At 49.9% G+C, this 280,626-nt stretch overlaps 7 protein-coding genes and 2 long non-coding RNA genes across 33 annotated transcripts in view; 7 read left to right on the top strand and 2 right to left on the bottom strand.

Annotated features, from left to right (window-relative positions):
• The first annotated feature begins 8,966 nt into the window (after positions 1-8,966).
• LOC142062487 (uncharacterized) lies at positions 8,967-16,761 on the top strand. Its single transcript, XR_012662454.1, has 3 exons — positions 8,967-10,826; positions 14,571-14,715; positions 16,198-16,761. It is a non-coding gene; the product is annotated as an uncharacterized LOC142062487 (long non-coding RNA).
• ELFN1 (extracellular leucine rich repeat and fibronectin type III domain containing 1) lies at positions 16,721-127,993 on the bottom strand. 4 transcript variants are annotated; one of them, XM_075104886.1, is made up of 4 exons: positions 127,788-127,993; positions 104,054-104,166; positions 69,242-69,376; positions 16,721-20,304 (listed from the first exon to the last, which is right to left on the bottom strand). In XM_075104886.1, the coding sequence occupies exon 4, from the start codon at positions 19,860-19,862 to the stop codon at positions 17,472-17,474; it is 2,391 nt and encodes a 796-aa protein (XP_074960987.1). In that variant the 5' UTR covers positions 19,863-20,304; positions 69,242-69,376; positions 104,054-104,166; positions 127,788-127,993; the 3' UTR covers positions 16,721-17,471. The 4 variants fall into 4 exon arrangements, with proteins under 4 accessions (XP_074960987.1, XP_074960989.1, XP_074960988.1 ...); XM_075104888.1 differs by having other exon boundaries at positions 16,721-20,307; XM_075104887.1 differs by lacking the exon at positions 127,788-127,993 and adding an exon at positions 124,329-124,527.
• Positions 127,994-171,192: 43,199 nt separating this feature from the next.
• On the top strand, positions 171,193-174,798 carry PSMG3 (proteasome assembly chaperone 3). Of its 3 annotated transcripts, none has more exons than XM_075104907.1 (3): positions 171,193-171,282; positions 171,976-172,193; positions 174,252-174,798. In XM_075104907.1, the coding sequence occupies exons 2-3, from the start codon at positions 171,978-171,980 to the stop codon at positions 174,402-174,404; spliced, it is 369 nt and encodes a 122-aa protein (XP_074961008.1). In that variant the 5' UTR covers positions 171,193-171,282; positions 171,976-171,977; the 3' UTR covers positions 174,405-174,798. The 3 variants fall into 3 exon arrangements, with proteins under 3 accessions (XP_074961008.1, XP_074961007.1, XP_074961006.1); XM_075104906.1 differs by lacking the exon at positions 171,193-171,282 and adding an exon at positions 171,353-171,438; XM_075104905.1 differs by lacking the exon at positions 171,193-171,282 and adding an exon at positions 171,429-171,514.
• A 1,885-nt stretch (positions 174,799-176,683) lies between these two features.
• TMEM184A (transmembrane protein 184A) lies at positions 176,684-185,760 on the top strand. 4 transcript variants are annotated; one of them, XM_075104898.1, is made up of 10 exons: positions 176,713-176,766; positions 179,784-180,008; positions 180,370-180,564; positions 180,716-180,881; positions 181,823-181,913; positions 182,005-182,080; positions 182,684-182,775; positions 183,175-183,344; positions 183,444-183,641; positions 184,073-185,760. In XM_075104898.1, the coding sequence occupies exons 2-10, from the start codon at positions 179,784-179,786 to the stop codon at positions 184,321-184,323; spliced, it is 1,464 nt and encodes a 487-aa protein (XP_074960999.1). In that variant the 5' UTR covers positions 176,713-176,766; the 3' UTR covers positions 184,324-185,760. The 4 variants fall into 4 exon arrangements, with proteins under 4 accessions (XP_074961000.1, XP_074961001.1, XP_074960999.1 ...); XM_075104897.1 differs by lacking the exon at positions 176,713-176,766 and adding an exon at positions 176,834-178,302; XM_075104899.1 differs by lacking the exon at positions 180,370-180,564 and having other exon boundaries at positions 176,684-176,766.
• Positions 185,761-188,208: 2,448 nt separating this feature from the next.
• Positions 188,209-203,028, bottom strand: MAFK (MAF bZIP transcription factor K). Of its 4 annotated transcripts, XR_012662455.1 has the most exons (5): positions 202,936-203,028; positions 194,834-194,913; positions 192,801-193,662; positions 188,656-188,782; positions 188,209-188,432 (listed from the first exon to the last, which is right to left on the bottom strand). XR_012662455.1 is itself a non-coding variant. In XM_075104901.1 (3 exons), the coding sequence occupies exons 2-3, from the start codon at positions 194,867-194,869 to the stop codon at positions 193,228-193,230; spliced, it is 471 nt and encodes a 156-aa protein (XP_074961002.1). In that variant the 5' UTR covers positions 194,870-194,913; positions 202,936-203,028; the 3' UTR covers positions 188,933-193,227. The 4 variants fall into 4 exon arrangements, 3 of the variants coding, with proteins under 3 accessions (XP_074961002.1, XP_074961004.1, XP_074961005.1); XM_075104901.1 differs by lacking the exons at positions 188,209-188,432; positions 188,656-188,782 and having other exon boundaries at positions 188,933-193,662; XM_075104903.1 differs by lacking the exons at positions 188,209-188,432; positions 188,656-188,782; positions 202,936-203,028 and adding an exon at positions 197,008-197,367 and having other exon boundaries at positions 188,933-193,662.
• Positions 201,254-216,316, top strand: LOC142062488 (lysosomal alpha-glucosidase-like). 6 transcript variants are annotated; one of them, XM_075104896.1, is made up of 20 exons: positions 201,254-201,378; positions 206,756-207,293; positions 207,495-207,640; positions 208,582-208,747; positions 209,263-209,359; positions 210,405-210,524; positions 210,771-210,889; positions 210,958-211,089; positions 211,862-211,972; positions 212,802-212,915; positions 213,091-213,175; positions 213,539-213,656; positions 214,016-214,149; positions 214,278-214,429; positions 214,573-214,721; positions 214,812-214,953; positions 215,153-215,251; positions 215,378-215,542; positions 215,623-215,769; positions 216,010-216,316. In XM_075104896.1, the coding sequence occupies exons 2-20, from the start codon at positions 206,766-206,768 to the stop codon at positions 216,070-216,072; spliced, it is 2,787 nt and encodes a 928-aa protein (XP_074960997.1). In that variant the 5' UTR covers positions 201,254-201,378; positions 206,756-206,765; the 3' UTR covers positions 216,073-216,316. The 6 variants fall into 6 exon arrangements, with proteins under 6 accessions (XP_074960997.1, XP_074960996.1, XP_074960992.1 ...); XM_075104895.1 differs by lacking the exon at positions 201,254-201,378 and adding an exon at positions 203,978-203,997; XM_075104891.1 differs by lacking the exon at positions 201,254-201,378 and adding an exon at positions 204,084-205,422.
• Positions 216,317-217,420: 1,104 nt separating this feature from the next.
• On the top strand, positions 217,421-247,411 carry INTS1 (integrator complex subunit 1). Of its 2 annotated transcripts, none has more exons than XM_075104908.1 (47): positions 217,421-217,541; positions 217,674-217,964; positions 218,887-219,083; positions 219,315-219,452; positions 220,174-220,333; positions 220,696-220,801; positions 221,094-221,280; positions 221,419-221,564; positions 221,864-222,005; positions 222,361-222,537; positions 222,799-222,907; positions 223,518-223,638; positions 224,340-224,417; positions 224,945-225,102; positions 226,318-226,414; positions 226,813-226,904; positions 227,234-227,294; positions 227,679-227,876; positions 228,136-228,265; positions 228,453-228,632; positions 228,727-228,876; positions 229,455-229,634; positions 229,816-229,920; positions 231,002-231,169; positions 231,527-231,638; positions 232,096-232,257; positions 233,442-233,588; positions 233,996-234,094; positions 234,474-234,598; positions 235,277-235,531; positions 236,241-236,400; positions 237,020-237,160; positions 237,569-237,749; positions 237,833-237,956; positions 238,494-238,612; positions 239,683-239,770; positions 240,394-240,620; positions 241,529-241,652; positions 242,130-242,263; positions 242,659-242,851; positions 243,113-243,240; positions 243,737-243,849; positions 244,460-244,573; positions 245,464-245,534; positions 246,073-246,164; positions 246,278-246,387; positions 246,795-247,411. In XM_075104908.1, the coding sequence occupies exons 1-47, from the start codon at positions 217,484-217,486 to the stop codon at positions 246,908-246,910; spliced, it is 6,564 nt and encodes a 2,187-aa protein (XP_074961009.1). In that variant the 5' UTR covers positions 217,421-217,483; the 3' UTR covers positions 246,911-247,411. The 2 variants fall into 2 exon arrangements, with proteins under 2 accessions (XP_074961009.1, XP_074961010.1); XM_075104909.1 differs by having other exon boundaries at positions 232,099-232,257.
• A 425-nt stretch (positions 247,412-247,836) lies between these two features.
• LOC142062494 (uncharacterized) lies at positions 247,837-256,265 on the top strand. Its single transcript, XR_012662456.1, has 5 exons — positions 247,837-248,261; positions 251,806-251,862; positions 253,302-253,355; positions 253,978-254,184; positions 255,583-256,265. It is a non-coding gene; the product is annotated as an uncharacterized LOC142062494 (long non-coding RNA).
• Positions 256,266-256,773: 508 nt separating this feature from the next.
• Positions 256,774-280,626, top strand: part of MICALL2 (MICAL like 2) — a 48,040-nt gene continuing 24,187 nt past the window's right edge. For all 8 annotated transcript variants that reach the window (XM_075104915.1, XM_075104916.1, XM_075104917.1 and 5 more), the window contains exons 1-17: positions 256,774-257,031; positions 263,271-263,319; positions 266,968-267,109; positions 269,593-269,753; positions 270,433-270,554; positions 270,946-271,614; positions 271,805-271,980; positions 272,811-272,886; positions 273,204-273,319; positions 273,835-273,984; positions 276,782-276,837; positions 277,342-277,465; positions 278,065-278,155; positions 278,485-278,558; positions 278,902-279,016; positions 279,983-280,029; positions 280,121-280,626. The exon at positions 280,121-280,626 is cut by the window's right edge. In XM_075104915.1, the coding sequence (XP_074961016.1) occupies positions 256,889-257,031; positions 263,271-263,319; positions 266,968-267,109; positions 269,593-269,753; positions 270,433-270,554; positions 270,946-271,614; positions 271,805-271,980; positions 272,811-272,886; positions 273,204-273,319; positions 273,835-273,984; positions 276,782-276,837; positions 277,342-277,465; positions 278,065-278,155; positions 278,485-278,558; positions 278,902-279,016; positions 279,983-280,029; positions 280,121-280,218 (2,409 nt within the window). In that variant the 5' untranslated portion in view covers positions 256,774-256,888 and the 3' untranslated portion in view covers positions 280,219-280,626. The remainder of the gene's footprint in view (positions 257,032-263,270; positions 263,320-266,967; positions 267,110-269,592; positions 269,754-270,432; positions 270,555-270,945; positions 271,615-271,804; positions 271,981-272,810; positions 272,887-273,203; positions 273,320-273,834; positions 273,985-276,781; positions 276,838-277,341; positions 277,466-278,064; positions 278,156-278,484; positions 278,559-278,901; positions 279,017-279,982; positions 280,030-280,120) is intronic.

Genomic DNA, 280,626 nt, shown 5'->3' on the forward strand with positions numbered 1-280,626 from the left:
AAGTTGTCCTGTAATTGTGTGATGCCTGAGAAGGGACTAGAGAAACCTTTCTGGGATAAGCCGTGAGAAGCTTGGGATTAATAGATGTTAGTTATGGATCATCTCCGTGTAACGCTATAGAGGAGGGAAGGGGAATAGGGGGAGAGCATGAAGCTGCGATGGAGGGGGGTACCTAGGGAGCGAAGGGCAGGAGCAGGGCTGGGGATGGATGGAGAGGAAGAAACAGTGCTGGGTGGAAAGGGAAGCCACAGTTTCTAAACTAAGGGAAGAAAAGCCGATCTTCTCCTGCTGCCCAGTTGACACCGTCTCTGGAGGCTGTGTGGCAGCCTGGGCCTGGGCTCTCCCCACCTCTGGGGCTGAGAAGTTACTGATTTTCCTGCACACCCCTGGCCACAGCAGGGCTCTGGCTGGAGGCCCCCTCCCCTTCCCTGCTGCATGGAGCAAAAGCCGCTGCCTCAAGGCACAGATCACAGGCCTCTCAAGGGTGTGCAGCAGGGTTGGGCAAAGGCTGTTGCCTTGCCCCCTCCCACAAGCCCCCAGGGTTTTTCCCAGCTCCCTAAGGGCAGAGAAATCTTTCCCTCCCCAGAGCTCCTCGCAAAGTGCCTTTTCCCTTCTCCTGCCTCTCCCAGTGCAGGTGGGGGTTCATTGTCAGGGGCAGCCAAGGTGGCCACTGCCTGGGCAGTCCCGGGCTCTGGGTGGGCAGGACAGCTGCAATGGAGGGGCATGAGCGTCCCCAAATACCTCCTCCCACTGCTGCTGGGTTGGGGGCAGAGCTGCGCTGGCTCGTGGGGGCACACAGAGGAATGGGGTATGGAGCGATGGGGCAGGAGCGATCCCACTCCTGGCTCTTGGATTTTCTGCCTGCCCCAGAACAAGCCAGCGAGCCTATCTGCACTGCGGGCTCTGTAAAATAGGACTATCACTTCCCAGGCATGGCCTCCCAACGCTGGCCAGCAGTGAAGGTTATTTGACCCCAAATGCAGCCCCACGGTGAGCCCAGGCGGGCAGCAGCATCCCACCAGGGCTCATGGTCGGTGGGGGTCAGACAGCATCCCACAGCTGCAGCCTTGCTCTTGCTGTCAGTTCTCCATCGCTCCCCTCCACTCACTCCCACATGCCGAAAAACACGGAGCAGCACCCACCCTTTTCATTTCCCGACCCCAGCAGCGGGCTGAGAGACAGCTGAGCATGGTGTGAGTCGGGCTGACGGGTGGATGTGTCAAAATAAGCCTCGGGGGAGAGAGACAAAGCCTTCCTAGGACATCACCAAGGTAATGCTGGGCCCTGGCAGCCAATGCTGCTCGGTGTGGGAGATGATGCAGCCAGGGCAGGTTTGGTTCTGTTATAGCTTTAAGCTGTTCAAAGACATTGAGAAAACAATGACAGTGTCAGATGCCAGGTGACCGTAGCTAACGACGGCACGTTCCTGATGAGGCAAGCGTAGTGTCTGGGGAGGACAGGACAGGCTCTCCGCGCTGGTGTAAATCACATTCGCACTGCCTGCTGTGACAGCGGATCTGTATTTAATAGCAGCAATGCTAAAAGTTGCATGGTATTTAAAAGCTACAAAATGCACCCACTCTGATCAGGGGACGGCTATTAAATAAATAAATAAATAAATAAAAATTCAGCAAAGCTTTTTCACGAAGTCTTTTTTAAATATTAAAACCCCATCCTTCCCAACAGGAAAGCTTTTTTCAGGCTAAGAGGAGCAACTGAACAGCATCTGATGATATCGCATTGACACAAGTGTCTAGAAAAATAGGGTAGGAATGTATGATCTGTTCTGAAAAAGGAACCCTAGCTAATAGGAAATATGCTGATGGTACTTTTAATTTCATGACTCAGGTTTGCTGCAGAATTGATGGGAATTTGTGTTGGAGCTTGGTTACATTAAAACAGTTCTCTGCTGATTGAGGTTTTTCCATTTCTTGTTTCTCTTTAGGGAGATTATTATTGTAAAACTTTTTGGTACTCCAGGGGCTCGTAGATATTATTTGAAAGGACAGGAGAGCGGTCCGGCATCCAAAGGAAATAGGAGATTTTTGCTTCAGAAATGTTATACATAGAAATCACTGGCCAAAGCCTTCACTAAGGGACTGTTGCAGACCCTGGGCAGCCATCCCAGCAGCTCCTCCTGCTCCTTCCACCCACAGTGGCTGGGTCTCCAGCCTTCCTTGTGTGTGTGTTTTCCCTCAAAGCAAATACAAGGGACAAAACAGAGGGAAAATACATGTTAAAGAAAATGCTGCCGTGTAAATTAGGGAGCAAAAGGCAGCTCCTTGATGCTGGAGGGCTCGGGAGCAGCCCATGTCTTTGGTCTCCACCCAAACCACCACTGAAGCACATTCCTTCAGATTATGTCAGTCCTCTCTCCTGCTTCCCCAACATGGGATCAAGCATCTGCTGACCCCTTCGTCTTCCCTGTGGTGTTTCCTGGCCTGGGCTCCAGTGCTGATGAGTTTATTAGTGTTGCTAATTTTACCTGATGCTGCTTCCTTCTCTTCATGACAGGTTGTGTTTTTTTGAACTCTCCAGCTGACTGATCGAGCTCCCTTTAATATTCCCTGTTTTACTTTGAATTCTCTTTGTTGGCTGTTTCTTGTTGTGTTTTCGGTTGTTTTTCTTTAATCCTCCCACTGCCTCTTTTTCCTCTCTGGTCCCTCTGATGCCTCTTCAACCTGGAACAAAGCCAGAGACCATCAGGAGGTCATTGAAACACAGACGGTTGTTGGATTTAAATAAGGACTAGATAATTTTATGACCATTAACAAGACTCGCTGCTATGCAAGCTAAAATAATAAGGGCAATCATATCTCATGGTTCAGGGAGCAAGCTGATTGCCTGTAGGGACTGAGAAGGTAATTCTGCATCCCTGACTCCCCCCAAAATGATCCTGTTGTCAAGATGCCCCAGACAGGCCGAATGGCAGGAGGATGCACATGCAGGCGGACGTGTGAGGCACAGGGCTTGGCTAGAGGGCGAGACCAGTTCCCTTATCACCTCTATTATCACACTCCTGTTATCTGGTGATCGGAAACTTCTGGTATCAACGTGATGGAAAGTGTTTTCCAGGCAGGTGAAAAGCTCTGAATTTTGGCAGATGAACCTTTCCTCTCTCCATGAGCATCTACTGGGTAATGTTTGTGCCGTATGATTGCAGGCACTTCACTTTGCTGGTGATGGCGGCTGGTTCATTTACCAGGCTGTCCCCACAACCACTACCAAGAAGCGGTCTCCCTAAATAGAAATTAAGAGCATGAACCTCACTTAGGTCCTTCGGTTTGGAGGTGCCTCCCACTCCCCATTGACTGTAGAGTACATGAGGGAGACCAGCCTCATACCTAAGGGGGTGACAGCAAGTCCCTCTTTCACCCCTTCTCCCTGCTGCGGCTGTCCTGGCTCCTCCACGTGCACATGTCTTTCTGCAGCTTGCTTTGGGAGTCACGCTCCAGTCCTTGGGGATGTACGTGCTCAGCTCTTGCTCTGATCATGCTGTTACGAGGCAGAGCCACCCTTGAGCAGCATGCTCTGAAGTGACAGCTCCTCTCGCTGTGAGTCCTGGGAGCTGAGACAAGGAGGAGTGAAAAAAGCCCCCCAGATAGCACCAGTCTCTTGGGTGGATCCATCTGGCCGATGATGGATGTCTTCGGGTACGTCTGTCGGTAATGCTAGCCCTTCATTTCAACACTGGAGTCTCCTGCCCAGTGCACCAGTATCCTGGACACTGAGCTTCATGTGGGCAGAGCATCACCTGTGTGCTTCCAGCCAGGTCGTGGGATTCCTCGCCCCATACAGAGACAGCACGAGCCTACCATGGCATGCTGCCGTTCCTGACCTGCCAGCCCCGAGGCGAGGATTATAGCTCTGAAAAATGACACGGTAACTTTGCTAACTCATTAGGAAACACCAAGTGCAGAATAGATCCTAGGCATGCTAATAACTGATTTTAAGGGATCGCTGCAGTGGTAAACCATAATTAACAGTCTATAGCAGCGCTTTTTATTTAATTACGCGCAGGCAGATCTGGGAGGCATGGGAAGGTTGATGGGCAAGCCGGGAGCCACCAGCACTGACTGCCCAGCCCTGATGGGTGACCTGGAGGGAGGTTTGGGCAGTGGCACTCACTGTGAGGTGAGTTGGTTTGGTTGGCATCTCCTAGCGTATGCTGGCCATGGTCATGAGCTATAGGGGCTGCATCCTGTACCTCTGAGCCCCCCAGCATGGGTATGGAGCAGTGGTTTGCAGATGCCTCTGCAGAGCTTTGTCATGGGTCTTCCCTGATGGTTCTGGTTCTGCAAAGAGAGTTGTCAGCTTTTGGGAGGTCACTGCTCTTCACTGGCAAGGAGAGGATCGCAGTTTCTGTGGGAGGGTGGGACATGCAGCCCCCATCTGCAGGACCTGTCTCCTCCTGTGTACTGCCAGTTCAGCTAACCGCCCCTTTGCACCCCACACGGATATTTTTATTACAGTGAAAGTGCTCAGTGCCCACCTGCGTAGGATGCTCAGCCCCAGTCCCACTGGCAGATAGGGTGATCTTACAGGTTGCCCTGAAACCCCAACCCCAAGCTCATTCCTGCCCTGTACAGAGACCCCGCAATGCCTGCAACACCATCCAGCCTTGCTACACCTCCTCTTCCTCACTTCTCTCCTTAGGAGGAGGAGGAAGGTGGCTCATGGGCCTGAAGCAGAGGTGCTCCCCAGGTGAGGAAGGCACCTGGCCCCCCAGAAAGCCTCAGCTTTCCCACATGCACCCTTTTTCCATCGCTGCTCTTTCCTGGCTTCATGGTTAATTCTGGCCTTGCACAGTCCCCAGGTCCTATAACCGGTGTTAAATGTAATGAATGATCTTGTCCTCCTTGTTTGTCTCCTCTTTAGTGTAACACTGTAATTAGCTTAATTACCAACAGATTCTTTTTTTTTTTTGTAACTTAAAATGGAAATTAAATTTTGCACCAGGTTTTACAGGCTGTTAACGGGAATCGAATAATCAAGCCTGACTCCAAGTCCTTGAAAATGAGTATTAAAAAAGGTCTGAATTTGCATATTCATGTTTTTAATAGGGTTCAGAAGGTATATTTGCAACTGATGAAAAGGATTAATTAAGCCTAATTTGCATAGGAAGAACAGTTTAACCCCTTGCATCCTAGCAAGTCAGAGGCTGACAGTTTGCATACCATGGCTTGCTACTGGCGAGGCACATGGGCAATGCAGCACCTGGCTGAGAGCAGCGCCCTGCAGAGCATCTTCCTTCCACTCGAGGAGGACAGGATCTGGGGGAATCTGGGATCCTGGCATCACCCCGGTGCAGTTGGTCCGCCTATGCCTACAGCCACCTCCTGGGTTTGGCTTCTGTCCCTCTACCATGGTGTTTTGTGACCTGGGTCTCCCACAGCAATGCCACCACATCAGGCCTTGAGCAAAGTGTGCTGCTCCGCCCAGCATGAGCTGGGCTATGCAGCTCTAACACAGTTTTAAGAGATAATTTTGGTAAAGCCAGCTCTGTTCCCTGAGCTGTTCACAGCAGGTCTGCCTGTGCCTGGGACAGGGTGGGAGGACCCACAGCTGGTAGGGAGACCAAAACCTTCGTCTCCTGAGCTCATCTACAATTTCTTTTTTTCTTGATGAGGCTGGTGCTAATCAGGGATTAAAGGCTCTATGGGAATGTCAGACCAGGGTGAGACTTGTGTCCCATCTTGCTCCCAGCCATCAGTCCGAGGCATGGCTCAGAGGGTGACAGCACCCCGCAAGCCTGAGACCTGTGCAACTTCAGGGGAAGGGATGCAGAACTGCCTGCAGCCTAAATCCCAGCAGGCACCCCCAGCACAGAGAGCTCCGCAGGGTCTTGAACAGCTCAGTCCAGTTGTGATCTAAGAATCTCCCTGAATCAATCATACCCCGGCCTGGAAAGCAGAGCGGGAACGTGACGCTTCCCAGGGCCCTACAAAGCTGAGAACAGAGCACAGCTTTGAGTCAGCGCCTGAATGTTGCTAAAAAGTGGGAAAAAATAAATAAATCAGGCATTCATTTTGCTTCAGCAGGTGGTGTGCTGCGTTCCTCTTGTAATGCTTTGGTGGCGTGTGTTGCTAATTATTTTTCGGTTGGAATTTGCTGTGCACAGCGCACGGGGTTCATTAGACAGAGATAGCTTTGAAGTGGCGTTCGGAATTAATGCTGGCATATGTAAATGTTTCTTGTGCCATGGAAAGCTGGCTATAAATGATGCATGAGGTCCAGCAAGAGAGATGCTAGCTTTGTTTATACACACCCATTGGGCTTCGTTATGCCAAAAACAGGCAGAGGAAAATCGGCGGTGTCTTGCACAGTCCATATATCCGCTACCCGGCTGTACGTGAGCATTTAGCAGAAGTTAGCGTGGCATGCTTAGCATGCTGCATCCCAAATTTCCTCCAGTCAGAAACTCATCTTAGGCTGCTTCTGTCTCTGCGCTCAGCATCTTCCCCAGGTCCCCCAGATGATGAGAAGGATGCATCCTGCACTATAAATTGAGGTCCTGACCTATACGCCTCACTCAGGCAAGAACTGCCTCGGGGAGAGGCACTTAGTGGTTACACTGGTTTAAAGAGTCCCTCCTTGCCTCCTCCTGCTCTCACCCGACTCATCCTCCCAGCACAGGGTCCATAGGGCCATGCTAGCAGCAGCGACAGCAAACATTTCATTTAAGAAGAAAACCTGAAGAAAGAAAGAAAACACAAAGCCCACAAGCACGGCTGAGGGAGCAGGAGGCAGTGCCTGGGGTGAAAAGCCAGGGGAATGTGAGATCCCTCAACCCCTGTCTCCACCAAAGGCTTTTGGTGATGGTGCTGCTGCTGCTGGACACATCCCAGAAAAGCTGAGTTCAGCCCTGGGCTCTGGTCTGCTCTAGGGGGGCTGTATTTTAGCCCAGCAAATGCTTTCGGAGATGAATTTTGTGCATCTCTTCTAGAAAGCAGCAAGAACCCTCTTGGATCACCCAACAGTGAGGTAGGGGAATAGCTCCCCAGCATCTTCTAGGAGCTCTTCTCTGCTGCTGGGGTTGGGCATGTCATGTGTGAACTGTTGCTCTCTCCTGGCTGCTGCCCCGGTAGCCCATGGGCGAGCTGGAGACCTTGCATGGTCTGGGGTTGGCTGGTGGGACCCAACTGTGTAGCCTCATGGCGATAACCCTCCAGCATGGGGCTGGGACACTTGGAACAGGGTCTCTTGGAGACCCCATGCCCTGGAAAAGTGGGGTCTGGTGTGTCCACTGCACCCAAAATAGGGGACTGCTATGGGGGGCAGCTGAGCATCCCTGCAGTTCCCTGGCTGAAGTGATGAGGCCAGTGTTTTAGTGCTTATCTAAGCTGATAACGCCAAAAACCATCATGAAGTGGGTGGCATAGGAGAAATAGTGGCAGGTGGGGGTATGTCCAGAGAATGCACTGACAGCCACTTTGCAAAGCACCATAACCCCATGATGGTTGGTTCGGATTAGGTGTAAATGAACTTTGCATTGGTTCCCACCAGCAGCAGCACAAAAAAAAGGCGTTTTCAGCCCCAGAGCTGTGAGATGGGCAGCACTGGCAGGGTGAGGCTGATTCAGGCAGCAGGCACCAGCCACAGTGGCTGCTGGCTTTGAGTGAGTGACCCTGCACCTGGGGCACGATGCGAAGCCTCTGGCAGTACCCAGCATTCGATGGGTTCATTGCTCACCCATGTTGGGGCTGAACGTGTGTCAGGCTGAATGGCTCCATCCTAATGAGAGTTTCTTCCTCCTGGCTGTTTCCCTTTGCACCTGACTGGGAGCAGCCCCCAGACCCTCAGCCACCCCCAGACCCCCCGGGAGTGTGTGTGGGGCATCTGCTCGGGTGCTCATCCACTCCTCTGCTGCTGCTGCCAAGAAAACAGGCTGGAAATCACCCAGGTGCAACTGTGTCATGTTTTCTCTGCAGTGTTTATGAAATCGCTTGCTCATCAAACACAAAAGGAACTGTTTACTTTTTAAATAAAACAAATATAAAATACCTCCATCTTTATTGCCATTCAAAAGGCTGCTTGTTCCCTCCAGCCTCCAAGCTGGGCAAGGCTGCGCAGTCGGGGTCTCTGAGCCCCAGTCACCCACCCCATCTGCCCACGGACAAATGCCCACACTCCGGCCCTGTGGACACCCCATCCACTGGCTCAGGGGCAGTTCCCGAGCAGGACACACCAAGGTTTGGGACTGTTGGACACCTGAACCCACCCATGGCACACTCCCCAGCCACACAAGCTCCCTGTCACAGGTTCAGTCTGGACAAGCTCGAGTTGAGTAAGGAAGGAGCCGAGCAAGAAGCTGTAACCGAGTGCTGAGATGTTGTTCTATTTTCCTACTTCCAACTGTTTCTTTACCAGCATGTTGGAGAGCAGCGATCTCTTCCTCATGCCTTACTGAGAAGCTCAGCTGTGAAATAACTAAATGAACCATCCCTTTTTATTAGCCTTTGGACTTAGCAGAGGAGCAATCAGTTAATGGCTGACCAGTTTTTGAAGATGCTGAGCACATTACAAGTGCTCAGTATTATTATTTTCCCTGCAATGTTTTATTTTTCCCTCTGAATATTCAGTTTAAATAACCCTTCCAATTACATTATCTGGTTTCATGCATTCTGCTCAGATTAAATGTGGTACCACTTACAATTCACTCACCTCTGTGATTTCCAGGTCTCTCTAAGCCTCATCCTAACCTTTGCCTCTCAATCCTGGGCTGAAATGGCCTTCATTCTGGTTCCAGCATCTGCCCCAGCTCTGCAACAGTTCCCCACAGGCACTTTGACCTCTGGCTTCTTGCTCTTGCATATTTATTTTTTCTTTCTTAGTAGGGGAGCATCTTTCAACCTTTCCCTTTCCTTCCAGCTAAATTAGCTCCCTGGATAAGCTGTCTCCTCCCACTTGCTGGCATCCTCCTGTGATGCCTTGTACTGTTTTTGTTCCTTCTTTGGGAAAGGGCAAAAGATCAGCTATCCCTAGGAGGTCTTTGTACCCTGGTGCCACCTGAACTACCTTGTCTCACCTGGAAATCTCCAGCTACGTACATCTATGGCTTTGCAGAGGAGGATGGGACTGACTTGGACATCACACCTGGTGGGTGAATCTACTCCTTCTCCTGATAGCTCCAGAGTGATCGGTGACTGAGTCCTTCACAGCCATGGATGGTCTCTTCTGGGTGTGCTGTTCTCGAAAGCCAGCGTGGGGCAGGGACTTCTCAGTCTCCTCAGCCAGAGGAGCCTCCTGACCGTATCAGAAAGGGATTGACTGGTGGTGAGGGGCAGCTCCCAGCTCTGCTCCAACACCTCCATCTCTGCTTCCCCACTCTCCTGACAGCTGTGCAGGGGCCCGTCTGGTCTCCAGGACAGAACTGCAAGATGTGTGGGAGATCAAAAACCAGCCCACATCTCACAGCTCACCCTCCTTCCCAGCCGTGAGCTCTGACATGGAAATAGGTTTGGGGTGGCTGTGCCATGCTCCTGCTCTCACCGGCCTCTGCTGCCAGTCTCCTGGCATGTGTCTTACCCCAAGCCCTGGTGTCTGCATTTGACGGTCTTTTAGAAGCCGTGATCACCCTGCAAGGCTGGAGGAGGCTGTGGAGCAGCTATGGGGATTGTCAGCTGTCAGCGCTTGAAGGATTTTTCATGCATAGGGCTGCCACGCTTCTGCCCGGGATTTCCCAGACAGAGATGTACGTGTGTGAACTCTGGAGTGGGTGTTAGTGTTGTTACAGCCAGAATGATCTAAGGATATAATTGAGGTAAGGTTTGTATGGAGAGGTGATACCTCCTATTGCAACACCTGAGATGGCTGGGGTAAAAAAAGAAAAAAACAAAATGAGCTTTTGTGCACGCAAGCTCTTCGTCAGCCTGAACTGAGCTGAACACATCAGGGATGTTTCAGATGAACAGTGGCAGACGGTTCATGCCCGTATACTCACGGCTGCTTGGCCAGGGGGTCGCTGGCTCTGCCAGCCCCTTGGAGCAATTCCCAAGAACTGCTCTCCTCCTGCTCCTCAAATCTCACAGCAATACAACTCCCGGGTGGGGCAGGAGGGCATGTTTGAGAGACCCAGGCTTTAAGTCCCAACTGCAGGGAATGGGAATCTTTGTGTCTTGGCTACAAGTGTGGTGGAATGAGATTAATTAATTTAGCTGCACTGCATGAAGAGTGCCAGTGTTTACTCACGAGACCACAGATGAGATTTCGCAGTACCCAGAGAGGCCTCCTGCCGCTCGGATGGGCTGGGTAGCTCTTGATTGCAGGGCACGAGATGCCCAAGGAGAGCTCTACTGTGTATAAGTGATGCTGAGAGAGAGAAGAAAAACAAGACTTAAGATGCCCCAAGCAGAGACAAGCCGCAGGCACCACACCCAGACTTTAAGGCATCCCATCACACCCCTGCAGATCAGGGCAAGCGGGCCAGGGGCTCGCACAAAGACAGAGGAGGCTGTCAAGGCTGGACACCGCAGTGGGATGAGCCAGACCGGAGGGCTGGGGAGTGGCAAGGAAGGCGAATGGGATGGGAGGAAAGCATGGATGTTGTATGCGGGGCTGATTGCTTCCTTTCACAGCTGGAAACACTAAAGAATGTGATAGACCCAAAAGAGACCCCAGGAGATGAGCAAGACAACACAGGGGACAGCACTTGCGTAGCTTAATGGAGAAGATGGACCAGGAGAGAAGAGCTCATTAGAAAAGGGCATTGCACGGTGAAGAGAGGAGAGGATATAAACCATGAGAAAGCTGATAAAAGACAGAAATTGAAATCTTCTAGTCCCAAAGAAAGGATGGAGTACATTAATGAGCTCTTTAATGGCGAGGTAAGTAAAGGTGAGCAGCAAATGGCTATTTCCAGACAGCTGAGCTGAGTGTGAAAAACAGATGGTAGGATGTGAGAAGCGATCAGCACGTCGAGGAACAACAGTGCACCCTGTGTCATTAACGTTCCCATTGAATTATTGAAAAGGCACACACATGCAAACACAAAGACTTGGCAGACTCTTTTGGTTACTCTGCAGGATCAAAAGAAAGCAGCAAAACTAGAGTAAAAACTAGCATCCTGCTGGGCTCCTCCTGATGTGAAAATCCATATCGCTGATACTTCTGTGTCTTCTCTTCCCTTGCACAGAGGAAATTTACTCCGTAGAAGTGGCTTCACTCTGAATCAGATGGTTTCCCTTCATTAAGTACTGGGCGGGGAGGGGGTGGAGAGTGGGAATGAGCGAAACTCTCAAGGTGGCATTTGGATAAACTCTACCACCCTTCTGGTGGTGCTGGTGAACTGCCTGAGAGGGGTAAACCAGAGGATGTGGCATAAAGGAGATGTGAAAAAGTGGAGCATAAGTAAATTCAAGGGAAGCCAAAGTCACTACTACAAGCCGAGGTGTAGCTTTTGGGTTGGCTTCTTGGCTGCTCCAGCACCACTGACCATGCCCACCAGCAGCTTTGCTGCTTTCAGCACCTCAGGGCATCACCTGTCAGCAGTGGTTTGGAGAGGAAGGAAAGGCAATGTGCTGTACTTCTCGCTATAAAGAACAATTTAATCTCCAGACACCTATTCAGGAAAATGAACTTATGGTCCCATGATGGAAAGCCTGTGGTGAGTAAACGGAGTGGGAGGAGCTGGAGGAGAGGTCTATGCCTCGCACTGCTCCATGGAGCTGGGCAGTGTTGCAGCCACGCTGCTACAGGACAAGACCCATTCCCAGCCCCTGCGCATTTGAGGCAGGATCGAGGCTTTTCCCAAAGAACCCCTTTGTCCCCTGATGCCCATCCCCTCGCCTCTTCTCTGTCCCCATCTTGTGTCCATGTGCACCACGTGCTCACAGCTCCAAGCCTTGCGGTGACGGCATTGTCCCCACAGGGTGCTGTGGAGGACAGGGACGTGGTGTGCACCAAGGAGGAGCTAAAGCCAAGGTGAGCCAGTCCCAAAACGGGCAGGGAGGGTGCTGCTGCCCCCGGCGGCATGTTGTCAATCCTTCCCCTGATGAGCACTCACAGATGCAAATAAATTCTGACTTGGGCTCACAAACTCCTGCTCTGCTGGCTGTGCTAAAAATAGCCCAATGCAGTGTGTCCTGGCGTCAATCACCCTCATCGATCCGTGGCTTTTGGGTCCGGTCCAGCAGCACCGCAGCACACCCCTCCACAACCTGTACTCTCCCCTGGACCCCTCCTTGCCCAAAGGTTTCACTGTGTGATCGGGCCACCTCCACCGCACTATCCCCACCCTTGCTAGCCCCGTCTCCTGCAAACAAGGTGATTTATTGCTCCGGCGTGTGACAGGCAGCCAGCCTGCAGCAAGCGCGTGACCAGGGGGTTTATGCTGCAGCTCCTGATTTCTGCAGAGCCACGTCCACCACGGTGACGAGTTCGGGGGTCTTTAACAACAGAGCTCTTGGTTCGCCAAGACCCAGCCCCAATTCAGGGAAGGACTGATCTAGAAGTGGGGCAGAGGGGAGCATTTGGAGGGGTGTTAGCTGGGGCCTCTGGGAGTGAGGGAGCATGCAGGTGCAGGAGCTGGCTGGTCTGATGGAGCTTGTGCCCAGGGCCCTGCTCTTCCACCGGCTCTCTGGTGGCCCTGGGCATCACCCAGGTGTGGATGCATGGGCTGGCCCATAAGCCTCAATGGGGCTGGAGGAGAAATGGCTCCAGTGGCCAGCCCTGGGAAAGATCCCACTGCCCAGCAAGCACCACAGGTCACTGGCTTGATTTGAACAGACCCAGCCCCGTCTAGCTGTTGTCATGGTCTGGGTGGTGACTGGGGAGCACCTCCCTCCCTTAGGGCCCCCATGCATCCTCACAGATTCCCTCCCGTGCAATTTGCACCCACGGTCATGGCAGATCCAGCTGAAGTTCCCAGGAGGCGCAAATGCTGGACTGGGGGCAGGCATGACACCTCCAACACGCATCAGCTGTGAAGAAGGAGGCAGCCACCATCTCCAGGGCTGCTACGTCCCCTCTCAGGTGCTGTGCTGCCTCAGAGAGGAATCTGGCCAGGCAGCACCTGCCACCACTGCCACCCTTTGTCACCCCATGTGTCCATCTGTGGACGTTGCCCTTCCCATGGGCCACATTTTGAAACACACAGACACCAGGGCAGGTGGCTGCCCTCAGGAATGCGGATCTTAAATGGCACATGTCTGTATAGAAAGAGGTTTCTGTCCTAATTTAAAAGCTTTCAAAAATATTCAGGGTCTAGATGTCACACAGGCTTTGCAACATGTGACAGGGTCCTTCGCTGACTCTTGGCCGGAGCAAGGATTGAGCTGTCGGTAACATGGGCTCTGATTTATGCCCCAACAAGAAGGTGTTGCTGAGACGCTGGGGGAAGAAGCAGCAATGGTTCCCTCTGCTCCTTTTCTCTGTTTCATTGTTGCAGGGAAACAACTGCTCTCTCTTAAAAAAAAAATAATCTCACAGCAGCTTTCCTTGATGCCTTCACTGCCCTTTCTGGGGGCTGCCGCCTGTCCTGTGCTGTGCACAGCTGCCCCCACCACTTCCCCTGCCTCTGCATCGCACACCTCCCCCTGCTTTTCATCCCTCTCCCTCCCTTTCTTTTCCCTTCCTTTTGTTCACGCTCTCCAGTGGCAGAGCCCAGCCTGCTGCAAGAGGGGGATACAGGAACCTCTGGGTCCTCAGCGCTGGCGGTGGCTGTGCTGCTCCCAGTTCACTGGTCCCCATTGTCCCTTGAGGTGGGGCAAAACAAAGGAGAAGCCTTTCCCCGGCCTCTCCTCCTCTTCACAGGGACATGTCTTTCCCATGCCCCCTCCTTTCTGCTTGGTGGGGAGCCTTCTTGCTTTGGATGGGTTTGGGGCAACAGGAACAGTCTGGTTGGACAAGGTAGCATTTCCTCTGTGCAGAAGCAGCTTGAGAGCTTTGGTGGTTGAACAGGAGACAAAATAAAGAAGAAAAGCACTCAACAGGTTGCAGGTGGTGAAATTCTCTCTCTGCCCTTGATGGGAGCTGTAAATCAGCTGCCTTGGGGGGATGAAGGATGCCATGGACAGAGCACACCAGGGCCTGTGCAGAGGCACCCCAGGAGGTCCATGCATGGGGCAGTGGCTTTGTGGACAGTGGGACTTCTTCCCTTTTCTTGCCTGGCTTTTTTTCGCAGCTCATCTTGTGGCAACTCATGCCAAGGGATGTGGACCACGGCTGCCAGGATTTCACCCTGTCTTGGAGGAATGGCAAGGAGGCCGAAGGGTGCTTAGCAGCATGGCCATTGGCATCATCACCTACAGAGCCATCTGGAGCTCTCTGAGACCCACAGTGAGGCCCCACTGACTCTGGGGGTACGGGGTGCTGCATGTGCAGGTACCTCCCTTGGAGGTACCTTGGAGATGGAGGGACCTAGATCTTTTCCGACCCTCCTTTTCTCCAACTGCAGAGAGTTTGCATCTGGGAAGTGTTTAATTTAGAAAGGCCAGCACTGCTGTATCACATTTCCTATGTCGGTCTCTGTTGGTTTATGACCAGTGAAATCCTGGTGTGAAAACAGAATCAAGCTTTGATTTCATCTGCCCCTGCTGTTTTATGCCACTAACAACTTTGTATTTCTATAGCAGCTTTTATTCTAGGAGCTAAACGGGCTTCACAGACAGGCAATTAATTAATTGAGCCTCCTCACCAGCCTACACCCTCAACACCACAAGGAAGCATTTCGCAGAGGAGGAAAGAGGAAGAGAGGAGCAAAATGACTCGCCCCAGGTAAAGAGATGAACTTGCTACTGACGTGCTGCTGCCTCCACAGCGAGGCATTATGCTCTGCTGGTTGTGCCATTGCTCCCGGCTGCTGTGGAGGTGGTCATGATGTCATTTCCAAACTGGAGCAGGAACTGGCCTCAGTGTGGGGAGTGACTGAGGAAGGGCTTTTGGTACCCATCGGTGACTGCCATCGCTGGAGCATCTGAGCTCAAATTAACTCATGAACTCATCGGTCACCATCCCAGCCTCTTGCTGAGGAATCCCCTGAGACCATGAAACAGTGCCAGGAGGCCCCACTAGCATTTCCCCTGTCTGTCCTTACTGACCAACTCCTGGTTCTCCAGGAGGCACTCAGGGTTTGCAAGGGAAGTTGGTTTCAGCTGAAGAGTTTGCTTTGGTCCAAGTGCTACAGCTGAGATTTGGGGAGGGATGTACCATGATGTCACGAAACAACCTCAGCTCCCCTTCCCAGGTCCTGGTCACTGACCTGTGAGCAAAATGCAGCCCTGGGAAGCTGCATGCTGCGGGCAGGTTCTGGAGCACCTGGAGGAGGTGGAGGAATGTGCCTTTGCTCATGCAGAGTGAATATGTTCCTGGAGAAACTGCCTACCTTTTATTAGCAAACCCTGCTAATGGTTTGTTGTCTACACAAATAACCATGGGGAATGAACTCGTGCACTTCCCAGCCTGCTCCATGTCTTCCTGGCTCAGCTCCTTTCTGAACAAACATAACCTTTTGCAAGAATACCTGTCAAAATGGCTTTGAAATATTGAAATAACAGGATGAGATATGGTTTGCTCCTGGGCCCTAGTGCTCATCCGTCAGGACTCAAGGTGTCCATCCAAGGAGACTTATGAGCAGGATGCAAGGGAAAAACTCTGGCAAGCAGCAAGGCCCCAAAGGGCTGCATTTGGGGGTCTTATTGCCTTGGTGTGCTGGCTTGCTGGGCTCCCACACACTCACCGGGGGAGCAGAGAAGCTCCCTGATCCTTATGTGGCCCCCCACTTCTTGTCAGTCATGGGGTGAGACATGGGGGCTTACAACTCAGCTGGAGCTCATGGGGGCAAAATTCTGTCCTTCAGCCACCAGCATAGCCTGGGATTGCCTGGGATTGCCTCAGCGCCTCACTCCTGGTCCTCACCCTGTGAGTAGGGCATCATCTGTGGGTATTTTAGAGATGGGGCAAAAAGCTGTTGAGTCTTGGACAAGCATTGGAGAGCAGTGGTTGAAGGGCATGTGACTGCTTGGGTGGACACAAGACATGAACACAGGGCCAGTCCCTTCCCTTTCAGTCTCGGAGTCCCAAGGGCTGTTCAGGGGGTCCATCTCCAAAGCCATTCATGTCAAATGGGAGTCAAACTGGCCTGTGGGCAGTGCTGTGGCTGTGGGCAGGAGGTGCTGCACTCCCTACCTGAGGCTGTGGCTGTGTTGGGGTATTCCACGGTATGGGCAAGCTGTAAATGCCTAGTGTCTTCTCCCTCAGCAAAAATCAACCTTCAGTGACGCCCTTGTCTGGAGAGCGGCAAGAGGCTTTCTGCTGTACCTCATCACTGGCTGCCCATCTTGAAAGGTAAGGGGATAACCCACCCACAGCAGATGGCCCCAAGGGCCACCGCTCTCCAGATATGTCTGTTTAGGGGGAGACACCAGTACCATTTCATCTGCGGGAGAAGTCCCATTGCATGGTGACACCTGCTCAACCAAGAGCCCTTCACTTCTCATCCCCTTCCCTGTTCCTGGTGGTGATGATCTCCCACCTGGAATAAGGTGAGGGATTCTGCTTTTCTGGGTACATGCCTTTTTTCTCAAGGTACTTGGAACTGATGAGAACTTGGGCACAGACAGTTGTTGGGACAAATCAAAACCAAACACTTGGAAACCCAAGCACTCCCCCCCCCTTCCAAAAAATATCCTGTCAACCAGCCAACCACCAACCAACCAATAAAAAAGTCCTTCAAACCAAACTCCATCTCTTTCTCTAAAATCCATGATTAAAACCTGGTACAAACAGGTGAATATAGATATATATATATATATTTTAGTAGATGTAGTATTTGTTTTTTTTTTTTCTCCTCTCTCTTTCTCATTATACAGCAAACATTGCAAATATAGAAATTTTCTCTGTACAATTAACGACTTCGGTTTACAATGCAATGTGTGGTAAAATCTCTCAGTGAGTGAAAATGTGAACGGGCCTTCAACCGGGTAAAAGTCTAAACTGGAAGACTCCGTTTGCAAAAACAGCCCAAAGGATGGATCTCCTTCTGGTCTCTTTTTGGTTTGTGTTGCTGTTTTTGTTGCTGTTGATTTTGGAAGGGAAGGAAGGAAGAACACAAACTGTTCACAAAGAATCCACAAAATCACGGAATAGGGACTCATGCAATGCAATATTGGGAAATGCCAGACCTCAGCTCTCTGCCCACTCTTTCACTTTCTTTTTATATTCAATTTTTTTCTTTTTTCTTATATTTTTTTAAAAAATCAAAATGAAACAAAAATTTTTTTTTTCACTCCACGGTTTGTTTTGTAAAGTTTGTGTTCAAATTTGGTGCATGTCTCACCAATGTGAGGACATTTTAATATCTCGCTTTATATATTATATAGAATATTTATAGATTTTTCATAATTTGTTCTCTGTTTTATTTTTATTGATTCTTTTTTAATTTTATTTTGTTTCAAAGACAGTCTGAATAAAAATAGCTGCTGCAGATTTCTTTTGGTCCAGTTAGTGTGTTAAGTCACGAGTTGTGTGAGGACTCAGGACTTTTGCTGGGCAGAGACGCCCTTCCAGTAGTCTAAGATGTCGTGAAGATCCTCGTCTTTGGCAAACTGGACCTTTTTGCGTAGGGCATGGCCGGCTGCCATATACTCCTCCTCGTCTTTATGCCGCTTGCGGTTGAGTTTGAAACGCTCCCAGATGCTGTGCGACGGTTTGCAGGTGTACTCTGGGCTGGAGGTGTAGCTCAGGTTGTGATATTGAGGTGAGAGCTGGGAATAGGCCAGGTCTCTGGGGCGAGGACGGGTCAGAGGCTCCAAGATGGAGGGCTTTCGCCCCGCCATGCTGTCATGCTGTTCCCCTTGATGCGAGCCAGGGTACGAGTGCCGATGTTCACTGTACTGACGGATCTTCTCTGCCTCTGCCCGCAGGATGGCCGCGGCCGGTGTCACAGTGAGGATGGTGTCGGTGGTGGGGGATGTCTTCTCGATGTATTTGGCTTCTGATTTGTGGCCCGATCCCTCGGAGCGGTAGGACCTGGGGCTCCTTATGGAGCCACTGGAAGAGGTGCTGGAGCGTTTGGGGGCTGCCTCCATGCTGTGGTGTCGCTGGAGAGGGTGGTTGTAGCTTTCCTTGTAGACAGGGGAGAGAAATCCATGCTTGCTGGGGATCTGCTCTGATAAAAGCACCAGCTGAGGTTCCACTGTGGAGACTGCCCCCGATTTCACCCCTTGGAAGGAGGTGGACTCAGATTTCAAGGCATCGATGCAATTGTTGATGATCTGGTTCACCTTGTCCACCTCCTTGGCAATGGTGGAGATCTCAGCCACAGAGCTCTGGGTGTCCGGCGGCAAGGACAGCTCACAGTCTCGCCTCTCAGGCTGCTCGCCTGTCCTCACCTCCATGTAGTTGCCCTTGGTGGCCTTGGGGGTCTCGCTGCTGTCAATCAGCTTGTACTGTTCAACCTCACCAGCAGAAGGCAGGTAGGGGATGCGGGTCACCGTCTCTCCGCCCAGCATCTGTCCCTGGGACAGCTGAGTGATGCTGGTGGTGTCCATTTCTGGCCCATATTTCAGCTCAATGATGGTCTTCTTCATGCTGCCAGCAGCCTTTTTGTGCTTCTCCTCCTGCTGGCGCCTCTTCCGGAGACAGTAATACACAACGCCCAGGACAATCACCATGCCAAAGAGACAGCCCAGGATTGTCATGATGTAATGAGTGGCAGTGGAAGGGGTGGGCACCGGCTCCTTGCGGTTGGGTCTGGTAGGTGTGATGGTGACGCAGGTGTGGTTGTACTTCGAGTATTGATGGACGGAGACTACGCAGTAGGTGTAATCTCTTTGTGCTACTAGGTTGCTCACGGTGATGTTCTCCTCCTTCTTCCTGAGCTTGGTGATCATGGAGGAGAAGCCGTTTTCAAACTGGGAGAGGATGTACATCTTGCTGAAGGGGTAGGGGATCTGCACGGTGAGGACAGCTGAGTTGTGGTTCAGGTGTTTCACCTGGATGTTGGGACGCACCTCTGTTTCGCTGATGGGTGTGAAGAGGGAGAACTGCGGGGTTGTGCCGTCGCCGGAGGAGCACTCCTCCTCGGAGCAGGGGCTTTCAGAAGGCGCCGTGGTCACCTGGTACCTGGGAGGGATAAAACGAGGGATCACAGTGTAGGAGCCACCAGTGCAAAGGGAAGAGAGCATGCTCAGAGCATTGCGGTAGCCAGTCCGGCCTTGGCCTAACAAGTAGTAGCCCATGTAGTCGGGTGGGGAGTCGCACTGCATCCGGTCATACGTGCGTGTCATGTTGGTGAAAGCCTCCAGCCATTGCAGGAAGCCAAGGAGCTCACAGGAGCAGTAGAAGGGGTTACTGTAGAGTTCACAGACAGAGAGCTTGTTTAGGCCCCGAAAAGTGTTGCTGTCGAGTCTCTGGATCCTGTTCATAGACAGGTCAATGTTCACTATGTTGGGGCACTCCCAGAAGGCATTGGGGGTGACAGACTCAATGAGGTTGGCCTGGAGATAGAGGTACTCCAGCTTCCCCAGGCCTCGGAGGATGCCCTCGGTGAGGTTCCTCAGTCGGTTGTAACCCAGCTGCAGCACCTGGAGGTTGAACTGTCCTGAAAAGGCACCATCCTCGATGTAGGAGATCTCGTTCTTCGTCAAGTTGAGGTATGTCAGGTTGCCGAAGCGGCTGAGCGAGGCATATTGCACGCTCTTGATCTTGTTGTCATTCAGCCGCAAGTCCACAATGGTGCTGTTGATTTGCTGGGGGATGGACTCGTAGGGAGGCTGGTTTTGGCTGCAGATGGCCAACCAGACGAAGCCCTTGTCCCCCTCGATGAGCCAGCAGTCTGCCCGCACCCCGCCGGTGTGCAGGAGAGAGACAGCGGCCACGCACATGCAGAGGGCTGACGTCGCGGCCCACCGGCGACCTGCCATCTGGAAGGGAGGTGCGGAGAAGGGGTTCCTGGTCTGCCAGAAGCGGGGAGCGGGATGGGGCCCTGGAAGATGTGGGCTAGTGCTTCTTCGGCAGCTTTGCTCGCCTCTCCCTTCTGCTCATGGCTTGGAGACGGGGGGGAAGCGTCTATGGAGAAAGTGGACCTTGGTGCCCACAGTACTCAGCAGCCACCAGCCAGAGGCTACTACCAAGGCCTGGGTGGCTGAGGCTGGTCCCACATCACCAGGTCTCTGGTATCTCGGGGAGGGAGTCATGAAGTTAGGTGCCCATGCGGAGGAGTCCCTCTGGCTTAGAGCCAAGCCTTTCTCTCACTTTTTATGGTACGTCTCCTCATTTTTTTTTTTGCTGCCCATCATGACATTGGTCCACATTTCCATGTGTCTCCATGGGTCTGGCTGTCCCCGCTTGGTCCCCTCAGCTCACCTGCTCAAAACAAAACACAAGCACAAACTAAATACCAAGGAAAGACAGTTAGCCTTTGGAGGTGTTGGAAATGTATCCAACTACCGTCTTAATGTTAGGCAATTGCCTTCTGACTCTGGCTACCACCTTTCAAGGAGCCTTTGGTTTATTTGGGTGCTGCTGCCAGTGGCATTTGGCAGCATGAGGGAAGGTGGTCACTGACCATGGAGGTCACCCTCCTTTGAGTGTGATGTCCAACACCACATTATAGGCAGGGGAGCGACCAACACACATCCAGGGCACCATTTGTCTAACCTACTTAGGTGTCTACCTTAGGAGGAGAGGAGTGATGCCCCAGAAGTGTCTGTTCCTCTCCACTGAGAGCAGATGAAGTCTAGACAACTCACTCTGATGTAGATTTGATGCTGCAGCGTTTTGCTGAGGGGAATCCTAACTGTCTCGCATGCTGATGTGCGCAGCAGCGGTGCCCACAGAGGGGGATGCTGATTGAGGACACCGTATCTCTCTGACTGCATTGCTGCGTAGCACCTAGGATAAGGCCCAGCATCAAGCACCTGTCCTGTTTCTGGGAACCTGAGCAGTAGTTTCAGGGCACACTGACCACGGAGCACACTAGCATGATTGTCCACCATCCAATGTCTTTGTCTGTCATTGAGGCTTGCTGCCTCTCTCCAAGACCTCTCCCTCCCTCCTGGGTGAAATGATGCAGAGGTGGGGAGGACCCACCACCATTCAGTGGCATAACAAGAGTATTTACAGGAGATGGGACAAGACCTTGCCTCCTCAGCCAGAAACTGTCTGAAGACCAGGAAGAGTCTTCACTAGACACAAATCAGTGGAGAAAGAAACCTATGCGGCTGCCAGCTGCCTAACTCCCCACAGAGAAATTTTCATTCCTGGCTCACATTTTCCATTATTTTTTCCTGCATTTTTGACTAAACATAAATATCCACAGCCTGCATTTCTACTTCCTTTTGTAATTTCTTAGGAAAACAGGAAGGCATTTCTTAGGCAACAGGAAACAGAGGGAACTGCATGAGCATCAGCATCTCCTGGATCATGCTTTTCCACAAGATGTTGAAAATATCATCTGTGGATGTCTCTACTGCCAAACAACTCTCTGGCTGGTAGGACAGATGCAGTGGTGTTGTGGTAGAGATGGATTTGTCCACAAATGGGAAGAAAACATCATCGTCTATCTAGAAAAATCCTTCTAGTGACTTTCATCGGGAATGGGAGCTCTGGTTGTCTCCCTTGTCGCAGGGCAGACTGTAGGAGGCAGGGAAGACACAGCAGCACTCCTTGAAAACACAGCTGGTAGGAACTGGAGGTTTCTTGGCCATCCATGAAAGAAGCAGGGGCACATCTTACATCTAAATTATCTTTCATTGGATCTGCCAAATAATATAAATCCAGAAACTGGTTTCCAAACCATTTCCCAGTGCCCAGAGAGTGAAGGGGCTGTGCTGGGTGCTGAATGCCTGAAAACCATGAGGCTGATTGTCAAGGGCTGTTTAGAGGCAGATGTCATACCCTTTGCCTCTGTCATGTCTTTATCCTGAAGAAACCAGGTTCTTTTCCACCCATGATACCAGGCAATGAGGCAGGCCATGTTTCACTGCAGAGATCCCTGTTAACCATTCACAGTTTATACCTTGGTAAACAGGCCAGTAATAATAAGCAGTAAAACAGTTTATTTGTTCTTTCTGTATTGTGAACAATGAGTCTATTCCCTGGTGGCACTGTTGGGTTTCTATTACATGAATAACAAGATCTGCTCGTGAGTCAGCTCTCTGCACATGAGACTCTCTGGCCACCTTGTCCTCCAGCAGAAGCCCCACCAGCTGATAGGGGAGGTGAGGTTGTAGGGGCAACCAACAGCCAGACACCCAGTGCCCCCACTGAGGGCAGGGTGTGCGGTACACCCTTCTTGCGCACTGTACTGTCTGTGGAGGGTGTGCAGGCATGTGTGGGTGGGAAGTACTGGCCCTAAGATGATGCTTCTGTGGGGCCCTACTGGGTTCTTGCAGGTCCCTCTGCCTCCCCAGTGCCTACTGCTGTCCTATCTCAGCTACATTTGGCAGAAAGCTCAACAACACCAGGTTTTCAAAAGTTTACCAGAAATGGCAGTCTGAGTGGAGAAGATGTTGGGGGCAAGGCAGATCAGTCTCGGGTCTCCTCCTTCCTGCGGTTAGAAACCTGGACTTTAGCATGATTTTACATTGTTATTCCAGCTGAAGCCCTTATATCACCGCAGTGATGCTGATACTGCGGGTAACCCCATTTTGGTCAATAGTATCTGCCATGCTGGCAGGAGCACATTTTCAAGGATGTGCTGTCCCTTCCCTGGGATGCTTTGCCAGGATCTGGCAGCCCATTTTGGCATAGTTGAGTCCTTGGAGCCAGCGAGGAAGGGAAGAGGGACTGTGATCCTGGGGGCACTGCAGGTAAGTGCCCCTCCCTTACCATCCCCAGCTGATGGGGAGGCATGGGCTGCAGTGCCAGGCTGAGAGCCGTCTGCTGCTACATCCCTCCCGGCACTGGGCAACTCAATTAACCTCTCTGCACTCCAGTCTCTGCTCTGGTACCGTGAGATAATGATAACACTTCACGGGCTGTGCGAGACTGAAGAAAAGTGCCCCGAGCTCCTCTTGTTGGGATGAAAATCCCAGCAGCTGTGTTGTGCTGCAGGTAGACAATTTTGCTCCCTCTGGTTGCAAGCGGGGCTCCACATGTGCCCACTGTCCTCTGCCGAGGGGACCAGCCTGGTCTCCAGCTCCTCACCTTGCCTCCCAGTGGGGGTGCACGTTGTCCATGACGGTGTAGAAGAAGGGCAGCATTGGGTAGTCCTGACCTGCAGAGCCATCAGTAATGGGTTGCCCTAGTTATCCCACCGGGATGGCATGGAGGGTGCTTTCCTTGCCTGCTGCCCCACAGTGCTTGCCCTTGGTATGAGCATCTCCCTGCTTTCCTCTGTGGGCTTGTGCATTATAGGGACCTCCTGCAGGCAGGGGAAGCCCTGCTGAACTGAGACAGCACGGGCAGCAGGGAGTGATGCCTCCTGGCATATTCTCTTTAGCAAGCACTTATGCTGACTCCTGTAACTCTCATTTTGACCCAACCATCCTCTCTGGGCCAGCTTCTCTTTGGGGTTGCCCTGCAGAGCCAAACCAGCTTTTTTCTTTCAGGGTGAGGTTTCTTGTCACTCCTCCCTAGGGAGGATGTGGGCTACAGCCTGTGTCAGAGGGCATTAGCCAGTGGAGCAGGACCATCCTGTTAGCAAAAAGCAGAGACAGACTCTCTATGGACCTTGCCAGGCTGATCCCCTGTAGCTTTCTCATCACCTATGTGCCTCCCTCATCTAATTGGAGGTGTCGGGGGTGAAGAAGACCAATGGTAAATTACTCAAACACTTTCAGTAAGGATCCTGCTGTGTGTTTTCTCTTCTTTACTGTACATTGCCTATCAGACGAGTCCTTCCCAACAACAGAAAGGAGAAAAGGCATTTTATCAGCAGCCTGAGTTTAATTTCAGCTCATTAAAGCAAGCAATTTGCTGGTTTATTTGCTTTGCAAAGTGTGAATAAAATGACAGCATTAAGGAGATGTAAGAGAGGAAAGAGGGGCTAATCTCCCTTTTTATTAGACTGCCAGGACATGACTGGGGAATGGAGAAGTGGGTCTTGTTGCTTTGCATGGAAAGGATAATTGTTCATCTTGTTGGCTTCTGAAAGCCTCCTTCCCAGCATCACGCCGACGCGGGTGCGTGTGGGTGTGCGCCTGCGTGTGTGCGCTGCGACATCAGCCAAGCACCAAGCATCCTGCAAGGCAGGACGGGAGCAAGGGCACTCGCGGTGGTTCCCAAATCACCTCCCTGTAACAGCAGATAACAGACAACTGGGAGGTTTCTCCTTCCTTCCTTTTCTACCTCTTACCTCCCTTCTAATCTTCCTTGTCTGTTCATTTCTGCTTCTGAAATCCTGGGCTTGATTCTTGCAGGCTGGAAGTAGAGCAGCCTGTTGGCGAAGGAGCCTTTGCTGTCCCTGACCTCCTGCAGCTGGGACATGGCTCACGAGAGCTGGGAAGAGACACCCTGCCTCTTCCCCACAGACTGAATAAAAATCAGTAAGAAAAACTAGTGTTTTAACACTTCTGCCTGACTGATTTTTATTTGCCCAGCTGTCCTGGTTTTATGTCTCCTGGTAACCCAATTGTACACCACTTTTCCCAGTCCTCTGATCCTCCATAGAGCTGCCTGGGAAAACCTGGGAACAAACCACCTACAACTCTAATGTGTAAAACAACGAGGAAGGTGGAGATTTGGGGTTCTCCTGCACTGATTAAGAAGCAAAAGAGAGGAAAGAGGATGGTGTAGAAAATCAATAGCAATGATTTAAAATTATGAATTTAATCTCAATCAGAGATATCTTGAACTGTGGCACCATGCTGGCGATGACTAAAGGCCACATCTATGAGGAGGCCGTGGTACCCACCCAGTACCTTGCAGTAAATATAATTCCAGCACAGAATGCACAGCAGACACTGCTGTATTTCCCTTTCCTTCTGCTTCCACAAGGCAGCATGGTTTGACCAGCTGAGAAGATGTCAGGCTTGTGTGGTTTAGAGGCCAGCAAAGGGGCAATGACAACCCCCTCACTCCTTGCTGCTCCTACGTGTTGCCTCTTATCTCCAGTATCCCTGCTGGAACTCGAACCCGTGCTTTGCCCTACTAATCCTCAGCCCTGACCTGCGATGTCCTTCCCTCTTACCTGTCCCTGCTTCTCCAGCCCTGGTCCCCATCAGCAGCCCAGCAGCACAGGGGGACTGCTATGATTTTGTGATGTTCACGAGGCTGCAGCCTGCACTGGGTGAGCAGCAGCAACCGCGTCCTGGATGAAAACCCACAGCAAGGGAGGTGGAAAGGAAAACGCAAAGCTGGGACTCCAAAACCCAGTGCAGGCTGGCTGGTAAGTTTTTGCTTATATCTCCCAACTAACAGCATCTCAGTATATTAGAACAGAGCAGTAGCTGCAAGAAAGCAAACAAAGCAGCCGGGGGGGCTGGGTAGATAGAGGGAGAGCGAGCTGGCCAGCACATATAATAATATGCTGTCCAGGAACTCAATTCCTAACTTTGTTATTCTACTGAATTACTTATTTCAAACTGTGGATTAGATTGACTGAGTGAAGGCAAGGAGCCAGATTAACATGCACGTGCATGTGTGTGCGCGTGTTTATACACGCACAGACATAACAGTGCTCCTTTCCTCGGCATTTCTGCGTCTCTGTAACTTCATTCTCCTGAGCTGCTCCATCTCCAGCTGGCTGTGTTTCAGCTTCTCTTAGACTCTCTTTCACAGCCATTTGGGCCACTTTATCAATAAATGAAGGAGCCCCACTACAAAGAGTGCCATATCAAAACAGGAGTGACACATTACAAATTATAAATGTTTAGTTACCCAAAGAGGTTGGGAGGGAAAATTCAACTAACAGGCACCAAATTTTAAAATGAACCTCGGCTCTTCGTTATGAGTAAAATAATCCAAGGAGGCAGCTCCAAGATGGCAGAGAAAACATATATTAGTGATGAAGTTCCCCCTAAATAGCTTGGTGTCCATCCTGTATATGTCAGGTGGGGAAAGGAGGCTTCCAGGCAGGTTTTTCTGCTCATTCATATTCCTGGTGTTTGCTACATGCCTCCTGCCAGGTGATGTTGGTCAGAATCACAACCACACTGAATAATAAAGATGCCCAGGCCTGTAAAATTCAAGTTCATTTTATATTCAGAGGTCCTTGTACTAATATTGCCTCCACACACAGGGTTTAGGCAGCATTTTGTGCATCCCAACCTTATTCCCAAATGCCTCACAGTGTTAGATAATAGAGTTCTCTAGTCAGTTCAACTCTCTCTCCTCCTATTATTTATTATTTAAGAGAAATAGGCAAGGGAGAAGAGATATATTTTCCACTGAGGCTTGAAGAGAGATGAAGAAGGAATGAGGCAAAGGGGGGCTGAGAGAAGTGGCCAGCATCACATATACAGGATAGCTTTTTCTGAGACCTTGGGAGGTCACAGAGTAGATGACAAATTGCCAGGTAGGAGGGATGGGGAAGAGATCACTTTTCTGGGGTAGGCTGGGAGAAACAAACAGAAATTACACTTGGTCTCTCTACACAGGGGCATTATTGTTACTGGTGTTTTGACTCTCATGGGCTCTACATGATGCTAGGGCCAATGTTCCTCTCCTTGGGTTGTTCCTCTCAAGGAGAATACAAGTCAATAGAGATCAAGACCCTGACAGCTCTTTAGTGTCCACAGTCTCTGGCTGCTGGATCATTTTGCAGTCACTTTGCAGGAGGCATGGGACACTTTCTGCAGACCAGTGGCCAAATGAATGTAAATCTGAGGAGCCTGAAATGCATCTGGCTGTCAAAGCCCTGAAGACACTAATGACTCTGATCAGCCTCACCTGGGGCCTCGACCCACACCCTCTGCCCACAGGCTCAGGAGCTCCATATAAGCTCAGCCATGGGTTTCTAGTCTCTTCCTGAGGTCTGCTGTTGGTGTGACTGTCTCAAATCCTGCTTGGGGTCCTACCTCCAGGATAGACCTCAGGCCTGTGGCGGTAGATGGTTTATGTCCTGAGTGGATCCCTCAGACATGCACTGTAACTTGTGTCTGGTGGTGGCCCTGTCTCCTTTTGCTCCTGACTGGACTCCTTGAATGGACTCGGTATAGTTCTTCTCTTGCCTTGCCTGGGACTGTCAATGGCTCCTGTTGCCAGCACCTTGCCTGTTGTGTTCATGTGCTGGAAGACACCACCGTGGGTGGGGAGGGAACCCCCTGTGCTGGGGTCACCCCTGGCTCCTGCCTTGCCTTCCCTTTAAACAGTTAGCCCTTGCTGCTCCCTAACATGGATTTCCATAGGAGACAGCTTACTCTGCAGCTGATTGCACAGAAAATCTCCACTAAAAATGTTTTCTGGTGTAAAACATGCTTTCTGCAAAATTAAACCTTTGGCTGAAAAGCTATGATCTTTCTTGGAAGTTGAGATTCAGGCCAATTTAGCTGTAAACTTGTGGGTGCTGTAGTGTCAGATGGGAGCCCTAGTTCAAAGCCATCGTGCCTCCACTAGCCAGTGGTGGCAATGGTGTGCAAGCAGGTGTGTTTGCACACATATTTTTAGGAACCTTTTTGTTCTATGGTAAAATAGGGTCTGGGTTAAAATGACAATATTTTCAAGACACATTAGCTCTTGGGATTTCAGGAAATACAGATATTCTGCTTTTTGCTCAGCTGCAGTCTGAAGTCATTTACATCCATCTCATGCTGCTTAGCTTCCAGGGTCTATTGAGATGACAACCCTATTGCACACTGCTGTGGGCCACTGAGCAAAATTCTCTGCTGAGTTTAAGTAAATGCATAAATGATCTTCCTGGTGAACAACCTCTTAAGCCCAGCTGGGTTACCTGTGCATTAAACCAGCCCTCTGAAATATCAGCATGGGCAGATATGAAATGTCAGCTCCAGCCCACGACAGTGCAGTTGAGCACTCAAAGAGCCAAGGAGTGCAATTAGAGGGGCAGAGTTAGAGGAGGGTGAAGAGCAAAAAGATTTTAGGGGATATAGAGAACTAAGAGCTCTGATCAGGTACAACAGTAGTAATAAAAAAGTCTGTTTCCATAGGAGAAAGGCTTTCCAGTGTTTATGTGATGAGGTTTTTCCTTAGAAATAATCAGCCTGAATCACAGCTCCATTATGGGATAGTTATGCTGATGTTAGGCTGGGAGTAAGCAGAGGTCTGGTGTGGAAGCAGGACTCCTGGTTTCCCCCAACCTGGTAAATAGCGTTGAAGATCAAAGCTGTTTTTCCAGCACTGATACAATGGAGAGAGCCAGCCCTGTGCTGGGAAGCGAAACCGCTGGTGTTCCTCAGCACTGACAATCCAAACTGTGCCTTGTCTCTGCTGCATTGTCATCCTTGCTCAGATCTTTGCTGCTATTTGGAAAAGGGTTTTACTGCTTTCATTTTAATTTATTTTTGCGGCAAGCCTGCATAACCCTTTGCATCCCAGACAGGAAAATCCACTTTTATACAGGATGAAATCTGGTGGTGGATCCATGAAATGGTTAGCTTTGTTAGAAATTACCTTCAGAGATGCAAGTGTTTTGCTCTGATATTTTAATGATCATTTTCAAGAGGACTCTTCCCTCTCTGTCTCACTCTTCCCCTGTGAAGGGGTCTCAACCCAGAAAGTGTTGGTCTCTGGCCAGTGCCTACCTCAGTCACAGTTTCTAGGTGTACTGCTGAGTGTTGGCAGATAGATAAGAAAATACATGGCATATGCAGGACTTCATGGTAATGGTCTGCTGTGAGCTCCGGGTAGGCAAAAAGGAATTCACCTTTTCATCAGCAAGGGTCCTGCACACAGGAGTTGCTCTGGCTGTGCTGTAGGCAAACACCTCTGCTAACCTCTCACTGACTTGTTCGCCGTTGATGTTGGTCCTGCTTCTCTGGTTGGAGCAGGCTTCCAGATGTTTATTCCAACCTAAATTGTTTTGTGATTTTAATAACCTAGCTCTTGTCCTCTGGAGCCTAGGAGCCCAGCTTAAGGCTGAACCCTCTGGCTGCCCACATTTTGAAGGGGGTTTCTACCCAGCTATAGCAATATCTGTCAAGCCCTAGTGCCCTACAGGCCTAATTTTAGCTCAGTGCTGCAGGCTGGCTTCCTGTCATGGGGCAGGAGAAGGTTAATGATCATCTGGGCAGCTCTCCAAAACCAATCTAATGTTTATTCAGGATAACAGCATTGCAGAGGAAACCAAGCATGACCACCTTCCACACACAGCTTACCCAGCATGGCCCTGCTCCTGCACACAGCTCTGTTGGAGGAGCTCAGGTTTGTCAGCTCTTGGATGAGGAAACCTCCTCTTCCCTCGGTCAAGACAGGTCCTCTGCAACATTTCCAACCCTGCCTATGTCCTGACCTCTTAACACAAACAGATGCTTCTAGAGAAGAACACTTTAACAGCCTGTGGGTCTGTTGTTTCAGCAGTGGAAACATGCACTCACCCTTCCTGCTAAAATTTTATAGGACACTCCTCATCGGTCAAATATCCATGCTACAAGCACCTTGGTTTGTTGGCCCCCATGAAGTGATGGTGTTCAGCCCCACTGCACCTTCCAGGTCCCTGCAGTGCTAGGAGAAGCTGGAGCTGAGAGATATGGGACAGTGGTCCCTGCCTGGTGGGGTGGCTTGGTGGGCCTGGATGTTGCAGGTCTGTGCTCCAGCTGGATCTGGGATGGGGGTGAGAGGATGAAGGATTGGTGCAGATTAGCACATGGGGTTGTGAAGGGATTGCAACAAAGCATGTACTGTACCCTTGGGCGGAGCCTGTAAGATGGTTGTGGGTACTTATTCACCTCAGCTGCTCTAACAGCTTAACTTCAGCTATGAACTTTTCTTCCCTCAGCCTTTTCCTCCCACCAGCACAGCCCCTGCAGTTATTCTGCCATGCCTTTGACACAACAGGGATGGACATGCAATGGACTCATCCCAAGCATACCCTGCACCTGTAGGGAGGTGAGTACACTGCTCGCTTTGGGCTCCCCTTGGGTCCCTCAGGGCTCCATGAAGGGTTCGGTTATGAGCCATAAAGCCTGAAGGCCTAGGACATGTTGTGCTGAGGGAATGACTCTCCTCCAGCAATAAGCACTCACAGACATACATGGCCAGCAGAAGAGCTCTTCCCGCTTCCCTCTGGGTGTGGAAAAAATTCTACACATAGCAAAAAGTGTTTTATGAGGGAGCCTTAGGCTCCTGGTGCTGGTTTCGCCATTGACTGTCCCAAAATAGCTGGTGCATGCTGTTTCCCAGGCATTCTGAGAGACATTGTGAGACCATCTGTTTAGTAGGGTCTTTGGGGGTGTGCTTCCTCCTACCCAAAATGGTTGGGGAGATGCCTGCCCGTATTCTTGTGGAGCTTATATTAATGTCTCCTTTGATTGTGTTCACAGCATGGTTAATATGGCCTCTAGATTCCTGAGCAGGTGTCTTTATCATGTTAAATCTAAACAGAACAAAGGAATGGCTTTACTGTGGGCTTGGCTGGTTAACCTCTGTGCCAGTGATTCTCTCAAGGCCAGCTGATTTCCCACTGAAGCATGCCTGTGCACTTGTGGGAATAAGCAAAGCCCATCTCATGCTCAGCCACAGGTGTGGCATTCTTTCATCTCCTCTATGGTGCCAGCAAGGCTAAAACCCAAACAAATGGCCTTCTACCCAGAAACATGTGGGTGGAACCAGAGAAGCTTGGAAAAAGGGGTCATCTACATGCCGGGCTCCATCAAAGGGAAACTTTTTCTGACACACGGTTAATGCTGGGGCCAAAGCAGCAGTAGGAGCTACTGGTATGATTGCATGGGCTTGTGGCACACAAAGGCCCTTCGTGAACATCATATCTGCTCCTCGGCAGGGTCCATGGCTGCCCTTCGGGCTGCTGTATTTCCCTACTCATCCAGAGACCTCCAAAAGATGTGGAGAGTGGAAAGACTTTGAAGTCCAAGAAAACAGAATTGGGGAGCTATGCCAGGATTTTGATTGCCTGTCCCTTTCATAAACATTTCATGTGGAGGTTACCAAAGTTGAAAAAGTAAGTGAACCCAGAACACACACCCTCTCTGGAGGAATGGAGTTTATTGTTAATAATCTACTGCTAAAAGGGTAACATCTGTTTTGGACAAACTGTAATGAGATTTAAACCCCAGGTGGAGGGAGGACTTCACAGTAATAAATGACTTTCTGTATGTCTAAATAGTTTTAATTTTTTTTCTGGCAGAAATAGCTGCTTTTCACCTCAGGCTTCTTTTTGCCAGCTCTTTTTGTTTAATGATTGCTATTAATTTCCAGGGTGGCAGATGGATTCTAGCCTGGTGTAGTCTGAAATGAGGAAAAACAGCCCATGAAGGTGTGAGCTTGCTGTGAATGTGTGCACAGGTGTTGTGGTTTAACCTCAGTCAGCCACCAAGCATCACACAGCTGCTTGCTCACCCTTCTGCCCCTGTTGGATGGAGGAGAGAATCAGAAGGGCAAAAGTAAAAAAATCTCATGGGTTGAGATAATAACAGTTTAATGATTGAAATGAAATAATAATAAATTGTAAAGAAAACAAAAAGAGCAACAAAACCCAGGGAAAAACGAGTGATGCAACTGCTCACCACCTGCTGACTGATGCCCAGCCTGACCCTGAGCAGTGATTGCTGCCACCGGCCGACTTCCCTCAGTTTATATACCGAGCATAATGTCATATGGTAGGGAATAGCCCTTTGTCCAGTTTGGGTCAGCTGTTCTGGCTACGCTCCCTCCCAACTTCTTGTGCACCTCCTTCCTTGGCAGAGCATGGGAAGCTGAAAAGTCCATGACTTAGTTGTTCCTAAGCAGTGCTTATACTAAAACATCAGTGTGTTATCACATTATTCTCATGCTAAATCAAAAACACAGCACTGTACCAGCTACTAGGAGGAAAAGTAACTCTCTCCCAGCTGAAATCTCACAGGACAGCAGGTCACACATGTGCTGGTGGGATGCTATGTGTGGGCGTTTGCTTTCTAGGGGAACTATGCTTTTTGATAGCTGCTCCCCACCCCTGGGATGTTTAAGCATTATTCCTTTCGATAGGAATGAGAATTAACTTTCCTGGTCATTGCTAGTAGCTCTGCCTGTTTAGACCTTGATTCAGCAAAGCTGCTGATTTCCGCAAGGCTTTGGGAGGAATTCAAACCAGCACTTAAGTGCTTTGCTAAATCCAAGCTGAAGTGAGCTGGAGAGCGGCATGAGTCCCCTGATGATGGGAAGGAGCTCCCTGCCCTCTCCAGGCAATGCCTGTGGCTGGGTGCTGCCAGGGGATGGGGATTCCTTCTTGGGCATGAAACACAGGTATTTTTCAGTGCTTTTCCTGTGGTGTTGTGCGTGTTTGGTTGGTTTTTTTCTTTTATAGTGTGGGATGCTCTGAGCAGGTGATCTTTCTCTGTCCTCTGACTGTGGAAACAAGTAGCAGCTGCTGAACTTAGAAGTCCCTACCACAAGCTCCTAGTGCCCAAAGGGGAACTTTATTTGTCCTCATTGCCACCACCTCCTTCTCAAGGAGAAGCCCGCTGAAGAGCTAATCCCAATTAGTGCTACAGGGTGCTGGGGTGCCCTCCTTTCTCTTTCCCCTGCTGTGGAGCATTTCTGGACACTGCTCAGGATGCAGGTGTAGAGGATACATGCATGGCCAGGTGAGAAGCTGGGTCTGGGAAATAAGGCTAACGGAGCATGACATGGCAGCACCCTGTGGCCAGGCAGCTGCCCCAAGACAAGAGCGTGGGGGAGGGCGGGGGAAGGAGGGAGGGCTTTTTTTGCCTAGGACTGGGTGAGCCCCAGGGATAGAGGGAAGGGGGTAGAGATAGAAAGTGCAGCATCTCAGGTGATGCAGATAATCTCCTTTAATCTCCTGCTCAAAATAACCCAAAGTCAAGTAAAGGAGGGATTATATGGCCTAAGCTACTGTTATTGCCAGGGTGTAACAGACTCAGGTTGCATCTGAAGGGCTGCTGAGAAGGAAGAGGAGCTGCAGCAAATATTGGCCTGCTGGAAATGCCTTCCCAGTGAGGGTGGCTGGGTGGGCTGAGGACCTTCCTGGGGTAGCCAAAGGAGATCAGGGTGCTGCTGAGTGGGCAGCTGCTGGCAGACTCAGGGAGCCTGCACAGGGACTTGGTCCCAGGGGAGAGACTCTCTTAGGTGCCCACTCGTCACTTTGGCATTACTGATGTGTTTATTCTTAGTGCAAGATCCAAAATGCTTTATAGCCATTGATTATCCTAATGGGGAAGCAGTGACTATCAAAGCCATTTTACAGATCAGAAAGTGAGCTGCTGAGGAGGTAAATGACACACCAAGTGCTGGGACAGGGCTAGAGTGAGGTGGTCAGTCCCTGCCCACCCAGCTCCCTCCAATTTTAATATGCTTTTTCTTACATTCTCTCAGATGCATGTTCATGGCAGCCATAGGGCACTGGTAGGCTGAAGGCTTCTCCTACCCTTTGCCAAAAAGCCATACCAAGGCTCAGCTCCTGCGCTGCTGCCAGAGAAAACTGAATTGCAAAGCCCTATTCATCAGCTCCTGGCGATGCCTACAAGATAGCAGCAGAGAAATGGTGTGAAGTGGGATTGCAACAGGGAGGGAGCAGAGCATGTTCATTTTAATGAGTTTGTCCCTGCCTAAAGGAGAGAGAAAGCGAAGGCCAACCCTGTTTAATAAACTCTAGCATGCGGATTTAATCAGATGGATCATTGTTCCCCTGCACAGGGATGAATATATTAAAAAAATGATTCAAACTTTTCCCCTTTGTTTTTCATTTGTATTATGTGCTATGGTGTGATAAAACATCCTGGGGCCAACTTGCAAGGCAATAAAAGAGACGGTGGAGGAGGGAGGAAGGCACTGATCCGTGTGAGTGAGCCCAAGCACTGTGGGGAGGGAGGCTGCCGCCGGGCAGGGCTCAGAGTGAGAGGCTGCAGCATCCTCAGCCCCACAGCAAAACACCTGGGAAGGTGTGGTTATGGGGTTTGACCTGCTGTCAGTATCTTTTCAGGCCTCCAGCCCCAAGCCTAGACAGTGACGTAAGGTTGTGATCTGAGATGCCTAATAGGAGTTTAAGTCCAGTGTAACAGTAAAAGCTGTCCAGGGTCAAGCTTGAGACCTCCATCTCACTACAGAAATGTCTCTGCACAAGTATATCCCCATAGAATCATAGAATCGTTAAGGTTGGAAAAGATCCTTAAGATCGAGTCCAACTGCTAACCTATCACTTCCAAGTCCACCACTGAACCATATCCTCAAGCACCACATCTACCCTTCTTTTAAATACCTCCAGGGATGGAGACTCCACCACCTCCCTGGGCAGCCTGTTCCAGTGCCTGACAACCCTTTTGGTGAAGAAGTTTTTCCTAATATCCAACCTAATCTTCCCCTGGTGCAGCTTGAGGCTATTTCCTCTTGTCCTATCGCTTGTTACTAGGGAGAAGAGACCAACCCCCACCTCACCACAACCTCCTTTCGGGTAGTTGCAGAGAGCGATAAGGTCTCCCCTCAGCCTCCTCTTCTCCAGGCTAAACACTGCCAGCTCCCTCAGCTGTTCCTCATCAGATGACTTCTCCAGACCCTTCCCCACCTTTGTTGGTGCTCCTGCCCTGGGAGGGAAAGAGGGATTCACCCAGTCCCCCACTTTCAGCAGGGGCACCAGCTAGGGTGATGTGGTCGTGGTGGTTTGGGTTGAAGTGGCACTTGCCTTGAAGGGAATGGTGCAGCAGGACAAGGTTTCTTCTTGATTCTCCCTTCCTCCTTAGTTACTTCATCACTGCCTGTCTGTTGCACCATGCCCCAGGCAGCTACGAGTGGAGTTCTGGGTGCTGCTTATTAATTTAGAGAAACTAAATGTTTCTGGTCACAAAGCAGCAAACTGTTGCGTGCACAGCAGCAAGGCGAGGGGTCAGCAGTCTGCCTCTGCTTGCTGGCTAAATGCCACATCACTGTGCCTCCGCCTGTCCCTGGGGATGGTGGGCATTGCAATGAAGCACAGGAACACCTCAAGCCAGCACAACAAAGAGCAAAATGGGTGTGCGGGCAGCATAGGTAGGACTGTATTGGTGTGCATGGCTCTGAGCTTGCAAGTCGTTTGGTACATGGGTGTGAATAAAGCCAGCTTAGGCAAAATAAGTCTCTTGTACTAAATCCTGGACAGACCACCCGGAGCTGTGGTCAAGGACAGACCTTAGGGGCCTCCAAGGTGTCTCCATGGAATTTGCCTCCTTTACCCTCCCTGAGCTCACTGTCCTTGGCACAGACTTAATCTCTAGCCCTTGCTTTGCTCACTCTTTTCTGGCCCGTCAGGCTGTGTGCCACTCTGAGACATGAGGAATCAGCTGTCCAAAGCTGGGACAGGGCACCTGGCTGGATTTTAATCACTCCTTAGTATTAAAGCCAGAGCTGTCCAGCTGCATTGGTGTATGGTGAGACAGCATCCTGGCAGGTTACAGCCGGACACTTGGCTAAAGGCAGCTCAGAGGCACTTTTGGCAGGGGGCTGCAGGTTCCCCTACCACGCAGCAAGGCTGTGCCTCACAGGTTTGCAGCCTGGCCCTAGGACAGAGGCTGGGTTTGTGGTGAGAACCCAGGAATTGTGCTTGGCTTGGTCCCCACCTTTCTTTGGGACAGATCACCTTCACCAACAACTGCGGGGTGATGGTCATGTTTGCAGGAGGGAGAAATGGTACGTCCTTCCTTTGAAAAGATTGGTTTACATTTTGTCATTGACCTGTTCACTGAAAAGTCACGTATGGCCACTTGGTGTTAAATATCACAAACTTTGGTTTCTAACACACTCCCATGCTACTGCTTCATTACTTTACCCATTACTGTTCATAAACACTAATAAATAACCCTATTTTCATTCCTACCATTGTTTAAGTGGTCATTAATTGTGGTTTATATGCTGTCTTTGTGTATTTGTGTACGATAGCTTCTTCATGATTCCTTGATTAACTGTGATTGATTGTGTATTTTCAAATCAATTAAAAGTTTCAACACTAAAAGGTAGAGTCTTTAGCAGTAATGCTCCGAGACATTGCTATTTATAATGGAGCTATTATAGTGCTAGGAACCATTAGCATGGCATGCTGTGATCTTTATTTTCCAGAGCTATGCAAATACATACGTACCTGTGAGTGTGCATGTTTCTGTTTCTCTTTTGTGTAAGTTATATGGCTGGAAGAGGTGGATGGTATGGAAAAGAGAGTCAGCTTCTTGCACGGTTGCTGCACAGGCTGGCTTTTGTGGAGAGCCAGGTATCACCCACTCCTTTCCTTAAAATGCTAATGCAAGGGCTGAGTCCCAGGACCCCATAATTTCTTTGTCAGCATCATACCACTGTGCATTAGTTTTCTGTTTGTAAAGAGGAGCTGGCTGCTGAAATGGGCCGCAAAGAGGGACGTGTGTCTTTCTGCATTGCTGTTTTAGCGGATGTGTCTGTGTCTTGGTGGGGTGAAGGTAGGGGATAGGTGGGGGGATAGAGGTGACTGAAAGCATGTGTTTGTGGTGGTGCTGAGATAGGATGGAGGAGGAGGAGGGACAGCCGCCACCTGGGCACCAGTGCATGTGCTGGAGCACAAATATCTCTGCCCTGTAACATCATGCCTGTATTATATCAGTCCTCAGCTCCTCATATTGCTGTTGTGCAGGGAAAATGTCTGTGTCCAGCACCAGAGCAGGAGGACATGAGGTAATACTGCTCTCTTCATGCTCCCTACCTTCCCCCATAAAGCTGAATCTAGCATGTCTATGCCTCTGTGCACACCAGAGCATCTCTGCCCATGCAGCTTCTCCAGGCCAATGCAGCGAATTATGGGTGAGGAAACCACGTAAGAAATTTTGTGCAGGTGCTCTGAGGGGGAGCAAAATCCCCAAGGAGCCAGTGGGAAATGGGGCTCTTGTAACTGAGCCCCTACTTGTTTCCCCATCCTCCTGGGTGTCTGCCTGCTGCCACGAGCAGGGCCCTCCCAGCCATCTGCCAGCTCGGGCAGAGGATTCCTGTGCGCTAATCTGCTCAGAGACATTTGTCACCTACCACTTGCCCAGCTGCATGCTGTGAAAAATGCCTCAGTGCCCCCAGTACAGCTGCTGGGAGCACCCGTTAGGGGAAATCACTAGTCTTGTTAAATGATGGGGGGACCGTTTTGTGTAAGCCCTGGAATGGGATCACTCTGTCGTATTAACTTACCCGCTTGCATTGATGTTAATGAAATAAAGAAATATGATGGTTCCAGACTTTTAAACTTCTTATAGCTTGATTTGCATAATGGCCACCACTACTCTGAACAGGAACTGATCTGTCGAAAAATATTGTTCCAGTTCTCTATCATTCAGCCCAATGGAAGGCGCAGATTGGCCCACAGGGGCTGTTTTTTGCTGATGGAGTGGAGTTTGCCTAGTGCCGAACATAAAAAGCTAAAATTAGGACGCAATCCAATATTGTAAAAAAGAAATTGGTTAAAAGTTATAGATCAATAACTGTTAACGTGACTCTATTTTTCAGACAGATCATGTTTACTGCTGCTGGTGATGTGGAGGCAGGCTCCTTCCTGCCAGCTGAAGCAACTCCGTGGTTCCCCCTCAGAGGAGCCTGAGGCTGCCAGTCGAGGCTCAGATGTCCTGAACAACCCTTTGAGCTCACTATGCTTCATGGAGTTTCTTGTGGAACTTTGTCCCCCTCTCCCCTGGACTATGAAAGGTTGGGCATGGTCCACCCAGCACCCGCAGCTGAGTGTCAGTCCCATCTCTGCCTTCCTGCAGAACCCTCAGCATTAGGCTGTGAGCCTGGAGTGATACAGTGCTCTGGGAGCATTCCTGTGAGATAGATCATGTTGCCCTCCTCAGTGGCCCAGATCTCCACTCCTCAATGCCCTAGAGCAACCCTTCTTGATGCCCTAGATTGTTACTCCTTGGTTACCTAGACCACTGCTCTTCTATGCCTTCGATCTCTGCCCCTTCATTACCTACATCTTTGTTCCTTGATAATCCACAACCCTTCTCCTCCATGTCCTACATCTCTGTTTCTCCACATCCTGGCTCTCTGCTCCTTGATTTCCTCCATCTCTGCTCCTCTATGCCCTAGATCTCTGCTCTTTGATGCCCTAGATTTCTGCGCATCAGTGCCCTAGATCTCTGCCTGCTGCAGAGACTGTGCCTCTCCCAGCAGACAACTCCTGCAGTGCTTCCAGCTCTTCGAGAGCAACTGGATGCTTTCACCCCTGTGGGAGCAGGGCCTTCATCTTGGTGTGCATCTGTCCCATCTGTAAAGTGAGGTAAGCATCCCTCCCCTCCACCGTGTGTATTTAAACCATGTTGCCCACGGGGCAGGGACTGTGTCTTTCATTCAGTGTGTGTTTAGGGTGTGCAGACCCAAATACTCTGCTACAGGGGTGGGAATGGGGGAGTGTGCAGGAGCGGGGAGGCAGCTGAGCACCACAAGCCAGCGTGATGATGGCCTTTCTGCCCCGAGTGACCTTGGGCTTGCCTCTGACGGCTCATTACAGCCTGCCTTTGATCACTTGCCTCTCTGTACTTGGAAATGGTGGAGAGCTTTCCTGACCGATATAATCAAAAAAAGGACATTTTTATTTCCAAAATATACAATGTAATTAGAACCGTGAAGGGAGTGAGCAGCCAGTCCATAAAAGCACCTGCTCTGCAACAGTTTCTGTCCTGACCCTGTGGGAACTGGTTCCTGGTTTTCAGTGGGAACAGGGAGGTTTCCCAAATATTGGAAACACCCCTCAGGTCCTAGCCGAAAAGGGGTTCTTCCACTGCATGAGGAGGGTTTGGTGTGGAGACGCCCTTACCTGCAGTCAAACATGCTTTGCTGAATTGGGACCCATTGTAAGCATGGACTGAGTAGCTGCAACTAGCAACACAGAGACCTTCATTTAAACCATCATGTAAATGCACCTTCTGATTGAATGGTCGAATATCCCACTGTCACGCACAGTCTTGCTAACACCCTTGCTGAACTGGGATGATTTCCAGCTTTCCAGGGCCCTCTCCCTACAGGCAGCTAGGCAGGTCCATCCCATGGCATGGGAGGAGCGTGTCTGCATCCAGCTGCCGGCTGTGGGCCAGGGCTACCTAACAAACCAAGGTCCAGTCATTCCCATCTCTGCAGCTGCCCCATGAAACAGCTGACATCTTAAAAATTGATGGGGGTTCATTTCCTGCCTCTGTGCACTTGAAGAACCAGCTCTGACATTACCAGCAATGTCCACATTAATTACTGTCATAACCCAAGTACCTTTGCGTGCACTCCCTTGCCTGGTGAGTCTGTCCCTGCAGTGACCTGCATTTCTCTCCCCTTGAGATCTTTCCCATGGCTGGGATTTCCAGTGCTGCTGCCTGCAGGAGAATACAGCTGATGCTGTAGGATAGCCCCAGGGGAGGGACAGGTGATAGCAGATAGGTCTGCTGACAGGTCAGCTCCAGCCCAGGCTCAGAGGCTTACCTGGAGCATGGAGGTTTCCCTCCCCTCCTTCTCCCCTTGTCTCATTGAGCATTGTCATCAATCCTGCGCCATCTCTGGGGCTGTGGCTTTTCCACATTGCATAAATGATTTAAATGGTCATTGGGAGCAAGAGACTGACTCCATGGCTGGGTGGTGGAAGTGCTTCCCCTGGGACTCTCTAGAGTCCTCGTGTTGACTCCCTTTAGGTCTGAGCCCTGGGGACCAGCCTTCAGCTTTCCACTGGTGAGTCCTTCTGAATAGAAACCTCCAATTTCTAAGGAAAAAAATCAAGTCATGGAAGAATGCCCAGCTCACTCTAACCATAGCTCCTGGGGGTGGGGACCGGCCATTTTGGTCTACTTTTCAGTGCCCTGTGGACTGAAGAAAATTACAAATCTCATCTTTTTTGCATGAAATCCTGATGATCCAGTGTTAAACACGGGCATGCCTTAGACCATGAAAGGACATGTGTGAAAGACATAAAAGACTAGAAGTTATGGGGCAATGGGAGCCAGCAACTTAAAAGATCATTGATAAAGCCTCTTCAGCATGGACTGACTAGCATCCAACCCAAGTATCACACAGCCTAGTCAAAAGCCTGACCAAAAGCGTACTTCGAATACACGAACACATCAAAATCAGGACCTGGAGGAACAACAAAATGCAACTTTCATTCAGGATACTTCATTCCTGCCTTTTGTTATTCACCTCAAAACCCCATGGGAACGACCAAGCCTACAAACAATCAGCAGCAGTTCCCTAGAAAAAGGCCTATGGCTTACAGTGGGTCATGAGCTGAACATGAGGTATTAGTGTCACATCAAGAGGCAGACAGTGCCCTGGGATATATGAGCTGCAGCATGGCCTACAAGATTCACAAAATGATCTTACTTGTCCGTTCAGGGCTGGTAAGGTCTCTGCTAGACTAGGTTCTGGTATTGGCAGCTCATATCAAAAAGGATGTGGTGCTGCTGCAGGCAGTGCAGAGGAAACAGAATGATCAGAGGTCTACAAGACATGACCTACAAAGAAAGATTGAAAGAACTGGGTTATTTAGCCTAAAAGAGATGATGGAAGAAGAGATGTGATAACAGTCTTCAAGTGCTTAAAAGGATGCTGCCAAGGGGAAGAGAATAATCTGTTCTTTATGTCCATGGTGGACTGGACAAGAAATAATCAGCTTAAATTACAGCAAGAGAAATCAGGTTAGACATCAGGACAAAAACGGCTCGTGGAGCATGGCAGCGGGTTACCTGGGAGGTGGAGGGGCTCTGTCACTACAAATGCACAAACGCTGCTTGGACACAGGTTGGCAAGCATCTCTCAGCTTTCCATGGGGAGAGGGGGTGTGCTGGGGCAGGACTGCACCCTCTCCATGTCCCTGTGGTGCCTTCAACATGAGGTATGGTGCTCCCAGATTGTCCAAAGCAAGATTGTCCTGCAGCAATCGCTCCAGCTGGCTGGACAAATCCCAGACACTCCTGCTTTGAGAACTTTCAAGACAGCAAAATTTGATTTTATGGCAGATTGGTGGCACAGGTCAACATTTTGGGTGATTTTTCTTGCAGTAAAGAAAGATTTCAAAATGGATTCTCCCCCTGCCCACTGCCATCTCTTTCAGCTGCCGTAATGTGACACAAAGTGGAGCATCCCAGCCACGTCACACGGGCAAGCTGAAATGACACCATCAAACGAATCCTGCTTGGTAATGTCCTTGCTGAAAACATCAATGAAATCAATCTCTCCCCTCCAAACAATTAGATGGAGTTGAATCACCAGTTTCTGAGTGAAGAGACTTGCCTTGAGACGTTTTTCAACCAGCTCAGAGGACTGTTGCTACCAAAGAGGGAAAAAGAAAACAAAAAAAGGGCGCCTTCCAACCCAGGTGTGCCACGCTAGGCAGCAGCCAGTGTGCCAGCGGCTAGTATGGGGGATCCACCAAGGTGTCCAAGAGCAGCCCAATCCACTTACCCTCGGCAGCACCTCTGCCGCACCGCTGAGCATGCACCTTTGGGCTGAAGATTAAGAGATTCTGTGTTCTCGGGAAAAATTATTACTACGCCTGGATTCCAAGAGCAATCCTTTATTGTAAAACCTGCCTCCTAATTCATTTTATATTTACTCATAAAATCTTGGCCAGGGTTTCTGAGAGTTGCGGTCTTTCGGAAAGGCCAAATTTTAAATGGAGCTGACTCAGCAGAAGCTAGCTTGATTGAAGCTGTGCCTATTTGAGTTTATACTACTCCTGGGCAGGGTTGAAAACAAAGAAGCAGAAACTGGACTCTCCCTCAGCTTTGTTTGCTTCACAGATTCTTGGCTATGTGCAGCAAACCAGGGCTGGGGCTGGTGAAGTGGAAGAGAGCAGAAGGGAGCCAGCAGACTCCCTGCTGTGTATCCCATATTTTGTTGACATAAAGTTTAATACAGCCAGGATGAGAATCAAAAAAAAGAAGAAAAAGGAAGAAATAGTGAAAAAAAAATATTAAAACCCTGTAAGCAATTAATTTTCAGCCTCACTGCCCAGCATCAGTCTCAAGGAGGGGAGTGGGGATGCAACTAATACTTAGCTTATTAAAATATCACTCTGGTTCTCCCCCCAGGATTCTCTTGGACAGGCAAGCCCTGCCCAGGGGAAGATGGTCCCAGCTCCCTCCCACAACACAGCAGGGGCATGCTGGGACTTGGACTAATTTTAAGATAGCCTGTGGTGCCAAGCCTGCTTCTGCTTTTCTTTTCCCATGTTGTGATCGTCTTAGTTGTGCCTCTGGTGCAGCCTGGCTTCTGGGCACAACGGCAGCATATGTTGCTTGTTCATGTTCACGGGGCAGTGCTGTCCCAAGCAGCTCTTGCTTGGGAGATGAGTGTCTCCTCCACACCACTACAGCCTGGCCTTCATCCTCAGGCTCTTCTCACCAAAGACCTGGAGCTGGAAGGAGAAGATGGGTCACAGAGGATGGCCAAGCTGCCATGCCAATGTGGCACTGGGAATTGCAGTAGGTTCCTGTCCTTATGCGGACAAAGATTCCTTTACTTCAAGGAAAATTTCTTAGGCTCAAGGGAAAAATAGAAGAGTGCTGAAAGTCAACCACCTTCTCATACCTTGGAGAGTCTCTGCTTCTGATGTCCTTGCTGTTATGAGGTATTTGAGCGACAGCCAGGCTATGAGATATGGCCAAGGCTTTTTGAACTGACAGCTCATTCCGTGTAAAAGCAAAGCCCAAAAGACAATCCAGAGCTGTTTAGCAAGAGCAGACTAATAGCTAAGTACACAGTGAAAAACCTAATGAGAACACCAGTATCTCCTAACTCCAGCTTTGTTCAGAAAGCCAAGAATACAGATTTGAGTCAGTTTGTGTCCAATGGCCATAATGAACATGCCAGTGGAGATGCCCAGAAGGAATAATACCATAAATTGGCAAGGTGGCAGCTGCATGCGTCAGCTCAGACAGGAGCTGGTCATCCATAATCCACCAGTATCAAAGACCTTCAGCTCCAATGTTATTTCCACCTTAAAGTATGGGTGGAAACACTTGGAATTTGCCAGCAGCCCCAACAGAGGTGTCACTGCTGCCAAAAGCCAATGCTGGACAGTGATCCAGGGGTATGAAATGCAATTAATTAATTATAGCAAATGCTGAGAATCATCATTTGAATCATGGTGATTCAAAGCTCCTCAACCCCCAAGTCCTCTGGAGAAGGCGGTGAGCATGTGCCTGGGACCTGCATCAGTAATGATGATCAATGACCCATTGAAGTTGGGCAGCCCCAAGCCTGCACTTCGGGCACCCTACACGTGGGCTGGAGGTAGGGAGCAGCTTGCACTGGGCAGCTATTTGGTGCCAGCTCTAGCACAAAGCCAAAGCATGGTTGGCTTTGTGCTGCAGGGACAACACACAGGACCCTGCTGTCTTCTACGCCATACATGGGGTTTGGCTCCCACCTGCCAGCATGAGTGTAAATCCACAAGGCAACCTGCCAGCTCCTGTCCTTCCCTTGGGAGCTGGGGAGGAGGGTGGGAAATGTGCTGCAAGTCCCCAGTAACTCATGCCCACCCCGCCTGCTTGCAAGAGCACCCCATCAGCTGCGTCTGTCATTGCCAAAGGGAGTTTGCTGCCGTCGCGCCAATCCCCACGAGAGATAGTGCGGCGTTATCTTTGCCCTGCCGCTCATGCTGCTGCTGCTGTATTTACCAGAGAGCGATTTGTGTGGGGAGATAACTTTCCTCCAGGGTCACATCCTGCCTTCCTCTGCACAAAGTGATGGGACTCCCAGCTGTCATGGGGCTCTGATATCCTTCCCAGGGAGGAAGCACGGGGCGCAGGGGTGGTTTGCTCGCCCTGGGATGGCCCACGATGCGGTGGCTGCAGGGAGAGGAGCAGTGAGTCCCCAGCGAGGACCACCTTCTTTTTTTCCCCTTTGCCGGGGAAACAGAGTGATTTGAACCCTGTGGGCCTCTGAGTGCTGTGCAGTGTTATTCATGTAGCAGCTAATGGAGCTCACTCAATCCATAAAGATTTTAAGTCAGGGGTTTGATGTTAATTATGGACCAAAACATTTAATAGCCCGTTACACTTCCATGAGGCTTTTTTTTAATTAAAAAATGATATATTGCACAAAAGAGGAAAAAACGGAGAGGAATAATTGAAGATTGTTTTATTCCAGAACAACCCGAGGCAGGGAAGGCAGCAAGGAGCCGGCATGTCGGTGAACGTGATGGCAACGCCATGAGCCGGGAGCTGGCGGTGCGGGAAGCCAGGGAGGGTGCAGCCTCATCCCGCTGGGAGAAGGTGCCCAGAAAGGGGGAAACAGCCTGGCCAGGGGCAGGTAGGGGGACATGCAGGTCAGGCTTTTGGCCACCACATTGGTTCACCCTGACCTGTTGAATCATTTGCTTGTGCTGCAGGAGACTTTGTTCAAATCCCTCTTTCTAAATCTCTATCAGCTGTCTCTCAGGAAAAACAGCTAAACCCCCAGGGTGGAAATTAGTCTGGAATAGGTCAGGGATGAAGAAAATCTGACATGTCTTGCTCTGACACTACTCTGTTTTTCATTCAATATTTAAAGACACGTTTGAGCAGGGGCTGGCCCTGAGACGCATTCAAATAGTCTGTGCAAAATGAAAGGTCTTCAGCAGAGCAAACCGACACTTCCCCTGCCTTGGGCAGTGCCTGTCAGCTGGTGGCCCGCAGGGCAGGGAGGCAGCAAGAGAGAGCCCCAGAGGGAGCAGCTCCAGGTGGGAGGTTGTTACTTAGCTAACTCAAGACAGGAGGAAGGGAAGTGGGATGGAAATGTGGTCCAGGGCTGCCCAGAAAAAGTTAGGGTGACTGCTTCAAATTGGAAGTAACAGGAGTATGACCCCCAAGTCCCTGGCCATGGACAGACTTGTCCAAGTCCTCCTGTGTCTCCAGCTATGCGCCTTGCTGTTGTTCACTTCCCCCAACTCTACAATGGGAATAATATTATTCCCTCCTCACAGGGTTTTGAGATGCTCAGTTACTATGGTGATGGGGCCATAAAAGTACCAAAGATAGCAAGAACAATAATAATATCAGACATGGTGGGAGCCAAATAATTGCATTTAGGGCACGCACACGACACAGAAGGGAGAGCCACCCCCATACACCATAGCGCTCAATCCCTGAAGACAAAACTTGTGTTATACCAATGGGCTTGCAGCCTACTTAAAGGGCTAATTTCCAATTCCTGCAACATCCACCCAAATGTGAGGAGTGACTGCTAATGGCCATAGCTCCAGGACTGGTCCTACCTCTCACCAACACCAGCCAGGAAAAGGGGAAGCAGCAGGACCGAAGGCCCCTCACCAATGCAGAAATCAAATGTTGCTCGCACCAGTGCTGTAACACAAAGTCCCCGCAGATGTTTGGACACTGCATTGTTTGACCAGCTGAGCATTTTGCCGCCCAGAACGGTGAGCGTGCCCAGGACAATGCCACTGATGGCTTGCTCCTTTGTCTCTGCCAAGCATAGCACTTGCCTCATTTTTTTTTTTTAATTTATGGGTTTTTAATTGAAAAAATGTATAACATCTGTGGCTGCTTAATAACACCTGTGCGCAACAAGGCTGCTTTTCAGCAGCGATTGTCATAGTGTTCTCATCTGGACAATGCTGAGCTGGTGCTACGTGGCCTCCTCTGAACTGCTCAGGCAAGAATGATCCTTGAAGGCCTTGTAATTAACAGGCGATGCAAAAGAAGATGCTGTGAAAAAAATATGAGACATCCCTTCTAAAAAAGGGAAAGCTTGGAGATGATCAGGTGATGAGTTTGTGATGCCTTTTCTGAAGGACATGGGCTGGCACTCATGTAGAGAGCTGTGCTGCCAACACAACTCTGGTGTAATGGTCGAGGGAGGTGCAGTCAGGATTTGGCCTTTCCATCAGCATTGCGGGCAGTGTTTACACCCCAGTCCTTGCCAGGCACCCACCCCGTGGCTGTCCCCAGCTCCTGCCCAGGAGCTGCCTGCTCCCTGCTGAGGGGCATGGGCAAGGATCATTCCCTCCACCACACCAGCCCTTCACAGCAGCATGTGCCACCAGCAGTGACTTACTACTCTGATATCTGCCGAGCCCAAGAAGGCTGTCACCAACATGAGTAGAAACTGCCCTTCTGCTATTTACATAGCTGCAGGGACCCGCCATGTGTGTCCGTGCTCTAACAAACATTCACAGATTTGCAGCATCCCAGATGTGGGCTGGGAGATGTCACCACCCATGCTGCTGCATGAAGCATGGGGAGCTGCTGCAGTGCTGGCATTGCAAGCCTGCCAGCTGTGGACCTCACCACAACAATGTAGAAGGCAGCAGACACCCCTGAATGGCCGAAAGACGAGAAGCCTTCTTCATCGCAAGGTCTGGAGCCCCAGCACCCTCCCACCCCCAGGCAGTTTTTACCCTGAGTAAGAGGATCCTTAAGCCCATTCCTGGTGTTGCTACCCAAACCCTCATGGTTTTGACAGGCTTGAGCACTGAGGCAGCTCCTACTGAAAGCTGCTTCCTTGCAGCATCTCTTGGGGCTTGCTGCACAGGTGCTGGCTTCTTCCAGGAGGAAGATGTCAGGCAGAGGAGCCAGGAGACCTGCATGGATGACCAAAGAGCTTCTAGAGAAACTCAAATGGAAGAAGGAGGTTCACAGTATGTGGAAAAAGGGACTGGCCACTTGGGAGGAATATAGGAATGTTGTCAGGGTACGCAGAGATGCGACGAGGAAGGCCAAGGCCCACTTGGAATTAAATCTGGCAAGGGACGCCAAAGATAACAAGAAGGGCTTCTTTAAATACATCAGCAGTAAAAGGAAGACTGGGGATACAGTGGGCCCACAGCTGAACAAGGAAGGGGCCCTGGTAGCGCAGGATGCAGAGAAGGCAGAGTTACTGAATGCCTTCTTTACCTCAGCCTTTACTGCTAAGGCTGGCCCTCAGGCATCCCAGCCCCCAGGAGAGAGAGAGGACAAATCAGGAGAAAAGACTTACCATTGGTTGAGAAAGACTGGGTCGGAGATCACCCATGCAATCTGGATCCTTGCAAATCCATGGGCCCCAATGGGATGCACCCGCGAGTGCTGAGGGAGCTGGCGGATGTTCTTGCTGAGCCACTCTCCATCATCTTTGAAAGGTCGTGGAGGACAGGAGAGGTGCCCGAGGACTGGAGGACAGCAAATGTCACTCCAATCTTCAAAAAGGGCAAGAAGGAGGACCTGGGGAACTATAGGCCAGTCAGCCTCACTTCCATCCCCGGAAAGGTGATGAGGCAGTTCATCCTGGAGGTCATCTCCAGGCATGTAGAGGACAAGAAGATTATCAGAAGTAGTCAACATGGATTCACCAAGGGGAGATCATGCTTGAGCAACCTGATAGCCTTCTATGATGGCGTGACTGGCTGGGTCGACGAAGGGAGATCAGTGGATATTGTCTATCTCAACCTCAGTAAGGCAATCGACACTGTCTCCCTTCGCCTCCTCATAGGCAAGCTAAGGAAGTGTGGGTTGGATGAGTGGACTGAGAACTGGCTCAACAACAGAACTCAGAGTGTCGTGATCAATGGAGCAGAGTCTGGCTGGAGGCCTGTCACTAGTGGTGTTCCCCAGGGGTCTGTGCTGGGGTCAGTCCTGTTCAACATATTCATCAATGACCTGGATGATGGGATAGAGTGTAACCTCAGCAAGTTTGCTGGTGATACCAAGCTGGGAGGAGCGGCTGATACACCAGAAGGCTGTGCTGCCATGCAGCGAGACCTGGACAGGCTGGAGAGCTGGGCCCAGGGGAACCTGATGAAATCCAACAAGAGTTAAGTGCAAGGTCCTGCCCCTGGGGTGGAACAACCCCATGCACCAGTACATATTGGGGGCTGACCTGCTGGAAAGCAGCTCTGTTGAGAAGTACCTGGGAGTGCTGGGGGACAACAAGCTGACTCTGAGCCAAAAACGTGCCCTCGTGGCCAAGAAGGCCAACAGTATCCTGGGCTTCATTAAAAGGAGTGTGGCCAGCAGATGGAGGGAGGTTATCCTCCCCCTCTACTCTTCCCTAGTGAGGCCACATCTGGAGTACTGCGTCCAGTTTTGGGCCCCCCAGTTTAAGAAGGACGTGGAACTCCTTGAGCAAATCCAGCACAGAGCTACCAAGATGATCAGGGGACTGGAGCATCTCCCTTATGAGGAAAGGCTGAGAGACCTGGGTTTGTTCAGCCTGGAGAAGAGAAGACTGAGAGGGGATTTCATCAATACCTGTAAATATCTAAAGAGAGGATGTCAGGATGATAGGACTGGGCTCTTTTCATTAGTGCCCAATGACAGGACAAAAGGCAATAAGCGCAAGTTGGAACATAGGAAGTTCCACCTCAGTATGAGAAAAAAAACCTCCTTCCCTGTGCGGGTGCCAGAGCAGGGGCACAGGCTGCCCAGGGAGGCTGTGGAGTCCCTTCTCTGGAGACATTCACACCCTGCCTGGACGCGGTCCTGTACCCCCTGCTCTGGGTGTGCCTGCTCAAGCAGGGAGGTTGGACAAGATGATCTCCAGAGGTCCCTTCCAACCCCCACCATTATGTGATTCTGTGATAAGCAGTTTGGCTGTTCAGAAAGCACAAGGCAGCCTGAGAGGCTTACAGGTGCCTCTTACATTTATACATGCTCACAACAAAGCTGCTGGAAGCATGAGTGAGTGAGGAGCAGGGGGGAACTGCCCTGGCTGTGCCCAGGCTGAGGTTTCTTACTTGCAAGAGCCTCCCTGCACAAAGCTCTTGGTTATATCCACTCCTCACAGCTCTGGGAAACCCAGGCTGCCCTGAAATCCCTCTTCCCACTGTGACTTGGTAACTAAATAATTAATTTATCCCATTCTCCACTAGGCTCAGTAGAGGAAACAGGGCTGCTGGTGCTGCAGACAACCAGCCCTCCACTCCTCGGGTTTTACCAGGGCCAGTGGGTAGAGAGCAAGGGCCAGTGCAGCAGTTTGGCCAGGGAAAAAAGGAGCAGCAGCGCAAACATTTCCATGCCCAGCCCTGTGCTGCTGCAGCTCTGTAAAGCCCCTGTGTAACATGGGGTATTTGCGCAGATCCTCCCCTTGCACATCCCTGGTGCAGCCCCTGCTGCTCTCCCCTTCGGCCCAGCATGCTTCAACGTCATATCCTCTCCCTTGCTTACGCATTCAGGCTATGAATTCCCCTCATCTCTCAGAGTACATTAAAAAAATCAATGTAATGACACAGAAAACATTAATTAAGATTTTTTAAAAATGTATTTGAGAGGGATTGATCTGGAGGAGGGCTGCAGCTAGCCACCAAATGACCGAAAACCAAGTCAGTGGGGCTGAGGCCATGGGCATATGTGGCAGGTTCAAACAGCAAAGCATCCTTGCCAGACACCCTGGCTTGACCATTTTAGTCTCTGGTTTCTTTTATTGGCTTTTCCAGCCCATGGTGTAACTCAGAGGAGTGAACGAATCTAATGTGTTTGTAGATATATCTAGGTGCCCCTGGTCATGACAGCTAAATCTTAAAGGTTTCAGCGTGATCAAGCAGGGAGTCACGGTGGCCACATCAGCAGGATGGGTGGTACAGACCCTTCTCGGGTGGTACAGACCCTTCTCAGGTGGTACTGTAAGACACAGGAACATCTAAACCTGGTAATTAGCTCACTGCAAAGTCACGCTCGTCTCCATCTTCTTCCCCAGTCTTAGACCCCGAATGAGCTCTTCAGGTATCTCCATAATGGATTGAAAAAAATTGTGGTCTGACAGCAGAAGTGTGGCTGGGAGCATCTTGCCCAGGTGTGTGAGGAACACAGACAGCAGGACCCTGGGTGGGTGGGATGAATTGGGCACACCAGGGACATTACCCCTGCAGGCACTGAGATGTTGGCCATGACCTGATATGGCTGGTAAGAGGACATGAGACAGCAAGAAGCAAATTGCTTGTCTCAGCCTGGTAACCCCAAGGCCATGGCTAATCCTCCTTGGGGTGCTGGCAAAACCTCATTCCTGTGGTGGGAGAGAGTGGGACTTGCATGGAGGACACTTCCATGCAGATGCTCCTTCGGTTGGTGTTGAAGCCCTCCAGGGACCGGGCTCCCACACACCCTTTACATCCTGCACCGGCTCTCAGCCAACCTTGCTCTTAGGAAGCTTTTCCTGAGCGTCTAACCCAAGGCCTCTTGGCTGCAATTTAAGCCTATTACAGCTTGTCCAACCCTCGACCAATTGATCACAGTCATTTTTATAACTGTCTTTTCCACACTGGATGAATGTCACACATTCCCCCCTCCTTCAGCCCATCTTTCTAGGGCATGTTTTCCAAACTCTTTGAACTCCTTCAATTTGTCTGAATCTCTCTCAAAGTTGTGATGCCCAAACCTGGAGATATATGTCTCCAGCCTCACTAGCACTAAATAGAGCCAAATAAATTACTTCGCTGTCTTCCATTGAAACCACTAATACATCTCTGGGCAAGATGTGCCTTTTCTTTCTCTTCCTAAAGCATCAGCTTATTGTCTGCTGCTCAGTTTGAGGGCTACTCCACTGCTTGAGCCTCAGCCACGCTCCTGCTAGCTTACCAGTTCTTCCCCATCTTATATCTGTGATTTTGATATCGCCTTCCTAAGTGAAGCACTTTGCACTTGACTTTATTGAATTTCAGTGTATCGATTTCAGTCCATTTCTCCAATTTATCAAGATCATTTTGCTCTGAGGAATCTTGCAGCAGCTTGTCTTGTAACCACTCTGTTGACAAAAGGTCTTTAGTCCTCAGGGCTATCACGCCAGGACTTTGCATTAGTCCTTAAAATAGTTGGAAAGAACCACATGGGAGGCATTGGGACAGCTGAGGATGAAGGTGTCAGGCTGGCTCAGACAGAAACAACCCCATGCCCATGCAAGGTGCAGAAGCAATAGGAAGAGATGGGATGAGCATGATGGAAACGCTAACGGGCCCCCAAGGGTGAGAGTGGAGCTGCCTGCCGTGAAATGCTGGGACCCTGCTGCAGCCCTGCAGACAGCCCTGGAGCTGGGAGGATGGAGGGGAGATGAGCACTGGGAATTAATGCTCCCTGTTTCTTTCCGGGTCAGCATGTGATGAGCTGCCCTTTGCCCCCCTGGGGACTCATGAGCAGACCAGAAGAGGAGAAGCCCTGCAGTACCGGGCATTAACAGCACTACTTGGGGGCAGCAAAACCTGGACTAAGATGGAGACAGGAGTCCACCCTGGTGTGCACAAACCAGGTCAGAGGTTTTTATTGTTATTATTATTGCTGCCCAGAGGTTGGAGTGCTCCACTGTTTAAGGCAGAGAAAAAGGCTTGGGAAGCTGCTGCTTGTCCAAGGGTGGAGGGAGCAGCTCCTAATCCTTCTGCTTAGGCACACTGAAGAAGCACAAGACTTTGGGAGAGCATTACAGACCTACAATAGCACCCACCTTCCCACCCCACTTTCCTTCCTCTGCTTCTCCCGTCAACTTGCCAACAGAACCTTCCCCTGCCTCCTCCTCCTGCCCCGTAGGGTGGGCTGAGGTTTGGACAACAATTACCCAGGTACTGGGAGAAATTTCCTAGAAAACTTTGCAAAAAAGCACCTCCTGCAGAGCTGCCTCCTGGTAAGTCCCTGTTCTTCTGCAGGGGGCAGGTGAAACGGCTGAGCTTCAGCTGCAGGCACAGCGGGAGGGCTGCGGAAAGCGTGGAAGAGAGATGCAAACAAACCTGGGGAGGGGGCAAAGCAGAGGCGTAATGGAGGGGCCAGAACAGCTTGGAAGACAGCAGTGAAAATTATTTCCTTGTGAAAAGACTGGCAAGCCTCAGCTGGAGAAGGGTCAGCAAGGGAGAGATGGGAGGGCTCCTCCGGTTGTGGAGAACATGGGAAGGAAAGTGGTGAAGCCCCTGGAGTTCACCCTAGCCCTTGACATGGTAATGATGCAGACACAGACATGTCATAAGCCCTGCTCTGCACACACTTTAAAATCTAAGTAGCTTATGAATAAGTAATAATCCCTTATTCCCAGTACCATAATCTATATTTAATTAAGAAAATAACTAAATGGTGGGAGTAAAAGGGGCTGTATGTGGAAATGGAGACAGAAGCACTGTTAGATAAGCTGCAGTAAGAGGGGAACAAATGCCAGCCTCAGCATGGCAGAGGCAACAGAGCCACGGCCTCCAGCTTGGCTGTCAACTCAAGGCAACCTGGCCTGCAGAAGACTTGTCTACAGCAAAGTCTGCCACAAGCAGCTTCTTGGGTCAACAGGTGAGCTGAAGGTTGGCCAACAGGGACTGAGTCATTCACATGCAAGTGTGAATGTTCCCTCCTGTTCAGTCCTGGTGGTGATGCTGGACTGTGCATGGAAGGCAATGCACCAATGTGCCAAAGCAGCTCATGCCCTTTATGGGAGCATTCAACAGCACCCAAAGCATCACCTTCAATGCTGCTACAAGCAGCTGTTTGGTGCCCACATCTTATGATGTTTCTGCGCTAAAGCATCCTTAGTCAGGATGCTCCAAATGTCTTGCATTGGCAAAAGAAAGCAATCTCTGCTAGCTGACTAGCAGTCAGGGCTGGCATGCCAGAGTAATCCACGCTGTTAGACTGGAAGGGGACATGCCAGGCCAACCCTGGGCCAATGCCCAAAGCATGTAGAGATGTTCATATTATGTCTGGAAGAGCTTGTCATCCCAGGCCAGAACCTACACCAGTGCTCTGCTGATCCCTTAATGCACACCTGGGACCACTGTCCTCACTGTCACCTCAGCACCCATGCGCATTAGCTACTTTTCAGACGTCTTTGCCAACTTGGAGCCAGTGCCAGGCCAAAGACTGGCATTTGGCTTTTTTCCTGGTCTCCATGCTGAGAGCACTACGGATGGTGCCGATGTCAACTCTGATCAACCTCCACTTCGGACAAGAGAGAAAAAGACAGACAGCAGTGTGGCTGTAGATACTCCAAGTACTCTGCACCTGTGTCCAGAGCCCTTCCAACACCACTGAAAGCACCTCCCAGCTACAGCCCCAGACCATACCCATCTGGCATCTTCCACTGCTTCCCCAAAGCATCGCTGCAGCCTTGCTCTGTTGAATATATTTTGCTTTATCATCTCACTTGTGGGGTCGGCAGGTGACAGATCCCCCTCTGCTTCCTTGGATGGTCAATAATGGAACTGAGAGCATGTTTTAAAGGCTTGGTTACAGAAAACAAAAATTCTCAGTCTACATACTACACATTATAAATAGACCGTCTGGTTTTTAAATTGAAAAAAACAATAATCACTGCTAAGAGCCCACTGAACAAAAGCAGCCTTATTACCACTGGGACAGATTCTTTTTTACCAAAAGAACACAAATATTTTTCAAGCTGCTCTCGAGCTCCTGAAGTTGCTAATGTCCTGCTGCTTCCCCTTATCTCTGTCCTGGGGAGCTGCGGGTGGCACAGAGCCACAGCAGGGGTGGTGAGAGTCGTGTGGGCAGTGCAAGGCGGGGTCAATCCCTTCAGCTGCAGGCAAGAGAGAGGGAGGCACTTTGGGGGAGGCTCAGCTAAGCCAGGCTGCAGAGAGAGAGGGAGAGAGATGCCTTGGTTTTTAGTTGCACTCTTTTTGCCTAACTGCTGTTCTACAGCAGGGTGACAGGAGGTCTGGAGAAACCAGTGGCTTAGTCTGGGCGGAGCTGGGGAGTGGGGATAGGACAGGCTGTGTTGCAAGGGGCACAGCCATTCAGGTAAGCTTGTCTTTCAATTGCTATTAAGCAAAGGAGAAAAGCACAACTTCCAGAGGGGACCTGGTATGCACAGAACCTGTGAGCACATAGTGGGCACCTGCCACTGGGAAGGTACTGTGCTGAAAGGTATGGTCCACAGCAGGTTGGTAAGCAGGCGTCTGAGCCGCAGGGACTTCTTGGAGTTGGTTTATCAAGAGGGACAGCTGAGATAACCCTACATCACCATCCCATCAGTGCTGTCACGCTGCCAATAGCAAGGTCCAGAGATAAGCAATGAATCTGCTGAGGGGCCTGGAAGTAGAGGAATGGGGTCCTCAAAACTGTCTGCCCTCCACTCCTTGACCAGAACAAGTGCTGGAGCAGGGAGATGGGTCTGCAGAAATTGCCATGAGGAGCAGAGTGCATCTCAGTGGGATGGAGAGCATCACCACCAGGCATCAGGGCTAGGAGAGAGCACAGCAGCTAAGCACGGGAGTGGGATAACCATCACTCCTGCAGGGTGCTGCCCCTGAGGCAGGTTGCACTTAGGGTGGTGGGCTGAGATTTATGCCCTGCAGAAACATCATCCTGGGCACCACAAGATGTCCAAGGGCTGTCCACAGGGTGCAGAGCAGGCTGTGTTCTCATAGAGCACAGATATAGGAAATGAAAATGAAAGCAGTCCCATGCTGAGGTCCTGATATCTTTCTTTCCTCTCTTCCCAAGCCATAGTACGGTGAGATCACCAGAAGCCAAGTGCTGCTAAATCTAATCTGCCACGTACTTTGGGAACAGCATGGCACTGCAGAAGTCAGCAACATGCTGTGACGGTGGCCGCTGACCCAGAGCCAGGCGCATGGCTTGAGCAGGTGGGAGACTGGAGACGGTGGAGCTAATGCTATTTCATCTGGGTTTCAGTCCCTGAGTCAGAGGGCTGGACAGCATTAGCCATTACTAATCTGGAGCCAGCATCTGAATGACTGCAGAAGAAACTCACACTCACTGGATCCCTGACCGGGCACTGTTTCAGCCACGGCTGCCAGCAGGCTTATGCAGTTGGCCTGTCCTGTATTATGATCAGAAAAAGTGACATGGGTCTGACAGCATCCCACAGTCCTGGCCACACCATCAGTTACCCCACGCACAGAGCTGGAGTGGGCATACCCTTGGAGATGGAGCTCAGAGGTCTTCTCTCTGCTGGAGTCTGAGTGTGGCCTCTGGAGAGGAAGCATGGACTTGTAAGGTTGACCTACCAAGCGATGCTGACTGCTCCATGTTGGAAGTTGTCTTTCTGAGTGCAGCATGCAGGTTCAAATGTTACAGGGAGATAAGAAAGGTGCAGCCTTGGAGGTGGAGGAGAAATGAAAGAAACAAACCCAATTTAATAATGAATATATTATGTAGACATGTCATGCCTCTTGCCTGCTGCATGGATTAATATCCATAAATCAAAGAGGATGGGACTGTTTTGAATGCTGGAGATGGAGGCTGGTCCTCAGAAAATTGCTAAGGGGGCACTAATGAGGAGAGACATCTGGGAACAGCTCCAGGTGCATTGGCTTCATGGACGGGAAATTCTGCAGAACCTTTGTCATTTAAAATTTATTCCTGTGCTGTGGACACATGTGGTCCGTGAGGACAAAAGTGTGGGGAACATGGGTCCCCATGTGCACACATTGGTCACGCTCAGGAAGAGGGTGGCCAGTCCCTTAGTTCTCTGCTCCACGAAGCAGCTCCTCACCTTCCTTTCTCTAGGCCTGGGTTTGCACACCAAGAGAGCTGACCTCATCTTTTGACTTTTCTCAGCAAGAAGGTCCACACTGACTAAGTGACAGGACAGTCTCAGCCTGCGAAATTCAGGAGCCAAGGCTAAGGCAGGACATGCTATTACATCTGTCCTGCCTCTGCCGGGCATGCAGCCACCAGAGACAGGAGTCAGAGACTGGGGCAGCACCTCTTCCTGCTGATTAAATAAACATCAGATCAGCCAGAGATAAGGACAGCCCCTTGGTACTAGAAGGAACCCTCCAAATGTGAAAGAAGGAACTCTGACATTACGTGGAAGGGACTGAGGACACAGGGGCTCAAGTATGGATTGTCTCTCTACAACATTTCTGGAGCCCACCCCAAGGGTGGCTGGTGGGTATCTGGCCAGATGGACATTGAAGTCAGCAGAGATGGCACAGTGTGGCCTTTCACATCCTCAGGAGGGCTCTGTGCAGGAGGCTGCTTTCACATCCCTGGGGGCTGCTGTCAGGCAGGCAGTGGGGTCACTTCTGCTGTCGGTATTTTTTGCTAAGGAGAGGGCATTGAGTGCCAGGATTTCATTAATCACATTTCATGTGCATTTTAAAATCCCTTGAAATCTTCACTTTTTAAGAATATCACCCTTGCCTTCTCCTCTCCCACCTACCCCACAATCTGGCATTGGTGGCCTCTTGTGCCTGCTCTCCCTCTGCCCTTCCTGGGACCATCTCCTTCCACCTGCACTGACCCACTTTAGCCACCAGATTTACAGCCAAGTGGCTCACCCAGGGAAAGACGCTGGATTCACAGATTAAATTTGCAGAGCCAGGGAGCCAGCGGGGACAAGCGAGCAGAAACTCCTGGAGAGAAACAACCACACCTGCGCACACAGGGAGAGGTGAGAAACCTGCCAGGGAGATGACTGGGAGAAAAGGATGCTAAGAAAGCATATGTTCACAGTATGAATGGATTAGAGGGGGAAAGGGAAAAGAAAGCAAGTGAGGAAGGCAGCGAGGGAGGGAACAGCATGGCAGAGAGGGGCAGAGGGTGGCAGGAGGGAAGTCCACCAGCTAGCCAAGGAGACAAAACCCACCATGGCATGGCTACTATTTTTTCAGGTTGCACTGCAAGGAAAATATATGATCTGGGAGAAAGCTTGGTCCTCACAGGGGGCAAATCTGCTACCTGGAGGGTGACAAGGTATGTGGGTAGGGCACGACAGGGAGCAGGGAAGTTGCTGGCTTGGAGGAGGGAAGGGGGAGGCTTGGAGGATATCAAGGTCTGCAGGGACTAAGCTGTGCAGAGGGAGAGGAGGGATGAGGAGACAGAGCTTTTGGAGACGCCTCAGTATTTCAGGGCTTATTTGAAGTGAACAGCCAGTCCTTCGAGGTTCACATCTCATCTGAAGGAGCAGCCCCAGTTCCTGACAGCGGAGCAGAAGTAGCTGCCATCCCAGGGTCCCCACAGAGGGATGGAAACCCCAAGAACAAGATCCAGAGGGTTGCTACAAGCAAACCCATGTGGTGACGTGAGCAAGCTGTGCCGGGGCTGAGCTCACAGACAGACAGGCTTAGCCCTCGGAGAGCGGGGAATTGCTGTCTGTCTGTGTCTCTCTCTGTTTTCCCTGATTTTATTGTGTTTTGTTTAATTGAATCACACACACACATGCACACAAAGCCCCAACTCGTGGTGTAATGTCTGTAAGGAAACGAGCAGCAAATTAACATTCCAGGAGGAGCGATGCCGAGCAAACACATGATGCTCGGCATGAGCCGCAAGCAGGAGGAAGGGAAGCAGCAGGAGGAAAGGGGAAAAGAGAAGAAACCTGCAGAGAGGGAAGAGGGAGCTGCAAGAAGGTTTGTCATGGGGAAACAGAGCGCCAAATAAGCAGAACAAGTGAAGAAGGAAAACCTGAAAGGAGAAGAGAGGGGGCAGCACAGATGATGCTTGTGTTACCTATAAGGTTGCTGTGTCCAAGCTCCCCCCAGTCCCTATGCAGAGAAGTTCAGAGCATGGGAAGAGAAAGTTCTCACAGCTCAGGGCTGGGCTGGGCTGGGCTGGAGGGACAAGGCTCAAAGTCTCAGGGGTCCTTTACTGCTCCAGAGCCCTCCTTCCCAGTTATGAATAAAACATCCCTCTGGACACAGTACCATGATCTAACCTACCTGACCTGCTCAGCCTCTTTTGGTATGGCAAACATACCCCTCTCTCAGCCCTTGGCTCAGCTAGGACTCCCTCACCCCTTCCTCTCATGGTGTCTGGTGTATCTGTAACTCCACACAAGATGCTTGTCCTCAGGATAATATCGGATACTGAGGAATGACGGACACATGGGGTAACACCATGATGTTCTGGGGGATGAGCTCTGGCACTCCCCAGGCTCCACATACCCAAGGAGCAGCACCCCAATGGCACCATCCAAACCCTGGATGACCGGTGCAGCCCTCAGTCCAGCCAGAGCCGGTGGACCAGCAGTCTCCTTCACTGTGACCACAGTGCAGAGGGCAGGAACACCAGAGGGGAAGGAACATCTCCAAGACAAAGGGTTGACTGTGCAGAAAGGCAGGTCTCTGGCCTCTCCTCACCTCCCAGCTCAACCCGGCTTGCGAGGTGCTGGGAGGTAGCACAACGCTGATCAGCCACTCCACGAGATGAGATGCTCTTAAGCACTGGAGAAGTGCAAGGTTAAAGGACGTAAGCATCCTGCCCAGGCTTGCTGTGACAGGCCTTACATGTGTTCAGTCACATCCAGCTATGAACCCACTCTGGAAACCAAGACATTTATTCAAAGGAGCAGCAGCATTGCACACACATCTGCCTGTGTGAAGGAGAACTTCAAAAGGGCTGACAGTCACAGAGCCCAGCAGTAACCTTTGGCTAATTAGCTGTCTTGATTTCCTTGCAGTTTATTTTTACACTTCTTGGGCTCTGAAATGCATTTACTGTAATGTCAGAAAGGTCGTGGTAAATATAAAGCTTCCGAGCAATAACTATATCCACCCCACTGGGCTTTTGGGACTGACAGCTACAGCTTGGCTCGGAACAGGCAGCCTGACAATGCTTTGCTGGGGTTTTTGTCTTGCACAGGACTTATTGAGACTGTGCTGGTAGCAATGATAAAGGCTCCTGGGGTAAAGCAGATATCTGCATGGAGCACCATGAGCACAGAGCAGAGGGTACGTGTAAAAGTGCTTTCCTGGGGTTAAGTCATAGATAAGCAGGAAAGATGGACAGACAAGGAAGCCTGCAGGATGCAAAGCCATGAGCCAGCTCAGGAAGGTGAGGTGAGGTCAGGGAAGGTAGGTGCCTAGAAAGGTGGGAGCGATGATGAACCTGCAGAGGAGCAGGTGGGACCCCATTCTAAGCATTAATGAAATTAACAGCTGGAGCTGCTGTCCAGAGAGCCTTCCTGCTCCCCCGGCAAAGAAGAAAGGTGCAGGAAAAGTGGGAAAGTTGAGGCTGTCAAATCTCAAGAAGGATTTGAACGCCCCAAGCCCCCTTGGGATGGAAAGTGACTGTGGCTCTCAAAGTGGGTTACTCTGCTCCCCACCCTGCCTATGCTTGAAATCGGCCTGTGCTTCATGCATCACTGCACAGTGCCACAGTCTCCCTGTGACCCTTGTTGGAGGGTGGGGACTGTCACCAACTGGGACCTGATCTCCCAGGGCTTTCTTAGCAAAGCCCACCCCTCAGCTGCCAGAGGAGCTCACAGCCCCAGCTGACACCCCCTTCATCCCAAGAGCTTCCTGCACTCCACAGACCGGAGCAGGTTCGCATGTCAGTGCTGACAACTTCCATTTGGCCAAGGTGTTGGGGTTAAGCTGAGGGTGACCACAGCTTGAGCTACTCCTGCTTCGCTCCACAGGGGCATGCAGCCCGCCCTGCTGGCAGCTTGCAGAGCATCTGCCTCCCAATGCTTCCTCTGGGCTCCAGACCCGGAGCTGGGCAGAGGCGTGAGACCAGGCTGAGCCGCATCATCAGGAAACGCAAAGGGTAAGAAAACAGCTTCATTATCTCTGCGCTGCAATCTCCAGCACAAACCACTCCGAGTGTGGCTCCCCCTGGACTGTGCACAGAGATCGGAAGGAAAGCAGAAAAGAGACAGTTGCATTAATGATCAGAAATGAAGCAACACTCCTCTGCCCCTGGATCAGTGCTACACTGGCGAGGAGACCTCTGAGTACCTGCAGATGGGTGACAGGCACCCAGCACTTCAAACAGCCTTCCCTCCTTGGCTGCTGCTCTGCCTGCCTGGCTGGGCGTCAGTCTTCAGGAGTGTCCTGGGTGCCAGTCGGAGAACTCAGTGCCAATTAAAATCCAGGCTGTTGTTTCCTTTGAACTGCAGAGAAACAAAGCCCATGAATTCAACCTTTGCCTTTTTTTTTCCCCCAGATGATGTCAGGAGTTAAAAGACAGAAGAGCGCTGAGTGCAATTGCTGTCGAAAGCTGCTGGCTATTTCAGCGTGCTGCTTGAATTCCACCAGTGGAGGCTGTGCTGGAGTCAGTAGCCCAGCTGCTTAGCTCCAGATCTTTAATTTTAAGGGTCAAATCATTATGAACTTGCTCAGGGAAGTTAATAGAAAGTTTACCTTTGCCTCAGCTACATAAAACCAACAAGAAATTCCCAACTGCGTATAGTGATACACTGTTCATCTCCCGTCCCAAGCATCCCTTCCTATGAGTCCAATGCATATTTTCATTTTTAAACCCACTCTTACAATTAATAATTATGCTTCCTGATCAGAACCAAAATGTTTCAGATGACTGCCAATAAGACAAAGGGCTTGATTTAGGGGCTGGCATTAGCCAGCACTCAAATCTGGGTCTCCCCACTTCTGCTGAGGTTCAGGTATTTCAGCTCTCTGCTGTGATGATGCACCTGCATCCTTGCAGCACAAGGTGCAGCACAGCTCTGTTCAGCCCCTTGGCGTGCAGCCGGTTGGGCCCTGACTGCACCAGCAAATCTCTTTGGCTAGCACCCAAGCACCTTAAAAGCCCTTTGCAGCTCCCTGTACCAACAACTTGCACCTGGGTTGCTTTAAAGGATGAATACCATGGGCAGAGTTTCAAAGCATCTTACTGACCATAAGGCTTGTGAGCAGAGCAAGGCACTTTGGTACCTATAGTCTTAAACCCATACAGAGAGATGACGGTGAGCAATAAGCAGAGAAGGTTCAGCAACAGGGAAGGAGTTATTACATTGCTCCAAGCTGGCAAGGAGGGACCTGCAGCCCTGAGCCCTCACCCCTATCAGTCCTTTTACTGCCCATCAACATATACTTTGGACAGAAGTGGGGGCCGCCTGTGTAATCTGAGCCCTCTGGCATGGCCAAAGCCATGGCAAGATGCAGGGATCCTTTAAAGGAGTTGCTACCATTCAGGAAGGGAAGGTCCTGAGCTCATAGGTCATGCGTACATACATACGTACACATTATTTATACCCTCCAGATGACAGCTGCTGGCTGTATCTACAGTCCCTCTCCACTGACACCTCTTTCTGAATCATGGCTGCGTAAAGCTCCTTGACACACCTGGAGGATGAGAGACGTGGTAAAATCCCAACCATGAGTATCGCAACAAAGGTACAGTCATTATCAAAGTGCAGATAAATAACAGCTTCCTCACAATTTCAGAGGTGGGGGGTGAGCTAGGGCTGTCTAAGCACCCTCCTGGAGCTTTCGTCTCAGAGGGGTGGCAGTAGTGCAGGGTCTAGACCCAGGGACACAGTGTGTCTGCGCTCATGGCTCCAGGGCCAGTCCCAGATGCTCCACTGGGGTGCGCAGAGGGTGTCTGTCCATGCTGCTGGCAGAGGAGCTGGGGAGCTCAGAGAGCAGCTGGTGGGTGGACTTGAGTGGGATTCCTCCTGTATGGAGAGCTCTGACAGTCCTCCACACATGCCTGGCTGCATAAGTCACTTTTCATTTGGCTGACACTCAGGAGAAAGTCTCATGTGAGACTTTTAGAGAATGCGGTATGCAAATGGTGGGAGATTGCACCACATATCCTCGTGAATGGACTGTGGCGAGCCTGAGCCCCTGACACTATGCAGCGCAAAATGAAGAGGGGTGCCTGGGACAGTACCAGCAACCCATCCTGCCACTGCATCTCCCCTCTCCTGATGATTTTCTTCCTCTCATTACCACCTTCCTTATTTTCCTCAGGACTTTAGCCTGCTCTGAATCTTCCACTGTGTCAGCTGCCTGAGATGTGGGAAGGATACAGGACCATCCTGATGGATGCAACAGCCAACAGCAGGTATCCTCCACTGCAACGGGTGTTCACATTTACAGCCACTATTTCAACCAGCCCTTGAGGTTGGACAGGAGCTTTTCCAGGAGTATGATGCCCGAGCCCAGCTCTGGGGTAGCTGAAGCCCCAAGGAATCAGTGCCTATGTACAACCCTACGCAGCACCACCAGGGTCTGAGGCCTGGGGACCAGCAGGGGGTAAAGACTGCCCCATCCTACCCTATCTCTGGGAATAGGGACAAGAAGCAAGACATGGGAACAGTTCATTACTTTCATAGGGGTTTGCTGGCAGGGAAATCTGCTCCTTCCAGCTCCAGTCACTCCAGTGACTCCCCCCACCATGTATTACATTTTATTCTATAAGTGCAAATAAATTTCCATTGAGGGTAGGGACACTGAAACACAGAGAAAGAGGAGAATATTATCTTATCTTTCTTTAATCCCCACCATCCCAAAGGATCCTGGTGCCGTTTGCTTTACTTTCTATATGTACACACAGTTAATTAGCATTACCACAGAACTGCAGGTATTCTCAGACTTAGTAGAGGGAATATCTTGTAATAGGAGGGTAAGCAAATTGTTTCTGCTGTTTCTATTACAGCCAACTTTGATTATCCAGGGTAATGGGATAACAGGGACAAAGCAAAAACATGGATAACATGAAACCTATGCAAATTAAGCTAGGAAAAAGTGATGCTGAGAGTAATGGAGGAGAGAAAGGTCAGCAATACTGATTAAGGACCACAGAGATCTCTGTGCTAGCACTGCCCTAAGCTCATAAATCCATACACAATGGTAACTGGGCACAGAGTTATGCAGGAAATCTATAGGGTCTGTCACTATGCAGGGGAAGCAGAGACATCCCCTGCATAGGAAAGCCAAGCTGCAGCAGAGGGAGGCAAATTGCATTAAAGCCGAGCATTTCAAAGCCTCCAAGTAAGGGTTTTGTCATTAAAATGAATAAGATTTGGGCACTCAACCCACCTCCTCCCTACATGGGCAGGAAGAAGCCCAATTTAAAGGTCAGCATCTTAATGGTTTTCGCTGGGTATATACCAGGATAACTCCTCTCCAAACAGAAACCCAGCACCTGCTCAGTGAGAGCCACAGACACTGTTTGAAGGAGCATGACGAGCATCCATAGCTGACAAGGTATAGGTATACAGATAGGTATAGCTTCTCCATTAAAACAGGAGGGGAGAGGCTAAGAGGAGAGAAGAGCTGACTCCAACTGCATCTTCTTGCAATGTGGCCCAAGTTGAGGAAAGGAAATAGCACTTGAGTTGCTCTGTAGTCTCCCATCTCAGCAAAGACCGAATTCACTCTGCTCTGCCAAAGGGGATTTTCAAATCCTCGGCACCAATATCGTGGAGGCAGCTCTGAAAAATTTCTGGTGGTGGGTGGATAAAAAGGGCACCAGTGGAGATGAGACAGAAAGAAGAGAGGGAGGAATCTTAGAGGAAGACGAACCTTCTTAATAGGTTTTATTGATTTAACCCAAAGAGAGAACAGTAGGGGAAAATTTATGCCATTTAAATGCAAACCAGCAATAAAAATAATCATTAGAGTCATAATCTCAATCTGTTAGCATTTTACGTAGAAATGAGCTTAATGGAAGATATTTTCCATGTAAACTATTTGCATTTACTTAGTACAAATGAGCCTCTTAAATATAATTCAATCATTATCACGGACTTTTTTAACGGGGTTGTTTTCAGCCCTCAGTTCTCTAAAGTGCCTGATGATTTCACAGCCCCTGCTGAGCCTGACTTGAAGAAGCTGCTGACCCACCCCAGCTGTGAGCCAGTGTCCATATCTCTGTGGATATTCCTGTTTCCATACTGGAAACACATGTGGATTTTGATGGCACTTAGAAACCATCACTCTTCACCCAAACAGTGCTGAGATTTTGTGACTGGCCAAGGAGGCTGCATGGCTCAGTCATATCTTGGGACCTTTGATTGAGCAAAAGTGACTTCAGAGCATGTTCCCAGGTTCTCATCTTCCAGAAGATGTGAGAACAACCTGACAATCTTTCTTAGCTTTTCCTCTTGTAAAAGAGGAGGAAGATGTGGGGGTTTCCCTTTGCGGAGGAGCTGCAGGGCTGGCCATGAGGATTCTGAGCCCGCAGCCTGGGTGGGATACCCTTCCCTGGCGCAGGAGGGGAAATCGGATGCGTCCGCCTGCATCTCAGAAGAGGCTTTTCTGGCCAGTGCCTTGTCCCCAAGATCAGCCTCTACGGGGACATGGTGCTGCCCACGTGCAGGTGCTCAGGGGAGGTCACCGGCCCTGTGACTCCCACGCCACACGCATCTCAGCTGCAAAGAAAGAAATAAATACCCTCTTCTGCCTGGGGACACCTTTTAAGCTTCTTGCTAGATTTTCATAAACTAGTCCAGAGTCTCAACTGGGCCAGGCATGATCTCATTTAGCATCCCATCCACAGGGCTCTGCTATACCAAGGCTGCTATTTCATGCCACGTGCTAGTAGGGTCTGGAGTTGCTCTGATTCATGGCGCCAGGGGGGCTCCCACAGCCCTGCAGCAGCCCTTACCCTGCCCTAAAGTGGAAAACAGCCCACGGAGGTGGCCACCTGGACCGACATCCCCAGTGCTGGGAAGGTCACAAGCCCCTTGCAGACCCGTGGCTTGGCAGAAAGTGCCAGAGCAGTGGCTCTCCAGGATCCAGGCTGCTGCCAGGGTTCTATGCCAGGGGCTGCATCGGCAGCCGCCACCGCAGCTTCTCGAGCGGGTCTGGCCCTACGTCCGCAGCCTGGGGAGCCAATCCAGGCCCCGATGTCCTTCTCATCGCCAGCTCTCCAAGCACACACCGGATCTCACGCTGCGCGGGTAATTCAGGCTCGCAAGGGGGTTATTAAAATCCATTCAAAGCTAATGTCAGCCATTTCAGTGTTAATGTCAGTGACTGAGAGGCACAGCAGGAGCCGGGGCAGAAGGACTTTGATTTCCCCACTTTAATTTCCAGGCAAGGTGGACTTGGTGAGCAGCAGTGGGAGACAGGGAGTGGCAGCGGGTGGGAGCGTGTGGTGCTGCATCTCGTGCCACAGACAGGTGGGATTCACAGTTTAATCCCACCAGCCAAACATTTCACTCCAGTTTTTACTTGACAGCATCTATCCCTTGCTGGCTGTTTCAGAGGCACGTTAGCTGCCAGGATCCCAGCAGGTGAGTCTGCCTCAGCACTCAGCTCCAGCACGGCAGCTGGAAAGGGGCTGACAGTGCTGCTCTGCACTGGTCTCCATTGGGTCTGGCAGGTGAGATCAGGCATCAGGTGCATTTAGAGTTTCAAATCTCTTCCCCCAGGTTCAGCCGTGGGTCTGTGCTGAACTCACAGCCCCTCAAACCTGCTGTGGGCAAAAGCAGGGCTGGAATTTGCTCATATCAATCAGGTGAGTCCAGACCAGCCCCTGGATTTTGAAAAAAGCTGGGTAATTTCAGGATGTGGTTACCATCATGCAGGCTAAGATAAGAGTAATCAGAGCTTCGGCCATAAGCCGATTCCTTGCAAGTCTCAGGAAGGAATTAGCCCCGTCTCCTCCGCCCTGTGCCACCCGGCAGCATTTGCACACATGAGCGTGCGCCTGGCGAGAGACTGAGCCATGGGAACACACATGTCCCAACACTTGCCAGAGACAGGGTGCCAAGGACCCTGTGCAGGCAGTGCAGAAGTCCCATAAGTAGAAGAAGGGGACAGGAAGCAGCAAAAATCTGCTCTGACCACAGTCCGCAGGGCAGATATTGCCCTACCTCCCTGCACAGGCGCAGCAATGCTGGCACCCAAAGGTGCCATGCCACTCTTCCTCCACCCCTGGGAGGTCCCTGCCCTGTTTTCTCCCCCAGTTTCAGCATCTGCAGTGGGAATTCCTCCACATTTGCTGAGAAATCCATTGCAGTCTCTTAATGGCTCATCCTGGCTGGAAGCTTTTCCTCGTATGTAAATACTATGTGCATAACAGTGACCTCATTTCATACTCTGGAAGTGCATCAGATGCAGCTAAACATACTGAAGCTGGCTTAAATGATCTGAATTTAACATTTGGTTATGTAGTCTGAAGAATTCATTGAGTTTTTAGGTTAGAAGGCACTGTAACTGTAGTCTGAACTCCTGGATAGTAAATTTTATCCAGGGATTTAAAGCAAGTCTGACCATTAAGCTCCATCCTTCTGACAGACAAAAATTAGCCTGGTTCATAAGCAAGAGGAGCGGCTGCTGGAGGCAGACTGATCACAAGTCACCCAAATACCAAAGACCAAAATGTTGACCAGCTTCTCTGAAGGGCAGCAGGTCCTGGCTGATGATTCTGCCACAAACCAGGTTATTTTGCTTTAGTGTGTCTGATTTGTGAAGTGAAGGTAACGAACTGTTCTGAGGTCAAAGGTAGTATTCAAAAGCAATAGTGGCACCACTGTTTTCACCTAGAAAAGTGCTGTTATTCGAAAGTCAACAGTATTAGAGAAAAGCAAAACTCTAGTGGTTGCCAGTGGTCAGCCAGATGGGGCAGTGAGGTAGTTTAGGACGACAGGACTGATAAGGAGATGTGTGGCACCAGCAGCCCCAAGTCCCATCCCATGTCCCTGCCCTCCTGCTCCAGTGCTGGGGTGGCTGGGGAGAGGGGCCAGGGAGGTGGGAAGGAGCCACGTATCCCTGTGGCCAGCATCTCACGCCACGTGGCAGGTTACCAAGCAGCTGAGACTGGGCAACGATTTCTTTTGCCAGTTTTCTAATTTATCTAATGAGCAAGAAGATAAATCAAGCTGACAGTCACCCAGGTGGTCGTGAGCCTCGGCTCCTCACAGTCCCCTTGTTCTTCCAGCCCATTTTATAACAGGGTTATAACCCGAGGACACAGCAATAACTCCTGCTATAATCTTTTCTTTACTAACGTCACTTAGCAGATGGAGTCATTTAGAGGTGCTCATGTTTAAATGAGTGGCTTGCCCTGAAAGGGACAGAGCTGGGGCTGTTGGCAAGGTTTTCGGGATTGTTAGCCTAGAAAATGCTTAGCAGGGGAAGCAGTTGGCAGGCAGATTTCACGGACATGGCGCCGTTGTCTTCTGCCAGCTAAATTACAAGGCTGAAATCCTGGAGCTGGATGGGGCCAAACTGTTCACAACAAACAATTTAATTGATGAATGAAGTGAATTGCCCAGGAGATGATTTTTAGTCATCTGCTCGTTGCATGAAGCCTCTTGGAGAAGGGTCCGCGCAGTTGGGTGTCGCCGGCTACCCACCCACATCAGGGACAGGCTGGCCGGGGCTCCCTACCATGTGGGCCTTCACCAGAGTCACCTGGGCACCTGCTCCCCGAACGAGCAATCCAGTGCTGCGAGCACGGCTACCTCCAGGCTTAGCAATCCAAAGATGTTATACTTCCCTACAAATGTGACTGCTCTTAAGCCTTCATCGCTAGACCAGTGATGGGACCATGCAGAAGATCTCAGCCATTGGCTGTTTGAAAGGGAGCCTACATAATGTGAAAAATGGCACCAAACTGAACAGCAACACCTACTTTCCAGCTTCTGCAAGAAATTCAGTGGCAATCTCAGAAGACTCTCCTCTCTCGCTCCCTGACCCCCTGCACAATGCTGCACAGGCTACCTTCATAAACTCCTTTCATTTGGTCTAATAAAGTAAATTAGCTCTCCAGCTCTTCCAAGGAGAATAGCCATGAAAATGTACATTGAGATGAATGCCTGCAACTCCTGCTTGTGAAAAGGCTTCTGAGAAATTAATAAAAGGGACAATAATTACCAAAGAACGGGGAAATATTGTTCATGCTGGCTGGGCAGCATTTGACCCATCCCTTGCAGAGGTTGGGGAGAAGAAGGAGGAAGGAGGAAGGAGGCAGGGAGCTGAGGAAATAATGGCAATCATTGCTCTGCGGGAGGCAATATCTCACAGTGTCCACGGAGACCAAGCCCAAATTATTCAGCCTAATAGTTCTCAAAACAAACTCTTATTCTGCTCCTTTGTGGCAGGCACGAAGCTTTCTCTGCAAGTCCCATTTTATATCTTTGATAACTCAGTGCTGGATGGTATAACACTCAATTGTGAAAACCCTGCAGGAGCCTTTGATGCAAGCATCTTTGAGATGCAGGGCTTATCAGCTCAAATAACACAACTGTCTTTTATCCTTTGTGTCCCAAGCCTGCTGTTTTGGCACTTATACTTGTAATTCATTGCCTGGCTCTAGGTCTGGATCCATCAGGACAGGCAACGCTGTCTATCTGTCTGCATTGCTGAGATATTTGTGTCTGCCCGGAGGTACCTGAGCACCTAGGCTCTGCTTATCTTCAATGATGCTTAGGTTCCTATTTGGTTAAAAGTCACTTTGGAGAGGGGGTCTTAAGAGCTATAGACTTGTAGGTGCTTACAAAATTACTACCCCCAGGCCAGGCTGTCCATCTTTCCCTCCGTCCTGTCAGGGACTATATCCTCTTAGTCCCATCTGGCCTTCAGAGATGCCCATGTACCTGCAGCATTGCCGCTCCTCCCTTCCAGACCAGGTCCAGCCCACAGACCTGCATGCCTTTCACCAGCACTACATTTTCTTCAAAAAAGGACAAATGAGGTGGAAGAAGAAAAGGTGAAAACATGATAATAGCTGTGGGAAAAGGCCGCTGCTTTAGACTTGACAATGCTGGAAATGGAGGCTTGGAGAAAAGTTTTTCTCTGAAAATTATTCTTTTCAATCTCAACTGCACACTGAAGAGAAGTTTAAGAACACTTTTTAACACCTTTTGTACTCAAATTCCAAATTCACCTGTCTACCCATGCAATAACAGAAATAATCTTTTTTTATCCAGCCACACATTTCGCTATAGAAATTTGTTTCCATTAAACTATTCCCTTTTGTCCTCTTAAAAAGCATATTTTAAATAATAACAGTGTAAAAAAAAATTATACACTACCCAAAAAACTCAACCCTGTCGACTGTGCACTTTTACACAAAAGTTATCTCTTTCTTTCAATGGATTGATGAAAACCCTTTTCATAATGTCAAGGTGTAGATGAGAAAGAGGAAGAAAATTTCTGAGTGCCCAGCACAGCTAGTCATTTCAACAGGAAACACATGGCAAACTCTGGTCTTAGAAAACTAAATTACAGCACCAACATGAACCTGATGTTCTCCTTCTGCTTTGTAAAACATAATTTTGTAGAAGTTGGGATGGAGGCACATATTGCACTTTTCATCTGGGGGAAAAAAAAGTACATTTTTTCCATATTCCTTAAATCTTAACAGGAGAATGTGACTTCAATCTTAAAAAACAAGAATTATAGCTATGATAACTTTCACTGCTACCACACTTTGCAGAGTGCAGGAGTCGCAGCTCAGCCGTTCAGGGTTTCCCCCGGAAGGCCCATGCTTAGCCAGCACTCAGGGAAGAGGCCCGCCAGAGATCACCCCAGGGACAACAATGTGAGAAACATAACCCTAGATCGTTGTCCCTGTCTGCACCAGCATCTTCTGTCTTGGAAATGAATACTGCGAGGCTCCCCTTTGTGCTCCACACCTGGGGAGGATTTCCAGGTACTTGAACCCTCTCCTGAGAGACTTGCTCCATCCACGCGACCCCCGTTTGCTCTCTCGCATGGCCAGCTGTCTCACAGCAGCTACTTCTCTATTCTGGAGATGCAACTGAAAAGGTCACCCCTTACCTTTGCACCTGTGTGGTGCTGCTGGTCCTTGCTACAGTCATGAACGTCTCCTAGTTGTTGTTGGCAGAGGCTGGGAGGCACACCGGACACAGCATTCAGGATCCCGCAGGATGGTCACCAAGCCCAGTATTTGAACTGCAAGAAAGCAAAGGAAAACATAAGAGGGAGTTTCATCAGGGGGTGTAAAAGATTGATTAACGGCTTGATTAACATGAAGCCATCCCAGGGACAGCACAGCTACTCCAGTCATGGATCAGACACAGAGATGCAGGGACCAGATGTGAATGGGAAGAGGACCAAGGGGAGGTCCAAATGAGATCAGCTGCTCAACATAGTAACTAAAAGGGAAAAGAAATCCACCCACCAGCAGAGGAGGGACTGTAAGAAATTCTGGAAGGGGAGCTGGGACTGAAGTAAGAAGAATGGGACAAATGCCAGATGGGGACTGAACGAGATGCAGGGAAGATGGATAGCTCTGGGCATGCACAGGGCAGATGGTAAGAGACAGACATCAATGCAGAGCTCCTGGAGGAGTGAGGAGCCACTATCACCACCAGCACCAGCCACCCAGCATAGACAGATTTTAATAAGCTTAATAATCATCCTTACACCTGGGCATCAGCCTCATGAATGCGTTTTTAAATCTTAAGTGTGATTTTATTGTCCTCATTAGTCACTTTGAACCCCCTCTCTGTTTTTCTTTTCGTTTTGGATGCCTGACTGGCCAGGGCTCCCTGTGCTTACCACTGCTGTCAAGGTCCTGCTCACCCGTGATGTGAGACAACCAGTATAGCAAGAAGTGACACTGATCGTAACAGTACTCATCTTTGTGATATTTAATGTCTTGTTTTATCGTCAACATAATAACAATAATAGCAATATTAGTGACAACCATTTTATTATTCCTCTTGTTAGTAATATTCAGACACGACCTAAGAGGTATTTCAGAAAAACAACACAAATCCAGTGCAAGATCCAGGAGAACAGGGCAGTTAATTAAACGTCAGAGTGATGGACAGAGCTGGGACAAGCCTGGAACAATATCAGAGGGCTGGACAACTTCTGACAAGAGCAGGGAAATGGATGGGTCTGCGACATGTCCCAGGCCTCTCCTCCGGTGAAGGCAGAACTCTCCTACCTACACGCATCTTTAAACACAATATTGCTCCCTGCTCTGTTGCTGTTTCATTGACTTATGCAGGTGAGGAAATTTTCTGGAGAAAGCTGCCTTCCAACCCATGTCACCAATTGCAGTCTGATCTGGTGACATTTTATTACCTCCAAATGGTGCAAAGAAAATAGAGCCCTATTGAAAATGACAGCGTCTTAAACATGTTTTTTAACCAGCGTATGTGTGAACTCACAGCAGGTAGGATTTTTTTTTGCAGAAGATTTCTTCTCCTTTTTTCCAAATTAGACATTCACAAGAGAAGCAGGCGGAGGACAGTGAACGGGGAGAGAGAATGGCAGCCGGAGGGCATTGCAAAACTCCAAGAATAAGTATTACAGAACAAAAGCAAGTATGTGACAGATACTGGGCAATCTGTAAGTCATCAGGAGAGTGGAGAGCATAATAGACTAATCAATCAGGTAGACAAGGGTGAGAAGTGTCACAGGGAGGCAGTAGGTACTTGGAGGTCAGTTATGGAATATAATCTCTAAGTAGCGCAAGAACAATGACAGGTATTTGAATGCAGGTAGGCGAACGTTGGATTGGTGATTTCCAGGAGAGTGAATGTCAGATGAGAATATTATGGGGGTGAGGAAAAATCACCTGGTGTTTTAGAGACGGGCACATATTCTGTAAAGTGAAAGGCTGAACTGGTGAAACTTTAAAGTGTAGCTCCATTTTAGAAAAAGCTGTTGAAAGACAGATGGTGGCGCTCCCTGTTGCTTGTTCCTCTGGGTTTCCAGACAAAGTTTGTCAGGTCAGAAGCAAAAAAAGTGATGCTTTTCTGAAGCATAAGTCCTGAAAATACCACCTGGGATCTGAAAGCCAAGCCAGATCCCTTCTAGCCTGTGCTCTCTCATCAGTGATCCTGGCATAAGTAATCTCTACTCTAGTTGGCTAAGATGCATGGAAGTTGCACACTGCCATATATGAGAAGATAGGGATTCTGCAGGTGAATTTAATTATTTCTTCTACAGATAAAGTGGGAGTTGATAAAGCACAACTCACTCTCCATTAGCTATCTGGGCTGCACAGCGACAACAAGAATTCAGGCAACATCATTTACTTCTCTTGCTAAGGTAAGCTGGTAAAGTATCATTACACCCAAGGAAAAGTTGACTTAATTTGAAGTCATTTCTACCAACACTTTTCTGACCTTAACTACGTACTACAAAGGCGTCACACAGTACTTCTAACAACAGCTAGACTGAGGCAATTAGAGCTGAATGAACAATTCGTAATGAATAATCTGTTCAGCAAACTTCACCTCATTTTATGCTCACAAAACGTTCACACGCAGATTGCAAAGTTCTCACATTTCATTGTTAATGGAAATAACTTGCCATTTTTTCCCCCTGAGTGAATAGCACCATAACAGTTCATTGAAAACAATCTATATTGAAAATGTAGGCTGTGCTGATGGGTTATGCTGGCCACGTGGTGCTGTTTCAGTGCCCCCATTGGGTAAGGGACCAGAGCAGCTCCAAGACTTGCAAATCCCGACTGCTGCCTCTCTCGTTTGAAACTCCCTTTTGCCAAACCTGTCAGCATTAGAGCATGTTCGCTGGACCAAATATCAGCCATGGATATGGGTAACATGGGAACAGAGCCAGCTGTGGTCCCTCTACAGCTGATGGAGAGGGCCAGGTATCTGCAGAGGCCACCAGAGTGGTGGACAACGAGGGCACAATGGAGAGCCTGACTGCCTTAAACTGCATGCTTAACTCTCCATGCCCTACACTGGCCAGGGCAGGGACAGATCCTGCAGAGAGAGGGGCACCAGTTGGCAGCCCAAGAGGCGGCACACTGCTCACGTGAGGCTGCGGGCAGCAGGCGACCCGCCTCGCTGCTAATGAAGCCGAGAACAATGCGTGCTCTAACGGGCTGAGACACGCAGGGAGATAAGAGAGCATGGGGCAATAAATCAGGCTTTCAAAGCAGAGCATATTAGGAGATCAATGGGACAGATATTAGACCAAAGGAGCAAGCACCAGAGAGACAGGAGCAATTCTGTTCCTCCTCCTTCCCCCCACTGTTGCTAAGGAATTTTTTTTTCCATTTAATAACATCCTCATTGTTTTTAAATGAGCAGCAAAGACAGTGGGTTCCATGTGGCATTAGCAATGTGTTTGTGAAAGGGAAAGCAACTGGCTTCTAGCAGGATTTGATAAAAGCCTCTCCAAGCTCCGAGTGATTTACAGCTCGGGAAAACAAACACGGACTGATACAAATGCAGAGAGAGGCAAAGACAGCACCAACATCCAGGTACACTCAATTACCAATTCATCAGCCCAAGTGAACTTGAAGGGCTTTTCAAACTCTACACGGCTCTAAATTAAAGGAAATCTCTAGATGGATAGCATTCTGCAATAGGGGGAGAATAAGACTAATTTGTTGATCTTCAGCTCAGGAGCCCTTGCCTTTCACGGGCGAAGGGCCATGGGAGAGGGGGGCAGGTGGCAGCTCCCGCTCCCCACGAGACTGGGCAAAGGACCAAACATTGATGCCTTTCATGTGCTGCTGCAAAGCTGCTGGCATACACCTCTCTCTCCCTCTCTCCTCACCATGCCATGCCCCAGTCCCCAAATGGCCTATTTTTCCTGTCTCTACTAGAAACTCTGCTCTCACCAGCCCTGGAGGTATTTATGGCAAAGCTGTGAAAATAACCAATTTTTTGGATCATTGACTAAACTAAAAAAAAAAGAGGGAAAAAATCACTGCACAGTGACCCTAAATTGGAATTGCCCAGGCTCTCCACGGCAAAATATATATAGGAAAAAAATATATATCTATGGTCAACCAATTGTTTAATTCAATCTGAAACTAACTCATGGGGAATGTCATTTTTCCCTCCATCCCCTGCCTAGAAACCTATTTTTTCACAAGAAGAGATGATTTACAGCTTCCCAACTCCATGCTCCAGCAGCACTGACACCGACATGGTGTTTGGTATCTTCCCCTATTTCATAAAGTTCCTCAGTGGTGAGGGACAGGGCCCTTCAGTGCTATTGTGATAAAAACTCAGAGGCAGCTGGGGGTAGAGACAGCATCGCAGGAACAGAGGGAGTCCAGCTGCCGAGATACTGCAGGGAACTCTTTGTTAATTGTTCATGCAGAAACTGTTTTCATTTCTGTGTCTAATTGATATCTTGGGGAAACGGCATCTTAGCAAAAGCCAGCGTATCTTCCCCAGACTCTGCCTGTGCGTGCTCAGGCGAGGTGCCCCATGCTGCCTGCACTGATGGAGCGACTTGCTGCCCCCAAAGCAGCGGTATTGTCCCTGTCCCCCCACCCCACATCCTCATCCTGTGGTTCCAGAGAGCTTAACCAGCGCAAGAGCCCTGGGGCAGCTGGAAGGGTGGCTGTTGAGCTCAGCTGCCTCCCAAACCGTTGGCAGAGAGAGGACTTTGGAGAGTTTTGCACCGAGAGACACCCATTCATCAGCAAGCTGTGAGCTGTGTCAGCCTCCAGTCTCCACTCGGGGGTAGGGACTGCCCGCATCCCTGTGGGAGCTGCCAGCACCATCCCTCCTCCTGCCAGAGGATATCAACCCTCCTCCCTTCTCTTTCCTTAGGCCTCCTCCAAAGACAGCAGCCATTGCTCACACACGCAGCTCAAAGGCTGGCTCTGAACTATTTAAGAGCACAGCAGGTATTTTAATTATTCACGTCAAGTGCGCCTTGCTTGCTAACGACTCTCTGAAGCTGTCATAGCCAGCACGGGGTGGAGAAGAGCCCTGCCAGGCAGCTTCCCATGGTCTGGCCTCGGGGCAAAGCTTGGGTCTGCAAAACAGCAATGATCAGGTGTTGTCACCACAGGCAGAGGTAGCATGGGGACACTTGGGTGAGGAGTACCTAGGCAGATCTGCCTGGTCCCATGCATGCTTGCTTGCCCACCCAACCCATCATCCGACCACCTGCCCAGCCTGCCCCACAGTCACTGTTACAGCACCTCGTATCATGCTGCAGGCCCAGAGCATCTGCTGAACGTTTTGCTATTGCTGCGAGCTGCTGTGCCCCATGCCGATAGATTAGCTCTCGTAATAGTCTAAGGGTGCTAGAGTTACCAAGATACAAGGAAATAGAGGGGTACTTATACAGCACAGCTGGGCGGCTTCAGACGAAGACAATAGCAGGGATGGCATGCTTCCTCACTGCCTTGAGCTGCTCCCAGGGTTATATGCAAAGACCTGCTTTGGAATTCAAGCCCTTGCCACCCTGCAGCAATATCTCTACTTGCTTCTTCCTTCCCAGTACCATCAAAAATATTTATTGCAATTTGCTCTTCCGACCCATATACCTCCCTAGGTCCTGGCACTGGGGGCTCGAGGCAGAACAAGCTCATCTTTCACAAGGGGAAATGAGTGCTGAAAGGAGGACGGTGTCCCACCAACATGGCTGGGAGAAAGACAGCTCCTGTTAAAGTAAGCCAGGCTTGTGCCAGGCTCACAGAGGCTGTTCTCAGCTCTGGAGCACAAGTGTGGGGCAGAGGCGGGCATCCCACCTGCAGAAGGATCAGGGCTGTGGGTTCTTTCATTCTGGTCCAAATGAGTCTCAATTAAATGAGCTTTCTTTTCTGGACCTCAGGATTTCCATCTGAGTGTGTTCCTTTCCCTTGGAGGTTGCTCTTGGTTATTTCTCTTATTTCTGATAATTAAGTGGCTCTTCTTCCCTGCCTTTGCTCACCATTGCCTCAGTGTAAATTTCCAAGGATTTCCAAGAATATTCAGGATCTGTTTTCCCCCACTTCTATGCGAGCAAGAGACTCATCATGGGTAACCCTGAACTTCAGGGCTCTTCTCTAGCAGTAACACCCCATGGACAAAGCCTGCGAGCAGAGAGAGCCCCACAAAAGCACATCCCCTGGTCATAGAGCTGTGGTCTTCAAGCCTCCTGGACCACCAGAGCCAGCCCCTCTCTTTTTAACCTACATGTTTTTTAATGCTAATTTCCACCACATGCCCAATTTGAAGCTTTAATAATGAACAACTGCTTTCTTCCTTTCCTTCTGATTTCATATTCATGAGTCAGGGTTTCCTGGCACTAAACGTAAATGCTAAACGGAAATCGCTGCACAGTGACATGTCTGTGTAGCTTCACTGTCCATTTATTTGCCTTTTCAAAGAGCTGCTGTGTTAAGCAAACATCTCTGCCTGGATCCTATCTGGAGGAGTTTGTCTGGTACGGCATGGTGCCCGCTACGGTGGGGGAAGCGACTCTGTGCAATGGTGTCTCATAGCTCTGTTTTTGCTTCAGGGTATTTCTTGTACAATAGTTTGAGCTCGGTGAATACCTCAACCTTTTCTTGCATATTTGCTTGAATCTTGGCAGGCTGCATTCAGAGCAGACACAGGACTGAAGCAGGGAACTCCCAGAGAGAAACACATCCATCGCTTCGGCTTGGACTCTACTGAGGGCTCCCACAGGCAGCAGTGGGCAGATGTCTTGGCAGGGGAGGCAAAGAGACACCTGTAACATCACTGGGCAAATTATTTTTTCTGGCAACTAGAAAATTCACATACACTCACAAAAAAAGCATTTCGGGATTCATCCAAACTTACTATCCTCTTCCAGAAAAGAGGGACAAATGAAATCTTGAAAAGGGAATGTTTTCTGTTAACGATAATGGTCAAAATGTTTCAGTATTTTCCTTGAAGACTACGCTTCTGTGCTGAATTTAATTTTTAAAAAAGACAAGGGCCAAAAAAAATCTAAAAGCAAAAATCAAAGTATTTAAATCTTCATGTATTTCAACGTGAATCGAGATGTTCTCTGCAGAGCCACCAAAGATGAGTAGTCTCTCCTCCTTCTAACTGGCCTGGGACAGAAGCTTTAGACACACAAACTGGGACCCTGAAGTCCCCGCTCCAACAGTCTGCCCTGCCCATGGTGCAACACATCTGCCCACCTCTAATGATGAACCATGTTGTCCCTTTGGAGACATCATTGCCCTCACCTATCCACTCTACAAGCAAACAGGAACAGATATCACCACCCTGAGAGCAAGGAAAACCAGCTGGAGCTGGGGTTGGGCTGTGCTTGCCTCTGCTCACTGGCTGTTCTCTTTGTAGAAATACCAGCTGAAGGTGGCTTTGCTCTAAGACATGGGCTGGAAAGGGGAGCAGCTGATGTTCAAGTGCCCAGGGCAGCTCTGCTGGTTTTACTCCTGCAACGGCCATCTCCATGGGGCAAAGTGGGCAGCAAGGAATGCCAACAGTGGACATGGTGACTCTTTGCTTGTCCAATGTGAGAGGCTTTATTTCCTCTCAGCTGCCTCCTTAGCAGCCTCCTTCTCCAGGGCTCCATGGATTCACTGCAACTCCTTATGGTCTTATCACTCTATTGCCTTCTCCCTTTCCTTCTGTAGTCATCCATTGCCATTCCCTGTCTGCATTTCCCCAAATGCTTTAACAAATGAGGAAGGCAAGAGTGAGAATGAGAGATTAATTTCAGACCATGAGAAATGAACTAACAGATGTGAGCGTTTGTAACCGACTGGCTGAAGAGTTGTGCTCCTGCTCATGGAGGACATGCTGTGTGACATGCATTCAACCAAAGTAACCAATGGGGAATATATTTTGAATATTATCTACATGGAACAGACTCCTTGTGAGGAAATTATGCAGCCATATTTAATGGTGGTAATGATTCAGCAAGTAATAGAAAGAAATATTCCTTTAACCATCATCAACTTCTCACTGATAACTCCCAGATGGGACTGAGGGTAAAAACCCTTTCATTAAAAAGCTATTCAGTTATGGTAAAGCTGCCATATGTGCCTCACTGAGACAGAAGAACTCTGATTGTCAAAAGTGACTTCAGCTTGAAAGCTGCAGGGAAATCAGAAAGCTACTTCACATTTGAACAGGGGTTTTGAAATCTGTCTTTAGGGACCTGAAAGCATAGCTAGATCTCACACAGCTGAAGGTGTCTTACAGCTGGATGTCTAGGTTAAGGTAATTGTCTAGACTTCTTTTATCATCAGTGAACAGAGAGATGTGTACCAACCCCCAGAGAGTGATTCATTCTTCCCATCTTAGACATCTATTTTTGGATGGGATGAATTACATTCTGGAGGTGTTGAACTTTCTCCACCGACTATGGAGGAATCTAGATGATGAACTTAGACTAGATGCTTAACCTTTATATTGCTGAAATAGTCAGTGCTTGACTGGTGAAAGCAACCCGAGTTGTGACAACACAGTGTCATAGCAATGGTAGGTTTGGAGCACTTGGCCAACACCTACAGTGAACAGACACAAGAGAAGCAGTGCTCTCCACAGGCGGGAGATGGATGAGGACAAACCCGCTCTCCTCATCATAGACACACATTGTGGCAATCTCAATATTTAACTGAGACCTGAGGACATTGCCTGATCATGTCATCTAATTCATTTATGCCACACAAAAAGTACAGATTACATGCAATTCCGTCCAAAGTGTGGCCTGAAAATTATAATTTTGCAGTCCTGGGAGGAAAGCAGGGACTGGTCTCTCAGCTGAGTGTAGCCTTTCAAAAAGATCAAGCCTTTTCCTGATCTCGGGCTTTCCTGAGATTAGCAATCCTAAGCATCCAAAAATCAACCATTTAGTCCTGAAAAACCAGCTCTGTTCTTGTACCCACCTTCTCAGTTCTGAGCAGCCATGCCTTGCAATTTTAAGAGTTTGCTTAAAACTTCGAGAGCTGTTTTGTATACAAAAGGCTCCATGTCTCAGTTTTGCCGTAGTCTGGAGTCAATGCTAAAGGTCCACACTGAAAATCTAATCCCACTGTCTTCTAGGGGGCTTCTTCCAGAAGCCAATGGGATTATTATTGCCATGACTTCACTGGGGGCCACTTTCAGTCCTCTCAGAAAAGCAAGATCTATACACCTCTCAGAGCCATTATGCCCCAACCTCTCCAGCTTCCACTCCCGCAATACAACACAGGCCAGGTTATCTGCGCAAAGCCCAGGACCAGAGATCCAGGAATGCTACAGGGAAACCAGACGTTGCAACTTCCATGCATAGGTTTCTAAAGGAAATGTTTGCAGCCAGTTCTGAGTGGGGCAGCTAAGTTATGAAAAGCATGTCAGGACCCTTCTCCAAAGCCAAGAAACACGCAGGAAGAGTGGGAATAAAATTAATAAGACAAAGACGGAGTTTTTTTAACTACCCAGAGTTGTGAGCTTTAATTCACCAGAAGAAAGATTTGTGCTCTTTCCCGAAGCATGCTACTGCCAGAAGCACAATGCAGCTGACGACAAAAAGCCAATGGCTGGAAGCCAAGGGGTTCCTTGGGGGCCAGGAAAATGCCTTGGAGACTTCAGTTCTCTATACCAATTGGCTTATGCCTGTCAGAAAAAAACAGTACATCTATCTGCCTATCTAGGCACATACACAGCACACACGCTTTTTGGAGCCTAGTGGTACAAATTAGACTCCTGTGAACTGAACAGATTTACTTAATGGAATGACAGTCCAGCAGGATGGATACAGCACTAATGGCTTGGTTTCTCCTTTTCTGCCTGCTTCAGCCATTGAGTGACCTGGGACAAGTTTCTACAGCTGTGCCTCAATTTTCCGGTATTTAAAAACAGGCTAACATGACTGTGAAGTGTTGGACATCTCCTAAGGGAAGACACCACATGAGAGATTTTTTTCTATTTTAAATCCTGAAAAGTGCTAGCCAAATGCTAGTTCTTAAATAGAACTGGTGAATATATAAGGAAAATTGATTTCTGCAGAAGACTACATGATTTAACTGAAAAGTCAATATCATCTTCCATACTAGCGTTTAAATATTTGATCAAAAATATTCAGGTAACGGTATATTTTTGGTTCAGATTGTTCACTGGCAAGCAGGGAAAACACAGCATTAGACTCAGTATGAAATACTATGTTGACAGAGAACACAAATGTCAGTATGACCATCGTAGAAAAGATATTTTAGAATATGTAAAGTTAAATGACTCAGGATTACTCATGATGATATCTTACAAGAAGCAGCGAAAGCTCTTATTTCAGGAAAATTCTTGGAATTGCTAACAATGTAAAGAAAATATAGTTATAAAAAAAAACTGTCTCACTTGATAAAGAAATACAAAGACTTCAGGCTCCAAAGATGAACACTGTAAATCAAAAGCAAGACAGAATACTAAAATGTCTAACAGAAATCTCAATACATCATCAAGGGAAAAGGCAAAATCACAAATAAAAATGGCCAAAAGAGACTTCCATGAAAGGGGCAGTAAGATAAAAGAGTTTGGGTTGCCTTCTTACAAGGGAGTTTATATATATGTACAAAAATATGGAAATTTTTCAGAACAAATGCAAAATTATTTTAATAAGAAGATGTAGCTCAGTTGGGGGAAAGACAAAAAACCAAAAAGCCCAACACTACAGTATCATACCAATGGTCAAAGGGCTAAAACCCACTTAATTCCTGGCAAAGGCTGTGACCAGCTCGCTCAACAGTCAGGCAGTCCTGGTGAGATGTTAGGTCACTTTCCCATCAGAAAGCTGCATTTCAGCAAAACTGAAATTTTTCCCGACATGAATTAGTTCTGGTAACGTCACATTTTAAGAGAATTAGAAATGTTTTGATAAATCAAACATTTCATTTCAAGACTTCAGGAGAATTTTTCATTTCTATTCTATGACATAATAAAATCTTCAAACATTTGTATCTAAATGACATTAAAATTAACCTGAAAAATGTTTTAATATTAACTTCATATTCTATTCAGAATGCAAGCAAATGTCAAAATCTTACTATTTCCTGCAAGATACAAATTCTTCTAGCATGACATTGCTAAATTTTCAGGCTTTCCAGGTATCTATTCCAGAATTTTTATCAAAACATAAGGAAAAGGCAGACTCTTGAAAGCCATGAGGTACGTTATTGTTATTCTAACGTGAAACAAAGGGAAATCAGTAAGAAAACCTGTCTTCAGCCCACAGAGTTAGAGCAAAATATGAGCATCAGGACTGTAGCCTGTTAAACACCCTCGGTGCAAAGTGAACTGCATTTACCCAACCCAAGTGACGAAACAGGAATTTAAAAACTACTTTTGAGCACAGAAAAAGCATCTGACTGTGTAGAGTGGCCATTCCTTGTGAACCTTCCCTTTTTTGTCTCAGTTTGGTTTATATTTAGAAATGCTATAAATATCTACTATTTAATCAAATGAAATAATGTTTTGATAGATGATTCACTCATTTAATCTCCCCCAAAAAAAGGCTGCAGATAAGACTGTCTGTTTCTACTGCATCTGTGCATCTGGAAAAAAAAATAATTTCAATGGAAATGTTGCAAAAACCAACCCTTTCTACCCAGATGCTATATTTCCATACTTCAGATGCCATCCTGCCTGCAACCATTTCTTTAGATTTACATTAATTTACTAGTGCGGGACAGATACCAGACTACAAAGTAAGTATTCAAAAGAGTAACAATTGCTTTTGATGGTGACTTTGGAAGCTCAAAACAAAAGCTGTAATCTCTTGTCCATATACAAAAATAAGCATTATGGGATGGGTTTAAATACACCTAGAAGTTTCATCCCATAAGGTGCTTTTATATAAGTTTCAGAATGAAATGGTGACCTAGAACAAAGTATGCAGGTTCCAACTAGGCAGAAAATGCAACATTTGTATGAACTCATTTCTTCCTGATTTCTGTTCATTCTGTGGGTCACTTCTGCAACTACCAAAGATCTCTTTGGCACTTATTGAAAAGTACAACCATAACTTTACAGGCTTTTTCTGATAATAAAACCTACTGACTCAAGTACAGTTCTTCACAACTTTGTTTTTAGAGCAAACCAGTATTAAGTTTCAAGTGAAAGTAGTGGACAGAAGAACAACAGATATCTGGGATGGAAGTTAGAAATAATTTGTGTTGAATCCAAGCTGGAGACTCTTGCAACCTCTGTAGGCCTTTTCATGAACAAGTTTAAGGAATCAACCATCAGGAAAAATGTGTAGTGTAAGATAACACCATAAAATAACACCTTATTCTGTGCTGACCTGCACCAAATTGAGTTAATTGTACTGATACAAAGCTTGTACAAAGCATAGAGCAAGGGGAAGTTAACCCTTTTGGTCTCAAGGAATGAAAAAAAGATGCAACATCATACAATTTTCCACAATTATGATCATCCTGTTTTCTCCTGAAGTACTTGATTATTAGGAAAACAGCCTAGAAGATTAAACAAAGTACTTAGGAATTGTATTGTAATAACGATTACATGGTGTAGTCAGGGAGTAGGATTTTACCTATGATCTACTGATCTGAAAAGCTTCTAACTCTGCAGAAATTTGATGGTAAATTTATGGTCTTCTGGAGCATAGTGGCAGGCAGGGGGCAAAAGAGAAAAATATTTGTCACTGGGTTTAGCATGACTGTTTTACAGCATTGAGTTCTAACTGCTGTCAAGGCTTTTATAGACTTCACTTTAAGGAACAGATAATAAAAGACAAAAATCAGAAAAACAATTAAAATGAGTTACAGCGAGAGGGTCCTTTTTGCCTATACCCCTTAGCATGCAACTATGCAACAACAAAATTATATTGTACTAAAACAGATGAACAGGAGAATTCTGCTGTCATCAGACAAAAACTATAGGCACAATCCTTGCAAGGTCTGAATTAAAAAATAAGCCAAGATAAATCAATTTTATCAAAAGATAAAAGCAATTGCTTTTCAAATGGACAGGCAAAAATGGATTGATATAACATGATCAAGTAGCAATTGCATGTAATTTGATGGCAAGTCTGTATAAAACTTAATATAGTGTCTATTGTGCCTTTTCCAGATTATAGTGTTGATGTTACTGGCTCATGAGTAGTGCTGGAGAAACTGCAGTGGGGAAAGGAGCTTCCAACATGTAATTTGGTTTTGTCCTAAAATACAGACATATTGTCAGGAAATAGTAACTGTTACCAAAAATACTGCTGGAATGAAACATACTGTGTTCTTTCCATGGGAAATAATCTTAGGAGAAGAAACCAAATAGCCGATGCTAAAACACAAAGTCCCTGTAAGAAGAACATGCCCCGATTCAGCAAAACAGGTAAATACATGCTTCGTTATTGGATGCATGGTACTCTGCTAAGTTGGGTGGTAGTAGGCATCCTTCACCTTCCCATAGTAGTTTGGAAGCTATGGCACCAAGTATGGGGAAAACAGAGACCTGAGAACATAATTCATTAAAACAAGCTGAAGAGCTATAAAACTGCGGTGCCCTTCTGCACAACACACAGCAAGAGAGGAATACAGGAAGAGATCATTTAAGGTGAGACTGAAGAGACTTGTAGTCTCCTAGTTTGCAGAGTTGCTGACCCATGAGATGCTTTGGGTCTTTGCCTTGTCCTGGTACCTGCAGAGGGGGCCTGTCCCTCTCTGGTCCCTCCTAGGCATGGAAAACCAAGTGTAGGGTCAGAATTTAAGGAATCAATTCCACTCCAACCCATGACCATGTGTAGCCTCGGCAGAGCTTGAAGGTCCCAAGCTTTGTGTTGTTCAGTTCTAAACTTCCACCAGTGGCTTCCATGAGAAGATCATGGATGGAGGCAGGTGCGCAGCAACTCTCTCATGCCTCAAGGCAGCAGTTTGTGACCCTTCCTCACACAAAAGGAGAACAGATCCCACTGTGAGTCTTAGGTCCAAGGACAGGTCGTTAAATATTTACTTAGGATCTGGATTTTCATTTTTGGCTGTTTGATCTTTTCTTTTTTTTCCTCTTTACTCATTCTTGAGTATTTAGTCCCATCCCACAGCTCCTGAGTAGATGTGTTAAAAGTAAAATAACAACTAGGGGTGGGATTTTCCAAAGCACTCAGCATTGCCTGACTCTGTTCTCTTTGAAGTCAGCAGGAGTTTTATTACCAATTTCAATGGGAGCAGTTAAGCCAATGCTACACATTGTGAACGTGCATATTCATGAAGCAAGCGGCATTTGTTAATGGTACATGGATTCAAAGGGCTGATAAGATTTAGTGAAAAAGCTACTTGGAAGGAAAAAAAAAAAAAAAGTAGTTCCATGAACACCAGAACTATGAAATCCAGCTTTCCTTGAGCTTGATTGACTTGGGCGCCTGAGAAGGTGCACGTGCTGATTGAAGTTCTTCCTGTGGGTGGGGTGCTGAGATGTGTGCTCTCTCCCAAATGGATTCGCCAGCATCAAATAAAGGCTCAGCGTAACGTGGCAGCTTTTTCCTCAGTAGAAGTAGGGCATCTCTCTTCTACCTCTGCCTGTCTGCTCAAACCTTGAGGGAACTTGCTATTTTTGAGACTGCTACCCTCTACCAAATTTGGCTGGAGCTAGATAATGCACTTAGAAGTTGCTAGACATATACACACAGGTATGCACATGCTCCATGTGAGCATGAACTCCACATTTTCACAGAAAGTCATGTTAAGGCCTCTCAGAATCAAGTCTTGAGGAAGTGAAAAAGATGGATTCAGAGCAGCTGATGTGCAAATAGCCTCAGAAGGATGAACCACAACCCTCTGAGAATCTCAGTTATGGAAAAGGTGCTAAGAGAAGGACAATCCTTGAGGAAAGAAGATGAAGACAAGAATATGGTCCTTGAGAGGATTTAGGAAAATGGCTGCTGAGATAAAAGTACATTCCAGGTAAGAAACTGCCATATATAAAGGTGGCAAATTTGCTCAAAGTACTGAAAATGTCTAAAAACCCACAGCATTTTAAAGGATGCAGAGTTTCTGAGGAATGGAGGCACTGCACTTCTGGAAAGCCAAGACGTTTGAAAGCATCTTTGGCTGCACAAAGAAAATGAAGGGAAGTGGCAACAGTGACTGGTCCCTTTGGCATCTGGGCTAAAGCAGCCCAAGAGGGAGACAGAGAGAGTTGGATACAGTCCCCAAACCCCTTTCATATGGGAATCCAGACTCCCAGGAACAAAGCCCAACAATGGACCTTCCCTGCCAAGAGCAGCCCACTGCCAGCCCAGGTGCTCACATGCACCGTCACTGCCTTTGGCAGCAGGGATGTCCAGAGAAGAGGATCAATTCTCTTCCCACCCCACAATTTCCACACCGCTGACAACTCAGAAAACAATTCAAGAGAGAATTCAAAGGATCTGTTGAAATTTCAACGAGGAAATCTCAGTGAGTGAGCATATGTAAATAGAAAGAATGAGTAGCACATAATTACATCAAATTGTTACTTAGCAAGGGAAGTAAATAACCCAAAATATGCAGAGCAAAAAATGGCAATGAATTAGAACTAATTACTTAAGGCTAATTAAAATAAGAATGGCTTGAATTGAAATATGTTAATAGCATTGAACCTGCCACCTACAAGGGAATTTAAATAAAAATGATAATGTCACTTCAACCTTCACCTGATGGGGGTGGGAAGTTGGAATTCGGAGCTTATGCCTGGTTTGGGGGTATTGACTGCAGCAATGCATTATTTATGATTACTCTTGGAATGGGCTGGAATTTTCTGCTGGGTGCAGGTCTTCTGGTCACGGGAAGAAAGAGGTTTTCTTGGATGAAGGATGTGGAGAAAATAGTGTGAGGGACAAAACCTAAATCTCTTGAAGAAAAATAGATCCTGAGGTACCTCTTCATGCTGGGAAGTGCTACGGCTGAAGAGAGTAAAAGAGAGAGGCAGAAAGATAATGAGATCACAAAGAAGGAAAGAGAAAGAGGGAATAAGTCTGAGGGAGTAAGCAGGAATGAAATAGATAGGGAGAGCCTAAAGCCATGACAAATCATCACTGGCTTCAATTATATGAGCCTGCTGGGCTATGAAACCTGCCAAAGGTCATTGGATTCCTGTCTTCGCAATTAAAAAACACGCAGCTTTGCTGGTTCCACCCCATGGCCCAGCTGTCTGGTGCAAGTGTCTGGGGACCAGCCACACCACTCATGGCTGTAGGTACCTGCACCGACAGCAGGGCACTAACAAGCTAGTCCAGAGAGCGTGGACAGCCCCATTCAGGAGATGAACGTGTCTGAGCCATGCACCAACTCCTAGCATTTAGGAGCACAGCAAAATGCTCCTGCGCCAGCAACTTGTGCCCTGCCAGAGGGCAGAGGGGAAACTTCAAGCAGCAGGAAAGCCTGGTTCAGCATCTTCTTGCTGTACTGCAGCCATGCCACAGGGCCCAGCTTGTACTTCACCACCGCCCTGTGTAGGCTTACACCCCAACCCATACTCAGCTGGAATCACTGATCGCCGTACACTTGGATCCATGCTGGGCATGGACTCACCCCCCGTTCAGTGGCAGCATCTGCATGTGGGCAAGTCCTGACCCCCCTCCTGTCACAAGCAGTGAGTGCCCTGGCCATGCACCACACTGGGGCTTACCTCGCAGCGCTGAGCTGGGTGTGAAGCTCTCCAAGCTCCTCCGGGAGCTGAGCTGTTAGTTGTGTTTACCGCCTCACTCTTCCCTGTTCCCCTGGTTCACATTGGAGGTGAAAACCTCTTATCCCTCTCCCTCCCTGGGATTCACAAGAAAACCTTGAGCTCCGCCCCAGCATGCTGCGTGGACAGGGGCTGAACGGTGTGACACAAGGGAACGATGCAGACTCTCCATTTTCATGCCAACTCCCAGGCTAGATTTTGGGCCAACTGAAGGGAAAGCTGGTGCCAGGCTTGCTGCCAGCTGATGAATCTAAGTGGATTAATCTTGGAGCTGTGCATCTGAGAAAGCACTTAAGTCCAAGCATGGTTGGGTTCTCCCCAGCGCGTATGGGATGCTGTGAAACATCAGCAGAGGTGCTGTAGTTACAGAGGCCCTGCCCTGTCGGTACAGCCTTCCCAGCACGGACCAGCTGCTGAGACTGGACTGCAAAACCCACTCAACAGCATCCAGAGTATGGACTGACTCCCCAAGTCCTACATGTGCAATGGTAACAAGCTTTGGATCAGTTGCATCAACTACAGGCTGTGATCTACCGATGACCGTCTCCTCGGTGCTCAGTTTATACTGAATGCCAGCCAGAACAGATGATGATGGGACATATCCTTAGGAAACATCACTGCACTGAGTACCAGGGATCTGCTTTGAGCATGCCGGTGGGGTAGATCTATACCAGCGTGTCTGTAACGTGATTTCTATTTCTCTAGCCTCCTGCAGAGAAAAAAATCATCTCCTAGAAAAACAGAGTTCAGTCTCACCACTCCTCCTGTGCATGGAGGAGCTGTGGCAGACCAGGAACAGGTCCCCGTGAGCCCGCTGCCAAGGTCCTGACATTGCTGTCGCTGCCCTGCCTGACCCTCTGCCTTCAGGAAGGGAAGCCCTGGCACAGGCGAGGATGCTGCCTCAGCAGACACAAGCAGTCGGCTGAGAGACATTTCCTCTTTGTTTCTCTGCTCGGTGTAATGAATCCTGCCTCCCACTCAGATCTTCTAAGTAAGAGGAGTTACTGTGAGTAATCCCCACTTCGGCGTCTTCTGCTGTAATCGCAGAGAAATCACATTAGCTTTTTTTTCTAGGACAAGGAGAAATTCATCAAATTGTAATCCAGGGAGAACACACACAAGAGAGAGAAAGCCAACAACAACACACACGTACCCTGCAAAAATCCCAACGTTGACATTTACATTTCAAACACTTATAACAGCTAAACAAATAACAGTAATTATACTATTTGCATACTTTGTTAAATAATTGTTTGTTAGGTAAAGGGAGCGTCTGTGTGTGTGCAAGGAGCGGATGCTCGAAGCCTGGGGATGCAGAACAGCTGCTTCTTCCTTTCCCAGGTGCCCTGTTTGCTTTGCAAAATGGCAACAGGCAACAAGTGACCCAAAGCACTGGCCAGGGGGTTGGGTGTGCTGATATATGGGACACGGAGGTATGGGGGAGGAGGCCTTTGGCTCTGGACAATGAAGATCATGAGATGTAATCACGCTGCCCAGCAGCTGCATCACCTCCCTGAGCACACGAGCATGCTCCAGACATGATCACCAATCCTTGCCAAGGTGAAGCCTCCCATGCTCTGAGCACAAATTTAGGACTGCGGAAACAGGTCTTCCCCAAGAAGGAGAGCTGCAGAAGAAAGCAGGGGAAGGCAGAAAAGCTGGACGGAGCCTTTTGGCAGCCCTCTGAGGGAAGGTCCCCCCTTTGCAGCACCACACGCTGAACACCCCTCTGACGACAACACCTGACTCAGAGCCCACAAACCATCTCATGGTTGCCATTTCCCTTTGCTCCTGCAAAAGCATCTCAGCTTTTATCCCTTCCTGCTCAGCTCCTCAGGCAGACGGCTAATTGAAGGGTTTTTCTTTCATTTCTAGTACAGAAAGCCCAGCAAATGCCTTTTAATCTACCTAGCTTTCCCTGTGATTGGCTCTGTCTACCCTTTCGCCACTCCTATCCCATTTGTTTTTTTTAAGTGGGCTTGAATGATGCGAACTGGTGGCGAGAGGAGAAGCCTTCTGCCTCTCCTCACATGGTTGGAAAAGGTGGAGCGGAGCCAGAGCCACTGCATCTTTTCACACCTGGCTGGAACCAGGTCAGGCAGCTAATGCATTTCGCGGGCTCAGCGGCTACTTGTTGGAGACACATGAACGCTGCTCGGCTCTTCGAGCGCTGGAGGCTGGGAAAAGAAATTCCAGCAAGAGACATATGTGTCGGAAGGCAGAGAGGGATGCGGTGCCAGGAAAACGAAAAGCAGTGCGTGCATGGAGAACTCTGCTCCGTGCAACAGAAAGAGATGCAGATTTAATAAAGGCTCGATGACTTTGAAACTGTCCCTCATAGCCTCAATTAAGACAGGAGATTTCATTAACCGTGAGAGCGAGTGCTAGTGCCCTGCCGATGGGCAAAATTCCAGCTCCGGAGGTTAAAACTGCCCATGTGTGTCCATTAGCCTGGGAGCAAAACAGCGCTAACTCCACATCCCTCACCCAGTTTGTTTCCCCAAGCAACAGCAGGAAAGTCACAGTCCCAAGGAGGAACCCAGACATTCGCTGGCTGTGATCTGTGCAGCTCACATTTTTAAATCTTGTAAATCTAAGGGCATCCCATGGGGTTGGGGAAGAAAAATGCTCCAAAATAACCGTTCTCCCCTCAGAACACTTTCACTGGAAACGTTTATATTTACCCTTCAGCCAAAACTTTTTCCTGATTTTTTTTTCTTTAGGTTGAAAGAACATATTCCAGTTCAACTCTAGTTCTTTCAAGTGGAAACTAGAAATATTCAGTTTTCTTTAATGACTCCTTTCTCTTTTCTCTCCCACTACCCTGCTTTTTACTTAGAGTTAAAAAAAAAAAGGGAAATGAGGGAAAGAAAACTAACAAAATCAGAGAGAACTTTTTTCCATTAGTTTCAAATAACTTGAAATAACTTTTTTTCTTTTTCTTTTTTTTTAAAAAAAGTTTTGTGAATTATTTTGAAGGATGCAAAAGCTTTATGCAATCCTTTTATGTAGGTCAAAAAACCTTTTCCCAGGATTAAAAAAAAAAACCAAACCCAAACAAAAACCCTTAATGTGTGTGAAACAATGTGGACCAGCTCTAAATATAAGCTACTGCAGTGATGAAAGCTTTGCCCCAACTGACTGCGCATTGGTGTCACCTTCCCTCTCATCGAGTGCCCTACGTTCCTCTCCTGCCTTTCCTGCAGCCACAGCGTGCACAAGGCACACTGTGTGTGCTACACAACCACGGCTGTGCAATGATTTACACAACAATTTACACTCAATTTGCACAAGTGCAAATGCCTTCCGTCCACGAATACATCCTCCACCATGCAATCTTGGTGCCCTGCATCTCCTAACGAAGGCAGAACTCTGGGGCTAGGTGAGCAAGCTCAGTGTCCTACCCACATGCTGATACATCACCCCCGGCTTGCAGAAAAGAAGGATCCTTTGTGCTAGACACGGGTGCAATTTATGCAGTCAAATGAGAGACACTCATTAAAATAAGTAATGAGCAATTAAGGCAAATTTTTTTTAAGCTTTTTGATTAGGTAGACTTGCTGGGGAATGCTGCACTTGGCATGAGATAACATCCCTGTGACGGGCGGGAGGAGACGGGCTGCCGGGCAGAGGGAGTCAGAGCTAAGAGCTCCTCAGGATGGCTGAGCACTTTGCTGGCCGAAGGGGAGCAGGATGCAGCCAGGGTTTGGCAGCATGGCCGTGTCTGTGCCCGCACATTGCCTCGAGTCAGAGCTCTGGGATAACGTCATCCTGGTTTGTTGCAGCAAGGGAGCCCGAGCTGACAAAAACACATGTAGCAGCTCTGGGAGCTGAGAGGGGATGCGCCCACGGGTCACCGCAGCAGCTCTGATGCTGGAGAGAGCGGTGTCAGCCTCCAGCAGGGCTAAATGGGTTGAACCCTAGGCTCGGCTCCAGCACCATCTCCTCAAGGGAGATTTGATGATGTGAGCAGGGTCAAGGCAAGAGTCAGAGCTGTCCCTGCAGTGCACAGCATAGTGGGAGAAGCTGGCACATGTCAGCCAGGGCAGAGCTGGGAGCCTTGGAAGGTAAGCTCAGTTTAGGACAAAAAGGCAAAAAATCAGAGAGAAAAGCAGCATGATTCCTGCTTCCTTTTAAATAAATAAATAAGTTCATGGAAATAGACAAATTTTGTTTCAAAAGGTATTTAACACTTCATTTGGCTTCATTCCTTTTGAATACTTCTTATAAAACACAAAGGCTTTAAACAAAAGGTCATTAAGAGATAAAGAATTGAAGCCCTTCTTGCTAGAATGAAGAGAGAAGGCGTCTTGACATTTTTAACAGGGGATGTTTTCTTTTCCTTTTTCCAAAATGAAAATTAATCAACATTGATTTGATTTCACACACAAAAGCCCATTTCATGGAAGTGGCATTTGCTGACAGAGAGCTGTTTCGACAAGAAAATTTCAACCAGAGGAGCACACAATATGCTGCACACCATTAGGGTACATGAGCTGCAAGGACACCGGTCTCCCAGGTTTCATAATAAATCTCATCCTTTTTCTGGGTCAAGAAACTCATAGCTGTCTGGAGGTTATGCTAACACGCCAGGGTTTGGGGACTGATGTCAAGATCTGAGGAATTCCTGTTGCCTGGAATAGAAACAATGAAATTGTTCCAAGGCACCATTTATTCCCAGGTGCCTGCGAGCTGTCATTTCTGGGGAAGATGAACAATTTGGGAAGATCTAATATCTTCAGAAATAATTCAGGAAGACAGAATTCATTCAGCTCCCCAGGTGAATAATGAATGGGACTCTTGTGAATCAGAGGAGGACAGAGGGGATCTGACCACCAGTTCTCCCCAAATCAGGTGAGCTTGTGCAACCATGCAAGGGGCAAAGATGAAGATTTTGAGCAGCTGTGCCTGAAGGCTACGCGTGGTCCATAGGGGCTGGGTGGGAGCAGCGAGGAACAAGGGATGCGGTCGCCATGGGGCCGGCAGGTGCAGGCCAACAGCCGGATGCTGGTCTGCCAGTGCAGGTAAGGACCAACCTGGTCCCCTTGCCCTAAGCCTTGTGCTACTCTAGCACCCCAGTACCCCCAATAAATACCTATTTTATCTCGCCTCTTTTCACCTGTCAGTCAATTCTAGTCTAAGGACTAGACTAATACAGACTGCTCTAGCTGGACACAAATGGGGGATGCTGCGAACACAAGGTGCAAAGTATGGCCCCTTAGGTATTTGTCAAATAGCCTTGGGTCATCCTGAATGTGCCATGGCATTTACCTGTGATGAAGGGTCAGAGGTCAGGGATGGGAAGGGACACAGACAGCATGGAAAGAAGCTACCTGCCTCCTGATATGACACAATGCCACATTAAGCCCTGGTACCAGAACTGGTCCTGCCTCCCTGCATGACCGCCCTGGCTCTGTGCACCATCCTGTGCTGACTTGCATTCACTTCCCTGTGTAGCCTGCTCTAAAGTGCCTTGGTCCCTGACTGTGTCAGGGAGCAGAGAAAATGGCAAGGGAAAAGCAAACAAAGTGAGTGGAAAAAGCGTAACAAAAACAGCGGAAAAGTCTTCCCACACCACTCTCTGCTTCCAACTAAATGAGGCTAATTAACTAATTGCCTAAATTATTAGGGCTATTTTTACCCTTGTATGAAGGCTTGCCATTATTGCCAATTTCTCAAGACTCAGCAATGAACTTTCAACTTAGAAACTTAATGAAGCAAAGCCCCTGGAGTGGGGAGCCAGAGGGCAGAGCAGCTGCTGGGCCAGGACAGGGGTGGGGGCTCAGGCGGGTACTGTTACTGTGGGGAAGGAGCACCTGCAGCAAAACAACCCCTGCTGGGTGATGCTGTTTAATGGAGTTCAATGATATTTGCTGAAATCTCACCTGCACCCAGATCTGGCACCCAGTAAAGGACTTGTTCTATAACTAAGCATCCCTTCTGCTCCACTGGTTTATCTTCACAGCCAAGATGATAGAAGCTGATTTGAAGGAAGGCTTTCACAACCAGGTGAGAGAAGGTGACTGGTGGCTAAGGGTGGGTCAACATGCCTGTCCCGGCAGTGACTGCAGCTCCCATAAGCAGACCCAGAGTAACCTTGGACAACCAGGCAGGAAGCAAGGATAGTGCACAGCTCAGTATCAGCAGCAAAACCTGCTTGAAAATGGCTTTTTGGCCACCAGGGATGTGCTAACAAGCTACTATCAACCCATCCAGGGGCAAGCTGGTAAAGGTGGGGATGTGGCTGCAAGTGGGGACTTCGGTGTCTGCATCTGAAGGAGGATGGAGCTTGCTGGAGATGGCTTTAACAGCTGGTTTGGGACCTAGATGGGATTTTAATCTACAGAGCTTGCTGGCATCTACAACACCGCTATAGAGTTATCACACCCCAGTGCTGCCAGCTCCAGTCTCTTGAACCAGCTATTAGCAAAGAAACACCTTCCTGGGCAGGCTGGGCTCTGCTCCTCTCGGGGAAGCCGCGGGGCTCTGCAAATGCATGCACCAGGCACAGAGCTGCACTGTCTGCCCCTGCTCCAGAAAACAATTGCTTTTCAAGCCTGGTTTCCCCACTGTCGCCTTGGGGAACAAGTTCAATCCTGCATGTGCTGCTTCCAGAACTAATTGGGGTTTGCTGTGCTAGTGACGCCTGGTGTCTCCACGCTTACAAAATGGGCTGCAGCCAACCAACCAGAACGTGTGTGTCCCTCTCCTAGCAGGGAGTTTAAAAACAGTGTCATCTCTGATAGGGTGGCTACCAGGACTCTCTGGATGTATTTGTTGAGATGCACCCGTTGCTCTTTCTCTGAGGACAGCGGACACCATAGACCAGTCACCATAGCTTTGCACATCAGCCCCCAAAATCCCTGGAACGAGATATTGTGTCTGCAAGCAGGGAAGTGATGTTACATGGCCTAAACACACAAAGTCACCCCTCTATCACACGCACACAAATATCTCCTTCACAAATTATTCAGACCACCCTCCACAACAGGAAAGCGCCAGTCCATCTGCTGTAACCCCGACAGACCACACATACCGTCGCAGACACGCAGCCTCTGTTCAGGCAGGAACCCAAGGTGGCAGGAGCTCCCTCCTCCTGCTCTGAGAAAATACCATTTCTTGGGTTTTGAGGGATTTTCTCCCAAAAGAAAACTAGATGTTTTCTCCTCTTCAGTTAAATGCCAACATCTTAGCTCCCTGGCAGAAATTTCAGTTAACTCCATTAAAAGCCCCCAGCCATTCCTGCTGAAGAGCTAGGCCCCTCAGGAAAAAGGAGATTGATAGACCTCCTCGTAATAAACCTTACTTATCAGCTGTAATGAGGTGACATTTCAAGCCTGGCTCCTTTCTCAGCACACAAGTACAGGGGGGTTTAGGGTGGCAAGTCTCTTCCAGGCATATCATCGAGGAGAAAGGCAGGCGAAAGTCCCCTGTGCTTTGCATGAAGGAGCAAGCTTGCTTCTGAGTTATCTCCAAGATCATCTGCAACATTAGACCAGCCATGGCTTAGTGTGGCTGAGTCCTGGAGACCTCCAAGGATGGAGATCTCATGACCTCTCTGACCACCTGTTCTGGTGCTGCACCACACACTCAGTGCACATCTCTTCCCGAATATCGTGAACCTGAACCTCCCAAGTTGCTCTCATGCCCGTTGGACCCCATTAGGCTGCGTGCTGCTACAGAAAAGAGTTTGGCTTTATCACCTCTGTGCGCTCTGTCCAAGCAGCTGTAGTTATTTGATGCTGCCCTTCAAACCCCGATTCTGCTGGCCATCAGGACGCAGAGTGTTTGGGTGCCCTGAAACATTGGTCTGACGCTGCTGGTGAAGGGACTATTGGCAGCATGTTAAACTATAAAGTAAGCCACGGACTTCCTTGGGCCAGTTTCTGCCCAAGCACTTGTCCCTCCTACAGGGTTCCTTGACCATTCACACCTGTTCTGATGTGGATCAGTATGATGATGAAGGCGGACCAGATGGCAACCACTGCTGTACTCAACAATGCATGAAGGACACCTCACAACTCAGCTAGCAAGACAATCTTTTGATATCTTTCCTTTATGTCTGCAGACTGTTTCCTCACGCTCTGGCCATCTCATTTCCTGAAGACCCTATCTCATGTGGACCTAACCAGCTTTTGCTGTTGAAAAACAACATTTTGTTGAGGTTTACGTAGTCCAGAGTGAAATCTCTGGTAGATCAAGCTCTTTCCCCTTAGAAAAGACTAATAATTTCTACTATTTTGCCAGTGGAGCACAGGAAACCATTGTCCCAAAGCTTTGTAAATGTAAAATGGAGTTTATGATCCCTGGGGCTATTTGGCAAGAAACTTCACCACTTTTCAAGGGCCTTCCTCTGTGTGTGGAATGGAAAGAGTAATGCTGCCCTGTAGGTCCCTATTTGCAATGTACTTAGAAATTCTTTAATACCTGGCACTAGACATGCTGTATTATCTCCTACCTCATCTCCTGTGTCTAAAGCTGGCGGCCTGGCAAGGGGAATTATTCCAGATTTGTGCTGTCCAGAAAAAAGCCTGGCAGGAAGATTTGCAAGTCACGTCTCCCTGCTCAGCACCATCTCCTGCCCTATTGCTCAGTAACCCGCTAGAGATGACCTAACTTGTGCTCTCCGCCCTGGGATTAGCCGGCAGTCCCAAACCAGGTAACTGGCAGTCAGTAACTTGCTGCCTGCTCTTCTGGGACCAGCTCTGAGGGCTGCCTACTGCCTATCGCCATCAAGCCCAATGTTCCCCCCAAGACACCACCACCTCAGCCACAACTGCAGAGAAATCACATGACATGTTCAACTTTACCCATTCCACCCACACCTGGGGACCAGCAGGGAGACTGAGTGACACGGGCAGGGCCCAAGGGAGGCCAGTCCTTCTGCAGTATTTGCAATACAGAAGAACATCCTGATTTCTTTATCCTTTCTATCCCCAAGCCCATATTGCAGTGGAGATGGAGAGGACTTTCGGACACTGGTATTTCCTTACTGCCCTACAGCAGGTCCCACTGGAGGTGTTGGGACAAAGGGAGGAAAAGCCTAATTCAATTTACCAAGCGCCTCTTCCAAGCACAGTTGCAACTCAGATTCAATTTCCCAGTGTTGCCTTCTGCATATTTATCCACTAACAGATTTGCATAGATTTAAATACAATACAAAGCTGCAGACACCATCAAAAGAGGCTAGAGAGGAAAGGGCAGGAGAAGCTTGTCCTTCTTCTTTATGCTTATGGAAGACACCACTCTGAGAGCTTGGAGAAGGAGCATTGCCAGGCAGGAGCTGTGTCAGCCTGAAAAAGCACTGCTTGGAGGGACAGACAGGAGGCATGGGAGGCTTCAGCAATCAGGTCCAAGCATCCGAGATGCTCAGAGCAGGTATGCTGGGGTAGAACATTTAGTAACCTCAACCCATGCCAGCACCGCCTGAGAGAGAGGATGTCAACTTACTACACGGCATCTCTCCAGAGAGAGGAAAAAATCCCTTAGATAATACAAAGGTATCATGGGAACACCCCGCTGGTGAAAGAGGGCATTCCCCAGGAGGTCTCTGCACAGATGCAGGTATGTAACACAACCCTTTAAACACACGCTCAACAAAGAGAAGCACCGTGTTAGATGATTAAATCCCCCAGGTACCTGCGGGAAGTGGGGAATATATCCTGCTCATCAGAGCTGTGAAACACATTCACCTGTTGCAGGAATTAATCCTTTTTTTACTAACAGAGAGTGGCAGAGCTGCGCACACGGAAATCCTGTCTGAAATGAATCCCTGATAAAGAGGAAGCCAAATTAAAAGGTAAGTTTTACTGCCTGCCAAGGCTTTAGGTTTTTAAAGGGTCTGTTGTAGATCTGCTGTAGTAGCACGCTATTATGGGTGAGGATATCAAACTGCTATGCACAGCAAGAAAAAGCATGGAAGTTTTGAGATGGGAAAGAAATGCATGGAAAATGGAGGCAGAAGAGGGCAAGAGAGGGAGAGAGGAGAAGCAGTGATGTGCAGAGGGAGGGAAGCTGATAAATTATGGAGGAGACACTGGAAGGGGGTGAAGAAGAGAGCAATGAGCAGTAGGGTAGGGAGAAAAGAGAAAGATAAAAAGAGAAGGAGAAAGGGAAAGAAGATATAAATGAGGGCAAAGACCAACCCATCATTTCACAATTCCACCCCAGTGGAGAGGAAAATTGATGTCTAGAGCTTTTTTATGGCCAACCTCCTGGGCATGGGACAAAAGACAAGTTATTACCCAACCCCAGGTCAGGTCTGCAGCCTGCCAACTGCTTAGGCACATTCAGAAAGCCCATGAGAGCCATAAATCAAGGGGGCCAAAGAGATCACAGAGAAGCCGGGACCAGGCAAAGAGCAGCGGTGAGCTCAGAAAATGCAATATAATCACAGGAGAGGAGTGAGCCCGGGAGCGACACAGGCTGACAAGGAGCGCCCAGCCCAAAAGGACTTCGCTCATCTCTCCTTCATGCCATTCCTATGGACAGCGCTCCCCCAGAGATGCAATTCCCCTGCATTTCCTCCTGATTTCTCTTCCTATTGATTTTCAGGCTCTGAATACCATTTATTTTTGCTTGCTTGATTCATTCATTCATTGAATAAAGGCATCATCACTATTATTATTATCATCCCCGTCATCGGGCTCCTCATCACACATTATATTATTTGCATTGCAGAGCTGGAAGATTTCAGGTTGAGGCAGGAAATTTGTGCGAGTTGTTATTACTGCAATCAGATGAAGTGAGAATTGGATAGGCAAAGGCTGCCAGGGCGCAGCTCTCCCAGCAGGACACAGAGGCTCTACCCAATCAGGGGAAGCTGCCGTTTTATTGTGCAGTCCCACCAGCAATTTTGGACTTGCCTTTGGTGTCCCATCTCTCCCTCCCATCCCACCACCCAGCTCCACTGGCTGCCAGCAGAGAATGGGGAAATGCATTGGTACAGGAGGGCGAGGAATCAGAAAAGACTTGGCGAGATTGCACATTTTCTGCCTTGCTGATGGTATTTATTAGACAACAGAAAATAGCTATTTTACCATCTGCCTTGTAAAAAAAAAAATCCTCATTAAATTAATGGAATGTGCAGCTGCCGAACAGAGTGTTCCTCTCCCTGCCGCCTCCTGAGCAGCCCTGCTCCAGTGCTTGCTAGAGCGGGGAACTGGGCTGCCAAAAGTAGCTGAGGCTAACTCAGGCTCATGTGGTGGGAGAGGGCAGACAGATGGACAGACAGCCTCCTGCTCCTTCCAGGCCCAGGGCTCTTGCCAGGGGAGGAATGGGCGCCCCATTGCTGCACACGGGGTGCACAGGCTGCCTTTCTCACTATGTTATGGAGCAGTGGGCTCGTCCCCTTCCCACAGGCAACCCTGAAATGTCTCAGCTTGTGAAAGAAACTGGACAAGTCTGCTCAGCAGGCTGCAAACGGCTCCCTTTGCCTAAGCAGAACATGATCCAGACTTCAGGTTGAGATCAGAGTTGCCCGTCACCCTATATTGAGCATGGTAGGATTTGGGGCAAGTAAAGTCCTAATTTCCATGCCTCCACCACCTCAATCAGCACAAGCCAGTCAATCCATCCCTATCACCCACCTTTACATACAAAGCAAGTTTGATCTGAGTTGGCACTTGACCTGTGGAGGTGTTCAGCTGAGATCGCAAAGCCAAGAAAGCCTTAAGAGTGGCTGACTGCATAGGCCAAAGAGCTCCTATACATAAGCCTTCATTTTGGCTGAGAACAGACCGAAAATCATGAACCACATCCTTTCTCAACCCCAGTAAGACAAGAGCACCATACACCAAAGGTCCTGGGTTATTTTAGTGATGTTAATGGCACTAGGAGAACAGCAACCAGTTTAATGCCAGTTTAATTCACTTCTACCTGGCACTGAACAGCACTGAAGAGTTTTAAGTGAACCCTTTTTTCTGATATCTGGTGGAGCACAGGGAGTGTATGATGGAGGAGCAATGTCAAAAATGTCAAAAATCCCATGTTACATGCGGCTTTGAGGAGCAGGTCCACCAGTTTGGATTGCCAAGGGCTCCTGGAGGTACCAGAAGCTACAGCACACTGCCTTAGCTAATACTCCCTTTGCCTCACCACGTCAACACGAGCAACACCTGAATAGCGATGTCTAGGACTGCTTTGGATCCAGCAGTTCTTCTGAGGAAACAAAGCCCTGTGTTAGATGTCGCAGCACTGACAATGTTTCAGCATTGCTACAGTATAATCCACACTTAATCCTCACTTGCATTTTCTGCTGCTAACCCCTCTGCTAACGCCAGGTAGTTCTCAGTGCTTGTGCTGCTCCTCTGAAGGTTCAATCCCTCCCTCATTGTCCTCTCCTCATCCTTCTAGGAGGCTTTTCTATATAGATTTTTCACCTAGATGAGTTTTTACATGTCTTGTACATGCCTGCTCCAGGCCAAGAGAAGGTCACGTTAGGAAAAAATACAGCAAGCACATCACAGTGCTGTGTTTGCATGGCTTTGCAGATGTGTAGGGATGTGGATGTAATTTAGAAAGGAGGGACTTTGTGCCTGTACGTCTCCTGGTGCTTGCACAGACAAGGAACTACATCACTTCAAGACACCCAGGACACATTTTCACAGCTGTCTGGAACAGCGAGAGGTAAAGCACAGCTCCCATATTTCAGGTAACTCATTCATTCTGGAAGGATTTGTGAAGCCACAGGTTGATGCAGCACCCACAATTCTCTCAGACACCTCCAACGCTCAGGTCCTTGTGCCCAAGGGCGCTCCCACCTCATGAGCCAGAAATGCTGGTGCCTAAGCTTTCTTCTGCTTATTAACATTTTTATATATCACCTCTTGCTCAAGGTCTCAGCTGCAGACACGACAGCCCTTCCGCAGGCCCTGCACATGCAGACATGGACCTGTGGCCACCTCCAGTCATCCGTGGAGGAAAATGAGAAGAGACGGTAAGTGAAGGACCTAATCCTCTGGTCTGCCCTGGGGCTCATGCACAGATGAGGAGCCATTGCTTTTTAATACCATGGGTCTCATCGCAGCATCATTTCCTATCACTCCATTCCCTGCTTCTCCCGTGCCTATGGGAGCACTCAGTTCACACTAACAAATCTGAGCATCCCCAGATGATTAAAGGAAGCGCTGCCTTTTAAATCGCTCTGATTGGGGTTGATGGCTGTGTGGAGTTGGACACTTGGCTCTAATGATGTGTGAAAAATCTCCCTGCCGTGACCAGTCGCTCCCAGCTGTGGAAAATAAGGAGAAAGGCAGCACGGGAGAAAAAAAAAAAAACACCCATAAACAAAAAGCCCAAAAAACACCCCACCCAAACAACCCAAAAACCACCACCTCCTCCAGTGGGAGTCCCAGATCAGACAGAAGTTTGTCACGCACAGTCCCTCCGGGCTCCCCTCGCTGCCTGCGTGTGGCTGGGAGAGGCAGTCCTGCTTTGCAATACTAATGGGGATGAGCATGTATGTGGCACCCGGTGTCTTTCTGCTCCATGGTGCCACATAAAAGAAAGGGGGCGCGCTCTGCCACAGGTCAGCGTGGACAGTGCAGCATCAAAGCATTCAAGCTGCATTGGAAGCTCGCTCCCGGATGGGCCACTCCTGCAGGTTTCATGGTAGGCTCCATCCCAGCTCTGGCCAGTCCCACCAATACTCCCATACTGGGGTGGGGGGGCTATTATTTGAGACCAGGATGTTGCAGGTGCATGCAAGCTGCCATGGCACAGCCGTGCTGCTGGAACATTGCTCAAGGCCATGGCTCCTCTCAACAAGACCCCACAGTGAGCTGGAGGGGGGATCCAGCCCCATAGGAAGCAGGGCACTGCCAGCACCCCCAGCCTGGAGATGCAGCACAGCAGCTTCACTGCAAGTCCCATGGGCATGGGAAGAAGGATCTGAGCAAGCAAACTACGCTGTCCTCAATGCACAGGGACTGCAGGCTGGCTGACACCTCTTCAGGTTAGTCTCCATCGCTGCTGCTGATGCAGGACCAGCTGTCAGCCCCCTCTGCACAAAAGAGAAGTAAACCCAGCCAGTACATTCGCTGCCTTCTTTCTCCACCACTTTCCCCCATTGTTAACTTCCTAATGACACCCAGAGTCAAAGCAAATCTCAGTGTGCACAGTCCGATCCTTCCCCCTCCTGACAAGTTTGCTTTTTAGAGGCTCTCCTCACTGAGATTTGCCTTTCTGCAGCCAAGGGGAATGGCCGGGTGGGCTCCAAAATGAAGGATACATTTCCTCACACTTGGATGGGGCTAAATAGAGGCACGGGGGGAGGCCGTGTGTCGGCCGGAGGTGTCCTGCAGCGAGTGACCCTCAATGTGACATTGATGGCTCTTAATTCTTAAGCCTGCTTTGGAAGGATTTCAGCAGATCCTATTTAATCACCGCAGCCTCTTCATCTCCCCAGTCTCAGCTCCTGGCAATGCTACGCATTCTCCTCCACCAGCTCTCTCCAAGAACTAGCCACTCTCCTCCTCTTCCTCCACAGGTCTCCAGTGGGGGAAACACCACTGTGGCCTTTGCCTGCCGCACGGTGCAGGGCTGCTGAAGCCATAGCTGCCCTCGGCTTGTTTACTGATGCACAGCTCAAATAGCATTTGCTTAATTTCCCCCTCTCCGTAGGAGGACTCCATGTCTCCCTACCGACAGGCACAGCTTCCTGCGTGTGCACTACCAACCCCCCACAACTGGGCTGTGCCGTGCATAGCATTAAATATTTAAGCACTTGTCAAAATGTTGTAACTATTTTTTTGTCTTGTTCCATTAGCTCTGTTTCCAAAGGCCACCACTGGAACTACTGAACATTTATTTCTATTGAATCCAGCTTAGAAGTTATGATCTGAGAAACCAGGAGACAGGACAGTATGTTCTGCGGTGCCTGCTTTTCCCCACCACTGCTCAGCTGAGACACATCGGCCTTTGAAATATAATTTTTATTCCTACCTTAGGAAAACTAAAATAAAGAGATTGATTCTTCCACCTGCTTGATTTGCTTCTCATGGCTAAATAAGGTACATAAATACCAGTCAGATGGCTTCCCCATGTAAATTTGGGGGCTGTCGGTTTAAACGCCTTGTGCAGTTTGGGCTACCAGCCGTGTGAGCTGGATTTCCTCCCCAAGTGAAAAACAAAGTGGTGTTGTTACATGATTTTTCCTGTTGCTAGAGAGGTACGCGCATGAACCTTCCTCCCTTGCTGTCTGTGCATGAACTATGAATATTAGACAAAAAACACTAAAGAAAGCCAAAGAAGACAGCAGTGTGGCCTGGGGGCAGAGCATGGTGCGGGGCGGGGCTGCAGGGGACTATGGCTTCCAGCTTTACTTTAGGTTCACTTTATCACTGGGAAGTGCAGAGCCAGAGGGAGCTGCATGGGGCGGGGGACACCTGCAGCCCCCAGGGACATGGGGAGATGCCCAACGCATAAGCCCTTGGCCATGGGATCCCACACCAGGGACACTACAGGGCTCAGCTCCTCCCAGGCAAACCCCAAGTGTGCAGAGGGAGCTGGGTTGCTGCAGGCCAAGGGATGGGACAGCTGGTGGCAGCCCCAGAGTCCCCACCCTTCCCTCCTCTGGGGGAAAAAAAAGGGAAATCTAAAGTATTCTTAAAGGCTTCCCTGCATTTTAATTTCTCTGTATTTAAAGACATGTGAGAGCCCAAGAGTTCCAGCCCTGCTGCCTGTGTCTGGATGCTTCACAAAGTTGTAATCCCCGCTAGTGACATCACAGGCCGTTGCCATGGCGATGCCAGAAACTCAGCGCTGTGACTTCACCATGGCAGGGATGGGCAGCAAGGGAGGCAGTGCTTCCCAACCACCAGTGTCTCGGGTAATTAGCAAACTGGCATGGAAAATGAGATTGAAACACAGGATAGGAACATAAAACCATTTTCTAAGTATGATCTATTGGGAAGTATTCCCTCATTGGAAAGTGCCTCCTTAATGGATCCTGTGCTCTTAAGTAAACCGCGAAAGGCAGAGAATAAAACAGAAATTATAGTGATTTGTTTTATTGGGCATTTCATCGAGTAATTAAGAGGATAATTAGAAGGAGGAACATTAAAAGGCGTTATGCTCAAGCCCTCATCTTGCTCTGGAGGAGCAAGCTATTGAATATGCAGCATTCCCCGATGAGTCCACGTGCTGACACAGGGTTCCCCAGGGCAAGGGAGACACGCACGGATGTGCCGCAGCAGGAGGGGTCACATATAGGATGGGAGGGGGTGAAAAAGTAACTCCACGATGGCCCTGGTGGGATGTCAGAGCTCTCCCAAGAAACACGGGGTGGGAATGGCAGGTTTCAGGGAGCACACCCCACCTCTGCAGCATCTCTTGGCATGTGGTGTCAGGCTTTGACCCTTGAGCATGGTGCGTTTCAGTGCAGGGGAGTCTAAAGGGGAAAACATAAACTAGCCCTGGCTGCAGAGGAACTCTGGGGAGAGCTTGCCATGGTGAAATATGCTGATGAAGCACCATGGCCAAGGCAGAAGTAGCAGAAAGCTGGAAAACCAGCTGAAAGCTCAGCACAAGTTACCCTGCACCTGGAAAGCAGCTTTTTTACCCACCCCCCTTCTAATGCATATCCCCCATTTTGCTTCCTCATCTTTTTCTTTGGGAAGTATGTATAAAAGTACCTGTATAATTAACCCAGATCCAGACAGGACCCAACACCACTCCAAGAGCCCTCAGCAGTCGCAACTCAGTCTAAACTGCTTCTCTAAGATACCCAGCCATTTCCACAGACAAGGAAGCTTGGTGCTGGCCAACGCATCCATTAAACAAAGACCTACTCAAACAATGAAACCTGCAAGTGCTTCCCAATCCCCAGCACATCTTGCTCCACCCCATTTACCCACCAGCATGGCCACGCCCCAACAGAGATATCAGGACACCAGGTCCCACCACAGGCTTCCTCTGCAGCCCACATTACACTCTGGGCATCCCAATATTCACACATAGCCATCTCCTAAGAGGCCCTGGGTGAAAGCCCGCCCCAGTGAGAGCAATCTGTCCACTGCAAGTCCCAGATGGTTGCTGCAGGGAGCAAACACAAGCTCAATGATGGGGAAATGCAAACTGGAGCGATGAACACCATGAAAAGAAAGGGCTTTACTGAAAGCAGCAAGTCCTGTTGGACATGCATTTATAAACATTGCCTCAAACTTCAGGAGACAAAACAAGCAATCAACCACCCAGATAAAAGAGAAACTCCAACCAGCAACATGGCAGTGCTGACCAGTTCATAGGTCCTTGTGTGCTCCAGGACCATGTCTTTAGGAAAGCACAACATCACCTTACATGCAGGAGAAGACCGGCTTTTTTTTAAACTGGCATCTGTGGCTGGAAACCCCATTTTTGTTCCCTAGGGAGCTGGATGTGATGGCTATAATCCAGTTGCTATGCTGGGCCAGTGTTTTGGGGACAGTGCCTTGTTAGAGTTGAGCCCAGTGTGTCAGACAGCTTTCAGAAAATCCACATTCAGCCTTCTCTTTCCCTGTCCTGGGAACCACTGCTCCCCTCCATCCTTCTGTGCTCATGAGGAGCAATCCCCATCCTCTTCAAAGCAAAGTAAAACTGGCTTTTGGCTTGTTGCTGGCCCTTACAGGCATGAAAGCAGCTTGTTGGGAGTCTTGAGTGCTCAGCACAACCCTAAAACAAGGCTCCCGTTTGAAGTGCATGGATTGAGGTTGGATTAAGAAAGCCCTGAAGGAGTGTCTAGCTCTGCTCCTATGCCAAAAAGGCTGCTCAGCAGCAGCAGTAAATATGGCTCCATCCTGCTCAGCCCTTCATGCTATCTCTAAGAAGCCGCTGACACCAGGGAAGTGCTGATTTCATATGCAATGTTCAGCTTGACCTGGGGAGGGGGTAATTGCAGAGCACGTGCTCTGTTTTCCAATGCCACTGCAAGGAGAGCAGAGCTGCCTCACTCCTGGCTGCAGGAGCACCCAGTGCTGCTCTAACCCTGTTATCATTGAGAGGAGTTGGACAATACCCTTCCACAGGGGCTGATTAAGACCACCAGCAAATGCAGCACAAAACGCCACAGTTAACCACCTCTGCCCATTCAGGCAGAGCGGGTAGAGCCTGCAGTGCAGGTCCCAGGCAGATGACTGATCTGTGGCTTGAGACAAGTTTAGAGAATTACTTCTGAAGTTTCCCTCTTGCAAACACCTTATTACCCCCCTCTAATCAATGCAACAAGCAGGTTTAGTGCAACGCAAATGGGGAACAGAGGACAAAACCATAAACTAGCCCATACCTGAAGGTGCATCCTTCCTTTCTCACCAAGCAGCTGGGAGGACGTTGCTGTCTCTCGGTAATTTTCCAACATCCTGTGTTGCAGGTAGATTTATGCACTGATCATAGCGGGAGCTGTTAATAAAAAAGTGCAAAGAAAACAGATTTTACTGTGAAGTGTAGGGCTGCTTTTCTTCCAGATTTGCATTATCATGACTTTCTCTTTTTTTTTTATCTTTTTTTTTTTCCTCTCTCTAAGATTGACCATGGTTGGAGTTTAAAGCTTTAAAAATAAATCGCAGATCTTCTTTCATTTACTATGCATGAGAGAGTCAGAATCATTACATGGCTTAAATGGATATTTTGAGAGGGACCCCGGACTGAGTAGTTCCCACTTTAACGGGGAGCCAGAGGGATGAAGCTAATTTGCAAATAATGTTACATGCTGGTTTTACTTAAACTCGAGGGAAAAGGCTGCAGTGGCTACTTGTCATTCTTCATGAGAAACTGAACAAAATGGAAATTGAGTTCTCTAGTTAAAAAAAACATATATATCTGTATTTAAAAAAATCTTCAGCAGACCAATTTCTCCCACACCAGGGGAACGTCCCAAGACTGCAACAAAGCCTTGCCTCAGCACGTACCACTACCACTGCCTGGGCACTGGAGACCAACAGACCAGCTGTCCTTTTCTCAAGAGCAGATTTTTAACTCAGAGCTGCGAGAATTTCTCCAGCTTGACTTCAGCCACTTCTTCCTTACGCAGTTCGAAAGACAACTTTCCCCTTTAGCATCGCCAATGCCTTCCCCCGGGAGGGGGGAGCTCTGATATCCGCAGCGCTGCATTTTCACAGCAAACTGCCTATCAATGATTTTGTGGCTAATAATATATACAGTGAGAATCAGAGGAGCTAATATAATGCAATTTTCCATGTTTACTGCATTATTACATTGGTTGAATCTGCTGATTAGTTCCTATTTTTCTTAACACCTCTTCCTGAGCATCCCTTTTTTTTGCCCTGCTTATCTGCATACAGAGTCATTTATCCCTACGGCTGGTGTTACAGCAAGCAGGGCCAAAGCTATCATTTCTCCTCCCTTTCAAATTTAATCTTGCAGACCTCAATCTTTGTGATACCGCTATTACTTTGCCCATATCTGATCTAACGGGAACCAGCCATTATTTTTGCCTTAAAAAAAAAGAAAAATGGAAAAAACTAATCCGAGCAAAAGATAATGATGGCTGTGGCACTAACGATCCTTGGCATATCTCCTTGCAATGAATCCAGTGCTAAAACAGAGACCGTTTGTTTCCCTTCTCTCTACATAACTACAAGACTGACCCCTCATGCACAGGCAGCTCCCCAACAATAAACAACATTGCCCAGTCTCCCAGGGGATTCATCTCACTGCCAACTATCTCTGCAACCCTTCTTATTGTCTTAACTTATTTACCCAAATAGTGGAAAAACAACTCAAGTGGAGCCGGACACACTCCAACAACATGACTGCAACTGGTTTATTCAGTTTTGTTCCCCTACAAGCTAGGAAAGTCTCTTCCCCCAATGATTATTAATTGAAAAGGGAAGGGGGGGAAGTTTCCTATGATATGAACACCACCAGAAAGTATTCTTCATTACTGTTCCTTGAAGATCATGGCAAGACATTTTGCCCCCCAGCTTACTTAATGCTTCCCGCCTCCCAGCTCTGAGCAGACTATTGCTGGTCAGGAGACCATCTGCTGAAGCATCAAGCCAAGCTGTTCTGCATGCGCCAACCCCATCAGCCAGCAGGGATTTACTTGGGAGAGGCAGAGAAAGGCTTTGAGGAATCCCTCTCCTCCCTTCTCCTGCACCCAGCACAGCCGGAGGTTTTGTAAGCAGCAAATGTGCCCACTCACCCTCCTCACTGCATGTCCATGATTTGCACCATTGCTCTGTGGTTTCTGTCTACGCCACGCTCTTCACCTCTGCCTGCAGCACAGAGACCTTCACATGCCCTCCCCTTCCCCCTAGGAATATTATAAATAAAATCATAGGGCCACGTTTGGCTCTTGGTCTCGGTGAGGCATGCAGGGACTTGGAGTTGCTTCAAAGGCACTCAGCACTGGCAGGCACAGGATCCAGCCTGTCCCCTGCACCAGGATTTACGCAAGTGAGAGTTGTGGAAATCAAACTGAGTCCTTCCCCACATCCTTTGCCAAACAGGCCTGATTTGGGGAAACCCTTGCTCACGTCAACATGGAGCTCCCAGCTGCCCAAGTTGTAGAACTGGTCTAGATACAAGACAGCATGTATTATATGTATTATTAATGAAAGATTAAATTTAATAAAGAGCATTATTAATTTTAAAGCTACTAATAATCATCAGGTATCCCTCACTTCATGCTGCAAGCCTGAAAGCTATAATGAAAGAGCAAATTGCAGCTCAGAACATCTTTAACGGAGGCTGCTGTGATCCAGAGCCCAGCTTTGCAGCTCAGGGCCATGGGTGTTTTCTGAAACCAGTAAGGAACCTCAAAGATCTTCTAATGTGAACAACCATAAAAAGCCAGGAATGGCAGAAAAGTTACTCTGTTTGGAAACAAGGGCTCACATCAACCTCCCAGGTCTGCAACACCAAGTTGTCTTCTTGTGTCCTAGTCTGCACCCATATTACCACCCTGAGAGCCCAGGTTCACGCAGTGGCCTGTGTCACAGCAGTCATTAGATGGAGACAACCCACTTTAGCTCTAAGGGAAAGTCTGCATTTCCAGAAGTGTTCCTTGTCCTCTTCCTCCCTGGGAAAATGCAGCTCTTTACGGTCTCACAGGAGCATAAGCCAAACAAAAGTCACAACACACCCTTCACAAATAAGTCCTCATGGGACAGGGCTGTCCCTGTGACCAGAAAACACTCATCTCACCTCCCAAAAGCGGCATCTGCTCCCATCGGAGGTGCTCCATCAGCACAGGGGGAGACCAGGAGCAGGGCCATTTCTACCCTGAATCCTCGAGCATTTCAGCAGGACAAGCAGAGCGGGGAGCCACCAACCACAGCAGAAATTCAGGGTGTCAGAAGGGTGTGTGTGCAAGTGCAAAGCATCCTTTGCATGCCAGCAGTAACATTTTCCTGCTGCCTCTGGCACATTGGCATTGATGGTGAATCGTATCTCCTTTGTATTTCACTTGGAGCAAGAGGGAGAAAGAGGTGTTTTACAGAGGAGAGTCACAAAGATCCCCTTCTTGGAAACAGGCTATTTTTGGTACTATAATCCCTTTCCTGTGGAAAAAAGAGGGAGGCCCAAGAGATTGAGGGAGCTGCTGAAACCCAGAGATGATTCCAGCAGCAGAGCCTGGAGCATAATTCAGATATCTGGGACCAAGACCCATGTTTAAAGACTGTACCAGACTCAGGACTAAGATCTGTGCTTCAGCACACATCTACCCACCCTCCTGCCCACCAGTACCACTGTGAGCCATGGAAGTATGAGATGCTGCAGAGCAAGAAGGTGGCAAGGAGCACTTTGTTTACTTACCCAGATCTTTCCTAAGCATGCAAAGACCTGGCTCCTCATCCGAGTGCTAATTCTCACCCTTTTTCAGCCTAGTTTTTTGCAGCTTTCCTACAAATCCAGAATACATTTGAGTGATCAGCACAATGTTTAGCAAGAAAATCGTATGCTACATTTCCGCTTGGCATGATTTTGAAATGGTTAAGCTGTTAAGCCCTGAAAGGGAAGTTTTAAGAATACAGTGGAAAAAAAAGAAGCCAAAAACAAAAATAAACCAACAGTGGCAAAATTAGAGCATGACATAAAGAAACCATTTGGATAGATCCCTTTTTCCAGCTGCTGCTTTCCAACATCAGGATCTCTGCAGTTGTGTAGCGCTTGGACTTTCATTACGACAGCAGGGGAAAAAAAAAAAAAAAATCAAAAGTCAACACTAGCACACAAGAGAGGGAGAAAGGCTCCCTAAGCTAGGACCAAACATCTTACAATCTCCTGTAAACCACAGCCATATTGCCCCTGAGGCCCCCTTTGCACATCTCACTCTCTCCCGGCAAGAGGGGAGGGAGTTGTTTTTGGGGTAGGAAGGCGTTGCTTAACACACTTGCAAGCACCTGTCTAAGGACTGGAAAAGGTCCAGTGTGGGGAGGGGTCATGGCAGGTACCCTAGAAATGCTTGTGTATCCACATTTTCCAAAGAAAAGCAAATCCTGCCCTGGCCCCTAGCTCGCCTTCATGCAACACAACCCCAGCAATGGTTCCTCTAAGGATAGTCAGGTTCTGCCTAGGGCGGTCAGGAGGACAAAGAAGACTCCCCACCTTCACCCCAACCAACTTGCTTTGCACAATGCACAGCTGTGCAGCCCTACATCCTCTGTGTCACTCAGAGATCCTCCTGAATTCTGCATTGCTTTGCTGCTGTGCAAACTGACTTGGTGACTTAGTTATGCAGCCAGTTACTGTGCTGAAGGACACAGCTCCAATCATAACCATTTTACGCTGCTTTTTATCATAGAATGCAGTGCAATGCTGGATCAAAAGACCTCCTAGAATGCATACATGTGACAATATCCCACTACAGCTGTGACACAAAGCATTAAGGTAATGACAGTGCCAATAGCATTCATACCTGCTACTTTTAGGTCCACCCAACCCAGCACAGCCAAGACAGACAAGGGCTCTTTCCCTCCCACTCCAGCCTCCCCTGGGTTGCTGTGAAGCATTTGCTATTCAGAGTTCTTGGAAGAGAGCTCTCTACTGGGAGGGTTTGGATCACAGACATCAGGTTAGGTCACGTACAAAGGTAATAGTGACTTCGCTCCCCAGCATATTCACATCTGTGCACATCTCTGCAGAGGTCAAGCCTGCTCCTGATATGGGCATCTCCTGTCCAGTTCTGTACACTGACCCAGCTTCAGCTGGGGATGATAAAGATGATGAATAAACAGCCAGAGACAGCCTTTTCCTCCATCTCCTAAAGCTTCTCCAGCCTCAGTCCTCCCTACCTTTCTGAAATGCCAGAGGATTTTGTGTTGAGTCCACGTAGTCACAGGATAAAACCCATGACCTGTACCCCCAAATACTTCTGCTCCCCCAGGGACCTAGGGACCCAAGCAGCCAACCCATCATTTACATCCATCCTGGGAGGTGTTTTAAGACTTGCCTAGACAAGGTCAACACCAGCCTGATGATACACCACTGGCAAAAGTCCTGCTTCAAAAAAATGGACTGCAGACTCCCAGAGGTCCCTTGTGCCAGAATTTGAGTCCCATCTTGTGATGTCCCCTCCTGGATTCACCGTCCTCCACAATCCTGAAATTGCAATTCCTCTGAAAAGCTCTCTGTCACTACGAGCAGAGAATCCCATATCTGAAGAATTGGCAAAACTCTAGGATTTAATTTTTATTGCAAAACCAAAGCCCTCTCTGCACACAGCCCTTCCCTGTACCTGAAGGAGGCCTACAAAGAAAGCTAGAGAGAGACTTTTTACAAGGGCATGCAGTGAAAGGACATAGGGTAATGGCTTTAAACTGAAAAAAGAGATTTAGATTAGATGCAAAAAAGAAATTCTTCACTCTGAGGGTGATGAGGCACTGGAACAGGTTGCTCAGAGAAGTTGTGGATGCCCCATCCCTGGAAGAGCTCAAGGCCAGGTTGGATGGGGCTTTGAGCAACCTGGTCTGGTAGAAGGTGCCCCGCCCATGGCAGGGGTGTGAGAACTAGATGACCTTTAAGGTCCCTTCCAACCCAAACCATTCTGTGACTCCTTAATGACAAATAGCATCTCTGTAGCTGTCAACTGCTCCTGAACCACAGTGCAGTTATGAACAGGTCACAAGACAGGGTAGAGCACACGGTGACCTGCAGAGGACTTGGGCTGAGAAAAGAGCACAATAAAGAATTACTTTATTTCAAGTCAAGGCACAGCATTTCCACTGATAACATTCTCACAAGGGGGAAGGGATGGGGGTTTATTTACTCTGCACTGGTGTTTTTATTGCACAGTGCTGCCTCAAGGAGCTCTTGCTCCTCATCGCTCTAGGAGGGTGTTCAGCCATCCCCAGCCTCCTCCGAGGAGCCAGGCTGGCAGGACATAGCCTGGCGGCCTCATCCCAGGGCACTATTTCTACTTCAGGGAGGGGGAATAATTCCTCTGGAGGAGGTGGGTAACAGCATGGTCCTGCTTGTGGTCAGGGATGCACCCAACCTCCACCAACGACTACTGCGTGTGGGCTCCAAGTTCCCTTTTGCTATTTCAACTTTCCTCCATCTCATTTCCAAGTGAGCTAGTGGGATTCACAGAGGCTGGAGCTGAATCTTTAGATGTCATACATCTCACAGACTAATACCTAAACAAGCACATGCCACCTTCTTCCCTCATGCAAAGTGCCATGATGTTATGAAGCGTTGAGGCTCTTTAAAGAAATTACTCTGCAAGTGTCCCTACTGCAGCACAGTAAAACAAATGAACAGAGGGTGAAAATAAATCAGTATATCTCTGGAGGAGGTCTCCTGCCCATGGGCACTTCAGGGAGAGCATAGGTATCTCTCCACAGTGGCAGCCTGGTGACTCTCAGTGCAATAGATGATTTCATGACAAAAGATGCTGAGAAGGTGCCGGAGGAAGAAGGGAAACTGTTTTTCCTTTCCTTTTGATATACACATGCTTCTGCTGGCACTGGCTTCGGGACATGTATTTCTCTATGCTCAGTGACTGCTGAGCATGATAATATAGAAGCGCAGACCCAGGCATTTGCTGTCCGTGGGCTCCACTGTAGATCAGCAGCACAATGAGGAAAAGGCTTATTTGCATTGCCGTCATTCGGTATTTGCAGCAGTATGCCAAGAGCACAGAACGGCCACAGTAAAAAGTATCTGATCTAACCTTCACACCACACACCTTCCTGAAGACATTACCCACCACAGACCTGGCATCAAATCCTCCCTACCAGCCCTCCAAGCCGTCCCATGATGGAAAGGCAATCGAAAGCACCTCTCAACTGCCCAGAGCATGTAGCCAGGGCAAGGTCACAGCACCCAGCACTGTCCCCAAGGTAGGAACAGATCCTGTGACATCACTTGAGCCACTATAACCCACATCAGCCCTTTGGCTCCTCTCAAACACATCAAGTGTTCTGCCCTCAGCTATGGAGCTGGGAAACACCAGGAGAGCCTGGAAGACAAGCAGTTATCACACATTCATCACCAGGAGTGAGAGCACACAACTCAACACGAGTGTCCTCCATTGGCTTCAAGGGCACCAACACATTGAAATTACCAGCTGATTCATGGCACTCATTTGTACTTTCATCACAACCATGGCCAGGAGCTCTGCGAAGGCTTTCCTAGCAAACCCAGGAGCTCTTCTAGGACTGGCAGCATTGGTTTTCATCCATGTAGTGCTTTGTAGCTACTTCTGGAGCAGAGCATGGGAGAGCGATGGAGAGATTTTAGCTATTAATGAATTAGAAGAGTGGTTTACATATTTTAACAGGAAGATAGAGGAGATTTTGCTCAGAATAAGGGCTTTTTTCCCTTCAGTTTTTCCTAAATTGCTTTCCTAATCATTAGTACTTCTTGCCACAATGAACAACCGGGCAATTCCATCATATTACCTTCGACATACCATGGCAGGCAGCTAATGTTATCAGTCATAAATCACATTCCTTTCAATCTCCATTACATAGGAAGAGTAAATTTATTATGATGCATGTGTCATTACACACCAATGCCTTTCCATTATCATATAACTGGATACCCCCAAGGTTCATAATTTGCAGTATAATAGTAATTTTTAAAGAACCATTGATAATCAATAGCACTCAGCATCCCTGTCAGGATCATTTGCAAAACAAATAACAACACTGATCTCAAACAACTTTACAGGAGGGATATTTAATCCCCATGAACTGCATTATACAATGGATAAGCGAGGAATCCTAGACTATGTATCATGTATTTTCCTTGGATTAAATATCACTTCGATCAATGTTGCTACCAGCTGTACAATGCTGCCTGTGTTTTCACTAAGTAATGCTGAAGTATTGCCTTACAAATAGACATTAGCTATGTGCCAGGCACCAAAACCACATGGCAACTCCATGGGGTGTGGGGGGGGGCAGGCAAGGAATAGGGCAGAGCGGTGAGTTAGCTGATGTGATGCTGCATAAGGAGCACACAGCAGCAGGCAAAGTTGGGAGCACAGAGGGCTGCTGGGGACTCCCCAGACAGGGCACTGCTGGGTTGAGGGGTTGTAGCAGACGTTTGCCACGGCCATGACAACTGCCCACAGTCAAGTGAGCACAGGCAGTGCTCAGCCCCATGCTTGCGGGGCCCAGGCCCTGGAGGGCTGACTCCAGCAGAGATAATGCTCCCTGCTGGAGTGGCTTTGCTCTGCAGAGCTCACCGAGGCACAGACCTGCCCTCATTACCAGAACAACCAGCACAGCCTCCACGCCAAAATCAAATCACCAGCAGAAGAAGGTGCTGTTTTCAGTCCCTTGTCAATACAGAGTTTGGGTTTAACCAAGTTACTACCTATAACTCTACAAAAGTGCTAGGTAGCATTATTTAATAAGAGGTTCAGCAGTCTGCCTCATTAGCTAATGGGCAGACCTTAAGGACAACAAACAGAGGCTCGATTTACTTATTGCTTTTCCTTTTCCTTCAGCATGTACTGCCAGAGGCTGTAAGTGGGAAGGTAACTTTGTCCTGACCGCCCCTGCCCTGGCTGCAGTCAGTCTGTCTCAGGTCCGTCTGCAGCCTGTGTTACCCTAGCATCCCAGGTTGTGACAATATTTAATGGAGCTTTTACATATAAAAATCAAGGCAGAAGCAGCTGACCCAGCAGGACCCCATGCAGCCAGTGCACGGAGAGACACTCGTAGCAGCAGCGCTGACCCATCCCCACGTGTACGTGGCCATGCCACAGCCCTTGAGCCAGCCCAGCTGGCACCCAGCTCTGGGCTCCCTAACGAACTTCTCCGAAGTCAGATCAGAGAAGTCAAGACAGCCACCTCTGTGCTTCAGCAACCTCGCTATCAGGGAGCCCGAGTTACCTGTTGCATGGCCGAGAGCCAGCCAGCACATGCATCTTTCCTTATAGATGGTTTTCCCAGGCATGAAATCCACATTTAAATTTTCTACACAGGTTTCTGCTTCTTTGGAGCTCTCCAGCAGAGCCGTATCTCAGTACTTGCAGCTGGAGACACCTTTAGCAAAATCGTCATCTCCTACTGATGTGGAAAAATTCATGCATTTCTCTCCCCATGTAAGCATGGGTCTGGCATTCACAGCACTTCCCAGCGATAAGCCCCAAATTGCTCATCGCTAGAAAACCCACACTTTGGTAAGGACAGAGTCAGGATTTTAAAAAAACCTACCACACCCTTGGACCCTAACTAAACACTTTAGCTGCTGGAGATTACAGCATCATATTTAGTGATATCAGAGAGCATTTTCCACAGAAGAAACATGTGCTTCAGCCTGGCTACAAGAAGCCAAGAAAGTTATTCTGGGAAGAAGAAGAAACCCACAGAATTTTGCATGTTTTGGTTCATTTTTAGAGATAAATGTGTTTTAGGAATGGGGTTAACTAGAGTGTCCTGGCAGCCCTTCCTGCTCAGCAGCACCTCGACTGGGCTGCACACTCCTGCGAGATCCTGGGCTGCCCCAAGGAAAATGCCATTATAGAAAATACGGCTATTTTTAAAGGTAAAAGGACAAATTCTCCTCCCAGTTACACCACTGACCTCGTGACTCTCCACAAGGTTGAGCAGGCACAGCTCTGATTTGGGGCTATTTTGAGCATCCTCTGGAGTCACCAGGCACCCAGCAGGCAGAAAGCAGAGGAGCAGGATGAGGCCCTTGCCTCCAGACCCAATCTGTTAATACACCCATAATTTTCACTGACTACAGGGTAAAATCAATCCCATTTAAGTAAAACACTCTACCCAAAACCAGCCAGCCAGCCCAGAGCTGGAGAGGGCACAGCTGCTTGCCCCCATATAAGCATGGCCCTGAGTGGGGCTGACATCCCACTGCTATCCCTGCTCACTCGCCCCCACCACTTAAGCATTACACATGCGCACAGAGTACAAGCTCATTCAGGGCTCTTCCACAGATGAGATGCTTAAATGGTTTATACATTACTATCTCTTTTAACTTAAATACGATGGAATTGCTATAAACTGACTTGGGCTGACTTGATCTCCCCACTGCTTTTTCTTTTTTTATAATCTTCCACCCGAGTTTCATCAGGCTGTCATCCAGCATGATCTTAGACCTTCAGGAGCAAAATCCTTGCTGGTAAATGGATGGAGACCTCTAAGAAAGCTCAGATGCTGCACAGTGATGAGGAAGCACCTTTTGCTCTCTCTTGAGCGAGCATCTGGGCTATGGCGCAGCTGAAGAGATGTCACGTATCAAAAGGGATGCAAAGCCTGGACTTTCCGATCTGTATTTGCCCAGCTGGGATGAGCGCCGCTTGCTTTGGCACCTGACCCAACCTGTTTGCATCACCCTTTTCGGGAGCTGCTGCTCTCACCCACAAGGCAGCAGATGCATTTTAGTTACTGGTGACACCAGTAAAAGCAAGACCCATGGCAATCTCAGGAAGACAAGACAAAACCAACACTTAATTCTCTGCTGACGTACTCAGACACAACCCAAAACCTTAAAGAGCACCAGGCAGGGAGGAATTTCCCAGCTCGCATGGTCCAGTGGAGACCCTAACACAACACTTGGGCTTTCATCCCACTGCCATGCCCAGCTGCGAGTGTCCCAGGAGGCTGCACACATGCGCTGGCTTCATTAGCAAACGCAATGGAAAAATAATGATCAAAGCAAGCAGCAATTCTACCCAAGTTCACCCCCATGTTCTCACCCTGGAGGCCAGGGGACCCAAAGCTGCTGCCCTTGGTGCAAGGGGAAAGAGGACACATCCGTGGGCAGGGAGGGAAGATGTCTCCTTGGACTGCGAAATCCTAAAGATGGAAAACGCTTACAGCTGTGTACGCATCCATATGCATAAGAGAACAGGCCCTGATCCAGCACATGCTTACGTCAATCTGCCTTCACCAAGATTTAGGAGAACATTTAAAATTAAGCAAAAATTTCCTTGCGCTGCAAAGCTAAGGACAAAGAAAGGAAATAAGACTCATGGTTAGAGCAGAAGCAGGTGTCAAAGGACTTAGTCCCAGCACAGGCTCCAGCACCAAGGCCTCGGGTAACCCTGGGCATGTCACTTCACCTCCAGGTTTACCCGCAGCTGTCAGCTCTCCAGGCATGATTCCCTTTACCACTATAATGGGCTCTCAGGTGACCACAGAAAATCTGATGAACTTTGAAGGCTATTTCCCATGTGGTCCCCATGGCCAGCTCTTGACATGCTGTTTGCAGAAGAGCAGATCATCTATAACTCAGCACCTCCAAGGAACCCCACAAGCCCTTGCTCCAAGGAGCTTCTTATAGTCTAAGACACAGAAAAAAGGATTTAAATATCAGGATTTGCAACAATACTTCAGATTTTGCTGGCTGAATATAAAGACAACAGCATTTCAAAATAAATGGGGGGAAAAGCAAGATCAATAAGTAAAACACTTATTTCCCAACCCAGCCTAATTAAAATGAAAAGCATATTACTCCATTCACCATCACAAGTGCCAGTGCAAAAAAATGGGGGCAGTGTCTTAAGGGCTATACAACACGATACTGCTTTATGGCTGGTTTTTTAGTAAGATAGGGACTGGAAAGGAGGGGAAAAAAGGATATCAGAACAGGAACTAGTAATCCTTCATTAAGAGAGAGGGGGAAAGTCATGCAGGAAGTTTAGGGCTTTTTCTTGTAGCCAATACGCTATTTAGAGAACCTACAACTGATTTCACAAGTGGAGAGGATTTTAATACAGAAGAGGACATTTCTGCAAAACCATTAGTCAAGCTCAAGATTAGCAAACTGACCCACGCAGTAAACAACGTGACATACTTTGATGGGATGCAGGTGTTCACTTTGTGAGCATCTCTTGGGGATCTTTTAGAATTGCATCCCACAGCTTTATTTCTCCTTCTCTCTTTAAAAGATGAAGCAGTTACACAAACTCCACAGCCTGATTTCTGCTCCTTTGTGAATTGGGACAGCTGTTGAGACATGTTGATTTATTGAAGTTTTCCTTTTACTCCTCTGTAGTAGATGTTCTCCAGAAGCAGTTGCATTATTCTTGTGCCCGCACAGTTCCCTAGACAAGGTAAATAGGAGCCAGGCTGAGTGAGCAACACAGGATGGGCTCAGCTGAGTGTCCATCCCCACCCAGCCCGTTTGTACCTCACAGTTTCAGTCCTACCTGCCTGCACAGCAGAGCCAGGCAGACGCACAGCTCAGTCCCATGCCCACCTGTGTCCTGCTCTGCAGCACAGTTTGCAAAGAGCCTTTTCCTAGCACGGAGCAGGTCCCTGCAGCCTCCAGGGACAGAGGCTCAAACCCAGACAGCATAAAGTTCAATGGTGCCATAAAACACAAGGGTGGGTTTGAACTCCTAGATTTTAAACAGAAAGACACTTCCAGCAGCTCTCCATCCCCTTGGGCCACACACCAGACCTTGCAATTCACTGCTCAGTGCCACCTTTCCATGAGAAGGTGGCTGGAAGTGACATTACTGCAGTGCCTCCCTCCATCCTCGGGAGTTAATCGGCTCAGTGACACTAGCGGTCACATCCCTCATCCTGCCAGCCCTGATGGGTGCCCTGTCCATCACCCTCACTACATCTGCCTGCAGTGTTTGTACCTGCTGCGCTGAGTGGGGGCAAAACCAGCACAAGGGTTGCAGGCTTCGTTTCCAAGCCACATCCTGGAACAGGAGTAAAGCAGTAGGTATTTTTATACCCCAAATCATAAGTTCAATACTATTTTTTTTTAATCATTGCCTTTTTTGCATTGCCTTAACAATTTTATTCTTTTTGTGGTAAGTTCTCAGAAGGGTGGGTGGGAAATGCCCCTTCAGTGCTGCTACACGCACACCCCTGCTTTTACTCAAGCAGGTCCAGGCAAAAACTTCCCAAAGTAATGAAAAGAAACTACTCCAACTCCTCAACTGTCACAGGCTTTTTTCTTGTGATCAGACTAACCAAATGCCTAGCCTGGAGAGAGAAGAGTTAATTAATAATGTCACAAGATGAGCACTTGGGCTGTGCAATTACTACCTCCTGCTAGAATACCTTGGTGAACCAGCAGCATTAACAGGACCAGCACTGAACTGAAGTTGAGACATCTATCCTTTGACAATGCTCTATTGCAACAACTTTATTTTGATGATACTGGATGATTAATGCTTACAGCCGCTGTCATTTCCTTTGATAGATTTTGGGACTGTGGAGTGACATTTGTTCACCACACTGCTCTTGAAAAGCTGCACTCATTGTAGCGTAGAGGAGAGAGATGCTTCGTGCATCCAGCCGTCGGCAACCAGACTCTCTGCAAGCTGCAGGTGGCCAGGACAGTTACTTTGAGGAATATGAGGTTGCTTGCAGAAAGCCTTGCCTGGTAAAGGCGAGAGGAAGATGTGTTAAGCAGACAGTGTTGTAAGAAATGGCAAGAGTTTGTCTTATCCAGTGGAAAGAGAAGAGACTGTCGGTTACAAACATCACAGCCAAGAGCTGTAGCAGACTGTGCTGTTTCGCCACAAACATGTTGGAAGATCAGATCCCAAGCTGAGACTCTCCAGGGCTGAGTTGCAGCCATACCGAGCTCTCACAGCTGCTCTTGAAGCCAAAAAGCATCCAAAATTAGATCAATCAGTAAAACAAGACATAGACAAATGTCTTAACCATAGCATTAACAGAAAAAAAAACCCACACCCCAAATTTGGCACCTTAGTCTTTAACCTCTGTGACCCCAAGCTCCCCTCCACCTGTAACATGAGCACAAGAATCACCTACCTCACCCAGCTGTTGCAAGGTTTTCCTAATCAATCAGCTCATTAATTCATGCAAAGCATTAGATAGACAGCAGATGGATGGCTTTACACAATAGTTTTTTCTACAGTGAAATATTTCTACTTAATTCTCTGCCGGCAGCTGCCTACCCGCTCCCATCTCACCGGCACAGAGTGGTCCAGGCTCACACAGGGACACCCACGAGGTCTGAGGCAGTGGGGTCTCCTCCAACAGTACCCAGGGCCGTGCGGGATTCCCTGGCTGGAGACATCCCTTTCACAAGGTTTCTTACAGGTTTGATTTTCATCTTATCATATTTAAAAGCTATCTCAGGAGCATAATGATTTTAAATTCACTCGCTGCCACAGTCAATCAACGGAGCAGTGGCGGCTGCTAGTGCCTCACTAGCAGGCACTGATGAATGGGGCTTTTGAGGCTGCATCGCTTGCCTCCAAGCAAGAGGAGAGCGTGGGCAACGGGTGGGGAAGAGAAGCAAAGCCAGAAACAAGAATTAAAAGGAAAAAACAGGGCAGGGGTAGGAAAGCCCAACCTGCTCACTGCAAACTCGAGACAAGTGTTCAGCTGCTCCTGGGAGGCACAGCTTGGAGGAAGCAGTCTTGGCTCACATTAGACTCCCTGATCTGTTATTTATCATATCTTAAATAAACCAGCTAATACATTTATTACAAATAAGTGTTAACACAAACTTGTCTTGTGCAGAAGACCAGACCCCTGGCCACCAGCCTCTGCCCTGCACATGTGCCCCGACCCAGCTTTCCCTTCCAGGAGGGGATGAAGGGCAAACACCCGAGAACGGATCTCAAAAGCATGTCTTCCCTCAGGACAAAGTGAGAAAGGGCACAGCGTTGAAGGCATTATCCCCCAACTCATCCTGTGCAGCAGCAGGCAGACACGAGCCCCGCTGGATGGCACACAGCAGCGCCCTGTGCCTCCCCATGCTTGAGTAGCTTTGGGTGCCAGCAGCTGAGAGAAGCAGCCCTGTGTGCTCACATCCATCCCAGAGACCACAGAGGAGCGGCAGCACCCGTCCCTGCAACTACCACGAGTTTCCAGGTAGGAAAAAAGCAATTAAGTGCATGCACAAGTCTCCCTGCCTGGGGGAGCCCAAAGGGCCTAATCCTGCTCCAGCATGCTACCAATCGCCACGCTGTACTGAGAGAGGATGCTGCTCGGCGTCTGAAAGGAGCCACTTCACATCTGGGCTCTTTTTCTCCCTTTTCCTCCAGTTACAGGGTCAGATCAATGCTGTGCAGCCTGTGAGCATAAAAATATTCATAATGTGCAAAATTGGTATTACCAAAGAAGCTGCAGTTCATGGTATGAGTGTCACAGCTAGGTGTTACAAGTCCCACAAAGCTGAAAGGAGACAGGTCAAAAAATGAAACAGACCACACCAACAAAATAAAAAAAGAGGCAGTAAAAGTAAATTAATGACATTGCTCCAATTTGAGCAAACACTAATTAAGAATGTGTAATTGAATTAATGCATTATTTAGAAACCCCAGCAAATCCTGAGTGGAGATATAAATACATTATAGGGTTCCTTCGACATCGCATATATCTCACTCCTCACTACCCGCAATTTATTTTAATGCCACCAGAATCTCCAGATTTATTTATACCCTCATCACTTACCACTGTTTTGCATTTATCCTGTATATCTATATCCTCTCTCTTCAATTCCACACACCCAAGTGCTCCATATGGGGCAGCAATGACCATTCGATAAGTCAAAGCTGTGTAAGACATTAGCTCAGCTTCTCAGCTACTTCCCCTCCTTATGCCCAGTAGCCACAAGTCTAGGTCTAATTTGTTTAGAGCCCTGAAAAACATCAAATGCCTTGTTAAAAGACAAATCCATCTTCTAGAAATACATTTTTTTCTACAGCCTGAAGTGTCGGTTTATTCCCTGTTACACTGGGAAAGGCTCTGCACAAGCAGGATCTAAGCCTGGCCCAGAATAGGTTGAGAAACTGATATAATCACACCCTGGAAATTTCAGGAAAAGAGGGGGGATAAAGTCAGTCCCCAATGGTTTCACAGCAGGTATTTGTACCTGCCAAAGGTCCCAAGATACTGCATTTTCAGCTGGGACAGTTTACTAGTGCTTTGGGTATTTAGCAAGAGGCTTTACACACATTATTTTTCCCTCCTCCCGAGCTGTTCGTGGCGAGGCTTACAGTTCTTACTACACCTGCGTTTCTGGCAAGAGATACAAATATGCCAAAAGGAATGAAAGAAATCCAGTGAAATTGCTTAAGACCACTGAAGACACTTGTAAGGAAAACAGCATGAGAAAATAACATGGGCAAATCCAAGTTCACACACACATATTTAGCTCTAGGAAAGGGAAAAAAGAAGCAGCGCTAAAGTGTCTTGTACTTAGGTATGAGCGTATACCGTAGCAAAATATGCATGCTGTTTATAAAACATATTGGAAGACTTTTCCCTAAGAGATGCCATATGAAGTATAAAATTTTATTATCTCTGCCTGTCCATTTTACAAAGATATACACAAACAAGTTGCCAAATCTGCCTGCAGTTTAACTCCATTAAATCCAATGAATGAGTTTGGCCCACAAAAAACTCTGCACTCACTGTAATAAAGCTAAAAGCTGATAGTAGCTGATACAGTAAAACACATACATTTCCATACACTTATTCCTGCGGATTTAAAAACACAAGTGAGCTACAGAGATCGCCCTTATCCAGCTCCTAAAGAAATCCTGAAATGGGGGAGAAAAAACCAAACCTTGGAGTTTTCCCCTCTGGTTACCTTAAGCTCAAAAAGGGGGGGGGGGGGGGGGCCACGGGGAAGACAGTGGGGCTGTGTTCATTTGGCTTTTCCCACCAAAAGCCCTGAACGCTTACGACGTGCGTGTTTGAGCAAAACACCTTGCCGACAGTTTGGTCCCGAAATTGGGCAGGACCCCGGCCAGCAGGAACAGGGGTCACAGATCTGGACCCCATCCTGGGACACCTGCTTCTCCCCCACTGGTCCCCAGAGGGGAGAACGTGCTCCAGCTCCCGGGGCAGGGATGCGGGGTGCTCTGCTCCCTACGGTAGCTGGCCATGATTTCATTTGCAGAGGACTTTCCTAATGATCAGTGGTTCTCCAGCCACTGGGTTGTCTTGAATTATACCTTGAACCACGGGGGACCATGCCAGGTGGTACAGAGGCTGGACCCAGATGACAGATTGTAAGCCTCCCTTGATTGATAGGGGTTTTTTTGTTTGTTTGTTGAGGTTTTTTTAAGTACATGCAGTTTTCTTTTAGGCTGCTGTCACAACCACACCAACTCCCATCTCCACCTCCCCAGCCACCTCCTGTGTCCCTCCAGCTCCCTTACACAGGCTGACATGCACCATGCACCCTGCACCCTCAGTGCCAGTCTCTCCTGCCCCACATCCTCATGGTGCACAGACACTCCAGGTCCCCCTCACCTGGAGCTAACTCTCACAGCTCCTCTCTTAGATACTTATTATTGTTTGCTTCTGTTACAGGGATGTCTCAGGGACCCAAATGACCCTTGTGCTAGGGGCTATACACATATTCACCACTCCAGCAGCCAAACTACACCTCACATATCATTTCATGCTCTTTCTCTGCAGCAAGCCCTTGCCACTCTGGCTGCCACCACTCTCCTGGGGGTGTGGCAGACATGGGACCAAGGCTCATGGTCTCCACTCCAGCCACTTCACCCCAACATCTCCACCCTTACCTCTTTCACAGCTCTGCCTCCCTCCTCACCTGCAGCGTGGGGCTGCACACAGCTCCGTAGCTACCCCCCACTGAGACCCACGCAGGCCCCTCCCCACCAGCTTCCTCTGGGCCCAATTTGCTGCTGACCACCACACCCAGACACTCGGCCCCGGTGCTGTCGTGCCGTCGGGCTCACTCAGACTCTCCCCCAGCCGTTGGTTCATAACACCAAAAAAATCCAGCAACCATCCCAGGTCACACCAAACACTACTCAAGGCTGCGCTCCCAGCTCATACCCCCCTCCAATCCCTGCAGCATCTTCCCCCCTCTGCCACTCTTCACCTCAAAACCTTACTGAGGGCTCCACCAGCTGCCTCCCCATCACAGACAGCTCAGAAAGGCACAGCCTACCTGCACCAAGCCCCACATCCTCACCTCCTGATGCTCCTCGCTGCCCTGCAGCAGCTCCTTCTTAAGTCCTTCTGCTCCACCAGGCTTCCCAGTGCCCTTTGCTCAGAAACTATGTAATCCCAGGCTTTTGCTACACCTGGGGTTAACACCAATTCACAGCCAAGCACTAGCAGCTGGGATGCTTCAGGCACTGCTGTGGCTATCCTTGGCCTGAAATCACAGCCCTGGAGCAGCCGGCAAAGATACTCCACCCAGACCAGCGTGGCTGGGGGATACTCCTGGCCGCTGCTTTCTGTGTGCCTCCGGGACATGGGGCAGCACTGATGTAACTCCCTTGCTCGTCCCCAGCACATGCGGGGAAAATCAGCATTAGAAAAAATTGCCCAAGGATGGGGTTGAGACTTTACACGCAGATGGGAGAGCACTGGGCTCTCCAGGCACAGACTGTGTGTCCTACCCCTGTCACAGCTCCTCTAACCTCAGTGCTACATCCAGAACTCAACTCTGAAACCTCTGAAGCACCGGCCACGTCCTTCTGTTTGCATGTGTTGTGCAATCCTATATTTAGCATATGATGAGAGAACTGAAATAAATAATCCATAGCTTATAATAATAAACCTTGCACCTTGAACAAGCCAAAAGCCTGACCTTTCGTAGTTAAGCCGTCCTGGTGAGAGGTTGGATCTTGTGTTTTCTGATCATCAAACAGGAAAGCATTAGCCAGACAGGGAGAACAAGCTCTTATCTAGACCTGATTTCTCTCCCCTCCAGGGGATCCTGTAGGATATTTCAGTTCTCACTTGCTCGCTGTATGACTCTTCCCTCCCCCAGTTGCTTGAAATCAGCCAAATTCACAATCTAATCTGGCCGGAAGTCAAAGGGGAGAAAAATCAAGTCCGAATGCAGTGACTACTCTGAATGGGGAATTGAAGCCAATCAGAAAGGCATTATTGATCCCTGCTTGGAGCACCTCGGTCAGGGAGGGGAAAGCGACGGGCAGCCGCAGAGCTGCCCACCGCAGCCAGCCGGGGCTGCCCTGCCAGGCCTGCAGCTTTCCCAGTGCTTGCCCGGGCTGGGAGCCGGCGCATCCAGCACAAGTTCCCTGCCTGTGAGTGTAGTCACAGAGAACACACACCACCCCTGTGCCGGCATTGGCGAGCACCCACGGCAGGCACTAGCCCACAGCATGCACTGGCCCACATGTGTGCAAGAGCATGACCCGTGTGCTACCTACCGCGGTGCGCTTGTGTGCAAGCACTTCCAGCGTGCATTGCCTTGGAGCGGACCCATCTGCGAGAGCAAGGCTGCTACATCAAACGGTGTGCGTGTGCGTGCGTGTGTGTGCAGCGAGGGCTACGTGTGCTTAGGCAGCGTTAGTGGGGGGCAGCTCTGCGCGAGAGCCTAAGCGCAGGCTGCAGGGCAGGGAAGGGGGTGTGCGTGTGTATGGATGTGGGTACCTCTCCCCGCCAGCCGCCCGCCTGCGTGACCCGCAAGCGCAATCCCTGCAGCAGGCAGGGGAAGGCAGCCGGGTGGCTCACCCCGGGCAGCAGGGCAGGTGCGGCGGAGGACGGGGAGCAGGCGGACAGGGTTGGGCTCAGCTCGGGGCATCCCTGGGTGAGATCCCGATGCTTTAGCCCGCGTTAGCGTTGGCTACAGGCTCCTCTGTCTTATGTAACCACAGCAGGGACGTAGCAGCGAAGGGGGGACCGAGATCGGGGGGAGAGGAGCTCCCCACTGCAACCTCTCCCAAGGCAAAGGGGGCCGGAGCAAAAACGGAATGCCCCCGGGGGGGATTAAATCCATACGCCAGGCCGGATAGTTGCATCGCCACCGGCTGGGCTGGGCCCGGTGCGGGGCTTCCCCGTGCGGGGCTGGTCCAGCCGCCGGTGCCGGTCCCCGGGGAGGAGCTGCCGCCCCGCTCCTGCAGCGCCGAGCACAGCCCCACCGGGCCGAGCCGGCTTCCTCCCTGCCCGGAGAGGGCTGCCCCGGGGAAGGGGCTCAGCCCGGTGCCCCGGAGCCCCCGCGGAGCCAGCGGGACGCGGGGCGACAGTACCCGGGGATGGGGGTCCTGGGAAGTTTGGGGAATCCCACGTTTTGCAAGGAGGCAGGAGGGAAACATCCCCCCTAAAAAAAAAGAACCCCAACCCACGCGGGGTCCCGGTGGCTCCTGTCCCCCCGCCTCGGGCTGTGCCCCCAACCTGCCAGCCCGGGCACCGCGGGGCCGTGCGGCCAGCGGCACCCCTTACCTGCCGGCGTCACGTCTGCTGCTGCCTGCCCTGCTCCGGCTCTTCCTCCTCTCCTCTTTCCACCTCCTCTCTCCCTCTCCCTGCTGCTCGGGGCTCTTTATGGAGATTCATTCATTCATGCCTTCCCATCGGTCCCTCAGCATTTCCCTGCCTCCCGGAGGCAGAGCGTGTGACGCCTCGCCCCTTTCCAGCCACTTTCTGCTGTCACAGAGCGGCGCTGCCCCAGCCCGGAGGGGCGGCCGGCCTGGGACACGCGTGGGCAGCGACGGACCGTGGGAGCGTCCCCCAGCGTGGGGGTGGGCGGGGGCTGGGAACGGCACCGACGCGCCCTGGGGAAAGGCGGGGGGTGGGGGTGTTAAGGTGGCCTCCGGCGCCCGTCACCGGGGCGTCGGGTCGCCCCCAGGGCTGTCCGTACTGCTCCCCGCCCTCCCCATCCCACACCACACCGCTGCCCATCGCCCCTCGCCCCAAGCCGGCCCCTCCCCGGCCGCCACCGAGCAGCGGCTGCCGCGGAGAGGGCACGGGTGAGCCCTCACCCCCCGGCTACCCCCAGGTAACCCTCGCCTCCTCCCCCCGCTCAGTCCGTCCTTCCTGCCCCCCTCCCGCTGCCCCCGCACCCGCGGCAGGACCGCGGCCCGCTCCGCGGAGCTCTGCCCGATCCACGCGGGTTCACAAAAGCGCTGACTCAAGCCCAGAGAGGAGCGGCTGAGCCCGGCGTGGGGAGCCAGGGCTCCTCGGCTAGCCAGCCTGCTCCCCCCAGGCCCGTGCCCCCCGCCCCGGGGCAGGACGCCCCCATCCCGGGGGCTGCTCCCTCTTCCAGGTCACCGAGCGAAGTTCATCCCTTCCCCAGCTTTCCCCAGAACGGGGGTCCCTCCCGCTGCACTTCGGGGGGGCTGAGGACACGCTCCCGGCCCCCCACCCCAGACAGCACCCCGCTGCCTGCACACCCCGCCGAGCTGGGGCAAACCGGGGGGTCTGGGGGTTGTAAGCCCTGCGAGGTGCCGGGCAGCACGGCGGGAGGTGCTCACGGGGGGGTTATTTCAGGTGCTAAACTTGAGGAGGGTTGCCGCCTCTCCGCACAGACGCGGGGTTATCCTTTTCAGCCAGGCAGGGCGGAAAAATCCGCTTTTCCCGTTAAAGACACCGTGGGAAATTTGAAGAGCACCGTCTGGGTTTGGGCACTGCCGGAGCCTTCAGGGCGACTAACCGTTAATTTGGGGTGAAACCCCTTAAAAATGCTCCCCGAAGGGCCCCGCCCGCTCCCCGCTGAGCCGCGCCGTTTCCACAGGCGGTGCCACCCCCTTTGCAACGTTGCCATCCATGTCGATTAACGATCGCTTTATTCACCGCTGCAAACTTCTAAATATTTAATACAGTGCAAAACCGGCACCGAAACGCACGGAGCTGACGGAGCGAGGCGAGCTCCCGCCGGGGGAAGGCGGGAGCGGGTGCCTGGGCTGAGCCCGGCGGCCCCGCTGCCTCTGCCCCCGGGGGGAGCCTGTTGATCTCGGTCGTCCCGTGTCCCCACCCCGCCTTCCACTCCCTCCGCTGGGCTTTCCCGGGGCTGCAAATCACAGCCTGGACGTGGGCAGCATCGCGGTTCCCGCGGGCTGCCCGGCCCGGGGAAGGCAGGGATGTGCGGGGATGCGGAAGTTTATGGCCGGGAAGAGCTGAAGGAGGAGAGGAGGGTGCGGGGGACAAACAAACCCGGGGACACGGGGACACAGCCCGACAGGCCGGCATATCCCCAGCACCGGGACGCTGCTACCGGCCGGGTCCCGCCGCGCACGGGTGGAGCAGCCCCGCTCCACATCGAGCGGGACGCGGGCTGGGGACCGCCGGAGGTTTGGGCTGTTTGGAGGGGGGCTGCCCGGGGGAGGGGGGGCTGCCCCCCACCGCCCTGGCATCCCCGGGCACAAGGGCATCTCCTCAGCCGCGATGTCCGGCGGGAGCCGGGCGGGGGGGGGGACCTTGCACGGCCCCCCCCTCTCCAGGAAAGGAGGAGCGCGCCCCAGCCCCGCGCCGGGGAGCGGACGGGACACCCCTCCTCACGTCGTCCCGGGGTCCCCCAGCCCCGTCCGGGCTTCATTAAAATACAATCAAGAAAATTCTTTGGCAGCTCCGGACGCGGTTTAACACCGGCTCCGCCGACTGGCGAGTGCTCCGGTCCTCCGGGATCAGCCTGAATTTGGGAACTGAGACGGAACTTCACAGCAACCTCTGTCATTATAATTAAAACCGCAACACACCCACCGGGCAGGAACACGCTCCCGCCCGTCCCCCGCTACCTTTATTTAAAAAAAAAAAAAAAAAAAGGGAAAGCGGCTCAAACTCTCAGACAGGCACCCGCCGCCCCCTCCCCGGGCCGCCAGCGCCACGGCAGCCGTCCGGCCGTCCGGCCGGCCCGCAGCACCGGGCGAGGATGCGGGGCCGGCGCCGTCCCGGGGACCGATCCCCGGCTGGATGCGGTGTGTCCCCCCCCTCTGGAGCACGGACACCCCCACAACCCGCCCCCCAGCCACCGCCGCCCTCCTCCACTAATTTTCTTTAATTAAAGCTCTACGTGCGGCACGGTTGGCGAGGACAGGAATAGCCGCTGAAGGAGCTCATTGGGGAGGCAGGTCCAGACTACCGGCGTGGGAATACAGAAGGGATTGGGGGAGCGGGCGGGGGCAGGGGGAGCAGAGCCAGGGAGCGGCTCTGACACAGCCCCCACCCCAAGGCTCGGAGCCGCCGGGGTTATTTGGGGTGGTGGGTGAGAGTCCCCCCCCCCCGAACACTCCGTGCGGTGGGGTGGGGATGTCCCTCCCCTGCCCCCGGGGGGGACACTGCTGCCGCCGGCACCGGCTCTTTCCCCGGAGCACAGGGGCTCCCCGCTGGCAACACTCGCAGGGCGGCACGTTGGGTCTCCCCCAGGGCTGCTTCGGCTCGGGCGCACCCCGCAGGAGGTGGGGAGACCCCGAAATGGGGAACCCCCATGGGGGGAACACGGGCCGGGCGGCCGGCGGGGCTCCCTCGGCTCCACAGCCCCAACCCGGCCGGGGGGAGCCGCTCAGGGCCCGACCCCTCCTCGCACGTGGAGGAAGAGGGGAGCAGGGGAGGCTCCAGCAGGGCGTGGGGACCCCCCGCCCTCGGAGGGGAGGCCGCTCCCCCCCGCCGCCTGCCCGCGGTCGTGTGCCCGTGCACCCCTCTCCTCCCCACCCACGCCGAAGTCCCAACCTGGGTTGCAGCCGCGAAAAGTTTGGCGACACGGAGCGGCCACCGGGGGCTGCGCGGGGCTCGCCGGCCACCGGGGGCTCCCCGGGCAGCGCCGGGCGCCGCCGCGGGGGATCACAGCGGGCAGGGGCCGCGGGGCCGGGGCGAGCTGGCACCGGGCGCGGGGGCGGTGCGGGGCAGGGCGGGGGGCTCAGCCGGGGGCCGGGGCCGGGGGGACTGCGGCGGGGGCCGCGGCGGACCTACCTGCTTCGGCGGCGGCTCCCGGCGCTCGGCGGCGCGCCCAGCCCCGAGGCGCGGTGATGGGCGGCGGGCGCACCCGCGGCTGCGGCTCCCCGCGCCCCTCCAGGCGGGCGGGCCGGGGACAGGAGGCGGGCAGGGAAACGCAGCTGGAGCCGAGCAAATCCCAGCGCTGGAGCTGGCCTCCGAGAAGAGAAGGGCTGCAGCTCCTCACTGCGTCAGGCGGAGAGCCCTGCCCGTGCAGGCGGCGCCGGGCAGCGCTGCCAGGCCCGGGGGGCTCCCATCGGCGCGGCGCGGCTCGGATCGGATGGGCTCGGCTCGGCTCGGCTCTGCTGGGCAGGGATGGGCTCGGCTCGGCTCGGCTCGGCTCGGCTGGGCTAGGATGGGCTCGGCTGGGCTGGGATGGGCTCGGCTCGGCGGTGCGGAGCGGTGCGGAGCGGATCGGGCGGAGGTGTGCGGCTCGGCTCGGCTTGGCTCAGCACGGCCCGGTTTGGTCGAGCTTGGCACGCCTGGGCTCGGTGTGACCCGGCTGGGTCCGGCCGCGCTGTCACGGCGCGGAGCGATAAGCGGCTTGGCCGGGAGAGCCGGGCTGGCACCCGGGGAGCGGGGGGGGGGGGCGCGTGTGTGTGTGTGACACCGCGTGTGTGACACTGTGCATGTGAGACACTGCATGTGTGACACTTGCATGTGTGTGACACTGTTGTGTGTCACTGTGCATGTAGATACTCTGTGTGTGACTGTGAAAGCGTGCGTGACACTGTGACGCCGTGTTGGCGGCACTTTGCGTGTGTGACACCTTGTGAAAGCGGGGCGGTGAGGGTGTCGGGGTTTGTGAAGGTGTGAGTGTGCATGTCGGGTGTGTCTGCCTGTGTGTGTGTGTGACATTGTGCTGCTGTGTATGTGGTGACACCTGGCGGGGTGCAGGGATGACTGTATTGGGGGGGTGGGTGTATGTTGGGGGGGATCTGTGTGAGTGTGTGTGTGTGTGTGACAGGCCTGGAGGGTGATGCAGGAGCCTGGGTGTGTCTGTATTTATGCACGCTTGTCTGTGAACCCCAATCTTTTGGTGCCCCCATGTGTGCATGACAGTTCCCCTCACACCAAACCTGAACCTCCACGGGTCAAACTGGGCCCAGCTGGGAAGTGCCATGTGATGCTGTGAGCACAGGGACTGGGGTGAGCCAGCCAGGAGAGCCAGGACAGTGTTGGGGCTGGGTCAGGACCCCCACCTGCAGCCCACTGGGGTCCCCAACCCCTGTGCTCAGCCCTTCCCAGGCATCCTGCCCCAGACCACTCCTCACCTGACCCAGAGACTGCCATCCTGTCTCCACAGGGTTGGGGGGTGGGGGTTATGCTGTTTTAGCAACAGAACACACAACTTCAGGGTGATTAAAGTGTGGCTGGCACTGAGCTGGCCCTTGGAATGAAAGCTCTCTTCTCTCTCCCCACGCATTGTCATTTGAGGTAAGGACTGGCCAGTGTGTTTCTTGTGATGGCCCAAGGTGTCCCAAGCCATCTCCAAAACCATCTCCAAGCCTGCGAGTACCTTCTGCAGCCCCGCAAGGAGGTGGCAGGGGAGACAGAGAAAGGGGTGCAGGAGAGAAATTTCACTCCTTTCAGTTTAATAGCAACAACAACACCAACACCACTGCAGCCAAAAAACCTGAAGCGTGGAGTAATAGAGTTGGGAGACAGCCTGGGAACAGGCAAGCCATGGCCCCTCTCCAAACGGCAGCTGGCAACGCACAGTGTTCGGCTGCAGGCCGGGAACACAGGCCTGGGAAAGCGCCCATGGAAATGTAGGAGACAATCCTGCATGATGGAGAGGATGGGGTAGGGAGAAGGGCTCCAGTGTCCTATGCTCTGCAGCCCTGGCCTGGCCCCTGACCTGCTGCGGAGGCTGTAGGGCTTGGTCTCTGTGTGATCAGGTTGCTCTGGTGTTCTTGCATTCCTCTTCCTCTTCCCCTTTTCCTTCCCCCCCCCCCCCACCTGGGCTCAGGCCCTTGAAGCATGGGAGATCCCTCCCACCCCGGAGCATGGGTATCCCATTTCTCCCCTGTCCCATGTCCCATGGGATGCCCTGAAGTCAAGGAGTTCCTGTTGAAATTGCTTTGGATTAATAAATGTGGACAGTGACATGAAATAGGCAGGGGGCCACCATGAGGTGGCCACTCTGGGCTCAGTGTCTTCCTGGGGAGGCTGGAGATAAGAGGTTCCATCCCTCCTCTGCCTTTGCTGGAGAAGGCTCTCGAGCCCAGGGCTTGTATCAGCGAGTTGTCATGTCTCCCTGAGCAGGGAAAGGGCGCTGCCAGGTCCCTCCCAGTGCCAGGAGCAGGGTGTTCCGGGCTACAGGGCACAGTCCCTTCCTAAATGCCACCCAGCCCATGGGGCAACCAGAAACTCTGCAGATTCATGCCAGCCCTGGAGCTGGATCTGGCCCCTGGCAGCTGAAAGAAGAAGACTTGCCTGGAGGGGACAGGGATGCCACGGGCGCTGTGCTCCACTGCAGGTCTTCACCCATGGAGATCAGCAGGAACGAGAGGGAAGGTTTGGAAAAGACTCTTTGCAAATTTGCTGCCCATTGGCACGCAGCGTCCAACTCCCCAGGGCTGCTTTGAGACACGCAGCCCTCCCAAACCTCAAGCCTCGCCCTCAGATCAAGGCCAAGCTCTAAAGCAGCATCATTCCTACCAGCTGCCAGGCCAATGCTGGCTGGGGGGTGGGGTGTGGAAAGACTTGGTGCAATCAAACAACTTTGCAAACCAAGATAAATTAATAAAAGAAGTAAGTACTTCTGAGCACACTGTTCCAGTTAGTCTGGGAGGAAGTGACGCCAGCCCAGCCTCTGGCCCTATATTTAGTAAAAATCTAAACCAGATATTGATAATATTATTAAAGACAGGAAGGAGTAAAAGAAGATGTAGCCTTGCTGGGATGACTGATCTATTTATGTGAGATGGCTGGAGGAGTGCTGTGAGAAAGGTGTCTCGGGTCAGGAGAGCCCCCGCGGGCCCTTCCCCTCGACCAGCAGAAGACGTCGTCTGACACAGCAGGTTCGAGCAGTCCTAACCCAGTTTATCAAGCGATATGGGAGGGAGAGGTGGTTAATAAAACATTGGCTGCTTTTCCCAGCAATGTAGAGGTTGTATGGGAATGAGAGCTCTTCTGCTGCCTTTTGTAGCATCACCTGGAAGGGAAATGCTGGCCAAGGGGCAGAACGCTGGCCGGGCAGCACTCTGTCTGTCCGTGCAGAACAGGGAGGTATTAAGTCAGATAAGGACATCAATGGCTCTGAAGCACGGTGTGACCTTGGGTGAGCAATATCCCACCTGGCCTCATTCAGGGCAGGACCCAAGCTGTCCCCCATGCAGTGCCCACAGCAGCAGGGCTTGACTCTGGATTCTGTTTGTGTTGCAGTGATGGCAACAGCCCAGTGTCCTCCAAGAGAGGAAAGCAATCCCAAAAATAGGGGAGTCTGGAGGGAAAGGTGGCAATGTGACAGCCTTGTGGCTGCCTCTGCAGGGGCTGGGGGAGAGTCAGACATCTCCACCCTACCTTCATGGGACCCAATGTGGGGTGACGGATGGAGGTCTGGGGTCCTTTGCTCAGTCAGCTACACCATTCCTCTCTTCCCAAAAGCAATGGCTTTAAGTGTCTTAAAAACAACGTGCACCTGAACCCCCCCAGTGAGACCCATAACAGCAATGACCCACTGTGCACAGAGGGCGAAAGTCCAACCAGCTTTGCTCCATCCAGGGCTCCCACAAGGGCTCTGCCTGCAGCTCCCCACTCCTGCTACGGATATGTGCAAAGCATGCCATGATAGGGAGCTCCCAGCAGTAAAAAGGGAGAATGATCCTTGCGGGAAAGGCATGATCTCCCCCCTTCACATTCCTACAAGCCCAGCTTGGAGGGTGAGCAGACGTGTCCCACCACCGAGTCACCGTCCAGCAATACGAGAGGATGCTGCTCCAGCGCAGCTGTGGGTAACTCACCATCCAAGGGATAATTTTTTTGCAGCCTGAGATGCTTCTTAGCTGTTGTTGTCAAATCCTATTTAAAAATCATCAGACTAATTAGAAAACAAAAAATGACATTTTACGGGCTGTTAGTGCTGTAAGTGGACTAAGGCCTTATGGTATTTAAAGAATGCTTGGAAAACAACTGTGGTATTTACATCTGGGAAAGAGTTACCGGGCTCAGGCAGAAGCTGCATTTCAGAACATTTTTGTTTAAGATACTCAGCCTTGGTGATGACAAATATTACTGCACATCATTACCCAAATTTTTCAGGGTGGTAATACCTCATCCATTGCAAATCATACCTGCTATAGACTTGGCAGCTTGGATGAGTTTTTATAGCTTCACATTTGTTCCGATTTTCTGTTTCATTTTTGTCTTTGAAACTCTGAAGAAGTCAGAGTTTGTGTCAGGGAAAGGTATCAGCAGTGGGGACGGGGGACTTCTGCCAGCCCATGGCCCAGGTGCAGAGTGGTTGTGCACCACAAATTGCTCTGCTTAGGGCCTCCTACCTGGAGCTGGTGGATACATTCTGGACTGGTTTGGTCTCTAGATCTACCTTTACTTGCTGGGCCTGGCGGCTATGGTGATGTCCATGAGGATGGTGGAGTCGTCATGCAGACACTCAAAGCAGAGACACTTCCCTACACCCCATGCTGCTTGCATTGACCACCAAAGTTTGAAAATGGGCTTGATTTGGTCCTACTCCTCCTCGCTGATGCTGACTGCTACCTCCCTACCATGCCTGCATCCTTGTGGAGCATAAGGGACGCTACAGCTATGTCTTTGGATCAGTCATCACCTTGTCAGTGCAGCAAAGGTTGGGTGTCCTTCACAAAGGTCCCAGGGGACCCATCCCACTGTTGATGGTTTCTTTTTCCCCCCCTGTATACCCTGACATGCTATTGTAGTGCAGATTACATACCACCTTCCACATGAGGACCTCCAAGTGAGTAAACAGAATGAATAATTCACAAAGAGTGATTTCTTTCAAGATCCATGTCCTTTTTTTTCCCTTCTCATACACACATTATCCATGAAGAGGATGCGAAATTCTCCAGTGCACTTGTTCAGTGTAATTCACAAGTCTCTTGGGTGAATAACTCTTGGCTTGTGGGTGCTTTCAAACTGGGGAGTGTGTGAACAAATCTTCAAATTGCAATTTTGGTCATGGCCCAACAAAATGAACATTTCAAACCATGTGTCCCATGGCAAGGCCCAAAATCTCCCCTGCTTATTTACTCACCTCCAAACATCAGTGGATGGAGAGAAAAGACTCCTTACACTGCACAGACCAAAGTACAGACATTATGAATCCCGTTTTCACAAGTGGCCACTAATCTGGGGGCCTCACTTAAGATATTAAAGGCACACCGCTGGTACCCAAGGTTTAGTCTCCTTTGGGGTGGTGATAGAGGTAAGTCACCTCCAGAGGTGGGTCTGAAGGTCTTCACAGCAAAACCTTTCCTTTGTGGCTGTGCCTTCAATTCTCCTACACTCCTGGTGCCCATCTAAGGACATCTCCAGTGACCCTTTGTTCGAGGAGTCTCACCTTGTCACGCGTGAAGGACCTCACCTGTCCCTCAAAAGGCAGAACTGGTTCAAGGCTTGTCAGTGGCAGTGGCCAAACCAAGCGTGCTATTCCAGGGCTGTCACTGAGATGAAGCTACTCAGCTTTGCCAGAGCCATCCCTGAAGCTGATCCCCAGCAAGAAAGGTTGACAGGGAGCACACGCCTGCCTTGGAGACATGTAGATGCAGCATGACTTTCTTTTTATTTACAGAGCATCAGATTGCACATTCCCTAAGAGCTCTGATTCATCCCTCCCAAACCCTAGAACAAATACTCCAGAATCAGTCTACAGCATGGGGACAGGCTTTGTTCAGTGCTTTGAAAGAGATCAGGTAAAGTCATTACCCTCACTTTGCATAGCAAAAATGATATGCATAAAGCTGCATAGAACAACCCTGCAAAGCTCAAAGGAAACAAATGGGCGACTTGCACCATGAATTTCAATGGGACTTTGTGCCGCCAGGATAATAGCCAGCAAGACAGTGAAATATTGCATAGAGAGACACTGGGCAGTAAAAACAAGTTTGACTTGCTAATGTGGTGGAATATCCTGCAATATTGCATGGGGGAGATTGCAGAGCAATTGTGGGGGGGATATGGAGCAGCCTGAGACATAACAGAATGCACTCGGGCACAGGACAGGAATAATTTGGGATGGTGGCTGGGGGAGGGGGTGTCTTTTAAACACAGGGAATTACCCTGCGGCTTCTCACTGGAGTTGCACCCCCTTTGGCTTGAAAAGCTATTTATCCTGCTTGTCTTGGAGGCAGCACCTCGTTTACAGGGAGGTCTCCAGCCAATTTTTCACATGGGTTAGCTACAGCCTTTGGAGCACCCAACCTGCTGGAGGCCAGCAGAGGCTGTGCGCTGGAGATCTGTAACCAAGCTTCTTATTATTATTCCCAGCAGCTGCCTTCATACTGATCCCTGGTTGCCGAACACAGCCCAACTCAGGTTCTCACTGTGGTGTGGATCCAAGCAGGACAGACGAGGGAGAGTTTTCAGGAGAAGGTGCTGGACCCAGGAAACCCCTGGCCAGGGCTGCACCACCCACAGCAGTGTCCCAGCTCCACGGGGACAGTGTCCCAAAGTGTCTCTGCCTCCTGCAAGATCTCTGCTCCCCCCACCAGCCTCGGCAGGATGTCCCGCAGGCCGTGGGCTCAGCAAAGGTTCTAAATATTGACCAAGGAAAATCATCCTCCCATTTGACACCCAGAGAAAAGGAGGCTTCTACATAGCTGGGTAACTCACCTGAGGCTGGAGTGGAGTGAATCAGCATCCTTTAAATTAAAGAGCTTTAAACAGCATCTTCTCCCCAAACTGCCACTATATCCATTTCAACAGTTACAGCAAACACTTTGCAAGTAGACCCAGAGGAAGAGGAAGGAGAAAGCCAAGATACAGAGGATGGGCGATGCTCCAACGCGGTGGGGAGAGGGCCTGGGGATGCCTGTTCTCACCAGGAGCAGCTGTTCTGTTATTGAAGCAAAGGCGTTAAAGCAAGCGATTCCCTAAGGCACCCTAAACTTTTATAGATTGCTGATGGTGAAAGCAGTAAATGAAAGGACACCTTTGAGTGAGCACTCATGTATTAAACAGTCTCGGAAGCTGTCCGCTTGCAAAATAGCGTCTTTCAAGGCCATGTAACTCCACAGTGGATACAACAGATGAGGGGTGCTAAATCCAGACAGGGAAACCTCACCAGGACCTTCCAGCAGCGTTTTCAAGATGTCCACAACAAGGGGAAATGGCAGTGCAATAGGCTGACTGCCACCATGGAGGCTGGCTACTGATTCCTGTGTGTGGCCATCTGGTTATTTAAGGGTCAATTGTGTCTTGGGCCAAAAGGAGATGGGGAGAAAGGAGAGAACAGCTGAGATGTGTAGGTGAAGCTACAAGACAGGATCGGTTAGGTCACAGCTGTGGCCACTTAAACTCCTTGGCTCTGAAAAGCAGAAGAAAACTAAGATGGGTGAAATCACTGGATAAACTGCAAATTCAGGTGGGAATCCCACTATCCAGTACACCAAATCTCAGATTAATGGCACCATCTCAGCTTCCTCTCTTATTTTAAGGATGACCAGGGATCCAGGAGAACACGTGTGTATTCAGGAAGAGATTTGGAAGTGGGTTCAGAATGAGTCACGCGGTGCATCTCCTTTTCTGGGATCTTGGGAGTGAAGACTTCTGAGTCCTTCACCATCTTTATCTGATTCCAGGCAGGCTGAGCACAGTCTTGAAATAAAAGTGTGGGGAACAACTCTCCTCCATCCACACCAACCTGCAGCACCAGGACTCCGAAGGCAGCGCTGGGGTAATTTCCTTTTTATTGACACAATGTTCAAAATAGCACAGTACCCGGGGCCGCTGACTCAGAGGTACCCAGGTAAAGAAGGAGCCACCGGGGAGGCTGCAACGCTGTGAGCAGATCCCACAACGAGACCTGGCTGTGCAGTGACTACAGCCATCCAAAATAGCATTTGTCTCCACTGAGGCTCACAAGCCCCTTGGGAAGGGAAGGACCTGCTATTCAGCGATGCCGTGAGATCCGGAGGGAATATTTTGCTCAGAGAATGGGAGTTTGCAGAATTTCTGTAGCTACCCCTCCCAGTCTCAATTTACCTCACTGAATTAAAAGCAGTGTGGGCTGGAAACAATGTTAAAAGGAAAAAGGAGACAGAAAAATCACGCTGAGTGTATTGTTCTGTATAAATAAGACATAGGCGTGTTGCAGAAGGTAGCTAAACCCATCCCACAAATGGTCTTCTCCTGCCAGGAAGATGTGACAAAAATAATTACTTGGGCTATACATAATTACTGTGCTGCTTTGAGCAGCCGCCTGCCCTTGGCACAGTCGAGGGAGCCTTCGCCTCATATTGGTTAATAACATTAACCATTAGCCCTTTAATGCCCTGACCTGCTAAACAGGCTGGGATGCAGTGAGTGATGTAGCCATGCACCCGCCTCCGTGTCTGCCCACCCCAAGGGGGGAGCACCATGCACCTGTAGCAGGAGAAATGCTCCCAGTTGCCATCCCCAGTTGCACCAGTGCCTGGAGTGATGCAATCCTGCAAGGTCTCTACTCAGGAGATGTGGGTTGCCACTGGCAGGGCCAGGTTGGACCCACAGATGCAAGTGGTGGTTTGTGGTCCTCAGGGGAGGTAGGACCAATGCTAGAAAATACAGAATAGGTTTGATGATGAAAAAAGAAAGGGGAGAGGTAATGAAATCACTTTTTCTCTCTCCCAGGTGGAGAAAGCTCCAAATTCCTCCAGTTTTGGTCCAGCTGCCAGAAAGGGACGGTTCCATGGGTCGCTCGGGGAAAACTCAGTGGGATAAATTAAATGTTCTTCATTTAATTCTCTCAAAGGAGGAAATAAGAGTTTTACAACCAGCTGTCAAATGCTCTGCATCTAAAATATCAACAAAGTATGACATACACAAGATGGAAAAAGCCTCTGAGGTTTCCTTTTATTGACTGGGAAGTCTCTGTTTCTTATCTTATTACCTTTCAAGCTAAAACGATATGAGCTGAACAATCAGGAAATTGAATAGCATCATTGGCAAAGACCATCCCTTCCCCAAAAAGCTGACAGTGATGAATACCTGAGAAGACCCATCGCTTCAACATGGTGGGATCTAACAAAACAGAACGTTTGGTTTCATCCCATACAACCCATTCAGCTGGAGGTGATGGAGACCCAAACATCCTGGCCCTCCTATAGGTTTATCTGGTAATAAACATGACCCTAACATTTGGGTCACGTGGAGTCGGGTCACAGATTGATAATCGCATACTTGAAGATCACAGGGTATGAAAATTATTGCTGTGCCAGCTGGAATAAATTATGCAAAGCAATGCGTTATCTGGAAGCCTGCAACGCGCACGCGCACGCACACACACATACACTTTGGTGATCTATCGCTCTCCATGCAGATGTTCTGCTGCAAAGACATTTTAATTAATACATTGAAAATGCGTTTCCTGCCTTGTCTGAGCTGGAGATGAGCAGGGAAATGACACCAAGTGGGGGAAAAGCCCCCACTGCAAAAGAAATTATGAAGGAAAATGCAGGAAAATGCAAGGAAAACCAGTCAGAACTAAGCGGTGTCTGAACTGGGGCCCAGTTGTGCATTGAGCTGGTGTTGGTGGGACAGTGAGTGGTGAGGATTGAAGATACGCTCCTGAAGGCACTACGGGGCTGTAGCTGTAGCACAGCTCCCCAAGGAGGATGTCCTGAGGACATCCTGGCACCCACTCTCCATCTCTGGCATCCCCACTGCCTCCATGGGCAGTGCCAGGGAGGATCCAGGTTAGGGCTCAGTGAGTCACCATTCAAAGCAGAAACCAAACCTAATGCATGAAATCCTGGCTCTTCCAGAAGGGCCATCAAAGTGAAAAAGCCTAGTCGAGACACCATCCACACCAGCAACATCTGGATATAAAAGCCTCCTTTCCAGCCAAGAGAAATAATTTGAGAAAGCAATTTCCACCCCTCAATGCAAACTGAAAGTGTGGGACATTTGCCTTAATTAGGAAAAGGATTTTTGCCTTTCATGCTTTCCTCCTTTTCTATCTTATTTTTACTGACTCTCCTGCCTCACCCATGAGACCCTCCCATACAGACCAGCCAAGGAGTGTAGTGGCAGTAATAAATAAAAATGGGCAATGATTACCCAGCTACCCTCAGCGCCTGCCCCAAGAGGTGCAGCCCTGAGCTCCCATGAGCTATCCAACCCCTGTGCCGCTGCAGGCGTTAGAGGTGGCCTCATCCATTCCACTGCAAAAAGGAGGCTTAAATCACCCCACCAGAAGGTGGTTGAAGAGACCCACAAAAGGTTTGGAAAGGAGATGCAGAGGCAGGTCAGCAAGGCATAGACCAAATAGCAGTGCTAATTCAAGTTTGCATCTGATGGCTTGGGATAAGATCCCATGGGGAAGGGAGGGCAGAGGGAGGTGGGGAGTCGAGGCAGGGAGAAGGATGAGCCAGAAAAAAGCCAGCCTCCCCAGAGGTGGCACATTCATGGGGACACCACTTGGCAAGCATGTCCTGCCCAGCTCACAGCTGATTTGGCCACGGTGGGATTGTTGCAACCATCTGATGTGTCCTTGTAAAGTGACGCTTGGACACAGCCCAGGATTAATCCTGGGTGGGAGAGTGGGAACCCAGAGCTGTTCTCCTCTGGGGAGGGGGACAAAGACACCTCGTGCCAGGAGCTGAGCAGGGTCCAATGAAAGGAGATAGGTCACAGCCCAGGGTCTGTCCTCACCAAGGGGACACATAGGCAGGTCGGTGTGTGGGATGCAGCCCACCTGGGCACCTCTGTCACACTCCATCGGGACTCACGGAGAGCGATAACCAAAATCCCTGGCTGAATCTAATCAGCACGGAGGGCTCCAGCCTCAAGCAGGGAGAAACCCAGATATATTCCCTGGAGAAAAAGAGATGTGAAATTAGCCTTTCCAGGCTAGGGAGCGCTTTTAAATTACAGCAGAAGTGTCTGAGAGATAGCTCTGCTCTCCACAGGAGCTTCTTCCCATCCTTGGGATTTAAGCCTGTTAATAGTAGAGTATGATGACATTATCCATTTGTATTGCACTTTTTATCACAAATGGTTCCCAAAGTGATTTGCTATCGTGTCCTCTGAAAGCCACTGAAATACAGGCCCTGTTGGGAAGCAGCAGCAGAGCAGGCACCACCCCACTTATGGGCCAAGGAAAGGGGGAATTTGGACCAAGAAACCATGTCCTTGGTTCCTCAGAACCTTGCAAACCAGCAAGGATGTGGAATTTATGGTCCTACCCAAAAGACCTGTGTACAAGAAAGTCCACTTTGTCTATCGAGCTTGGTGGGATGACAAATTCTGACCTTCCCCAGGTTTGGACCAGAGGATCCTGTGAAAAGCAGCCTCTCCAGCCTTAAGCCTGACCCATCCCTTGCTGCTCCACACCAGACCCACGTTCCCATCAGAGAACACAGCCTGTGCTCACCCCAGCTGCTGGGCCTGAGCCGCGATCTCTGGTTCTCATGCAAGAACACATGGATACGCATTTCTCCAGCCCTCCTTGTGGAAAGATGCTCACACAGCAAAACCTGGGTTTATTTCTGTAACCTCTGCTCAAAAAACTGCCTGACCCACCAATATTACAGCATGGACACTGGAAAGGTGGTGTTACAGGGAAGAGGAGATGAAAGGTAGAGGGGCAGGGGAGCAGGAGGAGGGGAGGAGTGAGACTAGGAGAGGAAAAGCAAAGGAAAGGTTTACCCTCAGTGAGCAACAGCCAGGAAGGGTGGGAGAGGGAGAGACTCATTGCTGCCACACGGTCCCTGTGACATATATCCCCAAAGGATGCATGCAATGTCTCTCCCAGAGGATCTCTCTCCCTGCAAAAGCTGCAGATGAGATCCCAGCAGCTGATAGCAGTGGCAGCAGGAAAAAAATGAAGTGAAATCCCTTTGCCAGGTGGGGAAATGCCTGCATTTCTCACCTTCACATTGATTCCAAGATGCTCAAGTTTTGGCATCTGTTCTCCAGCTTCCAGCCCAGAAAAAGGAGGATCAATGGGGATACAGATCTGCGAGAGAAAGCAGAAGCTCGCTACTGTGTTTAGAGACAAAATTGAGCAGCTTTCTCCTAAAGCAACTAACAGAGGAGCCCCAAACAGTGCAGCCTCCAGGCCAAAACCCTAATAACTCACCCCACCCGGGTCTGGAGACCCCAGCTGTGCAGAATTAACCTGGGCTGCCATGACCTCCCCCCTGGCCCTTGCATGGGGATACCGGAGCCTTCAGGCAGCTGCCCGTGCTGCCGCTGCCGCCAGCCAGCTCTGCTCAAGGTCTGGCAGTCCTCCAGCGCCATGCCACTGTTCCCCGCGTGCCTGTGAGGGCAGACAGCGCCTGCCACCGCACATTTGTCACAGCACGAGGAACAACAAAAGATGGTGCCAGGAGTCCCTGTGCATGCACAGGGACGCCACGGCCAGTGGTGCAGGCAGACCTTCCCTGGAGCACTGCCGCGTCTTCTCTCGGGCTGAAGCCTGGGGCTGTGGGTGAGGGCAGCGGTACGTACAGCTCTGTGCCTGCTAGGACTAGCAAAGGCAGGAGCAGCTTCTGCCTGAACCACCTGGACATCCCGGTTGAAGGATTGCAGTGCAGTCTCCTGCGAGCATCACCTGGCAATGCACATAATTAGGGCAAGTATTTGTGTGTGTTTACCTTTGATACACGAAGATGGACAGATACTTCACAGAACCATTTTCTTCCCTAAAAGCCAAGCGCAGATGCTGTGCCCAATTCTCCTTCCTACAGCCATTTTTTAATCAGACGTACTGGGCACAGGCACACAGACCTCAAGAAGCATTGTGGAGAGGAGAGAGCCTGCAGCTCCGTGCTGGGAATATCAGTGGAGACACAAAGCGATTTCACTCGCAGCTACATCATTGCCTGATTGACACCCTGTAATAAAGAGATTCGCCACATAATTACTGTGCATTTGGGATGCAGCACCAGTATTTTTTTAACCCAGTGACAGCTTTAAACAGTAGTTAAAGTATATGTTTATATTAATGTCATTAGTTATTTTAATGTATTTTACAGAAAAGGCTTTTCCTTGAAATGGCAATACAGTAAACAAGAGCTCAGGTGTCTTCCAGAGACACCCCTACCACTACTTCCAGATGAACTGTTGAAGAAATGGGAGGGGAAGGATCTGAGCTGAGATTAAACAAGCAGCAGCTTGACTTGGTGATAACACAGGGTGCAGGATCAGGCACTGCTGTTGGGAGCTTCTCACCTCTTGCTGCTACAGGGGAAATGCAGCAGCCTGAAAAAAAATCTCTTCCACACTTAGTGTCCTGCTGTGGCAGCAAGGACTTGCCACATTTTCACTCGTGACATGCTGTTGGTGGCTGAGACCCGACCTCTGTTAGTACACCTACAGCTGGGTACAGCCAGGATGGGAGCACAAGTGTCATCATATTCAGATACCTATCCCAGCCTTGACACGAAAGATGTTAAACTAGGCTTATAACAAATGAGAGAAGGAGCTTGGCATTTACCGGTAGGGAGAAACAATAATAAATGATGTTTTTTATGAAGAAATATTACCTAGAAAGTTTATTCCTATTCCAAGGGCCTCCAACAGCCAGCAATGTAATAAAGAGGGAAAAAAAGATGGGAAGGGGAAAATTAGAATAATGAAGATGATCAAATAAAAACACGCACACATATATGCCTTAAGTCAATAACACCTAGACATTGCGGTTGGGTTTGTGCTTTTCAGCAATGAAAGAAAGGCCACATTTCATAAACTGATACAAATTATCCTGGAATCAAAATGAAAATGGGTACAAAAGAGGTGGTGAAATATTATCAGCCAGAAATGGGAACACGGTTCCTTCCATCACTGTCACCAAGAAGCTGTGGCTCCAGTGGATGTGCAGAGCTCAGCCCCAGGACCTGCTGCCCCACAACAAGGGTTTGGGCTGGACCAGGAGCCCAGGGAGATGCTGTGGTCTCCCCTCCAGCCTCCACATGTCTCCAAATCCGCACAGGTACCACCTGTGGCTGGCCACAGCTGCATGGGGCAGAGGCAGGCTGCCCTCTGCTCCCACCAGGCATGGGGGAAAATCCCTGTCCTTCACAATGATGCATTTTAAAGTCTCATTTGGGATTTGGGGGAAATCCAGCTACCAGCTTTCACAAGGTTCCTGGGCCCTGCTCCTCAACTTCCCACCGTCACCAGCAAGCCTTTGTAAATCAGAAACACCATTTCTTTTCTTCCAGAAGCATGATCCTGCCTAAGAGCTCCTCCTCCCACAGATACACGCAGCACAGATGCAGCCGGAGCCATCAGAGGTGCTTTGTACCAGCTCTGTTATTTCCAGAGGGCAATGACAAAGAACCAGATCAGTATAAGGCCCTTCAAGGTAACACCATCACACCCATGCTGGACTTCCCTAACAGAGTACTGACAGAGCATTTCTCTGAGTATTTCCAGCAACCAACCACTGCCTCATTACACCACAGAATCACAGAATCACAGAATGGCGGGGGTTGGAAGGGCCCTCTGGAGATCATCCTGTCCAACCCCCTGCTGGAGCAGGCACACCCAGAGCGGGGGGCACAGGACCGCGTCCAGGCGGGGTGTGAATGTCTCCAGGGAAGGGACTCCACAGCCTCTCTGGGCAGCCTGTGCCCCTGCTCTGGCACCCGCACAGGGAAGGGGTTTTTTCTCATGTTTAAGTGTAACTGTCTGTTTTCCAACTTGTGCCCATTGCCCCTTGGCCTGTCGTCATTGGGCACCACTGAGAAGAGTCCAGTCCCATCATCCTGACACCCTCCCTTTAGGTATTTATAGGTATTGATGAAATCCCCCCGCAGCCTTCTCTTCTCCAGGCTGAACAAACCCAGGTCTCTCAGCCTTTCCTCATAAGGGAGATGCTCCAGCCCCCTGATCATCTTCATATCTCTCAGCTGGGCTTGCTCAAGGAGTTCCCTGTCCTTCCACGCTCTTGGACACACGAATGTGGTAGCTTCAGCCCTCTGTGCGAGCCTGGTAGAGCTCCTGGTGGTTCCCCTACATGCCATCATGATAACACACCACCTGGGAATGCTCCTGTCTCCTACTTCAACTTCTTGCTGTGACACTGTGTGATGGACGTGACAGACCCATCCCAGGGCTGGGTTGCATCTCTGCAGTGGTAGTCACCCATCACTAACTAGGTCACTCAGGCATTTTTCCTGAGCTGCTGCTCAGTTCCCAGCTGGTAGCAGAACTTCTCATCATCTGCTCTTATGTGTGCAGCCTTGCACTGCTGGCACTCTTAATCACTTCTATTCATGTTGAGATCACCCAGGTCTTCTGGCATGACATTATGAGCCTCTGTATTGAGGATCCTTCCCAGCACTGCATCTCCAGAGCATTTGATTAGCATAAGACTAATTTTTATACCAAGGTCATTAATTAAAACATCATATGATGAAAACATTGTCATCTCTGAAACCTGTCCTTGAGAAACTTGGTGAACTGTCAGCCCTTTGCTCCATGCTTCCCTGCTCCACATTACCCCACCTTTCATCCCACTAATTCCCACCTCCACTTGTTTAATTAACAGGACATGAGATAGGCAAGGCAGCCAGGCTGTGAAACTGCCTGGGAAGTAAATTTTGGCATAATAATGGAAAAAGAAGACATGGCTTAGGGAAGAGGCTGGTCTGCATACACACATCTTGCAAAGGTGACCGAACTCTGAAGCGTGCATCTCAGCAGCCTTGTCTACATGGGGAGGAGGGGACCACACAGCTGCTCTCAGGGACAGACAGAAGCTGCCTGTGGTCACAGCAATGGCCTGACGCAGCGTGACTCTCCATTCCCGCTTCCTGTTGGTCACTGTCTTCTCAGGAGCTGGAAGTAGTGTTTGGATTGAAAGGTCTGGATCGGAATTCGCTTAGGAAACAATTTCAAACCCTCCTCTTTGCAGATACTCTTCCATGATGACGCCTGCACTCCACAGCAGGACCCACAGCCCACTCCTGGGGCAACACAAACCTTTCCCAGATGATTTTCCCATGGTAAAGAGCAGCATCCCACAGGGCCATCACTATTAGCACTCACTGGGTGTTGATCACCAAAGTTAATAACTGTGAGTGTAATGAAAAAGGAGGCCTGCAGAGAGGATACTGAAGTGTAAGGGACAAGAAAGAGAAGGTCCCCAATGGACGGAGGAAGCCACGGTATCCATAAGGAGCTGTTCTGGAGCTCAGCTAATGGGAAGGGCAGCACACGTGTCCTCGTGGCCCAAAGTCTCCTTAACTCTTCCCTCCGGCTGAGTGGCAGGCAAGAAGTAACCTCAGTGATTGCATTTTTTTATATGACCCCATCTAAAACTTTCGGCATCAGATAAACAACTCCCAAGGGTCAATTAACATGTCTTGAGATGATTAGAGTCTGACACTGATGAAACCCAGCAGTAATTAGCAAATTAAAAAAAAAAATCCTTTTGATTAGTACTCAGCATAATTCCCTCCAATTATTCAAAGTTCATGACTACAGGGGGTGGAATATCTCCAGGAATATTTATTTATATCCCTATTTTTTTCCAATCAACTTTGTGAATCTAGTTAATCATCAGCACTTGAACTTGTTAACTTGGAGAGTTTCAGAGCTGTCACTCTGTCTGATTGCTGGAGACAGCCTGAGGAAGAGTTTGGGGAGCACAGAGAATCCAAATACCTGTCTCAGGCAAAGAAAAAGCAACAAAAAAACAAGAAAGAAAAAGAAAATCCCAACTCACTGCAGCAACAGAGAAAATAAAAATACAATGTTTTCCCTCTCTTTGTTTAGAGTCACAGCTTGGTGCTGGCATGTTTTGCATCAGCCTGTCAGACCGTGCTTTGCAAAGGCAGGCAATACACCTCCTTCTGCACATGGACAAAATCCTCTCCGAAGAGATGCTCGTGCCTGCAAAGCCCAAATATCTAGGCAGGAGCAGCTCAGGCAGCCAAGCTTCCCCTAAAAATATGCTCTATGGTAATGCAGGCAAAGAATGGCCTTAGGCTATTAAGCTCTCTGGCTGCAGGTGCAGTAAATCATTCCCCCAGCCAGCGCCCTCCCCCCATCTTGTTGTGGCTGGGGCAGGGCTGACCTGCCCACCACCCATGGGAAGCAAGGGCAAGCCACAAAAAAAGCCAGAGTTGCTCTGGAAGTCATCGTTGCCTGCAGGGAAGCTTTGCTAAAGCATTTCATGCCTGTCTTAAGATGGTACGAGAACAGTTTTCTTGCCCTAAATCCTCCCACGTCCTTTCTAGCAGGAGGGAAAGGACTGGGGACCATGAAGCCTTTCCTTCCTTATCCCTCCTCAAAGCTGCCCCAGCACCCAGCATTTGTGGCTGCCTGAACATGGAGGCAGGGTGGGGACCAGCATCCCTTCAGGGGAGGGTGGATGTGTGACCCCATCCCACGGCCCCATCTGCCCCAGAACTAATGCTGTCTCCTTGCTCTCACAGATGCTTCCAGACCTACGGAGAGGCAGATGAATGGGGAGCCACAGATGCCACTGTCTCAAAGAACTGAGGTGGCCAGAGCACTGCAGAGCTTTATCAGGAAAACCCTGCAATAGAGTGAGTGCAAACCTTTGCAGAGAGGACAGGCATGCCCTCATCTCCTGACACAGGATCTCAGCAACCCCATCTCCGCTGGGCCTTGCCTCCTACAAGCCACGTTGCTTGGGCAGAGACACTGTACATGCTGGTGACATGCAGGGACTGCTGTTGCTGACCTACATGGGCAAACGCTGGGGGCATGGAGTCGTGACCTCCTGGAGAGTGGGCTTGTCAGGCTCTGAGCTGCAACTTCTCCATTCTCTGCTTCATTAAAACCTTCTTCCCTGCCTGAGCAAGCCCTGAGGGATGGAGAAGACTAGTCCCAGATAGGAAGACATACGCTTAAACCTTCCAAAGCCATTTTTCATTGGACTTTTCTATATTCATCACTGCAGACTAACAGAGATTTTCTCTCTAGCTTAGATTGTTTTTTTTAATTTAATCCTATCCAGCGAGAGCCCTCTAGGGAGCTCCTAACCCTGCTTTAATAACATGCTCATTAGCAAGGTTATTCAGGGAGTGGTTTCTAGTTGACACTCCAGCATCTTTCCAATTAATGTTGCTTTAAAACAAGCAAACCTTAAAAAAGAGAGAATATCAAACAGCTCGGAGTCAGCACTGTGGGAAGCCAGCAATTTCCCCTGGATTTTCATCTCCCTTCTCTCCAAAATCGGGTTCTTAGTTTCTCAGCCATTTGCTGAGAGAGGACTGAATTAAAAGACTACAAGTCCCTGCCATCCCGGCAGCTCAGGGACCTCACACCAGCAGCCAGCACACCAAGAGGGACACAAAGGGGGAGTTTCTTGAGCTGGATTAGGTCCTGCATGATGCACGCTCCGAGTCACGCATGTGCAAAGTTGTATCAATGTACACAGGCTCTCCCATGGGCCAAGGGATGGCAGTGACAGTCCTTGTCACCTCTGCAACTAGAAATCCCTGTTAGCTCAATACATTGCAGCACAGGAGGTCTTTCCCTTGCTCCCTCACTTGAGTGTAGGAGCATCTGTGCATGTCAGCGTGGGCTGCTGCAGCAGCCAGCAGGACCCTGGGCTTAGAGATGGTGCGAGCAAAGGGTTGTTGCCACAGTTGCTGGAGTAGGAACACAAAATTCTTCCAATATCTCTCCAGGTGACCTGTCTTACCTATATATTTGCAGACTGACTTTTTCCTTTGGCTTAGTTATTCCATAATGGGATGGTCCAAGGACTGAAGTAGCTCAGAACTGAGCTCTGAGCTCACCTCCATCCAGTGACTTCACATGTGGTATTTGCCAGGCACGTGCCTCCATTTCCCTCCCATGAAGGAGACTCGGGACACACATCCCACAGCCAGGTGCTGAGGTCTTTTGGTGACCAAGAAGGTGGAGAACCTTGCACAGCAGCTGCTGCAGAAGGTGAAGCATCGCAACACCAGGACACAAGTTACTGAAAATGGTTTCAAAACATGCTCAGTTTGCCCACAATAAGCGGGAATGAAGCCCTTCCTTTGCTGCCTACCACTTCCCCCACTGCAGTAACAGGACCTATTAATTTCATTTTAGATGTAGAAAATTGAAATCTGGGTTGGAAGCGGGGAAGGCAGAGGCACACATCGTACACAGCCAACTGCAAAGAAATACCACCCTTGGCAAGTCAGCAGCTGCAAAGGGAGCATGACAGGGACAAATCCTGCCCCGTCAGAGGGCCAGCACCGCTCCACCGAGCAAATAGAGTTGCAACTGCTTGCAACCCAGCTGAGCTTGGCCCTGGAGGGCTGAGAGCAAGTGCTGCTTGGGCCAGGAATGAAATCAAAGCGGTAAAACGGCAAGGGAAGAGATAAGAGGGTTAAGAGCCTGCGAATTCCTAGAGCTGGTAACAATACCAAGAAGAGATTTGCGCAGGACTTCCCTCTGTGTTGTCCTCAAGTCATTCCCCACGATTTGGACTGAAATAAGTGGATAATTGTGTTGCCTACCACAGCTTGCCGAGCACATGTCTCTGCCTGTGATACAGGGAATAATGTCGGCGTTACCCGGTTGTGTGAACAGCTAAACTCTGAGTAAGTCTGCTGGCATCCTCCACTCTCTATTATCACAAGTCCCCCTTAGGCTCTTCTCTTTGCCTTCCCCAGGCTTATGCAGAATTTTGGCTCTTCCTTTGTTAATTAAATGACAACCGTCTGCAGCCAGAGCTTGAATTACACCTGCCTAAAGCGATCGACAGTGATTGGAATTGTCGTATCATTTTGATTGCAAAGATTCCCACGGACGTCAAAACAAGCAGGGAGTACAGGCATATGCTGAGCTCTATTACCAGGGCTGTGAGACGGCTTCCCTTCTGCCAACACGCACCCAAGGCCTATCCCGAGCTCTTCTTTCCAAAAGCTTAAGATCAAGGCTGAGCAGAATGATTTATTATTTTTTTCCCCTTGGGCTGTGGCTCCTCGCAATGGTTTGCAGCGGGAGCAAAAGATGCTGACGCTGGCCGGAGCTGTTTGTGGGACCCGAGGTAGTGCTAGAGATGAGGCAAAGCCCACGTGCATCTGGCTCTGCTGTTTCAGGATTATTTCTTTACATCAGGCTTGCAGCAGCTGGTGTTTCCCCAGCTTGTTTTATGGCTGTGGTGGAAGAAGAAAAGCCAATGAAAGGGATATAACTGAAATATGGCAAATTAGAAGCAGGCACATAAAGATGAAAGAGTACAGATCAGCAAGGCTATATGGAAGCTCTCCCCAGCAAGCATCGTGCCAGGATTTCCCCAGGGATTGTCCACTCTTCTCCACACTGCACTGCGGTGCTAATGCTGGTCCTCCTCTGCAGTTGCTCTCCACTCCCCCATAAAGCCCTGATCATACACACCCCAAATGGGATGTCCAAGACTTCCCAGTGTGTTGCGAAAAGTCTGACCCCGTTTGGTACACACAGAGCTCGTGGGAGGCTGTGGTGGCCCACCTACATCAGGAGTGCTGGGAGAGGACCTGCAAGCAGCTTGGGGAGAGGGGGGTCAGGCATTGGCTGAACCCCTGATCCCCTACTTCCATCAGCTCTTCTGTCAAACTGGGCACAATGTTTTCAGTAAATATCAAACCATCCAGTAAATGGACAATCCAAGAAGCAAAATCATTGGCGAAACCAGGCTGAATTTGGGAAAATTGCAATGAAAATCCCTGGGGGAATGAGGCAGAGGGAAGATGTTGCCCTTTTGCAAATGAAACTTTCCACTGTGGTTTCAAAGGGCAGGTTTTTTAAGACCAGATCTCCCTTTAAAAGTGAAGCAGAGAGGAGGCAGGAAAAGTTTTTGACAGGTTGAATAACGAAAAGCAAAACGTTTCAATTCAGGTCCAGTGAGACAGCTGTGGTCCCCAGCTGAAAGACAAGGGGAGAGAGGGGGGGACCTGAACCACATTCTTCCCCCCTGATTTATTGGATCAGATACCAGCCAAAAGCCCTCGACTCGCCACCTCTGCTCTCCACCCCAGGACCACGTCAGGGACACTGATGGGACACTGTTAGGGAAATGCCTCCCTCCTGCTCAATCCTGCTACAGTGTCATCACTCGGTAATTGCGGTGCCCCTTTCTGTTGCTACAGAAACAGCCATGATGTCATCCCCGCAGATGAGGAGGTAGTGAAGGAGCTCCCGGGAAGGGCAGAGAGGTCACCACAGGATCACGTCCTCTCTGTGCTGAACCCCAGGCACCCTGTTCTCGGGCACGTGGAGGAGGGCTGGGGAAGTCAAGAGCTGCAGGAGGAGAGGTGAACAGCTTTGTGTCCTCAGGAAGCATGTTTTAAGCTTTCTATACTGAAAAGTCACATTTTTGCAGGTCTGGAAGAGATTCTTCGATGTATTTGTTTGGCGCAATAATGACATCCAGTGGCTGGTTAGCTTAGTCCTCAAGGGAATCATGCATGAGCATCCCCTGTCCTGTCCCTGCTCAAGGGAGTTAAAGTGGGACAGGCTGGAGCAGACAGACTTGTTTGCAGGTCACTCCAGGCTTCTGTTGCACCTAGAAGGAACAACACTAGGATGAGCCCTACGGCTCCTCCAGCAGCTAGAGAACCTGCTCCTGGGACATGCTCCTGCTGAATTCTCCCCGGCAAGCCCCAAGCCTGCTTCTTTTGAAGTTAAAAATCTCTTGATTTCAGAGAGGGAGTGGAATGAGAGCCAAGGCCTCTGCTTCTTCTGGCTGTCCTGGGCATACCCCAGGCTTGCTGGAGGAGCACATATAGTGAACACCAGCCTACAAAAGAGTCAGGCAGTGTGTGCACTATATGCTGACACTGTTTGTGGCATTGAGTGACAAGAGCTGAGGTCAGGCCAAGCTCTTTCTGTGTCCAGGGAAACTAGGGAACCCCGAAACACTGTGACACCATGACAGGGTACCTGGGGCACAGGACAACAACAGAGGCCAACTTGGTGGGGTGTTGCTGTGTCCATGCCATGGGTGACACTGACCGCTGTGCCCCACGGATTTCTCAGCAACTGCCCTGAAAGGGGTCCCCAGGCACATACATCACGGGGATGGGGACAATGCCTGGGGAACATTTCAACTCCAGCAGCTTCAGCGTAGGAGAAGCACCTTGTCTGCATGTTGGACAGGGGCACGTCTCCTTGGCATCAGGGGGATGGTCTGGAATCAGTTTCTTCTCCCAGCCATGCTGCCCCTCCATCAGTCCTAGCCATGCTGCCCTCTGCATTTGAGAAGCAGTGGCTGGAGATCCCCTTGGCAGCCCTCCTCCTGCAAGGTCAGGCTCCCAAACAGGCACAAAGCCAACCCAAAAAAACACCAAGCAGCATCCCAGGGCCTTTTGCAAGAAACAGGGAGTTCTTGTCCCTTTTGCCCAAACCAGGGGCTGCAATAACGCCTTTTGGGGATCAGAGGCGCAGCATATCAGCAGGATTTGCATGGGATGAAACAAGACTCAGTGTCTGGGGCTCAGCCACCACAGAGGCTATCACATGCCCTGATGACAGAAAAGGCAGGAGAATGATTTATTTGAAGGCAGAGCCCAGCTGTTGGGTCTTTAAAAGTCTCTGAAGGCATTCCTTTCAGAAAGCTAGGTTGGCAAAGCCTGTCAGGCGTGGTTTCTCTGCTTGCCCCTGCCCATGATTACTAGGTCAGGTAGAGGTTTCACTCTGGAGCTGATGGCTTTACATGCATGGATGTCCCTGGTTCCCCTCAAGGCTCCAGCAGCAAACGCAGCTCAGCTCACGTGCGCCTGCCCAGACCCTGAGCAAGTCACTGAGACATGAAGAATACAGTTATGCAAGTGGAGCAGTGAGCACTAGTGCCTCTCCACCGGCAGCTCGCAAGATGGGCTGGGCTGGCAGAGGGGCTGGCAGAGACTGGACTGCCAGCACTGCCGGCTGAGGCTGAGCATCCCATGGGGGCTGCACTCACCACAAGGGCTCCAGCGCCCTGCATCGCTGCCAGAGTGGACTGGACAACTGGGATTGATGTGGGTGCAGGCCATGGCCATGGCACAGTCACAGGAGCCTCTCACCCCTTGGCAGCAGCCATGAAGCTTTCCCTCGCATGTGCTGTGATAAGAGTGTGAGGTTTGCCCATGTCTGCTTCTCATCTGCTTCTCATCTCAGCTGTAACTGCATCTCAGGTAGAGCCACTTTTGCCCTGAATTAGCAGATGAAGCCATTCATCTCAAAGGAGCCTGGGAGAATGCTAAAGTCGATTAAGCCAGGGGTACTAATTGCAGAGGGTCAACAGGCATCTCTCACTGCCCTGGAAGATGTGCAGAGACCCACAAACAGTCACGGACCCAGAAGATTAGTTGATTTAAGGAATCAGCTCTTTAAAAAGCCACTTTAACAGTAAGGTCACCACCTTATTGCATGATCTGTACTCTCTACATTAGCTTACGTTTCCCTAGCACTGATGACACTGGTTTCTATCACAGTCTACAAGCATCTTCATTTCAGTGAGCCTGTTGCTGCGATGGCCTTGCTCACACTCCTCACTCCTTGGAGAGGATTGCTGCAGGAGCCCTGTATCCAGGCACAACTGTGGGGAGAAGGTGCCTCCTGCCACTGCTGTTAGCAGGGCAAGTTCATGGTTTAACAGTTGCACAGGCCTCAAAATTGCCTCTCTCGAGCTCACAGGGGAAAGGGACTCTGTCAATGTGGTGCTTCTCTGCTGGGTGTTTCACCCAGGTGATTAATGAATAGGCTTCTTGTTCTTTTCTGCTCTTAAAATCAATAGCAAGTGCTCGGAGTCACACCTGCATGGGAGATGCACTGTAGAGCCTGATGTGTGTCTCTTCTGCTGTTTCTGATGGGCCACCAGTGTTTCAGCAATGCCAGGAGAAGTCCTGAGGCTTGCCCCTTGAAGTGCCATGCACCAGTGTGACAAGGAAACCTCTGCTGAAGCAAGGGAGAGATCAAACACAGCTGGTCCAGGCATTCCATTGGCCAACGTGTCAACTGGATGGGACGCCTTCATCTTTGCAGAGCCTTGCCCAGACACAGCCTGGGTCCAGGAGCCTGGTGGTCTTGGTCAGCTCTTGGCCAGCTGCTGGTGCACGGAGAGCAGGAGGCAATCCAGGACCAGTGCTGCCGCAGAGGTTTCTCCAGCGAGGAGCAGAAGAAAGATTATTGTACAAGTGCTGGAAAAACTCCTCAAATGTTTGGTAGGGATTTTTTCTAGGGGAAACATGAGGGAGAGACAGCCTTCATGAGCATGCAGCACGGTGCGAGAGCAGGGAGGCAGGACACAGGTCCAACCTCAGCAGTTAGCGGATGCATGGCCACAGGCAATTGTGCCAGCTGGTTTGGAATCTCATTCCATACAGATGCGCTCTTCCCTGCCTTCAGTTCGTTGCTGTTGCCCATTTCTGGTCCGTGGAGAAGGGAAGGAAGGGGAAAGAAAGGGAAAGGAGGGGGGGGAAAGGGAAAAAAGAAAAAAAAAGGAAAGAAAAAGGAAAGGGAAAAAGGGAAGAAAAAAGAGAAAAGCTATTGCAGACCCAAAGGATCCTTCCAGCACAACATTTAATAGGCTTTCTCCTGTTTTATTAGCACTAGACAATCAAACCGTTCAGCACAAGGTTATTTCCCTCTAGGATAGGGCAGTGACTTGGCGAATGCTTAAGGAGATCTAACAGACATGTTATTGTATTCCTGAAGGCTGAGGGATCACCAACAACCCATGCTGGTCTCTAATTGCCTCTGTGCTGCTGGGCACACTGGGTTTGGAACAAGACAAACTGGAGGTCTTTGCTGAGGGAAGTCACCCCAAGCCCTGCCTTTGCCCCAGGAAGGAAGGGACCCCATTCCCTGGCCAGCCTCCAGTATTTGGCATTCCTCTCCCAGCTCACCTGCACAGACACACAGCTCTGCTGGGCTTCCTAATGCGTTATTGCCAGCTGCTATTGAACAGCTGCCACTTTGCCCCCCTGAGAGGTCTCTTTCGTAATGCCAGCCTCAAATCCTCCATCACTTCGCAAAGTGCTGCAGGAACAAATACAAATTGTACCAACAGCATCCACCGATTACCCACAGAAATCCCTCCTGCCCACCAGCAGAGCACACTGAGTGCTGTGCACCGAGTGATCTGCTGCCCACTTCCACTGCGGGTCCCAAACCCCAGCCAGCCTTACTGCTAAAAAATCGGTTTTCGTTATGTAAATTGATTTTTTTCTCTTCCAGCTCATGCCCACAAGGTACAGTTTTGTCAGTCTCTAATTAAGGAAAAAAATTTCTTTCCTTCCTTTAGGCAGTGCTCCTTACAGCCTTACTTCTTAGCCTGAATCTCCCCTAGTTTCCTCCACAGATTTAATTTCCTTAATCTTTTGTCCTGTAACTCCTCACTGCAATGTCCCACTTTGGTGCCATGCCCCAAGCTGGACGGGATTCCCCTGTGATCTCCCCTCTGCTGTACAACACAAAACAGCTCCTGGTTCTTACATGCAGAACCTCCAAGTGGCACATCACCTGCCACAAGACCTTTTCTCACTCTTTCTTTTTCTCTCACTCTTTCTCTTTTTTCCTTCCTTCCTTCCTTCCTTCCTTCCTTCCTTCCTTCCTTCCTTCCTTCCTTCCTTCCTTCCTTCCTTCCTTCCTTCCTTCCTTCCTTCCTTCCTTCCTTCCTTCCTCCCTTCCTTCCTTCCTTCCTTCCTTCCTTCCTTCCTTCCTTTTCCTCTTTTTGCTCTCTTCTCTCCTCTTCTTTCTTCATTTTTTTGATCTTTATTTCTCTTTCTTCTTCTCTTTCTTCCTCTCTCATACCCCATTCCTTTGCTCTGATTTCAACCTATAGTCATCATTTCTGTCCTATTGTCTTATTGCCCCCTCATTACTATATGTCAGTTTAGGCCTCTAATTTACCCGGATCAAGTTATATTATTGAGAATAAAAATGCCCATGTAGTTAAAGCTCTGAGTCTGAAAGATATGGGTTTAACTCTCAGCCCTGCCACATTCTGTTCGTACAGTAAGGTGCTTAGATATGACAGCAGTGAGTCCCATAGAAAATGCCTCCTAGGCTTATTTATAGAGGATGGTACAGTGCACTTGAACATCTAGTTCCTACAGGTGCAGAGATGCTCAATCCCACATTTTCCCAGTCCATGCAGCTCTTCTGGGGAGTTTAGAAACCTCAATACCTCCCCAGCCTGGCATTGCTACGTTGCTAGCATAAATCCTAGCTCCCCTGTGCTGCAGCAAGCCTTTTAGAGTGCTTTTAAATGACATTACCTTTTCCTTGTATATTTTTGATCCAAAGCACAGGAGAAAGCTAACAGAGGGAAATCAGCATTTTAACTTGGTGATGTGGCAGTTCATAAGCAAGCCAGCTTATACGTGGGTTTGGATGATAACGAAATTGGCTAGTGGGAAGAATATTTACAGGAGTCTTTTCCCAGCTTTGGAATTAGAGAAAATAATCCTACTAAATTAAACAAAAGTGATAATAATATAAGAGAGTGCTTCTTAAACATAACAGCTTCCTTCCTTGCCAGCAACATAGAACTCAATGTTTTCAACACATGTATAATGCATTTTTAATGTAAACAGCAGGAGGCATAATTCCAGCATAGGATGTGAAATAGAAAGAGAAATTGTTCAGGAAGGGAGCTGGGGAAATTGCTAACACTGCACACAGAATGAAACTTTCTCTAAATCCCAAGCTCTGTCTGCAGGGCATTACAGCATCAATACCATTATCGCCGCACACCATGGACAGCTTATTGCTATTAATTATGTTAGCAAAATAAAGGATCCTTTCTGGCCAGACTGGATGGACAATGTTAAGCCATGCTGGAAAAGCTGGATAAACCTCATTAAGGAGAATTTGGCACGGGGAGAGATAAGACTGCACGCTCACCAAGTTCAGGATACTTCGAAGGGAAAAATGGCTTGTGATAATGGATTTCTCAGGAGTCAAAACATGACTGGGCACCTTACTCATCCTGCAGCCAACTGCTCACAGAGGAGGGGAGATCCTCGTGGGAATGGGCCCTCCACTCGCCTTGCCACCTTCTCAGCCAAATGCTGTAATGGTGCTGCATCGTAACTGTAATATTGGGGTCGCAAGCCTCTGCCCCTTTGTTTCAGGGCTCCTTGGTTAAAGAGCATGTGGTGAAAGGGTTGTCACCCCAGGCACGCGCACAATGGGATGGCAGATCCCGAGGGAGCTGCTGTTTCCAATGGTTCTGTGTCTGTATGGATGACTGGGCTGCACATTCTCCTGACTCCTGCTCCATCTTGTGTTTGCACTGAAGACATGGGTGAGGGATGAAGGAGTAGGTTTATTATGCATGCAGACAAAAGGGATCGCGCAGGGATGGCAAGGACACTTTGGGGACAAGGCTAGAGTTCAAAATTATTTAGACAATTCAGATGAAATGGCCCCTAATACTGAGGTGAAACACAAGCTGGGACAACAGCAAGGCACTGCACTTCAGCAGGAGGCACAGACTGCTCACATCCAGGGTGGGAATGAATGGAGGCATGGCCTTTCTCCCAGAAAGGAGCTGGGATGACAGACATAGGGCAAGGGTCTGTTATGAGAAGGCACAGAGCCCTGCAGCTCCGTACCATAAGAGGAACAGTCCCTCTCCTAACATAGCCTAAGAAGCAGGAGAGGAGGGATGTTAGTCTCATCTCTCCCCCAGCTTAACTTCTAAGTCCTTAAGGCCTTTAAAAGATAACCTTCAGGGGGGAGGGAACGGTCCGTTCTCTGTAGCTGCAGCTGACAAGACAAGATGTCATGGGTTTGAACTGCAGTAAGAGCAAATCAGGTTAGACACGGAGAACTGCTAACAGGGCCTCTGGAGCAGATAACCTTGGGATGCTGGGGAGTCTTTATACTGAGGGACTTAATAGCATGAGACCTGCAAACTTTTCTCTCCTCTTAGTGTACAGGTCTTTTCTCCCTTCTGTGGTGTCTAAAACGCCATCTGTGTGGCAAGAGGAATTTGGGAATTTTACTCATCCTCAAGGAGAGGAGCTGGTCTGGGTTCCCTCGAAGCACTTCCTTAGCACAGGGGAGGCAAGGCCAGCTCATGGTCCTATGTACTAATACCGCTCTGAGTATTGGGAAAAGAGAAGCGATGCTATTTTTGAGGGCAATATTGAATGGAAATAGACATGGCAAGGTGCCAGCTTCAAAATATAACTGTTTCCAATAGAGCTGGGCAAGGCATTCAAAGAGTCTTTTGAAAAAACCATTAAGGCACCATGAAAACAAGGAGCTTTTCAGGATGACACATATGTGCCTCCTTCCGCTTATTCATTGAAACAGAAAAATCAGGCGCGTTTTCTCCTCATTTTATTTCATTCATATTCAGCCCCTCCAGGAGAAAAAAAAAAAATTTAAATCATTGAAGTTTCTGTTGCGGGGAAGAAGGCAGCACCATTTCAAGTTTTAACAGATCTATTTATCAGGCTTAAATCCACTGCACACTGCCTCCAGTCGAGCTCTTGGCTCCGCTGCACTGCTGCTGACATGGAAGGGTCTTAGCAGGCAAGCAAAGAGCTCACCAGTCTGCAATCCTCATCCGGCGCTCAAAGCTTCAATATGCAGCAGCCTTTCCAGGCTGAAAAGCCCAGGGTTTTGCCTTTCCACCAATAGGTCGTTGAACACCTCTGGGTCTTCATAATAGCAGTGTCTGCTTCATCATTTCAATTTCTGCATGAGTCACAGTTCTCCTCATGTACTACTTTTCCTTTCCCGCTCTGCCTCAGTGATAAGATTTCAGTGTCCCAGAGCAGAGATTTGAGAAACCTCAGGCAATGGATTCATGTCCGGAAAAAAATGAATCTTATCTATGACAAAAAGGAAAAGGAAGGGGAGGGGAGTGGGTTTGTAGTAAAATTGTTAAGAGACAAAATCGGTGCCTCCTTAGGAAGTCCCTGGGATGTAAAGTACCAATTAACGTGCACATGATGTGAAATATGAATAGGCCAGAGTTTTGACTCATCCCCCAATACAAACCAAGTGAAGAGCTTGAGTCGGCAATGCAAGTAGCAATCTGAAAAGGGAAAAAGAAAGCTTTTCATTTCAATCTGGATGTGCCTCCAGCCACAGCAGAGGGACAGAGGAAGAAGTACAAGTTATGAAATGCCAAGACGTGTAGACGTAAGCTTAAGGGTGCCTGCCGTCTGCCTTGGAAACATCCCAGATGAAAGCCCCAGGCCAACACAATTCTTTCTCAGTCATGAATCCAATTAACCATTGCAAACTTATGCACATGAGCAAGGTCCTCAGGCTGGAAAGGAACAATACACACTTCAGCTGTGGATCCCCAAGCACTGGGTCATGCTAATCAACCAACCCACTCAGTGCCTCTGAGAGCGATGTATTTTTAAAAGACTGTTTTAGGAGACAGGACAAGGACCAAATTGTTGAGAAAGCCACCAGAACTGATCATGTGATTAAAGAAGATGCTTGCTTTACATGTTTGTAAGCGAGCTGAAAGCTGGGGAGATTAGGCCTTCCTCTAGGAAAGGTCCTCAGGACCTACTCTTGGCTGTGCCCTCAAAATTTCCCAGGCAAGACAGCATCAGTGCCCAATACTGCCTGGCTGATTGATGCTCTGGACCAAGCAGGGTTGTTGCTCAGGCGCTGAGGACAAACCAAAGCCATTTTTGGTGCATTCTCTATTTACAGCTGCAGCACAATCAAATCCATCAAAAAGGAAGAGGAGTTCAGTTGTCACTGTCACATCCCAGAGGAAGGCTGGGCTGACTTAAGTAGAAGACGTACAGGAGTATTGATTATTGCCGAGTACAAATTCCTTCCCTCTCTCAACTATGTGGTATACTATTAGTTTATTTGCCCCCTCCAGGTTATTCTTAATTTCAAAACAACGTGATTATTGTTGTTCCACATGTACAATACAAATTGACAATATAATATAGCTTGTATTTCTGCAGTCCCCACCGGCCTCCGATGAGTTACTAATTCAGCCATCTGATTTCCTCTTTTTTTTTCCTTTTTGTTTGTGGATTCCATGCTTTCTGAAAATGTATTATTTGTTTATGTTCAAACCAAATCCACCTCACAGCCATAGCCTGTCTGAAAGATTTTTCTTGCCCTTCAACTCCACCACAGAGGAGGCCAGATCTGTTCCAAAGATCTCCTCTGTAATAGCAGCCGTCAGTCATTTACCTCATTCCCAGGGAAACTTGTGCCTGAGGTGTGTGGTGAGGGCAGGTTCCCGGGAGCCAACCCCTCTCTGTATGCTGGGACAACTATTTTGGAGGGGACAGCAGAGCCTGTGAACCCCCTACCTCAGTTTACACACAAAATGCATAGGGTGGCACTAAGCAAGGAACAGATGTAGAAGCTAAGGTCTTCCAGGATAAATAAAGTGTTAGATCCTCACTGAACGCATCTGTCTACAGAACTGTTTCTTCAGGTGGGAATTCATAACCTCTGCCTCTGGAAATAAAGCCATTTGAGTACCTTGCTATAAACTTATGAGCCTAAAGACGGTCTTCTGCAGCTGAAAATGGAGATCTCAATGTCCAGCAGCTCAGTCAGCACAACCAGAAAGATCCAACTTTCTGCACAAGCATCATCACTCTCCTGTCCTTGCAGTGCAATCTAGGAGCCCAACTTCTCACACCTGCAGTTTCTTGCAAGGAACTGGCAAAATGCACTGACTGCATTGAATAAGGCTAGGAACTCAGAGGTCCCATGATCTCACCAGAAGATATTAAAATTCTCCATCTTCCTCTTGCCTGATGAAGGAGGGATGAACTGTGCTTGGGCCAGTTAGAAATTAAACTATTTCAAGTGTATAACATCTATTGCTCTCCTTGGGGATGACTCAGGATGTGAGCTACACGTTTCTGGTGGAATGGTACTGGAGGGGACAGCAGGGCCAGCACTTCAGCATTGTATTTATGGGTATCATCAGAAAAGCTTTATTGGATACATATTTTGCATCTTTCTCTCTGGAGGATCCAGCTGACTTTCACAATATTTTTGTTCTTTTGCTTTCAGTAACCGATTTTATACATGTAGCTATAGATTAAAAAAAAAAAATATATATATATATGTATGTTATACACAGGCAATTTTGGTAAGAATTCCTCTAAGTAGGGAGAAACAGTAGGTGCTTCCCACTTGACATAGGGAGGAAACATGGAACTCCAACTTTGAGTGCAAGGCCAAAGGGGCTGGAGTGGATCTGACCCTTCTGTTACTGTGTCATGCTTCTCTCCGCTAAAGGAGAACTGCAGAGTGCTTGCCTTGCACAAAGGCTACCTGCCAAAGCTGCTTTTTCTTCTGGCTCCCCACCAAGAAGTGACGCTTTCTCCATTTAAACCGCCTGTCAAGGGCACCCAAGTGCCCTCCCTGAGGGCTAATTGTGAGAAGTGCCAGGTTCCCTGAAGGCTAAATGCCAAGATGTACTCCTCCCACTAGTGATCCCTGCCAAGAAGCCCTGTGTTGCGTTTCAGAGGGCGTGAAGTCTTCAGCACGTGGTCCCAAAGGCCTGCCTGAGCCCAGACTCCCCCAGGAACAGTGCTCACACGGTGGCATGGCCGAAACATGGGACCACTGCATAGCTAAACAAGAAACCCATCTGCATTCAGATGTACAACACAGTGATTCAGTACCAGCCCTGGTTTAGCACCTTGATTTTGGCCTCTGTACTAGATACCCTCATCAGAGTGCGTTCTCCTTTCTCCAAAGGGTGAGAGGCCTTAGAATTTCCTCCCAAACAGGGAAAAAGAAAGCAATATTTTGAAAGTTTTCACAAAAACATCATATCCCATGGGTAGTCTGGGTCAATCAAATGTTTTCTTTTGCTCTCTTTTCCCATGTAAGATAAAATGCTGATGAAAAATTGACATGAAGTGAAATGACTGTAACTTCGTTTGAAAAATCATCAAAGCGGAACACTGTAACCTAAAAGTTGCTTTTGAAAAGGAAGCGATCAAAACAATATGGCCTGATGTGTCAAGATAACATTTCCAACAAAAATTGCTTTGACAACATTTTTCTCAAAAGCTCTTCATTGCACCATTCCCAAAAGGACCTTCCTGGTGATAGCATGAAGAGATCATCCAGGAATTTCCTCCTCTTATTCTTCCTTCTGAGGCTCTGGCAATGTGCATTGGCCTCTCCTTCTCTCTTCCTTTTTGTACAAAAGACTTTTAGTCTTTTGTACAAAAGTGTTGTTATTGTTGGCCATGGGGAGCGTGCGTGTGAAGATACACAACATTATAGACCCTTGCAGACTTCACAGCTGTATGATGTTTGCCTGCAATAACAGGGGATTGGCCTGAACTGATACAGATGTCCCCAAGACAGCAGTGATTTATCAGAAGCTCAGGCACATGAAGGAAAGTGAGCCTGACATGAAGGTTGCGCTACACATTTTGTCCCGTTCGTATACCTAAGTCCAATGTGCATCTGTAAGCTGATGCACATGTATAGAGCAGATATTTAGGTAGGATGGTGTGTGCTTATGCACTCGTCAGCATAGGACTGAGATGTCCAGCATGTAGTAGAAATATATATAGGAAATGATAGCTGGAGCACAACTGTGTGATCCCTCAGCTCAGGATAGTACATGCTGAACTCGGTCCACACAAGTAGGATGGTACAGACCTGAACAGAACATAATGAATGCCCTTCTTCATCATGCAGGTGTCACTTCTCCTGACTCAGATTCAATTACACTCATGGAGCTGATTGCACATTTCAGCCTACTCTTGCATATCAAGAGCATATTCAATGTTCCAGGGACTCGATGAAACAAAGTGTCAGCACGTGGTCTTCCTTACAGCCCCTGGGTCTTGTTCATCCCTGGTGGAGCTACCTAAAGAATGGGTTTGGTCTATTTTGTTGGATGCAGGGATATCTGTGGAATAGTATGTTCAATCCTTTATGTCAGGCCATCTATCTCTTCTCAGCAAAATGCATCTGTGATTACTTCTCCACTTCCTCTTCTTTTAAAATACAGAATTATACAGTAAGCCTCAAAGAGAAGGAGGGGGGAATGAAAATGTTTAATTTAAAAGTTTATCTAGTCAAAGTAAAGTTACGGAAAGCACTAAGTATCTCAGGTGCTGGTTAACCTATAAATGAAAGGTAACGAAGACAGGGAAGAGGAATATTAAATTAAGTGAATTCTTAGGGGAATCATATCTTGGCTCATACAAGTCTGAACTGCTGCAGGAGAGGAATGGGAAGTCTGGGCTGGGGGAGAGGGAACAATCAGTGTCCTTCCATGGAAAACAAGGTAAAACTTCAGTGGAGCTCGGGTAGGATGGAAAATAGCCCCACTTACAAAACAGTCTAGGTCAGATTCATTCCACACAACAGTGATGGGGTTTGCTCTCAAAAACAAATAGCAAAGCAAGTCTCATGCTCACATACAGCTTAACCACACATGCCGCTGACATACAGCCTTGTAAGGGCAGTACCCTTTGCATAAGACTCCTGCCTTATCATAAAGAAGAGGCTGCAGATTCAGGAAAGTGCCCAGAGAGATGGAGTTGCACACTGCTCCTTCTCCTCCAGACAGGGATCCTGTCTCTTGCAAACATACACAGGCTTTGTGCAGATACAGACCCCTTGATAATTTATGGCAGGCTGCCTTGACATGGTCCCTGGGTGCTTTCCTTTTACCCACACAGGCATGTGAGACCCAGGGCCGGTGCAAGAAACATCTAACCCTGCAGCAGGTCACTCAGCAGGTGGCAAAGATGGGTACTGACACATTTTTCTTAGTCCTGTTCTCTTCAGCTACTCTGTGGGAGCTGGTGCTGCAGGACCCATGTTGCAGTGTTGTGTAGATAAGTAGAAACTCCTCTAAAAAGCTCTGACTTCACTGCCAAGTCCACAGCAAATAAACTTCTGCAAAGAATGCCAAGTTGTAATGCGGGTCCCAGCCGGTTTTGGGAACATTGTTCTGTTGGAAACCATATTTCACAGTATGTAACTGTGACAGGGTTTTCTGAAGAAGGCCAAGCATGTGGGAACATTTCTCACTCCCTGGAAGTTAATGGTTGTTCCTCAGCACAGATTTACAATTTAATTGAAAAACTGAGAGCAAGAGAAGAAATTCTGATTAACGCTGCTCTTAATCATCAAAGCTTTCACTGAGCACCACCTGGTTCTGCCAGCCCAACCCATAACATGTATTAGAGGACTGACAGCAGAAACATTCAGAGAGGAGAATAAAACAAAAATGAGGCAAATGCTGGTCTTGCTTGCTCAGGAGTAACTCCAAGACATTTCTGTGGCTGCAGAAGCTCAGCTTGGCCTGGTGCCTTCTCCATACTGAACATTTTTCCTGCCTTCTGATCCTTAGGACCTTTCCCCAACAAGCACCCCTCTAGGCTCCTATTTGTAATGTGTGCATGATATATCAGGAAATATCTCTAAAAAGAGACATCAGTCTACGGCATGGAATCCTCTCTGGGACATTATCTGCTGTGCTGCAGGCTGTGAAGGGGAGATCTGTTACCATTCAAGAGCTGCCCCATTGAAAAACTGCTGAAGCAAATAGCAAAAATTCTCTGAGTCAACCCTGAACCAAGGTCCCAGCCGATATCAGGGAGCCCTATTCTGTTAGAAGAGCCTCTTTTCAGATAAGACTTTCATCCAAGGTTATCGGAACACTTGCAATCAAGTGGCATTTTGTGCTAACATTAATCCTGGTGTCCTGGCCATGTTCCAGTTCGAGTAACAACGTTCTGCCAACCTAAATTCCTCCAAAGGTTTCAGCAGGATGAAATTTTCTTCTTCCTTTTTGCCTTCCGTTTCTAGGTAGTTAATTCTGGACAGTGCAAAGGACTGACCGTGTTCCACCTCAGCGCTGGCTGCATTTCACTGATGGAGAAAGTGGACCTTGAAGTGAGCAGGACCAAAATGCTGCGTGAAAACACATTATTAATAATAAATGGCTTTTAAAACACATTTGAACTTTTCTTTTAAATTCTGGCATCAATTTAAAGTGTAGAGCTGGAATATCACTGAGATCCCTGAGAAGATCGTTGGCAATCCCAGCTATCAGAAGAGAGAAGTGCATTTTAAGTTGTAATCAATACTTATGACACAAATGGAAGGGAGATGTTATATAAGATTTTTTTTCCACTGGAGAGAGCCCTGTCAGCCAGTTACTGCAGTGGGGAAAGGAAGCCATCCAGACGGACTCTCCGTCACACTAATGAAGCTGTCTCATAACTGTAACAGAGACCTCATGTATCTGCTGTGACACTTAGCAAATCCAGGCATGAATAAATAACCAAAGTCCAATTGAATTAACCTCCAACTGATCAGCACTACTAAACAGATTATCCTAAACTCTGAACAAGATTAGAAGGACTGGCACAGGCCAGAATCATGTGGCAAGAGTGTTAATTCAGTTTAACAAGTTTAAACCTAATCCCTCAGTGTTCTCTGATCTCAGGGTTTCAGGGCAAACTGGTTCCAAAATGCTCTTGGAAGAGATAGGAAAGGAGGCTCACATGAAGTTAAGAGCAAAATGATGAGCTCAGCCTAGAGTCGCCTAGAGAAATAGAAGAAGAATTGCAAGTGCAGAGCAGAGAAAGGCTTAAGCAGAGTATTTCTTACAGACAGAAGAGAGTAGGAAAATGACATTGATTTCCTTATGGAATATTCCAACCTCATTTCCAGGATGAAACTCAAAAAGATGATAGCACATCTGCTTTTCTTGTCTATCATGTTTCTTGTACAGAAACAGGAGATAAGCACCTGCAAAACAAGGGACAATACTTTATTTTAATGCCATTTTCCTTAGTATATAATGGTATTTTTCTCCTAAGAGTACATTTTTACTGTCCATCAAATGCACAATTCAATTATCACAAACTTCAGTTCATTACTTAGAATGGCACTAACAAACAATTTCAATACTTACTTCTTTTTATGTTGATTCATAAAATTCTTCATGTGGTCAGTTAAAATTAACTTTAAAATTCAGATTTAACAGACTTAACATTTTGCAGGTTTCTGAAATGTCAAATCTGCTTCCAAGAGAAAATATTTATTCTATTACTCTCTAGAGACAGGAGCAGATGCAGTAAACTCTACAAGCTTTCTGAAATGGAGATAACTAGGATTTGAAGCACTTCTAAATACCAATTTTTGCAGCATATGCACATGCCTCACAAAATCTTTCAAATCACAATATTCCTCATAAATGTATTTCCAACCTTCTGCCATAGAGAAGTCCTTCAATATGGCTTCCAGTTTCCTAAAATCTCACGCTTTTTCAGAGACAGCAAGTGAATCAGGTTGGTGGAGGTAGATGAGGACTGAGATCTGTGAGCCTCTACAGCCCACTGAGGGGTATCTGCCTACACTCTTTTGCCTTGTCATGGCATGTCTTTATGCAAGTTTGACTTTGATTCTTTATTGTGAGCTACAGCATAACTAATGTTTTATGTGCTAAGCTTCAGCAACAGAAAAGATTTTAATTTTAACTAGATGGCAAAAAAATTTAATGTACTGTGAAAGAGGAAGCATCCAGACACCAGGCACTTCCACCATCTCCATCTTCAACTTCCATAAAGAACTTGAAAATCAGATGGGGCCAATCTTCACCTAATATTCAAGTGTAGTTCATAATACCCAGAAACTATGTTGTTATTGTTTCACTGGTAAGGCACAGGGCTGCCCACCTTGTTAGGATATGCCTCAATGTTTCCACATATTTAAGTTTGGCAAAACGAATAACTCCTGTAATTCTGAAGCTTTTGTTACACAACCCTCGAAATTGAGTCATGACCTGTCTAGCGTGTACTTTGCTGTTATTATGCAGTATATAAATGAAAAGTAAATATTTATTCTCATTTTCCACTGTGTGCCCTAACTGATATCTCCCAAAGTTAACAGCAGCATTATGAACTGCAAATGATGATACATTGTCAAAGTTGCAACCATTTGGTTATATGCCTCTTACATTTTCAAATATTCCCAATGCAATTTCATAACTGTCTTGAACATAATGAGACAATGGATTTTTCCTCTTTCAACTGTGTAATAATGAACAACTATTAGAAACACTTTATTATTTCCAGAGTTTGAGGGATCAGTGGCCACAGAGAAAATATGCCCTTTTCAACCAAGTTTTTAATTGTTTTCTCACTTGAAAGAGAAGCTAATTTATTACTGGCATTGCACAAGGCATTTGTCTCATCAAGATATATCATTTTAACTATGGGTGAATTCTAGACAACAACACTATTTAATTTGCTGTCACAATTAAGTGATTAATACAGCTGACTATACTATTAGTATCTTAGTAATACTCTGACATTCTCTTGTTGCTTCTGCAAGACCATGTTGTTATTTTCTGGCTTTCGCACTTCTTGGGAACAGAGTGGTATGAGTTTTGTTCTTAGAAGCTATGCTACAATTATTTTTATGATGCACTCCATTTGCATGCTGTCTTTCATCTGACAGACCACCACGAGCAGCTGAAAAATTCCTGCATAAACTATTGTGAGTTTTATGGCAATTATTGCTGTCTTTACTGATCCATGGAAATAATTTCTTCAGCCATCAAAGCAGTGCAAAGCTTCTGCTGTTCACAGGGTGGATCTGTTGATGGATGATACCATCCACAGGCGCTGTCATGGTCATAATCTATGTAGGGCTGTTATTTGACAAATGAAAATTACGTAAACAGTACTCAAACTCAATCTTGCCTCATGATGACTCTGTCTGCTCCATACCCCCTGGCTGCAGTGTCCAGTACAGCCAGCTGTTATCTCATGACAAATAATGGGGATAAAATTATCATTAGACAGCACCAGGTTGACTGCATGATGTAATCCTCACTGCTTTAGGTAGCTGGAGTTCTTTTATCTCTATTAGGTAGTCTGGAGCTAGTCTGGAGATGTATTTCACACATTTCCAGCATGTCATTTTCCTTTCAGTGGTTGTTGAAATACTTTTGGGATATTTTTTGCAAAGAAATGTAGGATCTGCTGGTTTTAATGGTACTGTATATAAGAAAACTACTCCTGTTTGAGAGCAAGCACCCAAGAAAGCATTTTCAGCAATGTCCTTCTGTAGGTGTGACTTGCCTCACTTTTGCCAGGCTCTGCAATATCAGCATCAGCCCCCCTTCTGAAACTCTCCCCAGCACCATGGAAGCTCCTTTCTCATCCCGACCCCATGGATCTGAGGTCCTCCTTCTCCAGCCTGCACAGCAGCTCAGAAAACACAAATGACACAGCATAACAAAGTCCTACAAGGACTGGAGCACTCCTCTATTTATAGGCCACTAAATATGACTAAAAAAAAATTTCCAGAGAGCTCCAGTCAAATTGCTACCTAGATGTTTCCAGGCCCAGCCAGTGTGTGCTGGCTTACTGCCATGTTTTTAAATCCTACCCTGCACATCGAGCTTTCACAGGAAAATATGCTAGTGCTCATATGTGGGCAGTTACTATTTACACAAACATTAATGAACATTCCCATATTGTTTCCTTACTAAGCTGCAAATGCAAGAAAGCAAAATGATAGCATGACCTGACAGTCTCAGGCATGCAGACATACAGCATTTCCATTTCAGATGTGCAGCTGAGTGCAGCTCCCGCAGAAAGGGAGCAATTTGATTTTGAGCTTTATGTTTATTTTTTCTTAAAAAAAGAGACTGTGTTTTTTCCAGATGAATTCTACACTGGAAAAAAAAGGTTTAATCAACAACTAAATATCTTAGAGTGGTTCTGCAATGCATGATTGATTGGCTTAGCCTTCCTCTTACTCATGCAATGAATGAAGTAAGATATGTCCCATACAATAAGAGTTGTGTGGACAACTTAAGGACAAAGCAAACCTCTTAAACTTGTCTCTCAGAATAAGAAATGATACTACTCGTTATCCTAGGGAGCACAGTAAAGGAACCAATGCACAGAAGAGCTAGAATCCCTTCACCTTCCTTCAAAATATGAGCACGTAAAATAAGAGCCTCAGAGCTTTAGCTCTGAGAATGCTCTTCAGCTATCACCTAATCCTGGACACATCTGAAGCCTTCAGCTGCTCACACTTTAACATCAGGCTTCCCTGCAAACCTGATGTCCCATTTCTGTCCACGTGCAGAAGCAGCTGGGTTTTGGTCATCTTTGGCAGGCCCATAACTATGTCAGGCTCAGATCTAGAAACCAGGAGATAAAACAGCCAACTTCAGCCACAGCAGGCTTAGCTTCTGACTGTGGACAGACACATTCAAAGCTGTGTTTCTACTTTGCACCAAGCGGTGACACAGCCTCTTTCCACTGACTGCAGAGAGCCAGCCAGGGAGACCAGACTTCTGGGGCTAAAGCTAGACTTTGAGAACAGCTCCGGATGTGCTCCTCTACCCTCTTCCCCAAGGGCCTCATTTCAGTAGTATTTTCTGAACACTGCCTCTGCCAGACTCTATTTAAATGCAGTGAGAACCACTTGAAAGCACCAGGAGGTGGATTTCTGCCATCCCTCCTACCCCTGTGACACAAGGGCCCCATGGAGAGAGTGCTTACACAACCCCACACCACCCACATCCCCCTCGACCTTGCTGTGACAGTAATAAGGGGAAGAGAAGCACTCTGATATTGTCTGGCCAGAGGAATGTACTTAAAGGCAGCTCTGCTTCACATACCTGATTTATAACAAGGGGCAGAATAATTCCCAAGCAGCTCCCGCATCAGGGAGCAAACTAATTCCTTTCCTCTCTCCCTGGCTGTGCAGCCCAGAGCCCAGCTGCACCTGAGGTTCCAGCTCACAGTCTATATTCTGCATCATAAAAGATACAAGAGAGAAAACCGAACTAGAGAAATAATACCCTGTAAACTAATAAACCAACCCAGCACTTTGATAGCTAGGCATTCCCAAGAGCAGGGTTTATTAATGGATGTCCTGAAACACTGTGTGTCTAGTTTTTGAGAGAAGTAGGAAACATTTTTGATACTCTGTGGATCTTATACATTTGCTCTATAAAATCTGCTCAGATAAACGCAAAGATTATTATAAAAAGCAGCCTCCTCCCAGTCTACACACACAGAGGCACTTAAGCAATTTAGAAAGAAGAGTAGTAAGAAACTGCTCAAATAAATAATAATAAAGGTATAAAGCTGCAATACTATGGGTAATTTTTCTTACTAAAGTATGGGGCTGCACAGTCATTGATTTTCTTTGGTAATTGAGATAGAGATATTCACAACTTATGTTTCTTCAGCAGCAAGTGCATGGGAGTGGAAGAAGGGATCCTGAAAACCTGCAGAATCTCCAGCCGAGGATTTGATGGCTCTGAACTGCTGTCTGTCTCGATTCTTTAGTTCCCTCAGACCATAAAATGGGGTATATTAATAATCTCTTATGTCGAAAGAGAGTTTATGAAGCTAAATGTAATAATGCTTGCAATGCGATTAGTGATCTTTGGAGGAAAACTGTTATAGATAACAGGAGTGTAAATACGGATGCACGTCCTTCTCAGCCAGAAAATACTGGGAAGCAGGTGGCAGGCAGACAGACCCATCGGGAAAGGTCCCGTTATCTGCCACAGTGTGTATTCTCAAATCTCCATCCCCTACCTTATTTAAAACGGACAATAGGAGCCTTCTCCTTAGTTCATTTTTTTTTCATGTGTTTACTTTCAGTGATGAAGATTCAGTGCTCAGTTACCTCCTGCCATCCGCTTCTCGAGTTTGCTATATCCTAGCTCAGCTCCATGCCAAAATGAGATATCCAATTGACTGAAACTGTTCAAGATAACTCTTTCATCCCAAACTAATGAAAAACAGTGAAGTACGATGTTTCTATGTAAATCTGAACTAGAGTGGGCTCCCTTTGCCCCCTGTCATGTGAAAAATAAAGTGGAGGCTGGGAAGGATGGCAGGAAGAATCGGTCCTTTGTGTTTCCTGAAGTAAAATTATTCTCCAGAGAAGGCAGAGCAGGAATAAACTCCTTTATGAGTCAGGAGACTTTACTGACAAGAGCTGCTATTATCTCCGTCAAACAGGCAAAGCCTCGAGTGATTGTGGTAAGCAAGAAAAAGGAATGTTGGTTTTTCGCAGTGCTGGAAAACAGACTATTTGCCAGATTGCAAGGAGTGCCGAAAAGGCATCAAGCTTCGCCGTTTGAATTAACTACAAGAATAACCTGCTAAATTAAAAGCTTTTCCATGGACCTCTGCTGCTCTCTAACGGTGCCTTAAAGGATATTCAGCATGAAGTTTACATGCTCTTACTATAACTGTTGTCAAGTTTTGTTAAAACTTTTAATGCTAAACAAAAGAAAATTGTGAGGTCCTTAAGAGATGTTACCCGAACAGATAACCCACAACTCAGGCAGCTATTGTGGCAGCCACAGCTGGGACATTTTGTGTGTGGTGGGAATGACGGTAAAGGAGAGCTACCACGCAGAAACGAAGGTTTGGAGCATCTTTTAGATGCAGCAATTGCAGAAGTCTGGAAAGGTGCAAACCTCTATGAAATCCCAATTTTCAGAGCTTTATATAAATTGGTATACAAAATCATTATTCATGAGCACTAGTATTTAAAAAAAAAATTAGCACTGTACGCAATTAAGAGAAACTAATGTTTGCACATATTGCTCATGGGGGATAAACATTTATTTTTGCACTCTTCACACAGATGTCTTTATCTCCCGTCACAGCACCATCAGGCAGCTGCCATTGTTCCCTCAAGCCCCATGCTTTGCTCATGAAGGAGCTGGGCCACATATGGAAGAGTATTTCAGCGATGAATACGCCACCACTCGTCTCATTGGCAGCGAGGTGCAAAGCTGGGTGGCCTGCTGTGATGGAGAGGGCAGGGCTGAGTGCAATGGCCCAAAACCAGCCTTATTTTGGTGGCAAAGCACACTTAGGGTCTTAAAGTGTGGCCTAACAACACCCAGTGGGTGGGACCAGTCACATCCCACATGGAAATGGGTGGAAAAAGAAAAAAAAGATCAAAATTAGCAGCCTCCCTACAGCCCCCCACATTCACTGTGTCCCCTCAGGGGCCTGAAAAGGGGCACACGCCACCCTCTCATGGCTATGCGTGGGGTTCCCGCCGTGTGACATCCCACACACACACACAACCACGATGACAGAAAGGCTGTGGATGTTGTCTACCTGGACTTTAGTAAAACTTTTGACACTGTCTCCCACAGCATCCTCCTAGAGAAGCTGGTGGCTCATAGCTTAGATGGGGGTATTCTTTGCTGAGTAAAAAACTGGCTGGATGGCTGAGCCCAGAGAGTTGTGGTGAACGGAGATAAATCCAGCTAGTGGCTGGCCACAAGCGGGGTCCCTGAGGGCTCAGTGTTGGGGCCAGTCTTGTTTAATATGTTTATCAATGATCTGGAGGAGGGGACTGAGTGCGGCCTCAGTAGGTTTGCAGATGACACCAAATTGGGCAGGAGTGTTGACCTGCCCAAGGGTAGGAAGGCTCTGCAGAGGGATCCGGACAGGCTGGATCGATGGGCTGAGGTCAATTGTATGAGGTTTAACAAGGCCAAGTGCTGGGTCCTGCACTCGTGTCACAACAACCCCATGCAACGCTACAGGCTTGGGGAAGAGCAACTGGAAAGCTGCCCAGCGGAGAAGGACCTGGGGGTGCTGGTCAGCACATGGCTGAGCATGAGCCAGCAGAGCGTGCCCAGGTGGCCAAGGAGGCCAACAGCATCCTGGCTTGTGTCAGCAATAGTGTGGCCAGCAGGAGCAGGGCAGGGATCGTGCCCCTGTGCTCCGCACTGGTGAGGCCACACCTCAAATACTGTGTTCAGCTTTGGGCCCCTCAGGACAAGGAGGCCATTGAGGTGCTGGAGCGTGTCCAGGGAAGGGCAACGGAGCTGGGGAAGGGTCTGGAGAGCAGGTCTGATGAGGAGCGGCTGAGGGAGCTGTGGGTGCTTAGCCTGGAGGAGGCTGAGGGGAGACCTTATCGCCCCCTACAACTACCTGAAAGGAGGTTGTGGTAAGGTGGGGGTTGGTCTCTTCTCCCTAGTAACCAGTGATAGGATGAGAGGAAATGGCCTCAAGCTGCCTCAGGGGAGGTTAGATTGGATATTAGGGAAAATGTCTTCACTGGAAGAGTGGTCAGGCATTGGAGCAGGCTGCCCAGGGAAGTGGGGGAGTCACTATTCCTGGAGGTGTTCAAAAAACGTGTAGATGTGGCACTTCAGGGCACGGTTTAGGAGGCCTGGGGGTGCTGGGTTGACAGTTGGACTTGATGATCCTAGAGGTCTTTTCCAACCTTAATGATTCTGTGATTCTAGCGTAAAACGGTCAGAAACCGGCCGAGGAGGGCGGGCCAGGGGAAGGACCCCAGCCCCGGGCCCGGCGAGGGCCGATGTCCCTGAGAAGAACGCAGGGGGGCTGAGATGGCGCCTCACCGGGCGCGGGTAATGGCGGCGCGGCGCAGCGGGGAGGGGGGAGCCGCAGCCGTCGTGCGCCATCTCCCCGCGCCGCCGCCCGGCGCAGGGAGGGGAAAGGCGCCGCTTCCGCCGTGGCGGGGCGGGCCTGGGCGGAGAGCGGCAGCGCGGCGGGGCCCGGCGCGGGTAGGGGCGGCGGCGGCGGCCTCTCCTCGGCCCCGGCCCGGCCGGAGGGGGCGGCGGCCGCCGCCTCCCTCAAGAGGCGCCGAGGCCTGCGGGGTCCGGGGTGGAAAGCGGGGTTCGGGAGTCGCCCCCTCGGTGCCAGAGGCCGGGAGGCTGGGAGGGAGGGCGCAGCACGGCGGCTCGGGGGCGGCCTGCTCCATAGGCGCGATCACTGTTAAACGGTGATCAGTACAAAACCCTATAAATGGCTCGTCTGGCCATTTTATGGCCAAAATTCGGGCCAAACTGGCCCGGTCATTGGTGCGGGGGGAGTGCAGGCCGTTGCCTCGGGGCAGTTAAATTCCCCCTCCCAGTCAGGGGTGTGGGATGTTTGACTTGTTCCTGCAGAGACACACACCTCCAGATGCTTTAGTGCTCTGAAATCAACTTAACGTGGATATTTCAAATGAAGGGATGGATTCAGGCTTTTTGTAGCCCACAGTCCCTGTTTTTAATCTAATGTTATTTTATTGTTATGGTTGTTTTATTGTTCTTCTGCAGCGATGGAAGCGAGTCCCATCGTCATGTCCAAGCAGAGAGAGGAGGTGGTACACGGGGTCCCGACGGAGGTGGTGTGCACAGCGTTCTCCAACTCCATCCTTGTGGTGGTCACACAGTATGGCAAGATGGGGACAATCATCTACGTGGACCCCAACACAGTCAGTGACAACGTGGGCAGGCCCACACTCACCACAAAAGTGCTACTGGGCAAGGACGAGGTGAGAGCAGATACACAGTGCACAGGCAGCAAGGATTAAGGGGAAACGTAGTAGGTGGGGCTGTATAAGTTGCCAGGGAGTTGATGAATCACAGCGTTAAGCAGTGTTTGCACAGTGGTAAGATTAATTTTAAAATCTCTTCTGAGGGAAGAGGGGTTGATCAGAAAAGTATGTGCAGTCATCTGCTCTGTGACATAAAAGTTTAACTAAACGTGAGTGGTTTGGGGGTATGTTATTTTGTGTCCTACAGGGTACGGATTGCTTCGGCATGTTTATGGAAGGTTTGATAAAGGTCCTGTTGATTCAAGGGTTGCAAGATCAAACGTGTAGCTTTTGATAACTTTTTTCGGGTTTCTGTTCAGTGAGTTTGTTTTCCTTTCAGGTCCCTTTTCTCACCTCCTTCCCCCAATCTGTGCCAGCCCCATAATGGACTTTAGTTGCTCTTTCCCAAGTGTGCCTGCCAGCACCTACCATTGATAAAGTTTAATTTGTTTTCCTTCAACAAAATGAGTTTTTATCGACCATTTCACAAAGCTGGAGAGAAAGCGGAAGAAAGTGTATTTTACAAAGTGTCAACTAGTCAAGCATTAAAACAAAGTTACAAAGCTACAAGATTATGAGGCTTTCCATCAGGGCTGGAGCTATCAAATATTATTTGCTAACCTTAACTAGAAAAACTCTAGCAACACAAGTTCCTGATTCTGTCCACGGCTTCCCCTTATGGAGTTCTCGTTCTACAGCAATAGCCTTCCTTCTCTGGATGGGAGATGCTTTGCTTTCTCTGGTGTGATGTCTGCTAATTCTGACCACCTCCACCCCCACACTGGTTTTGTGTTTTATTTGGAAATGGGAAGTGCTTTTGTTTACTTTGTTACATGGTGCTTTTAAATTGTTTTACCAACTTAATCAATCGTAACTTTAAGAAAAGGCTTTCACTAGTTTGCTGCCTTCCCGCTTGTCACCGTTAACATCCCTGCTTGGGATGGTGCATGCTTCCAAACCATACTGGTAGCTAAAATCAAGCTACTCATAATTCTGATAAATACATAAACGTGGGTGTAAATAAAACCTAAACAAGCTGAATGGTTCAAAGCTGCAGCAAGGGGAGGTTAAGACTGGACATTAGGAAGCACTTCTTTACCAAGAGGGTGGTCAAACACTGGAACAGGCTTCCTAGAGAGGTAGTCGATGCCCCAAGGCTGTCAGTGTTTAAAAGGCATTTGGACAATGCCCTTAATAACATACTTCAACTTGGTCAGCCCTGAATTCGTCGGGCAGTTGGACTAGATGGTTGTTGTAGGTCCCTTCCAACCGAAGTTCTAGTCTATTCTTGTTAAAGAAACCTCATTAAGAAGATTATACCTTTTTTCTTCTATCCTTCAGTCTCACTACTTATTTCTGGCTTTCATTATTCTACTAAAAACAACATGTCTTTTACACATGGTGTGCAAAAACTGTGTATATAGCACCATTTTGGGGTGTCTAGGAATTGCAAAAATAACAGTTTTTTTCCAGAGCTTGGCAGCAGAACATACCCTTTTCAGCAACAAGTTTTTAAAAGAAAATTGTAGTTGGAGACCTCTTCAGAAATCTGTTTATGGTAGAAATAGAGGCATTTTGATCCATGGCATTTCATATAATTTGATATTTGGTGACGTAGTTTGGGTGGGAGCATTAGCAGAAGGAAAGATTCTCCATACCAACTTTCCAAGTTTTCCAGACCGGGTCAAAACTCTACTCAAGTGCAGCTCCAGTTCAGTTCTTTCAGGGTGGTTTGGGTGGCTGTCACACACGGGTCCAAACTCTTCCCTTTTAAGCTGTTTGAGAAAGTGCTTTCTCAAGTTCCCTGTACCGTGGCTTGGCTTTGCTGACCAGCCAAACTGTGTGTCTGTTCCCAGTCATGTTGGAACTGCTCAGCAAACTGCACGCTCAGTCTGAGTCCAGTATTGACAGGTTCTTGACGTGTTCCATGTCATTGCGGGACTCCTCCTCTCCTAACTCATGTGGGAGGGCTCTCCCAGCTGTCAGAGTGTACATCTGTATACCTTTGCTTTTCAGCCCCTCATCCATGTTTGTGCCAAAAACCTGGTGGCATTCGTGTCTCGGGAAGCTGGGAACAAACCTGTTCTTCTCGCCATGGCTTTAAAGGACAAGACCATGGAAGGAATACAAGCTCTACGGGAAGTGATCCGAAGTTGCCAAGTGTGGTGAAGTTGTGCCATCTGGATTCAAGGAAATGATCTTGAGTCCATGACTCATCACCACTTATTTAAGAGGACAAGAAATGAAAATGATGGAATGTCTTTGTGCTGGTTTTGGACATACTGAGGAATTTCATGAATTTCTCTCTACCGTGTAGAACATTTGTGGATTTTGTTACTGTGACAGGTTTGCAGTCCATATAGTCAGTGATGAGACAAGAATTGTCTCAATGCACAAGAGAAGTATTATTTTTATCACGTTGGGTAGGATGTGTATTTGGGAAAAGGCACGGCTCTGCATTTGTGTCCTGAGGAGCGATAGGTGCCAAGCTCTGGAGCTACGCTGTACCGCAAAGGGGGAACACCCAGTGTAGAGTGAATAAAAGAAACATTGACAAATCTAATTTTACCTGTTTTCTTTTTTGCTCTGTGAAAATCACTTCAATTGAAATACAAGCCTCAGTAACAAATCAACAGCAATTGCATAATAGGAAATATTTTCTTGCATGCTTTTAAGGAAATGAGTCCTGTATGACTGCTTTTGTCCTTCTGTCAGTCCCTTTCCTGATGTAGTCTGAATCCATTTTCCACTTTCACTCTGATTTTAGAGAGAGGCAGATAATTAGGCTCTGCAAGTTTCATGAAAGCTGACGTCAGGGTGGAAGACAGGAGCACAAATTACTGGTGAGAAAAAGACAAAATAACAGCTGCTTACGGTTTACATGGTACCAGCACATCAGAGAGGCAGCACATACGTAGCTTGGACAACCTGCAAGCAGCGGTCCCTCTCCTAAAGCAGCTGTTGTAGGAGACATGGGGACAGAAGGGTTTTGGGGGGGGGTTACTCAGGGCTGTTTCTTCTGACTCTATTGAAGAAAAAGTGTTGGGTGAAGTTATATGAGTTGATTCAATGCTCAATGGCCAAACTTTTGCCATTCGTTTGGGAAGCACGTTTATTTTTACCTCTTCATGTAACAACACCAAGTAGTCAATTTTTAAGTGAGCTGTTACACTTGTCACTTATGAACTTGGCTGAGCAGAGGCCAGGTCTTGGATTCCGCGCAGGGAAGACTTCTGCTGTGTAAAGACCTGCTGGTATCAGCAGTATCAGCACAGATCCTGTGCCTGCCCCATGTCGATCCCGTTGCTGGGTCATTTCTGTTGCTAAAAAAAAAAATCCCCTAAAAGTAGAAAAGCAGAAAATACATTTCGAAAGGACACTTTTCTCTGAAGTAAGGGTTATTTACAGTATTTAAAGCATTATGAGAAATGAAACTTTTTTTTTTAAAGTACATCCAAACACTACAGGCTTGCAGCTGCCCTTGACAAGAAATTTCATCTAAAAATAATTTTCCGAACTGTGCTTCCAAGAATCAAAGATTTGCATCTGTCAGAACTCCAAATTTTCCCTCTTTTACACTTTTTTTTTTTTCATGTCTAGGAGGGCTGAGAGAGACATGTGGAATTTGTTAGTGTCAACCCGGGTTTGCTAGTAGTGATTCTTTTCCAACACAAAATTCAATGTATTTCCCAAATCTTGGTGCTCTTATGGTGTCCGTAGCTCCAGCAACTTGTGGAAGCTATACATTAATTACCAAATTGAATGTAGATCACATCTTCCACCATGGTGATAAGGTGGCACACCACCACTATGCCCTGAAGACCTGAGTGTTACTACCTAAACGCCAACCATGGGTTAACCACCTTAATTTCCTGGCTCTGTGTGCCACCAGGTCGGCACAGCATGGTGGGTAAAGAAGTAATGTGGAGATCTCACCCACTTAATGCTCGGAGCCAGGACAGACTTATCTTGCTGTCTTTCCACAGGCAATAAATTAGACCACGAGCAATTGGTCCTTCGACTTTGCTCCGCAGTAAACTAGGGGGAAGGCCTGCCCCAAAAAACATTCACGAGTCTGCCGGTACCACCAGCTGCTTGCCTTCTAGCCATCGCTGTCCTTCAGGTAAGGATTACTTCCCAATTGCAAGATAACCTGCCTTTGCCACCCAGGCAGAGCTCTCCCCCACAGCCACAGGACGTGTGCCAGGCTGGGGGCAGTTGTGTCGGGCTGCACCATGGCTTTCCATCTGTGTTTGCTTTCTGGGCGTGGGTGCTGAGCACGGCAGACTGGAAGGGTAAGTTTGGTAGCTTTTCCACAGGAGGCAAAGCCGGCTCTGCTGCTCCAGCTCCCGCAGGGGCCGGGGTGCAGCGGGGGTGAGCGAGGCACTGGCAGGGCCCGCTGCCAGTGGGCGGGCAGGGCTGGGAGGGTGCCCGGAGGAGGAGTCTCCCGCAGGTGCAGGTGGAGGAGGGCGCAGGGGATGCGGAGGCAGGTGCATGGCAGCCAGACCCGCTCCCGGAGGAGCCCCGCAGGGTGAGTGAGGCCCCGGAGGGGTGCGCAGCAACGGGGGGCACCTCCCCACAGAGCAGAGGGTGCCCCAGCCATCGGTTCTGAGCATCCGTGGGAGGGCAGAGCCTGCTGCAAGAGCCCTGGGCGTGCGGCACCCGGTCCTCCGGACAGGCTTTAAGGAGGATTCAATACTGCCCTGCCTTCATTTATAGCTACGTGCTACAGGTCCTTCCTCCTGGGTGGTGAGGGGTGGTATGGAGAGGCTGGTCAGGTAAATAACCCTCATGCCCTGGCTTTATATGAAAACAATCAGGAGGAAAGGCATGTCTTCTGTGCCGGTGGGACTGATCACCCTGGGACGGGGGTCAAGGATCTCTCCCCCCTTACTGGAGTGCACAGCCAGCACCACACTGGTGCTGAGGGGACAGAGGCAGTGGTGGGGGGTTGCAGGGGCTCACCTTACCTTTCTGATTGCCCCAGCACTATGGGGGCTGCTGCTGAGGTAGGGGTTTGTCCCCAGTGCTTCAGGACACTGGGAGGGATGTGGGCTGGGAGTGCAGGCGCTGGCAGCCTGCGGATGGAGGGAAATCCATGGCAAAGTGAAAAGCCCCGTTTGCAGGGGGCCTGCCTGAACACGGGTTTCGCTGCTTGGTTTACCTTCTGCTCTGTTCTCACTTAGCATCTCTAATATCCCAGGGAGTGAGCATAACAGGTAGACACTGCATGGCAGGTACCTGCAAGGTGTCTGAAAACAGCCAGACTGGATGTGGCACTGGCACAGCCCCAATAAGGAGCGGAGTTTTGCAGCTAGTATTATTCTGTGTCTCCTCACTGCCTTTGTTTTGGAAGCAAATGGGCCTCTAACTGCATTGAATTGCCCGGCTACCTTCCACAGCCAGGATCTAATTACCTGTGGAGCTGGGAGCCCTGTCTCCATGTGGCACCAAGGCTTTTGTTTTTCATTACTTGCTCCACCATGTTCAGAGTGTGACAATGTAGGGGAGCCTGCCAGGACCGGCTGCTGGTGCCACTGTGCTCGTACTGCAATGGCTGGGAAAGCTAATAGGAGGTGGGATGTCGTGGGCAAAGCACCAGTGGCACAGCGCTGGGTCAAAGACAAAATGAATGGGTCTGATGATGAGCACAGCTGACTCCTGTGTCCTGGGAAGTGAGCTGGATCACGTCTTTCCCTATCGTGGTCCTCTGGCAGAGGGAAAACGTGGCCAAATCTGGCTCTACAGCCCCAACCTGTGGCAGGGCAGCCCCCTGAAAGAGTGAGGAGCTGTGGGGAATGGGGCACAGCTGGGCTTTCGCCTCCCTCCCCGTGCCATGAGCTACCTCTGGCCTCCTGTTAATGTTTACAAGGTAGGTCCGGCGTCGTCTGTCCAAAGACTAGATCCCTCCCTGGCTCTCCCTGGGATTGTGCTTCCTGCTGGCCGGGGCAGGGCCACAGGATAGTCGCAGGGAGGAAAAACCTGGCTCCCTGCTGCCTCCACAACACTATCGGCCCCAGTCTCCCTCCAGCTATCTCCGACTCCGCTTCCCCGCTCGCGGGTGCAGGTACGCCGGGGTGAGCTCCTGGGACCTCGCCAGCATGCCACTGCCCCAGGCATCTCCGCTTACAGGCGGCTCCTGCCAGGCAGAGTGGGGGGGAAGGTATTTTTAGGTCTGTTGATCTGACACCAGCTGTGTTTCCTCTCCTGTGAGGTTGGGGCTTGGGGAGGGGGCAGGAGAAGAAGCTGCTGGGTAAGCTCCTGCTTCGGGTTCTATGTTTAATTGGACCGAGGTCATTCCCTACCACTCTTATCGGTGGCAGATATTTTCTTGCCTCTCACCAGTTCATGCTTACCATTTTACCCCTAGGTGATAGTTACCCAGCAGCTGAAATCTTTGTTTATTAACAATGCACTGAGAAGCATCTATATTGTTAGAGCTCTGCTCGCAGGTTGTTGGGTTGTTTTTTTTTTTAAAACTGCTATTGTTATACTTGGGGAAAAAGCAGCTTTCCATAGATTAGCAGAAAGAGAGGCCAAACATGGCAGTTTATGCATCTGTTGGCCTTGAGATATGAAGCTGCCCTATAAATAAGAGCATATTATTAGGTTGGTCCTTGCTGTCTGGAGCAACAGGGTACACAGATGCCTGTACACCCTGGCCACCCTCTGTGCTGGGAACACCCAGTGCCTTGGGGTGACCAGCTTCGAGGAGGACAGACCTCTCGGGGAGATGCCAGAGTGCTTCAGCATCCCCAAAGGGCAGCAACTCTGCCTGCTCTGCCTGCAGCATGGCAGGCTTGCTCCCTTGTGCTTAATTCAGGTGCAGGAGGGACCACTGGCTGCCCTTCAGTTCTCAGGATTGGCATTGCCACCACATCAAGACCCCCATAATCCCAAAATGGCTGAGGCTGGCAAACGCCCTGGGTGATGCCAGGCCTCTGGTTTTTTGGGCAGCCCTGCAGTTTGCCCCCAGCAGGCCACACACAAGGAAAGGAGCCAAATTTTGCAGGGGAGACCACAGGGATCCCAGTGTTTTCTGAGCTCCCAAGGAGGACATCAGTGTCCTGATGACTGGTTGGTAAGAGGCTCATTATTGTCATGGGTGAGGGATGAGTTTAACCTGTAAGTCTCTGCTTCCTGATGGAAAAGGGTCCTGAGCTACAAGTGTGAACTCACAGGGGCACAAACACAGGCAGGTCTTTCCCTTTTAAGTGGGATAGTGACCCCCAAGAAAACCAGATGTAGCAAGGCTGGGAAGGAGAAGCATGTGTTTTGAGGGACACAGGGACTGCATACACCTCGGAGAAAAGAGGGTCTGCTCTTGGAGGACACGTGCATTTTCCTGCTGGGAGAAGCAGGGCCAACCATGGTGAATAGGCTGGTTTGGGGGAGGACCACCCTGGAAAAAGCCTGTGGAGGAGATAAACCTCACAGGAGGTTTGTCCACATTGTGTGGGCTGGGAAGTCTGCTGTGACCTTCCCCTTCACCAGCTTACCTCAGCCCTGCCTTCCTGCACTGCTCCCCTTGCCTTTCCCTCCCTGCAGATGAGTAATGCCACGCGTGCCTTGCCCTCTCCCGTGGTGCCCAGTGCCCCGGGGCCCAGGACAGCGGCCAGGCTGGCCTCGGCTCCCCCATCCTCAGCCCTCGTCCCGCTCACAGCTGCCCACAACGACTCTGAGGATGGCCAGCAGCTTTTCCTGACCACAACAGCGGCACAGGTCATCTCTGGCATCTTCGTGTGGTTGGCACTCATCATCACCTTCCACCAGGTACAGGCTGGAGTGGAGATGGGGCTCAGCACTGGGATTGCCACAAGGGCAAAACTATTGATTGTCCCCAAGTTCACTGCAAATCACTTAGCTCCGGATAAATATTTCCTCCTGGTGCTGCCTGGAGGGGATATCTCCGCTGTCGGGAGCCCAGTGCTGGCAGCTTGGGAGGGTGGACTTTGCCCATGTGCTCACCAGGTGGCTGCCAGAGCCAGGAGAGGCTGCAGGGCATCAGCACTGCCTGGAGGCAACATCCAGCGGGGTTTCTCATCTGGCACCCCAGGGTCTCTGTCTTTGGGGCATGCACCACTCGCTGCCTTGAAATGTACTGCCAGTGGGCATGTTTTTGGATGCTGCACAGATCCGTGCTGCTGAAGGCAGTCCTGGGGCAAGCTGGTGCCTCCGAGTGCTGGGACGGGGCTGCACATGGTCTGGCATGGAGGAGAGCACGCTCCTCGCACAGCACCAGGGAAGGGACCTGATATCTACGTGTTTTTGTGGAAGTCATTGCCCTGGGGACTGGGACAGAGCCTGTCTCACATGTCTGTTCGCTACGGTGGGTCTGTGGTAGAAAGCCAGTGGTGCTCTCATCCCCAGGAGGAGGGTCAGCATGGCAAGAGCCTCCTGCAGCCCCCTGGGCTGGGAGCACCTCTGGTTCCCCTCCTGAGCAATGGTAGCCACAGCTCTGTATGCTGGGCACTTTGCAGATCTACACACACCTGAGGAATTACACCATCCCCAAGGAGCAGCGCTACATCATCCGCATCCTCTTCATTGTGCCCATCTATGCCTTCGACTCCTGGCTCAGCCTCCTCCTCCTTGGTAGCCACCAGTACTACGTCTACTTCGATTCGGTGCGCGACTGCTATGAAGGTGAGCGCAGCCTCTCCTCTGCAGGGAGGCTGATGGCAAAGCAGGGTTGTCATCTTGCTGACCTGTGTCTCTGGAGTGTCCTGGATTGCACAAAGCAGCAAATCTCCATCTCTTTCACTTCCCACTCTCCCTTCCTCTGTGCAGAGGTTTTCCCCATCCTTCTCCATTGGCAGCAGGGAGGGGATGCCCCGTGGGTAGACATGAGCTGGTGCCTTTCTGCTGTGTGCCTGCGGGCTCAGAGGGACCCCAGCATCATGCGCCTGGGGCAAGAGGTTTTCTAGCTGTCTTTGGGGTAGAAATGCAGCTTCTCTAAAGCAGAAGGTAGGTGTACCTAAGAAACTGGGGGGTTGGGACGTTTTGAGGTACAGGGGAAGCTCGTCAGGGTTGAGGTTGCTCTTCCACCTTGTTGCTCTCCCCCTGGGGAACAGAGGAGTGTGGGCATGTACATTACTTCAGCTTTGGAGTATATGAAAAACAAGTGATGGGGATGTTCAAGAAAACTGTTGAGGACCTGCTCCTTGCTGGCCTCCAGCTGCTGTGCTGCCCCTTAGCAATTTTGAGATCCTTCCACGCAGATGGTTTCTGGCCATTGCACTCCTGCCTGGCTTTGTCTGGGTGCGCATGGAGGCTGGCTCCACAAGCACTGCTGGGACATCCGATTGCTGCCACATGCACGCAGGGTCTGTGTGTGCACGGAGGAGCTGCTGCATTTGCAGTGAACCCTGTGCACATGGTGCAGTGCATCTGACTCCACTTGGAAGTCAGATGGATTTGACCTGCTCTTCGTCTTGCTGGGCTCCCACCTACCAGTGTCCCAAATTCTGTTGCTGTTCTGGGGTGGATGAGAAGACACCTGAGCAGGAAGGGATGTGAAATATAACAACACCCCTCTCCTGGATCTCCATCAGCCCTGTTGATTGTGTCTGCCCTTGCCTTGCCAGCCTTTGTGATTTACAGCTTCCTGAGCCTGTGCTTCGAGTACCTTGGAGGGGAGAGCACTATCATGACAGAGATCCGAGGGAAGCCCATTGCGTAAGTCCCAGTGTCCCATGAAGTCCTTGGCCCTCCACCTGCTTTCCCCATCCAGCAGCCCCAAGAGTATCTCTTTGGCTTCTGCTTCCAGGTCCAGCTGCTTTTATGGGACCTGCTGCCTTCAGGGTATGTCCTACTCCATCGGGTTCCTGCGCTTCTGCAAGCAGGTGGGTACCCGACAGGGCGTATTGGCTCTGCTCCATTCAGATGAGAGCTCTCCGGGTGGCAGGTCCCTTCCCCACTGCCCTGCTGAGAGGGCTCTGCTTTGCTGCTCTCCCAAGATGCTCTTTGTGGATTTTTTTTTCCTCCGAGGGAGGCAGCTTACCCAGCTCACCAGCACCTGGCCAGCAGCAGGGTGCCCTGCTCACTGTCCTTGCCTCTGACTCACTGCTGAGTCAGGGTCTCCTCCCACTGCAGAGATGAAACTGCCATCTCTGTCCAGTCCCAGGTTAGCCTGGATGGCTGTCTAATTCTCCAGGGCTGCACTGTGAGCTGAATCCTGGCACACATCTGTCCCCAAGCCACCCCAGTCTTTCAGGAGCTGCCTTTTTGGAGCCATTCTCCCGTCTGCAGACCTTGAGCTGGTCCATATTTCACCCCACAGCATTGGTCACTCCTGTGATGGAGAACTGCTCCCTTCTCTCTGTGTCTGCCCTGGGAGCAGAGGGGTTAGCTCACGTGGAGGGGCTGGGGGTGACAGGAGCTGCAGGGAGGGCGGTGGGACAGACGTCCCTGCTGCCTGGGGTGCACCGTATCTCTCCCCTGTGCAGGCCACACTGCAGTTCTGCATCGTGAAACCCCTCATGGCGATCGTCACCATCATCCTGCAGGCTTTTGGGAAGTACCACGACGGGGACTTCAAGTGAGGATGCTGGGTTGGGCTGGGTCGGGTGAAGGGGACAGGACAGGTCCCTGCTGCATCAAAAGGGACAGGGAGTCCTGCCAGCCCTCCCGGGGGAGCTGCTCCATGGGTAGTGAGAGCACAGGGAGCCCAAAGCACTGGGGAATGGAGACTCACTGCCCCAAATAAGGGACAAAACTCCTGTGAGCCATAATGAAAGAGGTCTCACCAACAGAGGAAAAGCTGAGAGTGGCTCCCTGCTCCCCCCTTTCTCCCTGCCACTCCTTCCCCTCCTGGGCTGTTCTTTCCCCTGTGGTAAGCCATGCACTTCTCCCCCTCCATTTCTTCCTTTCTTGCCTTCGGTTGCACTCGCTTCACGTCCTGCAGCCCAGGGCAGCATCTCTCTCTCTCCCGCCATAGCGTCCAAAGTGGCTATCTCTACATCACCATCATCTACAACTTCTCCGTCAGCCTTGCACTTTACGCCCTCTTCCTCTTTTACTTTGCCACCATGGACCTGCTGCGCCCATTTGAGCCGGTTCTCAAGTTCATCACCATCAAGGCAGTCATCTTCCTCTCCTTCTGGCAAGGTGGGTCCCACTGCAGATGCCCAGTGCTTCTCCTCCTGTAGCCCTACTTGACCCAGGGATGCAGGACCAGAGCTGATCCCTTTCCCTTCCCCTGCACAGGAACACTGCTTGCAATCCTGGAGAAATGTGGGGTGATCCCTGAAGTTCAGATCATCGATGGGAAGGAGGTGGGAGCCGGGACGGTGGCTGCTGGCTACCAGAACTTCATCATCTGCATTGAGATGCTCTTTGCTTCCATTGCCCTGCGCTATGCGTTCACCTGCCAGGTGTACAGAGAAAAGAAAGAAAACTCGACAGGTAACTCTTCCTCTCTTCATCCTTCCTTCACTGGTGAATAAGGAAAGAGGAGACTCCCCCTTATAGCATTACCGAGGGGATGCTAAAAGCCACCAGAGGAGTTTTTCTGTGCTCCATGAGTTCCTTCTCCCTCTTCTCTTATGATACACACAAGCCACAGCGAGTGGATAGGAAAAGAGACCTTGGCATAAATGGGCAGAACTGGGGGATTACGGTATTATGGCACATGCTGCTGGAAAGGTTCCATCCTCTTTGAATCATGGAGCTGGGTTGCCTTTCTTCCTCTTGGCACTTGCCACCACAAGCTGACGGGGGCCCCAATGAGGCCTTGATTTTGGATTTCTAGCGAAAAGTGTCACTCCAGTCTTGGAGCACTTGGGCACATTGACTGTCTGATATCCCATCACCCTCCCACTCTCCCTGTTTTTCAGCAAACCTTGCCCCAATGCAGAGCATCTCGAGTGGGCTGAAGGAGACCATAAGCCCCCAGGACATCGTGCAGGATGCGATCCACAACTTCTCTCCTGCATACCAGCAGTACACCCAGCAGTCGATGCAGGAGGCAGAGTGCAAAGCGCCAGGGGAGAACGGGCACATGGCCTCCAAGGTGGAGGGACTGAGTGGCAGAAAGAGCAAAAACATTGAGAAGAGAGTGCTGATCCTGTCAGATGAGGAGCTGTAGGAGACATCAGAGGGGACAGTGACACTGGAGAGGTTTAAACCCATGCAAATGGGAGCTGTCTCGAGGCTGTGACAACCTGGTCTAATTGGAGTACCAAGAAGCCAGGAACTCTACCCAAAAAGCCAGTCTCTCGAAGGGAAGATGCAATAACCCAGGGAATGGTTAAATCAAATAGTGCCAGGTTCTGCTGTCCCATCTCCACTGGTGTCAGGGACTGGGCTGACTTTGCTCCTGTGACTAAGCAGCCCTGCGCTGCTGTCTGGACTTTGTTGCCCCACTGCTGGTGCCTCCATGCCAGCCTGTGCTTGTGCCCATGCTGGGGGATGCCAGGAAGGGAGTGGAGCCAGGTAGCAGGACGGACCAGCTGCCCTCACCCTCCTCTTACCTCCATGTAGCGCTGAGGCCTGAGAGAAGTGCTTTTCTCAGCACAGTTCTGCTCTAGTTTCTCCCAATTTGAGTAAAAAATGGTCTCGAAGGGCCCTGTGGAGAAAACCAGCCCAGGAAGGTGACTTCACTTCACCTCAAAACCCGGTAACGGTTGAAAGACATCATTCCTTATTTTTATATCCTCTCCCCTCTCCTCCCAGAAAAGCCTACAGAGTTGTACAGAAGACCTTTACTAGGGAGGAAGAGTAAGTCATCCTCTTCTCCCTCCAGATGGGGATGCAGCTGTCTGAGTAACTCCCCTGGGAGCGGCAGTGAGGTCCCACTCGGGGCTAACACACAGGTCTCGCAGCTGCATTTCTGAGAGCTGCTGGTGCCAGAAGCACTTGTTTATGTCTAAACTCACTTATCTCTGAACAGATCATAAGTTAAAAGGGATTCCAGCTTCCTTATCAGAGCCTTTAATAGGGAACCAGACTGTGACTGGTGGTGGTAGGAATGCACTTATTGGGAACTGTCTGTTCCTCCTAACCCTTCGCTATTTACCATCCCTAGGCTTTGCCTGACCTGTGGGAAGGCAGGCGGGAGCTGAGCCTGGCCGGGTGACAGTGGTGGGGATGGAGAGGTGCAGGGGACTGCCACCTCTCAGGGTGGGACCACTGGCAGGGGAAGATACCGCATGGAGGGATTTTCCCCATATCAGTGATGGAAAGTGCACGTCCTCCTGTTAAAATTCCTCTGGTGTTTCCCCCCCTCCCCCCAATTTTTAGTCCAATTTCTATTCTCCTGTTAATCCGATGCTCCCTGGGAACTTACTTAGGCGCTGTCTGGGCTGTTTTTTGGGGGTGGCATCTGGGTAGTGACAAGACAAGGGCAAGTCTACAGCTTCAGATTTGTAGTCATGTGGCAAACCCCAAAATGGGTAGGGCTTAGAGCCGTTTTACACACAACTCCTAGTGGGTTTTCCCCCACCCCCACCCTTAAGCTGCAAAATGTAAATCACAACATGAAATTATTTATGAATTTTTTTCTAATAAACAGCAATTTCTACTACGGAGTGAGCGTTTTCACTTAGCTCAGCAAGCAAAGCTCACAATCTGCCTGTTCCTGCTCTAATGCTGATGCTCTTAAGCTCAACGTCCTCCCTGCCTCTCGATGCTAGCCCAGCAGAAATACCTGCACACGCAGCATCCTGCACATTTTGGCATTCCCATGGGATTTGTGCTCATCTTTTTCACTCCACAAAGAGTGTATTTGTCCCCCACTTCCTCTCCTTGCACTGCACCTTTTCCAACCCTCACCTAAGCTATAGATGCAGCAGTTCAGAGCTGCTGGATCCGCTTCAGCCAAGTTAAGCCCACACTCCAACAGCAACCAGACAACCTCTATTATTATTGGAGAGCTCTTATCCTGCTGGAAGCCTGGACTCCACATGAGCTGCCTATAGCTAAGCCAGTTTTGCAAGTCCCCCTGCTCTGAAGCACATACCTGTTCAGCCAGCAAGACCACTGCCACTTTTCCTACAACGATGTCCATAACAACAGCCATACGCTCTGTGCATCCAGGCATCTACCCAGGGTCCTGTGCATTCGGGGAGCAGGGCCATCCTGCCCGCAAAGTACAGCCCTGATGCTCAGGGATGAGGCTGCTTGGCTTCATAACACAGCCATCACCAAAGCAGGAGCATCTCTCAGCTGAACATCTTGGTCTCCTCCACCCCTCTGGGAGAGGGCTGGCCACAGCTGCAGAAACAGAGGCTGCCCTTACTCCCAGGGTGAGGACAGACTGCAAAGGTGATGATGGCACATCTGTCGGCACGCTCGCGGCCGCTGAGATAAAGACGCGCACAAGAACACAGCAAGAAACATAGTTGTACTTCATTGCACAAATGATCAACTCCGGTGCATAATGGGCTGCATTCATTGCTCTTGCCAGCAGGTGCAAGTCCCACTGCAGACAACAACATTTGCCTATTTATGTCAAGCCCTGATTACTGTATTATATGTAAAACAGGTCTTTCTTGCAAGCAAAACAAGGCGGGGGGGGGGGGGGGGGGGGCGGAATCAGCTGTGACTCATCTAAGTCAGCAGCATGATACCAGCCTGAAGGAGCCGTGCTGGGCTGGACACCAGCTGGCTGCTGCGCCGTGCAACAGCAGGCAACGCTCCCCTCTCCAGCAGGCACAAGCTTGGCCTCCTGGTCATCCTTTTTCTTGGAAAGGGAGGAGAGGCAAGAGCTCACAGCTCAGGCTGGGTGCCGTCATGGCCCTCAAACCGTTATGCTGTCAAAACGCATCCATGGGGAACAGAAATACCAATGGTGGTGTAGGCTGAACGTGTTCCCCAGCAGACACAGTCCTGTGCTCCTCTGCTAACATGTCTCCTCCACTTCTTCAACAAGGACGCGAGGAAAGCTGGCAGCGAGCACACGGGTGACCTACACAGGAGCCCGGCTGTGCCTGGAGCCACGCCAGCAGGCAGCTTGGGAGGAACAGGCTTTTCTCGCTGCCAGCTGCAGGCTCCGGTGGTCGGCAGATATTTTTTCCAGTTGTCGCTTGTCCTCGGGCTTTCCCCAAGGACAAGGCTGGGCTGCGGCTATCGGTTCTCTCGGTGCTTTCTGGGCTTGGGACAGGCAGGTTTACAACCTGCTGTGTTGGGGATGCATCCTCGCAGGACACACCCTGCCATCACACCCGCGAGAGCCGAGGCTGGCCACGACGGGAAGGTGGCCGCGGGCACCACGGCAGCCAGTGCTCTCGCACACAGCTGTTTGCTTCGCAGTGCCCAGTCAGAGGCAGAGAGACTTCTTTTTTTGGGCGCTAGCACCTACCAGCACGTCCCTAAGCCCAGCTGCTCACAGGCAGCAGACTGCCAGGCATGCATTGGAAAGTAGGATTCGTGCTTTTGCAGCTGTGGTCAGAGAGACTCTTCTCCCCCCAGCTCTAGGAACCTTCACCATGCTTAGTAGAGAAGGCGAGTTTCCTTTCACTTCTGAACCTCCCCTGGTCCATTCCTGATGCTCCTCCATCCCTCCAACAGCGATAACTGGCCCAACTCCTCTCCTCTTCGTCACCGGCTCCTTGCTCCAGTCTCTCCAGGCAGCTGAAGCAGCTGATGATGACTTTCTTGCCCAGCACAGTGACTGGAATTGCCCCACAGGCTTCACGCACATCCCTGCTCAGCCAAGCCCGCTTGGCCCCACCTCTGGCACCTAATGACCATCCATTACCTGCTGACACACAAAGCCTTTTCAGCCCTGCTTCTCCACTTTGCCCTACCTCTAATTCCAACTTTGGCCAATGCACCTGTCTGCCTCTAACCTATTGCCTCAACCCAGCAGAGGCCAAACCTTTTCCTCCTTCGGCTGTCCCCTAAAGAAAATCGACCCCTTGGAACAGGATATTAAAGCTAACATGGCCCCTAGGAGCTCACTGGCACAAGGCACCACCTCTTTAAAGCCCAAACAGGGAAAAGCAGAAAGATGAAATACTGATATTAGGGGTTCATGAAGTTTATTCACAAGCAGTCGCACAGGGAAGCGGTGAAGGGACATTTCACAACCCAAAGGAGGGGAGGGGAGCATCTCTCTCCAGCACCGTGACCTGTCTTGCAGCACAGGGCCTCCAAGCCAGGAGTAGCCTTGCAGAGCCGGCCCTCAGCATCACGCAGGCAGGTGCCTGCTGAGCTATCGGCCTCCGCTTGTGCTACCGTAAATACCCGCACAGCCTGGGTTAGAAGAGATAAACTTGGTCTGAGCATGGGATCTACCAGACAAGCAGCTTAGACAGGAGCTATCCCTTGAGCGCATTCCAGATACACCAAGGAAGCACCACAGCAAGGCTGGGAGATGGGCGAGCCGGCTACGCCAGGCTGGGTCAGATGCTTGTAAAAGCCTGAGCAGCTGCTACGCTCGCCTTAGCCCAGCCCGCCTCCTTAAAACATCGCTCACCAGTAGCGCCGCAGCCGACAGTCAGCCGTATGCTGCACCAGGGATGGGCAGGCAAAAAAACCCGAGGAAAACACTCTGCTGAAGATCAATTCAAGCTCCAAAACGCTGACCATAGACCAGGGCAAGTCTGAAACCAGAAAATGCTTTATTGGAAAGGTACAAAAAAAACCAGTCACTGCAGCTAAATTTACAGCAATAAATTACGTTGTGGCTGTCAAGAGAAAGTAATGGACACATACACAGGGCTATTCGCCTTACAAACAGGAATCCACATTGCTTGGTATATCAATAATTTATTTTATAATAAAAAAGCAGCACAAAAATAAATATTGAAATGAAATTACTGAGTAACCACAGAGGATAGAATGAGCTGGTGATAAAAAACAACTTAAAACAGAAGACTTCTATCATTAAAAAAATGAAAGCAAGTATCCACCATCTACGGAAACACCCCAGCAGACTGAAATACAGACGAAGGAAAACAAATCCACATTACAAAAGTTCTTAGTTTTTGTTTTGTTTCTTTTTTTTTTTTTAAATAAAAACAATCATGACAATGAAGTTTAAATGATTTGAGAGAGAAAAAAATGCCACCTCCTCCGCCTCCCCGGGTCTGAGCCATCCAGAGGCCTGACTGCCCCGCACTCCCCTGGCATCGCGCCTGGCCCTGCCACAGCTCGCCTCCACACCGGCTCACCCGCCAGCACCTCGTCGCCCCCGAGCTGCGGTGTCACCCAGGTCTCTAAGCTTGCACTTTGCGGTCTCCTCCGGCAGACGGTAGAGTTGGGCAAGAGCAGAGACGCCGAGTTGCTTCAAAGGGATCTGGAGCTGCCCTGGAGGGAAAGGTTCCCCACTCCCAGTAGAGAGCACAGCAAACACGTCTACTAGAACTGAGATGTCCCTCCCGGTCCCTGCCCAACGCTTCTGTCTTCTCCAGCCCATGGTTCCCACGTCACACTGCGCATGGGGAGCAACCAAAGAAAGGCCAGGCCCAGGGGAGAGGATCCCAGCACTCAAACCCAGAGCCCCCACTCCTCAGTGGGGCGGGGGAGTACAAATTAAGAGGGGCAGAGAAGGGAGCCCCGGCATCCAAACTACTGCAGCAAAGAGACAAGCGAGAGGTATGGCTGTGGGGGAGCGCTGCTGGAGCTGCCTGGGCGACTCCGCAGGCAGCCAGCTCCCCACGCAGCGCTCGCCCTGGGTGTCAGGCTTGCAAGTGCAGGACGGAGAGAAAAACAAAACAAAACACAACAACAGAAACAAACCAAACCCCAGAGGAATGCAATGCGACAACCCCAAGCTGGAGGGCCCTCCAGGGTGGAGGAGCCAGGTCTCCAACGCAGTCAACAGCTTTCGGGTCATTCCTCCCTCCACGTTACCTTGCAATTCTGATCCCTCTGTGGAAGTTTAGCCAGGACATTTCATTCCCCTCCAGGTCACCACCCAGGGAGCCCTGGACTGGCAATTTCTTTTAATAAAGATTTACAGTATCAAACTTGGAAAAAAAATTTTTTTTTTTTTTTACGAAAAATCTGTACGATAAAATGTATATAATTATATATTTATATATATATTTCTCTCTCTTTAAATATTTCCACGTGGTCCTTATGGATATCCAATATGGATTACCTACCATGGCTATGGTATCAACAGCTTTAACAACACCCAGGCCTCTTGTTCTTTATCGAGTGACCAGAGATTTAAGTGCCTACCAGCACTAAACTAGCAATCACTTGGACAAGCCTTTGGCACCCTTCCAAGAACTGGAAAAAAAGGAATACTTGGCCACAAGGGAAGTGCCACGTAAAGATATGTTTCTCAACTCATTCCAACGGCAAGAAGACCCCACGGAACAAAGTTCGATCTCCTTCCCCCTTGGTGTGACCGGTCTGATTTCCCCGGCGCGGGGGTCAAGGGCAGCCAGAGGGTGTTCCTATCTAGCCAAGCATGTTATGGAGCTCTGGAGCTGTTTTAAAGACTGGAAGCATTTGGGCATTTTCAAGTCAACTGGCCTTTTTCATTAAAGTTTGCATTTAAAGCCCCAACAGTGCCAGGAGTCTCCATTTTGCCTGTTTTTGGAGGCACCTGTAAGGTCTGGGAAAGTTTCCAATGTCTGTGAGCTGGAGAACATGAGAGGACCAGGAAATGACAGTAACATCTTTCTCTTCCTCAGCTTCTGCTGTGGGAGTCAATAACTGGTACTGATACACAGGACATCGATCTGCCTGTTTGGAGATAGGGAGGGAGTGGAGGAGAAATGAGGTAACGCTAAGTGTCATCCAAACTCTACATGTTGGAAAAATCACTTGAAGGAAACTCCCTGCTCCCCTCCATAACACGTGGATCTGGCAGGGGTAACGAGCCTTCAGGAAGCGTTTCACTTACACCCTTTCTGGCTCAGTAAGGTCACGGATGTTGATGTTGAGGACTGAACGAGAACCAAGTCTGAGGTTTCTCTCTTCATTAACCTATTTCACAAAGGACCCTCCTGGGAAATCCAGAGACTCCAATGACAAGGTGAAAAAAAAGAAAAAGCAAGCTAACAACTTCTTCCAAAGACAAGTAGGGCTTCACTAAATTTCTACAAACTTACTGCCATTCAAGGCAAGACAAAGCCTCATACAACAAATTATACTGGGTGTCAGATGCCAGTTCACTGTCCCCTTTGCAACAACGGTGGCACTTGATTATTCTCTTTCAGTCCAAAACACTCGTGAATTCTCCGTGATCTTTGTTTTCTGTTCTGGAGCGCAAATCCTCTAAGCTCTTCTCCTCATCTTAAACTTCAGCCATCTCATTCCGCTCTCACCTGCATGACAACAGGCATCGTCCATTCCACAAGTCTCTGACCTGCCCCGCAAAACTCACAGTCCCTTTTCTTTCCTACTTCAAAAAGAAAAAAAAACAACAACAAAACACACGAACACCAACATAGCTATTTTTTTTTTTTTTACAGTGACCTGGAAACATTCATCTTTTCAGTGCTGCTGTGCAACAGCAGAATCTCTCCTTTTGGCCTCCCACCTCCTGCCCACTGCCAAGCCAGAAATCGCTCTTCCAAACCATTGCTCAGAGCCATACAAACGACTTCTCAATCCCAATTCTTCTGTCCCCTACACACACACCACCCCCGATTTTCCATCCTGCCCTCCGTGCGCCTCTCGGGATAATTCACCCATTCCCAAGAGAAAGCAACAAGTTTCAGGGTCACATTCACACAGGTTGTCTGAACACCGTGGGTTGTACACCGTACTCTTTGGATCCCAACTTCAGCGCCTGACATGCCACGGAGAGGAAAAGACTCCTCCAGCTCCCACCCAACCTCCCATAGCCCTTCTCTGGTCGTCAAAGACTGGTGAGCCCAGCTCTCCAGCTGGGATGTTCATTGCTAACCTACCAATGCGTTTGTCAAAGAGGAGGCTCTATAACTTCTCTCCTCCCGTCTGAACACTACTGCCCTCTCATTACACTTCAGTGCTTTAAAAACATCTTTCTGAAATATTCTGCACAAACCCCTTCTCATAGTGCTGATCCCAGCAGAACCGTCCCACCTTCTTGCAGCCAGTTCTGCCTCCACCCGATAATACTTGCAGCATTTTTCCTCCTCATCTCCCCTTCTCCTCCCCATCACACAGCTCTTCACAGCATTTACTGTGCCTCCTTCCCTTCAGCTTCAGGGAATCCAGAAAAAAAAAAAAAAAACAACCAACAAACCCAAAAAACAAAAAAGGCCGCTACTTCGAGATTGCGGATCAGTTGGAAGAAATAAACTGCATAAATATACCCAATTCACAGGCACACCTTAGGGAAGGAGCTATCAGGAAACCTGGGCTTGGAATACAGAAGGCTGCAATGTAGTTTTTATAGGCCACACAGGTAATGGGGCATATTAAAATATGTAAAATATATATTTTTCCATATTTTAACAGCATGGATTGAAAACAAAAGGTTATTCCTAATGGGTGTGGTCAGACCCAAGCATTAGTCTCCATCGTCCTCCCGCTCCCATCCACTCTTAGCAGGATGAAATCTAATCCAAAAGACTATATCCCTGCCCTCGTAATATCAGACGGAAGCGGGGAAGGTAGGGGAGACCCTTCTTACTGGGAGTAGGATGCCACTAAAGGAAACTCTTTTTCCCATACATTCATCTCACATGATGATTTCTACGGTCCATCTGTTTCCTGGCTCTTGGGCATCATTCACGAAGACTCCGGAGGCTCCTCAGGTATCTTCTCCCAGCTGGAAAGCTGCCCACAGCTGAGAGGGGTTTGGGGAGGCAAGGGGAAGGAGGAAGCAGATCTTGCAATTTGTACTGCATACAGAGCTCAAATCCTGGACACGAGAGGTTGATGGAGCCACCGAGTCCAGACAGAAGCAGCCAGTTAAGTTCCCTTTCTATGTTTGGGGTGGGTTTTTCCTTTTCTTTTTTTTTTTTTCCTCTATTTTTTGCACTTTTGGAAGAGAATTGATAAAATGCCAATTCTTGACACGACCAAGGACTCCAGAACAATGCGTAAGAGCCTTTTCCCCTCCCCTCTGAAAGGCTGCTAGTTCCCCCCACCGAGGGCACTAGGAGGCTGCTGAAAACGGCACAGAACTGGATGAGATTTCGGCTGATTTCACAATGGTGATGACACTGGTGGTGGCAACTTTGGTCGGGGTAATAGGCCCTCGCGCCACAGTACGAGCAAAGGTCTGGAGTGCTTCGTACTTGGAGCGCAAGGCGTCCAGCTCTAGCTTCATGCTGCTGTTTTCTCTGGCCAGCTTCTCCACCTCTTGCTGCAGCTCAACCCGCTGCCTCTCTAGCTCCTCTTTCTGAGTCACGCGCTTGATGCGGCAGCTGGCAGCGTAGCCCCGGTTCTTCAGCGTGCGCCTCCGCTGCTTCAGACGGATGACCTCCTCTTTGGTGAGACCCCTCAGGTGCTGATTCAGCTCCCGTACGGACATTGACACGAGTTCATCATCACTCAGCACAGGGGCATTCTCTCCTGACTCCTCCTTTACCTGCAAATATCAACAGCACAGGGGTAGCAACAACCCTAATGCGAACAGCTGTTCTGAACAGCAAAAAGAGACAGGCCAACCCTCAGCAACATGTCACCCCTACCTGGAAAACACCCCAGAAGCACTGTAAAGAGCACATGCTCCACTAAAACATCTAGATAAAACTTGGCAGAGATCTGCGCACTGCTGTTGTCTGGGTTTGGGGAACCCTCTTAGGCCAGGGAAAGTCGCAAGCCTTACATACCCAGTATGAACTGAACAGGGAGATTTTCAAGGAGATAAATGTAAAGCAGACTGAAACCCTTTGTGCTCCTTTGTCAGGACTCAGAATTCATACTGAATGCTAAAGATGGCACCTTCTCTCAGCATTATGCTGGGCCACCAGTGCAGCATCTCAAAAGCAGAATAGCCACTTGTACGCAGGGTTTAATTCAGCATTTTGTGGCTTTTCGTGAACAAAACCAGCCCTGCTCAGCTTCAAAGACCACAGCCTGATTTGGTTTTCCTGGTGCACAGGCCGGACTCTGAAGTTACAGCAAGGCGTCTTGTGCCTTTTTTTCAAGCGGGTTTGCTGCCACAGTTATTTTTAGAATCATAGAATCATTTAGGTTGGAAAAGAGCTTTAAGATCATTGAGCCCATAACCTTCAAGACCTCGTCCTTTCGCCTCTTCAGAGACTGCAGGATATCTGGAACAAAATGCTAAGACACTGGAAAGAAACTGCGACAACACATGCACAACCCATGCGCAGGCCACCACCAAGCTGGTATGTCCATGGCATTTACTCTCTCACAGATCTGGGAGACACCTGCTGAACACATCCCTTCCCCAGCACCTCCCAGTCCTGAGAGTAGAAGTACTTCATTGACAGGCCTGGGAGCACTGGTTTCAGGATGCTGCCAATACCTACTATAGTCAAAAGTCTCTTGGATAGCACCTGGGATATTCTAGCCTCATGCCATCCCAGAGGCTTTAGACTTCTTTCTTGGTATCACCAGTATTCTTCTACCCTAACCTTTCCTGTAGATTGTGGGAAATTGTATTGGCACCCATTTGTAAGAGTCTCTCAGAATGAAAAAGAGCAGTCATGTACGATCAACGTCGCATGGAGCATGGTTCTGCAACAGCCTCCCCTGCCTCCCAGCATCACCCAGTCAGCCTTCTTCCCTACCTTTAATGCCTTGTTCGGTTTGGGATTAGTCGTCATAACCTGAGCACAGTCTTCCGGACAAAACTGCTCAGAAATTGCAACTGGAAAAACAAAACAAGATTTTCAGGTTACAGTAATCTCAGCGATGAAGGTAGGAAGAAGATACCCCCAACACGCAGTCCAAATCCACAACTCAACCACCATTAAAATAACCACACAGTTGTTTAAAACACTGGGATGGATTCAGAGTGCAGTTTACCCCATTCAGATACAAGAAATAAATTTGTGTTGGTAAGTGCATTGCTTTTTAACACTGAAGACCACATATTTTGCTGTTAACTATGCCCAGATTAAGCAATGAAGACACGGCAGGGAGGGGGGAAAGGATACCAGCTCCCCCCCCCCCGTAAACAGGTTACGCTACCCACCATGCACCGCCTTGCAATATGCCGCCCCTTCTCAAGGGGAGCGTGGAGCGTGGCCTCCCAGGGCCAGTGACTCGCTCACCTCCCTCCAGAGGAATCCCAGACGCCCAGAATGGCCTATTAGGGACTGAATTAAGAGTTACCTCCGCTCATAAAAGGCACTGAAAAGCCACAAGACAACAACTCCCTTCGTTCTTATTTTGATTATTATTAACCCAGCTCGAAATTGAATCAGCAACCCAGAAAGAAGCTCCCTGGTCTGTAATCTGCTTTCAGTGCCATCCCCACCCAAAGGAGACACTACCAGAAAACCCAAACAACAGAAACAAAAGCCCCCCGATAACAAAGCAAGGCAGGAGTTCGCCTCTCTCAAAGCACCAAGAGTGTTGCTTCCCAATCCTCTCGGCCTCAGGCTGTGAGAGCTGACCTGCCTGATATTTCTAGTGACATGGAAGCACGTCCACCGACAGAGAGACCATCCCCTGCTGAGCTGCTGCCCTTCACTCTCACCTTAGCCAGCGACTACACCCCTTCGATCAGCGCCTTGCAGAAAACCCACCTGCCCGCACCTCCATCCAAAACCTTCACCCCGCAGTGACGGCAGCACGGCGGTCTGTCAGGTACCTACCGCGAGAGAGGGGACCGCAGCCGTGCCACCATCACAGCCTCTGCCTATCGCTCCCCCCGTGGGGAGGGTGCAAGGTGCCGGTGCCCCCCGGCGCGCGGCTTCGAGGGTTGCACACCCAGCAGCACCGCAGAGCGCGCAGCCTGTCTGGCGGGAGTCCTCTCTCTGTCTCTTCCCCCCCTCACCAGCCCAGCCCAAACCCTCCCCATTTCCACGTCTGCATCGTGTCACACATCCTAATCATTCATGAAAAATCTAGCCAAAGCATCCCAAGCATGATTCCCTTCTGATAGTTGCCATGGTGACCTTGGGAAAGTAGCCAACCCGGAGACAGTCGCCATGGAAACAGAGAAGCCCAAAAGCAATAATGACTTCAGGTCATGTCTGTGCAAAGACATCACGAGGTCGTCGGAGAGTAAACAAACTCATTCATATCTGCAAACAGGGGGTGGCGGGATCCGGGGGGCGCAAAGGTGGGGTGCGGGGACCTGCGGAGCAGGGTGGGTGAAGGTGCTGGCTCAGCCCGCTCTGCTGTCACTTGAATTTTATCACTTGAGACACCTCATCGTCACATGTCTTACGTAAAAATCAAGATGAAGAGTGGGATGGGGGGGGAAATAGTCCCCTAAGTGCAAAGCTGCAAGATACTATCCTAGATATTAAGGAGCATATTTAGACACCTCCTCTATTTTTAAGCCTGAGACAGCACAGCTCTCCATGTCTGGAGGAGGGACAAGGACAGCCGCACAGCGCACAAGCCAAGATGCTCTGTGATGAATGGACCACTTACAGCAACTGGTGTGCGCTGCGTTTTCTAGAGCATCATCGAGCCTTTCCCTTCTCTCCTCCGGCACGAAACCCCACCCCAGGCACACCTCTGGCAGCCCCTGCCTCACCGAGGCCTCTGGAGCGGGCTGGACACAGGGCAGGGGAGCAAGTCCCAGTCCCCAGCAGCTGCCTCCAAAGGACGAGGACGCACCCAACCTCTGACTGCTGCCACGCTGCGTGTTTTGCACGAGGGCTGACTGCAGGCAGGCGGGCAGGCAGGATCTCCTGTGAGCACAGGCGCCTCTTCAGACCCCAGCACTGCCCAATCGCCGCCCATCACTTCCCCTCCACGCTGGGCGTTCGCCGCCCACCCCTACCTCCAGGCCAGAGGCGCAGACGTAGGCGCTAGCACGGAGGAGGAAGGAAAAAGCTCCTCGTCTTGGCCAAACGGTCCCGGCAAGTTCAGGAGAGCAGAGGCGCTGCCAGTGCGTAAAGGAAACGGCCGGCAGCCCCCTCCCTGCAGACGCCGCGGGCCGCGCAGGCAGTTGGTGCCATAGTTATGCAGTGAGTCACCAGCTGTTTACAGAGTTTGAGAGCTCACATTCCCACAGCATCAGAAACTCTTCCTTCCCTCGGCATCCCCCCTCCCTCGCCGCCCCCATCCCTACAAGGAAAGGGGCATGCTGCCGTCCCTCTGGCGGCACTCCGTGCTGCTAAAACCGGAAAAGGAAAGTCAGAAAGGAGGGGGAGGCCGATGACAGACCCGTCACACCCACCGATTACACAAAAACCCTTTTGATCCTCACCCAGTGCGTCTTCAAAGCACTTTCTACGCCAGCCGATGGAAAAACTGAACAGGGCCGCTTGGCTGCACGGAGATGGAAAGAAATGTAAAATATCATGGAAAACAAGAGCCGAGGGGCGAGGTTGCCTCCGGTGGGGGTCAGCGTGCAGGCTCACCTGCCACCCCGAGCAATGCTACAGCTCCAGGTGACAAAACCCCTTCTGGTCACCTGTTGCTCCGTGTCACCAAAGCAACATCTCCTTACCCTGCACATTCCTTAGTGGACGGCACAGATGCCTTCACACTCAGCCTTCACGCTCAGTATGAGGTTTTGTGCTGCACACCTCTCTCCCCCTGCACACCAGAGCACCCCGGATGGGCCAGTATGCCTCCAAGATGGGCTGGGATCCATCCTATTGCACCAGGAGTGATGCGCCAAAGCCGCTGCTGGCAGAGAGATGAGCAAGGAGGTTCAGGGCACCGTCAGGAATCACGACGCCAGGCCCTCTTCAAACAAGGGCAGGAGATGGGGGTCTGCCCCCACCCTAAGGGCAGGATTTGGTAGCGCAAGCAGAAGCACCAAAACAAGCTCAGCTCTCGCACTCAGACACGAGTGCCAGTGCGAGTCTTATCTCTGCGCTAGGTGAGCCCACAGGTGTGGTGCGGGCTCTGCTCAAAACCGATACAACAGTCTCAACCGTCACCAACAGCCCTCCAGGGCCTTGTGCTCTGTCTCTATCTCCCTACCTACAAAATCCTTCCCATCAGGACTATTTGGGACTATTCAGCTACCAACAACAAGCAACTGAAACCAGCACAGCGTCTCCCGCATTTAGGGGGCAAAACCCTGTGACAAAAATCGTAAACCATCCTGCAAACATGTCATATCCAGCAGCGTTCCCTAAACAGGCTGCACAGGGGTCTTCTGGGACCCTGCCTGCAATTTGATTACTAGAACCCTTTTAGTCTTTACCCTACTCCTGCCCTTCTTTTCTTAATTGCATTTGCTGCATCACTTCTAAAATTAGGAGCTCAGCTTTTTGGAACAAGGACTGCATTACATCTCTATTCTGTAAGCAGTACGACACACTTTGAATGCTACATAAATAAAGCAGCGAGTAGTAATACACCAACTGTAAGGGGCAAAGGCTTTTCCAGTGCAGTTCCACACTGGTATCTAAAGCAAGCATTTTGACTGTGCATTACATAAAGAGCCCTTGTAATCCTGCAATAAAGTTACCCATTGACAGCCTTGCCAACGCCCTCTCCCTCTCTCAGACGACTCCTAAGCCTCTTGCAGCATCATCCCAAACACCTGGAGGTCTCAGGCTGACACCCCAAGCCCAATGACCTTAGCTTGGACTGTTCCTTTGATCTGAAAGGGGAAGACGGCAGAAAGCCTGACTTGGGCAGAGGTAGGACAGAGCTTTCCACACAAGGCTTGCAATTAAGAAAGAAAACATGCCAGAATGAAATTTTAGACTTTCCACGCTACAGGGCTTTCACAGCGCATTACGCATTAAGGAATTACTATAAAGTCACTGCCGACACCCGACAACTGGCGATGAACTCAAATTTTAAAACTCTTTTTACACTGAAAGACAAACCCCAGCCAGAACATGAGTGCCTGGCAGACAGCCCTGCTGGTGTTTAGCTTCCATCCTCAGACACATACAGCAAACTGAAAACATGCAACCCTCACCTTCAGCCAGGCCAGCAATGACTTCCAGAGGGCAGAAAAACAGCATAAGGTTCAAGCAGCAATGGGGATCTCTGTCATCGCATCTCAATTCAGCACCGACAGTTATGCGGGGAATACTCTACTCATTCCCAACACAGCGATTTAATTCCCAGGCAACCGTTTTAGTCAAGTTACCCAAATTTCTCATTTATCCACAAGCTATTCCCAGCTCCACAGCTCTAGCCAAACAGATGCGCCTACCAAGGATAACATGAGAGCTGACAGGTGAGGGGAACTACAGATGCTTAAATCTTCGTCGCCGTGCCTCTGCCGCTCCAAGGCATGAGACGGATTCCCAGCACTTTGCAGCATGGTAGGCAGAGCACCATCCCTCTCCCCATCATTCAAAAAGCCATTCTCCTGCTCTGACAATCTTCACACATCCTGTAAGGCAGACTGACGCTTGTCACTCATTTGTAATGACAGCGGGGTGGGACGGGCTGATGGTGTGAATCAGAGAGTAGAAGCATATGTGAGGCAATATATTTGACATGAAGAGAGAGAAGACACAAGGAGGGGGTGAGTCACTGTTTACTGTTCTAGAGGAGCTCCACGCAGCCCTCGCCCAGCTGGCCAGCTTTCCATTTCCCTTATGGATCGGAACCAGCATCCAGAAGCAAAGAGGAGATTCAGGAACCTTCAGAGTGCATTTGAGAGCTGCCAGGACACGGCTCTCTGAGGCGCTCTCTGGGGAAGCCTGGACACAGATCAGACAGTCTTCAGTGGTTTGGTAAACAACCTAGTCAGATGCTGCAGATAGCCTGTGGTTAGGAGCAGAGGATACAGAGTACCAGGAGGGTACACTTGTGTGTCACCTCAGAAAATTCACGGAGGAGGTGGCTGAAGGGGAAAGGTATGCAGCAGACAGCCCCGGTCCTGACGAGCATATAGCATGTTTCCATCGCATGCTTATAAAACGCGGTGACGGAGCTACAGCAGAATTGCGCCTCAGCATCACTAGCCCAGAGATGCATCTCCCCCAGACAGCTGAGTTGAGCCATGGAGCAACAAATAACTTGCTTGTACGCAAAGATGGATCCCGGGTCAGAGCTGGGATTCCTAACTTGACTGCTCCTGACCCCACGTGCCAGCCACCGAGTCAGACATCTTCACCGACGGCTAATAATGGAGCAAAATGGCATCACTATTCAGGGTCCTGCAATATCATGAAATAGTGGGATTTGCTATACAACCCATCCCTCCGCTCGGGAGCTTAGCGGCAGGGTAATCGCTCTCATTACTGCCTTTTCTCCCTCAGTTCTTGTGTGATGGCCGCAGAGCGCTGCATCGCTTTGTGCTTTTTTTGTGCTTGGAAAACTCTGCCTGAGTTTGAAGATAGCCTGAAACAATAGCTCAGGCAGAAGTGGAAAGTGCTTGTTCATCTCTACAGAGTGCTGAGCCTGAAACTTCCTGATAATTGAAAGTGCTAGTGCCGCTCAAGTATTCCACAGCTGGGTGTTTACAAAAATGCTCAGTGAGCGAGCTTATTCCACAAACCCCAACTGCCACAGGGGCCAGCGCTCCCAGCTGTCCTTTCTTTGCTTCCCAAACATATCACACAGCTAGAGACTTTCAGTACCAAGTTCTGCAACGCATTCCATGCCATTAATCATCTTCCAATGATGATGGAAATAAGAGTGTTATCAAGCTGATCTGTATTTTTCCCTTTCAGGAGGCACACAGCGGTACTGAACTCCTTGCTGCAACAGATTGCCAAGACAAGCGACGGCGCAGAAATGAGATAAAACATGACAAAGCACACTGTCCTTGACAGGCAAGCAAAAAAAAAAGTTTTTAAAAAAAAAAAAGCTAAGAAATCTCTGCCTCTGGTTCAGAAACACTTGCAAAGCAGGGTACAAGCCTGGCATAACATCTAACACGGCTTAGGTACAAAGCCCTGACAAGCTCAGAGCCCGCAGAAGCGGGCAGGGTGTCCTGACAGTGAGAGTCACCGCACGCCCCAATCTTGCGGCAATCGCCCCGTTGCTGCCGGACCGTGCCATCCGGCCCCTCCGCCGGGTACAAGCAGAGTTAACTCGGGTGCCGCGCAGCCCTGCGTGCTGCCATTGGGCAACCGCAGCGTCCATCACCTCTAGGAAGTGACTGCACGAGGAAGGCTTCTCCGAGGAAGGCTTCCCCGCAGGCAGCACCTCGTACACGCGGAAGGAGAGGGGGCAAAGCGGAGGAACGCGCGCCTGTTTCACCAGTGAGAAAAATCACAAGGTAAATTCATTTGCTGCTAGAACCCTGACAGCACCACGGCGCAACGTGCCGGGCTAGGGTGCAGGGCCGCGCTTCTCGACGGACAGGGCTTATAAAGACCGAAAGTGCAAGAAAAAGGCGTGCAGCTTTCTGGGGAAAACGCTTTCCTCTTACCAGCTCCCCCCGCCTCTGCAGTCTCGGCTCAGCTCTAGGACCACGCTGGCAAAGGAGGGGGCGGCCAGGTGAAAGCGAAAACGGAGGCCTCTCCCTTTTCTGTAACAACTTTGCCCAAAGGGGGCTCGTTCCTAATTTGAGACCTCGTGGCCTGCTTTCGGCAGAATCTGTAAAATAAATCCTCCACGGAGCAGCCCGCGAGGGAGGGGAGCGGGCTCTCAGCCTGAGGAAGAGGAGGAAGGAGGCCTTTCTCAGACAGATCCTGACACACCGTGAGAGTTCAGAGATCTCAGTTCCCCTCGCTCACAGCCTGGATGTTTCCCCAAGCTCATGCCGCCGCCTTCACGGGGAGCCCGTTAGAGGTTCCCCCCACCCACCCCACTTCTGACTAAACCCCCAAACCACCCCGCGCCCACCAGACAGTCACACGACAGTGCCCGCTCCCGGAACGTCACCATCCCCCGTCCTCCCGCTGGCGTGTCCCGGGGTGACCGCAGAGCACCCTTGTTTTCAGAGCTTCCCCCTCGCACACGCACCCCTCCCCACGGGCTCCGGGACCAGTACACCACATGCCTCTCTTTCCCCCCCCCCACCCCAACCCAAAAAGAAGCCGTGACCGGGAGAGATAAGCCCTCCCCGAGCAGCCCCGGCCCCCCGGCGGCTGCTCCCACCCGATAAGGCGGGGCGGGAGCGACTCTCCGGGGCCGCCGCACGCCGCCGCCACGCCGCCCGGCACCGGCTGCGCCCCGGCTCCCTCCGTACTACAAAAGCGGCTATTTTTAGACGGCGGAGCGCGCGGCGTCACAACAGGTTTCCTCGCATGTATTTTAAGAACCATTCAAAGACAGAGGCAGGCTGTACGCTCGTCCTCGGGAGGGGGGGGAAATAAAAATAATAACAAGGGAGCGGAAAGCATCGTCCGGGCGCGATCGCGCCGTCCCCTCCCGAGGGGTCCCGGCGTCCCCCGGGGCGTCGCCGGCCCCGTCCCGCGGGCGGTTGAGCGGCGCCGGGCGTGAGAAGGCGGGGAAGGGGGTGACCGCTGGTCCCCGGGGCCCGCCGAGCCCCCGCCCCGGCTCCCCGGGCCGAGAGGCCGCCGGGCAGGGCGGGCAGCGCTCCCCCCGGTGTGTGCCCCCCCACCGCCGCCCCGCCGGGGCCCACGTGCGCGCCCGCCCGGCCCGGTGCGAGGGGCGGCGGCACCACGTGCCCGGCGCGGTGGTGACTCAGCACTTTTACCTCAGCCGCCCCGCCCGACCGGACCGGGCCGGACCGGACCCACCCGCGATAACCCCCCCCTCACCTCCCTCCCCCTCCCCGATCGGCGGCAGCGATCGGCCGCCCCCCATACCCCCACCGCTCCGACCCCCCCCCCCCGCCCCCCCGCGCCGCGCCCCGGCGGCTCCTCACCTGCGTGCCGGCGGGAGCGCGCGCGCGCGCGCCCGGGGCGGGGGCGGCGGCGGGGGGCGGCGGCGGGGGGCAGCGGGGGCGGCGGCGGCGGCGGGGGCGCTGCGCGGCTCCCTCCCTCCCTGCCAGCGAGTCCCGCGGACAACAACAAGCGCGGGGCGGCCCCCTCCCCCCCGCCGCGCCGCCGACCAACCAGCGCCCCCGCCGCTTCCGGCATGGCGCGTCACGCCGCGCGTCACCCCTCCCGGCCACGCCCCGACGGCGACGCGTCACCCCTCCTCGGCCACGCCCGCGCGGTTCATTCATGGGGAAGGGCGCGGAGAGGGGGGCGGGGCGTCGTCGCTGCCGGCACGTAGCTGCCCCCCCCGCTCCCCGGCCTGTGCAGCGCCGAGCACCGCGACCCCGACCCCCTCCCCTTGGCCGGGCTCCGTGCGGGGCCTTCGCCGAAACCTCCCGCAGGCCCCGAATCGCCCTGATGGCGGGGGTCGCGGCGTGCCCGTGGGGCCTTGCACCCCCACAGGTGGGTGGGTTCGCAGCGGGCCGGGGCGGGCGGCGGCGGGGGATCGCGTCCGGGACACCGCGAGGCCCCCCGGGGTGATCGGAGGCGGTTTTGGTCCCCGGGCTCCATGAGGGGGCCACTGGCTGGGCTTGCCCTCCTCCACCGGGTACCACACCAAGGCTTCGCCCTGGCACTGCAGGGTCACGGAGTCCCCCGAGCGCTGCAACAGGGCCAAATCCCACTCCGGGGCCAGATCCTGCGCCCAGTCCTTGCTCTTTGCTTGTGCAACCACGAGAGCTGCTAGCACAACACTCTGACCCCAATGGCGTGAGCAGCATTGCGTACCCCAGGAACATCCACTAACGATGAAAGCGCATCCAAAAAATGTAGTAACACAGGTGGCTGACCAAACCCAACTGCCTCCATCAAAACTGGGCTCCCTTTGATTTTTTTGTGTCCATAACTATATTAGAAAGTCTATGTCGGCCCATGCAATTTGTCCTTTCCAGCCTCGGGGCCAAACGTCCTCACTGGAGCGGACCTAAGGGCACCAGTTGACACTTTGAGTAAGATCCCGTCTTTCACTGCTCCCTTTGCACAACAGGAGCTGCAAAACATGGGGAGCCCCACATCTGGCACAGCCCTACGGGTCTGTGCAGCTAGAGCGAGCCCTGGCTGAAGCGGGGTTTGGGCAGATGCACCACCCCACTGTTAAGAAACCCATATTTTTAATTGGGACTGAGCTAATGAGGCTGTTTAAAGCTCCTGGATGACGGCAGAAAGCTGGCGCCCGGTGTGAGTGCAACAGTGTTAGCCTTCACCTCTCCCAGATTTGCAGGCTCTGGCTGAAAACCTGCCCCGGGCGCTGGGAAGGGTTGAGCTCAGGGCTGGAGGGTGGATTTCACCCATCCCTGTGGTCCCCACTGATGCTTGTGAGGTTTGTCTCCAGATATTCTTTACATCTATGGGAGGTTCTGATGGCTCATGGAACCAAGAGAAGCAAGGAGAGGGGTGCTGGTGGTGGGACCCTAGGGGCCACTGATGTCCCCAGCATGGCCACCTGCCTCGCTGCCTTCTGCAGGTACTAATAACCAGCTGTCCTGCATCATCCAAGGCTTCTCCCTGAGACATCCATGAGATGGTAGTCCCCAAGGGCAGGAGGGATGGGTGGCTGCGTCCTGGGTGGGGGGGTCTCACTGTCAGTTGTGACAGCCCCACGTGCGGGGCTCACCGTAATTGAGGTATTTATCCTTCTCTTTGCAACAATGTGGGTTTGATGGATCACATACGGCAAACGGGGTTCCTGTTGCCTGAAATTCTGTTTCTGGGTGAATCGTCCTGTTCACAGCAGCTCTTATTTTTTGTTTTCATTCCCTGGGGAAAGCAACTCTGCTCCAAAGGTCTGTTGTCCTTTGCTGCTGACCTTTAGACTGCAGTGGCCTTCGACAGTAAACAACAAGCAGCTCTCCGGTCCCCCAAGAGTGGGAAAACCTGGGCAGGGAGTGTGCAATTATATACACTCGTTAACCAGATGAACAGGAGTACATAGGAGAAAGAACCTCTGGTGACAGCCTGGGTGGAAAAAGGGCTTTGCTTTGGGAAGTGTGGGGCTCTGTGGGTTTAGCCCACCTGCCGTGTGCTCAAAACATGCCCAGCATCACTACCTGAAGCCATGGTGCAGGATTCAACACAGGCACCTCTTTCACATTGCTTTGGGTTAAGTACTCTCACCCTAAAAGTTGGGTAGAGGCATTAACGCGCTGAGTTTTGAGACCCTGCGTGTACCCAGACTGGGGAAAATCTAAAAAAATCGCTATTTAAAAAATCGCTATCTATCTCCCATATTCTCCACCTCGGGGCTTTTGAACAGCACTGAGTGTAGTTACATATATTAAAAAAATCAAAAATACAAAGCACGCAGACCAGAGCAGCGAGCGTCTGAGAAGTCGCCGGAGAGGCGTGTGTGGAGGCGCTGCTACTAGAGAGTCGCGGTAGGAACTGCGCGTCTTGTAGGGTTTTTACGGTGGAGCAGGCAGAGCTGCAGCGGCTGGGAGCGCTGCCTGCCCGCTGCCCGCTGCCCGCAGCCACAATGTCAAGAGGAGACACGAGTGTGTAAGGGCCTGGCACGGCCGGAGCGGGGCGCAGGGAGGCCGGGCAGGGGGGTCCCGGGGTGCGGTGCCTCCCCGTGCCGGGCTGGGGAACCCCCACCCCACCAGTGCCACCGCTGCAGGGTGACATCGCATGGCATGAGCATGGGAGCATGGGCTGGGGGCATGCCGGGGTGGGTCTCCGAGGTTCGCACACCGAGCGCGACAGTGCTCAGCGGCTGCGGAGGGTGGGTGCTGCCGCCCCCCAAATGCCACCCACGCGTGGGGAGGTGCCCCGTGATTGCATAAAGCTGAGGCACTGCGTGGGGAAGGCGCTGCCACTCAGGAGTGGCTTCGAAGCCAGGCCCTGGCAGGTTGTTGAGCCATTTTGGTGCCGGAGCTGGGGGGAGCGCTGCCAGGGAATAAAATCTGCTTCTGGGGGAGAGCCGTTGTGCTGAGGTTTTGCAGATTACAGGGCGGAGGTAAGCAGGGTCTCAGTGCCTGTGGCGTGGGCAGGAGGTGGCAGGAGTAAAGTTGTGTCTCTTGTTTAAGGTGCTGAGATTGTTCCCTGCACTCAGCAGGAGCATGGGGGTCTCCTTCGCTTACAGTCCAGGAGATGTTTGCATGGGAGGTTGTTAAAACCAGATTTTATCATTGGGAAGCAAAGACTGGGGGCATATTCCCTGCCATCCCTCCCTGGGACTAAAACCTCTGACTCAGGGCTTTGGGCGCTAGCAGAGGATGCTCAGGAACAGAGCAGGGGTAGAGGATGCTCTGCACCTTGGAGCCACAGTTCCCAGCACCACGACTCTGCTCTGATGGGCAGAGTGAGCTCGGTTTTGTTTGCAGCTTCCAGAAACGCTGCAACCCATAAATTCACACCTGGGAAAAACTCCTTGAGGGGCCGCTCTGCCACCCCCTGAGAGCAGGCAGGGTTCAGGTGGATGGTGCTTTGTCCCTTGGGGCTGCTGGAGGGTCATGTGGCAGCGTCTCTTCACACTCCAGCAGGCTCAGGACCACCTGACCCTGGGTGACCCAAAGCCATCCTTTGCCGAGTTTGCTGAGCACATATTAGCTGAGGGCACAGACATCATGGTGCAAGGTGCCGAGGCAGGCAGAGGCACGCAGGATCTGCCTGAACCGCGGGCGTCGGGAGCAGGGATGCTGTCCTCGAGGCTCGGGCAAGCTCTCCCACTCTGACTCCTTCACACCTGCCTCCATCTCCCCCTCGCTCCAGCACCAGGACGATGAAGTCGTACCAGAAGCTGACGACGGCGATGCCGCAGCCAGTGGCATGCCGGGTGGAGGAGGAAGGGGCTGGCCCGATGCCCACTGGCCGCGGGAAGCTGGCCCCGTCATGGGTGGGCAGCGGGCTGCTGGTGGCTGCCATGCTGCTGAGCACCATCACTGTCTGGGTGCTTCGGCAAGTATCAGGGGGATGGCCTGGGCCCGCACTGCCCGCCAAATGTCTCCTGGTACCTGAAAACCACCGCTTTGACTGCTACCCGGAGCGGCGCGTGGTGGTGACCCAGGAGCTCTGTGAAAGCCGGGGATGTTGCTTCATCGAGAGCACCCCACCAGTGGGGGGCAAGCGGGGGATGCCCTGGTGCTTCTACCCCCCCGACTTCCCCAGCTACACCCTGGAGAGCCTCAACCAGACGGCGCTAGGCATGGTGGGGCTGCTGATGCGGAGGGAGAAGGCCTATTACCCCCGGGACATCGAGATGCTGAGGCTGGATGTGGAGTTTGAGACAGACACGCGGCTGCACATCAAGGTGAGTTCCCCTCTGGCTGCCCTCCAGTGCTCATGTTTGCACCTCCTGCACCCTCCATCCTATAGGTGACTGTCCCCTGCGCAGACTGAGTCTGGAAGCGACCCTGCTCCAGGCATGGCTGTATGTGGCCTCAATGAGCATCTCCAACCTTTCACCCTCTTCCTTTACTGGTCTTTAAAGCGTATTTTCTCCCCTTGGCAGATAACAGATGCGGCCAACCCACGGTATGAGGTTCCTCTCGAGATTCCCCGGGCGATGAAGAGAGCGGAAAACCCCATCTACAGCCTGGACTTCTCCTGGGACCCCTTTGGTGTGCTGCTGCGGCGCAGGGCAACAGGGACGGTGCTGTAAGAACCCACCTCCTCTGCATCCTGCAGCGGGTGGGGGAAAGCTCATCCCACCCTAGGCAGGCTCCAGCACACTTCCCGGAGGCTTTTCCTTAGTTAAAACGACACTGTGAGATCTCCAGCCAATAACTACTCTTCATCTTCATCCTTCTAGCAGTGCTAACATGGCTTCCCGGCCCCACGGGCTGGCCACATGCCTGCTGTGGCCGTGGCAGGGCTGGGTGGGATCAGCACCTCTCCAAAAACCTCCCAGTGCCCTAATTCCTCACCAGGTCCCACAGCAGCCAAATATTGTGCAGGTCCCCAGAACGTCACCGTTAAGGGACCTGGTAGTTTGGGGAAACGGCCACCAAAGTGTTGTGGCTTTGCCAGTTTCACCCTGCTTTTGGGTTTCCCTGGCTGTCTAAGCTATAGGGACACCCACAGCTCCAGGCTTTTTGTGGAAAAGGACTGCAGGTAGCTTTGCTGCCTTGCTCTCAGTCACCTCCATGGCTTTGCCTTCACTAAGCTGTTGATGAGCACCAACATCTGGTCAATGTATAAGATCCCATCCTTTCTTCCTCCTTCCTGTTTGCTGGTGCCTGTGGTCCATACTTTATTTGGGAGCTGCTTATCAGTGACAACAGGCTGACAAACTCCACCACTGCGTCGCCTTGGTGGTTAATAATAACCTGCGTGGAACCTTCTGGTGTCAAAGGCAGGCTGCGCCATGCTGGGGCAGGCTGGTTCAGGCTCTCGGGCTCTGCCTCGTGTCCAGCTGGACCTGAATTTGTCTCTTGGGCCAAGGTGTTGGGGCTGGATGCAGGGTGGGACATACGCTGCCACGCTGGCCCTTGGAATGCTTCAAGAGGGAAGGGGTCAATTGTTGGTGGGCAAATGAATCCAGGTGGATCCCAGCATCCCCTCTTGACTCTCTCTCTCCCTTGGTGTCACCCCGGCAGGCTCAACACCACCGTGGCCCCTTTGATCTTCGCTGACCAGTTTCTCCAGATAGCGACGTCACTCCCATCCAGGTTCCTCTACGGGCTAGGGGAGCACAGTGGCACCTTCCTGCACAGCCTGGACTGGAGCACCCTCACGCTGTGGGCACGCGACGTGTCTCCCATGGTACCATCTCCCCTCTCCCTGTGGGGGTGCAGGGGGCAAGGATGGGGGGACCGCTCTCCAGTGCATTGGACAAGCCCTGGGAAAACATGGCAGGGAGGTGGGCAGCAGCACTGGGAGAGGCAGGGGGTGGTTGAGGCCAATGGGCAGATACGTGCTGGGGAGGACTTCAGAGCAATTGCAAAAGAGTCTTGGCATTCTGAGGGCCCCGGGTGTTTTCCGCTCCACCCTGCCGCTCATGCAACAGGTTGTGGGGAGGCAGGAGGTTTCCCCCTCACCCAGCCCAGCTCAATAGCAGCTCCCGAGCTGTGAGGAAGAAGCAGCCTCCCATGGCGTTCAGCGCCAGCTCTGAAACCATCCTCATCCCTCTTCTCATCCTCTGCAGGTGATGACAGATGCCTGGTTAGGAGGTGGCAGCACATGCAACTCGGGGCCATTTATTTGCCCCCTGTGGCACGTGCGGGGCTCTCCTGCTTTGCCCAGGAGCTGCTCTCTCACCCAGCACCTCCTCTTTGCAGGAATCATTCAACCTCTATGGCGCTCACCCCTTCTACCTGCTGATGGAGGAGGGTGGAGATGCTCATGGGGTTTTCCTCCTCAACAGCAACGCAATGGGTAGGTGTCCCAGGGCACCCTGGCTGTCTTGTCCCTGCAGCATGACCCGGCAGGTGGGGACAGATGGGAGCTGCCAGAGCAGCCAGTTTGGGAACTTGGGGCGAGAGGAAGACGTAAACGGGAAAGATGTGGTTTGATGGCTCTGTTATTGAGCGTAGCCATCTGTTTCCTGGCTACGGCAAGGCTCTTTAGCAACTGCCGAGCAGTTTAACCACATGCCCAGCTGCCAAGTTGCTGTCAGAAAAGCAAGTCCCTCGTGTGTGGGTCCATGCCCATTCCTGCTCCACCCGAAACGGCCTTGCCCCCAGGCCTGGCAGCGTGGGGCGGCTGGGGCGCAGACAGGGATGCCGTCTGTTGCCTACGCTCTTCCCAGCTGTGCTCCACCAGCTGCGGCCGTGGGATCCGCCCGTGTGTGCCAGCTGATAACACAGCAGCTCCCGCGGGCTCCTGCCATGTCGTCGATGGCACGGGCGACCACCCGTCCCTCCCAGCAGCCACCGTTTGCAGCCAGATGGGCCAATGCTGCGCACGCCAGGGCTCACACAGCTCCAGCTGCGCTCAGCTTTATTGTAGCGATGCTCCTGAGGAGGAGCTCATGGGAGGTGTAACCACCTGAGCTGAGGTTCAAGGGCTCGTTCATGTGAAAAGCACTTCCCAGGAAAGCCCTTTCTCCTGCATGCTTGCTTGTACAAGTAGCTCTCAATTCACTTAAGAGGGGATTTTGGGGGAGGACGTGAAGAAAAGCCCTGCATGTGTTTCACCTTTAAGAGGAAGCTGGGAGAATGGTGCAGCTTTGGGCTTAAAGAGCAAATATTTAAGATAGTGAGCTTTCTCCCTGTGTAAACTGGCTATCTCCCTGGGCTGCAATGATTTAAGCCTCCAGATGCCTGTTTAGCATCCACTGAGTGCAAGGCAGGGATTTCTCTGTTTTCCTGACAGAGGCTGACCGTTGCCTGTGGTGCTGCTTGGTCACAGCCCTGGCGGTCAGGGTCTGGGGGTTGCTCCCCAGTTCTCACTGACTTTTTCTCTTCCCTGTCCTGCAAAGAGGTGGCCCTGCAGCCCGCTCCAGGCCTGACTTGGAGGACCATTGGGGGGGTACTGGATTTTTACATCTTCCTGGGGCCTGATCCCAACATGGTCATCCAGCAGTACCAGCAGGTGATAGGTAAGTGCCTGCATCCTGATGTGGCCATCTGCGCGCACCTTCCCCACTCCCTTCCAGCTTCACCACCATCCATACCCCTCCCATCAGGGGAAGGGGTCAGCAGTCCCCAGCCATCCCATCCACAGCCCTTCCAGCATGTCAGGAGTCAGCAGTCACCTCCTTTCCCCCTTATTCCCTTCCCTATTCTTTTGAGATGCTGCTGCCATCTCGGGACACCACATCCATGCTCCTGCTCTCTTGCTGCAGGTTTCCCAGCCATGCCACCCTTCTGGGCGCTTGGCTTCCACCTCTGCCGCTGGGGCTATGGGTCCAGCAATGAGACCTGGCAGACCGTGAGAGCCATGAGGAACTACCAGATCCCGCAGGTAACCCCCCAGACCCATGGAGGGGGGGTCTGGACTCTGTCACCCATCCCTGAGCCTCTGTCCTGCAGGATGCACAGTGGAATGACATCGATTACATGGATGGGTACCGGGACTTCACCCTTGATTCTCAGAAGTTTGCCTCCCTCCCCTCGCTGGTGGAAGACCTCCACAAACATGGGCAACGCTACGTTATCATCTTGGTACTCCCCTTCCTCTCCTCTTGTGCTGTCTTTGCCGCCCGCAAAGCTGGCATGAAAGGCAGAGGTGTAAGAGATGCTTGTGGTCCCAGCTGGTCATCCCTGGCCCTGGGGATTTTTATCCAAGGTCGGACCCCAGTGCTGGGCCGGCAGCTGTAAACTGCCACTGGAAATCCCCCTAATGCAGGGACCGTGGAGACAGAGGCCAGGTTCTCGTGCCATGCTCCTGTCTGCTGCGAGAGTATGAGGATGCCCCTGTTCCACATGGGTGAAAGAATGAAGGAACTGTGGGTCAGGCTGTTTAACTCGTGGGTATTTGGCTTGGGTGCCCCCGCATCCCCACGAGTGATGGGACCTCGTGACCTGGCTATGATCTCCCTTCTTCCCTCCACGAGGAAAGGGGGTATGGGTTCTGCTTGCTGGTGGCAGTGGGGGCTAGGGGGTCCTGGGGAGGGAAGGGTCGGGTTCTGTCCCTGTTGTAGCCCAAGCCTGGCCGTGACCCCATGTTTCTTGCATAAGCGCAAGATTTCTTATATTTGTGTGGCCCCCCCCAAAATGCCCTAACGGGTCCTGGGGACATGCAGAAGTGGCATTTTAGAAAACATGCCTGGAAATGCTGAAGCAAGTTTCTGTTCCCCTTGGGCAAAACAGTCGCTGTGTGTGGGCTCTGGCTGACCCCGTCTCGGTTGTCATCTTCTCTGAATCATGCTGGCCTGGCAGGGGGAAGGGACCACGGTCTGCCAGGAAAGGCGCTAACCCTCTCCTCCGTCCCCAGGATCCTGGTATCAGTAGCACCAACCCTCATGGCTCCTACTGGCCTTTCGATGAAGGCTTGAGACGGGGCTTATTCCTAAACACGACCCAAGGGCAGCCGCTCATCGGGCAGGTGAGGAGCTCCAGGAAGGAAATCCCAGCCCTGGGGGGTTGTGCAATAGCAGGGTTGGGATTTCATCCCTTGTGCTGGAGGGAAAGCCAAGCAGCCGAGGGACCTCTCTGGGATGATTGCCAGAGTCTGGCTCAGACCTTAGCCTCACGTGTCACCTCCCGGCATCTCCACCGGCCCCAGGAGCCAGCCCCTGCCACAGCAGAGGCACCCGTGGAAGTCATATGAGCTTAACAGGGTCGGCAATGCCGCTTGAGGCCGGTCATCTGATTTCTCTCCCTTCCTGTTTCTGGGGTGAGGGGAGGTTGTCCGTGATGGACACATGCCTCCAGATCTGCTCCAGAGCAGTTCCCTCCCAGTTTGTCTCTGTCTTTCCCAGCCGTTTGCTCCCACTGGCTCTCCCTTACCATCTATAAGGAGGGGTCTTTTAACATAGCCTGAACACATAGGGGAAAATTAATCAGCCAAAATTGCTGGACTGAGGCAAAGTGTGGAGGAGTCATGGCTTTTCCCTGATGTGCTCTGGCATGGGTGGCATCAGGACTTGTGCAAGCAGAGGCAGAGCAGCTCCCCACCTGGCCCTGTGTCCCTCACCTGGCTGCGGGGGTGTCCCCAGCACCTCAAGGCTCCCAGGTACCATGGAGGCAGGAGGGATGCTGCGTGTGCAGCATCCAGGACTCGAAGCAATCAGCCCAGGGTTATCTTCTGGTTTATTGCCCATTTCAACCCGTGGTCCTTTGACATGCTCACGGCCCCCTGGCACCCCATTCGCCACAGCAGCACCCCAGGAGCTGCCTGCCCTCTGAAGCCATGGTTTTGTGGTCTCCCCAAGGTCTGGCCCGGCTTCACCGCCTTCCCAGATTTCTCCAACCCGGACACACACCAGTGGTGGCTGGAGAACCTGCAGCGCTTCCATGCCCATGTGCCCTTCGATGGCCTCTGGATCGTAAGTCCCTCCTTGCCCTTGGGTCACTCTCTGTCGGTGGCTTGACTTGCACCTGCTGCATGTCTCTCGCTGGTCCTGACAGGGTTGTCTGTCCCTCAAATGCAGCTTTTCCAGGTCTATCCACTAATCCTCAAACCTCCCCCCTTGAAAATGGTCTGTGATTTTCTTTCCTTAGGACATGAATGAGCCATCCAACTTCATGGATGGGTCTGAAGATGGCTGCCCCCCAGGAGAGCTCGACAGTCCACCATACACCCCGGGTAAGGAGGGGAGGTTAAACACAAGGCTGGGCTGGTAGGTACTGAGTGCTTTCAGATCGCTGGCAGCTGAGTGCTATGGGAGAAAACCATTTTTAAGAGAATTCATGTCTCCATTTTACACCCTGAACATCTCCATCCCTACTTGCGTGTGTCGGTATCCATGCCCAAGCCTTGCACGCTTGTTAGGGCTGTGTCAGGGTGCAGGATGGGATCATCTGCTTGAGCTTTCAGCACTGGGTTGGCAGCAATGGCTGGCTTCTGCGTGCAGGAGGGCTAGCCCAGAGCCAGCAAGTGTAGGGGGAGGGTCCGCGTTCCCTGTACCCCCCACCACCATGTGCCAACAGGGGCTCTCCCTCCTGGCAGCCGTGCTGGGTGATTCCCTTTCTGCAAAGACGGTGTGTGCCTCGGCGAAGCAGAAAGCCTCAGTGCACTACAACCTCCACAACCTCTATGGGCTGATGGAAGCCAAAGCCACGGCAAGGTACCTGAGCATCCTGCTTCGTGCCAGCCTGGGGATGGGATGGGACAAAATCCTGTTGCTCAGGGCTGTGTAGGAAAAGGTCAAGGATTTGTGTGCCCGACCCAAAGGGGAGATGCTCTGGCTGCTCCCAGTCTCCACGATAGGAATAACCCAGCAGAGGGGGGAGCCAGCGCTGCTCTGGGTAGGATGGGTGCATGAGGCCGGTCCAGGCACTGAGCCTTCCCCATACCGCTTGAGCTGACATCCAGCACTGCCCCATGACATGGGGCCAGACCTCTCCCTCCACTTTTGAGGGATAAGGCGAACTTCTGGTGAGCTGCTCTTACCTCCTGCCCCTGGCTCTCCCTGTTGTCTTCCAGTGCATTGATCCAGATCCGGGGGAAGCGCCCCTTTGTCATCTCCCGCTCCACCTTCCCCAGCCAGGGCCGGTACTCGGGGCACTGGCTGGGTGACAACCGGAGCCAGTGGAAGGACATGTATTACTCCATCCCAGGTGGGTGGCACAGGCTGCATGCAGACACCGCCCCCCCCCAATCAGCTTCCCTAGCTCCATCGAGCTTTCTGCTGGTTTGGAGATATCTCCAAAAATCCCTGTACTCTGCTGAGCGTCTCTGCCCTCAGGGCTGCTGAGCTTCAGCCTCTTCGGCATCCCGCTGGTCGGGGCGGACATCTGCGGCTTCTCCGGCAGCACCTCAGAGGAGCTGTGCACCCGCTGGATGCAGCTTGGAGCCTTCTACCCCTTTGCCCGCAACCACAACACCCAGAATGAGAAGGTCAAGGGCAGCGTTCCTGGTGGGAGGCATCCCAGGGGTGGGGTGTGGGATGGGGTATGTGGGATGGGGGATGCAGGAGGGCAGGGGCAGTGGGGATGCCCAGCAGGGATGGGGCAGCCACTGACTCCCCGAATCTCCCCCAGGCCCAGGACCCAACAGTGTTCAGTCCTGCAGCGAGAACAGCTATGAAGAATGTGCTGCTGACCCGCTACTCCCTCCTGCCCTTCCTCTACACCCTGTTCCACCGGGCCCACCTGCAAGGGGATACTGTCGCCCGGCCCTTGTTCTTTGAGTAAGAGCATCCCCACCGGGAGCTGGGGAGATGCTTAGGCTGGATCATGGAGAAGCAGCTGATCTGAGCAGTGTCTCCATTTTGCCACAGGTTCCCCCAGGATGTGGCCACCTTGGGGCTAGACAGGCAGTTCCTATGGGGCCGGAGCCTGCTGGTGACACCGGTGCTGGAGCCCGGGGTGGACTCCGTCACAGGCTATGTCCCCCGAGGCGTGTGGTATGACTTCTACACGGTGAGGAGCATCACGGTGCTCAGCTGGGGGTCAGCTAGTCCCTGCTTTACCATACAGGGGTTGTGGGTGGGAAGCCACGGCTGAGCCCAGCAAGCCCCGATGAATCAAGGGTTGGGGGTGGCTGCTCCCCAGACCCATGCCCGAGCCCACCATCGTGCCCCTGATCCCCTCACACCCATGTCTCTCACTGCCTGCCCAGGGCTCCTCGGTGAACAGCAGTGGGGAGATGCTGAAGATGTCAGCCCCGCTGGAGCACCTCAACCTGCATGTCAGGGAGGGTGCCATCCTGCCCACCCAGGTAAGCACCCACGTGTAACCTCCCCGTGGGCTGTCTGCAGCGTGTATGTCCCCAGCAGCACCTCAGCTCCCAGATCCCCGTCTTGGGTGTTCACAACTATACAGCACCCGTGTCTTTGAACCCCAGAAACCAGGCACCACCAGCGAGGCAACCCGAGGGAATCCCCTGCGCCTCATCGTGGCCTTGTCCTCGAGTGCCACTGCCTGGGGGGACCTCTTCTGGGACGATGGCGAGAGCCTGGACACCTTCGAGCAGGGCAGCTACTCCTACCTGGTGTTCAATGTCACGCAGGTGGGATGTGGTGTGGAGGGCAGGGGTGGGGGATCCTGTGGCACCTGGCCACCCTGCGCTCATGCCATCCCCTCTTGCAGAACATCTTCACCTCCACCATCCTCCACTCCAGCACTGAGGCCACCAAGGTCACCATTGGCACACTGAGCATCTTTGGGGTGCAGGAGGCACCCAGCAAGGTCCTCCTGAATGGCCAGGAGAAGCCCTTCTCCTACCTGGACAACCAGGTACGGCCCCATCTTGGGGTGCCTGTGCTGAGGCTCCCTATCCTGGGGTTCTCCATCCCTCCTCCCCCAGCACTTGTCACAGGGTGGGTGGCTGAGGAGGTGGGTAAGGACTCTGGCATGGCTCTCCTGCCATGTCGGGCTTCAGCGGACGCGGAGCTCAGCCAAGCTGGGTAGGGGAAAGGATGCTCTGCGTCCCACCTGCAGAGGCTGTACCTCAGAATGTCTCCTCTCCTACCACAGGTTCTCACTGTGAATGACCTTGGCCTCAGCCTCAGCCAGGGCTTCTCCCTGCAGTGGCTGTGAGTGGGGAGCCGAGACCACCGATCCGGGAGATGCTTGATGCTCCAGCCCTTGAGGCTGGGATGCCGCCATGGAGAAGGCGGTGAGGACTGTCGCCTGCTGCTGTGTGGCCCTGCTCTGGCATTGCTGGGGAAGGGGGGCATGGGCTTGGCTGCCATGTGCCCCCCATGTGGTCCCAGGTGGGCAGCGTGGGTCAAGGTGTGGGCGCCCACGGTCCTGGCTGCAATAAAGGCAGGTGGAGAACTTGTCCTGGGAGTGTGATGTGGGGATGGGGGTGGTGGCATGGGGGGGTGGGGCGAGGCAGGGGCCAGCCAGTTGTCGGGGACCCCAGTTTTAGTCTCTGATCTTGGTTCTCCCACTCCCATCCCCCAAATCTCAGCTTCTTCATTTCAGCCCCAACACAAGCCCCCCCAATTCCAGCCCCACATCCCAGCCCCAGTTGCAACCCTACGTCCCAGCCCCAATTCCAGCCCCCATATTTCAGACCCTAATCTCAGCCCTCACCAAATTTCAGCCCCTGATTCCAAATGCCCTATCCCAACCCCCCAAATCAGTCACTAATTTCAGCCCTCAATGCCATCCTCAGTTTCTGCTCCTAATCGCCCAGATTCCACCTCCCCCATCCCAGTCCCCCCCAAATCCCAGTGCCATCAAACAGCCCCTTCAGCCCCCCACCCCACCTATCCCAGTCCCTCTGTGGCCTCAGCCTCCCCCAAAGCCCCCACCACCACCCCAGCCCTCACCCCAATCCCAGACACCTTCCCCATTCGGACAATGAAGCTGGGGAAGGGTCTGGAAGGTGAGTGTGCTGGGGAGCGGCTGAGGGAGCTGGGGGTGCTTAGCCTGGAGAAGAGGAGGCTGAGGGGAGACCTTATCGCTCTCTGCAACTGCCTGAAAGGAGGTTGTGGTAAGGTGGGGGTTGGTCTCTTCTCCCTAGTAACCAGTGATAGGATGAGAGGAAATGGCCTCCAGCTGCCTCAGGGGAGGTTTAGATTGGATATTAGGAAACACATCTTCACTGGAAGAGTGGTCAGGCCTTGGCACAGGCTGCCCAGAGAGGTGGTTGAGTCTCCATCCCTGGAGGTGTTCAAAACACGTGCAGACGTGGCACTTCAGGGCACGGTTTAGGAGGCCTGGGGGTGCTGGGCTGATGGCTGGACTCGATGATCCTACAGGTCTTTTCCAACCTTAATGATTCTACGATCTCCCCCCGTCCCGCCCCGGGGTGCAGTTCAGACTCCGGCCCGCTGCGGGGCGCACAGCCCCCGGCCGCCGCGCCCTCCCGCCGCCACGCGGCGCTGTCCCGCGGGGCGGGGAGGGAGGAGCCGCCGTCCGGCCGCGGGACCGGGGCGGAGCGGGGGCACTTCCGCTTCCGGGCAGTGGCCCGTTGGCAGGGCCTCCGTTCGGCGGCGCCATGAACCGGCCGAAGGCGGCGGCCGTGCGGCGGCCCAGCGCCGTGCCTAAACCCTCCGGTGAGTCCCGGCGGGCTGCGGCCGCCTCGTCCGGGGAGGAGGGGGGCCGGAGCCGGGGCCGGGGCTGGGCGGGCGGGGGGCTGCGGTCGCCGCGGGCCGGTGCTGTCACGTCTGCCCCCTGTCCCCTCGCAGCGCACCCGCCGCCGGGAGACTTCATCGCTCTGGGCTCCAAGGGGCAGAGCGGCGAGGGCAAGGCCGCCGCGACCCTGCTGAAGCCGGCGCCCCCCGGGCTGCCCTCCGAGCGCAAGCGGGACGCGGCCGCCGCCTTAGCGGGCCCGGCGGGGCTGACCGGCCTGACCAAGCGGCCCAAGCTCTCCTCCACGCCTCCCCTCAGCGCCCTGGGACGCCTGGCGGAGGCGGCTGTGGCGGAGAAGCGAGCCATCTCACCCTCCATCAAGGAGCCGTCCGTCATCCCGATTGAAGGTGAGGCCTCGCTGTGCCCCTGCCGTGACAGGCGAGCAGGGATGCAGGCTTCAGCATACCTGTCCCGAGGGCTTCAGCCCGGGAGCCCTTCTCCAAGCCCGTACACTAACATCGGAGTGCCGTCCCGAAGGGTGTCCCGTGCTGAATGCAGGCGTGGGGACACAGTTTTGTCTCCTCTCCTGTTTGCATTGGGTTGTGTTTGTCCGGTCTGATAGCTGTTTAACAGCAGCATCTGAAAGACTCCCTGAGGAAATCTTTGAGCCTGGGTTGTGGTATTTTATTCATGTTTTTCTTTAGTAGACTCTGGGTCTGAACATTGCTTACTTTTTGAAGTATCATTCTGTTTTCATAGAATCAATCATAGAACGGTTTAGCTTGGAAGGGACCTTTAGAGGCCATCTAGTCCAACCTCCCTGCAGTGAGCAGGGACATCTTCAACTAGATCAGGTTGCTCAGAGCCCTGTCCAACCTGACCTTGAATGTTTCCAGGGATGGGGCGTCTACCACCCCTCTGGGCAACCTGTGCCAGTGTTTCACCACCCTCATTGTAGAATTTTTTTTCCTTATATCCAGTCTAAATCTACTCTCCTTTAGTTTAACATCATTACCCCTTGTCCTGTCACAACAGGCCTTGCTAAAGAGATTGTGGCCATCATTTCTAGAGTCCTCTTTTAAGTAATTTTCTGGTGTTTTATGGATTTGCAGAGGAGTATTCTAGCACAGACCAATGGAAAAATAATCGGGGGTGTTATCAGGTGTGAAACAGAACTTTTAATAGCAGTTGGGTAGGGAAAAGCCATTGCAGGTGCTAAAGGTGAGCAAGTTCATGCTTTACTTTCCTGGTGACTGGCCCTGCCAGCAGCTCCAGGTGGGTTATTTTGCAGAAGGGTAAATACTGATGCCTGTGTGTTGATGGTTGCAGTTGTCCCCACGGTGCTGCTGGATGAAATTGAGGCAGCAGAGGCAGAAGGCAATGACGACCGTATTGAGGGGGTGCTGTGTGGAGCTGTGAAGCAGCTGAAAATGAACAGAGCCAAACCTGATACCACGCTGTATCTGAGCCTCATGTACCTGGCAAAAATCAAACCAAACATATTTGCTACCGAAGGGGTTATCGAGGTGAGGGCTGTGCTACATCGGGACTCTTGGGCTTACTGACGTATTGTCGCTGCCAGCTGGCGAGCATAGTTGCAGTCGCTCTCAAGCCAGAGCGTAATCTGCATGTCTTTGTAAATAACATAGCTCTGTTGCAACCTGCTGCAATTTGTATTTCTAAAGCTTTTCTGTATGATTTCTTGCAATCTGGCTTGATTTTTATTTTTAATTTATTTTTTGTGGATGATATTCCAGGCACTGTGCAGCTTACTCCGAAGAGATGCCTCTATCAATTTCAAAGCCAAAGGGAATAGCCTCGTGTCTGTCTTGGCCTGCAACCTTCTCATGGCAGCTTACGAAGAGGACGAGAACTGGCCAGAGATCTTTGTCAAGGTTGTTGAACCAAGGGGGCTTCTGCCAGAACATGGGCATACTGGGCTGGGGAGGCTGTGTGTGTTGTGGGCAGGAGAGAAGCAGACTATTTATTCCTGTGGCAAGGGAAGGGGGTCTCCAGTGGCCTGTTGCCCAGGATGGGGAATGCAGGTGGAGGAGGCAGAAATTGGAGGCTGGGCCTGTGTTGTATTGACAAGGGAGAAACCCAGAGTCCTTGGTTTTTTAAAGAAAAATCTCCGCTAGTTGATGAGATGCTGTGGCCTCCTTTGCCTTTTGTTGCCTCATCTCTGCTCTTTTTTGAGACGCCTTTGATAATCTGTACTGATATGTGTCCCAAAGGCTTCTAACTCTCTAGTTTTGTCTATAGGGATTAAGCAACCTGTTGCTCTAACAAGGCTAAGCTTATAAAAAGACCAACTTCTATATTTTGATGGTAGAATTTAATGTGAAGTCTTTGCTAAAGCTTAATCAGCTTTGCTGCTTCAGAGGGTTGGTGCCTGGTAGAGCTTGGGTTGTGTTTGGTTTTTTGCTCTTATGTGACTTGCCTGCAGTCATCTGGTCTTTGCTTTTCATCCATGTGGTGGTTATGCTGCTTTCCTACTTCACAGCTGTACATTGGAAACAAACAGAAACTTGGGGAGCTTATAAATACTCCTCTGATTAACCAGTACAAAAAAGGCTTGAGTGTGGTTTGTGTTCTCTTCTGCTTTCTGTCCTGTAGGTTTACATTGAGGACTCTCTTGGGGAGCGCATCTGGGTGGACAGCCCTCACTGCAAGACATTTGTGGATAACATCCAAACAGCTTTTAACACAAAGATGCCTCCTAAGAGCATGCTCTTGCATGGAGAAGTTGGACGTAGCGGAGGGGACCTTAGCGCTGGTAAGATGATGTTTAGGAAGCGGGAACAAAGGGCTAGGGAGAGGATGGAGCCTGGTGAGCTTATTGACTGGTGAGAATAGATTGTTACTGGATGGAATCACATAGACCAGGCTTTGAGTTCCAGACATTGCTTTTGCTCTCTTTGGGCTCTTTCATTTCTAGGGGATGTTTGAGGGCAGGCAGTGGAAGAGGCTTAGAGAATGTGCCTGTATGAGATGCAGTGTGAGGAAGTGACTAGTTGTGGCCTCCTTCAGTGTTGCTGAAGGAGATCCTTGAGAGAAGCAGAGCACGTAAGAGTGTGAGTGATCGATCTCTAGAAAGAAGACTTGTCTCATGACGTGTGCTGTGTGCTGGTCTCCTAGGGAGTAGTCCACACCCTTCTATGACAGAGGAAGAAGACAGTCAGAGTGAGCTGCTGATTGCAGAGGAGAAAATGAGCCCAGAGCAGGAGGGCCAGCTCATGCCCAGGTACAGTGCCTCTTTTTCTCCTGACGTAGCTGTGTGGCAGATCTGTCTGTGCTGACCTACTCTTGCAGTGCTGCAGCAGGGAGCTCCCTCTCTGTACTCGCTATCCTGTGGCACTTGCTAGAGGATGTTGAGTATCAGACACAACTGGTTCCAGGAGAAAGGAGTGGGCTTTTTTGTCTGTTTGTTTGTAATGCATACCACAAACAAGAAATGATGCTGATCACTGGACGCAGCAAAGTGTGACCGAGCTGGCTTGTGTGGAAGTGAATAAAATGTAGTGTGCCTGTCCCAGGTACGATGACCTTGCAGAGAGTGTGGAGGAATATGTCCTAGACATGCTGCGGGACCAGCTCAACCGGCGCCAGCCAATGGACAATGTCTCCAGGAACCTCCTTCGACTGCTGACAGCAACCTGTGGCTACAAAGAAGTGCGGCAGATGGCTGTGCAGAGGCTAGAGATGTGGCTGCAGAATCCAAAGGTAAGGACAGAAGCTGCTGAAGCACAACTCTTCTGGACCTGATCTGATATCCAGCCAGGAGGGCTGCGTACTGTGTGCCAGTTATGTTTCTGATCTGTGATGGCAGGTGGCTGTAGTCTTTCTGTTCTTCGTCTGCAGTTGACCAAGCCAGCTCAGGACTTGCTGATGTCAGTCTGTATGAACTGCAACACCCACAGCTCAGAGGACATGGAAGTTATCTCCAACCTGATCAAAATTCGTCTCAAGCCAAAAGTCCTTCTCAACCACTACATGCTGTGTGTCAGGTGAGTGAGTGACCAGGTCTGTGATGGGAAGAGACAGCATTCTGGAAGATGTGCCCAGGATCTTGATGGTCGCAGTGTCTCTGCATAGTGGTTTTAAATACCACCTTGGACCATGGGGTGTTCTGTGTAATATTCAAATGAGTTTCACTGGCCTGGAGGTCTTTCAGTAATCCTTTGATATTGCTGGACACATGTGCTGCTCCTCACTTTTGTGTGTTAAATACTTCAAAGAGAAATCAAAACAGTGGATCTAGCTGCAATGAAACCTCACCTCTGATACCTCTGGTGTTCCCTTGCAGAGAGCTGCTGAATGCACACAGGGATAACCTGGGCACCACAATTAAGTTTGTGATTTTCAACGAACTATCAAATGCAAGAAATCCCAACAACATGCAGATCTTGTATACTGTGCTTCAGCATAGCTCAGAGCAAGCTCCGAAGGTAAGTGTAGTGTCTTCTGTGACTGCCGGTGATCCCAGAGCCCCACCCGAGAGATTTAGTTAAACTGAGGCTCACATCAAATCTTTCCACAGACAACTGTGTGATCTGTATCATACTGTTTTGAAATTATATAATTGCACTTGTTAGAAAATGCCCATGCATATTTATTCCTATCTCCCACATTCTGGGTGACCAACCTTGTGGTAATGAAGTTTCATGAGAGAAATGTTGTTATGGTTCCCCAGGGGTCTGAAGGACAGGCATACCACCAGCATTGTTTCCTTGTGTCTTTTCATTTTATGGGTGCAGATACTTTACAATGCACTGAAAGTTTTGTCTTTCTCTATGGCCTCAGTACCTAGCAATGGTGTTCCAGGATCTTTTGACTACTAAGGATGATTACCTGCGGGCTTCGCGGGCTCTGCTGCGAGAGATCATAAAACAAACGAAACATGAGATCAACTTCCAGGCCTTCTGTCTGGGTCTTATGCAGGAACGGAAGGAGGCTCAGTACACAGAAATGGAATTCAAGGTACCACATTCTTTGTTCCTTGTGCTGCTGAATGTACCACTGGTGTACTTGGCTCTTCTATATCTCTTTCTGGCCATTCTTTCTTTTGCTTTTTGTTATCTGAGTCAGTATCTGTGTCTCGTATTTCATAGCAGTGCTCCCACATCCCATTTCTAGACATCCATGATTGTAATTTTTGATGGTGGAGCACTGTTCCAGAAGGCAGCTTTGGGTATTTCTGATTCAATTCACCTTTTTTTTTGTTTGTTTTTTTTTTTAAAGGAGCGGTTTGTCATCCACATAACTGATCTGCTAGCTGTGTCCATGATGCTTGGTATCACAGCCCAGGTGAAGGAGGCTGGAATTGCTTGGGACAAAGGAGAGAAGAAGAGTAAGCAGAACAACCTTCTGAAGATGGGCAGCTTGATAGATATCTTCTGGCAGCGCTGGGGTTGAGGGAAACATTGTGGCAAGGGTTAGGAAGGGGCGTAAGCCTCCATTCTGAATAGAGGCACAGGAGTGCTTGCTATCCTGAAACAGAGCTGGCAGGTGTCATGTGCACAGCTGGGTGAATATACAGGTACTTTTGATATCTATGGAGGCAGTGGTTGAGAGGCTTGGGAAAGGGGACTGTGTATGGAGGGGACTGAGGGACCTGGGTCACACCTAGAGGGGCAGCCGTAAGGATTACCAAGTACCTAATGCTGAGAAGACAGGCCTTTGAGGTGACTGTCCTGAAGTGACTGCCCAGATGTCATCTTCTCACAACGCTAACTTGTCCATGCTACATCTCGGGGTTTTGTTGCAGTGCACATCAGAAAGCGAAGCATGTGCGTGCTCAGTGCTAGGATGCTTAAGGCTGTCCGATATACCTCTCCCCAGTTTACTGTTGATGCTTTGGAGCCCTGGTTACTATCCGCTGTTGAAACAGCCACCCTCTCCTGCTTGGCTCCTGATGGGGCTCCGATATGTGTGTAGTTTGTAACCTTACTGTTTTTCAGACCTAGAGGTGCTGCGCTCTTTCCAGAACCAGATTGCTGCTATCCAACGAGATGCTGTCTGGTGGCTTCACACGGTCGTTCCATCTATCAGCAAACTGGCTCCAAAGGACTATGTGCACTGGTAAGAGAGTCAGCCTGGTAATCTGCTGTGCATAACCAGTTGCCTTCCCAACAGTGTGTGACATATTATGAAAAACCATGCATATGCCAGGGTTTGGTTAGAGTTCTCTCCCAAATCAGAAGATTTGGATCTCTTTGGATAAATCTTTTTATCAGACAGGGAGCAGAAACAGTGTTTTAGCAGGGTTCAGGCTGGGACTGTCTCCCTCTCAGGAATTCCTGCAGATGCATCCTCTTATGAGAAATGTATGACAATGGAAAATATTCCTGATTTGTATTATTTGAGTCCACCCAATAGGGCATTTCCCGTTACCTGACCAAGCATAATCCCTGTGGACCCCTCGATGTTCTTTTGTCTGATGTACTTTTTGAGGCTGTATGGTTGAGGACTCCGTAGACAGTGCTGTCTTCTCTGCCTGCTTCTTGCTGTATCCTGGGTTCTGGCTCAAGACATTACTGAGGCAGGACAAGCCAGAATTAATAGCATCTGAGATATGTTCATGGGAAGTGTAAATGCCCAATGCCCATACTGTATAGTCCTCTCTGTGTTTTGAGATGTTACTTTTGCTGTATTAGCTTATCTGAGGGGGCTTCTTCATGTGTAAGGTGGGAAGCATTAGCAGGAGTTTGGGGAGACTGAATTGTTGGATGTGTTCTTGAGCCTCACACACGTGGTGTTTACTGTCCTTTTCATCTCTGCAGCCTCCACAAGGTACTCTTCACAGAACAGCCAGAAACCTACTACAAATGGGACAACTGGCCCCCTGAGAGCGACCGCAAGTGAGTGTGTGCCCCACCCACAGCTGGGTAGAGGCGCCGAGCTGCTGTAGCTGGAGGCAGAGCAGTTGGTGTTTTCTGGTGTTCCTTATATAGCTCTGTGTTGGAAAGGTTTGGAACTCTGCTTAGATTTTCTTCATCTGTTACATTGCCTTAAAATTGAGGGATGTTGCTCCATTCTCCATCTGTTCCTCTTCCTCCTTTGTTTCTGTTCCCTGTGCCAAGCTGTTCTATGTCTTGGTGCTGTAATTGTAAGAAGGGCAGCCCTGCACTATATGGTTTGTACTGGGATAACATTAGGGAGCTGACTCAAGCAGGCTGAAGTCCAGAGTTAGAAGGCAACGTGAGCAATATTCCATAAAGCAATTCGTTTCACATTAGTTGCATTTGAGGCTGGAGACCAGGGAGGGGGTTGTAAACTAAGCTGTGATTTATCTTCTGCTCAGATGAGCTGTAGGGTCTGTGGAGGGTTTCAGCAACCCTCATGCTGCTGTCAAAGAAGCGTGATTGATGTCTCATATCTCATGCAGCTTCTTCCTTCGCCTCTGCTCCGAGGTGCCCATCCTTGAAGACACGCTGATGCGGATCCTTGTGATCGGTTTGTCACGGGACCTTCCTCTTGGCCCTGCGGATGCCATGGAGCTTGCTGACCACTTGGTGAAGCGGGCTGCGGCTGTGCAAGCAGATGGTAAGAATGCACAAAGCTCCAGCCAGCAAGTGGTTACTTCTGCCTACGTGTCCTCTTATTGCCACCTGGGGCTGAGGTGGCTTCTACATGTACCAAAGAACCTTTGCATCGCTTAAAGCATGTTTTAGTTGTGATGGCTAAGCATTTGGCTCAAAGCCAGACACGTATTGCTGTTGCTTTCTCACTAGAGAAGCTTCTTATTTTCTCATACTGTTTCTCCCTGTTACTAGTTTTCTATCATGGAATGTTTAGGAAATTATTGGTTGTGTTGAGGATGAGGGACTGTGAATAGCCACCCAAAGTTTTGAGTTAGCATTTTTAAATTTAGTTTAGTCCTTTATACAGACCATAAAATGAATAAAAATTTTTAGGCCATCAGAAAATGAAAGGGTTGGAAGTTAAAGTAATCAACCCATGTATTGTATGCTCCTTGCAATTCCGTTATTCAAACACTGTTACAGAATATCAGTTACAAAACCAGCCTTAACTCTTACCTCTTTTATGAATTCATTCAACATCTGTCCTGAATTCCTGCATCCTTGAAGAGTATGTCTGTTCAATTGAGCTATATGTGTTTGTGTTGGAGTGAGTGGGTTGTCAGAGTTTGAATCTAAAGCATCTTATGTACTCTTAGTGCTGAGTGCTGACTGGTTAATAGCGAAGTTTAATGCAGATCTGGTCAGTGCAAGTGGAATGAGCTAGACTTTGCTGTTGAATATCCTGTGAAAATAAATATGCCCAACCTCTCAGTATAGCATTTTAAATACTGCACCGTTTCAAATGCTGGAAGTCTCAGAGTTAAGTTAAAGTGAGTCTGAAAACTTGCAACAAGATTGAAATGCATTTTTAGTTCCTCTGAGCCCCAGACGTTCTGAGCAGATTCAGTGCCTTCCTGGAGAAGTATATTTGAGTTCTGAAAAAGATACAGGTATCACATTGGATGCATTTGGGAAAAAACCTGCCGTTATGAAGAATTTAAACCAAATTGCAGCTGAAAAGCTCAATATCCTTATATATTGACTTGTAGCTTTTTTAAGTGTTGCTGCTTCTTAAGTGTTGTTGTTTTTTTGTTCCTGTAATATCACAAGAGCAAGCTCACAATAACACAGTTGCTTGAAGTAAAAATTTTTGTGATACTGTGATGCTTTTCTTGAAGGACTTTCATCCAGGTAGACAGGTCAATAACTTGCTTAGTCTTTTCTTCTCTTCCTCCAGATGTCGAAGTCCTGAGGGTAGAAAGAATCCAGCTGATCGATGCAGTCTTAAATCTGTGCACTTATCACCATCCAGAGAATATCCAGCTGCCCCCAGGGTAAGGCTTATCACATAGACAATCTTGTTGTGATCTAGCTCATTTTCACCTTGTGACTAACAATACTAGCTCACAGATTTTAAGATGCATTTCCTTATTACAGTTTCTAATAACAAAATTGTGAGAAAACCTTTTCAGTGTCACATTCAGGTGGGAATTTTTCCAGGGGAAATAAGACCGGAGTGATGGAATAGACTTTCCTCTGTGAGCATTCTGACCTTCCTCTAGAAATTTTCATCTAAGCCCTGCTGTCCCTTCTGAGGAAGGCAGTTTCTTTTTGAAAGCCACTGAACTGATGTGGCTGAATCTAACCAGTGCGTAATTAAGGAGAAGAGCAGAATTGAGATAGGCTTAAGTAACCAAATCCAACCACTTGTATCTCTTGATGGCTTTTGCAGGTACCAGCCTCCAAATCTAGCTATTTCTACCCTCTACTGGAAAGCCTGGCCTCTCCTGCTTGTAGTGGCTGCATTCAATCCTGAAAACATTGGTGAGTGTGGACATTTCTTAGGACACTAGTTCTGCTGCAAAAATTGGCCAGCGTGCCGTTTGCTGAAGTCTGGTTGCCTGTGTTCAAGGCACATGCTGGGCTGGTGAGATTACTGCAATTGACTAACTGCGTATTCCCTGTGTGTGCAAAAATACACAGTGTGGGTGTTTGGACGAGCATGTGGTTGGAATCATGTTGTCTGTGCTCGAACTGTGGTGAGCTGTTCCAAAGTGTTTGTTGTCTGCCTCCCCACCTTGGAGTGTTTTAGACTATGTGTAAAGAACCCTCACTATTTTTCCTGTATTCCTGACTGCCTTTCTCTGCTGCAGGTCTGGCTGCATGGGAGGAGTACCCCTCTCTAAAAATGCTCATGGAAATGGTCATGACCAAGTTAGTATGCATAAATCCCTACATAAATCAAATAGGCTACTGAAAACACATATTTCTGAATGAAATTTGTGCCAGCTGGCTTCTTCCTTTCCAGTGGGACTGGCATAAAATAAGCTGGCTGGCAGCAACACTCCAGTTTGAGTGGGAAAGGTGGCTTCCCCCAAGAGAAATATTATAAGGAAGGGAATAAAGCTGAGAAAAAGGGGAGGGCTGACTGTGATGGGCCTTGCTGAAAAGGTCTTGGTCTCCCTGGCCCTATTGAGAAGCTGCCTTGTTTTTTCTGTGTTGCCTGATGGAGCCAAGATCCTGGGGACTTTCTGACTGTGGTTCATGGGTTTTGAATTAGTCAAGGTAACCATTTTCTTTTCTAACTTATTTTCCCAGTAATTATTCCTATCCTCAATGTACCTTGACGGATGAGGAGACACGCACAGAGATGATTAATCGTGAACTTCAAATCTCCCAGAGAGAAAAACAGGAGATTCTTGCATTTGAGGGTCATCTGGCTGCTGCATCCACAAAACAAACAATTACAGAGAGCAGCAGCCTCTTGCTGTCCCAGCTAACAAGTCTGGACCCTCAGTAAGTAGCCTTTTGCAGTCTGGTACCATAATGAAATCCCAGTTAATGCTAGTCAGGAAACCATACTGCTCATAGGGTGGTTGATGTGGGCAAGAGGAGCCCTGAGATTTGGTAGCCTGTGGGATGTGTGTCATATTTGGTCCTTATCCTGTTGCCACCTGCACGTGGCCCTCAAGCACTACTGACTGACTGATCCTCATCAACTCCAGAACAAAAGAAAGTACATCTGCCTGTGGATAACTTCTTGTTCCTCTGGCAGGGGCCCCCCCCGGAGACCTCCACCACATGTCCTGGAGCAGGTCAAAAGCCTGAACCAGTCTCTTCGCTTGGGTCACCTCCTGTGTCGCAGTCGCCATCCTGACTTTCTTCTCAACATCATTCAAAGACAGGTGGGCTCCCTCGATGGCTTGGCTATATTGTGATCTGATCCCTCGTTTCTGAAACTTGAGCAGAGTGAGGGGCAAAAGGAAGCTAAGAAAGACGCAGGGGAAGGTGCTTTACTGCTCAGGAATTAAATGATCAGTGTGCTGCGTCTATGTTCTGCTGATCTTGCATTGTTATTCTCCTGCTTCCTAGGCCTCATCACAGTCAATGCCATGGCTGGCAGATTTGGTTCAGTCCAGTGAGGGCTCCTTGGATGTCCTACCTGTGCAGTGCCTTTGTGAGTTCCTGCTTCATGATGCTGCTGATGAGTCGACCTCGGGTGAAGAAGAAGAAGAGGGCGAGAGTAAAGAGCAACGTGCCAAGAAGCGCCAGGTGAGTAGTAGTCTCCTGGAGATCAGTTCTGTTACCTACTTTCTGTGCATCCTGGATTTTATTTCATTGGAAAGGCCAACTTCTTGCTCTACAGAGACAACAGAAACAAAGGCAGTTGCTTGGACGGTTGCAAGACTTGCTGCTGGGTCCCAAAGCAGATGAACAGACAACCTGTGAGGTGCTTGACTATTTCCTGCGACGCCTGAGTTCCTCCCAGGTGGCCTCACGGGTCTTAGCCATGAAGGTGAGCAAAATTAAAACCTTCTTGACTAGGGTTTTTCAGAAGCTGAGGGCAGAGTCCTAGATTCTCATGAGTTCAGAGCCAGTGCAGTGAAATTGTTTCATATCATCCTTCTTCAGTAACTTGTCTCAATCTCCAGACCCCATCAAATGTAATTCTACTCCCTGCTGCTAAGAAGCCTTCCTTGTTCAACAGCCAAGTAGCACTTTTCTCAAGATACAGAGCTGGATTTTGCTGTGTTTCCTGTGAAGCTCAGGTGTAGACTCAGCAGATCATGTGCTAGATGGAGTAATTGGCAGCAGCTGTTGTCTGTGGGGAATGTGAGTGAGTGCCTGGTGCTTTAGAGCATAGTCAAGGCAAGCAGAATTGCAGAGAGCTCAAAAGATTATGCTTACAGAGGGCTGAAACTTCAAGCAGGGTAGCTGTCAAGCAAACATATTATGAGATGCGAAACCTGTTGTGTGCTGCGTTTGGATTGTTCCGAGATGTTTGAAGCTTGTTTCTATTATATTCACGAGTATGTAACTAGTGGTCCAGCTGTGGCTTCAAATGCAACAGCTGTGTCTGTGTGACTTCTGCAGGGCCTGTCCTTGGTGCTGTCAGAAGGGGGACTGCGTGATGGAGAAGAGAAAGATCACCCCATGGAAGAAGACTCTGGCGATTCTGAACTGCTGCAGGGATATCAGTGGCTACTGAAAGACCTCCCAAGGCTGCCGCTGTTTGACAGTGTTAGAGCAACAACAGCTCTTGCCTTGCAACAGGTAGGTGTTAGTAGCTGGAAGGGATAGGTGACCAGCTTATTCTTTGTCCTACTCATGCTACGATGAATCTGAGTAAACTGTGTGTGGATGTAATATCGACGTAATTGCAGAAGAATTTTTCTTATGCTGGTGCTTGTTTTCATTAAATTCTGATTTCCAACGAGAGGAATTCTCGTTCTAGGCCATCCACATGGAGACAGATCCCCAGACCATCAGTGCTTACCTGGTGTACCTCTCCCAGCATGCCCCAGTGGAGGAGCAGGGACAGCACAATGACCTCGCTCTGGTGAGAGGCCGGGTTGCTAGGGCAGAGGGGTTGCATGGGGGAGACCTGGCATGCCTCAGGACAGTGGTAGGCATGTGACTTGCTGTGCCAGCACACTGAGGGTCTTGGGAGCATGTGAATCTGATAACTGCGTGCTTGTGTTTCTCCGTATGTGTTGGGAGGCAACCTGTGTCTTCAGTTTCATATCATGAAATTAGATCAGAGCAATAGCCTCCAGTCCAGCAGCCCATCTTAGATGATATGGGGAACGCAAGAGTGGATAGTGAAGGAAATCACATCCTTGGTAGTGTTTCACAAGTAAGCAGGTGCTAAACCTGTAGTCACATATATCACAGAGTCACAGGTCGGAAGGGACCTCAGGGATCATCTAGTCCAACCTTTCTAGGAAGAGCAGAGTCTAGACAAGATGGCCCAGCACCCTGTCCAGATGACTCTTGAAGGTGTCCAACGTGGCCGAGTCAACCGCTTCCCTGGGGAAGGAAAAAAGAGAATACATGGGGATTCTCTCCAGGGAGAGAACAGGAAGTCAGGAACCTTAGTGCTGGGATATGCACTCTCCTATAATCAAAATCAGATTTCTGATGATTTTTTCAAAGGTTTTGGTGACTTTTTTATGTTTGGCTATTATACAATGATATTTTTCATTGTTCTATCTCTGGGTGGTTTTTATTGCTTTTAAGTCCATTGAACTACATCCTTTATAACAGTTTTTCAGAGATTGATGCATGGTTCTAGGGTCTCATGTTTTCTTTCTGCATAGAACTGTGTAGATATGTGGCAAACATTAAATGATAAGAGTCAGTAAATCTGTTTCTTCAGAGAAATGCAGATTTTACTAGGTAAATGCTCGCTTACAATGCATGCTATGCTACAACTGGGGATACTGTAAGGTATCACAAGATCATGCAAAGCACTGGTGTTTTCCCTGTTGTGGTGGTTCTACTCTTGAATCTACACATTGATCTCCAGAGTGGTGTTAACTGGGCTGATGATGGAAACTGGAGTGTGTGATGCAATGAAGCAGGAGGACCTGGTTGCGTTGTTCAGTAAAGACTTCCTCATGGATCTTTCCCCCTTGCAGGATGTAGCCCGACTCATAGTGGAGCGCTCTACCATCATGTCTCACCTCTTCTCCAAGCTCTCGTACTGTGCCGAATCAGACGCAGTGCTTGTTGCTCTTCTCTCCATCTTTTCTCGCTACATCAAACGCATGCGCCAGAGTAAGGAGGGCGAGGAGGTGTACAGCTGGGTGAGTGCCTCCCTGCCTTTCTTAAGCAGGTAGAAGAAACTGGACAAGTTAATAAAAGGGGAGCCCATTGTGGGTTACTGCGTATGTAGAAACCACATCTAGTTCAAGAATTCCCTGATTTGAAAATAATTGGAAGTCGGCATAATATCAGGACCAAGTGTATGTGTACAAAAAAGGCTTTTTAACTTTTCCTTGAGTATCTTTTATGGCTGCTGTCGGAGATAATGGGCTAGCTGGAACTCTGGTCTGGCTGAATTTGTCCATTCTCATATTCTCCTTTCATCTGCATCTCACAGATCTCATTCTCCTTTCTCTCCCCACCTTTGTTCATCCTGGTTTTCTTCTGCGTTTTTCCAGTCAGAGTCCCAGGATCAAGTGTTCCTTCGTTGGACTAGTGGGGAAACAGCCACTATGCACATCCTTGTGGTTCATGCCATGGTTATTCTCCTGACACTAGGGCCACCTCAAGGTTAGTGAAGTGCACTCAGATTTATTCAAGGGGTCATGAACAATACATAAAGCCTTTCCTCTATCTGCCCTCTCCTAACAGGTCAGGCTGGTGTTAATCCTTCCACTCGCAGACTTGTCCCTTGCAATATTTGTTTGTAGCTGTGAGATCTATCAAAATATTTCTGCACAGAGTGAAGGAATTGCAGACTTTTTTTTTTTTGCCTTCTGCAGACAGCAGGAAATATTAAAATGATGGTGTGTTTCTCCCTACTAAACAAGGAGGACTTGGAGACGTATTGTAGTGTGAGAACTGGATACTCGGATATGTCGTTCACATTTCCACTTGATAGTGTTTATTCCCAAGTTGTTTCTGATCTTTGAACAAGAAAGTTTCTGGTGTATTGATTTGTATAGAGAAGGGTAGGATGTTCTAAGTGTGTATGAACGTGGAAGATAATTTTGTATCCGCTCTTAAGCAGGGGATGGTGATTTTTATACCTTACTGGACATATGGTTCCCGGAGAAAAAGCCTCTTCCTACTGCTTTTCTGGTTGACACCTCAGAGGAGGCTCTGCTGCTCCCTGACTGGCTAAAGCTGCGTATGATCCGCTCTGAGGTCCCGCGTCTTGTGGATGCAGGTGAGCCTGTGGGATGTTTGTTGGTGTTTCATACCCTCCTGAAAGGAAACAGAGAGGCTCCCTGCTCAAGTCCTCTGTGTGCCCAGCCATCCTACCTGGGTGCCTTTGGGTGGGGTCCTCACTCACTGCAGTTGCTGCAGCTGAGCAGCGAGCTTGGATTTAGAAAGCAGTGTGTCTATGGATTTTGTGACAGTCTCAATCTAAACATACAATAGATTCTTTGCTACGTCCCTTAGGGCTGTCAAACAGATATACGGAATGTGAGCTGGTTCCAGGCAGGGAATGTTATGGGATGTCGCAGGGTGATCCCCTATTCAGCCACGATGTGTAGTTCATGTACCAAGGGATTGAGACAGGATACAACCTCGCTAACCATCAGGCCCCACAGGTTAACCCCCACAGCATTAAGAGCAGAACCTGGTGAAAACAGACTGAAGAGGAGGTCAGTGCCTTTGGTAGAGCTCCTTACTGCAGTGTGGAAGGCAGTTCTTCACACTCTGATCCAAGTGCTGAATCTTGCTGGCTTTTAGAGGCAATGACTGTTACTTTTGAAGTAGGAGAGAGAATCCGTATGACTATTGCACTTTCTGTGTATTTTAAAGGAATTGGGGGACTTTGAATTGGATCCCATCTTTGTTACAACAGTTCAGATTGAATTAAGCTACACAGACACCAGACAACAGGCACAGCCCTTCTTCCATAGGATGTGGTGGGCTTGCAATGTGGAGAACAGGGTCTGAAGGATGTAAGCTATACCTGTAGTTACTTTTGTCCTTGCACGGCTCATCAGTGCTCTTTTTCTTCTTGGTATTCAGAGCTTTCATCCCTTTCTTACTAATCAAATAACAGCTCTCTATAGCCAGTGAATGAGTTATTCAATAATTCTTGCCTGCAGTCATCAACAGATAGGGTGGAAGTTATTTCTTTAATACAAATGATTGGGTTCCTGAGGTTTTGATCCAATTAGCCAGTGAGTGAATTAACTGGAAGATGCAATAAGAAGACAATGATTTGCAGGGTGAAGAAAACATAGTAGGTAGCTGTCAGACCTGGCTTTGGGCTCTCTGCAGCCCTGTCATTAACATGTCACTGTTGGTCCAGCCAAAAGCACAAAGATCAGATAATAAAGATGACCCTCTCTGAGCAATTCAGAGGTCTGAGGACTCGGTGTTTCTGTATTTCAGCTCTGCAGGATCTGGAGCCACAGCAGCTGCTTCTCTTTGTTCAGTCCTTTGGAATCCCAGTTTCCAGCATGAGCAAACTTCTGCAGTACCTGGATCAGGCAGTATCTCATGACCCACAGACACTAGAGCAGAACATCATGGACAAGAGTAAGATCTTTTGAGGCTGACCACACATTCTACTTTTTCTTGAACAGTTTTCATAAGTATCTCCTGTGAATTGCTTGAAAAAATCCAAACTAGTTCAGCAAACTTTTGTGCAAAGGCTGCTTTGGCAGCCTGTTGTCACCGTATACACCTCCCTAGAGCTTGTCTGGATGGCCCTTGGCTGTATTTCCTTGAAGTAGAGAAGGATTTTCTGGATTAGATTGTACAGAGTCCAAAAAGTAATTTGGAGGCTAACTTGTAAAAGAAATAAGGCTTAAAAGCATCATGTTTATGAAGTCCATGGGAACAGCAAATTCCCTTTGCTGTCGGAGTTGTGCAAACAGCAACCAATTCTGTCCTGCTTTATTAAAGAGGGTGAGGTGATGATGTGTTCATATCTTCTTTTTCAGACTACATGGCTCACCTTGTGGAGGTTCAACATGAGAGGGGAGCAACAGGAGGCCAGACTTTCCACTCCCTACTCACTGCATCCTTACCAGCCCGCCGAGGTACTGCCTGGGATAGCCTAAACTTCCAAATACCAGTCATCTTCCGAACTTCCTTTCTCCATTGGTGTTAAGAGGGACAGAAAGAGCTGTCTTCAGAAGGGGTTGTGTTGCAATATATCAGCAAGCTACAGTTAGACACCAGTCCTTGGTAGCGTTTTTTGCTCTTGGTGAGGGGAGAAATTCCGATATTCTTGGATTTTACTACAATGAGTTGTTCTGAGTGATACGGAAAAATAGGTTTTTGCTTGGCCTCGAGAGAGAAGCTACTGAATTCCTTGGTAGTTAGAGACTGTAAAGTTGAAGGTCATCCAGTGTTGGGACTCCAGATGCTAGCTACCATAACATCATTTTTCTTTCTTTTCTTTCATTCCTCTTGCAGACAGTGCTGAGACTGCAAAGTCAAAATCTAGTCCTGAGAACTCTCAAGGCCAGAGCCGAATCCGTGCCTTAAGCCAGGTCCGGGTTCTGGGCCCAGAAGATGATCTAGCAGGCATCTTTCTGCAGGTACTGGTATAATTAGCTGATCAGAGGCTTCCTTGCAGAAGCTATACAAAATCCATTTCTCTTATACTCGCATCTTTTGACCCCTTCCTTCTGCAGTGTTTGCAGGCAACGAGGTGGCACCATTACAGCCTGGTGGAATTGATACTGGAAGGATTTTTTTTTTCTTGTAGTTTGAACATGATGTGGCTTTTGATCATGCCTAATACTGTCAGTGCCTATTAGCATGTTACTGTCTGTGCACCTTGTTTGTTCTGCATATAATGCCTTTCCTCTCAGCAGCGGATGGAGGATTTGTGAAATACTCACAGGGCATTGGTGGTAAAGCTGTGTGTAAACAGCATTTGTACTCTGGCTTGTCTGCTTGCAGAGCCTCCCTCTCACCATTGATTCCAGGAGCCTATAGGGAATTAATTGGCCAAGCTAGTTGCCTGTATTTGGGTAATATGATGATTCCTCCATGGTGTCAGTGTTGATAGTCATGTTGGGGTCACACAGATGCTGCACCTGTTCCTGTACCAGGTGCTAAAATATTGAAAAAGCTCCATCACAAGGTTCCAGTTAGCCCACAGTCAGTGTATGATTGTACAAGGTTAATCAACCCTCTGCCTTAGGATGTTTATTGTGTAGCAAGTCCTTTCATTTGCTATCATAAACATATTTCCTTCTGTATCCTACCAGCTTTTCCCACTGAATCCAGACCCACGATGGCAGAATTCAAACCTGCGCCCTCTTGCCCTGGCGTTACAGCAGGCCCTGGGGCAGGAACTGGCTCACATCCGCCAGGGGAACACTCAGGTGACCGGGATCACAGCACGACTTCTCCAGGCAGTAGCTGCACTGATGAACTCACCGCACAGTGGTGCATTGGTGATGGCAATGCACCGTAACCACTTCATCTCCTGCCCCCTGATGCGCCAGTTGTACCAGTATCAGGTGAGCGGTGTAAGATGAAAATCTTTGTAGCATTTAACAAATGGGGTTTGGAGGGGTGAGGAGGAAAGAGAAAGTCTGCAGTGCATCTGCTCTGCTGTGAGCAGACCCTGTACATGTATAATGCTGGAAATGGAGCCTGGGGACCATGACACAGAAGGACGCAAGTTGCCCGGACACTGGCATCTGGATGCAGACTGGCCGGCCTAGCATTAGGCTGGCACTGCTGAGATTTAGGGCTTACATGCAGGGTTAGGTGTACCCTACCTAACTGTGCACTACTGCAGATGTGCAGCTGTGCCCCTCTGTTGGTTTTGGGATCTCTAGTCTGTGCTGTTTTGCAGCATGGACATGTCTTGCAAGCCAGGGCATTTGCAGACACCTTAAGAGCTGAAGTCTCTAATTTGCTAAAGAAATCTTCAGAGCAGCCTGCAAGTCATTCAATGAAATATTTCATTCCTTTCATCATGACAAAGGAAGGTGCAAAGTTACCCCTAGTTATGCTGGCAGAGGTACTCTGTGTGTGACTGAGTCTTCTGCCTTGTATTTGTACGCTAGAGGCTGCTGCCTCGATTTGCGTGAGCTACAGTCCGACAGAGTAGGTGCTCTCTATGTATTCCGTGCAGTATGTGCCATTATCTGCGTCTGTCGTGCTATCTTTCTTGTATTCTTGGAGTGAGTATAAGCAAGTCTCTCTTACTGTTCTCCCCAGCGCTGCATGCCGCAAGACACTGCCTTCTCCTCACTCTTCTTCAAAGTCCTCATGCAGATGCTGCAGTGGTTGGAGAACCCTGCAGTGGAAGATGGTCCTCTGCGTGCCCAGCTGAAGGCCTTTGCTGTGCAGTACTCCTCAAGGCACAGGATCAATGACAGTACTGGCATTGTGCAGCTTATGGGACTCAGAGTGGGGCAAGAAAGGGACAGAAGAAAAACTGCACCCAGAGCAGAAAGTGGGGTGGGCTGCCTTTTAGAGAGATGTGCTTAGTAGTAGCAAAGAGAGGTTTTGTACTGTGTTACATGAACTCCATGAGGAGGCAGACAAGTGATTTAGCTCTGGGGGTTCGCAGCAGACACCTGGTAGCACCTCAGTAAGCACAGTAGATCATTCAGGGAAAACTTCCAGTTGGTCAGGCTAGAAATTCTGCGCTACCTCTAGTCCTGAAAGATAAGCATGCAAGAATGCCTCTGGAACAAGGTCACATCATGACTTCTAGAGTTGTTTATCATCTACCGCCTCTTGGGAAGAGGAGTCTATAACCATGAGCTAAGGCACGGAAATGGGTTTGTGGTTATAGTTTTCTCTTAGCCATGTGTCCCTGTAACATGCAGAAGAGCTGTCAAGGGTTTCGGTGGGAGCAAAATGGCAGTAGCGTAGTGTGTTTGTATGTTTGAGTAGTTGTGCCCTGGAGCCACATGGGGCTTCTGTAGAAGGGAAGCCTGATGTGGGGGCTGTCTTGGCCCTGTGATGCCAATGCAGTGATTTCTTTGCAGTTCGAGGTGGCTTCCTGCACCTCACAGAAGCTCTGACTTTCCGTCGTGACCCTGACTTGATCAGCTCCACGGTACGTGCCATCATTGCAACCCTGAAATCAGGAGAGAAGTGTAATGTGGAGCCAGAGCTCATCAGCAAAGGTATGGCTGTCCTTCTGCTCTCCTTCCTTATTGCAGCAGCAGGTTGAACTGCCAGCCCAGCAAGGGAGTGCCTAGTGTGCAGGCTGTGGGAAGCTGCCTTCTGCCTGGATCAAAATATGTGAACTGATCTAAACTTGGTCCTATCTTGTATCAACTCCTTCCCCTGCACCGGTATATGGGTTTACAAACTGTCATCTGGGGCTGGGATTAAGTCTCTCAGCAAACTGTTGGTTTCCATTAACAAACTGAGAAATAGAAGCCTACTATCACAGACAGAAATGGCTTCCCTCTTCCTTACTGAGGCAGGCTCTTGGGAATGCTGGACTGATTGCCTTCATGATACTCTTACAATGTTCCATAGCTTTCACCACATTCTGAAGTTGAGTGACGTCTTTCCCCCTCTGCTAGTCCTTCAAGGTCTGATTGAAACCCACTCTCCGTACTTGGAGGAACTCCTGACTGTCCTCTTCTCAGCTACTGTTGAGTCCACAGCCAGGTTTCCTGCCATGAAACCAATTGCTGTGGTGAGCTCCTTGTTGCTCCAGGACAAAGAAGAAACACCAGTAAAGAAGGAGCTGGACAGTTGCAGGTGAGCCTAGGCAATGATGGGAATTCACTGGTAGGTCTGGGATCATGATGTCAGCGCTGATGCTGGCTTCATTTTCTCCACAGTACTGAAGCAGCTTGGCTAGGACCCTCCTCTGGTCTTCTTAATGACTGGCTGGAGATGCTGGACCCAGAGGTGATCAGCAGCTGCCCTGATCTCCAGCAGAAGCTACTCTTCTCCTGGAACAAAGTAAGAGTTGTTGGGTAAAGGGACTACTGTGCTGAAACTACCTTTCTGCTGTACTGACCTGCACCTGGAAACAGTGCAAGGGGTTGTTTTGTTTTGCCACATGTTCCTGTACCAGTTGTGAAGCAGTACAGGCTGACTAGGAGGGGGGTTCTGGTGCATCCTTCTCAGTGCAAGGCTTATGTTTCATCTTATCTTTGTATTTCCTCAGCTGTGTTCTTTTCAGGACTTTGAAGTGCATTACAGACACAACAGAGTCCCATAACAGCCCAGCCAGCTGTGTTTTCATTGGTATTTTTGCAGACAGATAGATACCTTGCCTAGAAATGCTGTGCTGAAGCTAAGACTAAAACTGAATTTCATGGCTGATGCCGTGTTCTGTTAGAAAGTACTACAGTTCAAATCCTAAATCCATGTGCTGCCTTCTGTGCTGTCTGCTTGCATGGGTGCTCGTCCTTCTGTAATATACATAGTATCTTCTACATTCACCTCGCAGCAAGGTTCTGTTTATTACACCTCTTCCTTGTTTGGTCTTTTCAGGCAGGGTCCCCGGTGCCCTCCTTCCACCCGTATCTCTTGGCTCTTCTCACTCACCAGTCTAGCTGGACCACGCTGCACCAGTGCATCAGGCTTCTGCTTTGCAGGAACCGGGAGCAAAGGTGAGTCTTGTTTTTTGGGCCTAGCAAGGAGCTTTGAGTTGGGCAACTCGCTGTGTCTGAGAGGGAACAAACAGAAGCTGAGAACAAGAGCTGCCTCATTCCATGGTGTGTCTGCCAGGAGCTGTAACCTATCCAAAAACAGGCTTTGTGAGAAGGATGCTGGTTTCAGTCCTGCTGATTTGTGTACCTTGATACAAATATTACCTGCTGTTTGATGGAAGCAGCACATAAAGATTTGGCTGTGTTCTGAACAGGAAGTGCTAATCGCTGGGTAATCCATCTAGCATTGCCCTTGTTGGTAATCTTTATGAACATGGAGTTTTAAAGATAGCTTGGATGGGGAACTAATGGCAGTCTGTGCCTGGGCAGGCTCTGCTGGATCTTTTCGTTGTACTAAACTCCATTACCAGTCTTTCTCTAACCCCCTTCTGGCATCAGGCTCCCAGTGCTGATCTCTGGAGCAGCCCTAGCTCTCAGCTTCTATACATTGCTCTCAAATACTGAAGTGTCACTGTAGTAGTATCTTGCTTAAAATTGTTACGCTATGGACCAGGAAATGCTAACACCTAATAATTCAGTAATAATTCAGGACATGACTAAACTAGTGATACTTCTAAAGCTGGCAGTATTTCAGTTTGCTTATTGTTTTATTATTGATCTCTTGCTCACTAACAACTTCATTAATTTCTGCAGTCCAGGATAACAGCCAGGGTAGGATGTTCTGTGCACTGGGACAGTAGGGTCACTGGTCTTGAATGTACCAATTGTTTGTGTTGATGACCAACTTCTGGCCACGTGGTACAAGACTCCATGTAGCCACCACATTCTTGCTGAATGCCGTTTGTTCAGCTCCATACCCTGTGCCGTGCTTAATGCAACAAATACTTAGTCATAATCTGGGAACAGAACCAAACCCCTTCTTGGGACTTAATGGATCCTATTTTTACATTTGCAGATGTTTCTTTCTTCACAGTGCTCATGATGTTTAGAGACGCTACCATGTGTTTGTGTGCTGCCTAGGGGCTGTGTTGACTTTAATTGCAAATCTGTCGTCTTTTGTCTTCTGGCAGGTTTGACCCAACTGCGTCCTTGGATTTCCTGTGGGCCTGTATTCACATTCCTCGGATCTGGCAGGGAAGGGACCAGAGAACTCCTCAGGTAGTGTTTCAGTTCTTCCACGATTCCTCTCTGGATGGAGCAAGAGGCAATGCTTTCACAATTCCTGATTTTTCCATGGTCCAAGAGGTGGCTGGAGTGATACAGGTGCAGCATGCCAAGTTTGCTGCCTGTACCTCAGCTGGCTACGTAGCTGCTCTGCTATGTTACATATTACAGTGGCAATTCTGAGCCCCAAAAGCTGATACGAACACACATAAGTTTGCCCACTTGGCATTTCCTCTGCAGCTCTGTATCAGTTAAACATCTAGCACAAGGCTATGGTGGTGAGCAATCTAAAACCCAGTGTGGGATAATCGCCATGTCACCAAGAAAAGACGGTTGCACCTCTTCTCCTCAGAGGAATTTCTTTGGTTTGGTGACTGGATTATGTTTTATGTCCATTGCAGATGCTGAGTTGGAAGTAAATTAGTTCAGAAGTAGGAGAGGGGTAAAGAGATTTCATTTGGGGCTGTGATGCTTCCTTTCAGAGCTCTAGATACGGGGCCGTTCTTAAGTCTAGTCCTAAGAGATGTTCTATTCCAGTTGGGGAAAGCGTGACTAGAAAGAACTAAGGATCTAGGGATTCAGTTTGGATTCATTCTGGGTGTTCTTTTGCATTACAGAAGCGTCGTGAGGAATTTGTGCTCCACCTGAAGGCATCAGAATTGATCAGCTTGGTGGAACTGATCCTGGCTGAAGCAGAAACCAGATACCAGAACACTGAAGAGGGCTCCTGCACGCTCATCCAGTCTCGACTGCCTCTGTTGCTCAGTTGTTCTCATGGGGACCTTGAGAGCATCAAAAAAGTAACAGAGTATCTGACCAGCTGCATCCAGCAGTGGGGAAGCAGGTGGGGCTGGAAGTGTGGAGCACTGTCTACTCTAATTGTAGTTATGTGTCATTTTAAGTAGTACTTGGACGAGAAAGGTGACTTTTAAGGTTACGTTTCCAGGCCTTTTTACTTTTAGGACTTCAGGACAAAATGCTTGCCCTGTTTTTTTGTGGTGCTTTTTTTTTTTCTTCATTTCTTTTTTTTTGTTTTGTTTTAAAGTCAATGGTTATTTTTTATTACCAGTTCCTAATGTAGGATTTCTTGTCTACTCATCCCTTGATGCTGCTCATCCTCATTCTGAGCATTATGATTGCTCTCAAAACTGAATGGAGACTAGATTGTTTCCTAATAGCTATGTTAGCGCTGTAGGAAGAACAAGAAGATGGTGTATTTGTGGCAGTGAAAAAAACTGACCTAATCTTAACCTTGCTTATGTGGTGTTAGGAGAGATACTGAGTGGTTTCAGTTGCCGTTGCATTGTACTGCCTCCCAGTACAGGCTCTGCCAGGGATCTGGGGAGGGCAGGTGTGTGAGAACAGGCTGGCTAGTCTGAATAGTTGTGCTTCTGACTAGTCTTCCAGTTGGGTTGGGGATGACTATGAGTACCACGTGCAGGAATTCTTCACTGGAGATGTAAGCAGAGTTTTCTTGTCCTGCACCACTTTGTAACTGCAGTTTTCTAACTCCAAATAGCATAATGATGGATCCCCATAGACTGTGGGTGGATCCCTGTAGGGTGTGAATGATTTGAGTAGTACAAAAGAAGCAAAGACTGAAAAAACACTGATTCAGATTAGCAGTGGCTGCTGTTTTACGTGTTCTGTTTGCCATATGCAGGACGGCTGTTACTAATCTGATGGGTCTGGGATGTTTGCTGGTTGAACTAATGTAGTAACCAGTGGTTGACCCTTTCCTTTTTCCTTCAGCTCTGTGGGAAAATGCTGCCAGGACCTTCTGCTTCAGATATACCTGCAACTACCCGAGCTCCTTGTGCCTCTGCCTGAGATGCTTCTCACCAGTGAAGGAGCCAGAGACAGCAGCACTTGCAAGGTAAAGTTAGAGGCATAGGAAAGACCCCTTTCCAGTTGTGCACCCAGAGTGGATGCTACCTTGATGCCCACTCTAAAAGGAGAGGACTGGCGAAAGCTTCCTGAGCCACTTTCGTTTCTTTACCTTGCTCTTCTGTTGCCCTTCCCTGCCTGCACTCTCAGGAGCAGAGAGCTCAGGTATGGCTTATTTTGCAGTGTCCTTCTATATAATAGTATAAGCTCCACAAGCTTCTGTATGCGAAAGGCTTCTGTAAAGTACAAGTGTGCAGGCAGCTGATCCTGCTTTGATGTCTGTAGGGACTGTGGACTTCAGGTCCTGTGCTAGCTGGAGCGTTGCATCTGCTCGCATATTCTACAGGAAGATAATTTCTGTTAACCCACTCTGTAGTTGGAAAGGAATTAGGAAATGCTGCTGAAGAGCTAGGGGCTTGCTTGTGCTTTAAACTTCTTAGCTCTTACCTCATTACTTTTCTTGTAGCTCGATGCTCTGGTTCACAGATTCATTAACCTCCTCGCAGACACCAGTGACTCTAAGTCATCAGAAAGCCGCGTGTGGGATGCCAATATGGCCTGCAGGAAGCTAGCTGTGGCTCATCCCATCCTGCTTCTGAGGTACCACTCTCCTCTTTCACCCCTTGTGGCTGGCGTTCATTGAAAAGCATCCACCCTTGTCCTAGAAGGGGAACAAACTTGCAGCAATCATGATGATTGTGACAGAATCTGCATTCAATACAAAAGTCAAGAGGAAGGGCAGGAAAGTCATATCTCTTACAATGAGGCAGCACCTCTTTTGGCTCCATGTCTGTCTGGAAAAGGTCCTCTTGGAGTTGGAGACTAGAGAGCAGAACATGGGTGGGAAATGGGGCTTGCTGGTTCTGTGGATTTAGGGATCAAATCCAGAACCCTGCAAGATAAGGGACACTTCCTTCCAGGAACTGAGGTGTAACAATATGTAACTGTTTCTAGGAAGAGGCTAGATCTGGATTTTCTTCTGTTTGGCATTTCAGGCACTTGCCAATGATTGCAGCACTGCTGCACGGCCGTGTTCACCTCAATTTCCAGGAGTTCAGGCAGCAGAACCACCTGACCTTCTTCATCCATGTCCTGGGGATCTTGGAGCTGCTCCAGCCACAAGTCTTCCAGAACGAGCACCAGGCGGCACTATGGGACTGTCTCCTGTCCTTCATCCGTCTGCTGCTGGTAGGAAAGTCCCTGCTCCCCCTCCATGCATGAGCTTCCAGCCACTAGATGGAGAAGCTCATAATGCAGGGCCAGCCCAGCTCTCTCCCATTTGAAGGGAAAACCTTCATATACCTAAGAAAAAAAAGTGTATCAAGTACCTTGGAGAGCTTGAAGAGGAGGCAGGAGATGAAGAAGCTATTCCCTGGTCCCCAGAGGTGCAGGATGGGGAAGTGCATCACTGCTTTTCTTGTTAACTCTCATCTCTTCATCCTTTCTCAGAACTACAGAAAATCATCACGGCACCTGGCTGCCTTCATCAGCAAGTTTGTCCAGTTTATCCACAAGTACATCACATGCAATGCCCAGGCAGCTGTCTCCTTCCTGCAGAAGCACTCGGATCCGCTGCAGTAAGCTTCCTTACTCCAGTTAGCCCATGGTTAGCTCATGGAGAGCTTGCACAGTCAGACTGCGGTGAGCTGATCAGACAGAAGACAGCAAGAGGATGTGACAAAATTAGCTATTACTATGGCACTTTTTCCACCCTTAGCTCCCTTAAGTCTCTATTGAGAAGAGCAGCATATCCCTTTTTCTAGGTGAAAACTGAGCCCAAGGAAGTCAGATGATGATTTAAACCCACATAACGGCCTAAATGTCCTGCTGAGGCATTGTAGTGACCTGCAGTCATTTCCAGAGGGCCAACAGGAGAGTCTTTTCCCTTGGGGATGGCTGCAGGGTCCCCCTGCAGATATGGGGAAAAATGTGTTGGAGTTCCAGTTACAATGAAAGGAAAAATCTTGTTTCTGCTTCTGAGAAAATATTTGGTTTAGTGTACATATATGTGCTTTTACCTGTCCTCATGCCCTCATTGCTACTGAAAGCTAAACGTGCCATCTCTTCCCCCAGTGACTTATCATCAGACAACAGCGACCTAGCAATGTTGAAGTCCCTCCTGGCTGGGCTGAGTCTGCCTAGTAAGAGTGGCATCTTGGACAGGGGCTCTGATGAAGAGAAGGATGGTGAGTCTGAGTGGGTGGAAGAGTTATCCTAGCTGATGAGCCTGTAGTATGTTTTGGAGCACAGATACTTTTATGGGCTGTATGCTGTGCTTGTTCTTCTCCTAACGGCCCAACAGAAGGGTACTTAGAGTGGAGAATGGCACTTGTATAGTCAGCAGTTTGGAACCAGTATCTCGGACGGGTTAATTTGTTTTCCCGTCAGTAGTATCACTACTCGAGCAGAAGAATAGCTCTTAACAAGGGTGAGGTTCATTATTGTGGATTTTGCCTTCCTCAGCCACAGTTCAGGATTGACCAGTTAAGAGACCCTAAGGGTACATCCACTTCTCCACTGTTTCCTTTATGACTCACATAGGAAAATTATTCAGTATTAAAACAGCTTGGGAATGCTCCTTCTCTTTGCATCAGCTGAGGGGTACCAGAAGGTGCAGTGAGGCTAGAGACAGTGTGAGACCCAGGAATTGTATTACAGTATTGCTGTCAGCTCACGATGCACCACTGTATTGGCAAGGAATACTGGACCTGTCTCCCTGTTGTAACTACGTAGACTGTCAGGAGTGACCTGTTCTCTCTCTTCCCCTCTCTCTCCCTCCCCCTCCTTCCCCTCAAGACGATGCAGCAGCTGGCTCTCTCCCCCTCGTCAGCATGTCTCTCTTCACTCCTCTCACACCAGCTGAAATGGCCCCATATATGAAGAGGCTGTCTAGAGGCCAAACGGTTGAGGGTAAGTGAGGACTTGCAGAGCTGTACAAAGATGCAGGGCAAAAGCAGACAGATACCAATCCTGTTACTTATCTGTCAGCTGCAGACTAGTTTCCTGTTTCAGTCATGTGTTTGGAAGTCTCCAGCAGTTAGGATGTGGCTTTGTTTTTGATGAACTTGTCCATAGCCTGTGATTCTGTGACAGAGCTTCCTATGATGCTGTTATCACTTAGCTCAGCAGTGCTGGAACTGCCTCTGCTTTGGGGCTCTTCAAGGATCTTGTAAGTGCTCCGGGAGATGGTATGAGTAATTCAAGTAGCACTGCAGTTCATGTCGAGCCAGGTCTGGAGTGCTGATACGAATGACATTTTTGTAATGATATAAAAATACCAAACCAATAAGCAGGATTTGTTAGAAATGCCCAAATGGCCTTCATGGAAGAAAATTGCGTTAACCTGGCATATGGGAACAACATGCTGCTTCTCCAAAGGTCTTCTGAAATCAGAGGTGTCCAGTGTTCAGACCCAACTTGTAGTATTGGGGTGACAGTTTTCCTTCCACATCAGAAATAAGGGGAAGAAATCCTGCCTGGGCACTGTTTTTAAAAGAGGTTTTCTGTGAAGATCTTTCAGTTACAGAAGAAGGTGTTCTGGAATTGAAACCTCATACCCCACATTCCTGTCTGAGGCATGACAGTGCTGGTGACCTCTGCCTGGGCAGGTTGGGATGCGCTCATCTGGCATGTGAGCTACCTGTTCTCATCCTTTTTGAAGGGTGCCTTTTACTCTAGCTCTGTCTAGCAGGTGGGAAGACTTGGCTGCTTGGGAGATTGGATTTTCAGGGGAAAAGAAAAAGATCCTTTGCTGGATCGGTGAATTTTAGTCACCCCTTTCAACCTGTGTCTTCCACCAGACATCCTGGAAGTGCTGACAGACATTGATGAGATGTCCAGACGGAGGCCAGAAATTCTCTCCTTTTTTGCTGTGAGTATTAGTGCCTCAAACTGCCACTGGAAGCAAGAGATTCTTTTCACCAGAGTCTCCGTTGCTCAGCCAGCTTAAGCACTACCCTTCCTCTGCTTTTTTTGGTGGTTGTTGCAGCATCTTAGGAGAAACTTATCTTCAGTTAGGCCTTCTGATGGCAGGTGGTATTTACTTCCCTACCATCTTCTCTCCATTGCATACTGGGTCTGCCATCATCCACTTTAACTTCTCTTTATGTCAGAGGAGGAATTAACCCTCTGCCCTCTTTCCAGTATTGGGGCAAGGAGAGCACAACAGCTCTGAAAACACTGGAGCCTAGGGAAAACTCGGCTGTCCCATATGGAATAAGATTACAGAAGGGTGCTTTAAAGTATTCAAAACCAGGATAATCCTTCTTACAGAGAGGATTTCCTGGCTCAGCCAGTACCTGCTGGATGCATGTTGGGCTGGGTTGGTGCTGGAAGGGTAGCAATGCAAGTTTGAGGAGTTCGTGCTCCCTGAATGGCCCTGTGATTCTAATTTGTGCATCTTCTTTCAGACAAACCTACAGAAGCTGATGAGTTCATCTGAGGAGTCATGCCGAAATCTGGCCTTTAGCCTGGCTTTGCGCTCCATTCAGAACAACCCCAGGTGAGGACTGCTGGAACTTAGGCTATCCTGAGTCACTGGCACTGGCTGCCCATCTTGCCACACCTGTTGATGGTGATCTGGACTGTACTGACACTATCGTGTTTTACTCCCAGCATTGCTGCAGACTTCCTTCCCACCTTCATGTACTGCCTAGGCAGCCGAGACTTTGAGGTGGTGCAGACAGCACTGAGGAACCTGCCTGAATACACCCTGCTTTGCCAAGGTAAGTTGATATGTTTGGTATGTACTTGGCCTCACAAGGGTCAAAGCTGGGAACAGCTTCCTGGGAAGTTGTCAAGGGTCAGTGTTGCCTAGGCCAGACCATCAAGCACGCAGATGAACTATATCAATAGTACCTTTGGTCTGAGCATCACAGAGGAGATCTGTCACAGAGACACAGCAGGCTTCCTTGAGGTAGATTTGCTCCCTTAAGATTGTCTCTGAGTTGTGATCCCTCACGTGGTCACATACCCACAGAGCCATTAGAGTGTGGCTTGTGCCATGTACTTATGGAAGGAGAGAATTTCTTGGACAGCTGCAAACATTCATCCCATTGTTTGTTGGTGGATTGCTCTTGCTCGTATGTCGGAGCTCTTGGGTCAGTCCTCATGCTGTCTTTCCCTTTCACAGAGCACGCAGCAGTGTTACTGCACAGGGCCTTCCTGGTGGGGATGTACGGCCAGATTGACACCAGCTCTCAGATTTCAGAGGCCTTGAAGGTTCTGCACATGGAGGCCATGATATGAACATGTGGTTCTGGGAGCTCTGCTTCCAGATGAATTAATTTAACTGGACTCGTCAGCTGCATTGAAGCCGTGTAAGAAGACAGTGTATTTCAACCCATGTGCTGGAGGGTCAAAGAGGTGGTGTTGCAGTCCGACTGTGCTGGAAAAGGAGACTGTGCTGACTGAAGATCAGAAAGGGGCAAGGATCAGTCGGTCTGGCAAAGATGCCATTATTGTGGGAGAAAAATCTCCTGAACATTGTGCCAAACAGGGACCACTTCTTTCATGGGGTTTTGGGGCAGTGGCTGTCGGTTTGTTGTTTGGGGGTTTTGTCTCTCCAAGAAGGCAGAGCTGCTGGGAGAGCAGAAGGGAGCACTGGCCCGTGCACTTGAAGTCTCTGCACTCTGTGTCAGAGGGAATATGCAGATCTGTGCGGGGGGGGAGTCTGGGGGTGGGTGGGGTGTTTTTCTTCTTTTTGGGTTTTGGGGTTGGTTTTTTTTTGATTAAAAGTCTCTTTGTTTCCGTTGTGCCTTTCTCTGCTCTGTCCTGCCTTGGGTGTAGCTTGATATCCCTATGTCCCTGTTCTTCAATGTCGTTATTCTAGACAAAGCTCCTCTGGAAGACCTGTCTCCATGGCCAATTGCTCACAGAGCACTCACTGGCCTTTTGCAGTACATGCAGGAAATGGAGGAGGTTTAGAAGGGTCAATGGGGTATAATAGATGAGCCTGGTCAGCAGCAACTGCTGACGGGACAGCTTTTAAGAGATTCCATACAGAACATTTCTTTAAAAACAAATAACACAAACTTCTTGGTACATCTGCAAACATTGCAGCAGCTGGCGGCTGTCATAGCGGAGTCTTCGAACAAGCAGCTGCGTTTCCTCTTTGGGATCCACCAGTTCCTCCCTGGGACTCTTCTGACCACTGTTCTCTGGCCCTTGTCTGCTGATAGGGGTGATGGCTTGTTTGCCAGCTGTCATTGAGGACAGAAAAGGAGGTGTCTTCCTTCCCTCTGCTCCAGAGAAATAACTGCTGCATATGCTCATTCTCCAGTCTCACTCAATTCTGGTCACCAGTTTGATTTCACACCATTTGTCTATTCCTCTGGCACTCCACTTGTTAGTAGAGAATCTCTGTAGTACGCTAAAGACGAAGACCTTGGAGGAATTTTATAGATACAGACTTCCAGCTGTCTCCTTGCTGGTGGCAGGGACAGCGGTGACCTCCTGGGTGGCCAGGTGGAGAAATATTGTCCACTCTTGCAAATGAGGAGTGCCGCAGCTGTGCTACTATGTCAAAATATGAATGAATGTCTGGCTGGCTTTGCAGAGAGGAGGAAGAAAGCGGGGACCTGTAAACCCCCCATCAACTGTAAGTAGTCTTGCCTTTATTTAAAGAGATTAGAGCCATCACTTAAGGATGCAACATGCTCTTTTCCTCAGCAGCATCTGCTTCGCATCCGGAGCCACTGCTGTGGCAATTAGCTACATATAAATTATGGGGAGGAACAGCTGAAGAAGATCAAGTCAGTGTAATGGTTTTCCTGAGGGGCTTGGTGACAGCAGGATTAATGTCTGTCTAAAGAGCTCCCAGTGAGATTACTGGCTCCTCTTACCTTAGTCCTTTATCAGACATCATTAAGGTACTGCTCAGTTTGTCAGAGCAGGGAGGTAGTTCCCTTGGTGCTGCTGTGGGCCTAGAGCAACTAGGAACTCGTGTGACTGGCTGGGAAAGGGCTTTTCACAGGCCTTTGGCTGAAGGAGCAAGGAAAATGGCTCAAAACTTACCACGCAAAGACAGCGAGTCAAACAAAGTAGTGGTGCTTTGGTGAAGTTCTTCCCTGCAGGTGGTGCTTTGCAGAAACCCCACTCCAGGGCCATAGCTAGAACCATTTATGGGCAAAAACAAATTGGGTGGCCCCAATTTCTACTCGCTCTGTTGGGGGATGCCTGTTGTAAGCAGACCAGCTCCAGGAGACCTGGTTTGGAGGAGTTGGGGATGTTTGGATGTTGGCAGAACCTTTTAATGACCCTTCACAGCAGGACAGCCACACTTTGCAGAGCAGTGGGAAAAAGAGATGTGTTTGAGAAGGTGGAGGCAGCATCTCTATCATCAGCAGCAGAAATAATCTTTTGGGAGATCAGGAAACAAATTCAAAGGGAGGGAGCGTGGGTGGAAGTTATGCTGCAGAGCTGGGCCTTCCCATAGATCTCCCAATACAAAAAGCATCATCTATGATTTGTTGATCTCTCTGCTGTTTGCTGTATTGAAGGTTCCCACCATCATCTGCTTGGACCCAGTGGAGCTGAGCAGGTTGCCCTGGCTTTGGAGCATGTCACTGAAAACAGATCAGGGCTGAGAATGGGGCTGTCAAGGGGTGCCTGGCTGTGCAGAGACAGCTCGGGGCTGGAGCCTGTCCCTCCTGTCTGTAAAGGCAGCTGTGACAGCACTAAAACAGTTAGCGACGGCCTTACTCATGCCCTGACAGTCGCCTGCCTTTTAATCAGTGCTCTGTAACTTTCATCTCTGCCTGGCTGAGAACCTTCTCTCCTCCCATCCCTGCTGAGCTGACAATGTTGTCCACAGGTCTGCCGGGCTCCTCCCTGGGGCTGGGACCATCTCCTCTATCTTCAAGGAGAGCTGTTGCCTTGCCCAGAGGAGGAGTGGGGAGGCGGTTTGCAGGGTCGCTCCTGGCCAAGCCCATATGCCCCTCATCACTCACCCAGTGGAAATCACTGCTCCCGTCTGTGTTCCAGACAACATGTCCCAAACTGGTGCAAAATCCCTGCTTAGATATTGCTCTACCACAATTTGCTGTAGTCAAGAGCTTCCTAGGAGAGCCATGGGCTGCTACAGCTGGTGTCTGAAGGAGTTCACAGGGGGTTGGGGAACATGGTCAACACTGGCTTGGGGGGAGGCTTTTTGTCTCCTTGGATACACTGGGAATCCCAGCCCAGCTCCTAGGGGAGGCACAACAGGGAAGGAAAAACTGGCCGCAGGTTTGTTCAGCATCATGTGGCTGCAGCCAGCTCAGGGCAGGGCTGGCCCAACCCCTGTGCATCAGCTGGCCCTGCTTTGGTGCCTGTGTGGCTGGCACTGGGCAGAGGTGGAGGGCTGGGGACCAAAGGGGGCCCAGGAGGCACTGGGCAGTCCTGCAGCAGCTGAGGGGCTACAGGGCCCTCTCCCTAAGCATCGTCTGGCAAGGATGGGGCAGGAATAGCTGAATCCAGGCTGGGGACAGGTCTGGGCGTGCCTGGTTGGAAATGGTGGCATGGTACAGGCAGGCTGCAGCGGGAGAGCTGAGGCTTGGGAAGAGGGGGACATGACACCTCCTTCCCCCATGTTGTGATGGCATTCACGTCGGGTCCTCAAAGCTCAGCTGCTTCCCCACAGAGATACCAGGCACTACCTCCATACCCTGCAAGCATCGGGGGATCACAAATCCCCTGCAAACACCAGGCACCTCTTGTGCCAGTTTCCTACTGCAAATTATTTCTCTTTGCTGCAAAGATCAAATGCTTTTATGACCTGTGATCAAAACATCATGTTTTCATGACCCAGATGTGGCACCCTCGGAGGGAGAACGACGCTTGTCCAGCATGCACATGATGGACCTTCGCTGCCTTGGCTGGGCCCAAGCGAGCATCTCTAACCTGACCATACCCCATTCCTGCCCGGCGCAGTGTGGCTGGGAGTGTGGATCTCTTGCTTGTGCTGAAGCCCTGGGGTGGGGGCGCAGCTGTTTGACCCAGCTCCAGGCAGGGTTGTGCATCCCGGGAACTGTGAGGGGTGTCCTGGAGCACCATATGAGTTTGGCCATGAGCAGGGCATGACTAACCAGGGAGGTGCCTGCATGCTCTTGACTCAGTGGCAGCTGCCTCTGGGGCATGCTTGACGTTGGGGAACTGGAAGACTCCCAGCACTGAGCTCAGAGGCAAACCTGACCCAGTACGTCAACAGCAGAAACACAGGGAAGGGTACAGGTAACAGCCAACAAATGGGATTTCATGGTTAAAGAATCAACGTTTTGCTAGCCATTAGAAAACAGGAAAGGGAGAGAAAGAGAAGCCTTCCCTTTGCAAGGAGCAGCATGCAAGAAATCTTGTGCAAAAAAGGGAGAAGAAAGCTCCATTTCCATTACTTATCCTCTGTGTGTAGAAGTGGGCCATGGAGCCTATTCCCAGGACGGCTCCCCGGGGCTCTGCCATCTTCTTCCTCCAGCCAACGTCATCTGAGACCTCAGTCAGTGACACACATAATCCCGGCCCTGCCTGCCCTCAATTAACTTCCTTCTGGCCATACCACAGTTCAGGATGGTATGATTCACGCTTAACTCGAGGAGTTGTTTGCTAAAAGTTAAAAATGGTAAGACTTTGGTTAGCTTTGGGTATGTCAAAGCCAGCCCCACACCAGCTAAGTAGCCTGGCTTCTATAGGGGTACCGTTTGCCTAGGGTGAACTGATTTTTAAACCACTGCATTGCGTCTCTGTGTATTTAGATAATTTGGCCCTAAAGCAGCAGAATATAGAGGTTGCATTTTCCCCTCCTTTTAAATTCAAGAGACCTTCATAATAATATATCTGCCTGTCCTGTGTAGCTGGTGGTGTCTTGCCTTCGGCATTACCTTGTTTGCATGAACAGCATCTCTAACACAAGAAGATAGCGGGCAAAAGAACGTCAAGACCCCCAGCAACAATTAAAAAATTCATTAAGCTACAATAGACCAGTTATTGCTGGGTAATTATTAAGCTGTAAGAATTGCTAATTGTCTTATTAGCATTAAACAATTATGCAAATAATGGAAAACATACCATAAGAGTAATAAAATTACCTCCCTTTGTCTTTCTCTCTTTTTTTTTTTAATACAATAATGAGATTTAAAATCTAAAAGGATGCTTATGGTTTTGTCCTCCAGGGTTTATTGGGAACAACTCTGGAGAGGAGTGAGACCCCGAAGGGCACTCAGCACAGGGTGAGTAGGACACTTTGAACCACGTGTACCATGAGTCATCTTGCAGGGTTTGTAGTGCGACCGCGCCAGGCCGTCCCCACATCCTGCACCCACTGCAGCCACCCCGGCAGCAGCACAGGGGCACGCAGGTGCCGATGGCTTTGGAGGACCACGCAGTGGTCATGCTGCTAGACCAGGACTGGAGAGAGAGGGTTGGAATTTTGACTTCTTATGGGAGTCCCCGTTCTCCGCAGATAAAGCACCTGGTGCTTCAGGTTTGGTCTGGGTGAAAACAAGGCAATTAGTAGTTTTTCAAACAATTAACCACAAAAGTAGAACGTTATGGCCTTTAAAGTTATGCTATCTCAAGGATTTTATTAAGTTCGTAAACTGAGGTGAGAGCTGGCCTGTCTTCTGGGTGAGGTTCCAGCTGGATTTTGAAGGTGGGCAATAAGCTGAATGCCAAGCAAGTGCCTTTGTGTTTCTGTGAAACAAGAACAAGACCTCATTTACCCCCACTGCCAGGAAAAGGATTCTTCGCTTATTCATGTCCGCAACGAGCTTGGAAGAGGCAAAGTGCTTCTTTGCTTCAGCGTGTTAACGTTGTTAATCACTAACAAATATTATTGGCTTTCCAGGCTTTAAACTCTGCTCTGCTGATAAGGCACAGCATTTCAAAGTAGCCAGGCCAGCTCCTGCTCCTGGGTGGGTCCTGCTCCCATGGTGATGCCATGATAGATACGGGTCACCTCACCCAATCTTGTGATCTAAACAAGTTTTGATCAGCAAAATGCACCTTCACTTTCGCTTTCTGATGAGAGCAGTGAAGTTTGAAGCTCCTGGAAGATGGGAGGGAGTGCTCTGCTACAGCAGTGCAAAGATTGGAGATCAACGCTGCCTGTTTCAGCTTCCTTGGAAGAGGAGGGGAGGTCACCTTCTGAAGCAAACACTATCCCTGATGTCCTTGAAGAGCTGCTTTTAGCTCCCTGAGAATCTCTGGTGACCCACCAAGCAGCTGTTTATGGCCCCTTCCTTTTTCCCTTCTCACCTGGTGTGCAGGATGCAGCATGTGAGCAGTCTCCCACCCTTGTTGCCTGAAAATAACTTTCTGACATCAACCACTGGCCTGTCCCATACTCACTGTTTTGGGGGACAGGAAAGCTGGCAGGTCATCTTGCCAGGGGGCAGGAGGGTCAACGAGGGAGAGAGACTGGTTTTTTTGATGTGAAATTGTGTTATACCTAGATGACAGGACACACTTTGCTCTCACACTATTTTTGGTCCTTTGAGGTTCTAATATAATGGGTTTACCATTTATGAGCTTCTCAGAGACATGTGTTGTGGAGAGATTTACCAAAGTGCCTTTTTCTGCAACTTCACATTTCACTTTCATCTTCTTTCTGTGGAAATTCATGTTCAGACTTGAGTTTTGTAATAACGTTTTTTCTGCTACTTTGCAGGTCAAACTAGCCAGACTCGAAGGAGGGGCAGGTATCATGCGGAAGCATTTCTGTGTGAGTAGCTGTGAAATTGTTGGGGCTTTCTTTTCCCTGGCTTGGGTCTTTCTGTCTCTGTGGAGTCAGCCTGGCTGCCTTCTGGGAAGAGAGAGCTGATGAGGCATGTTACTGATGAGATGCATACTTTTTCCTTCTTGTTTTGAATCCCTCAATTTAATACAAGCCATTGGCACGGGAACGTATGAGAGCTGTTGTCTACGACACACACTTCCTACTGTGGGGAGTGAACAGCCCTGCATACAGCCCGCAGCAAAATTAATGAAGTAGCTCAATTTGATCAGCTGATTTTCCACAATAGTTAAAAGATGTGATTTTTGTCTATGATGTTGCACCCTTTTATGAAAAAGAACTTGATTCTTGGCTTCATGAGGCCCCACGTTGTCTAATAGAAGGATTTGACCCTTTCCCCCTCCCTCAGGTCCTCAAGCTAACAAATGTTTGTTGTTTTTCTTTGAGCTTTAGGGTGGTCCTAGTTATATATTTAACTTTTTTCTCTACTGTCAGTGAAGTTCAGGCTGCCGCATATGGGAATCAGGATAAACTTAAGAGGTAATGGCACAGAGCAATCCCCACTAGACATAGCCACCGCCAGGAAGCACTCAGTATTTCTCCTTTGCAGTTTGGTATCTAGGAAGAGAACTGAAAAGGACTGTGGAAGAGAAAGAAAAGGAGATGTGTCTGTTAAGTAGAGAAGAATAAATCACTCTGTATCCGTGGACTGCTGCTCTCCAACAAGCTTCTAAACATGCCTCGGGAAGGGATCCAGAGGAGCAGGCACTGCATTCGCAGGATGCACTCTGCTCTGTGAGCCTGCAGTGCACCACAGGTGGGAAATTTCACCCAGCAGCACTGGGAAAAGCTCAGTGAGTGTGGGCAAAATCCACAAAGTGGGCTGAGGACAGCTCCTCCAAGAAAGAGAAGTAGAAGGGGAAAATACAATTCAGAGTAAGGATTTGTAAGCATTGTCCCACAAGGAACGTCCTGGGAGAACAGCGGTTGTGGGTAATGGGTAGACAGCTGCACAGGCAGCTCTGCTCCCTTCCTGCCCTGTTCCTCCCTCTAGTGCTTGTTAGTTTACCTGTTGGCGCATTAAAGACTCATCAGAGCTATAAACTCCCGCAGAGCTCTCCTTAATCACCAAGAACACTGCACAAGTCGCTGATGCCTGTATTTTGAAAAGCCATTATTGGGCCAGTAGTAATACTATTACTGCGTTAGCTAACTCCTTAAGCGATGTCATTTTAATCACCTTAGCGTATAATGTGGACCTGATTCTTCCGGTTTACCAAGGGCTGTACCTCCAGCCTAACCCCCTCTTGGGATGCACAGCTTGGATCCAGCAACTAATAGTTTCTTCTGGTGTGTGCAAGCTTGGATGCCTTTCTGATACAACCGTCTCAAACACAGATGACCAGGCTTAGTGCAGGGAGGGACAAGGTGAAATGTAGTGGCCAGTGACATACAGAAAATGGCAAGCTGCTGAGCCCAGCCTGGCTTTCTGCTCCGTGGGTCTGGGTCCCCTGCCACCCGGCCCCAGCTGCCCCTTCCCAAAGCGTGAGGTAATGAGAAGGGACTAACCGCATCGACTCATTAAGCCGGGTTTGTTAGAAGACAGATTGACATGTTAAACAAATATTTTTTAAAAAAAGATATCATTCCCTGGGCTGTGCCCCATCTGGGCCATTAAATCTGAAAGGGGTAACTACCACTGTGTCAAAGCTGGGCTCAGAAGCTGATTTTCACTATTTGTACTTCTAGCAGTTGGCAACAACTCCATTTTCAAACATCATTTTCTTCTCGTTTCCCAGTGCTGCACTATGTACCCTGCGAGCGTGGCAGGGGGACGCACACTGCTGATGAAACAGTCTTTGGGTCATACAAAAAGAAGCCCCACAAATGCACTTCCTGAACCTGTTGCATGCCCTTCATTTCTCGCCGGCCCCTAAGTTCACTGATGGCAGAGGTTGGGAAGGGCTGCCCATCGTTAGGCAGTTGGCTTTTCGTAAATTGTGTGAATTTTATCAGTCTAATGAAAAGGTGTCGTGGAAATGAAGAGGGACAGCTCAGCTTTCAGGGCTCCAGCACTGCAAGTTCCCAACTTCCACGCGTCTATTTTGACAAGGGCAAAAGCCAACAACTTTGAGTTAATCCAGCGTTTGTTCTGATCGGTCCCTTGGTAGTCTTGATTAATTTTGAGTGCAGATGTTTATGCTTTCCTTCACAGAATACACCCAGCACGCGGGAGCAGCCTCACCATGCCGTATTTCCTCCTTGCCACACCGTTCTTGTTATGGTTGTGCAGCAACATATGCTAAGGCCTTATTACAAGGGATTCCTATAAATGGCATAAAGGATTAATAATGTATTTATAACACAACTTTGTTTTAGTATAAAGTGATCTATAAATTTGTAATAAATGTTTTATAATGTTTTTGTAGCCTGTTATAAATGATAAATGGGAGACTATAGATGCCACATCAAATATTCATGCTGCATTGTGTGCATTATTATGCCGTTACTGTTCAGGAAACCATTAATAATAAAGTGAATGGAGATGTAAAAGTTGCTGACATGCCCAGCAAGCCATTTATAATGAAATGTATAATCCTTACCATAAAGTAAATACATTGGCCAGTGATTGTTGATGAAATGGAAACACACTGAATTATTTGTGAGGTATTTATATATTAATGTATATTATCCATATCATGTCATAGAAATGCCATTAATATATTATATGTATTATTAATTATTTTTACCTCATTTAGAGGCAGCTCTCAAAGCGTTACCTTGGCTCTCCTGCAGTTTTGTCAGCCGCAGGAGATGTGGTGAGTTATTTTACGGGACCCCTGTGCCGCGGGGCTACCGTAACGAAGCGGCCGCCGTTCTGGCTCCCGCGCCCGGCCACGCCGCTCTCCCCGCTCCGGGGGCGAAGGGAAGGGAGGTGGCTGCAGGCGATGGCCGACAGCCGCCGGTGCCCGACGGGCTGCCCCTGTGCCCACGGCCGACCTCCCTCCTTCCCTCCCCAGGACCAGGCCTTTGGGCCGCCATGCTTCCTCCTCCTCCTCACGCCTCCCGTGTGGCTGCCCCTGCACGAAGGGAACCCGATTTTTTTGTGTGTGGGTGCGAAGGGAATTTCCTTTGTCAAGCCCAACGTGTGGGACCCCATGTCGCGACAGGGCCATGGCGGGAGGGCCGGGGCGCCGCTGGCCCCAGCCCCTGCGGAGAAGCAGCCGACACCCACCCCCCCACCCGCCCCGCCGCGGCGGCCACACACGACACCCCGCCCACGCAGGACCGCCGGTCACGTCCGAAACACACACGTTTTCCGTCATTTCTTCCCCCGCTCCGCCGAGCTCGGCCCCGGGGCGAGGCGGAGTGAGGCCCTGAGGGGCCGCCGCCGCCCGCCCCTCGCCCGCCCCCTTCCCCGCCTCCTCGCCGCCGCGGCCGGCCGCCACACGCCGGCAGCCTGCGGCCGGGCTCGGCACGGCGCGGGGCTCCCTCCTGCCCCGCCGAGCCCCCTCGAGGCCATGGCGGCCATCCAGAACCTGCAGCTGTGGTGCAAGCAGCAGTGCGAGGGCTACCGCGATGTCAGCATCACCAACATGACCACCTCTTTCCGCGACGGCCTCGCCTTCTGCGCCATCCTCCACCGCCACCGGCCCGACCTCATGTGAGTACCCTCGCCGGGCGTCGAGGCCAGCGCATGGGCTGCCGCCTCGGCGGGGCCGGGGGCCGGGACCCTCTGCCCGCAGCCGAGGGCCCTTGCTGGGCTGCGGTCAGCCCACCATTGAGTTGCTGGAGTCCCCAGGCCCTCCATCCACCGTGGGACTTCGTCTTCGCTAGCGGAAACCCCAGCTCCTCCTTGGGAGATGCTGCGGTGGGCGGCCGTCGCTGGGAGCTCAGCTAGCCCCCACGCTGAAAATCTCCAAGCGAAGAGCTCCGCTCTCGCTGCCTACGTGCTTTTTTTTCCTACCTATAGTTTTTGGTTTTCCCCTTCCTTCCCTCTGTGGCTGAAGTATAAGTATTTTATACTTTCCATTCAATTTTATACTTTCCTTTCCATTGCAAAACAAGTTCAGGCACCAATTTTTGGGGAAGCACTTCCTTCTTTGCTGTTTGTGTTTGATTAGGCTGGGCTTTCCTTGCTCAGCCCAACGGCAGCTCAGCCCAACAGCAGCTCAGCTGCTCACGAGTCGGGAGGCGAGGGCTATTTAAACAAAATACAATAGAAAGGCAGGGCCTGGCAGCCGCTGGATTCCCAAACATCACTAATTTTTCCCATCTAGAGCTCTGTCTGTGGAATGCAAAGTGTTTTCCAGCCATTGCTGGTGCTGTTGCTGGTGCCCTTTGGGTTTTGACCTATCCGTGCCAAAATGTTAACATCTGGGAAGGTGAATCACTAAAGGAAGATGTAGATCCTGCTTCCTAGTTTGGTTTTGGTTTTTTTTTTAGACTTATCAGGTCTTTGGACTTTGAGGTGGGGGTGTTAAGGGAGGAGGTCAAGGCAGGGGAGCAGCGCAAAGATTGCCCAGGGTATTGATTTAACCATTAGGTCTCTCCCAGTGAGGTGTGTCCCACTGGCAGAGGACCAGGTTGGCTTTTCTGTACGGCAGTTTTCCTCCTCTTCCTTGAATTCTGCCTTTTTCCTCATGCTGTCAGGAGAGCCTGCCACTGGGGTTTGTGTGCAGAGGTCTCTCTTACAGGTATCTTGCCTCTGGTGGAAGCCCAAGGAGAAGATCTTGTCTTGCGCTCTCTCTCTGTTGTTTTGAACCCTGGAAGAGGCAGGAGCAGGCTTGGGCAGTGGGAGGTTACTGCAAGAGCTTCAGGCACGCATTCTCTGTAGTCCCCATTGCTTGGGCAGTCACCATGGTGGTTCTGTGTATGGCTTCCTGACATGCTGTCATGTCCACTCTAGATATTTCCTTTCCTTCCTTTGATTCACAGTCCCAAAGGTACAAAATACCAGGACAAAAAGGCTGAAGTGACCAGGAGGTGCTCGCAGAGGGACCGTGACTGCTTCCTGGCTGACTCTGCAGGTGGCCCATCCGAAGCATGGCTATAAACAGGGGCTCAGTGACTTGAGAGCTGTTGACCAGTTTAGTGGGTTGTTTATAATCCTTGAACTGTGCGTCAAGGGTTGTGGATAGACATATCTTAAATAAGTTCTCCTGTGCTGAAGAGGGAAGATGTTCCTTGTGGCACCTTTCTGTTCCCATTAATTTTCTTTTATGATGGAAATTCTGCCTGCCTTTATTCAGGACCTTACATAAGCTCCTTCTGACTTGGACCAGCTCAGCAAAGACTGCCTGAAGGTTAAAGTAAGAGAGGCTTTTATCAATGACCTCCCTTAGCAGTGTCAGTGGTGTCATGCAGGAAAGCACCAGGTGCATCCTTGGCTTGGCAAAATCCTGCTGGAAGGAAGTCATGCTTTCAAGTAGTTGGTGGCCAGGGCTGCCAGGTGTCATGTGTCAGATCCTAGGGCTGAATACTTGTGCAACTTCTCCAGGTATCTGTAAAAGCTCCTCTGAGCACTGGCGGTGCAGGAGCCACCGGCAGAGAAGTGCAGCTGGGTGCACATGTGGCTGTGACTCCTGCTTCCCAGGGGTTCTAAGTGGTTTATCCTGAGCTCCTCCCCTTGCTTCTAGCAAAGACTCTAGCTGAAGATTAAAAGCATCATACTGAAAATCAAACTAGAAAAGAATAATTGGTGTTTGGAGTGCTCTGTGTGTTTGCAGCAGCTCTGCTATATAAATCACTTGCAGAACACAATTCAGTCACGGCATCCAAGTTTTGCAACAGTGTGTTTTCTGTCTTGGTTTACACAAATTACATTCTTGGGCTGAGGAGTGCAGGGGATTTCTCCATGCAGGAGCCTGAGAAATTCCCAGGAAAACTTCAAGCAATTACAAAACATGGTCATAATCACAGGCTTCTCTTGTCGGGTATGTGGCTCAGACGACAGGCTGGTGGGGGTCTCTCCCTGCTTCCTGTTTTCTTGCTGGAAAACATATGGAAAATATCATAACTTCTCTCAAACCTGGCTAATGTCAGTCTGTATGTTGTCGCTGAACAGGGCAGGCTGTGTAGAATTAGACATGCATTTCCCACTCACTTCCCACTCACCCAAGGATGCTCTGGGGGAGTGGAGGCACATGCTGAATTACCATGGAAATTCATTTCTCTCTTGTCCCAGCTGAAGAGTGCTTCATAGCCAGCCCCAGGCAGGTCCCAGCCCATTTTCCGGGATGATTGCAGAGCCCTGAGCTCCTCTCATCAGAGGAACATGAGGCGGTGTGGCAGGAGGCTGGGGTCAGCAGCTGCCGCATGTGATGGCTGTGCAAGCTCCAGCCACGGTTTTAGTGGCCTTGGTCTGATAAGTGAGCTGGAAGAAGCAGGGGAGCCATGCACACTCCCTCAGATGTTAATGCCAGATGTTGAGGACAGGTTTTGATTAAGCTCCTTCTCTTTGTCCGGGATCTCTCCCAGACTGTGAGCTGGTTTTCAGCTCAGTGTTCTGGGAATTGACTGGTTGTGAAATCCCCCTTGGCAGCTGAGCAGCAGCGGGTGCCTATTCCTCCAGCAGCGTTTCCTGGGCCGCTGTCAGCTCAGTGGGGCAGGATGAGCCCGACAGTGGCCAATACGGACAGTGAGGTCCCTGTGCTGAGGATGGGTTGCCCACAGTCTCCATCTCTTTAGCAAAAGGCTGGGGTGAAGCAGAGCTGCGGCCTGCTTGGCCTCTGCGGGGTTGTGGTTTTTGCAGCAGGCGAAGGCAAGGGGAGGATGGTTCTGGGGTTAAGGAGTCTCATCTGTTGTTAGGAACCCCTGGCAGCACACTGCAGCTCACCAGCAAGACCAGAGCAGTGTGGGGCAGGCATTGCTGAGAGGAGGATGAGCGCATGGGGGACATCTTCCACCTGGGATTCCCAGCCCTGTCCCCTCTCCCCAGTTTGTTTGAGCCTCCAGAAAAAGCACAGCTGAAAGGTCCTGTTCCCAGCGGAGCACACTGGATTTGAACCCTCTGTTCAAGGATTGCGAGGTGGCAAAGGGTGCTTCATTCTTTTTAGTGATCCTTTTGACTGCGCGTATCTTATTGTCTATAGAGAAAACAGTACAGAAGTGCCGAGAAGCAGAAGCTGTTTTGGTACCATCATGGCTCTGGGATTTTTTTTTTTGCTCAGTTTGCTCCAAGGTCAAGTTTCCAACCAAGTTAGCGCTTGCAGCAGTAGCAGCAGAGATTACTCCTGTGGAAGCACATGTGCTTGCAAAGAACTGTGGCGTGCTTTGCGAGTGCTGGGTCTGTGCAGCTGGAGCAGTGGGTGGTCACGGAGGTTTGTGGGCGTGAGAAATGCTTGGCCACTTATTGCTAAGATAAGAATTTTTGGGGGAGCTAAAAACTTCACTTCTGTTCCTGTGCTAGTGAACTTCACTCTGATTTGTTTCCAACACTGGAGGCCCTCTCTTGGGTCAGGTTTATATTTCTCACCTCTTCCAATTAATTCAGTTGCCTGTATTTTCTCAGCAGAGAACTCCTACTTCTCCATTTGTACTACCTTTGCTTTCTTAGGATTACATTGGTCAGAGAGCTTTGGTGTTCCAAGATAGGAGATGCACCGATAAGATCAATTTCCAAAAGGAATATTATATGTAAGTAGTTTGCCAGACTAGTCAGGGAAGGATTGATGATGAGAGGGTAGGAGGCTCTTGAAATGACCAAGTAACCTGGTTGTTTGCACCCTCCTTCAGGGAACAGAAGGGGATTTCAGACATTCACTATCAAGAGATTGGGGTTTTTAGGTCTCTGTTACATGCCACACAGTGTGAAGCTGCACGCACACTACCATAGCAAACAGCATTCAGCGTGGCTGAAGGCCACTGACTGACAATGCATAGGTAACTCCGGTATGTTATGCCTTATGTGTCGGCACGACTGAGGAAGCTGGAGCTTCCCTTTGCTCTTGCAGGTGTTTTCCTGCGTTCAAGACATCTCTGCTACAGAGACTTTATTTGGGAGCAGAACCAGGAGTGAGGCAGAGAGCTGAATCACCTCCTTCAGCTGGCTCTTAAAAAAGCTGATTTTCTTCCCTGACACAAACCAGGATGATTTTATCTATTGTTTCACTGAAATTTTTTTTGGCTTGCAGTTATTTTTGTCGCTCTTTTTAATCCATTGTCTCAGGGAAGGGAAATCTCTGGGCAGGAACACTGCTTGAAGAAAAACCTCTGCAAGTCCCTTTGATTTTGCACCAGAAACAGTATATGATTTATAGTTGGGGCCTCTCTTATTTATAATGCAATGTGCTACTTTCTATACTAAATAGATAAAGGACCTCCTGGCTTACTCCTTGTTGTTACAACTCATGGAAGAAGTTCTCCTGCTGAAATACAGATCATGTGTTTGCCTCATGAATAGGTCACTGCAAGCCAGCTTTGCCCTGACTTTCATGCAGTTATCCCAGCTCCTCTCAGAGATGAGGGACTGGCTAACAAGGGTAGGTCCACATCGGTTATAAAGGTGCTATGTACAAAAATGCAAAGTTGGTGCTGTAGTCTTTTCCTCTGTAGTCTGCTCCTCTGTAGAATTTCCTCTCTGATGCTGGCTTTTTGCTTAGCTCTGTGCCAGCAGGTACAAGGACTGTAAAGGAATTGACCGTGCCCGCTTGCCTGGGCAGAAGGAAGCAGCGTTGGAGGGCAGGGCTGCCAGCCAACAGTCAGTTTTGTATTCCCAGTTTAGCAAGTAATGGTCAGTTTAAAACAAAGCTGATGGTGGCTGTTTCCTAAGCGAGGGACACCCTCTGCTATGGGTGAGAAAGCACACTGTATTGCAGCTCTAGTTCCAGTAGCACAAGCTCACTCTCCCCCCTGCCTGTCCTGACAGGTCCCAGTTTGAGTTCCCAGCACAGTTGAGAGAGAGGAGGCATCTGGGCTGGGCCAGGGAGGGGGAAAGCAAGCCTGGGGAGAGGGTAAGAGGGAGGTGATGTCCAGGAACAGCAGAAAGGAAGAAGGATTGTTGACTTTGGATTGTAACTGCAAACAGCAATTGTCTCTTCCTTTTCAGTTATTGGTTATGATTACAAATCAAAAGTGACAGCCCTAGGGAAAGGAGAATTAAGATTTCTATAGGCAACTTTGGTGTTATCAGCCACAGTATTGTGTTGTAGGTAGAGGTATTTCCTGGGAAGAGGTATTTCCCAGGCAGATTCCTGGTGCTGGTTTTGTGGAGCTCTGCCAGAGAAGAAAAGAGGATTTGAAACTAGAACCTGTGTGCTGGTAGAATCAGCAGCTTCTGAGATCAGAGGATACAGGTGCGTCAGAGAAGTGTGTGATACATGCAGCGCCTGAGGTATCCACACCTCCTTGGGGCTGTGAGATCTCTCTGTTTGGAGACAACTTGCAAGATGGGAGAAGAGCATGGATGTATGGAAAGTAATTCCAGGAAAAGAGTGTTGCAAATCTGGCTGGCAGGCATCAGTGTATCTTTTCAAGGTGGGAGAGGAGCAAGGCTTTTTTTGGGGGAAAAAGCCATCCCATGAGTTAGAGGTTGCTCCGGGTTGTCTCAGCAAAATCCATGGATCTGCATGGGATGTTTTGGCATCAGCACGTCCTGTCTGCAGGAGGCTGTGGGAGTCAGCCCTGCAAGGGTAGATGTGCCAAAAATGTGTTGTGCTGCCTGTGGGCAGATGGCTGTACCTGCTGGGTCTCCTGCACGTCTCTGTCCTGGGAGGTTCAGCAGGTCTGTGACTCTGTGGTGGATCTGCCACACTGCTCCCTCTGGAGGGTCTCTGGGAAGGCAGGGTGGGGGGAGGTGATCTGGCCCCCAAACCAGTGAGGCTCAGAGAGGTTCAAGGAGCTGGAAGGGAAGCAGCTTGCTCTACATCACCAACCTGAGTTTTTTTTCTTTCTATATTTCAGAAACTTCAATGCCCTCAGTAAAGAAAATGTGTACGAGAACAACAAGTTGGTAAGTGAGTTTTAATGTTGTACTTTTGGTCTAATCTATGACCTGGCACCTTGCTTATGTGGTTTAGTGACAGAAACCCTGCAGATACAGTGTGCCAAGTGTGCTGTATTCAAATCCTTTGCCTTATTCTGCATGCAGCCAACTTTCTGATTTGAACAGCAATGTCCAGGCTTGTTAGCTGCTTGAAAGCACCCTCAGACAGCTCACACTTTGCTGGCTGCACAGCAATGCCTGTGTCCAGTGTGTCCTGTGGCAGCAGGAACTTGGACAGAGATGCTCGTGGTCAAGACATGGGCATGGACATGTTGAGTACGTGATGCTCCTGAGGAATGGAGCAGGAGCTGGGAGACAGCTGCTGTGAGAGGGGAAGTGTAGGGAATCTCCCCCCACTTCTGCTTGTTCCTGGTGCAGGATATGAAGGCTGCTGGAAGGTGGAGATGTCCTAAAACCTCGTCCTCCCTCGACACTTCACTCCAGGATGGGATTTGAGTTTGTTTTATTCTCTCCACAAAGAAAGTAGAAGTGGGGCAGGCCAAGCCCCTCCTGCACTGGATTCAAGCATGGGCTTAGTGCTGCAAGGAAGGATTTTTTCTTCCCTCTCTCCCTTGCAAAGAGAGAGGCAGCAGATTAAAATGCCTTTTTTTTTTTTCGCTTCACATCACTCCACACAGCTTCATGGCTGCTTGGCAGGAGCTTGGGATGTGAATGAACCATGACCATTTGCTCTTTTCTGGACAGGAGGAATGACATCCTCTGATGCAGTGAGCCGTCTGAGGTGGTCCTTGCCTCCAGGAGAGCTAAACTCACGCCCTGCCACTCCTTAGCTTCTGCTCCGCTTTGGCCCATGTTCACGGTGACTGTGACAGATCCCCCATCTCCTCAAGCTGGGGCTGCAGTATGTGAACAGTTATTCACATTCCCTGGGGTTCAGCCCTGTGTGTTCCTCTACTTTAGGTGAGGTTCAGACTGAGCATTTTGCCCATGAGGTTTGGTATTTGGCAGGCATCAGGGCCTCTCCGCCATGGACAGTCATCCCGCCAGAGTGCTGTGTGTGAAGCCCTGAGTGTTGCTCCTTCCCCAGATGGGCTGGTGGTGTCTGCTTTGTTGGGAGCTTTGGTTGTCTCTGGGAAATGAGCTGTATGAGCACTTTCCGCTGCTTTTATTAATGAAAGGCTTCTTTGTGCCTCTCATAAAAAGAGTTGCTCCCCTCCTTTGTTGCAGCCTACATTCCCCCCCTGCCTCCTCCCTCCATTTCTTACGTTTCTTTCTTTTGTCCTTTACTTTGGTCTCTCTTCCTTATTCCACCTGCTGTAGGATGACTTGTCTGTGTTGCCCTTTCACTGTTGGCATGCTGCTGCCTTGGCTCTGCCATGAGTGGGGTTGTGGACTCCTGTGGACTCCTGGGCTGGCCTCCCCCCTCAGGCTGCTTTCCATCCTAGCTCCTACACTTTCTTCCTCTGGCTGCCCTTGGGATACAAGTGGGTCTGATTTCTCCCAGCACTATTCCTCTGCTATTGTTCATATCCTCCTTGATGCCTCGCTATTCTATAACTTCTTTTGAGGGGCTGTATTATTTAACTAAAAAAATACTGTTTGGGCTGCAATTTGGTATATAAGGTCTTCTGCTGAGGAAGAATGTGTCACTTCTCAAGTGCCAATAAAAGCAACCCCAAACCCCAGAAAAATTTCAGCTGGTGGGATTTTTTTTTCCCTAAAGATTTCAAAAATATATAAAGATGAGAAAGGTTTCTAGAGACCTTGGATCCAGTTCTTTCAGTTCTAATGGATGACGGTGTGGTGTAACTGATACAGCAGTAGCCTGTGTCAGAGGAAAGCCGTGCCTGGCCAGCTCACATGGCCTTGAGCATATCACTTTGCCTCCTCTATGCAGAATGGGAGCAGTGTCATTTACCTCTTCATAAAGCACTTGGAGCTGCACTGATGAAAAATGTTATGCAAAAATAGCATGCTGCCTCTTTCAAGGCCAGCCTGAGCAGGCAGGTACAGGAGAGGGGCAACTGGGCCATGTTAGGTGGTGATCTTGTTGAATCTCTAGGCAAGAGCAGTTCCCAGGAACACGAGGATGCTGTACGCACAGGGAGTGCTACATCCTAATACTGCTGTCTGTATTGCTTATCTGGTTCTGGCCAAACCAGATGTGCGTGCACAGAACATCCTTCTCTTTGCGGTCCAGGCAGCCCCTCGCAGTTGTTCTGTAGCTGCTGCGCTGGTCTCACCTATGGCACCATCTGGCAGGAGGCGGCACGGCCTGCGTTCCCACTCGACTGCACACCGGGAATGTCCAGCAACAAAACCTCAGTGGTCGGACCAGTTGTGCAGCCAGTGCAATGGGGAACACTCCAAAGAATATATTAAGTACTAGGTTACAAGGCAGGAGAGTGCCAGGCTGGCCTGGCAGCTGGGTTGATGCAGCCAGAGGTAACTGGCTGAGTGTGTGCTTAATGGCAGCTCAGTTACATTTTTACTGGGATACCCAATGGAAAAAAATGGTAATTATCTTGCTAAAAAATAATGGCTGTTTGTTTCTCCTAAGCAGGAATAGTTGGCTTGTACACCAACACTGTTGTGTGTCTGTGCCAGAGGTCAGATGCGGAGGGTTTTAATATGTTTGAGTCTTTCTTTAACTGTTTCGCTGTGGCGTTCAGCATTAGCCTTCCTTGTGCCTCCGCTCCTGCAAGTGCTGTTTTCCTTTGCTGTGTTGGCATTTTGAAGGGGGTGCTCTAAAGGGGGAGGGAAAGGATTTTTTCCTATAAGCCGGGAAGCAAGAGAGCTGGAGAAAGTCCCTAGTAAAAGCCCTACACCAAGTTGAGCAAGGGCAAAGTTGCTTCATGGATGTTGCATTTTTTTGCCCTCCAGTAAAGGCTCTTGTTCAGAGGCAAAAGAAAATAGCTTTTCCCTCCTTTACCTGACTTTGATCCTGCAGTTTCAAAGCAGAAGAGACAACAAAGAGGAATATTTGCCCCAAATATATGTTAGGCAGCATAGAAATGGTTAAGCTGGAAGGGAACTAGGTATCAGGAATTCTTCTGCATTATTCCTCTCTTCCCTCTCTCTAGTCTGGGAGAGAGCTCCCTCCTGCAGCCCGAAATCTCCCCTTTTTCAGATGGGGAAAAGCAGACAGTAGGCAGGAAGCATTAACATTTGCACAGCACTTGGAGATAGAAAGCTGCCTGCAAACACCTACAAAAGCACCGTTAATTGGGGAGTGCTCCAGGTTGGGCTGGAAGCCTGGAAGCGAGTCTGCCAGCCTGGCTGACACATCCTCTTCTGCCAGGCCTTGCTCTCTGCAGCTGTGCATATCCAGATAGAGGCAGGCTTGAGGAAGAGCAGGGGAAACCCAGGTGAGTTCCTGTGCAGTGAGCTACGGCCAGCTTGCCAGGCCAGATTTTTGGCTCCCTGCCTGAATTTCTCAACACGATGGCTGGAAGCCATGACTCCGTTGGTTCCTGTAACGGCCGTATGATGTAGGAGTTAAACTGGTACAGCTGTTCCCCAATAGAGTTATTATTCTAGTGGGGCTGTTTGCAGTGGAGTTTCTTACTTCTGATGAGGAGCAACTCTGCTGCCTGGGCTGGACAAGACACCTTTTTCACCTTTTTTTTTTCTTTTTTTTTTTCCTTTCTTTAGGCATTTCGAGTGGCAGAGGAGGAGCTAGGGATCCCAGCCTTGCTGGATGCAGAAGATATGGTTGCTCTGAGGGTACCAGACAGGCTGAGCATCCTCACCTATGTTTCACAGTATTATAACTACTTCCATGGACGGTCTCCTAGTAAGTACCATATTCTCTGGAGGGGTGGGAAAGATCAGGGCTTAGTTTTATACTTTCCCTTTCCTCCTAACAAGCTTGAAAAAGCAAAATAAACTGCACAGAGGCCCTTTGGTACCAGAACTATTTCAATGGAGGATCTGAACTCTTTACGCATTGACCTGCAGTAGCACCAGTGCTTTTGGAAGGGCACAGGGCCATGCCTTTTCTTTAAAACTTGTGCCTTAAAATTTAATACACAGTCTAAAATTTCTTACGTTCAGCGAGACAGAAGCAGTGAAGGTTCTCCTCCATGGTCCCCACTTCAGCTTTCCTTTCTCGAGCAACTCAGTCCCTGCTCCAGTCCTTGCCACACCAGAGGGATGGTGAGAACACACAGTCTGACAAGGCTGAGCTTGTCTGCGAGGCTGTGCCAATGTAACAGCATCCATGGTAGGCCTTGTACAGCACAGCAGTACTGACATAAGGAAGTAGAAGAAAATGACGCCCTAAACTGACATAATTGCAATAGCAATTCTTTCAAACATAAAACAGTCCACAGAGCTGCCAAGGCATTATATTCACGTACAGGAGAGTTTATCTGGGCTCACAGGAGCATTATTGTAGACTTGGTTTATATTTGGCTTTAAGCTCATACAAAATGAAATAATACGATAAACCAATTTCACAGGTTCCTCCAGAGGAAACTTTAGAAAGTGGGACATGAATGACTTAACTGGTTAAGGTGAATCTAGATGGAGAAGCCAAATATGTATTGAAAATGTCCTACATCTTAGAAAGCTCTGAGAGTGAATTGTGTTTTCTGCCTTTAACATCTAAACTCTTCCCCCTTCTCCACCTCTTTACACATTTAAGCATGCGTTATCTCTCCCTCTACAACCTCTTCCCCTGCTCCCCTTCATTTTTTATTTCTTGTTTTAAAACCATTCTGACTGAAGTTAAACAAATTCCATCATGTTTGTGCCAAGTGGTGGGAATCTGGGGCAGTCTGGGGTCTTTATCCCCTCCCCCCCAGCATCTTGCCTACCGCGTTATCAAGCACAGCACATTTTTATATTCTCTAGTGTCCCACAAAACGCTCTGGTTGCATTCCTGTTGCTGGGGTGAGTGTGTGTCTGAAAATGAGCCCAGCTGGGAACGTGCCCTCTGACACCAAGCAGATTCTGAATACCATAGTCGTGCCCGTCAAATGGGCTCCATCAGGACTATGAAATTAGCAGGACACAGGAGGCCAGAGAGGGACAATGGCCAATATTTTACTGAGGCCAGGCGTTTACAGAAGAGCAGAGCTGAAACCACCCATCTTTGTGCTGGACTTTGGGAACTCGATAAATGGCACAAATGGGAAGTGAGGGGGCAGCCCAAGTCTAAACCATTTGCTGGGTCAGCTGTCACCAGCCCACTGGTCGCTGTGGTGAGAGAGCCCTGGGTGTTTATTTGGATAGCTAGCTTTCTTGAGAGAAGACTGCCGGGAACTGGGCTTCCTCTCTGCTCCCTATACCCTGCCCAGACTCCCTCTGTATTTACTTAGAAAGGGTATAATCTTTTTTCAGACAGGTGGTCATTTAATTGGTCACTCTTAAAGCAAATCTGTGGTTCAGATATCCCACATGGAACGCAGAGACATCTCGTTCAGAATATGAAGTAGTGCAAAAATAGTATCCCTGTGAGACAGACAGATGAGGGGTCTCATCTGTAAAAATTGTGCATGAAGCCTTATTTCCCAGGGAAGTCTCCCTGCATCATTCTTTGCTTGGCTGAAGTGTGCTGCGGATTCTCTTTTATCCACTTCTTGTGAATTTAGAGGGTTTCTCACCTGCAAAGAAAAGAGGATTGGACATTTGTAGGCTTCTTGTGGCAAGCCCTGTTGGTTTCTGCATCAGCACCATCATGGCACCTCCATGTCTCTGTCGTCAAATTACCCTTTTTTAGTGGTCATTTCTGCATTCGACAAGCCTGTTTGCTCCATGAGAGTCCTAGCTGGGATGTGGGCTGGACACCCACAGCAGTGAAGGTTCGGGGTGTGTAGGAAGTCTGGAGCACAGCAACTTGAATGAAGCAAACCCTCCACACTTCAGTTCTTTAGCTGTAATACCTAACAGCAGTGCCTCTTTCAGTGGTGATCAACTTCAATTCCAGGCAAACTGTGGGCCAGGTAAAAACTGAAGGTCTTGTTCACACCATTGACCGATGGTGTTTTGTCGTTTTCCACTTTTTTCAGTCCCCTCCATGGAATTCTCTGAGAAGAAAAAAAATTCAGCAATTTCAGCTACCTGATGATTCCAGCAGATGTTGGTAAAATTCACTTGTCGACTTTTGTCCCTCACTGCACTACAGAACTGATTGTGAAGGAAGTGTGTGTCCCCTTGTATGCTTTGCATGTTATCCATCAGACACCTCTGGATCTTCTTATGTTATAAATGGCTCCTAAGCTCATGGGTTTTCCTTATGTTAGTTTAAAATCTTCCCATTTTCCTTTCTTCCAGTTGGAGGCATGGCTGGAATCAAGCGTCCTTCCTCTGAACCTCAGGAGCAGCCTCTTGGGAAGAAAGCTGTTTCAGAGCCTCCTAAACCAGTGTCACAAAAGCTGCCTCCTGCCCACCCACCAGCCAGAGCTAAGCCAAAAGAAACCTCCCCAGTCATCATGGTAAGAAACGTATTTTGGGGTTCCCTTTAAACCTTAAACCTGTTCAGTGAGCTGGAAAGTATTATGCTAGTTCAAGGCTCCTAGTGGTAGGGATTTAGCCTCTAAATTTTATGCTCACTATAGGGGATTTAATCCAGAGGTCTGGTTACTGACAGATTCAGGTGGGAGTCATTGGAAAGCCATCAGTCACCTGGTATTTATCTAGTGGTGAATAAGACATGGATGTCTTAGGACATGGCCATGCTGTTTCTAGCTCTTGGGGATGGAGATTCTTAACAGAATGTATTATTTGTGCTAGAAAACATTGACTAAAATCTTGGAAACAGTTTCAAAGCAGAGTAGGGACAAAAACAGGGTGGAAGAAAGGAAGCTCCTCTCTCAAAAGGGTAAGGACCTTTCCCAGCTAATTCAAATCAGAGACCTTTGCACTTCATTTTCCCACAGATGGACAAAACACCCTGGTCCTCTGGCTTTGTGGGAACAAGTCCCCTTTACTCTATCCTCCTGAGGGCTGTTCACTTTCTATGAATACGGGGTTTCTGGGAGCAGGATTTTGCTGGATATCACTTCCCTGTCCTAGACAACTGGCTGTGCACGTCAAACTCTCACCTCCCTGGGAGATTCGTAGCTGTATGCAGCGCCCCAGTGCTGCCTGCTCACCCACTGCATTTCCCCACAGAAAGGGGTCCTGGCAGAGAGTGGGAACATCCCTAGCAGCAGCTGCGCTATCTGTGGAAACCATGTGCACCTGGTGCAGCGCTACTTGGTCGATGGGAAGCTCTATCACAGGAACTGCTTCAGGTACAGCTCTTTGAAGTGGAGACACAGGCCTGTGGGTTGCAGAGGGGCAGCCTCGTTCCTTTGGGACTGGAGGGAGCGTGGTGTGAGGCACTCAAGGTGATGGAGGGCATTTTTGTCAGAGTGGAGGCAGCCTTGGGCCTGCTCTTGACCTGTGCATAGGGGAAACTCTTTGCACAGGTCTGTTTTCATCCACACCTTTACTACTTCAGGCTGTGCTATCAGCCGCTCTTGTTTTACTGCCTGAGGAATATGCACATAGGATCTGCTCACTGCCAGTGTGGTACCTTCACCCTCCCTGTGCTGATGGTGGAATTGTGCCTGCACTGTCAGCTGTGTGTCAATGGCCTCCCAGGGCTCTGGAGGATGTTTTCTGAGACTTTTGTATCTACAGGTGCAGGCAGTGTTGGAACATGCTTCTTCCTGGAAGCTACAAAGCTGGGCCTGAGCCCGGTACGTTCATCTGTACCAGCCACCAGCAGCCAGACAATGTCCAGAGCTCTGGTCTCCACAGCATCGGGAACAAACCTGAGAGTACCCCAACCCCTACTGCTGCCAGGGCATTCCAGAAAGCAGCAGAACCCAAGAAACCAGAGCAGGTGTTGAAGAAACCCAGCCAGGAAGGCCTTGCTAATTCAACCAAGCCATCTGTTCCATCTTCTGGTAGCTCTGGCTTCAAAAGTGTAAATACTCCATGGTCCTCTTCAGCTGTAAATAAATCAGATGACTGCAAAGGTACCTCACTGGGAAATAAAACAGATCACCGTGGAGGTACCCCATCAGGGCCGCTTTGGACAACCTCCACAACAAAAACACGTCAAGCCCGAGAAAATTTTTTTCAATCATTAGAGTCCTCCAGCAATAAAACCTCTGACACTAAAAAACAAATCCCTTCTCACGGCCCCAGTAAAACTGCCTCTGGCAGAACCACTACTGAGGTCAGTCCAGTGAATACTGAGAAGGATCAGGCACGTAACCATATTATACAGGCTCTGTCTGGATCAAACACCTCTCCAAAGAGGTCAGGACTCAGTTCCACTGGCTCCTCAGCATCCTCCAGCAGGTAAGTACAACTTCTCTTTTCCTTTTTACTCCCAAGATGATCCTTGGGATAACTTGGAGACGTCCTTGCATCTTTCTTCCCTTTTTCCTGACTGCTTTTGTGGCTGAGATGTAAAGACATATAGAGGGACTCGTCCAAGTCTTTGGAAGAGGCCAATAAAAAAGTCTCACTAGGTTGTTCTTTTTTGCAGTGGCAAGTTTCCTCCCACCAGTTCTCAGTGGCAGAGCTCAGCCCCAAAAGCACAGCCCAGCAAAACAGGGTACACAGCCCTAAAACAGGAAAAGATTACAGACCCTCTGCCCAAGAGCCAGGCTGCCAGCAAACCTGTTGACTCTGTGCACAAGCCAGAGTCACAAGGCATCAAAGGTGAGGATGACTGATTCACGCACAGCTCTGCATGGGCACATCATGCCAACTTTATGCCTTTGTCTTGGACCAGTACAATGAGTATGTCAGTGACTCCTCTGCTTTCTGTTTGTACCAACACATAAGGGTTTTCTGAGTTCTGGGGCTCAATACACCTCCATTTGTCCCTGTGCAATTGCTCCCTCTAGCATGGTGAGTTTTTCTTCTCTGAGGATTTCCAGGTATTTGAAGTTGTACTAGCTGTCATCAAGTATTGGGATTATGGTGGGTTTCAGAGGCTTAGGTAGACTTTCCCAGATGGGATACTTTGCCAGAACTTCAGGATGATTTCGTGACTGCAGCTGGGGCTTACCCAGCCTTCTGATCTGTTTGGAACCAAGCTTCCACCAGGTGACTGAGTGGTGGGGTGAGGAATGATATTCTGGGGATACCCAGTGTCTCAGCCACTTCCAGATGGCCTGTCTTTTTTTGGGCCAGAAGTAGTATCTGTCTGCAGCTTGCTGTGAGCTTGTGGGTGTTTTCTTTCCTTCTCTGCTTTCTGCCCCATCCTTTGGTCTCTGAGATCTGAGCTGTTTGTGTTACATTGCTGTCAAACATGTAGGGTTTAAAGCATTTGAGCCAAAAGGGGCAAAATGCCACCAAGGTTATTTACTACCTATTGTATATGAATCTGTCCTGTTAAACTTGTTGAACTGGTGCTGCTTTGCTGCAGTAACATCATAGCATCTACCCCAGTGCATGGCTTATCTCCTAAAGTCCTCCTGAGACACAAATCTGACTTGTTTGTTGTTGTTGGATCTGATGTTATCTTGGTATGTCCCTTCCCTTAGGATGCATGAATGTTGGTGAAGACAAGCCTGAGAGCCCAGCAGAGTGGAGATCTCTGTTGAAGCCTGTAGCCAGCAAGTGAGTGTCTTGGAGCCAATGGGTCTTTGTGACAAGTGAGTGGGGATGTCCGTGTCTACAGCTGTGTTTGTTGCTGCAGGTCTGTGTGCACATAGGAGGAAAGACCTCCTGTGTTTTAATGATTTTGTTTTCAACAATTTGATGGAAGAGGCAAAGGCTTTCATTTCTGGGGAGGGAAAGCATATTTCAAATTGCTGGACCCTGATTAGAAAAGTGTGGCCATCCCAGATGGAGATCCAGCCCAGGATGTCCAGAACACTTCTGTGGACTATTCTGCAAGAGGGATAGTTTCCTACCTTTGTCTTTCTTCTTCACAGAGACCAGGGTGGCTCTAAGAAACCTGCTGATAACTCCCAGGTGGGAACAGGGAGCCCAGCACACAAGGAGACAAAGCCAAGTCCATTAGTTGTCCCATCAGCAAAGCAGGACTCCGGTATGAAGGATATAAGCTTTGCCTTCATTTTGCTAGTCAGGCAGGGGACAGGCATTAGTGCTGCAAGGCACATGTAAGGAACACGGTGGTGGAGATTGTGCCTTGTATTTGGGGCTTTTTGCTCTCTGCACCTACTTTGGCCCTGTGGTGCCTTTATTAGGAGAGCCGTCCTTCCCCAAAGAGAAGGACTCAGTCTTCACAGGGCGCCCTTCTGTTGCGAGACAGCTGGCAAGATTTCACTTACCCTCTCTTGCATAAATGTGTAATGTTGAGAAATCTTGTTGATGATTCCCAAACATTTATTCTTCTCCTCCACTCTTCTCTCATACTCTGGCCTTGTAATTGGTGGTTTCTCCCTGTTTCCTTTGGGCTTGTGTCCCTTGCTGTCATGAAAATAGGAGGACTAGAAATGAAGGTGGCTAGTGGTGAGTGCCAGAGATGCTGGGCAATAAAGGGATTTTTGAGATGAGGGTTGAAATTTCTTACCCAAAACCTGTCTGTGCTTCTTAATCCAGCTTCATCTGGTGGATTCATGAAGAAGAAGTTGATCCCCAGCTCGGATCTTATCAGGAGCTGTCAGAATTCAAACCAAGGCTGGGAAGACCCTGGGGGCCCTGCCAAGAAGGAGGAAGAGGACAACCAGTTGAAGAAAAGCACTACCACATGTAAGGTCTCTTCTCCCTGCTTAAAGGCACTCTCTCCTCTGCACTGCCAAGGGACAGTCTGAGTTGTCAGTATGGGAGATGTGTCCCCAAGTTTTCTCTGGCTAAGCCTGTGGCTGTAGTCATGGGGGGAAAAAAAAAAATCTATGTTGTTACTTTTTATTAGCCCGCTTAGCCTAAGCAGGAGCCAGCCAGGCCAGAGAATTCAGTGGGAAAAAATTAAAATAGGGATTTTTTTCAAGGTCACTGCCCTGTCATTCTTCAGTCTCAAAACAATGAAGAGGACCACCTCCTGATTCAGGGAACTGGGATCTAGCTGATGTCTCTGTTCTGCTCCAGCTCAGTGGCTTTGGGAAATGAAAGGAATGCAGAGAACTGTCCACCAGAGACTCCAGCTGGCAGGACCCACAGCAGCAGCAGCCAAGGCTGCTGCTTCTTGGACTTTCAAAGATGTCCTGACCAGTTCTGACCAGTTTGTCCATACCCTTAATGCAGTTTCTTACTCCTGTCTGTTCAACGACAGCTTTACTGGGTACCTCTGCTCCTTTGCCCAGTTGTTCTTGCTCCTACATATCCCACCACAATGCAAATTAAATTTTCTGGAACTAACCTGATGTTTGCTGCTGTCCTGTTTGCTTAGCTTGTTTGTTCTCCCCTTTCCTTAACCCCTCTGGCTCTGTCTTATCTGTTTGGACTAGAAGGTCCTCACGGCGGGGCTCAGCCCTGACTCTGATGTTTGTCTCGGAGCAAGCGGGATGGGTCCTGATGGCTCAGTGGCCTCGTGCTTTAGCATTTGTTAGCTGGTTCCAGCGTTGTCCTTAGCCTGCACCTCTGACAGCTACGAAGCATTCAAACTCCAGTTGTGTTGTCTATTTTAAAAGTTAAGCACGCCTCTACTGCCATCATTTTCTCAAAACTTTCCATCTCCTTTTTCCTCAGACTCAGCCACAAGGTTCAGCATTACATCTTTCCCAGGAAGCAAGCTGTTAAGATAAGGGAGGCTGGTTTTATATCTGTCTTTCTAAAGTTTAATGATTGCTGTTGGGGAGTGCCCGCTGTGGGCAACTTTCCCAGTAGTCTCCCTGCGTTTTTCACATGGTGCAACTCTGACATCTGAAAGGTTGTTCTCCTGCTGCTGTTACTTGGCAGCCTGTGGATTAAGGACAGACTTGTTGCTCTTCTGTATAGGTCTTTATCTCAGCACTCAGAGAGACACTGTGAACAGTCAGCTACCATGACTGCCCTTAATCCTGTGTGTCTTGCATGGGGCTGTGAATGGTGAGCATTTCTGTAGATCATTCGTTTTCTTTGGCATAGGTAATGTTTTCTGTTGAGAAAGGAGGCTCCAAGGTTTTCTTGCCAACTGTCCTATTTCCAGTTTGCAGGCAAGCAACCAACCCATCCTGTGCCTGTCAAGACAGAACTTGAGGATATTGGGGGATATCAGCCACTGAGCTGGCCAGGAGCCTGTCGTTTTACTAGCTGTTCCCTCCAGTGACCTTGGTCTTCTCATGATCAGTGGTGCAGCTTTCTGCCTTGGTTGGAGGTGCTGCAGAGATCACTCAGAAGGACCCTGGAGATGCAGGGCTGAGCTGGGAGAGGGAGGTGTTGCTCAGACAGTAGCAGCAGACTGCTCGTGGCAGGCCAGGTCCCTCTTGGAGGAACCTCTAAGTGTGAGTTGCAGGTAGTGTACAGGGCAACAAACCAGCAGCATCCAAAGGGAAGAGTGCCCTGACAGAGGCCAGCAGTGCAGGGACAACACAGCTAAATGCCACATCCAACATCATCTCCTTTTGCACTTTTCCTAGGAAATGCAATAGAGCAAGGACTGGGCAATTCAAGAGCTGTCCTTGAGCTCTTCCTCGAATCAGCACCAGACACTCTCAGAGGGCTCCTCTAGTCTGTCTGTCCTGTCTTTCTCCTTGTGTGTGCTGAGCCTGCACCACTGCTGCCTTTCTTACAGCCCTGCTCTTTTGATACTAGAGTTTTCCTTCCTTCTCACATCATCCACGTACGCCTCTGTTCTCTCTCTGTGGTAATTATCCAGCCCAACCCCTCGGGTATCCGAATACCTCACACTCTTCTGTAGTTATCCTTGCAGCACAGTTGGGCAGAGGAAGCTGAGGCACAGTGGAACAAATACACATTGCTTAAGGATTGTTTTTAATAGGTGTCCAGGGCCTAAATAATGCTGTGTAGTGGGGCCTAAGGGACTTCTCACCTAGGAAGTGTGTTGGGGAAGGAATTGAACGTTAGTTTCCTGAGACCTGTGCTGAAGTCCCCTAGACCATCTTTGTTTCATCAGTATTTACAGATACCTCTTTGTAAAAGAGCACTAAAGGGGCATTTTTAAGTATACCTTGGTGTTTCCAGTGACAGTAACCCAGTATGTCTGTTCTATCCTTTGGAAGCTTAATAAGGGGTGGCTTTTACCACAATAAATATCTTTGAGTTTTAACAAGGTAATGAATGAACATGGAAGCCAATATTCTCGAGTGCAAGGGCCCAAGTCACACCTGAATTAGGTGACTACCTATGCCCTGGGGATGAAAGGAGCACCCTGTGACCAGAGGGTATCTGAGTGTCCAGTCACGAGGAGTAAATCAGGCCAAGCTGTTCCCTGTGGACACATCTCTCGCCTTAGTCAGGCATGACCATGCATGTGTGTCGTCAGTGCCCTCTGTTGGGTGGCAGGGACCTGTTGTGCTCTCTGGTGATGTAGGCACTGTCCCACACCACAAAATTATTTAAAGTTTGTTGTGGCATTCTTTGTTTGTGTTTTTTTTTTTCTCCCTTCTAGTTAAACCCTCTGTTCCAAAAAGCATCCAGAGCCCTGAAGCAGTGTCCCCAACTAAGGTATGGCTGGAAACCAGGTGTAAGGAGAATCAGCTGGGTTTGTTGGGTGTCCTGCTGGAATCCTTGCCCAAATATATCTCAGTTTGTCTTATTGGGAGGGTTTACTTGAATTCCTAGGGAAAGGGTGAAAGGGTCTGGGGCAGAGACAAGACAGAGAGACTGCTGGTTATCTCCCGGGCAGGGGGACAACAGAGGCTGGAAGAAGACAGAGCCAAACAAAATTCTGGTAGACATAGCCTTCCCCAACCAAGGTGGGGGGGAATGTCTGTGGACTAATGACTGTGGGTAGTTATCACTCACAGCAAATGTATCACAGCACTGTAACGTTGCAGTGGCCACCACTGTTGTGAGTGGCCAGCTCTGCGCCTCTGCTGACCTGACTCATTCAGGACATGGCTCTGCAGTTGGGCTTCTTATGTCATTTCCTATTTCTGTTGGGGTTGTGGCCTCAGCAGGCAGTCTGAGGGTGCTAAGCTGTATTTATTCCTACATTTGTTTTCTTAGATGCACCCAGACTACCTCCCTGAGGAGGAAATCCAGGAGAAGGTGCGTGACATCGAGAAGCAGCTGGATGAGCTGGAATTGAAAGGAGTGGATCTGGAGAAGCAACTGCGTGGCTGCGAGGGAGGTAAAGGAGACTGGGGGCCAGCTCTGTTATGGTGGGGAGGTGTGAGGCTCATGTCCTACCCCTGGGCATTCTTGACTCCATTTCTAGGAGCTAACGCTACACGTGTGACACCAGGTTGCCAAAGGTACCTGGTATAGCAAGATAAAGCCCTGGGAAATTTGAACCCTCTCTAGTTTCCTAAGCTATTGTTTGAACAAGGTCTTGTGTTTATTTGGCTGAAGATCAGGGAGTCTGGGGAGTGGAAGGTTGCTATTGATCTGGCTTTTGGATCCTAAGCCAGACTGGCCGTCATGGCTGGCTCCAGTTTCACAGGGCTTAGTGAGTTCGTTCAGAATGGCAGAGTTGGGCCAGCCACAAGGAAGATGAGCTGGGTGCCCTGTGGCACAGTGTATGTGAGCAGCTTCCTCGAACCTGCAGGGGGTGGTCTGCATCCTTTGCCTTGTACCCAGGAGTACCAAAGATGATCTGATTTCATTTGAAGTTGGCTATGGCTAATACAGGTAACGCTAGGCTCTCCCTCAAGTGATTGTGTGTTTGAGTCAAGGGGAATTGAACTGATGCAGCTTCTGGAGGTGTCTTGCCCTTTGTCTCCATTGCAGATGAGTCTGAGGATGCCCTCATGGTGGATTGGTTCAAACTGATCCATGAGAAACAGCTGCTGCTCAGACAGGAATCAGAGCTGATGTACAAGTAAGTACAACCAGAAATTCACCCATCTGCTTGTACACTTCACCTGTGAGCAGTAAGCAGGGAAGGATAGGGAGCATGGTAGCCCAAAAAATAGCTAATTGGTGGGATTAGGGAGGGCTTGAGACCATCTCTAGGAGAACTACCTGAGGTATTAACAGATGGGCCTTTGAGCACTGATGAGCACCTAGGGTCTGTGGTGAACTTGTGGGGAGGGAAACTTTACAGATGTGGTGGGCCGTGCAAAGATGAGCCTTTAACATGATATGGGAAGGGTCCAGCCCCTGGGGCATGGAGGGTCAGTAACTCATTACTTCCGTGGTTCTTTCCAGAATGAAACAGCAGAAGCTGGAGGAACAGCAGTGGAACATTGAGACGGAGCTGCGACACCTCATGAACAAGCCAGGTAAGGACCAGCTGCACTGCGAGTCCTGCTGGCCCCTGCTGTGTGGAGCCCTCCACTCTGTGCACCAGCCCAGGGATGTTCTTCAGGTCTGAATGGCACTGCCAGGGATGGCAGTTTCCCTGGGGGATCTCTCCTGACTGTACTGTTGAGCTGTCAGGTGCAGACTCCCTGTAACATCCAACCCACCTGTGCTTTCTGAGGGGATGTAAGATGTGCCCCTGAGCATGAGGGTAATAAAATTTGGGCCTGTGAGAGGGACTTGCTGGAGCAGGGTGGAGGCAGGAGCCCTGGCGGGGAGGTACTCACCAGTAGCTGTGAGATGGACTTCCCTTGTCTTGTGCAGAGGAACTGAAGACAACCAAAGAGAAGGAGCGCGAGAAGGAGCTCCTGCAGTCGTACCTAAACACAGTCAATGATCGGAATAATATTGTGGAGTGCCTGGATGAGGACAGACTCAGGTGAGGGCCCTCAGATGCTGGGAGATGAGCCACCACCAGGGATGATTTCCATTGTACTTTGCTGCCTGGGCAGTACGGGTAGATGAATGGCTGTAATCCAGACCTCTGCTCCATGAGAGGTGGGTGGTGACCTGTCACCAACCATCTTGTCCTAAATGCTGCTGCCATTGTTTGCTTGGCAGCTGTTAGGAACTGAGATCAGGACTGCAGCCATGTTCAGTGCTCTCTCAAGCTAATGCTTCTCTGAGGACAGCATCTGTGAATGTAGAAGGCAGGGGGAAGAGAGGGAGAGGCTGCTGGAGATGGGGAGGATAGAGGCAGCACAGGAGCTGCAGGAGGATGATGGGAACATGAAGCCAGGAATGTGTTCGTCTGCTGCAGCAAGTGAAAGAACAACTGTAGCTGAGAGTTGGATCCTCCCCAAGTTCAAAGCAAGACTGCTGTGTCAAGCAGTTGGATTTGTGCCTCCTGTTGCTGAGAGCAGCTTCCATTTCTTGACCTGAGGGCACCAAGGATTCTAGTAATGCCCAGGCTTTTCACTCTGGCCTTGCCCAGGCATGAGGACATAGCAGCGTGTTTGTCCCTGATGCAAGCACCTCTGCAGCACCCCAGGCTACTGGTGTCTCAACCTTTAATTCATCTCCTCAGGTGTGGTGTTGTCTCACAACTCAGTGAATTCAGATGATTCATAGGCCAGCTAGGGGAAGGGCCTCCCCGCCGCAGTGCTGGGCTGCCACAGTCTGGAAATCCCCATGCAGGCCCTTGCATTCAAGGGAACCGGGTGCGATTTGCAAATGTCTAGGACTCCTCTGTTTTTTTTTCCCTGCACCCTTCCTGGGGTACGCTGTGGAGGTCGGTCATTTCTGGCTAGGGGAACAAGAGTGTAGCCTTTAAATGTTTTTCGGTGTCTACCACCTTGTCATGAAACACAGCAAAGTTTTCTAATGCCATGCTGTTCCATTATAGAGAACAAGAGGAGGACCAGATGTTGGCAGACATGATCCAGAGGTTGGGTAAGAGCCCTTTCTACTCTTACAGAGCAGCACTGGGTGGCACTGGGGCTGTAGGTCTCAACCTGCTCAATGTCTGTTCATTCTTCTGCAGATGGATCTTTTGAGAGACAGGAGCCAGAGAAGAAGAAGAACAAGTTCCGCTTGTCCAAAATATGGAAGCAGAAAAATAAGAGTAAAGCGCAGGAGTGATGTTCCCCTGCCCAGTGGGCCAGAGAGGGACGTCAAAGGAATGTTTCTTCCTCACTGCTGCTTTCCTGGAGGAAAGTTGTGCAGGACTGTGATGAGGCTTCTCTGCTCTCTGACATGGAGACTGCAGGTTTGCGACTAAAGGGACTGTGAATCCCCTCTGGCCTTGACATGGGGCCCAATGACACCTCTCCCAGAAGATCGACTTTTAAGACTGTTTTTCTTCTTTGGATCTAGCTCAGGACTGGCTTCAGCCTCGTTGGCAGCTCAGGAGGGCAGAGCTCAATTTGCCCATCCACTGCTCAGGTCATGATAGTCCTGAATGCAGGAGCATGGCACTGCGTGTCACCTCACGGTGCCCCACTCATGTCAGCCAGTGCTGCACCAAGGACACTGTGCTGGTCTGCTAAC

Source organism: Phalacrocorax aristotelis, chromosome 10, assembly GCF_949628215.1.
Source record: "Phalacrocorax aristotelis chromosome 10, bGulAri2.1, whole genome shotgun sequence".
Lineage (NCBI taxonomy): Eukaryota > Metazoa > Chordata > Aves > Suliformes > Phalacrocoracidae > Phalacrocorax > Phalacrocorax aristotelis.

What these genes read in the sequence shown, in the direction of transcription:
- ELFN1 (XM_075104886.1), bottom strand. Translation starts at nt 19,862, where the DNA reads ATGGCAGGTCGCCGGTGGGCCGCGACGTCAGCCCTCTGCATGTGCGTG.
- PSMG3 (XM_075104907.1), top strand. Translation starts at nt 171,978, where the DNA reads ATGGAAGCGAGTCCCATCGTCATGTCCAAGCAGAGAGAGGAGGTGGTA. An exon ending in TGCTACTGGGCAAGGACGAG is followed by an intron (nt 172,194 to 174,251) that starts GTGAGAGCAGAT and finishes TTTGCTTTTCAG; the next exon opens with CCCCTCATCCATGTTTGTGC.
- TMEM184A (XM_075104898.1), top strand. Translation starts at nt 179,784, where the DNA reads ATGAGTAATGCCACGCGTGCCTTGCCCTCTCCCGTGGTGCCCAGTGCC. An exon ending in TCACATGTCTGTTCGCTACG is followed by an intron (nt 180,565 to 180,715) that starts GTGGGTCTGTGG and finishes GGCACTTTGCAG; the next exon opens with ATCTACACACACCTGAGGAA. An exon ending in TACCACGACGGGGACTTCAA is followed by an intron (nt 182,776 to 183,174) that starts GTGAGGATGCTG and finishes CTCCCGCCATAG; the next exon opens with CGTCCAAAGTGGCTATCTCT.
- MAFK (XM_075104901.1), bottom strand. Translation starts at nt 194,869, where the DNA reads ATGACGACTAATCCCAAACCGAACAAGGCATTAAAG. An exon ending in AACCGAACAAGGCATTAAAG is followed by an intron (nt 193,663 to 194,833) that starts GTAGGGAAGAAG and finishes TGATATTTGCAG; the next exon opens with GTAAAGGAGGAGTCAGGAGA.
- LOC142062488 (XM_075104890.1), top strand. Translation starts at nt 205,521, where the DNA reads ATGTCAAGAGGAGACACGAGTGT. An exon ending in TCAAGAGGAGACACGAGTGT is followed by an intron (nt 205,544 to 206,755) that starts GTAAGGGCCTGG and finishes CCCTCGCTCCAG; the next exon opens with CACCAGGACGATGAAGTCGT. An exon ending in CATGTATTACTCCATCCCAG is followed by an intron (nt 214,150 to 214,277) that starts GTGGGTGGCACA and finishes CTCTGCCCTCAG; the next exon opens with GGCTGCTGAGCTTCAGCCTC.
- INTS1 (XM_075104908.1), top strand. Translation starts at nt 217,484, where the DNA reads ATGAACCGGCCGAAGGCGGCGGCCGTGCGGCGGCCCAGCGCCGTGCCT. An exon ending in AACGTGCCAAGAAGCGCCAG is followed by an intron (nt 228,633 to 228,726) that starts GTGAGTAGTAGT and finishes CTTGCTCTACAG; the next exon opens with AGACAACAGAAACAAAGGCA. An exon ending in GCAGAACATCATGGACAAGA is followed by an intron (nt 233,589 to 233,995) that starts GTAAGATCTTTT and finishes CTTCTTTTTCAG; the next exon opens with ACTACATGGCTCACCTTGTG.